The sequence below is a fragment of the Lithobates pipiens genome, unplaced genomic scaffold (assembly GCF_037356315.1).
Source record: "Lithobates pipiens isolate NorthernLeopardFrog02 unplaced genomic scaffold, aLitPip1_a1.2 Scaffold_25, whole genome shotgun sequence".
NCBI classification, from domain to species: domain Eukaryota; kingdom Metazoa; phylum Chordata; class Amphibia; order Anura; family Ranidae; genus Lithobates; species Lithobates pipiens.
Window position 1 is genome coordinate 201,211,476 of NW_027507787.1, and position 288,358 is coordinate 201,499,833.

Consider the following 288,358-nt stretch of genomic DNA (forward strand, 5'->3'; position numbering starts at 1 on the left):
GCAGTGCACTTTGCGTTTTTGAACACACATTATTTCCCTTTTGTTCCTTTTATTTTGGCCAATTTGATGTTAGGCAGATTTTAAAAAAAAACACAAATCGCAGCATAGATGTTAATGTATCCTATAGGAAACCATGTTAAATGGACTGTAGTGCATTTCTGTAAAAAGCAATAAAAATACATAGATGTGAACTGAGCCTAAGAGGGAGCAACAACAATGCCAATCTTTGTATTTCTGTCAATACAGGTTTCCATTAGGCCTTCTTACATTGCTGTATTATTGCAACCCAACACACATACTGGTCAAAATGTATTTTGAATGGCACAACAATGTATTGTCACAGTAATAAATATCACCACTAAGTGAATGACTTCTGGCTACAGCAGCTGAGGGTTTGGATGGGCAGATCTGGGCATCTAGTTCACCTGTTTGGCAAACAGCTTGGGATCAAGTGAAACTCCTAGTCCAAATCCTCCCGTGATCGGCAGTATGACCCAATTTTCTCTGAACTTGTGTGCCTCAATAATCAAGAAATAAATAGCAATTTAGCGCACTCCATGTGCAGAGCCCACCAGGAAGTCGGCGCGGCGCTGCACTTATCACAGGTAGTGAGACATTTCCTGATCTCTGCAGCTGCACATCGGGAAATGTCTCACTATCTGTGATTAGCGCAGCGCCAACTTTCTGGCGGGCTCTGCACGTGGAGTGTGCGAGCACGCCGGAGCTCATCCTTAGTAGTCATCATCAGTTAAGGAACTAGCATTTTTAAAAGTGGAGGTCCGCTACAGCATGTCACATGTCTCTCTGTATTATTCAGTATTTCAGATGGCAAAATAAGATACTCTAGCACAACACCATGTCTGCATTTATCATTCTAAAATTATACTATCTTACATTTGGTCAGCAACAAGTATCAAACTAGGGAAAAGTTTATTCTGACCACAGTAATTTGAAGGGAGTAGATAAAATCCAAGTCTTCATGATGTCATTAAAACGAAACATCTAATATTCCAAGTTTTTTATTTATTTTTTTATCTATGATACGAAACAATTAAGAATGCTGTTTAATGCTAGTACAGGTGACTAGAAATAGAATAATGTCCCAGTTGTAGACTTCATGTTAAGAGATTTGAATTACATACTATGTGATAGAGAAAGATTGGGGCCATCCATCTGTCATAAATGAACACAAAGAAAATGGACAATCATACAATTTTTTAGTTGCACAACTAAAGATGGCCCATATAGCTATAACCCAAGTGTATTAAATGTATTTTGCATAAAATAATTGTAGTTATTTTACCTTTCTGCTGGTTTATATGTGATGTTTCCAGCATAGTTTGTGTTCAGCAGTGAGACACAGGTGTGATGTAATGAATGTCAGGCGCTCACAGAATCTCAGGTGTTTCATAATTTAGAATTAATGGATTACTTCTCAAAAATGTTTGAGGGCTTATAATAATAATATTTCTGGCAACAAATCACTCATATGGCATCACTCGCTTGCTGGACCAGCAAGATAGAATTATGTAGCATTTTGGTCACCCATAATGCCCATTAGGTAAAGTGAAGTTGAAACTTTTTAATACTGCCACTGGGGAGCTGTCACAAGCAGCAGAAATTGAATAACCAATGACATCAGTTTGAATATCTTCCCTTTCAGAGAAAATGTCATATACCTCTCCCCTAGCATACCTCTAGTATAAAGTATAGGTATATAATAGCCATGGATTTATGTTGCTTGGCAAGCTTCCTGATCTCTGATGAATGTGCATGTGCAGTAGTCATCCACAGATTTGGACAGGACCACCTCCTGAGATTGAAGATGCTCAGGAGACAGGGCCATCCCACTCCTTACTGCACCTATGGGGCTAGTGGGATAAAGGCATGTTAGGTGTGCTCGGTCAAGTCAGGGGGATTGTGTACTTATCCTGTATGTTGTTTGACTATATTGTAAAAATACAGTATTAGTGATGGGTAAACCAAGCACATCTACAAACCCTGAGCCTCATTAATGTTCATGGGAGTCAAATGTTGACATTTTTTTGGGGGCATTTTTCAAAGCTAATTTCTATGCTTTTGATAAAAAAAGAACATGGGCTCACTGGGCACTGCCATGGGAAACATGTTCCAATGCATAAAGATAGTAATTAAGATACTGTCGATCAGGCTCTATTTGTAGAGCAGTAGTATAATCGTACATGGCTATGTCTCCTGGGAACAAGTGTGCTTAGACAGGGAAGGGCCCTTCCCACTGTGACATAAATGGGGTCTGACAAACTCCAAACTGTATGGAGAGAATGGTGAAGTGATACTGAACACATTGCAACCCTCATTTTCCCCAAATATAGGTAACAGCAGAGCAACCAATTGGCACAGGACAGTGGCAATCACTGTAGTACCAGTGACTAGGAATGAGGTCAGGCGTGTTCGCATGGTCCACGTGCTGAGCCCGCCAGGAAGTCGGCGCAGCGCTGCGCTAATCACAGGCAGTGAGACATTGCCCGATCTCTGCAGCCGCACATCGGGGCAATGTCTCACTGCCTGTGATTAGCGCAGCATTGCGCCGACTTCCTGGCGGGCTCTGCATGTGGAGTATGCGAACAAACCTGAGCTCATCTCTACCAGTGACTACTACATTGATTCTACTCTTCCCTGCAGGAATGGCATATGCCTGTTTAAGTGATTCAAGCTGGACCAATATAAGTTGGATCCATACCTGGATTTGAGAGAGCGGTATAACAGTTTCTGGCACATTCATAGAAGGAGATCATTGCTGCCTCCTATGGGTGTGTTTTTTCCCCCATTATTTTCAAGGGGGATTTTGTTTTAAAAAACACACTGCAAGTGTGAGCCAAGCGTTTAGCTTGCGGATGCAATGCTCCCATTAAAATCAATGGGCGAGTTTGCCTGGCAGTGCCACCTGTCAAACAAAGTGAAGTAAATTAGCTGTGGCCATGAAGCAAAGCATGGTGGCCACCCATGTGTACAGCCCTGTCTGACTGTAATGTTAGAATTTAGGTGTGCAGTTGTGAGGTGGGGGTAAGGGTAAAACTGCAGCTCAATTACCTGATATATTTTATGCCCCTTTCACCCCTTTCATGTGGACCTGATCGGAACTTCCATTCTTCTCTATGGAGCAGCAGGTGGAAACGGACATGTGTCCGTTTACACCTGCCTACATCCAAGCCAATCCCCCAAAAACAGATGGATGAGAATACGTTCGCTATTCATCTGGCGGATCGGATGGCAGTTGGGTGTTAAAGGACAGGTGGGCGGTTTACATCCAGTGGCCCATAGGGAAGAGTGGTCTGTGTCCGTCCTGCATGAGTGGACGGCACATGGGCCTGGCATCCGCCTGCTCAGCAAGGATCAGCAGAAAGATTCCCTGCTGAACAAGCGGATTGCAGCCGCAGCCCACCCCCGTGCGAAAGGGGCCTTACTGTTCCCTGGACACCCATGTGAAAGAGCCCTAAAAGCTTCTCAAGAGCTTGAATTGAAGAATGGTTAGTATTTTTTCATAAGTGGTCCAATGGAGCAAAATGTAATTATCAACATAGTTCTTAACTTACACCAAAATTTCAAATTTTTTTTTTTCAAAATTTCAAATATTTTATAAACCTAAACAATTCACTGAATTGTGTTTCCAGTAGTGCTGTTACAATGTTGAACCTCCATGAAGCTTGCTCAGAAAGTTTTTGGCTTTTTCAAGTTTTCTGTTTTTGCAGTGAAGGCCTGTCAATTGTCATTTATCTCAGCCTGTGGAGAGAATGAAAAATAAGGTTTAGGGAAAGGCTGCTTGGTGCTGCACTTTGTCCAAATATGTCTGACATAGCCATCTAGCCTTTACACAAAGATTACACTTCATGTGCCTTCCTGGTCTCAGGTGTAAATTGGGAGCAGGTGTGGTAAATTTGGTGTTATCGCTCTCACTCTCTCATACTGGTCACTGGAAGTTCAACATGGCACCTCATGGCAAAGGAATCTCTGAGGATCTATAAAAAAAAACTGTTGCTCTACATAAAGATGGCCTAGGCTATAAGTTTTCCAAGGCCCTGAGACTGAGCTGCAGCACAGTGGCCAAGACCATACAGTGGTTTAACAGGACAGGTTCCACTCAGAACAGGCCTCGCCTTGGTCAATCAAAGAAGTTGAGTGCACGTGCTCAGCGTCATATCCAGAAGTTGTCTTTGGGAAATAGATGTATGAGTGCTGCAAGCATTGCTGCAGAGGTTGAAGGGGTGGGAGGGTCAGCCTGTCAGTGCTCAGACCATACGCCGCACACTGCATCAAATTGGTCTGCATGGTTGTCATCCCAAAAGGAAGCCTCTTCTAAAGATGATGCACAAGAGAGCCCGCAAACAGTGTGCTGAAGACAAGAAGACTAATGACATGGATTACTGGAATGTGCTGTGGTCTGATGAGACTAAGATAAACTTATTTGATTCAGATGGTGTCAAGCATGTGTGGCGGATACCAGGTGAGGAGTACATAGGCATCTGTGTCTTGTCTACAGTCAAGCATGGTGGTGGGAATGCCATGGTCTGGGGCTGCATGAGTGCTGCTGACACTGGGGAGCTAAACCCTATTGAGCATCTGTGGGGCATCCTCAAACAGAAGGTGGAGGAGTGCAAGGTCTCTAACATCCACCAGCTCCATGATGTTGTCATGGAGGAGTGGAAGAGGACTCTAATGGCAACCTGTGAAGCTCTGGTGAACTCCATGCCCAAGAGGGTTAAGGCAGTGCTGGAAAATAATAGTAGCCACACAAAATATTGACACTTTGGTCCCAATTTGGACATTTTCACCTAGGGGTGCACTCACTTTTGTTGGCAGCGGTTTAGACATTAATGACTGTGTTGAGTTATTTTGAGGGGACAGCAAATTTACACTGTTATACAAGCTGTACACTCACTACTTTACGTTGTAACAAAGTGTTATTTCTTAAGTGTTGTCACATGAAAAGATATAAAAAAGAATTTCCAAAAATGTGAGGGGTGTACTCACTTTTGTGATATATATATATATATATATATATATATATATATATAGTATTATATATCACATACACGCTTATACATTTTAATGCTATAACTTACTTTTTTCAGAATATAAGCAAAAGCAATAATCATCTCAAATACATGCAGGCCATTTACAGAGACTTGAATTGCCAGAATCTAGAGCAGCTGTGCATGGTGACCAGTCAACTTCTAATTAATTTTTCAAAGCTAGAAAAATCAAAAAAATCTTTCAAATCTGCTTAAAATGATACATACTGTAATTTTAGGTTTTCTTTTATTAAAGCGGAACTTAAAGCTCTATGAATGGAGGAGGTGGGTCCTTTATTCAAACACTTGTCCTTCATTAACAGAGTGCTTTTCTTTGCAGTAAGCAATTGTGCAGCTTTTATGAATGGACCACAGGGCAGAAAGGGTGGGAAGAATATACACTTTCTATGAGTACCTGTGACAAGTCCAGCAGCTCAAATTAACTCTGGCACCAGAATATCTCAGTTGCAGGGGTATTGGGTGGCATAGGAATAAAGATTTCAACAAACAGAGCAGCCATAATGGACACTTCTCATTCAACATAAGTATTGCCCAGGGGCGGACTGACCATTTGGCCACTCGGGCACTGCCTGAGGGCCCCGGGCCACTAGGGGGCCCAATCAGGGTTGCCAGCCTCAGTAAAACCAGGGACAATCTGTGTTTTTTTTTTACATCTGTCTCTGAAATGTCCCTTACCGACATCCTTTTGGTCTAAAAATCCAGAGATTATTGCTGCCCCACTTCTCCAGTACCTTCTCAGCCAATAGGAACATGTCTGTGTATACTGTGTGTACATGTATGTGTATACTGTTTGATTGTATACTGTGTGTGTTTTTGTATACGGTGTGGCTACTTAATCTCTGATTGCCTGGGGGCCACATAATCTCCTATTGCCTGGGGGCCCCATGAGTTGTCACTCCGCCCCTGGTATTGGCACTTGTGCTGCTTAAAAAAAAAAAAAGAAACTAAACCTAAGCTTTAAAGGAAAAAGTTAAATACACTATTGAAAGACATAATTGGAAGCTGTTTTACCTTTCAAAGGATATTTATTTCTATCTACCACGTCCAGAGATACGCTGGCTCTGCCAAACAACACAATGGTGACTTGGCTTTTTCCTACTATGGTTAAGCAACAAAGTTAGATTGCCTTCCTTCTCCCAGACTCTGATTGGGCAATGAAGGAGCAGCAACAGACTGAGGTCATCTGAGGCATCGCTCTGCTCATTTTCCTGCCTGTATGTTCCATGTCAGCATGTAGTGTATGCACATGAGAAACCTCACTGGCTGTCAGAGCTTCCTCTCTCTCTGATAGTCTGTGTGCTGCTGTACAGAGGATTGCAGGAGGCTAAAAGCAACCCAAATTCAGGTATTTATACTAGTTGTGAGTACCTTTTATTGTTTAAATACAATACATAAATGCATCCATTGATGTTTACTTTCTATCTTACTCGAGTTTGGCTTTAAACTTAAGCTGTCATGATGGAAATATAAAACATGGCAGAAAGATAACCTCTTTCTGGAAATGGTAGTTGCCTGGATGTTATGCGACACAGGCGCCTTCTAAGTGTAGCTGTGAGATATGAATTTATTACACATAACAGAACTGCTCACAAAGAAAGCAGTAAAACAAGCATGGGTGGTCTCAAAGGAACAGAGCGGGGGATAGTCATGTGAAGCTCTCTCTGGGGGGGTTCACAGGGGATGCTTTCATCTGTCAGAAGAAGTGGGCGGTCAGCGCGGGTGGATTCTGGTGCTGACAGGTCTGTGGAACGCACTGGCAGGAGGGAGATGATGTCACTTCCTGGAGGCTGGTTGCAGAGAGTGCGTGTCAATGTAGCCTTTACATCAGCACTCAGCCTGAAGAAGGAACACATGCTCCGCAAATGCGTCAATGTAGCCTTCACATCAGCACTCCAGAAAGGGACTTTATCTCCCTCCTGCCATTGTGTTCCACGGACCTGTAAGTGCCAGGATCCACCCGTTCTGACTGTCCGCTTCCTCTGACAGATGAAACTGTCCCCCATGGACCCCCCCCCGAGAGAGCTGCACAGGACGAGCCCCTGCTCAATTCCTTTGAGACCACCCATGCCTGTTTTACTGCTTCCCTTGTGAGTAGTTCTGCTATGTGTAATAAATTCATATCTCATAGCTACACTTAGAAGGCGCCTGTGTCTCTACTCATTTTCCTTTTAGAGTTGCGTCTTATGGACTGTCAATTTACATAGACTTTTTCTTTTTTGTAAATACTTTTATTCAGAGTTTACATGGTACATTAACACTATCAAAAGAAAACACAGAAAGGTAGTGTATACGTAGCAGATAACCACAGATATACAAGTACTGATCAAGTAAGCAGGAGCCATATGTCACAATGAATAACATATCCAAATATAATATATGATGGTTGACCAATAGGATCATAAGTATCTCACAAAAGCAGTGATAGACAGATATCTAGAGTAAGAACTGAGAAGCGTGTATGGTATGGGCGGCTCTGTCCCCTACCACGCCACAGTAAGAGAGCAAGAGCAAAATCTACATGCAAAGTAAGCAGATCCAAAACAGTAATAATTAACCAAACTAAACTAAACTAAAAGAAACATAAGTAATAGCTCAGGATTGATCACATAGTCATAGTGTATGGACATCTGCATCAGGATGGGTGTGGTCATTTTAATGTCCTTGTCCATTATAAGGTGCTTTAAAAGTTGGTTTCATCTATCTTTTTTTCACATGTACAGTGTCCATATCCTCCTTAAAGTGGTGTTCCAGCTGCCAATTTTTATTTTTATAAAAGTCAGTAGTTACAAACACTTTAATGTGCAGTAGAAAACCGGCCGTGAAGCCTGACAGCTCCACGGCCAGTTTCCCTTAGTTACAATAGCAGTGCCTGCACTTGGGGGGCTGACATCAGGACACTATAGATGGCTGTACCTGTGTTGCAGCAGTCAGGGTACTGTAGATGGCTGCACTGGTGTGACTGAAATCAGGGCATCGTAGATGACTACATTGGTTTGACTGTAATCAGGACACCATAGATGGCTGCAATCAAGGCACTGCAGATGGTTGCACTGATGTGGGTGGTAAATATATGTAGCCAGGGTTGGCTATTATGCCTGGATACATTAATGTGTTTTTAATGTGGGGTTGGCTCCCTCTAGTGTTTGCTGGACTATTATTTCCGACCGTGTGTATGCCCATCGGTCTTTTTCTGTCGGCATTTCCGACGGTCTTTAGATTGAGAGCCTGTTCTTAATTTTTCCGATGGAAAACCTTGATATCGGATTTTTCGATCGTGTGAATGCAATTCCGACACGCAAAATTATGTTGCATGCTCGGAAACAATTCGACGCATGCTCGGAAGCATTAAACTTTCCTTTTATAGTACCGTCGAATGTGTATGCCGCAGTGTTATTGACCGTCGGAATTTGGTGTGACAGTGTGTAGCCAAGACAGTTTGAGTGAAATTCCATTGGAATTCCGACGGGAAAACCATCATCTCATATTTAAGAGGTCCTGTTATGCTTTTTTTCTATTACAAGGGATTTTTCCATTCCTTGTAATAGGAAAAAAAGTGACACAATTTTTTTTTTAAAAGAACAGTGTAAAAATAAAAGGTAAAATAAATAAGAAAAACATTTTTTAAGCGCGCCCAGTCCCGCCAAGCTCATGTGCAGAAGCAAACACATATACGTGAGTAGTGCCCGCATATGAAAACTGTGTTAAAACCACACATGTAAGGCATCGTCGCGATCAGTAAAGCGAGAGCAATAATTATAGTCCTAGACCTCCTCTGTAACTCAAAACATGCAACCTGTAGAATTTTCTAAACGTCGCCTATGGAGATTTTTAAGGGTAAAAGTTTGTCACCATTCCATGAGCGGGCGCAATTTTGAAGCATGAGATGTTAGGTATCAATTTACTGGGTGTAACATTATCCTTCACAATATCATTTTTTTTATACTGTTGTCTTAATTTTTAATTAAAAAAAGTGCCCTTGTAAGACCGCTGCACAAATATGGTGTGACAGAAAGTATTGCAACGACAGCCATTTTATTCTCTAGGGTGTTAGAAAAAAAAAGATCTAATGCTTGGGGCTCTAAGTCATTTTCGAAAAAAAAAAAACTGTTTTTAACTTGTAAACAACAACTATCAGAAAGAGGCTTGGTCCTTAAGTGGTTAACCCAATCACAAAAGTAACCTATGTGAACAGGTTAAAAAGGGGGTAGACAACTGATACTATACCTTTTGTGTCAGGTTTCTCTCTTCTGCCTCCTCAACTCACAAGCCAGTAAATCTTGCACAATATGGAAAAACAATATGCAATATTATGTTCAAATAGGATGGCGCCCTTTAAATGCAGTCCAATGCTATTGAAACAGATGAGGAAAAATAGGATAATAAAAAGGTAAAAGAGTATTCCTTGAAATCCGGATGTCTTCAGCTAGCCTCTTTATGCTGTAAATAAAGTAATCCTGGGTGACAGAGTGTAGAAATTTTAGCAGGACCTTGGTTTATCCTTGTTGTATTATAACTTGCTTTTTTTATAATCCTAAGGGTGTTATCCAGTGTAGATACTAGAATCAGTCATGTGAACTGGGCATAGATGTCTACTTTCAGTGTTCGTTATAACATAAGTTTTAACTTCCGTGGAACTACAAGTACCATCAGCTAAACTGTGTGAAAGATGTCTGAAAGCAGTGTCCTTAACTATGACATGGGTTATGCCCGCTCACCACTCTGGAACTCAGTTGAAGTTGGCAACGATGCAGATGCTGAGAAGACTCTCATGCCGCGTACACACGATCGGAATTCTCATCGGAAAAAGCTCGATGTTCTTGTAAGTGTGCTACCTTTTCTTGCTCTTATTAAACTTTTTATCAGTATTACACTATGTCGGTTCCCTCTTTTTCCTTTGAGCCATTGATAGCAATCTGTGGGACCATTGAATAAGATGTGTGCATATGAATACTGCTCATAATTATGGTGTGCTGATCCATTAAGAGGAGGAGTACCCTGTGGCGACTAAGGATATATTTACCACGCTCTCATTAAGCTATAATCTGGTAAGCGCACTCACTATAAGGTGATGGGCACGTGTGCGCAGTTTCAAGTGTGTGCAACCACCGTGGTGTTTTTATATAGGATCGCAAGGGTTGACCATCTATGGACTTTTTTTCATGAACTCATTAATTATGGATTCATATTGACTGTCACTATTTTGTTATAAGTTTCGAAGTATACCAATTATTTATTAATTTATTACAAATTTTCTCTATTTTGGGAAGTTGGTGTATACAAAATTTTTTGTATGTTGGCGCAGTTTTTTATACTTTCATATTTACACTAAAATGCAAAAAAAATTAAAAATTGTAATTTAAAAAAGTCCCTTTAAGATCTGAGGGCGGAAGTGACGTTTTGACGTTGCTGCCGCCCTGCAATGATATGGAGATGGGTGGGCTGTCTTCCCCTCACTCTTCTTCATGTCAGGCCAGGAGAAGGATCCGATTGCCTCCACCGCTGCCAACCAGCTCCGGTAAGCGGCGGAGGGCAGAGACCAATTTTATCTTAAAGCAGACTGCCTGCTCAAGAAGAGGATACTGGGGTTATGGCAGCTAGCTGCTCCCATAACCACGATGATCCTCTTCAAAATACTGATGATTCGGACCAACCGCCGCAGTTTTACTGTGGCAGGTTGGCTCGGCTGGGCAGATTGACATTACCTTATGTCACTTTTTCTTTTGCCCACTAGGGGCATGCACCTGCTGGGCACCCATGATCGCACGTGACAGAGTGAGAACCGGGATTTGTGTGTGTAAACACACAAATCCCAGTTCTTTAAGTATGAACACCGATCTCTCTCTCTCTCTCTCCATAGACAGTCCCATCCCCCCTACAGTTAGAACACACCTAGGGAACACAGTTAACCCCTTGATTGCCCCCTAGTGTTAACCCCTTCCCTGCCAGTGACATTTACACAGTAATCAGGGAATTTTTATAGCACTGATCTATGTATAATTGTCAGTGGTCCCAAAAATGTGTCAAAAGTGTCCAATTTGTCCACCGCAATTTCGCAGTCCCCATAAAAAATCAGGTAAAATAAATAAGAAAAACATTTTTTAAGCGCGCCCAGTCCCGCCAAGCTCATGTGCAGAAGCAAACACATATACGTGAGTAGTGCCCGCATATGAAAACTGTGTTAAAACCACACATGTAAGGTATCGTCGCGATCAGTAAAGTGAGAGCAATAATTATAGTCCTAGACCTCCTCTGTAACTCAAAACATGCAACCTGTAGAATTTTCTAAACGTCGCCTATGGAGATTTTTAAGGGTAAAAGTTTGTCACCATTCCATGAGCGGGCGCAATTTTGAAGCATGAGATGTTAGATATCAATTTACTGGGTGTAACATTATCCTTCACAATATCATTTTTTTTTATACTGTTGTCTTAATTTTTAATTAAAAAAAGTGCCCTTGTAAGACCGCTGCACAAATATGGTGTGACAGAAAGTATTGCAACGACAGCCATTTTATTCTCTAGGGTGTTAGAAAAAAAAAGATCTAATGCTTGGGGCTCTAAGTCATTTTCGAAAAAAAAAAAACTGTTTTTAACTTGTAAACAACAACTATCAGAAAGAGGCTTGGTCCTTAAGTGGTTAACCCAATCACAAAAGTAACCTATGTGAACAGGTTAAAAAGGGGGTAGACAACTGAAACTATACCTTTTGTGTCAGGTTTCTCTCTTCTGCCTCCTCAACTCACAAGCCAGTAAATCTTGCACAATATGGAAAAACAATATGCAATATTATGTTCAAATAGGATGGCGCCCTTTAAATGCAGTCCAATGCTATTGAAACAGATGAGGAAAAATAGGATAATAAAAAGGTAAAAGAGTATTCCTTGAAATCCGGATGTCTTCAGCTAGCCTCTTTATGCTGTAAATAAAGTAATCCTGGGTGACAGAGTGTAGAAATTTTAGCAGGACCTTGGTTTATCCTTGTTGTATTATAACTTGCTTTTTTTATAATCCTAAGGGTGTTATCCAGTGTAGATACTAGAATCAGTCATGTGAACTGGGCATAGATGTCTACTTTCAGTGTTCGTTATAACATAAGTTTTAACTTCCATGGAACTACAAGTACCATCAGCTAAACTGTGTGAAAGATGTCTGAAAGCAGTGTCCTTAACTATGACATGGGTTATGCCCGCTCACCACTCTGGAACTCAGTTGAAGTTGGCAACGATGCAGATGCTGAGAAGACTCTCATGCCGCGTACACACGATCGGAATTCTCATCGGAAAAAGCTCGATGTTCTTGTAAGTGTGCTACCTTTTCTTGCTCTTATTAAACTTTTTATCAGTATTACACTATGTCGGTTCCCTCTTTTTCCTTTGAGCCATTGATAGCAATCTGTGGGACCATTGAATAAGATGTGTGCATATGAATACTGCTCATAATTATGGTGTGCTGATCCATTAAGAGGAGGAGTACCCTGTGGCGACTAAGGATATATTTACCACGCTCTCATTAAGCTATAATCTGGTAAGCGCACTCACTATAAGGTGATGGGCACGTGTGCGCAGTTTCAAGTGTGTGCAACCACCGTGGTGTTTTTATATAGGATCGCAAGGGTTGACCATCTATGGACTTTTTTTCATGAACTCATTAATTATGGATTTATATTGACTGTCACTATTTTGTTATAAGTTTCGAAGTATACCAATTATTTATTAATTTATTACAAATTTTCTCTATTTTGGGAAATTGGTGTATACAATATTTTTTGTATGTTGGCGCAGTTTTTTATACTTTCATATTTACACTAAAATGCAAAAAAAATTAAAAATTGTAATTTAAAAAAGTCCCTTTAAGATCTGTGGGCGGAAGTGACGTTTTGACGTTGCTGCCGCCCTGCAATGATATGGAGATGGGTGGGCTGTCTTCCCCTCACTCTTCTTCATGTCAGGCCAGGAGAAGGATCCGATTGCCTCCACCGCTGCCAACCAGCTCCGGTAAGCGGCGGAGGGCAGAGACCAATTTTATCTTAAAGCAGACTGCCTGCTCAAGAAGAGGATACTGGGGTTATGGCAGCTAGCTGCTCCCATAACCACGATGATTCTCTTCAAAATACTGATGATTCGGACCAACCGCCGCAGTTTTACTGTGGCAGGTTGGCTCGGCTGGGCAGATTGACATTACCTTATGTCACTTTTTCTTTTGCCCACTAGGGGCATGCACCTGCTGGGCACCCATGATCGCACGTGACAGGAACGCAGTTAACCCCTTGATTGCCCCCTAGTGTTAACCCCTTCCCTGCCAGTGACATTTACACAGTAATCAGGGAATTTTTATAGCACTGATCTATGTATAATTGTCAGTGGTCCCAAAAATGTGTCAAAAGTGTCCAATTTGTCCACCGCAATTTCGCAGTCCCCATAAAAAAAAATCACAGATCGCTGTCATTACTACAAAAAAATTATAATAAAAGAAATGCTATAAATCTATCCCCGATTTTATAGATGCCATAACTTTTGCGCAAACCAATCAATATATGCTTGTTGCGATTTTATTTTTTACAAAAAATGTGGGATATTTATTATAGCAAAAAGTAAAAGATGTTGTTTTTTTTTCAAAAATTGTTTTGTGTATAGCACAAAAAATAAAAAAGGTGATCAAATACCACCAAAAGAAAGCTCTATTTGTGGGAAACAAAGGAAGTAAATTTTGTTTGGGTACAGTGGCGCATGAACGCGCAATTGTCAGTTAAAGAGACGCAGTGCCGTGTCGCAAAAAATGGCCTGGTCATCGAGGAGCTAAATCTTCTGGGCCTGAAGTGATTAATATTTGGTTACTATACACCCAAGAGAAATTTGCATCATTCTATTGTTTCTTTGATAATTATAGATAAAGTAGTTGAGTGTTATGGAGTGTTTCTTACTAACTGACCAAAGTTGACATGTACATATTTTGTGTTCTAATTGATACAGTAAACACATTTGAACTGTTTCTTCAATACTGTGTGAATCTCTATTTACTATTACAATTGGTAAGATGATGGAACCCAGGGTGTCAGAGGTAATGGAGGTAACAAATGGGGTACAGAGTCTCACGGGTTACTACATATAACAGGTATAGAGATTCACAACATATAGTCTTGCCTGTCCACCTACCATTCTAATGTTTTTCTCTTCAAAATTGCTTATTCATGATTATATTAAAGCTGGTTTTACATTGGGGATGGCATCTGTCTATTTGACAACCAGAACAGCTGATTAGCTCTTGCGCACTCACTCGATGAGAGCTGGAGGTACAGGGAAAGAGGTAAGTTTGGAGTGGCACAGTCACTACTGAGTCATTTAAAGGTGCGGAGCCAGCCATATAATAGCATTCTCTGCTGAGTTGCATTATTTCTACTGAAAATAAGGGTTTTCTCTTGCCCATGTATTTGCTTGGTATTCAGACAATGTAGCAAAAATACAAGATTTCCCACTGCCAGACAATCCCATTGTGTATCCAGAAGCATTTATTATTGAAGCTCATATATGGCAAGCTCATATGTTTTTGTTGTTTAAAATAAAGGTTTTAGTATTATTAGTATTGGTTTATATTTTTAGCTGTTTCCTTGACTAGCTTTGACTGGATATTGGGTCCATCTGCGCAATTTACTTGCCACCTTTGCAAATAAATTACCCCCCTCACTCTCTAATTGCAATATTTTTGAACCCTGCTATATTGAAACTCCAAACCAATGGTGATGGCCATACAGGATGACCATCACCTGAAAAGAGACTCACAAGCCCATAACCCTCTTGATATTGGGATGCCAGCTTTCACGCCAAGGTGGTAAGGCATTCTGATTTATTTTTATTTTTTAAATAAATGAAAATACCTGTTAAGGTGAAAACTCTTTAAAATCAACCATCAGAATGGCTGAATTTTGCGATTATCCATTATTCATCAAACAGTCTGACATGGACTCCAAATCTGGTGAATCCATTTTATCCTCATTATTTTTCTCTGTACCTTATTCTGTATACATAATAACACTTGACTTTGGTAAATTAAACTTTATCTGCAGGAATTTCATTTTCACTGGTGCATGCTATATTACATTTTTGACAGGCAAACAGTCTGCACTAAAGAAAACAAGGCAACACCCATTACACTTCTATATCTAGAACAAACATAGCCTAATCTCTTTTACCCTGACAAAATGTCACAGTCCATTTTGCACACTTCCTAACAATAACTCTATTAAGCTTACTTATATATCAAAGTCAATGTTCAAGCCAGGCAACACATTATTCACAAGATAAATTGTCTCTCCTTTTTTTTAATTGTAATAAAGTGCATATCATTTTTAGAAAATGGAAGCAGTAAAAAAGTACATTTGATGTAAATGAAATATACTGCATATGACAAGGAAGAATCCATGTTATTTATTGTATGATTACTAGATGGATTTTTATAAATATTTAGCTTAACAAAAAAAAACAACACTTTCTGTCTGTATGTATTACACAGGATCCCCCCTCCCCCATTATTACACAGGCCCTCCTCCCCCATCATTACACAGGTTATTGCTGAAGATGGAGAGGCAGGAGGGAGGTTATTGTTAGAGGTGGGGGGTTATTGTTGAGGGTGGAGAAGTGGGGGGGGGCGTTATTGTTGAGAGTGGGGAAGTGGGCAGGGGGGCTGTTGTTGAGGCTGGAGAGGTGGGCTTTGTTGAGGGTGGAAAGGTGGGGGGGTTATTTATTGAGGTTGGAGAGGTGGAAGTTTATTTGAGTGTGGTGAGATAGGGGAGTTATTTGTTGAGGGTGGAAAGGTGGGTGGTTATTTGTTCAGTGTAGAGAGGTGGTGTGGATATTTGTTGAGGGTGGAGATGTGGGAGGGGGGGGGGTTATTTGTTGAGGGTGGAGAGGCGGGGGTTGCTTGTTAAGGGTGGAGAGGTGAGGTGGCCATTAGTTGAGGGAGGAGAGGTGGGGGTTGTTTGTTGAGGGTGGGGATGATTTGTTGAGGGTGGAGTGGTGGGGTGGTCAATTGTTGAGGATGGAGAGGTGGCGGTTATTTGTTGAGGGTGGAGAGGTGACAGTTATTTGTTGAGGGTAGAGAGGTGGGGGTTATTTTTTGAGGGAGGAGAGGTGGGGAGGTTAATAGTTGAGGGTGGAGAGGTGGGGGGGTTATTTGTTGAGGGTGGAGTAGTGGGGGGTTATTTGTTGAGGGTGGCGAGGTGGATGGTTATTTGTTGAGGGCGGAGAGGTGGTGGCCTGTAAATCCTGGTTGTCAGAAGACTTCACAAACACTGCTTGTCATCCATATTCTGCTATGAAGCAATGGCTGGGAAATGCAGGAAGGGATGAGGGGAGGGGGTGTTTGGAGTTTGAAAAACTGCCAGTCACTACCCTGCCCTGCAATACTCAGTAGCCCCACCCTACCTGCTCCAAGAAGTTCTGAAGCAGCTGCGACACTCAGGGAACGTTGTTAAAGGTGAGCAGAGGGAGGAGCCTGGCTCAGGGAAGGACATGCTGTCACTGAGGGACACACACACACTAATCACCTGCAAAAGCAGAGTCACCTGGCAGCCTCCCACAGAGAAGGGGGGTACGGGGAGGGGTGTAGCACATCTCTGGAAAGAGACTAAGTCCACTAAAACTAAGCTAAGGGAGAGGGGCATGGCCAGCCTGGGATGGGTTGAGGCCAATAGAGGGGACACTGAGGGGACATTTAACCCGTACCAAGAGGGGAAAACTTTATAAGTGATAGCCATATCCTCTTCACAGTGTGGGCTTAAGGAGCAGCTACCTTGGGCCCCACAACAGTGACTGGGCCCAGGCAGGTTCCCCTTTTACCCCACATTAAAGTTGGCTCTGAGCATAAGATTGATCAGGTCATCCCTTCCCCTTTCCTCCTGTTAGCATGTTCCTTGTCAGGACATGTGCATTTAACACAGCCTAATTATCAGACTTTCCCCATCTCGTGGCCATACATATGATTACAGGAAGTTGGTATTGATACAGTTTCATGTGCTTACACTAGCTGTATTAAAAAGTCTAAATTATTTTATATCTGCAGGGAGTTCAGCTTTAGTAGAACATGGGTTACAATCCAGTCTCATTATTTCTCAATTAATTTTCGTGTTGAATTTTGCCTTCCAAGGCTTTTACAACCAGAGGAAAATTTTGGCAGTGTAATTCCCTAAATGTTGAAATAAATGGGGCCAGTATTTACACATGGAATCAAATAGACAGTGTGTGATTGTACTGTAGCTACATGTTATGATATTATCCATATCTTCTGAACTCGCTGTGTGAAAATGTCAATTTGTACAGGCTCCACAAATCTTCATCAGCTCCACCTAGAGGCAATAATGTAATATTTTTCTTGCTTGATACCACATGATTGCCCCTGGAGGGCACTGACGATCCTAGAAAATAAACATTTCAGGAAAACAATGATGAAGATTTGTGGAGCCTGTGCTAATGACTGATATATTCACACAGTGGATTTTTTTAAATATATTTTGGCCACTGAAGTTTGTGTTCATTTGTATACCCAATTACCTAATTAGATGATCACCTATAACTTACACATTTTCATGAGGATGTGTAGAATCCTTATTTAAAATTCCGTATGCAATTAGTTATATAAAACTGTAATATAATAACATATATAATACAAAAACTGTAATTTGCAAAAACATTATCCAGGAACCTGTAAACATTTAGAAAAGCTAATTTTCTTTCCCACAGGGCTGCAGTCTTCATTCTGACTCCAAGAGGTCAGTGCAACTCATGCAAATTAAAAACACAAATTGCGGAGAAAGGGGAACGGTTGGCACAATTTCAAGATTATGGTTAAGTGAAAAAATTGTACATCCTTAACCATGAAAAGTAAACATGAATTAATAATCTAAAAGCAAAACTACGATAACACAGCTTTTTAATAAGTCAAAAAAGAAGTTGCATAGTGTAAGTAAACCTAAGTCTCTATAGCACAATAATCTTTCTTTGTTATGACTGCTCTAAACTCATGAATTGTGATTTATGATGGGTTACTATCAGACAGAAGTGAACATTGTTTAAAAAAAAAAACAGAAATGGAAGTCTCCATTGAGTTGCTGATCTAACCCTTTTTTGATCTGAGTACACAATTTAAAAAGGTGCCCAGATGAAAATATCACGGGTGATAAATTGTCTTTTATTCTAAGTGTCAAGATCTTTTTTTTTCATTTTGCATTGGTAGGGAGGCAATCAAAAAGAAGATTTATTTAAGGTTTCTTGCTGGGTGTGGCATTGTGAAATACAACCAACATGGATCAGGCAAAGGCACAAGGAGACATAGGCACAAGTTTCTTTTTACAAGGCAACAGGAAATGTAATTGCATTTTAACCTTAAAGACAACACAGAGAGGAAAGCATTTTCGAGGCACCAAAACATGAGGAGCACAGCTGGCTAGGGGCATCCAAGATGTGACTGCTACCCACTAACTCATTAACCACTTAAGGACCGCCGTATTGCCAATGTACGTCATTACAATGGCACAGGCAGGCACAAGCACGTACATGTACGTGCCTGCCTTCCAGCGGGTGGGGGGTCCGATCGGACCCCCTCCCGCTGGATACGGGGGTCCGGTTTGCTGCAGGAGCGGGATGGCCGTTGGTTTCTGGCCACCCCCTCTCGATCGCTCCTGGCCAATGAGAAGCATCCTCCCACTGTGTATTGTATACACAGGAAGGAGGAAGTGATGTCATTCTCCTTGGGGCGGTCTTTTTGACCGGACTACGAGGAGAAGACAGAAAGTAAGTGCACCAAAATACTACTCTAACACATAGGAACACATAGGTACACAAACCCCCCTGATCTCCACCCCCGATCCCCCCCCGCCCCCCCCTCCCCCCCCAGTCACAGTGTCACTGATTGCATTGATCATTTATTTACTGATCACTGCATTCAGTGCCAGTTCTAAAAGTAAAAACTGTCCGGGCAGTTAGTGTTAGGTCCAGGGTAGCCCCCTATCACCCCCCAATAAAGGTTTAACCCCCTGATTGCCCCTAGAGTTAACCCTTTCACCCCCTTTTGCCAGTGTCACTAAGCGATCATTTTTCTGATCGCTGCATTAGTGTCGCTAGTGTCGCTAGGTAGCTAGTTATTTTTTTAGGTTCACCGCCAGGTTTTTATAGCGCTAGGTACCCCGATATACTACCCAATAATGGTTTTAACCCCCTGATTGCCCCTAGTTAACCCTTTCACCCCCTTTTGCCAGTGTCACTAAGCGATCATTTTTCTGATCGCTGCATTAGTGTCGCTAGTGTCGCTAGGTAGCTAGTTTTTTTTAGGTTCACCGCCAGGTTTTTATAGCGCTAGGTACCCCGATATACTACCCAATAATGGTTTTAACCCCCTGATTGTCCCTAGTTAACCCTTTCACCCCCTTTTGCCAGTGTCACTAAGCAATCGTTTTACTGATCGCTGCATTAGTGTCACTAGTGCCGCTAGGTAGCTAGTTATTTTTTTAGGTTCACCGCCAGGTTTTTATAGCGCTAGGTACCCCGATATACTACCCAATAATGGTTTTAACCCTCTGATTGCCCCTAGTTAACCCTTTCACCCCCTTTTGCCAGTGTCACTAAGCGATAATTTTTCTGATCGCTGCATTAGTGTCACTAGTGTCGCTAGGTAGCTAGTTATTTTTTTAGGTTCACCGCCAGGTTTTTATAGCGCTAGGTACCTCCATATACTACCCAATAATGGTTTTAACCCCCTGATTGCCCCTAGTTAACCCTTTCACCAGCGATCACAGTATAAGTGTCACTGGTGACGCTGGCTAGCTAGTTAGTTATTTAGGTTCCCCGTCAGGTTTTTATATAGCGCCAGGGACCCCCATATACTACCTAATAAAAATTTGAACCCCCTGATTGCCCCTAGTTAACCCTTTCACCAGTGATCACCGTACAGTGCCTTGCGAAAGTATTCGGCCCCCTTGAACTTTTCAAACTTTTGCCACATTTCAGGCTTCAAACATAAAGATATAACATTTTAATTTTTTGTGAAGAATCAGCAACAAGTGGGACACAATTGTGAAGTGGAACGAAATCTATTGGATATTTTTAACTTTTTTAGCAAATAAAAAACTGAAAAGTGGTGCGTGCAAAATTATTCGGCCCTTTTACTTTCAGTGCAGCAAACTCACTCCAGAAGTTCAGCGAGGATCTCTGAATGATCCAATGTTGTCCTAAATGACTGATGGTGATAAATAGAATCCACCTGTGTGTAATCAAGTCTCTGTATAAATGCACCTGCTCTGTGATAGTCTCAGGGTTCTGTTGAAAACGCAGAGAGCATCATGAAGACCAAGGAACACACCAGGCAGGTCCGTAATACTGTTGTGGAAAAGTTTAAAGCCGGCTTTGGATACAAAAAGATTTCCCAAGCTTTAAACATCCCAAGGAGCACTGTGCAAGCGATCATTTTGAAATGGAAGGAGTATCAGACCACTGCAAATCTACCAAGACCTGGCCGTCCCTCTAAACTTTCAGCTCAGACAAGGAGAAGACTGATCAGAGATGCAGCCAAGAGGCCCATGATCACTCTGGATGAACTGCAGAGAACTACAGCTGAGGTGGGAGAGTCTGTCCATAGGACAACAATCAGTCGTACACTGCACAAATCTGGCCTTTATGGAAGAGTGGCAAGAAGAAAGCCATTTCTCAAAGATATCCATAAAAAGTCTTGTCTAAAGTTTGCCACAAGCCACCTGGGAGACACACCAAACATGTGGAAGAAGGTGCTCTGGTCAGATGAAACCAAAATCGAACTTTTTGCCCACAATGCAAAACGATATGTTTGGCGTAAAAGCAACACAGCTCATCACCCTCAACACACCATCCCCACTGTCAAACATGGTGGTGGCAGCATCATGGTTTGGGCCTGCTTTTCTTCAGCAGGGACAGGGAAGATGGTTACAATTGAGGGGAAGATGGATGCAGCCAAATACAGGACCATTCTGGATGAAAACCTGTTGGAGTCTGCAAAAGACCTGAAACTGGGACGGAGATTTATCTTCCAACAAGACAATGATCCCAAACATACAGCAAAATCTACAAAGGAATGGTTCACAAATAAACGTATCCAGGTGTTAGAATGGCCAAGTCAAAGTCCAGACCTGAATCCAATCGAGAATCTGTGGAAAGAGCTGAAAACTGCTGTTCATAAACGCTCTCCATCCAACCTCACTGAGCTCGAGCTGTTTTGCAAGGTAGAATGGGCAAGAATTTCAGTCTCTCGATGTGCAAAACTGATAGAGACATACCCCAAGCAACTTGCAGCTGTAATCGCAGCAAAAGGAGGCTCTACAAAGTATTAACGCAAGGGGGCCAAATAATTTTGCACGCCCCACTTTTCATTTTTTTATTAGTTAAAAAAGTTTCAAAAATCCAATAGATTTTGTTCCACTTCACAATGTGTCCCACTTGTTGGTGATTCTTCACAAAAAATAAAAATTTTATATCTTTATGTTCGAAGCCTGAAATGTGGCAAAAGGTTGAAAAGTTCAAGGGGGCCGAATACTTTCGCAAGGCACTGTATAAGTGTTACGGGTGACTCTGGTTAGTTTGCTTTTTATAGCATCAGGGCACCCACCATTTATTACCCAATAAAGGTTTAACCCCCTGATCACCCGGCGGGTGATATCAATTAGGTTTTAGGGTCAGGGTCTGCGTCGCCCCAGACAGCGCAAGGTTAGTGCCAGTACCGCTAACACCCACACGCAAAGCATAAACCTCCCGTAGTGGTATAGAATCTGAACAGATCAATATCTGATCTGATCAGATCTATACTAGCATCCCCAGCAGTTTAGGGTTCCAAAAAAACGCATTGTTAGCGGGATCAGCCCAGATACCTGCTGGCACCTGCGTTTTGCCCCTCTGCCCAGCCCACCCAAGTGCAGTATCGATCGATCACTGTCACTTACAAAACACTAAACACATAACTGCAGCGATCGCAGAGTCAGGCCTGATCCCTGCGATCGCTAACAGTTTTTTTTGGTAGCATTTTATATTTAAATCCGGAAGGCAGTGCTTGGTTTTTGGGGTCCCGTACGTGGCTAGGCTCCCAAAAAGTCCCCCACATGTGGTATCCCCGTACTTGGGAGAAGCAGCAGAATTTATTTTGGGGTGTAATTTGACTTATGCCCATAGCATGTGTGAGCAATATATAATTTAGTGACAACTTTGTGCAAAAAAAAAAAAAAAATTGTAAAATTCCTGCAACTTGTGGCAAAATATAAAATATTTCATGGACTCAACATGCCTCTCAGTAAATAGCTTGGGGTGTCTACTTTCCAAAATGGGGTCATTTGGGGGGGTTTTGTGCTATTTTGCCATTTTATGGCCTTCGAAACTGTGATAGGTAGTGAGGAGTGAAATCAAAAATTTGCACCCTTAGAAATCCTGAAGGCAGTGATTGGATTTCGGGGTGCCGTATGCAGCTAGACTCCCAAAAAGTCCCACATATGTGGTATCCCGTACTCAGGAGAAGCAGCAGAATATATTTTGGGGTGCAATTCCACATATAACTATGGCATGTGTGAGCAATATATCATTTAGTGACAACTTTTTGTAAACTTTTTTTTTTTTTTGTCATAATTCAATCACTTGGGACAAAAAAAAAATATTCAATGGGCTCAACATGCCTCTCCCAACTTCCTTGGGGTGTCTACTTTCCAAAATGGGGTCATTTAGGGGGGTTTTGTGTTATTTTTGCATTTTATGGCCTTCGAAACTCTGATAGGTAGTGAGGAGTGAAATCAAAAATTTGCACCCTTAGAAATCCTGAAGGCAGTGATTGGATTTCGGGGTGCCGTACGCAGCTAGACTCCCAAAAAGTCCCACATATGTGGTATCCCCGTACTCAGGAGAAGCAGCAGAATATATTTTGGGGTGCAATTCCACATATAACTATGGCATGTGTGAGCAATATATCATTTAGTGACAACTTTTTGTAAACTTTTTTTTTTGTGTGTCATTATTCAATCACTTGGGACAAAAAAAAATATTCAATGGGCTCAACATGCCTCTCCACAACTTCCTTGGGGTGTCTACTTTCCAAAATGGGGTCATTTGGGGGGGGGTTTGTACTGCCCTGCCATTTTAGCACCTCAAGAAATGAGATAGGCAGTCGTAAATTAAAAGCTGTGTAAATTCCAGAAAATGTACTCTAGTTTGTAGACGCTATAACTTTTGCGCAAACCAATAAATATACGCTTATTGACTTTTTTTTACTAAAGACATGTGGTTGAATAAATTTTGCCCTAAATGTATGACTAAAATTGAGTTTATTCGATTTTTCTTATAACAAAAAGTAGAAAATATAATTTTTTATCAAAATTTTCGGTCTTTTTCCATTTATATCGCAAAAAATAAAAATCGCAGAGGCAATCAAATACCATCAAAAGAAAGCTCTATTTGTGGGAAGAAAAGGATGCAAATTTCGTTTGGGTACAACATTGCATGACCGCGCAATTACCAGTTAAAGCAGTGCAGTGTGAAATTGTAAAAAGACCTCTGGTCCTTAGGCTGTTTATTGGTCCGGGGCTGAAGTGGTTAAAAGTTAATAATGATAAAGATGGACAATTAAAGGTCTTTTTACAAGGTGGTGTATGATCACAGAAAATGTAAGTGAATCCTTAACCACTTCAGGACCGCCGTATTGCCATTGTACGTCAGCACAATGGCACAGGCAGGCATAATCACGTACATCTACGTGATTGCCTTCCAGCGGGTGGGGGGTCCGATCGGACCCCCTCCCGCTGGTTACGGCGGTCCGATTCGGTCCAGGAGCGCTCCGTGATGAGGGGATGGCCGTTGGTTTTCGGCCACCCCCTCTGGATCGCTCCTGGCCAATGAGAAGCTTCCTCCCCTGTGTATTGTTTACACAGGAAGGAGGAAGTGATGTCATTCTCCTCGGGGCGGTCTTTTTGACCGGACTACGAGGAGAACAGTAAAAGTAAGTGTGCACCAACACTACACTGACATGTAGGTACACACAGGCACACAAACCCCCCCCGATCCCCCCCCCGATCGCCCCCCGATCCCCCCCCCCGCCCCCCCTCCCCCCCCAGTCACAGTGTCACTGATTGCATTGATCATTTCTTTACTGATCAATGCATTCAGTGTCAGTTGTGACAGTAAAAACTGTCAGGACAGTTAGTGTTAGGTCCAGGGTAGCCCCCTATCACCCCCCAATAAAGATTTAACCCCCTGATTGCCCCTAGAGTTAACCCTTTCACCCCCTTTTGCCAGTGTCACTAAGCGATCATTTTTCTGATCGCTGCATGTGTCGCTAGTGTCGCTAGGTAGCTAGTTATTTTTTTAGGTTCACCGCCAGGTTTTTATAGCGCTAGGTACCCCGATATACTACCCAATAATGTTTTTAACCCCCTGATTGCCGCTAGTTAACCCTTTCACCCCCTTTTGCCAGTGTCACTAAGCGATCGTTTTTCTGATCGCTGCATTAGTGTCGCTACAGTCGCTAGGTAGCTAGTTATTTTTTTAGGTTCACCGCCAGGTTTTTATAGCGCTAGGTACCCCGATATACTACCCAATAATGTTTTTAACCCCCTGATTGCCGCTAGTTAACCCTTTCACCCCCTTTTGCCAGTGTCACTAAGCGATCATTTTTCTGATCGCTGCATGTGTCGCTAGGTAGCTAGTTATTTTTTTAGGTTCACCGCCAGGTTTTTATATCGCTAGGTACCCCGATATACTACCCAATAATGGTTTTAACCCCCTGATTGCCGCTAGTTAACCCTTTCACCCCCTTTTGCCAGTGTCACTAAGCGATCGTTTTTCTGATCGCTGCATTAGTGTCGCTACAGTCGCTAGGTAGCTAGTTATTTTTTTAGGTTCACCGCCAGGTTTTTATAGCGCTAGGTACCCCGATATACTACCCAATAATGGTTTTAACCCCCTGATTTCCGCTAGTTAACCCTTTCACCCCCTTTTGCCAGTGTCACTAAGCGATAATTTTTCTGAATGCTGCATCAGTGTCGCTAGTGTCGCTAGGTAGCTAGTTATTTTTTTAGGCTCACCGCCAGGTTTTTATAGCGCTAGGTACCCCGATATACTACCCAATAATGGTTTTAACCCCCTGATTGCTGCTAGTTAACCCTTTCACCCCCTTTCACCAGCGATCACAGTATAAGTGTCACTGGTGACGCTGGTTAGCCAGTTAGTTATTTAGGTTCCCCGTCAGGTTTTTATATAGCGCCAGGGACCCCCATATACTACCTAATAAAAATTTGAACCCCCTGATTGCCCCTAGTTAACCCTTTCACCACTGATCACCGTATAAGTGTTACGGGTGACTCTGGTTAGTTTGTTTTTTATAGCATTTTATATTCAAATCCGGAAGGCAGTGCTTGGTTTTCGGGGTCCCGTACGTGGCTAGGCTCCCAAAAAGTCCCCCACATGTGGTATCCCCGTACTCGGGAGAAGCAGCAGAATTTATTTTGGGGTGTAATTTGACTTCTGCACATAGCATGTGTGAGCAATATATCATTTAGTGACAACTTTGTGCAAAAAAAAAAAAGTTTGTAATATTCCCGCAACTTGTGGCAAAATATAAAATATTCCATGGACTCAACATGCCTCTCAGTAAATAGCTTGGGGTGTCTACTTTCCAAAATGGGGTCATTTTGGGGGGTTTTGTGCTATTTTGGCATTTTATGGCCTTCGAAACTGTGATAGGTAGTGAGGAGTTAAATCAAAAATTTGCACCCTTAGAAATCCTGAAGGTGGTGATTGGTTTTCGGGGTGCCGTGCGCGACTAGACTCCCAAAAAGTCCCACACACGTGGTATCGCCATACTCGGGAGAAGTAGCGGAATATATTTTGGGGTGCAATTCCACATATAACCATGGCATGTGTGAGCAATATATCATTTAGTGACAACTTTTTGTAAAAAAAATTTTTTTTTTTTTTTTTGTCATTATTCAATCCCTTAGGACAAAAAAAATAAATATTCAATGGGCTCAACATACCCATCAGCAATTTCCTTGGGGTGTCTACTTTCCAAAATGGGGTCATTTGGGGGGGATTTGTACTGCCCTGCCATTTTAGCACCTCAAGAAATGAGATCGGCAGTCATAAATTAAAAGCTGTGTAAATTCCAGAAAATGTACTCTAGTTTGTAGACGCTATAACTTTTGCGCAAACCAAAAAATATACGCTTATTGACATTTTTTTTACTAAAGACATGTGGCTAAATAAATTTTGCCCTCAATGTATGACTAAAATTTAGTTTATTCGATTTTTCTTATAACAAAAAGAAGAAAATATCTTTTTTTTTCAAAATTTTCGCTCTTTTTCCATTTATATCGCAAAAAAAAAAAATCGCAGAGGCAATCAAATACCATCAAAAGAAAGCTCTATTTGTGGGAAGAAAAGGACGCAAATTTCGTTTGGGTGCAATATTGCATGACCGCGCAATTACCAGTTAAAGCAGCGCAGTGCGAAATTGCAAAAAGACCTCTGGTCCTTAAGGTGTTTATTGGTCCGGAGCTGAAGTGGTTAAAGATAAGGTAAAGGGATTCACAGAATAAGAAATATACTGAGAAAATATCTGTGCATACCTAGGGAAAATGATCAGGGTATGCATTGTGGACTTCCAGCTTTGGAAACTAAGCTTTGCACAGTTTAAAGAAATCTTTTGCCAGAGATCAGGAAAACCATAGGGGTTGCATCATTTTACAGCAAACTGATAAAGCTTCCCCAGCTTATGGATATTCCTTTAGAATCTCCTAAATTTCCTTCAGTGTGTAAAAACATGCAGAACCAGAAAGGTGTGTTTTTAAGTATTGTGAGATGTTAACATACCACTTTAAAAACTATCTTCCTGCATGATATTTGTTTTTCATTCTGGGCCTTATTTCTAAAATCTGCTAGAAATTTTTTTTTCATTGTCTATGTATAACATATACAGCATAACATCTACAGCAGTTCCTTTAACTAACATGCCAAAAGCCCTATGCCTGTTTAGCCGAAGCATGCATGTTTAAAAAAAAAGGTACAAGCTCTCTAATTTTCTGCTATTGGGCATAATATCTTTACATGCATTGTCTTGCTTGAATACTTTTTGCATTCATCCAAAGTGTCAGGAATTTTATCTAAACTTGTTTTGTTATATTTAAAAATTTGAATTGAGTTTAATATGCTCAATGCAATAACAGCGTATAAGAAAACACAGAGTGTGGTTTACACAGTAATGTGTTGATTGTGTTCTTAATAGGAACAAACACAGAATTACTGCCTTGTGGATGAGGACCATCTGAGATAATAAAACATAATTTTGGTAGAGGAGTATCGCAGGACCAATATGAGTTCTCAAACATCAGCTGCGATAGACATTTCATAGGCATTATCTTCAAAAAATAAATAGGAACAAAGCATATTTCCATATTATGAAGTGAGCACACTCATAACTCTCACACAACAATTGAGAACAATAAACAATAAGAAAATAGAGGGGTTTGAGATCTCTCATCAAACCTGGAGAGATTATAGAGTTGAATAAAAGAAAGTAGTTTTCTATAAAGGGATGAAAAAAAGCAGCCAGAAAATCCCATAAAGAGACATAGACAATCTAGAAAATAAAAAATGAATAGTATAGAAAAAGGCTGGAGAGAAAGGAAAAGAGGAGGTAGGAGGTAAGAGGGGAGGGGGATCTCCATGGCAAGCATTATATGGGTGGGAATTGTTCTGAATTCCCAGGTTCGATATCAGTTCAAGTTGGTTTACATATGCAGAGAAAGTGATTTTTTTCTTTGTCACTGTCAACATTCCTTAGATTGTGGATAAATGTAATGAGGAACAAAAAAGATTTCTCTGTCACCATCAACAGGCCCAGAGTCAGAAAAGGGGACAGTGAACAATGTAAAAGAATTGTTCTGTTTAGTCAATAGGCCCGAGTCAAAGACGATAATTCTAATATAATGATGCTCTTTCCTTGTTTGTCCACTGTGTCCATGTTTGGTAACAACACTGGGCATTCGTGTATTAGAAATTTTGAATGAAATGAAAAGCCTAAGGGCCAGTTCACACCATAGAAACGCAGTCTGGATGCAATCCAGATGCTTTTCTGCATGCGCGTTTTTTGCCACGTTTTTGATGCAGTAAGGACATGTGTGTTTCAGTGCATTCCAGTGCGTTCCAGTCTGCGTTTTCACTCTGACCATAGATTCTCAATTAAATTTAGGTCTGGACTTTGACTGTGACATTCTAACACAGGGATAGGGAACCTTGGTTCTCCAGTTGTTTTGAAACTACAAATCCCATCATGCCCCTGCCTCTAGGAGTCATGTCTGTGATTGTTAGGGTCTTCTAATGTCTCATGGGACTTGTAGTTTCAAAACAGCTGGAGAGCCGAGGTTCCCTACCCCTGTTATAACACATTAATATGCTTTGATCTAAACCATTCCATTGTAGCTCTGGCTGTGTGTTTAGGGTTGTTGTCCTGCTAGAAGGTGAACCTCCGCCCCAGTCTCAAGTCTTTTGCAGACTCAAACACGTTTTCTTCTAAGATTGTCCTGTATTTGGATCCATCCATCTTTCCATGAACTCTGACCAGCTTCCCTGTCCCTGCTGAAGAAAATCATCCTCACAACATGATGCTGCCACCACCATGTTTCACGGTGGGGATGGTTAGTTCAGAGTGATGTGCAGTGTCAGTTTTCTGCCACATATAGTGTTTTGCCTTTAGGACAAAAAGCTTAAATTTGGTCTCATCTGACAAGTGCACCTTCTTCCACATGTTTGCTGTGTTCCCCACATAGCTTCTCGCAAACTGCAAATGGTACTTCTTATGGCTTTCTTTCAACAATGGCTTTCTTCTTGCCACTCTTCTCCCACCTGAGCTGTGGATCTCTGCAGCTCCTCCAGAGTTACCATGGGGCTCTTGGCTGCTTCTCTGAATAATGCTCTCCTTGCCCAGCCTGTCAGTTTAGGTGGACGGCCATGACTTGGTAGGTTTGCAGTTGTGCCATACTCTATACTTTCCAATTTCGGATGATGGATTGAACAGTGCTTCCTAAGATGTTCATTCAAAGTTTGGGATATTTTTTTTATGACCTAACCCTGCTTTAACGTCTCTACAACTTTATCCCTGATCTGTCTGTTGTGTTCCTTGGCCTTCATGGTGCTGTTTGTTCACTAAGGTTCTCTAAAAAATCTCTGAGGGCTTCACAGAACAGCTGTATTTACACTGACATTAAATTACACACAGGTAGACTCTAATTAGGTGTCGTCTGAAGGCAATTGGTTCTACTAGATTTTAGTTAGGGGTATCAGAGTAAAGGGGGCTCAATACAAATGCACACCCTAATTTTCAGATATTTATTTGTAAAAAAATGTTGAAAACCATTTATCATTTTCCTTCCACTTCACAATTATGTGCCACTTTGTGCTGGTCTATCACATAAGATCCCAATAAAATACATTTAGGTTTGTGGTTGTAACATGACAAAATGTGGAAAATGTCAAGGAGTACAGTATGAATATAATACATGCACTGATAATATGTATACAATTAATCAGTGCATACCTTTATACTGTTTTTGAAGCAGTATTGGAAATGTGTAATTTATGTTTTAGGGCTCATTTACACTTGATTCGGCTTCAACAAGGCTTTGGACAGGCTTTGTTTAGCTCTCTGAATGCTAGTCTGAGCTCCTGTTACTAAATAAAAAAGTTAGCTTACAGTCCTGTTTACACCTGCTTTTGCTTTGCTTTGGCTTCCCTACAAAAATTATACCACATGTAGCTTCAGTGGTGCTTCAAAGCATCTTCAAAGCCTCCATAGAAGTCTATGGCAAAGCTCACTTGAGGCCCCACTGAAGCCCCACCAAAACCTCATCAAAGCCCCACCAAGCCTCACCAAAGCCCCATTGAAGCTCTACCAAAGCCCGACCGAAGCACCAAGCAAAAGCAGGTGTAAGCAGGACTGTAAGCTAACCATTTTATTTAGTGACGGGGCCTTTGACAAAGCATGACCAAAGCCATGTTTTGAAGCAGTTGTAAACTAGCCCTTAATGTGTCAGACACTACAAGAATATTTATATTTTTATATTCTGCTCTAAACACGGACTTTAAAATGCAAAAATTCCTAAAAAAAAAAATTTAAAATAAAAAAAACAGTAAAGTACGTTATTGTTTTTTTGGCACAGCAATAACAGGATAACAGTGCTATTGTCTCTGTAATTTAAAGTAGTACTGGAGAATTATCCCTTTAAACCTCACAACATACTTTCAATTAAAAATTGCAGGAGCAGAGTAGAAAAGTGTCAGGCAAAAAATACCTGCATTCAATAAAAAGCAGCTGCTATCCAGGTATTCTGAGAGGTGCCAGTTGCGAATGTCAGAAGACAATAACCACAGATTCCTCCATCCACACTATACAATGTGGATGAAGGAATAATCTGTTATGCCCCATACACATGATCAGGAATTCTGCCAGCAAAAGTCGGATGTGAGCTTTTGGTGAGAAATTCCAGCCAGCAAAAGATTGAGAGTATGTTCTCTATTTTTCGGTCAGAAAAAGTTCTGATCGGAAATTCTGATCGTCTGTACCAATTCTGACACGCAAAATTCCTACATATGCTCGGAAACAATTTGACGCATGCTCAGAAACATTGCACTTAATTTTCTTGGCTCGTCGTAGTGTTGTACGTCATCGCGTTCTTGATGGTCGAAAGTTCAGAGAACTTTTGTGTGACCGTGTGTAAGCAAGGCAAGCTTGAGCAGAATTCCATCAGAAAAAAACATCCAATAGAAATTTCTGATCGTGTGTAAGGGGCATGAGATTATTTTCACTCAGCGCATTGCCTAAATTAAGATAATCTGTGTGTGTGTGTATACTCAGTCTTGGACAATTGTGAAATCCAAAACCAATGTGCCTAAGGGTTAGGAAACAAATGCCATCAGGTCTTTGAAACAAACCAGCAAACAGGGGGGCTCAAAAATTCAGAGAACAGCATGAAGCCCTTTACACCTGAAACTGTCATCAAAAAAGGCCTGAACATCCACCTGGTAAGATTTAGCAATCTTGGCAACAGAAGACCAGGTGGCAGCCTTGCAAGTCTGTAAAACGGATGCCTGATGCTAAAAAGACCATGAAACCTGTACAGTTTTGTAGAGGTGCCTTAACAGGAAAGTGAGGAACCTTATCTTTCAGACTGTAGGCTTGGGTGCATTTCCAATTCACCTGGCAATAGTGGAATGAGAAGAAGGATGTCCCCTATGGGGACCCACAGGAATAAAAAGAAGTGATTGTCTGATTGTCTGGCATCCATGTGAGTAAGGACAGTGGGATATCCCTGATAGGTTGTTAAGGGACGTTTCTGAGGAACTGATAAAGTCAAGTTGACGTCTCATGGAATCATTGCAGAGAATACGGGGGAGCAACACCCTACACAAAGGCTTCTGTCAATTAGTAAGAGGCAAGTGGTCTCTGGAAAATAATGGCAAGGGCAGAAATTTTACCTTTGATGATACTCACTTTAGGCCAAATGCTGATCCAGACAAGATTGGAGGAAAGAAAGGACACTGCCCATTAAGTACTTCCTAGGATGAAGTTTCATGGCCTTACACAACACAAAGTAGCCCTTCAAGATATGATTTTAAAGATTTTTCAAGACGTTGGTTTCTCAGCTTGCAGAAGCATAGGAATGACAGTCTAATAAACCCCATGTGCATCAGTACTTGGGCTTCAACAGCTATGTTGTTAAAAAAGGCTAATGCCACGTACACACGGTCGGAATTTCGGCCAGCAAAAGGCCGATAAGAGCTTTTCGTCAGAAAATGCGACTGTGTGTATGCTCCATCGGAATTTTGTGAATAAATAAATAAATCAAGTCGCGCTACCGACTACCCACCCTGTGAGTACTAAAATTTAAAACCAAGTAAAAAATTAAAGTCAAAGTGTAGCCGTGAAATAGTGATAATAAATTATCAGGGGTTAGAGCTGCCTTTACCTAAAACCTCCACCCCCTAGTGTGTGTGTGTGTGTGGGGGGGGGGGGGGTTGAGTTTGAAAGATATAAATAATAGGTTATGGCGCTAAACCCAAAGTTATTTTTTATTTTTTTGCCATCTCAGTCTGTTACTTTATCCTCGCGGAGTGTAATCAACTCAGCGTTCATATCTCCGCTTACTCCTTTTGACATCATTGTGGCAAATTTTTTTGTTTTTCTTTTCATTACCTTTAATAAACGGTTTTACATTTGAACACATATAAATACTTTACAAAATATTACCCATCCAGTATAAATCTTTCTTTTATATTGAGTGGGAAGGTCTGTCCCCCTCATGTCATTCCCAATGTCCTATCCCTCTCTGTCCCCTTATCCCTTAATTATTTCACGACAGTCCTCCCTCTCCAGAAATGCCCGCCATTGTTGCCACTCCCCATGATCTTCTTCCTCTATATCTTGTAATTTATGTATCGCTTCCTCCATTATCCTCGTTTGCTCCACCCTCTGTACCCATTCCGTAATTCTTGGGATTTGTTTGGATTTCCAATAGCGAGGAATCAGTACTTTAGCAGCATTTAGGAGATGGGGGACTATCGTGTTTCTATATTGTGTTACTCCTGATTTGGCATCGTGAAAGAGGCATGTCCAGGGGTTTTTCTTAATATTCTTTTGTGTCACCAAGTTTATGATTTCTACTATTTTATCCCAAAACTGAGTTATTTTGGGGCAACTCCACCGAATATGTGGGAGGGAGCCCTCTTCCGAACACTCCCTCCAACACAGTGTCTGCTGTGCCCCTGTAAACATTTGCATACTTTGGGGGGTCATATACCATCTTGATAGTAATTTATAAGACATCTCTATCATACGGACTTCTCTTGATACTGAGTGCGTCAGTTTGCATATTTTTATCCTGTGTTCCTCATTCCTTAGTGCACCTAAATCTTCTTCCCATTTCCCTAAAAATCTCGGAAATTCTAAATCCGTTTCCTGTCTTAATATTTTATAGATTTTTGATACTTTTCGAACTAAACACTTGTTGTCCTTCAATAGATTCTCCAAAGGTCTCAAAGACTCTAATCCCCGTAAAGGACGTGGTAAACTTTGTGCAAAGTGTAAAATTTGAGCGTGCCTCCATTTATCTAACGGTTTGTGTCCCCATTCTTGTGTGAGTTCCCTATATGTATATAACCTATTCCCTTTGATAATTTCTCCTAATTTTATTTCCTCTTTACTTGCCCATCTACTAAAATATAATCGTTCCTGTTTACCTGGTAAAAAATAATCTGTGTCCAAAAGTGACATTAAAGGTGAATTGTGAGTCCAGTTATGTGCCCTATTGATACTGTCCCATACTCTTAACGTGTGTCTCGTTAAATTACTTGTGTTTTCTCCTAAGTTCCGCCGCTCAGCTGGTATCCATACTATTTTTTCAAGAGGTACTCCACTCAGTCTCATTTCCAGGTTTACCCAACCCTTTTCCTTCTGATTATACGTCCAGTCTGCTACTCTAGCTATTATTATTGCCTCATAGTATTTCTTAACTTCTGGTAATGCTACTCCCCCCTTGTCTTTTCCCTTTACTAAAACTTTGTATGGTATACGTGCTCGTTTCAGGGGCCATATGAATGTCATCATTAATGTTTTTAGTTTCCTAAAGAAACACATTGGGACCGGAACAGGAATCATTTGAAATGTATAATTAATAATAGGGAGAATGATCATTTTTATTACATTTACTCTACCCATCCAGGATACTTCTTTATACCTCATATTATTCATTGTTTTTTTAATTTTGTTTAGAAGCAGGATATAATTTGCCTCCTAAAGGCCTTGTCTTTGTGGGGTCAATTTTATCCCTAAATAATTCAATTCTCCCTTACACCATTTAAAAGGTAAGCTTGATGTAAGGATACTCTGTTCTACCTCGGGTAGATTCAAGTTTAAGATCTCTGTCTTCGTGAGATTTATTTAGAAATTTGATAATCTTCCATAATACTCCAGCTCCTTCAGGATCGGGGGGATCGATGTTCTTGGGTTCGTTATATATAGTAATACATCATCTGCAAATGCAGATAATTTATACTCTTTCCCTCCCACCCTAATACCTTGAATATCCTGATTCCTGCGTATTGCCACCAAAAAGGGTTCCAGGCTCAAAACAAATAGCAACGGTGAGAGGGGACATCCCTGTCTCGTCCCGTTGAACAACTCCAGGGGGCGAGACAGGGATCCGTTAACTCTTATTCTGGCAGTTGGATGCGTATATAGCGCTTTAATCCATCTCATCATTCTGTCCCCTACTCCCTTATAACTTAGGGTCTCGTACATAAACTCCCAATCTAATCTGTCAAAGGCCTTTTCGGCGTCAATTGACATCAGTACTGTTGGAATCTTCTCTTTATTTACCTCTTGGATCAGGATGATGGATTTCACAGAGATATCCCTTCGTCCCTGCACGAATCCCGCCTGATCGGCGTGGACCCATGCAGGTAGAAGCGCCTTTAATCTGTCAGCTATTATTTTTGCGTATATTTTTATGTCTACGTTCAGTAGCGATATCGGACGATAACTCTCCATCGCAGCTGGATTCTTACCATCCTTCAAAATTAGGGAGATGTAGGCCAAAAGTGCTTCTTTACGGAACGGTAGACCCTCACCTACTGCGTTAAAATATTCACATAGTTTTGGTACCAACAGGGTCTTGTATTTCTTAAGCCCCATACACACTATCAGTTTTTCTGCTGAGTTTTTCCTTCAGATTTACCAAAACCATGTAGTACAAGGGCCTGCCTGATTGCATACAAATGGAAACTCCTAAGGTTTGACCTCATATTATATGGTTTTGGTAAATCTGAAGGAAAAAGTCAGCAATAAAACTGATAGTGTGTATGGGGCTTTATAGTACCTACTAGAAAACCCATCTGGACCGGGACTGCTCCCTAGTGGCATTTCCTTTATTGCTCTCTCAACTTCCCCAGTTGAGATGGGAGCTTCTAGGGCCTCCATCTCCTCTCTCCCTTCTCTTGGGAAATCGAGCTTCCTGAGATATTCCCTAATCGCTTCCTTCCTTTTTCCTCCTTTACTACTGATTGTTCCCAGTTTATAAAGGGTATTATAGTATGAGTGAAAATTCTCGGCGATTTCTGGAGTGGCGAATTTTAATTCCCCCTCCTTATTTCTAATTTTGGGAATGAAAGTCCTATTTTTTTGTTCTTTGACCCTTCTTGCGAGCCATTTACCTGGTCTATTCCCCCATTGGTATCTTTCCTTATTTATCTCATGGAACCTTGTTCTCCTATCTTGGTCCAGGTGCTCTTCTAACTCTCTTTTTTTTTTCTGTAGATCCTGACTCTCCTGTATCCCTCTAGGTCTAGTTTTCTGTTCCAATTGTTCTATCTCGTTGTATAGTTGGGCCTTCCTTTTCTGTTTTTCTTGCTTTATTCCTACTCCGATCCCAATTAGCCTACCCCTTATTACTACCTTATGTGTTTCCCATAGGGTCGCTCTAGATATTTCCTTCATGTCATTCAATTCAAAGAAATCGGTCAACCTGCATGTTTTTTTGCGTGTCAGAATTGCATACATACGATCGGAATTTAGAAACTTTTTCCATCGGAAAACTTGAGAACATGCTCTCAATCTTTTGCTGGTGGAAATTCGGCCAGCAAAATTCCGATGGTTATGGCGCTAAACCCAAAGTTATATACTTAGCATATGGATATATATATACTATTAGTGACCTATCTGCAAACTCTGTGATACTAAAAGTACTAATTAAGCCATGTAAAGTTAAAGTGAAAAATAGTTGGTATGTGCAAATACATGCTGACACTGTTGTGTCAAATTAATATAGATACCATATAATAATAACTTCAAACTACAATCAAAAATTCATACAAAAATAATTGATATCAAATCCTTGTGCATAGGAAAAACTTTCAAAGCCACATAGGATCACTACCAATGTCCCTTACTAATGTCCTGGGTAGCCGTGACACAAAATAAGGTGACTAGTACAAAAAGTGCCAATCTTCAATGCAGGGAAAAAAACGCATAAGATCACTACAAATGTCCCGTAATAGTGTCCTAGGTGGTAGTGACACAGATTAAAGTGACTAGTGCAAACAGTGCCAATCTTCAATGGAGAGAAAACATTCGTCCCCGGTGCGCCACTCAGTGTTATGGTAATGTGAATGCTCTCACCAGAACTTGTACCCCTGTGGGGTTGGATGGGCTTTCACAGTATGAGCCACTGTGCTGCTATCTGGATGCTGCTGCTGGTGCGCTGAGGAGATGTTCACTCTTCCATTTACATAGACTCCATTGTTATATGCATATAAGGGAAAACACATCCATGGTGTAGTACGTTTTAAACAATCTTTTTATTTATTTAAATAAAGAACTACTCACATTTGCAAATTTAAACAGTTCGCGTTATGTGTAAACAATCTCCGCCGGCCGCTTCTAGCTGTAGGATGGAGTCTATGTAAATGGTAAGTAAGTACATTGGTAGTGATCCTATGTGGCTTTGAAAGTTTTTCCTATGCACAAGGATTTGGTATAAATTATTTTTGTATGAATTTTTGATTGTAGTTTGAAGTTATTATTATATGGTATCTATATTAATTTGACACAACAGTGTCTGCAAGTATTTGCACATACCAACTATTTTTCACTTTAACTTTACATGGCTTAATTAGTACTTTTAGTATCACGGAGTTTGCAGATAGGTCACTAATAGTATATATATATCCATATGCTAAGTATATAACTTTGGGTTTAGCGCCATAACCATCGGAATTTTGCTGGCCGAATTTCCACCAGCAAAAGATTGAGAGCATGTTCTCAAGTTTTCCGATGGAAAAAGTTTCTAAATTCCGATCGTATGTATGCAATTCTGACACGCAAAAAAACATGCATGCTCAGAATCAAGTACGAGGCAGAACCGCTCAGTCTTGTAAAATTAGCGTTCGTAATGGAGATAGCAGATTATTCGCACTGCAAATTTTTAAATCTTTAATGCTGCGCATTCTCTTCTTCTTTATAATGCTAGAAGAATGAAGTTGTTCTCACAAACTTATTTCTTTATTATTTCTAGGGTTCTCCTGAATAATCTTGATTTTAATGAAAGCCAGATCTCCATAATAAAGTTTACCTTTATTTTTAGTCATATTTTTTTTTTATCAAGATTTCCTGTTTTTTAAATTATTTTCTCGTGATCTGCTTTTTATTTTTTTATGTCACATTTCCACAACACCATTATTATCTTGTATTCGTAAACCTCAAGGAGGTTGATTGGTGTTGGTGTCCCTTGTGAATTTTGACATTGTATTTTTGAAATGTACCTGCCTACTGACAAACAAAATTTGCTATTTGAAGATTTGTATTTTCAGAAAAAAATCTCAATTTATTTTCCCTCATAATAACAAAAGAAAGATGAAGGCAACGCTGGAGAAACTGCTGGAATTTGCGAAGCCTTTGGCCCCCAAGGCAGACATCAACTTTGTGGCTAAAAAACTTGGTAGCTTGAGAAGGCCATATAGAAGGGAGATCAATCTGGTCCAGGACTCCCAGAGAATAGGAACAGCAGATGACATATGTACCCAGGCTGTGGTACTACAACAGGCTGAGTGTTCTGTCAGACCAGACTGAAGCCAGGCAATCACTTTCGACTCTTTTGTGCAACCTTCCCTGCAGTCTTCCCTGCAGCCTTCCCTGGAGGCTGTGGCTCTCTAGTTGGCAGGAGGAGGAGGAGGAGGAGGATGAGAGAGTGCACACAGGTGGACGTCACCTGTCATTTGGCCCCTCAACCCCTTGTGGAAGGCCTCAAAAAATATTTTTTCACAGTTGAGGCATTGGCCCTCCTCCATTTTCTGTAAATTAGAGGCTATGTAGATGTCATAGGCCTCTACAGCGTCGAGGGGAGATTTCCGGGCCACATTAGCCTCCTTAATGAGGGCAAGTGCTGCCTCCTCCATTTTACTCCCCTTCCTGGGCCTTTTGGTTGAAAGATGGAGGGGAGGCACCTGGGATTGGGTGTGACTGGGCCCTGCAACCTCCTGGCTGACACTTACCCCCTGCCTCCTCCTGTGTGCCACATTTCAGAGCCTTGTCCTGGCTGAGGTCTTCCTGTGTATGAAAAAGGGACATAGTTTTAGATTTTGGTTCATTAATCACACACAATTTTCAGCTCATGACTGTTGCAAATTGGATGTTAATAAATAAAAAAGACTATCATTCTGAGCCCAGTATTTTTCATTCTTGTCATCATCTTTTTTGGCCTCTACTGTCTATTGATATGTCAAATTCTTTTTGATAAATCATTCATTTGTTATCAATAATAACATCTAGTTACCAACAATCATTTCCCCACAAAAAATATGTTTCAAAATACTATACCTGGCTCCATCTGGGCTCCTAAATTTCTTCCTGGATGGAAGGCCCAGGTTGGTCCACAGAAGCCTCAGCTGGGGTGGAGGGAAGGGTGGAGGGAGGAGTAGATGGAAGGCTAGATGGAAGGGGGGCCGGAAGAGTCAAAAGCGATTCCCTGGCTTCAATCTGGTGATCCAGAAAACACATCCTGTTGTAGTACCACAGACTGGGTACATAGACATCCTCTGCTGCTGCTCCTGACCTCAGGGACTTCTGGACCTTCAGATACTCCTTCTTATATGTGCTTCTCAAGCTACCTATTTTAGTTTCCCCAAACGTGATGTCTGCATTGGGAGCCCGAGTCTTTACAAATTCAAGCAGTGTCCACAGCGATTCCTTCCTACATGCTTTATTGTGATATAAAGGGTTTTACACCTCCCATAAATTTCTCATATCTTGGTATTTATCCAGGAATTTGCACAAGAATTCTTGATCTTTAAATGGATACATTATTTCTGCAAGACCAAACAAAAAACAAAAGCACTCATCTCAGGCTAATCTTATCCCAATATAGGCCTCAATCTAGATTCAGTATAGGCAGCTCATGTCCCAAGTTAAAATCTTACCTTCATTATAACCTTCGTTGCTACCATTCCTCTTTCTTCCGCACACAGAATGTAGTTACGACACACGTGTGTTAGCTTTATATACACTGCGCGTGCGTGATCCTCCGCCCCCATCGCCCGCCCCTGAAGTTTTTTCTAGAATATTCCCCGCCCTGTCTCTTTAGACTCAGCGGGAGAGGAACATGGTTGAGACACAGCAGGTGCATAATAACAGTAATGAGGAGGAGCAAAGCTCGGAGACAGAAATGTCACGATCCAGGAGGAGATTTAAATCCTCCAATATGTCCTTTGGTGAGATGTTGGAGATGGTCAACATCTTGAGGAGGAACGACTATGATGGTGATTATGGCCCGTACCCAAACCCAAATATGAGAAAGGCCAAGATCATGACTAAAGTTGTGAAGAGTCTGCGCCGGTATTTTACGGTACGACGATCCAAGGATCAATTGAGGAAATGCTGGTCAGTAAAAGTAAATAGTTGTCATGTGTCCCTTTTATCTGATAAAAATAAAATGTATTCAACATTGTGTGGCAAAGCAATGACCCCCCTACCCATAAAATATTCTAAGTATTTTTGCCGCACTTCACAGGCGCTTTATGGGGGGCAAGCCAGGACGGCCCGCTTCCAGGGCCATCAGTGTTTCATTACTAAGTCTCCGGCCCAACTGTTGCAACATAATTAGCATTGTTTCTTTTTAAAAAGTTGTGCGGGATGCAGCAGCTCAAAATGATATAGTTCAGTTTGTATTCCGCCATATTTATGGCCATTTGAAACAGCCAGAACCGGCTGGCCAGGATCCCAAATGCGTTCTCCACAACTCTTCTGGCTCTGGCCAGCCGGTAATTAAAATCCCTCTTCTCCGGGTTGAGGGTCCTCTGGGGGAATGGCCTCATCACGTGACCCAGACCGAATGCCTCATCTGCAACGTACACAAATGGCAGTCCTTCGACGTTCTCCTCCGGAGGTGGCAATCCCAAGCCACCACTCTCGAGACGTCAGTAGAACTCGGTCCGGGCAAATACTCCACCATCTGACAACCGGCCATTCCTCCCCACATCCACATACAAAAACTCATATGTCGCCGACACTACCGCCATCAACACAATACTATGAAACCCCTTATAGTTAAAATAGTGTGACCCCGAATGGGGTGGTGGGACGATGTGTACATGCTTCCCATCAATTACCCCTCCACAGTTAGGAAAATCCCACCTCTGGGCAAATTGGGAAGCCACAGTCTGCCATTCCTGTGGAGTCAAACAAGAAAAATCAAATTAGTAATTTTGCACATAAACATTGCAAGCAGATTAGACACAAACATTCTTGGCCAACATCAGTAAAACATTTTTTGGAATGAGTATTTAGGCTAAGACAAAAATATAAGGCCCCCTTATCAGATTCCTCACCCCCTCTGATGGCCCCATGGAAATATTTTAGGGGGGGCGGGGTATGTTTTGGACAGGTAACCCTCTCCACTAAGTAATGGAGTAACAAAGTAGTGTGTGTTACTTTGGCCAGCCCCTCCTTAATTACACTATTGGCAGCACACTGGGCAGGTAAGAAGTGGCATAATACAAGAATTAAAAAACATGGAAACACATTTTTAGATTCAACAATTACCTATCAAGATAATAGGAGAACAAAACTTTAAACAGTACCATTTGAAAGTATTCAGGCAGGCCCTTGCACTACATGCTTTGGTGAATTTATCCATAAATATGAACACAAAAGAGGTCGGTATAGTGTGTAAGGGTATGGCAAAGTCAGCAGATAGAGGATTGGTATCCGTTGACTTGGCAGCTGGGGGGGGGTGTTCCAAATGATCTTGACCCCCCCAAAAAAGCCCCTGGCTCTCTGCCTGAATTTAAGGGCACAAATGACATTTGTACATATTTTAGGGGGTGTTTAGGGTAACATACTACAATAGAGCTGACTAAATACACTGTAAAGTGACTAGACTAGGTGTGTATGGGCCCAGGATAGCATGCTGGGGATGTTAGTGAAGGAAAATATGCATGAAGGACAAAAAAGAAATTTAAAAGCTTCCAGCATGCATGAGGTTAAAGGGGGCATTCACAGCATATTCCAATCATGGTAATTAGGGAATGATGACATAAATACAATACATTAGCAAACATGAAATACATATAATGTGATGTTAAATGATAAAACTTACCCTAATATAGTCCTTCTGCAGGACCTGAATGATGGCAGAACAGCTCTCTGGAATAATGATCCCCGGAGGCTGGGGGAAGATGCCTGTTGAGAACTTGAGGTCCTGCAGGCTTCTCCCAGTCGCCAAGTACCTCAACGTGGCGACGAGTCTCTGCTCCGGAGTGGTGGCTTGCTGCATGCAGGTATCCTGCCTGCTGATATAAGGGATGAGCAAGGTCCATTGTCCGGAGATAATTCCTGAAATCATCAGGGTTATTCTCACGGATCTCGCATGCAAAGGCATGCAAGAGAATTGGTCACGTTGGAGTAACCAATTCTTGGTCCATGAACTCCTCCTTGTCCTGTTCATGGACTGGGCTTGTGTCAAAGTAAGAACCCCAACACCAAGCTTCCGCAGAGCAGGAACTCTACGACGAGCGCGTACCCACAACATGGCTTCAAAACGGTCGGCTGGTCAGAACGAACTAAACAAAAAGCATTGAAAAACAGCAAGGCCTGAAAAAACGAGCTGAAAATCAGAAACAAGCGGACCAGAATGCAGTGAAAATCAAATACGGTACTACTATAAATAGCACACACTGACAAACAAATGCAAACTGACTACACGCACTGAAGAACAGATACAAACCCACAAGCCCAAACCGAAGAGGAGCAATGATCTGAAAAGCACAAGGCTGAAAAGCACGAATCGTCTCTCACCAAACTTCTACTAACACGAGATAAACACACGATTAGCAGGAGGAGCCCAAAGGGTGGTGCACTGGCTATTGAACTTGCCTTTTCTAGTTCCGTCATATGTGGTGTATGTTACAGCATTCTTGGCAGTTGGAATTTGGTGTGATCATGTGTAGGGAAGACCACTTGAGTGGAATTCCGTCAAAAACGATCGTGTGTACAGGGCATTAGAAGCAGAATGATGGAACACCTCCCAAGACAGATCTCTCTGATCTGGTAGGGCCCACAGATGGTCTGCCCGGAGTTTGATGGGGTTCAAGTGCCATGTTCTACTAGGCCAGTTAGTTGCAATGAGGATTCCCAGAAAGTCCTCCCTTTTGATCCTGTGAAGTAAACAAGGAAGAAGCTTCAGATATGACTTCTTGTACCCCCTTAATGTTGATGTAAGCTACTGCCATAATGATGACAGACTGAAACCTGGCCAAGTAGCCTCATAAGTGAGAGGTCCAGTGTTGGATGGAGCCTGAATTCTAGGATGTTGATCAGGACCCTGACTCTTACCAGCAACCAAGTCCCCTGTCCAGAGAGGGTCTCCAGGACTGTTCATTGTGGGCATCTTCTAAGACATAAGGAGAAAGGTAATCACACTAGGACAAGCCTGGCTTTGCTTGTCAGATGAATAAGATGATCAAGAGACAAAATCTGCTTCTTTCACTCTCACACAATCATAAGGTTGAGTTACAATGATCTAGAGTGAAAATGGGTGTATGCTACTGCCTTGAAAGAAAATACTATTAAACCTCATGCAAAAGTGAATGTTTGAGTGTCTCTTGGATCACAAGGTTCAAATGTGGGAATAGAGGGCTGGGTGCTTGTCTGGAGAGAGGAACATCCTGGACCAGCCCGAGTCTAGAATCAGGCCCAGATACTCTAAGCAATGGTTTGATTCCAGTGCTGATTTCTGGAGATGTAGAATCCAGCTGAACCTCAGCCGAGTCTTCAGTGTTTGACGAAAATTGTCTGACAAGGTTTGGAAGAGGTCATCTAAGATGCCTATGATGGGGATACCCTGAGAGCACAGTATATACCAGGATAGGTGTTAATGCCTTGATGAAGATCAGAGGTAACATGGACTGGCCAAAAGGAAGGGCAAAAAAATGGTAATATAGCATGCACACAGCCACAGCACAAGTAATATTGATGAGGGGGGAAGAAGGGGATGCCTAAATAGGCATCTTTGTTGTTCACAGAGGCCAGAAATCCCCCTGGTTAAAGGAAAGCAATGACTGACTTGGCAGATTCGATATGGGATTTTTAAGTCTGAAGGAACTTGTTGAGAGTCTTCAGATCCAAAATGGGGTAAATGTCTCCCCTTGCCTGGGGGCAGTGAATAGGCTAGAGTAGAACCCCTGAAGCCTCCCTATTTCTTGAACTATCAAAGTAATCCCTGCAATAGGAGTTGTTGGAGAGTAGCCTTAAAATCCCCCTGCTTCTGCAATTTTGAAAGCAAGGAGCGGAGTGGAGGTAAAGACTGAAACTTTATCTTGTAGTCCTGGGAAACAAAGTTCTGGACCCAAACATCTGAAATGTATTGTACCCAGAAGGCTAACAAGTTTCCCCCACTCTGACAACTAGGGATGTCTTCTCATTGTGAGGAGGGCTTATTCCTGGACTTTGTGGGCTTTGATGTCCAGGTCTAATGGTGGAAGTGTGAGACATGGGCAAATGAGCGTACAGGTATGCCCCCTTTAAATCGTGGCATAATGGGCCCGCCGCATACTCCGTGAGCATGCCCAGGGGTCCCGCGGACTCAATGTCCGCTGGGAGCCCACGATCATGTCATGGAGCGGCAGAATGGGGAGATGTAAACAAGGCATTTCCCTGTTCTGCCTAGCAACATGACAGAGATCTACTGCTCCCTGTCATTGGGTGCAGTGATCTCTGTCATGTTCTAGTGAGACAATCCACTCTACAGTTAGAATCACTCCCTAGGACACACTTAACCCCTTAAACGACCCCTCATGTTTAACCCCTTCCCTGACAGTGCCATTTACACATTAATCAGTGCATTTTTATAGCATTAATCGCTGTATAAATGGCAATGGTCCCAAAATAGTGTCAAAAGTGTCTGATGTATCTGCCATAATGTCGCAGTCCTGATAAAAATCGCAGATCACCACCATTACTAATAAAAAATGAATGATAACATTTTCATAAATCTATCCCCTTTTTCGTAGACGCTATAACTTTTGCGTAAATCAATCAATATATGCTTATTGTGATTTTTTTTAACCAAAAATATGTAGAAGAATACATAGCCTAAAATGAGAAAGAAATTTGTTTTTCTATATACTTTTTTGGTAATATTTATTAGCAAAATGTAAAAAATATTGCCTTTTTTTTCAAAATTGTAGCTCTTTTTTTGTTTATAGTGAAAAAAATAAAAACCGCAGAGGTAATCAAATACCACCAAAAGAAAGCTCTATTTTTGGGAAAAAAAGGACGTCAATTTTGTTTGGGAGCAAAATGACGAAGTGCCGTTTTGCAAAAAGTGCTCTGGTCAGGAAGGGGGTAAATCCTTCTGGGGCTTAAGTGGTTAAAAGGAATTTGCACGAGACACTTCTTGCAGGGAGGGTCTGCAGACCAATACTTGAAACAAAGGATCATTTGCATGTGAACTGAAATGAATAAAAGCAGACATATTTGTAACGGGAACAAAAAAAAGGACTTTAGTCATATAGTCATTATATAAGTACTGTACATAGTTACATAGTTGGTAAAGTTGAATAAAGACACAATGCAATCCAGAGTGTGCGTGTGTGTCTCTATGTAACTACAGTTTTCCATAACCTCGTACATTGATCTATATTACCTGCTAACATCATTAACTGTGGAAGGAAGTTTTACATCCTAAGTACTCTAACAGTAAGGAACAGTTTAAGATTGAACATCCTCATTCCCAACTTCATTGTGTCCCCCTGTGTCTTTAGACCTCTGGTTTAAATGCTAGAGCCACCATTTAAAGATTTGTATATATTTATATATATCTTTGTGCAAATAATGAGGCCTATATAGCCATTATATAAAAAAAAAAAATGAATACTACATTTTATTACAAAACCATTAAACAAACCTTGTTGAAAGGACATTGGCACAAGCACACATACACTACATAAAACAACCCAATATCGGACATGTCCTGGTCCTGGTTCATTAATACCTACCTTCCATGGGATCTGATGATAACCAACAACTGTATAGTAATTCAAATAAAGAAATCCATGAATGTCATACTGGAAGTGAGGCAGGGGCCAGGGCTTGTTCGAGAGAAATAAACAAATAATTTTTCTATTTTTCAGTGTAATGTAGTCTTCATGTATACACAATAAGTTTTCAGATTGCATCAAATAAAACACGGGTTTACACGAGATTAAAACTCAGCCTATATCTCTGCCATTTCTGTAAAGGGCAGCATGACGAGAAAAGACACATGATATTTTATCTGAATGTGTAATAAAGTTATGTTTAGAGTCTGCCATCTGTGTCATTTAAAATTTAAATATTTTAAAATGGAATTAGGGAAATGTTATTTGTATTTTACCATATTGCTTAAAAAAAAAAAAAAAACTTGAGTATTACTGGTCAGGATAAAAAAATGAAGCTTTAGTTTAAATAAGTAAATTTGAATATTTATCACAGGTATTTATATAGTGACATTGATTTACACAGCACTTTACATATCTATTGTATATTTACACCAGTCTCTACACTCAAGGAGCTAATAATTCATACACACACTAGGATTTTAGACAGGAGCCAATTTACCTACCAGCATGTCTTTGGAGTGTGGGAGGAAATTCACACAAGCACAGGGAGAACATGCAAACTCCAGTCAGGTAGCGTTAAGGTTGGGATTTGAACCAATGACCCTAGAGCTGCTGGGCAGAGACAATAACCACAATGCTGCTATCATATAGCTTTCTATTAGAGTTGTGTTTCTATTTGAGGAAGCCATTATAATAACTGTTTTCAACCCCTTCAATGCCCCACGTGCTGCAGTTGACTTCAAGGAAGTAAAACCTAACAATCTGAATATTTTATTGTAAAGCAAACTGTAAGTAATGATAAACTATTTAAATAACATGAATATATTCACAAAGATAATCTTAAAGGGTAAAGCCACCTTTTTTGGGGGGGTCAATGTATTATTTTTTTGCATTTGTGCCTGCAAAACATTGCAACTATGGTCACTGGGGTAAATTCCAGGCTCCTGCAGAATCTTCTTCCAGCTCCCTGTCTGTATAGGCTGTCAGTTGGAGAGCTGGAAAAAGTGTCAATGGACTATGGGTGCTGTGTTCACTACACTTGTATTCCATTGAGAACTACAAGTCTGTCTGCCATGATGGACTTGTAGTTCATTCATTCTGTGACACATGGATGTTGAAGATTTTTTGGTGGGAGGGTTGTCCTCTTGGCATTGTGCTACATGTTACACCCAAATGTTACAAATATGGGTGTAACATTGTGTAAAAATACAGTGACCCATAGCAACCTTTAAATACATCAAGGTGGTGAAAAAGATTGAGGAGGGCAGTATTTTCAATACAAAATCAAAATCAAGAAGACGGGGACAAGACCTCAAATAACAGGATGAAAGTTCAAAATGAATCTTAGAAAATATTATTTTACTAAAAGGGTAGTTGATGCTTGGAATAAACCCAGCAGAGGTAGTAAGCTAGTCAACCACCCCCCCCCCCCCCTCGGTTCGGAAATTTGACAGAACATGTGATCACCCTTAAAGTCTATAGGACAAGAACATAAAAAAAATCAAGTGCTCACTTTAAAGGCTTATATGCAAGTTATTGTCATAAAAAGTGTTTGGGGACCTGGGTCCTGCCCCAGGGGACATGTATCAATGCAATTTTTTTTTTTAAAACTGAAGTTTTTTCGGGAGCAGTGATTTTTTTAATGCTTAAAGTGAAACAATAACAATTAAATATTCCTTTAAATATCATGCCGGGGGTGTCTATAGTATGCCTGCAACGTGGCACATTTTTCCCGTGCTTAGAACAGTACCACAGCAAAATGACATTTCTAAAGGAAAAAATAGTATTTTTTTAAAAACAGCTTACCTGTAAAATCCTTTTCTTGAGAATACATCACATGACACAGAGCCTTTGATAATCACTTAGTGGGTTAGATAGTCACCATAAGGTGATTGGACACTGGCAACCCTAATTACAAGGCAAATTCCTCCCCTATATAACCCCTCCCATATGGAGAGTACCTCAGATTTGTAGCAAAGCAATAAGTATCCCAATGTATAATCCCAAAGAGGGGTGGGAACTCTGTGTCCCGTGATGTATTCTCAAGAAAAGGATTTTACAGGTAAGCTGTTTTAAAAAAAATCCTATTTTCTTGTTCATACATCACAGGGCACAGAGCCTTTGATAATTACTTAGTGGGATGTCCCAGAGCAATGTCCACATTTGAGGTGAGGGAGACACAGATCAAAAAACAGACCGCCAATGGACAAGAGGACCTATACTGCTGCCTGCAGCACACTGTGCCCGAAAGCGGCATCCACCTGATAGAATCTAGTGAATATATGGACTGAAGACCAAGTTGCAGCCTTGCAGATCTGAGCCATGGAGGCCTGGCGATGACTTGCTCATGAAGCACTAACTGTTCTAGGTGAGTGTGCTTTAACCCTAAAAGGAGGAACCTAAAAGGAGGAATCTTCTTCTTTATACCATAAGCCTGAACAATAACCTGTCAGATTCATCTAGAGATAGTGGATTTTGACGCTGCCTGGCCCTTTTTTTTAATAGACAATCAATTTTTCGTATCTGAGCCACTGCCTGCAGATAGATTGTGACTGCTCTTACAACATCTAAAGAGTGTAACAACTTCTCCTCCGTGGACTGCAGATCTGGAAAAAAGGATGGTAGTACCACATCTTGATTCAGATGGAATCCTGAAACCACTTTAGGCAGAAAAGTCGGGTGAGGAAGCAGCACCGCCCTGTCTTTGTGAATAATCAAATATGGCTCTTTACAAGAAAGAGCTGCTAACTCTGATACCCTTCTAGCAGAGGATATGGCTACCAGTAAAACCAATTTCTTAGTCAAGAGAACTAAAGAAGCATGGTGCAATGGTTCAAAAGGTTGTTCCTGTAAAACAGACAAAACCAAATTCAAATCCCATGAGCACAGAGGAGGCTTGACTGGCGGAGTCAAGCGTAGTGCCCCCTGAACAAAGGACCAGACCAGAGATTGAGAGGCAAGCGGTCTTTGAGCGAATATCGACAAGGCCGTGATCTGGCCCTTGATAGTGCTCAAGGCCAGCTTCATTTCTACACCTAATTGAAGAAAGTGAAGAATCTCGCTAATGGCATACTTTCTAGGATGTCACCCCCTGTATTCACACCAGGAAATATATGCCTTCCAGATTCTGTAGTAGATGAGCCTGGAGGCCAGTTGGCATGGACAGGAGTGACCCTGAAAGTCCACGACCCTTCAGAATGTGGGTCTCAACCGGCAAGCCGTAAAATTCATACTTGGTAAGGCAGGATGGAATATTGGACCCTGAGAGAGTAGATATCGGAGCAGTGGAAGAACCCAAGTTCTTCCTTCTGCCATTTTTATGATCTCTGCATACCAAGGTCGTCTGGGCCAAGCCGGGGCCAACAGAATAACCGGCTTTCCTTCCCTTTTGACCCTCCGAAGGAATTGCGGGAGAAGCGGAACTGGAGGGAACGCATAGATCAGAGAGTACTGATCCCATGGAATAAGGCATCTGACCCTTGTGCTAGTGGGTCCTTTGTTTTTGACACAAAGTTGTCCAGTTTTTTTGAACCTGGAAGCCAACAGGTCTATGTCTGGGGTACCCCATTTTTGACATATGGCCTGAAATATGTTGGGGTGTAGAGACCATTCTCTTGGACACAGCTGCTGGCGGCTTAGGAAATCCGCCTGCCAATTTTCTACCCCTGGAATGAAGACTGCAGACAGGCAAGGAATATGCCTCTCTGCCCAAGACAACCCTGCAACCTGTAAATCCAGATCCTGAGAGCTATACGAATTGCCCAAATCTCCAGAATGTTGATGGGCAAGAGCCTTTCAGCTCTGGACCATCTTCCCTGGTTGGAGGCTTCTTCCAGGACCGCTCCCCAGCCTATTAGGCTGGCATCTGTGGTTATGATTTTCCAAGTAACTGGAACAAAGGATTTTCCTTTCAGTAGATTCTTGGTTAGCAACCACCAATTGAGACTCTGGCATACCCATGGTGATAGGCACATTGGAAGATCCAAGGCTTGAACTCTTTTGTTCCCAGCAGAGAGGATGCTGCTCTGTAAAAGCCTTGAGTGAAACTGGGTGTAAGGAACAGCCTCAAAAGAGGCCACCATTTTCCCTAATAGTCTCATACATAATCGAATGCAGAAATTTTCCCTTGCCAAGACTACCTGGATCAAATCCTTTATGGCTTTGGTTTTTGACCCGGGTAAAAATACTCTGCTTTGGTGTCTATAACCTTGCTCAAATACTCAAGCCTTTTTAGGGGCTGTAAGGAAGATTTTTCTAGATTGAGGACCCAGCCTAGGTACTCTAAGTACTCTACTGTGCTGAGCACATTGCGGTTTAAGCATGGACTGTAGAAAATTGTCCAGATAAGCTGTCACTGTTATACCCCTTGCCCTTAGTTTTGCCAGGGGTGGGGCTGAAATTTTCGTGAACACTCAGGATGCGGTAGCAAGACCAAAAGGTAGGGCCACAAATTGGAAGTGGTGCTGATCCACCGCAAACCTTAGAAATCTTTGGTGAGCGGGAAATATTGGCACATGTATATATGCATCTTTGATGTCTATTGATCCCAGGAATTCTCACCCCTGAAGGGTGAAAACTACTGAGCGGATTGACTCCATGTGGAAAGAACGAATGTCTAGAAAGTGATTCAAGTCTTTTAGATCTAGAATAGGTCTGACATCCCTGTTCGGTTTTGGAACCGTAAAGCGGTTTGAGTAGAACCCTGAGCCTTGCTCTTCTGGGGTCACTTCTATAATCACATCTTGGTATAATAGACGTTCTAAGGCCAGAAACAAGGGTCTCCCCTTTCCTGGATCTTTGGAGACTCTTGACCTTAGGAAATGAGATGGCGGAAGCTCCCGGAACTTGTAGCCCAGAGACACCGTGGAGGCTACCCATTTGTCCTGAATCTCTTCCCACCAGGTGCCTGCAAACTGCAGCAGCCTTCCCCCCACTCGGCCGAGCGGGGGCGCCTCTTCATAGGGAGGCTTTGGGGTTCTGTTTAACAGATCTTGGACCCCAAGACTTCTTTTGCCCTTGGGCTTGGCCTTGGACCTTTCCCCTAGTATTGGACTGGGGAGGCCATCACCACTGCCCCTGGAGGTCGAGGCTCAAGGGGCTGGGGAAAGAGAACGTCTAAATGAGGTACGTTTATCTTTCTGTTTAACCAGTAACAATGTGGTCTTACCCCCGGTAATCTTCTGGATATATTTGTCCAGATCATCAACAAATAGGTGTTCCTCATAAAATGGGAACCCAGTCAACTATTTTTTGTATGAAGCCTCAGCTGCCTAATGCTTAAGCCAAAGGGCCCTGCACATGTGTACCAGCAGGAGAGTAAGGCGGGGTGCTTGCTGAACAGAATCCATAATGGCATCAACCGCAAAACACAAGGCCTTAGGAAGGTCTGCATGAACCTTGACCTCTTCAGTGGAAAGAAGGTTAAGCACCTGCTTCATTTGTTCCTTGAGGAGCTAGCACATGCCGATTGCTGCCACCGCAGGCTGAACTACAGTGCCAGCCATAGAAAAGGAGGCTTTAAATAAAGTTTCCAGCTTTTTATCAGTTGGATATTTGAAGCTCTGAGCATTGTCCGCAGGACAGGTCAGGCTTTTATTCACACAAGAAATAGCCGCATCTATTGCTGGCACCCCCCATTTCTTGGTGAACTTTTCCTTTACCAGATAAAGCATGGAAAACCTCTTAGGAGGAGAAAATAGTTTATTTGGGTGACCCCAGTCATCATACAATTTGTCCAGCAAGGGATGAATTGGGAAGGTTTACATAGGCTGTGAGGATTTCCGGGATCCCAAGGAGGAAACAGAGAATATGGCAGCCTCAGCAGAGGGCAATCTGTATGTGGTATGCACCAACTCAGTATAATATTGCACCTGTACTTTGAGGGCCTGGGAGGCAGAAGAGAGCTTCCCCTGAATTGTCCGACTGCTCCTGATCCCTATCCCCAGATAGGGATATTTCATTATTATCAGAATGCTCATTCGATAGGGAACCTAGAGCAGAGGGAGGGGATTTACCCCTTTTTCTGCTACTCTTTAAGGAAGCTGAGATAAAAGTAGTAATCCTCCCTTCTAAACCATCCAATGCAGCTTTCATAGTGTATTCAGTGACATATACAGGGACTGTAACATTGGGAAAGGCTGCAAAGCCTGACAGGGGCACAGACTCATCCTGTGAGGCTGCCTCTAGTCTTTCAGGTGGGGATGGTATCCTGCAGGCATGTTCAGAACCCGTAGATCTAGGTGGTGATTTCTTAGTAGGGATGAGCCTGATGTTCGAGTTGAATGTTAGTTCGACTCGAACATTGGGTGTTCGCCTGTTCACCAAATAGCAAACAATTTTGGGTGTTTGCAGCAAATTCGAAAGCCACGGAACACCCTTCAAAAGTCTATGGGAGAAATCAAAAGTGCTAATTTTAAAGGCTTATCTGTATGGTATTGTCATAAAAAGTGTTTGGGGACCTGGGTCCTGCCCAGGGGACATGTATCAATGCAAACAAAAGTTTTAAAAACTGATGTTTTTTCAAAAGCAGTGATTTTAATAATGCTTAAAGTGAAACAATAAAAGTGAAATATCGCTTTAATATTCCTAAAATATTAATTTTGTGCAGGGACTGTTCTAAACACAGGGGAAATGAGCCACTTTACAGGCGTACTATAGACAACCCCCAGGTACGAAATTTAAAGGAATATTTCATTTTTATTATTTCACTTTAAGCATTAAAAAAAATCACTGCTCCTAAATAACGTCCTTTTAAAAAAAAAAAATTTGATACATGTCCCCTGGGGCAGGATCCAGGTCCTCAAACACTTTTTATGATAATAACTTGCATATACTGTAAGCCTTTGATTTGAATGAGCACTTTTGATTTTTCATGTTAGTGTCCCATAGACTTTAACTGTGTTCCGTCGGCTTTCGAATTTGCTGAGAACACTGCATATTGTTCGCTGTTTGGCAAACACCCGATGTTTGAGTCAAAATTACGTTCGACTCGAACATCGGGCTCCTCCCTACTCTAGATAGACCACAGTAAGAAAACCTCATTAGATCCATAGGCTTCTATAAATTGCACATACTTAAAGCTAATTTTATCAGAAAAAAATATGGGCAAAAAAGAAGGCATTTGAAATGAGAGCTAGAAAAGTTACCCCTGTAAGGCTGGGTTCACACAATCTGTAGAGCAGCTCACAGAAGGAGGTACAGTGCATTCCTGTTCACCATTTTAGGTCCAAATTTTGTCCAAATTTTTGCCTGAATTTGGACCTGAAATGGATCCAAAAAAGCACAGGACCCTTCTGCAGTGTGTTCTGCAGTTGCCCCGGAGATGTGTGAACTGTCTTGCTTACCTATAAATTCATACTTGACTTATGCATTTGTGCAAATTTGTTTAAATCTGATTTTTCTTTACCTCCAGTACATCACCTGAATCTACGATGACTCAACATTTTTAAAAGAAATTGAGTGCTATGTCAAGTCAGGAAGTTTTGGTTGGTTCAGATTATTTGCAAAGGTGTATCAACCATGCAATTTTTATACAAGAATTTAACCCTGGTAATAACGTTAGACTAAAACTGCCTCAAAAGTAAATTTATTTTTTGCATTAGCATATTTAGACTCCATATTAAAAGCAAGAGCAGATCTAGTTTCAGCAATAGATCCAGACTCAGTAGTAAATCTTGGGTTATTTGTAGATATAGACTCATGTAGATATAAACTAATTTGTAGATAAAGACTCAATGGTTAGCCCCAATAACATATTTTTATTTAAAGCCCAACTATGCAGCGGTAGGCATAGTCCTATAAGACATTGCAAGACCCTGACAATCACAGGCATGGTGCCTAGAATCAAAGGCATGATGGGATTTGTAGTTTCACCACAGCTGGAGAGCCAAGGTTGTCTACCCCTGCCCTACAGGCCTCTCCTAATCCCAACCACAGGACTTCCAGGCAGCATGTTATGCTTTTTTTTATATTTACTTTTTGCAGAAGGCTTCAGGTCATTCGTGCTCCCACTACATCCTTACTCTGTGAAACTACTCTGGTTCGGTCACATGATGGGGTCTCTGTCCCAGCTCCTGTGTAGAGGAGAGGCAGCTTCAACAGCTGCAGAGCCTGGGTGATGACATCACCTATAGGCTTTCTATGGGGCAGTCGTTGTCTGTTGGCCCTCTACATTAAAGCCAGTGCTGGAAACCGATTATGTGACTGGATTGGAGTGGCTTCAGACTAGGCAAATATAGACATGTTTTCTTTTACAGGGTAGCTAGTCTTAAAATGACGGGATTAGATTTAGGCTTAGTTGACTGGTATTTGACTTGAATTTCACTTTAAAATGACAAATTCCACTGTTGTAGCTGTAGATACATTATCATTGCTTTATATGCTCTGTGCGGCCTTGGTAAAGTTTTATTTGTGTGGTATGTAAAGAAAAAACATACCATTGTATTTTCTTCTTCTGGTTCCGGTGTAGCTAGAAACTGTGCATATATTTCATAGGGTATTCCTTCTTCTAGTGGTGCTGGAAATGGTGTTTCTGCAGGCTTAGCAATCTCCACTTCTACCTGCAAAAAATAAAGAATACAACATTCATTGTAAACAACATTCTGTTCACAATGAAGTGTGTTACAGTTGTAAATGTAACATCTGAAAATTTGTTTATTATATAGTATCATGTTTTTCACAATTGAGTTGTATTTAAAAAAAACAGAGAGGGCACAATTATATTCTTGTCTCATACTCTTATTAAAAAATAACTACACAACTAATTACATTAGGCAGATTATGCCCATGTATATAAAAATGGTCTAGGTTGAATGAATGAATAAAAATGAAGAGCATTAAAATATAAATGTCAGGCAACCAGTACTTTTGTAGCTAATGTTTGTGTGCATGTACTGACATGTCGTGTCTCTGTATTGGTGCATATCCGCCCATATCCAGTCACCCTAATGGAGCCAAAGCTGCCTATTTAAAGGTGGTACTGATATGTGCTAATTGCTGGATGTTCTTCAGGCCTCTGTGATCCCTGGACCTGTCCTTCCTGGTTACCCTGTTGCCTGACTTCTGGTTCCTGACTCAGTCCGCTCATGAATTTTCCTCTGACTCCCCTCGATCATGATCGTGACTTGCTGCTTGACCTTGCTCCTGTTAAATCTCATGTGCTTGTCCTGACTTGTTTCCAGACTATGCTCCTACTAGGAGAAGGCCTTCAAAAAATACAAGGCTGAGGGATTATCATCAGTATTCAGACTTTACAAAGAATGCAAGAAGTTATGTAAGGGTGCAATTAGGGCGTCTAAGATAGAACACGAAAGACACAGAGTGGAGCAGAATAAAAAAAAAATCCCAAGAAATTCTTTAAGTATATAAACAGTAAAAAGGGGAGGACAGACCATATTGACCCCATAAAGAATGGTTACAAACGATGGGGAGATGGCGAAGTTATTGAATTTATACTTCTCCTTGGTCTTCACAAGGGAATTGGGAGGCTTCAGTAACCAAAACTACAGTGTTTGTCCTTATGACACATCACAGGAAGCCCCCTCATGGCTAACAGAGGACAGAATTAGAAACATTAACATTAATAAATCACCGGAACCAGATGGCTTTCACCCAAGGGTACTTAGGGAACTCAGTCAAGTAATTGTTCTTAATTTTTACTGACAGTCTACTGACCGGAATGGTACCAGCTGATTGGAAAAAAAGCCAATGTAGCACCAATATCTAAAAAAGGGCCAAAATTCATCCCTGGGAATTACAGACCAGTTAGCCTAACATCAATAGTATGTAAACTCTTGGAGGGGAGGATAAGGGTTTATATACAAGATTTTAGTAATGAGAATGGTATCATTAGCAGTAATCAGCATGGATTCATGAAGAATCATTCTTGCCAAACCAAACTATTAGCCTTCTATGAGGAGGTGAGCTGCCATCTATATAAAGGAAGGCCTGCAGACGTGGTGTATCTGGACTTTGCAAAAGCATTTGACACAGTTCCCCATAAACGTTTACTTACAAAGTAAGGTTTGTTGGTATGGACCATAGGGTGAGTACATGGTTTGAAAACTGGCTACAAGTGATTGGAGCAGAGATCAGTGTTCACTAAATTAACGCCCAGCCCCCAACAGTTAGTAACACACCCCTAGGAACACTTAACCCCTACACTGACACCCACTGGTTAACCCCTTCACTGCCAGTGTAATTTACATAGGAATCACTGCATTTATATAGCAGTGATAGCTGTATAAATGACAATGGTCCCAAAAATGTGTCAAAAATGTCCGATGTGTCTGCCATAATGTCGCAGTCACAATAAAAATCGCTGATCGCCGACATTACTAGTAAAAAAAAAAAATGTATAAAAATGCCATAAACTATCCCTTATTTTGTAAACGCTATAACTTTTGCGCAAAACCAATCAATAATCGCTAATTGCGATTTTTTTACCAAAAATATGTAGAAGAATACATATCGGCCTAAACTGAGCAAAAAAATAAAAACCGCAGAGGTGATCAAATACCACCAAAAGAAAGCTCTATTTGTGGGAAAAAAAGGACGGCAATTTTGTTTGGGAGCCACGTCGCACGACCGCGCAATTGTCAGTTAAAATGACACAGAGCCGAATCGCAAAAAGTGGTCTGGTCTTTGACCAGTAAAATGATCCGGGCTGAAGTGGTTAAGCATTATTAAAATCACTGCTCCCGAAAAAACTGCCGTTTCTAAAACTTTTTTTTGCATTGATACATGTCCCCTGGGGCAGGACCCAGGTCCCCAAACACTTTTTATGACAATACCAAGCAGGTAAGCCTTTAAAATGAGCACTTTTTATTTCTCCCATAGACTTTTAAAGGGTGTTCCGCAGCTTTTCCAGCTTTTCCTGCAAACACCCCAAATTTTTTGCTATTTGTCAGGCGAACACCCTAGTCCTCAGGAAGGATGTACTGAAAATGGAGCAAGTACAAAGAAGGGCAACAAAGCTAATAAAGGGTCTGAAGGATATTAGTTATGAAGAAAAGTTGCACACACTGAACTTATTCTCTCTAGAGAAGAGGCGCTTGAGAGGGGATATGATTTCAATTTATAAATACTATACTGGTGACCCCACAATAGGGAAAAAACTTTTCCCAGAAGGGAGTTTAATAAGACACGTGGCCACTCACTAATATTAGAAGAAAAGAGATTTAACCTTAAACTGCGTAGAGGGTTCTTTAGTGTAAGAGTAGCAAGAATGTGGAATCCCCTTCCACAGGTGGTGGTTTCAGCGGGGGGGGCATCAATAGTTTGAAAAACCTATAAGTTAAGCACCTGAACGACCGCAACATACAGGGATATACAATATAATACTGACCTATAATCACACACATAGATTGGACTTGATGGAACTGTGTCAGAGAACCCACAGTGCTAATGCCCGTCTCTGTGCAGCAGTGGCTTATTCCCATTCCACTAATGCCAGTGGGGTGTCCCTGACAGAGGCGAACGAGTTCTGGAACGAACGTGCGCACTCGCGCACCCATGCAAACGTGTGTGCGCACCCACGCACACACATTTACGTCCACCAATCCTGGCACATGGCGCCCTACATAAACAGAGTCTCTGCCTGATACCAGTGCTGGATCGTCTTCAGCTTTTTCCTGAGTTTCTGATTGATGTTTGACCTGTTACCTTGCACCTGACAAACCCAGCTTCCTTGACCATTCTCCTGGATCACCCCTGCCTGTTATCTACCTCTACTGATTATACAGACCTCGGCTTGGATTCTCTACTACGGCTCCACTTCCTGATTCTGTACCTCGCTGCCAACCCGTTGCCAACCTCTGTCTGTTCTTGACTACGAACTTACCTTCCGTTTATGTACCTTGTTGCCAGCCAGTTGCCAACCTTTGCCTGTTCCTGATGTTGCAGATGTTCCTGAGTCCATACTTACCAGGCTGGCTCTTGCTGAACAGTTTTTTTTTTTCTGGTGATCAGTCTTCATGCCTTCCTCCGAGAGGATCCCGTATCTCCAAGCTCCAGCCTTCAGCTTGCAGGCACCTGCACCCTTTCGTTACCCCAGCACTCCCTGTCCCCACTACCGGGGGTGTTGGGACCGGAACCATGCAAGAGGCCACCCTCAGCATTTCAGACTCCACTGTAAGGTACGTGAGAACTTGTGTCTTTTTTCAACCTCACCTACTATGTAACTTTGTACCTGTGCTCATCTGTGTATGACTCTGACGTGGCTCTTGACATCTGACTGTGTATGACCTTTGCTCCAGCTTCCTGACTAGGTCTTCCTGCCTGCTCCTTCAGAACCTTGTGTCTGGCATTCCCACACAGTCATGGATTGTTTACTACTGAGGTGCTTTCTTATCTGCATCCGCATCATCCCTGCAGACCATCTCTACTGATAATCACCTGCCGTCAAGGTCCCGGCACCCATGCTGCCCTTAATCTTGCATGCCTGTTCCCACATTCAGGTACGTGTGTTTGGGCCAGAGCTATAAGGGAAGACCTCTCACCATTCTGGCCTCCACGGAGGTACAGTATCTTACAAAAGTGAGTACACCCCTCACATTTCCTTAAATATTTTATTCTATATTTTCATGTGACAACACTGAAGAAATGACACTTTGCTACAATCTAAAGTAGTGAGTGTACAGCTTGTATAACAATGTACATTTTCTGTGCCCTCAAACACACAGCCATTAATGTCTAAACCGCTGGCAACAAAAGTGAGTATACCCCTAAGTGAAAATACCCAGGGGATCAGGTGTGTTAAATCTGGTGTTATCGCTCTCATGCTCTCATACTGGTCACTAAAAGTTCAACATGACACCTTGTGGCAAAGAACTCTCTGAGGATCTGAAAAAAAAGAATTGTTGCTCTACATCAAGATGGCCTAGGCCAGTGATGGCGAACCTTGGCACCCCAGATGTTTTGCAACTACATTTCCCATGGTGCTCCACTACACTGCAGAGTGTATGAGCATCATGGGAAATGTAGTTCCAAAACATCTGGGGTGCCAAGGTTCACCATCCCTGGCCTAGGCTATAAGAAGATTGCCAAGACCCTAAAACTGAGCTGCAGAATGGTGCCCAAAACCATACAGCGATTTAACAGGACAGGTTCCACTCAGAACAGGCCTCACCATGATTGACCAAAGAAGCTGAGTGCACGTGCTCAGCATTATATCTAGAGGTTGTCTTTGGGAAAAAGACATATGAGTGCTGCCAGCATTGCTGCAGAGGTTGAAGGGGTGGCGGGGGGGGGGGGGTCAGCCGGTCAGTAGTAAGACCATACGCCGCACACTGCAAATTGGTCTGCATGGCTGTGGTCCCAGAAGGAAGACTCTTCTAAAGATGATGCACAAGAAAGCCGCAAACAGTTTGCTGAAGACAAGCAGACTAAGGACATGGATTACTGGAACCAGGTTCTGTGGTCTGATGAGACCAAGATAAACTTATTTGGTTCAGGTGTTGTCACAAAATACAAGGACAAGTGTGTCTTGCCTACAGTCAAGCATGGTGGTGGGAGTGTCATGGTCTGGAGCTGCATGAGTACTGCCGTCACTGGGGAACTACAGTTCTTAGAGGGAACCATAAATGCCAACATGTACTGTGACATACTGAAGAAGAGCATGATCCCCTCTCTTTGGAGACTGGGCTGCAGGGCAGTATTCCAACATGATAATGACCCCAAACATACCTCCAAGACAACCACTGCCTCAGACCTAAACCCTATTGAGCATCTGTCAGGCATCCTCAAACGGAAGGTGGAGAAGCGCAAGGTCTCTAACATCCCCCAGCTCCGTGATGTCTTCATGGAGGAGTGGAAGAGGAATCCAGTGGCAACCTGTGAAGCTCTGGTGAACTCCATGCCCAAGAGGATTAAGGCAGTGCTGGAAAATAATGGTGACCACACAAAATATTGATACTTTGGGCTCAAATTGGACATTTTCACTTAGGGATGTACTCACTTTTGTTGGCAGTGGTTTAGATATTATTGGCTGTGTGTTGATTTATTTTGAGGGGACAGCAAATTTACACTGTTATACAAGCTGCACACTCACTACTTTATGTTGTAGTAAAGTGTAATTTCTTCAGTGTTGTCACATGAAAATATAGAATGAAATACTCACTTTTGCAAGATCCTGTACCTAATAATATAATACATTGCTAACATTGGCTCCTAATTCAGAAGCCTGCACTTACTTAAGCAAAATGTTAGAAGTTTCCAAGAGCTCTAAATTGCATTAATTTCTAATATAATAACCTGGCCTGTGGTCAGAAAGCGGCATCTAATTTACCCTCTCTGCCCCCTGGAACTCCTTGTGCTCTGAATTTTTGCATGAGGGCTAACCCAGATACTCATGTGTCATAATTTCCTCTTAGCCACTGATGCCACCCTTCACTTGGACAGACGAATATAAAGGGTGGCATCAATGCCCAAAATGAAAAAGTACAGAGCACATTGGGATTCAGGGCTCCCTTGATGCTGTGCACCTAAGGGTGCCTACCTTTGATTTAGAAGGCCAGTTTAACCACTAGTACAAACCAAAGAATATATTTCAAGAGCGTTGTAAATAATTTATTTTTTATATAAAGAAAAGAATGATGTCATGTTAATTTTTTCTAAACTGCTGTTATTGTTTTTATCTCAACAAAAAAATGTTAAATATAATATAGATAAATATTCAGTCATTATATTTAGATTCCACAAAATATGTTAAACTATAGCTTGCATAAATATGCTGTGAATGTGGCAGTTGTATTGTTTAGTCAAGCATGTCTTAATTTTGCTTTAAAGAAACGCTGGTATCTAAGGTATCTAAGGCGAAAGAAAAGAACATTTTGTCTTTACAAGCATAAAAAAAACACAGTACGAAGGAAACAAAGATTCAACTTGATTCTGTGATTTATTGCGTCTCTGCGGAGTTCTTTTGATCCTTGACTATGCCCTTTGTCCCTGTCTACAATGCAATATATACTTTAATAGCTACAATGTTGCTCTAAAGAAAAATACATTGAAAAGCTGAAATTTCACTTAAACTTCTAGGTGCAAGCTAGGTTACATTTTAGTTCTGTTTGGAAACACTCCATGTTTCAAAGGAAGGCACAAACAACAACCACCTAATTATTCTGCATAACAGTTGTACAGTGCGCATATGCTTAAATGTATGCATGTTTCAGAGACCTGGGAGGCACCAGCATTCATATATGCAGTAGAAGAGGGGTGCAGGAGGTGAAGACAACAGGTTATTAGCAGACGAATTCCTGCAGAGCTAACATACTTTTTTTTTCTTGAAGATGGAAGTACAACTATATCTGCTAAGCTTGGTGTCCCAGCTATAAAGCAAGATAAGAAATTTGTTACAGTTAGCTCCTTCTAGGGGCAGCATATATTGTATATATCCTACATTGTCCAATGACATTTGAGCTGCTCTGTACTTTTGTACAAATTGTGCAGAAGTGCAGTAGGACTATGATGTGAAAAGTCAGGGTAGAGAGTGGGGCTTGCTATAAGTGAAACTGAAACCACAACTCAAAGTATATGTGAAGTCTCATCTTGTAAAACAATCCATTAATTTTAAAATAGAAATGCAAGGCTAAATGTTCACATGACCTCTGTTCTCAGCTGCATAAGGGACTTAGAGTGCTGGGGGTGGAGACCACTGAGCGGCTTGTCAGCAGGAGGCAGAGAAACAGCAATACACTGATCTTCCCAGTGAACAGCTGTGCAGGGTGGTGTGTCAGCACAAGTCTATCCATTGGATTACAGGTAACTTGGTGCTCCGAAATAGAATGCAACTGACCACATTGGGATGGATGTGCTTCCTTGCCTGGCATGGTTGGTTTAAAAAAGGAAAGCAGGGGGGCTGGTGGGATCTCCTGGTATTTCACACAAGGGAAGCAATTAAAAAAGAACAGGATACTTTTAAACACCGTACAAGGTAACACAGACATATCAGACAGACATAACAAGAATATGAATTGTTGGGATAACATACATCACACTTTAATAGTTTTAGATAGCAGCAGCCCTTGGTGAGTGGTGTGCTGCTAAGGTCTAATGTGCCCCTTGACTGTCACATAGTAACTCCATATACTAATATTTGTGATCTTAACTCCTTCCTGACCTGCCGCCACAGTTATACTGCAGCAGGATAGCACTGCTGTGCGAGCCATTGTAGCTGTACATCGGCTCTTTAAGATACTGTAGAAGGCATGCACATGCCCGCAGCATGACCCCGGAGCTGACGCATGTGTCTGGTGGGCACGATGACTGTCAGGCACCCGTGATCACAAATGACAGAGCAAGAACCAGGATCTATGTGTGTAAACACACAGATCCTGGTTCTGTCACAGGAGAGGAGAGAGATTGTGTGTTTCTACTAAGTAGGAACAACGATCTCTCTCCTCCTCTAGTCAGCCACATTCGCCCACAGTTAGAACACATCTAGGGAACACATTTAACCCCTTGATCCCCCTCTAGTGTTAACCCCTTCCCTGCCTGTGACATTTATACAGTAATTAGTGGCTACTTTTAGCACTGATCGCTCTATAAATTGTACTAGTCTCAAAAAAGTGTCAAAAGTGTCTGGTGTGTCTGATTTTTTGGGTACAACGTCACACAACCGTGCAATTGTTATTTAAAGCGACGCAGTGCCATATCGTACAAAATGACCTGGTCAGGGAGGGGGCAAATTCTTCTGGGGTTGAAGTGGTTAAATGGCACCCATTGAGCTATATATTTGCTTTCACAAAGTGACAAACTTTTGCACACGATCTACAGCAATGAAATAGTGTCCCTGTAGTTTAATAGTGGCAACCAACTTACCAAAGCAATATACAAAGTTTAGAATTGATTACAAATATCTGTCAACATGTATGAGAAAGATAATGCCTAAAATAAATTAAAAAAATTCAAGAAAGGGGAAATCAGATATGCTGTTCAATTATATGCCATTTTCATGTTGGTCTCAAAGATTTAAAACCAAATGCCATAACAAGATACTATATTCAGTATCAAACGTGTCATGCAATGCATTCATTGGCTCTGTTATTTAGGAGTAAAACACAAACCACAGGACACTTTTGTCAACCATTCACTAAACCTTTTTCTCTATCTACAGTGAACAAACTTGTTATTTATAATTACATTATTCCTTATAAGTAAATGAAATTAATATGCATTTATCAGTATAGCACTAGCTGCTGAGCAAGTTTAAAAAATTGAAAATGAAGAATAATGCACCATATATTGAATATATACAGAACAATTAGTTTCTCTTTAAACATCACATACTTATAAAGTGCAATAAACTATCTTATCTAAGCTAACTAGCAACAACCATTACTCTTTTATAAGGAAATCTATTACAAAGCAAAAACATTTGGGTAAAAAAGGTAAAAAAGATTGATGGAAGAAATCATTTGCGTTTGCTTTACAATAGTCCTGAAAGAGTGAAAATAAAAATGTACCCTGCCTTGGAAGTAAAATGTGGTCATAGAAATGAACAGAGACTGCTTCCACCCAAGTTATCTCACATGGCTGGTTTGCGCTATGAGTCCCTTTAAAGGAGAGGTGTCAACACTTTTTTCAAAGAGGGCCAGAAGTGATGAAGTGAACATGCGTGAGGGCCGACCATTTTGCCTGACATTCTTTAAACCATTAAAATTCAGTCTAAGCCCTTGTACACACTGTCGGAGATTCTGCCAACCAAATCCGTCGGATTTTGTCCGTCAGATTTAGTCTGACGGATTGTGTCCGAACTGTTGCATACACACGGTCGGACTAAGTTGTTGAAAAATACGATCTTTCAGAACGTGATGACATAATTTTATTACGATGGGACTACATTCAGGCTAGTAGCCAATAGCTTCGATGTAGGAATTTGATCTGAGCATGCGTGGAACTTGGTCCGATCAAAATTCGCTACACATGATCAGAGTATGTCCGATCGAACCAGTTGGTCGGGAAATATTTCCAACATGTTGGAAAATTGGGTCCGACGGATATTCGGACGGAATCAGTCCGATGCATACCACACACAGTCGGATTATCCGACGACACGGTCCGATAGGACACATTCCGACGGATTCTCCGAACGTGTGTACAAGGGCTAAGTGTGTTTGATCGAGTGCCAATACACGGCCCAACAAGAATTCTCTCGCCTTTGTGGCTGTGTGTGAGTAAAGAGATGAGCTTGGGCGTGTTATTTGGAAATACTGTATTTCTTGGTGTTTAACACGGACCTTCACTTTAAGAGGAAAGTGTCAGGAAAAAAACTAAAATTTTAAATAAAGAACTGTAAAGCAAAATAAGGGTCAGAGCCCATCTGCAGCCTCACAAGTGCCATGAACGCAGCAGCCCCATTGTCATGAATGCAGCCCCATCATTGCCATGAATGCAGCACCCCCATTTCCATCAGTGCAGCACCCCTATTGCCATGAATGCAGCACCCCCATTGCCATGAATGCAGCACCCCCTTGCCATCAGTGCAGCATCCCCATTGCCATGAATGCAGCACCCCCTTTTTCCATCAGTGCAGCACCCACCATTGCCGTGAATGCAGCATTCACCATTGCCATGAATGCATCCACCCCAGTGCCATGAATGTAGACTCACCATTGCAATCAGTGCAGCCTGATTGTTGCCCATCCATTTGCAACCTTGGAGGGGACAGGGAGGGGGGAGGGACGATGCCAAAAAGATTACATACAATAAAAACTCCTGTTTTTTCTTCTCTTCTTCGCCTTTTTAATACAAAGTCCCGTCTCCTATGATGGACAGAACAGTTGTCCAAAGGCAGTGCACGGGATTTCCTATTACAGGAAAGGCTGCCGTGTAAACAGGAAATTCTCCTGTGTGTATGGCACATATATTTTTTTTGTGGCCCCGGCACTGGGATATCGTTGGGTGCCACAAAAGATATATAAGTCCAAAAAAACAGACAGGCCATTCAAAACCGGATCGCAGGCTGTGCTTGGCCCGTGGGCCGGACTTTGAACATGCCTGCTTTAAAGGGAAGGCAACGATACTCCACTTTCCCCAGCTACCAGAGCCTCAAGAAATATTAAACACATCCCTGTATGGGAATTTATTATTATGTGCCTGAACTGCCAGTTGGTGTCTCATGAGGGAAAGAGCATCTTGCTTACCTCTAGAAAAGAGTTTACTTTTTAGAATTTGAATGGGGCTTTTGCATGCCCCTGGATACAAAATCCCTGGCAGTGAAGGAAGTGAGGGAAAGGGAAAACAGGTAGGTGCTACAACCTTCCCACATGACAGCTCCACGTGGTGCTCAGACCTCGAGGCTGCCGACACCTCTAACGTTCCAGAATAAAGAAAGGGATGGTCGGCACTCAAGATGCTATCCAAAAAAATAGTATTTCTTTATTGAAAAGACATGAACAATGCTGTAAAAACATCCAAAGCATTTCGGACGTTAGTCCTTAGCCATGACTAAGGACTAACATCTGAAACACGTAGGCTGTTTTTACAGCATTGTAATGCCTTCTCAATAAAGGGATGCTATTTTTTGGATGTCATCCTGAGTGCCGACCATCCCTTTTCTTTATTCAAGGTAGTGCAGCTTCTCTCTTTGTTCATTTTTAATACAGCATTTAGTTGTATTGGTAACAGTGTAATAAGTAACCATCACTTGTCTGTGATCTGCTACAAAGAAGTAAGAAATTAAAATGCGACATTTTTTTTCAGGACCACAATTAAATATCTGTGCTACTGGGAGACTAATGGCCCATTCAAACGATCCGAATATCGTACAAAAACTGTCGTCCGAGGAAGAATCTTACACTTTTCGGGTTGTGTGTACACTACTGTTGAGAGCCGATCATGACAGTTATCTGATATTATTCAATTGGACAAGTAAGAAAATTTTCCGATTTTTGTTTCGTCAGTATAGTTGTCGTCCGAAAATACAATACAAATACATAACAACACATGACATCACTTCCGATTTTTTTTTCTGTCGTACGCAAATTTTCGTGACTTTAGTTATGTATTCAATTTCTACTTGCGACTATTAAGCGAAAAAGGCCGTATGATCTGTTGTACAATATTCGGATCATGTATACGGGCCATAAGGTCAGCCATACACAATTCAAATCTGCTGAACTGGCCGAGATTTGAACCGTTAATGGGCAGGCTTAAGTACCAAGTTGATCGGTCAATCAACTTGTGTACAACCAGCCTGCCAGTTTATCTTGGGATTATCGCTAGCGGCTGTTATAGCCACTAGCAATAATGATTATTTTTCAGAGAGCTTGCTTCCCTCACCCTATCCTACCGGGAGAACACAATGGCCTGGCAGGAGGGGTTTCCAAATCAACACGGTCTGTGTTGGTGGCGGAATCAAGCTAATTTCTTTCCTGGAACCACAGGTTGTAGGAAAGAAATTTGCTCCGTGTATGGCCAGCCTAAGGCTCTGTTTACACGATCATTTAGCCATGTTGTGAATCTCAGCAGCAAATACCTACTAATTCCTGTGGCTTGGATTGACAGCTGCAGGCAGATAGCTAGCCAAAAGCTATTCATGACTGTTTGCACAGCCAGCGATTATGCGGATGTCCGCTATTAAGCTGCAAAGGCAGCTACTGCATACAGAAGCTTACACATACGCAAAAGTACCCCCCTTCACATTTTGCAAGCGATATCACAGCCGAACGCAACCTTTTAGACTAGGTTTACACCTATGTGGATTGGATGCGGGTTTCCTCGCATCCAATTCGCATGGTAGGAGATTGTGACTGGCTTTCGATGGAGACGGTTCACATATCTCCGCTACAGCTCCGGTGCGAAATTGCACAGGGGTTCTGTGGGTCTTTTGATCCGTTTCAGGTCTGAATTCAGCCCAAAAATCGGGTTGGAATTGGAAATGAAACGGCGAATGGGGACGCACTGAACCCCTGCTGTGAGCTGCATGCGGCAATAGTGTGAACCCAGCCTTAAAGCAAATGGGGTCAAACTGATAGGCTCACAGTTGCAGCATGTTAATCCCATTGAAAAAGCTAATTTGGATGTCAACCAAAAAAAAAGCTTCTAGGTGGTAGCAATATTACCCTCTGAACGTTTGTCAGCCATCCCCTTGCTGCTCAGTGAAAAATGATCCATGGTGGATCAGTTTCCACAAATAATACAGTGTAATAATAAATAAAGTGTAAATGAGCCCAAATGTATCTCATTAGTCGCTCACTGATTGGTGAGACCCTGATTGAGTTGTCCTGTAAATACACTTCATTTCTGCAGTTTTCTATTGTTTTTGAGTTTATATTTTACAGAGAAAAAAAAAAGAATGTTTTGATGCCACATATTAAATTACAAAGGAAAGAAAAGCATCCATATTTTGCTATGTTTTATGGTACAATAGCTCTGCTGCCTGTGCACCAAGCCACGTAATAAATAATATAAGAGCATGACGAATAACTAGAAAAGATCAGAACAGGAAAATGGGCTGATTGATGACTGCATAATGAATGAATATCACAGACGTGATGGCTGCAGGAAGAATTGACTTTGCATAAGTTACTAATATACTGTAAAGATCGTATTTTTCCTTGGCACAGCCTTATCAGAATTTTACTTAGTGCCAACACTGTTCATATATGTACATAGTGGAAAATTACTGTTATTTAAAGCATCATAAAATGTGTTCTAGGTTATGTATCTACTACAGTGGGTTTTTGTCATTAATTGCATTATTTAAAGAAAGGGTGAGGTAGTTCACACTGTTTTATGATTATTATTATTATTATGCTTGTTATTAATGATAGAAGAAAGAAATAACAAAAAAAATTGTCAAACTGGAATTTTGTGAATTTCAAAGTGGAGCTTCACCTAAAAGGGGAAGTTTCTCTCTTCCTCGCCCCCTCTTCAAATTTTTTTTTTGGGGAGGGGGGAGCGGGTGCCTGGTTTTGCTCAGATTGCCTTGGTGATCCAAGCAGACGTTCTCTTCCCCTCTCTCCCTGCCTAGGTCCCAGAAAGCTGCAGGACCACTCAAAGGGTGCAGCATGGCTCAGGCATGCTCAGTGGACAGCCAGATGAAAAGCCGCAAGGAGTAACAGACGGCTGCCCACAGTTAAGATGCCGGCAATGGGACCAGAAGGCTGGTGAAGAAACCTGTTCAGGTGAGGACAGCACTGGATCCCCAGGACAGGTGTGTGTCTGTTAATTAAAAGACAGCAGATACATCTTTTGTATCTGTTGACTTAATTTTTTGACCAGAATGACTGAAAAAACTATTTAAAAAGAAAAGGAATGCAACTTTATACAATTAGGCCTTTTTAAAGCTGAATTTCTGGCAAACATCTAAATACACAGATAATATATACTGTAGAAGCTACATGCAAAAGGATTCAAATTTCTATCCATCCAGTTCTGAGAGTTACACAGCTCTGTCTTACCACTAAATAAAATTTAAGCTGCAATAATTTGTGTCTTTTGCAACCAGTTCAGTGTTAATTAAACCTCAGAAAAACTTGGGTTTGTCAGTACAGGTTTCAATAATGATTAAAAGTCATTACTGAATTCCAATTAACATAGCTGGCGTATTTGCTAAGTGGAACTCCTATCCAAATTATGTAATAGCTTCTGGGAGCCTTTTGAAATAACATACACGTGTAATTTTTATACGGGTTGCACAGGGCAAGGGTAGCTGAAGGATTTACACTCCAGGTAAACATCTAAATACACAATTATATTGCATATATGTGTATTGCTTACTTATGAACAGATTTGTATTTCTACTCAGCTACTCTTGTGATTTTCACACATTCCTTTCTGACTGCACAATAATCTACCTAATTTCTGTGTGTACCTTCCCCTGTCAGGGAACTCACTGAGTGAATGTCCATCTCCGTATAGCAGCAGCTTATTTTCGTTCCAAGGGCCATGCGCGGTGTCCCCGTCAGAAGCAAACAAGTTCCGTAAAGAAGGACGCACGCACATGCCAATACGAACACGTGGACACACTCGCACGCCAAACCAAACGTGTGTACGCACTTACGCACGCACGACCACGTCCACCAATCCTGACACATGTCACCATATATAAACAGGGTCCTGATCTGATATCAGTGCTGGATTGTCTTCAGCTCGTTCCTGAGATACCTGACCGCTGTTGTACCTGTTACCTTGTTCCTGATTACCCGGCTTGCTTGACTACTCTTCTGGATCACCCCTGCTTACTATTTCCTGGATTTATTATACTGACTTCGGCTTAGACTCTCTACTTCGGCTTGCTTCCTGACTTTGTACCTCACTGCCAGCACGTTGCCAGACCTCTGCCTGTCCTTGACTATGAACCTGCCTTCCGTTCATGTACCTTGTTGCCAGACAGTTGCCAACCTTGCCTGTTCCTGACGTGCAGTGTTTCCACATACCTGCTTGGCTTCTGCTGAACACCTCCGGTGACCAGTCTACACTTCTTCCTCTGTGAGGTTCCTGTGTCTTCAAGCCTATATCTTCCACCTGCCGGCAGCTGCACCCTTTCGCTGCCTCAGCACTGCCTGTCCTCACTTCCAGGGGTGTTGAGACCGGAACCGTGCAAGAGGCCACCCCCAGCATTCGGACTCCGCTGTAAGGTACGTGACACTTCCCCTGTCAGCAGGTATGTGATTTACAAGACTGGCTGAACAGAATTACAAATCTTTTGGCAACTTACATCATGTATATATGTATATGTATCATGTATAAGTATTTCTGTATTTAGCTGTTTTAAACAGTTTTAAGCAACAACGCTCTCGACTGCATGTCTAGCGAACACACATGGCTGTGGGGAGTGGTAAAAACAGGCCGTGGTTTTTCCAGATCCCCGACTGCCTACTTAAAGCTTACCATACAACCAGAAGGGGCTGTTCACCTGTAAACATTATTGTGTCAAATTTAACAAGGCATTTCAATTTGCCGGGCGGTGCTGCCTGACAAATTCTCCCATTCAAGTCAATCGGGCTGCTCTGCATCCACGAGCCAAATGCTTGGCTCATAGTTGTGGCACATTAGTCATATTGAAAAATTGCATATAAAAAATAACAAACAGGCATACAGAAGGGGGCAGGATTGCTTCCTGAATGCATGACTGTGGCTGCTTAGGTGCACTCTGAAAAGTGATGCAACATGGATCACCATTTGCAAATGTAAAAGACGCCTAAGAAACTTTGAGATCAATAGTACTGGAGGAAAAATAAAGCTTTTAAAATGGAGATTATTTCAAATGCTTATGCCCCTTACACACAATCAGAAATTCTGCCAGCAAAAGTTGGATGTGAGCTTTTGGCTAGAAATTCCGACCGTGTTTATGCTCCACTGGACTTTTGCTGGCAGAATTCCTGCCAGCAAAAGACTGGGAGCAGGTTCTCTATTTTTCGGTCGGAAAAAGTTCCTATCTGAAAATGCATTTGTCTGTATGCAATTTGGACACACAAAAAATCACGCATGCTCGGAAACAATTCGACGCATGCTCGGAAGTATTGAACTTCATTTTCTCAGCTCCTTGTAGTGTTGTACGTCACCGCGTTCTTGATGGTTGAAAGTTCCGAGAACTTTTGTGTGACTGTGTGTATGCAAGGCAAGCTTGAGCAGAACCATCAAAGCTTTTTCTGATGGAATTTATGATCGTGTGTATGGGGCATTAGGAGCAATGGTACATTTGTATAGCTGCTTGTTCCTATTTGGGGGATTTCTCTTTACTTCCTGTCTATTTAAAAAAAGAACAGTGATGGAAAATCTCCCAATACCTGTTTATTTTTTGGTTATCAGATAGAGCAGGAAGTTTGGAAGGCAATCGCCACAAAGGTGGACACAGGCACCATTAAAAGCACAATTACTAATAAACTGGTGAAGGATTATGATTGTATTGCTGTTTATATTACTAAAGAAGAATTCCCCCTATTATTGTGTTGGTAATGCGAGTCAGACAGAATAGGAAGTAAAAAGCAATATCCTCTTTGGGGACAGAGACAGTATTTAAACTCAACCCCCTGCAGATATATTTAGTTCATATTCCACACTGTCCATGCTCCCTCCCCAACTCTATAATATTCTGGTGTTAAGATTAACAGTACTAAGGGTCAGTCACAGGCTCTCTATGAATGGAAAGCACTCAATGAATGGAGGGTGGGCTGATGATTGTTATGTCTACCCCTCCATTCATATCCAGGTAATCCACCACCAGAGTGTTAGGTGAGTAGAGGAGAGTGCTAGTTGGCCACCCAGACCTATAGGGGGCAGATGCATCACAAGGGGGAATTTTTCCTTTCCTGGGAAAAGCTTTTAAGAAAATGTAATGTCCTACATAGATAACATTTGAGCACAGCAAAAGTGACATATTACAATAAATCTTGTTCAAAAGCATAGTGCTCTTCTGAGAAAACTCAGATATGATCAAAGAAAAACTGGTACACTAGTTGATACCATTTGAGCCCAACATTTCCTACTGAATTTATCTTTACTGCACCTGACACAGAAAACAAACTTTGGAGAGAGTCTTTGCTGACAAAAGGATTCATATAAAGCACAGTCTCTAGTAAGACAATAATTAATATGGTAAATAGTACATGTATATATAAATGACTGACACATGTGTCACTTCTGACCACTCTGCTAGGACCTGAACACCATGGTCCAGCAGCTGGATACCATATCTTAAAGCAATGGTTCCAACTTTGGCCCCTGCAGACAGAAATCAATATTTCCCTAACTAGGTTCTTACTACATCCAGTGATGGAAAAATATTCTTTAGACTGGTTGCTAGTGGTTAAATCATTTTTTTTTTCATCACACTTATTTCTTCTAAACTGTCCCTCTTCTATTTTTATGTTGTTATGCTAGATCTTGCTGGGAAAAATATCAAATGTGGCACAGATAATTTTTAAGGGGCTGTTGGTAGCACAAATGTGTTAATCTCAGTATGTAAAGGGGCTGTAATAGCAGTTATCTCTATCAGTCACATGCAACATGTCTCCAGGGACTGTCTACTGACGCATATGCCTAGTCTTCCTTAACCCCTATAGCATGTTTGCAACTTTATGTAGCATAGCATTCTCTGACTATGGTCTTTTGATGTCAGGGGTTGCATTTGAGTCTCCCTATGTCAAGCAAGTTGAGCACCAATGGTCAAGGCCAGTAATCTCCAAACGATGGCCCTCCTGCTGTTGCGGAACTACACGTCCCATGAGGCATTGTAAACTCTGACATTCACAGACATGGCTAAGCATGATGGGAATTGTAGTCCCTGAACAACTGGAGGGCCATAGTTTGGAGACCCCTGGTCTAGGCCAATAAAGTCAAAATTGCATATCTTATTCCTGTTCTTCTCTCTTAATTCTTTCTATTGTATCCTTCTTTCTTATATCTAGCTAATCTCTAAAAAAAATGTATTTGCCATATCACTCGATAGTGCTTTCATAGTATTGAAAATGAAAAGTACTGTAAAGCACTCAGAATGGCTTCTCAGTAGAAATGACTTGGCAGATTAATGCATGTTTTTTATACTTTTTCTTATATAAAATTCTAAGGGAACCTTACTGTAAAAAATACAGAGGCTACCATTGCTGGCTTCCTTTTGAAAATGCAAATTTCTTGTCTGCCTCTGGCATAAATACACCGATTGGAACAAACATGCAGATCCAAAAAAGGTGGAGGAAAGTTAGGACTCCTGGTTTGAAAATACAAGTCAGTAACTCAGAAAAGAGCTGAAGCCTCTAGACCAGGGATCTCCAAAGTACAACCCTCCAGGCATTGCAGAACTACACATTCCATGAGGCATTGTAAAACTCTGACATGCACAGGCATGACCAGACATGATGGGAACTACTGGGGGGGCCATAGCTTGAAGACCCCTGCTCTAGACCAAAACAACTGATTAACTTGTATTTTTAGCAATGGAAGCCTTCATACTCCCTCAATGCAAATCTCCTTTAACTTACAAAAAAGGTCCAAACTATACTGTAGATTATAAAAGCATATTGAACTACTTTAGATATGCTTACCCCAAATTTTACCATTGGAGAAAAACTATGTTCAGTGAACAATATCCAGACTGGATACTGGATAGCAGGGACCATCATACTCATTAATCCCTGCAAGTGGTCAAAGCATTATTACTATTATTAGTATATTATTTTGCTGAACTTTAAAGAGTCCATTCATAATTTTTTTACACATCAAGGGGATACTGAATGTGTATGTAAACATAAAATCAAAAATTTAATATATTGCCGCTTATTAGTCCTGAGATGAGCTGGTTGCATTAATTTCCTGGGGTGACAATTCTTACTCACTCTACTGTATCTATGGAGGATCAGCAGTGCCACCCTAGGACTTGATGTATGCTAAGACTAAAGAACATTTTTCCCACTCTTCATCTCAATAACAAAAGAGGAGGTTTTCTGTAGTCCAAAAAAGTGAACTGATAACTGGGACTAAAAAAGGGAAGAACAGGCAGAGATCACATAAAGTTATCAGCTCACAAGATTTCTGGCTTGATCAATAGGTATCAAGCAGATATAACAAATTGCTGTCAATGGTATATTTAACAGACTAAAAGGTAGCAATAAGATTATAATTGTATTGTTAGTGTTTGTCTTAAAATGTATTTTCTCGATTAAAAGTGTTTGTTTTTGTTTATGTCTTTTCTTACTATATATTTACTTTAAATATACTGATAGATTGCTGTATTACATTTTTAATAAAATCTAACAGAGAAAAATCTACACTTAACTTAATGACATAATTTGCTATTTAATTCATCTTGCATGCCGGCACATAAAGCATAAGACCATGTGTGGGAAACTAAACTTGTATTAATTCATATTCATTAATACTAGTTTAGAATTTAATGTTTTTTATTTGTTCTCACAATCTGTCTCTAGTACAGTTCATGTGCCAGCATGATTAAAACAGTATTTCACTGCAGGAAGTCTTATTTAAACAAAGAAAGTGCAGACAGGATCAGCATCATTTATATTCGCGTTGTTTGCTGCCAATGTACTGGGGTTTGGGAATAGCTTGGATAGCCAAATTAAATCAACCGTTTTTGTTACTTTTCCTGAGTTTTTAGGTTACAGCTTTCAATTACTTTAACTCAGGTCATCCATTAACAAAATAAAGTGCTGCAAAACATCTTAAAGTCTTAAATATTTTTAGCATGAGCTGGTTATGCAAAGGAAATGTCTGTTTAATACAATATTGTATGAAATATAAATAAAACACGCATACAAAGTATAGAACTATTATAGTACGGAAGCTTCTAGCTGGCTGTTTACCAAAAGTCAAGGACAAATGTTCAACTGTACTAGTAAGAAAAGTTAAAAACATAATAACCATGATTCACTCAACCATTTCATCTCTGATAGTCAGGCAAAATCCTATAGTCTGATAAAGACACTAGACTTGTATTTTGGTCTGATAAACACACTGGGGTTTGTACTTTTGCCAAGAATCATCAACTGAAACATTACATTTTCTGTTATGCTGCACTATCTTTGGAAAAGGTCAAAAAGAGACAACAGGCCAAAAAGCAAAGGTTTCTAAGCCCAGATCGCTGATATTGAGGCCAGATAGTTTGAAAAAAGGCTCATATCACACCTAGAGACCTAAGAACCTAGGCAATCCCTTATTTTAGGAGAACCGTCTTCTACTTCATGGTATTAATCCACAATAAAAACATCAAAATATTAAAATGGTTCAAACCTAGAAAAAAAGCATAAATCCAAACGCCCTCATTATGGTATATTCAAAGGATATTTATTATCCTTTAAAAAGGCTGTCAGAAGAATGGGATTAATTCTAACTCAGGAAGGGACTTCTGAATGTGCAGTGGAAATGGTCCTAATAGTCAAGATTTATTTACTACTGGAACGTACAACTTAGAAAGGATGGAGACCTAGAGGAAATAATAGAGGCATACAGCACAAGAATATATGGATGGGGTTTTTAGGGTTCTTCAATTCATACATATAATATCTAACACAACAGATTAAAAATCCAACATTTTATTGGTTACAATATTAAAAGCCATTTGGATTAAAATATAATCACATTGTTTACATGATCGTGATACACTCATATATGCGGCGATGTAACAGGGCAAGCTTCCAACATGTTTTGCCCACTGGGGCTTCCACAGGGGATTTGATTGCTGCTAATGATCTAAAGATTGTATCAAAAAACAACAAGATCAATTAAACAATACAATGATCATACAGTATCCAAAGGTATATTTGTATATTTCATTATTCACCGTGTTAGGGCATTTCATGCTTACCCTTCAAAATAGTCCCAATTCAAGAACAGACTTATCCGCTCAATGCCAGAAAAAGGGGTATTGTGTGACCAAATTAGGTATCACAAGACAAAACTACAATCCATAAATAGCTATTTTGTTAATGTTTTATTATTATGGTTTTAAACCTACAATAAGCTGTTCAATTATAATATTTCATAATTAAATATACAAATGTATCTTTGGATACATTCTGATCATTGTACTGTTTAACCACTTGCCGACCAGCCGCCACAGTTGTACTGCTGGTACAATGTCGCGGGCAGGCGAATCGCCATTATGTTACATCGCTCATCGCTCCTTATGGTGGCGACTAGGGGCACACGCGTGCGCCCACAGCTCGCCCCCAGAGCTGATGCATGTGCCCGGCAGTCTCGATGACCGCCGAGGTCCTGCGGTCGTTCGTAACATGGCGAGAACCGGAAGCTCTGTGTGTAAACAAGTGACAGATCATCTGTTCATACGAAGTATGAACAGCGATCTGTCATCTCCCCTAGTCAGTCCCCTCCCCCTTCAGTTATAACACACACTAGGGAACACAATTAACCCCTTGATCGCCCTGAGTGTTAACCCCTTCACTGCCGGTGACATTTTCACAGTAATCAATGCATTTTTATAGCACTGATTGCTTTATTAATGCCAATGGTCCCAAAAATTTGTCAAAATTGTCCGATGTGTCCGCCATAATGTTGCAGTCATGATCAAATTTTCAGATTGCCGCCATTACTAGTAAAAAAAAAAAATTATAAAAATGCTTTAAATCTATCCCCTTTTTTGTAGACGCTATAACTTTTGTGCAAGCCAATCAATTATTGCAATTTTATGTAGAAGAATACATATCAGCCTAAACCGAGAAAAGATTTGGGGATATTTATTATAGCATTATAAAGTACAAAATATTGTGTTTTTTTGTTTAGAGTGCATAAAACGCAGAGATCATCAAATACCACCAAAAGAAAGCTCTATTTGTGGGAAAAAAAGGATGTCAATTTTGTTTGGATACACGACCGTGCAGTGCCAAATCGCAAAAAGTGCTCTGGTCAGGAAGGGGGTAAAACCTTCTAGAGCTGAAGCGGTTAATTGATTTGCTGTTTTTTGATACAATCTTTAGATCATTAGTGGCAATCAAAACCCCTGAGGAAGTCCCAGTGGGCAAAACATGTTGGGAGCGTACACTGTTACATCATCGCATATGAGTGTTTATAATGTGTTTATATTTTAATCCTAATGGCTTTTAATATCATAACCAATAAAATGTTGGATTTTGTTGTGTTTAGATATTATCTGTATGAATTACAGTACTCTAAATATCCCATCCACATATTCTCGTGCTCGAAATACTACTAAAGAGATGTGGTACCATTTATTTATGTCCTACACCCACAGCATAAAAAAAAAACTGAGATATACAGTAGAACTACATTATAATCTAACTTCAACTAGCAGATGCTGTCACTAACATTACGAACCATTTGAAATCTAGATTTTTGGCAAGAGATTGCAAGGCTCTACTTATAAGACTCTGATCAATCTGGTACTTACATATGAAACTGAGACCTGGACACTTTCACAAGATGAAGTATGGCTTGGGAGATTTATGTCCCATACACACGGTCGGAAATTATAACGGAAAAAGTCTGATCGGATTATGTTGTCGGAAAATCCGATTGTGTGTGGGCTCTATCTGACTTTTTTTGTCTGAATTTCCGATGGAAGTTTGAGAGCTGGATCTAAAAATTTCCGACAACAAAATCTGATTTGACTTTTTCCGATCATGTGTAGTGCCACGCATGCTCAGAAAAAATTTGGAGATGAAAGCTATTGGCTACTGGCCTCTACATAGTCCCATCGTACGTGTTGTACATCACCTCACCTTTTCCTACAACTTTGTGCGACCGTGTGTATGCAAGACAAGTTTTGGCCAAAATACGTTGGAATAAATCCAGCGGATTTTGTGGTCGGAATGTCCGACCGTGTGTATGGGGCATTAGAAGAAAAGTCCTCTGAAAAAATATGTCTTTTGCCCTATTTGAAGGGATACCCAGCTCTGAGAAATATCCGTTTGACATGAATTTAATTCAGGAGGCAGGTCATGTCATCTGACTAGATGATATTGACCCTGTCAAATAAAGTTCTACCTGGTAAGCCTACCCTGAGCTGTGGCACCAATGGATGGATGCAAACAAGAGTCATATCAAATCATCAAAAACGTTCCCAAACTTTGCTCTTATTGAATAACGACCTTTCCATCCCAATCAGAATTTTGGCCAGCAAAAGACCGATGAGAGCTTTTCATCGGAAAATGCGACCATGTGTATGCTCCATCGGAATTTAGCTGGCCGAATTCCCGCCAGCAAAAATTTAAGAGCATGTTCTTAATTTTTCAGACAGTAAAACTCTGATCGTGTGTATGCAATTCCGACGTGCAAAAACTCATACATGCTCAGATTCAACTACGAGATGGAAGCTATTGGCTACTGGGCATTGAACTTCCTTTTTCTAGTCTCGTTGTACGTGTTGTACGTCAACGCGTTCTTGGCGGTCGGAATTTGGTGTGACTGTGTGTATGCAAGACAGCTTGAGCGAAATCCCGTCGGAATTCCGTCGGGAAAACCATCAGAGCTTTTTCCGACCAAAATTCTGATCGTGTGTACGCGGCATAAGTGTGCTTTTCCTAACAGAAATATGAGGGCTAGCATTGTTGAGCTTCTACTAATATTTGCTACGTTTCTTGCTGTTATGCAGATTTTCTGGCTTTTAATTTTCTTTAAAGACTTCAATAAAGCTGTTTGAAGCTTGCTGAAAGTATTACAAACACCATAAAAAAGTGTGCTGTACATACTGCTCTTATACACGCTAAAGCCAGTGTAAACAAGCTTTTTTTATGGACAGCGCTGAGTGTTAATACTGCCTTGGCCTCCTAAAGGAAGATTTTGCTTCATGCCTTGTCCTGTGACTACTATTTTTTTGGAACAGGAATTGTGCAAACCTCCCCAATGGGTATGCAGACACTAATATAAAATTTAAATTCGGATCCTTCTCTTTTATCTTGAACATACTATAGTATCTTATTGCTATATGTGTCAAGGAATATGAAGTGAATGAAATTCCTTAGAATAAAGATACAAGTAGCAATTCAAATCTGACAGGTTAAAACCTTTCTCCACTACATAATAAATTAAAAATAAAATTCTGCTGGAGATTTATTTTCAATATGCATTTCAGCTGTCTTAAAGCTAAAGTCTAGTCAAAAATGATAACCCACCAATTTTAAGTCATATAGCATATTGTTCATCTGATAAACGGCTGTATAAGGGCTCAATCACATGAGTGTCTAGCGTGGTAACATACATTGATTGAGCCGTGGTTTTACTGACCTCTGACCACCCAAATAAACAAGGGCATGCAGCTGCCCAGGAGTGTATACATGCTATGGGAAAAATTAAAAAGGCATTCTGGTTTTTGGGTGGTGGTACAACACCCGTTGTGGATCGATTTTCAGTGGAACAGCTAAGTATTCATGTGTGAACAAGCCTTCAGAAAGCCAAAACAGAGTGCTGGCGAAGCTCTGTTTTTTCCTGCCCCATCATTAAAGGTAAACTCTAATGCCCCATACACATGATCGGACTTTCTTCCAACAAAACCGGATTTTTGTTCGAAGGATGTTGGCTCAAACTTGTCTTGCATACACACCGTCACACAAATGTTGGCCAACAATTACAAATGTGGGAATGTGGTGACGTACAAGACATACGATGAGCCAAGAAAAAGGAAGTTCAATAGCCAGTGCAGCTCCTTGTGCTTGATTCGGAGCATGCGTGAACTTTTGTGCATTGGACTTGTGTACACACGATTGGAAATTCCGACAAAGTTTAGTTGGTGTAAAATTTGATAATCTGCTAGCCAACATTTGTTGACGGAAAGTCCGACAACAAATGTTCGATGGAGCATACACACCGTCGGACTTTCAGCCAACAAGCTCGCATCCAACATTTGTTGTTGGAAAATCCAATTGTGTGTACGGGACATTAGAATTAGACTAAAGTGCTAGGATGGGTGTAATACTTGCTTTATACCTGGTTCAGGAAGGCTCCTTCAAGCCATGTGACCGGTCCAGCGATGCTGCCTTTCTAAGGTGCTTTGGGTCCCAGTTACAAGCTCGCCACCTTATGTACAGTTGTTCATTGTTCTTTCTATACACCACATCATGTGACCCCCAACTTTGAAAAGGTATTTAAACCTCTAAACTACACTTTAATGATTGTAATTATACACATTATTTTATTGCTGATTGTCACTGAGCATGTTTTTTGTAAATTACTTTTATATTACTGTATGTTTACAAAAAGTTCCTAAAACTATTGCAATATGTTACAGAAATGTTTAGTATCCAAGCTGCTGGCTGGGGGCCGGTGTGACTTATAATTTGCAGGAGAGATTTGATTTGTAGATCATTTGTTGAGAGTTTCCAAATAAAAATGGATTTTTGGACTTGGCGTCTCATTCCTGCCTTGTAGTCAATGATAATGCTCAAAGCCTATAAGCTGATTTTTTTTAAGGGAGCTTTTTCAAATATGAGCGAAAATTTAGTATTCCATTAAAGAACATAAATGATTTACCCAGTTTATGGGTGACATAATAACTCTTCAAACATAAACTATTCCCCAAATATAAACAGTTTTCAATACTTTACGATATGACATTCTTAAAAACATATAATTAATGATTAAATGATTTACTGTTGTGGTTTATCTTTCACCCTTTGGTAGACTCAAACATCTGCTGGACTATTTATCTTCCATATCTTCTAAGACTATTTATCACTTCCATCTAACAAGACCAGGTGTGGTATTCTGCTATTCTGCTTCCCTTCACAAATTTTTACAATTTAATTCAACAGGAGAAATGCGAATGGTTGATTTACATTAACTTCTTCAAATAAGCCACTCAGGAGAATTTGTATTTATAGGCATTCATTACAATCTAACAACAAAGACTGATGCAGTAAACAACTAAGTGCTGCATAACTTTATGGACTTGCAAACACATGTTTTTTTGCTTCTTTGTCTGATCAAAGAGGAATCAGTTGTAGTTCTCTAGTTTCATAAGCAACGGCTGTCATAATAATTCATAAGTCTACAACCTCATAAAGATAAAGGGCTCTTTACGAAATTGCCTAATGAATATGTCCCATTTTTCACAAGCAAATCAACTCTGTCATGCATCAAATTCATGAATTCCACCAATAGATCTTAATTTAGAAACTGTGCAATCGCTATTCTGAGAACAAATTTCCTTATACAAAAAGAATAAGGCTAATGCAATTAATGTTCTGTTTTAAAGCATTAGTTATGGTTGTGCCTCTTTCATAATAAATGCTCTATTATTATGCATTACATAAAACGAACATGGGTACATCAAAAATCCGCATTTATTTGCCATTAATGGAGAATATAATCACCCAAACAGAAGGAATGCATAGTGCTTTGCATATATTTTCTTGATTTATTTTGTTCAGGGTTGAAAAAATAACTATTTGGAAATATTTTTCTTTCCCTAGTCAAATACATATAAAATAATGCATATGAATATTTCAAGTAGTTTTCAAGGCAGAAAAGCTACTAAAGCACAAGGCTTTTTTTTCAGCTATGCTATGAATATCCTGAATAGCAGGATATCAGATAACACATTTCCACAGTTGAAAGAGTTAAAGGAAGGATTCTACCCCCTCCCAATCTCTTCCAGCTAGCAGTGAAACCAACCTGAAGAATGTTCTAAAGGTGAATGTCTCCTTTAAGGACCAATTTTATTCCTAGGAAATTGGGTACCATATTATTTTAATGGCACGTGCTGCAAATGATAAAAAAAAAAAAGATGAACTAAACATATTTTGATACATTGAATTACTTGTCCTCTTTTTTTATGAAATATATAAATGTTTTGGTTCAGATTTAAGTGAATTTATGACCTAAACTGATTTTAGTCATTCTGACATCATAGCTGGCACTAGTGATGGCCGAACGGTTCGCCCGGCGGTCGTTTCGCGGCGAATTTCCGACTTTCGCCGTCCGCGGGTTCGAACGCCTTTTTCCGTCGTTCGCCCCGGCGGACTTACGTGTTTAATGTATACAAGAACTTTAACCTTTCGTGACACGTTTATCATGTGTTACAGGACAACCAATTGAGACATGACAGCTCATGGACACTTGGACATTCCCCCTAACCTATAAATACACCCGATCCGGTGGCCATTTTACATTCTTTCTTCTGTCACTGTAGGGAAAGGATCCTGTGTGGAGTAGGGACAGAGAAAACGCTAGCTATTTGGTACACAAAAGTTCTTTTCAGGACTGGTATAGGTGTTAGGTCAGCAGCCTGAGTTTCTTTTGTCAGTTTAGATAAAGGGACAGAGCGCTGTATGCTGCTATTTTAGGGACAGCTCAGCCAGATTAGTCTTTCTTCATCATCATCATCATCATCATCATTAGCTGTTACTATCAGGTCCACAAAAGAGCTGTTCCAGCTAATCGTTCCAGCCTACTCTTTTTTGCCAATTTGTATAGGGACAGGCAGGAAGCAGTGTGTCAGGCAGTGAGGATAATTTTAAAGACTTGCTGTTACTATTAGTTCCACAAAGGTTCTTTTCAGGACTGGTATCAGTGGTACGGTAATAGGCTTGTACACGTATAATATTCTTTCTTCCAAATATAGAAAGAATATTATACTTGACTGCTGCCCTTCTGCTGCAGTCTGCTAATCATTCACAACTCACTTGTTCCACAAAGCTCTTTATCAGGACTGGTAACTTGGTCTGTCTAGGGTGCTACGGTACATAGGCTTGGGTGCGGTACAGTCTGCTGTTCTGTAAGGACCGCTATCGGTCCACAATACATAGGGTTGCCGTGCACTACTGCTGACCGCTGCCCTATACTGCAGCAGTCCTTCATTGGTATAGGGACTGACGTACAGTCTGCTAATCACTAACACACAACCTGCTTGGTCCACAAAAGTTCTTATAAGGACTGGTAACTTGGTATAGGGTGCTACGGTACATAGGCCTGAGTGCGTTACAGTCTGCTGTTCTGTAAGGACCGCTATCGGTCCACAATACATAGGGTTGCCGTGCACTACTGCTGACCGCTGCCCTATACTGCAGCAGTCCTTCAGCGGTATAGGGACTGACGCACAGTCTGCTAAACACTAACACACAACCTGCTTGGTCCACAAAAGTTTTTATAAGGACTGGTAACTTGGTATAGGGTGCTACGGTACATAGGCCTGAGTGCAGTACAGTCTGCTGTTCTGTAAGGACCGCTATCGGTCCACAATACATAGGGTTGCCGTGCACTACTGCTGACCGCTGCCCTATACTGCAGCAGTCCTTCATTGGTATAGGGACTGACGTACAGTCTGCTAATCACTAACACACAACCTGCTTGGTCCACAAAAGTTCTTATAAGGACTGGTAACTTGGTATAGGGTGCTACGGTACATAGGCCTGAGTGCGTTACAGTCTGCTGTTCTGTAAGGACCGCTATCGGTCCACAATACATAGGGTTGCCGTGCACTACTGCTGACCGCTGCCCTATACTGCAGCAGTCCTTCATTGGTATAGGGACTGACGTACAGTCTGCTAATCACTAACACACAACCTGCTTGTTCCACAAAAGTTCTTATAAGGACTGGTAACTTGGTATAGGGTGCTACGGTACATAGGCTTGAGTGCGGTACAGTCTGCTGTTCTGTAAGGACCGCTATCGGTCCACAATAGATAGGGTTGACGTGCACCACTGCTGACCGCTGCCCTATACTGCAGCAGTCCTTCAGCGGTATAGGGACTGACGTACAGTCTGCTAAACACTAATACACAACCTGCTTGGTCCACAAAAGTTCTTATAAGGACTGGTAACTTGGTATAGGGTGCTACGGTACATAGGCTTGAGTGCGGTACAGTCTGCTGTTCTGTAAGGACCGCTATCGGTCCACAATAGATAGGGTTGACGTGCACCACTGCTGACCGCTGCCCTATACTGCAGCAGTCCTTCAGCGGTATAGGGACTGACGCACAGTCTGCTAAACACTAACACACAACCTGCTTGGTCCACAAAAGTTTTTATAAGGACTGGTAACTTGGTATAGGGTGCTACGGTACATAGGCCTGAGTGCGTTACAGTCTGCTGTTCTGTAAGGACCGCTATCGGTCCACAATACATAGGGTTGCCGTGCACTACTGCTGACCGCTGCCCTATACTGCAGCAGTCCTTCATTGGTATAGGGACTGACGTACAGTCTGCTAATCACTAACACACAACCTGCTTGGTCCACAAAAGTTCTTATAAGGACTGGTAACTTGGTATAGGGTGCTACGGTACATAGGCCTGAGTGCGTTACAGTCTGCTGTTCTGTAAGGACCGCTATCGGTCCACAATACATAGGGTTGCCGTGCACTACTGCTGACCGCTGCCCTATACTGCAGCAGTCCTTCAGCGGTATAGGGACTGACGCACAGTCTGCTAAACACTAACACACAACCTGCTTGGTCCACAAAAGTTCTTATAAGGACTGGTAACTTGGTATAGGGTGCTACGGTACATAGGCCTGAGTGCAGTACAGTCTGCTGTTCTGTAAGGACCGCTATCGGTCCACAATACATAGGGTTGCCGTGCACTACTGCTGACCGCTGCCCTATACTGCAGCAGTCCTTCATTGGTATAGGGACTGACGTACAGTCTGCTAATCACTAACACACAACCTGCTTGTTCCACAAAAGTTCTTATAAGGACTGGTAACTTGGTATAGGGTGCTACGGTACATAGGCTTGAGTGCGGTACAGTCTGCTGTTCTGTAAGGACCGCTATCGGTCCACAATAGATAGGGTTGACGTGCACCACTGCTGACCGCTGCCCTATACTGCAGCAGTCCTTCAGCGGTATAGGGACTGACGTACAGTCTGCTAAACACTAATACACAACCTGCTTGGTCCACAAAAGTTCTTATAAGGACTGGTAACTTGGTATAGGGTGCTACGGTACATAGGCTTGAGTGCGGTACAGTCTGCTGTTCTGTAAGGACCGCTATCGGTCCACAATAGATAGGGTTGACGTGCACCACTGCTGACCGCTGCCCTATACTGCAGCAGTCCTTCAGCGGTATAGGGACTGACGCACAGTCTGCTAAACACTAACACACAACCTGCTTGGTCCACAAAAGTTTTTATAAGGACTGGTAACTTGGTATAGGGTGCTACGGTACATAGGCCTGAGTGCGTTACAGTCTGCTGTTCTGTAAGGACCGCTATCGGTCCACAATACATAGGGTTGCCGTGCACTACTGCTGACCGCTGCCCTATACTGCAGCAGTCCTTCATTGGTATAGGGACTGACGTACAGTCTGCTAATCACTAACACACAACCTGCTTGGTCCACAAAAGTTCTTATAAGGACTGGTAACTTGGTATAGGGTGCTACGGTACATAGGCCTGAGTGCGTTACAGTCTGCTGTTCTGTAAGGACCGCTATCGGTCCACAATACATAGGGTTGCCGTGCACTACTGCTGACCGCTGCCCTATACTGCAGCAGTCCTTCAGCGGTATAGGGACTGACGCACAGTCTGCTAAACACTAACACACAACCTGCTTGGTCCACAAAAGTTCTTATAAGGACTGGTAACTTGGTATAGGGTGCTACGGTACATAGGCTTGAGTGCGGTACAGTCTGCTGTTCTGTAAGGACCGCTATCGGTCCACAATAGATAGGGTTGACGTGCACCACTGCTGACCGCTGCCCTATACTGCAGCAGTCCTTCAGCGGTATAGGGACTGACGTACAGTCTGCTAAACACTAATACACAACCTGCTTGGTCCACAAAAGTTCTTATAAGGACTGGTAACTTGGTATAGGGTGCTACGGTACATAGGCTTGAGTGCGGTACAGTCTGCTGTTCTGTAAGGACCGCTATAGGTCCACAATAGATAGGGTTGACGTGCACCACTGCTGACCGCTCACCTATACTGCAGCAGTCCTTCAGCGGTATAGGGACTAAGAGTTTTGTCACAGGGTCATTTAAAAAATGACATGCAGAGGAAGAGGCAGGCCCTTCCGCAGGGGTGGTAGGGGTAGGGCAGGAGCAACAGGCTTGAGCCAAAGTGGGAAGTTGCAGAAGGTGCGTTCAATTACTTTAAAGGATGCACCAGACTTGGTTGAGTGGCTCGCTCAGCCTTACTCTTCTGCACCCTCCTCATCCTCTCGATCTGCACCCTCTTCTTCACTCTCTGCTATGTGCACCCCCAAAGACACTACCACCAACAACACGACCACCACCACCACCACCACATACCTTCCGCTTGAGTCACTGGAATTATTTTCCGATCCATATCAAGAGGACATTTCTGATGCGCAGCCACTCTTGGTATTGGATCAGGAAGAGGAGGTAGCAACAAGCGCTACTCAGCAGTCTGACGCCAGTACCCAGATCAGCCCAAGGAGGAGGTTGGTCCCCGGTGTTGCTGCCTACTCTACTTATAGCGGTGGGGAAGGTGACGTTGATGATGACGTGTCTAGTGATGTCACGTGGGTGCCCACAAGAGAGGAAGAGGAGGGGAGTTCAGAGGGAGATATGGACCAGCAGATAGGGAGGAGAAGCAGCAATGACTTACATTGCACAGCAGGGACAAAGCAGACTGCAAATGTATCAGGAGCGAGTCATCGACCATGTACGGTCACATCTGGCGCTCCCAGGACACCGGCACATGGCTCCGCAGTGTGGGCTTTTTTTAACGTGTCCGCTGCTGACAATAGCGTTGCCATCTGCAATCTTTGCAGTCAACGCGTTAGTCGCGGTAAGCCCAATACTCACCTAGGGACGACCGCCTTAAGAAGGCACATGAGCAGCCATCACCGAGCCCAGTGGGAGCAACGGAACACACAAAGCCACACTGCAGGCTCTCACCGTCCAGCCTCGTCTTCTACTTCTCCTTCTCCTCTCTCCTCACAATTGTCCTCCACTCCACCTTCCATCACGCCAAGCTCACATTTTTCTGCAAAAAGGCAGGCTTCCGTGGGCCTAATGTTTGAGCGTAAAAAAATGATGACGCCGGATAACCCTCTTGCCCAACGGTTGGCGGCTGGCTTGTCAGAACTCATAGCCCGCCAACTACTGCCATATAAACTGGTGGACTCGGAGGCCTTTCGCAAATTTGTGGCCATTGGAACACCACAATGGAAGGTCCCAGGAAGGAAGTATTTCTCAGAGAAGGGCATCCCAGAGCTATATGGCCATGTTCAGCGGCAAGTGAATGTATCTCTGGCACACAGTGTCGGTGCCAAGATACATCTGACCACAGACACGTGGTCTAGCAAACACGGGCAGGGAAGGTATATCAGTTTTACTGCCCACTGGGTGAACCTTCTGACGGCCGTCAAGCATGTAACCCGTGGCACCCGTGTAGATTTGGTTTTACCGCCACGGATTGCATGCAGGCCTGACTCTTCTTCTCCTCCTCCTACTCCATCCTCCTCCCTCTCCTCCTCAGCTGCCTCCTCCTTTTCCGCTGCTAGCGTCTCTTCCACTGCACCGCCCAAGCTCCCCAGAACCTATTCCACATGCCAGGTGAGACGTTGCCATGCCGTGCTGCGTCTGTTGTGCCTGGAAGCAAAGAGCCACACTGGCCCGGCACTCCTTTCAGCTTTGCGTTCACAGGCAGATGAGTGGCTAACACCGCTCAATTTGACAGTTGGTAAAGTGGTGTGTGACAACGGTGCCAATCTGCTTAGCGCATTGAAACAGGGCAAAATCACGCACGTGCCGTGCATGGCACACGTCTTAAACTTGGTCGTGCAGCGATTCCTTGTCAAATACCCTGGGGTCCAGGACATCTTGCGGCAGGCAAGGAAAATCTCGGCCCATTTCAGAAGATCTTACACGGCCATGGCTCGCCTTGCTGACATTCAGCGGCGACACCATCTGCCGGTCAGACGTCTTATTTGCGATTGCCCGACGCGATGGAACTCAACCTTCTATATGCTTGATAGGCTGCTCCAGCAGAAACGTGCAGTTAACGTCTACCTGTATGAACTCTGCGAAAGAAACGGTTCTGGGGAGCTGGGTTTTTTTTCACCGCGCCAGTGGCTGCTCATGCGCGACACATGCAGACTTCTGCGGCCATTTGAGGAGATCACCAAACTGGTCAGTCGCAGCCATGGCGCCATCAGTGACATGGTACCTTATGCCTTCTTTCTGGAGCGTGCATTGCGTCGTGTCATTGATCAGGCTGTGGAGGAGCAGGAGCGGGAAGATGAGGAAGTCGCAATGCTGGATGAATTCCCAGGGGGGGCTACTCTATCTGAGACAAGTCAACAACAGGAGTCTGATGAGGAGTCAGAGGAGGATGGTGCCGGGGCGGATGAGCAGGAGCAAGAAGAGCATGCTTTAAACCTTTCTGGGATCCCTGTTGTGCGAGGATGGGGAGAGGAGAATGAAGAGGACGACATTATCCTGGATGATGAGCAGGAGCCAGGCCACCACACCGCTTCCACTTTAGTGCAAATGGGGGCCTTCATGCTCCAGTGTTTTAATAGGGACCCCCGTATAAAAAGCATGAGGGTCAAGGACCAGTACTGGGTGGCAACGTACTTAGACCCCCGGTACAAACACAAAATGGCGGAAATGTTACCGCCGTCGCAGAGGGCTGTCAGAATGCAGCACTTCCAGGCCTTGCTTCGAGAAATGCTGCATTCTGCTTTTGCGTGCGCTGGCAGAGGAGCAATTCCCACTCCCAGAGAAGGATTTGCGGGTACCAATCCAACAGCGCCTGCAAGAAGAGGCCGGTTTGAAGATGTGTTGGTGACTTCGGATATGAGGTCATTCTTTCAGCCGACCCATCGACAGGTGTCATCCGGATCCAGCATCAGGGAACGCCTAGACCGTCAGGTGTCCGACTACATTGGGTTAACGGCCGATGTGGACGCTCTGAGGAGTGATGAACCCCTAGACTACTGGGTGGGCAGGCTTGACCTCTGGCCAGAGCTTGCCCAATTTGCAATCGAACTGTTGGCTTGCCCCTCATCCAGTGTCCTGTCCGAAAGGACGTTCAGCGCAGCAGGGGGGATTGTGACCGATAAGCGTACTCGCCTAGCTCACCACAGTGTTAACTACCTCACATTTCTAAAAATGAATGAGGCATGGATCTCGGAGGAATTCAACACATGTGATCAGTAGACCATGTATATGTCTATAAACAATTTTTGGAATCAAGCACACAGACCTTCTTAATTCATTTGGCTCACTTCCCTGACCCAAAAAAGCACACCGTACTATATGCCCCTACCCTCCTCTTTGAAGAGGTTGAGCGGTGTCATATTTCTACTGGGGCTGCTTATTATGAGGGGTTCCCACCATCCCTGTGCTGTGCTGACTTCCTCCTGGGTGTTCTTATTATGAGGGGCTCCCACCATCCCTGTGCTGTGCTGACTTCCTCCTGGGGGTTCTTATTATGAGGGGATCACACCATCCCTGTGCTGTGCTGACTTCCTCCTGGGGCTGCTTACGGTGCTGCTGTCAGCGCTGTATGTCACGGAGCTGCTGTCAGCGCTGTATGTCACGGAGCTGCTGTCAGCGCTGTATGTCACGGAGCTGCTGTCAGCGCTGTATGTCACGGAGCTGCTGTCAGCGCTGTATGTCACGGAGCTGCTGTCAGCGCTGTATGTCACGGAGCTGCTGTCAGCGCTGTATGTCACGGAGCTGCTGTCAGCGCTGTATGTCACGGAGCTGCTGTCAGCGCTGTATGTCACGGAGCTGCTGTCAGCGCTGTATGTCACGGAGCTGCTGTCAGCGCTGTATGTCACGGTGCTGCTGTCAGCGCTGTATGTCACGGAGCTGCTGTCAGCGCTGTATGTCACGGAGCTGCTGTCAGTGCTGTATGTCACGGAGCTGCTGTCAGCGCTGTATGTCACGGAGCTGCTGTCAGCGCTGTATGTCACGGAGCTGCTGTCAGCGCTGTATGTCACGGTGCTGCTGTCAGCGCTGTATGTCACGGAGCTGCTGTCAGCGCTGTATGTCACGGAGCTGCTGTCAGCGCTGTATGTCACGGAGCTGCTGTCAGCGCTGTATGTCACGGAGCTGCTGTCAGCGCTGTATGTCACGGAGCTGCTGTCAGCGCTGTATGTCACGGAGCTGCTGTCAGCGCTGTATGTCACGGAGCTGCTGTCAGCGCTGTATGTCACGGAGCTGCTGTCAGCGCTGTATGTCACGGAGCTGCTGTCAGCGCTGTATGTCACGGAGCTGCTGTCAGCGCTGTATGTCACGGAGCTGCTGTCAGCGCTGTATGTCACGGTGCTGCTGTCAGCGCTGTATGTCACGGAGCTGCTGTCAGCGCTGTATGTCACGGAGCTGCTGTCAGTGCTGTATGTCACGGAGCTGCTGTCAGCGCTGTATGTCACGGAGCTGCTGTCAGCGCTGTATGTCACGGAGCTGCTGTCAGCGCTGTATGTCACGGTGCTGCTGTCAGCGCTGTATGTCACGGAGCTGCTGTCAGCGCTGTATGTCACGGAGCTGCTGTCAGCGCTGTATGTCACGGAGCTGCTGTCAGCGCTGTATGTCACGGAGCTGCTGTCAGCGCTGTATGTCACGGAGCTGCTGTCAGCGCTGTATGTCACGGTGCTGATGTCAGTGCTCTGTATTACGGTGCTGCTGTCAGTGCTCTGTATCTCCTGCACCCTCTTGTTTGCCTACCCTGGTCCCTGACCTTCCCTCTCCTCCATTGCCTTCATTAGCTCCATAGTCCTGAATTGTCAGAACAATTTCCCAAATAAAAAAAAAATGCTTGTAGTTATCGATCCCAAATTCACCTCATACATGTATTATGCTATTGTCCAGGTGGTGGGACTACGTGCTACCCCCTAATAATTACCCCGTGGCCGCAAATTCGACCTAAAGGTTTGCGAAATTCGCCTCCCATTGAAGTCAATGGAGCCCGCGGCGAACGGTCGTTTTCGCGAACGTTTGTGTCCGTTCGCGTTTCGCGTTCGCGAAACGTCCCGTCGGAAGTTCGTCCATCACTAGCTGGCACCACTCTAACATGGTAGTGCCAAAGATCAGGTTTAGACATATCTATTATCTTGGCTACTAAAAGAATAAAAGATAAATAAAATCTCTTCTCCCTATAAATGTGTTCTGCTTTAGTTTAAAAGCTGTTCCGTGTTTGAACCAAGAATGCACATATATTCAGTAATCTGTTGAACTGTGACAACCTGTGCTTGAATCTTCCAGCTGCAACCACATGCCAGGCTGAAGCTATGCAATCAAAAGCTATTTCAGGGCAGACCAAAAGAAATGAAATATTTTCAACTCAAAGACCAAGCTTAAAAATAAACATAATTCATTATAAATCCTGGAACCGCTTCAAAATCTGTCCTGTTTGTTGTGCTTAAAATATTTCACCTAAACAAAAACATATTAATCCTTATGAATGTGCTCATATGACAGCTTTGTGTTGCCAGAAGTTGGACCTCAGTAGATAGTTACAGGAAAAGCATGGGGAGGGCTTACTACTACTGACCCCTGGTGGACCATAGAGTGTAGTTCAACTAACATACGTTTATAATGTATTTCCACTTTTTGCAGCGAAATTGAGATAACACCTACTTTATATTTGTTACTTGTTCCCATTAACATAGCATAATTTTAATAGCTTTAGAATAGCTTTTTACTTGCTTAACAATCTTTAGACGCTCTCCATGCTTTGTAATGTTTAGGAGAAGTCTCTGGAGCAATGATTAACATAATTAACCCTCTCTGTACTATATTCACAGTTCTTCATTAACAATGGTAAATGGTAGATTTAAAGAGGTTTTAAAGTCAGAAGATTTTTTTTTTATCGTAATGCATTCTATGGAACTGAAGGAACAGGGATGCATGCACACTATCGCGTGCATTCCCTGTTTAAATGGGAGGACGTCATATGAGAGCCGCACCGCCTGGCTGTCATATGACAGCCGGCGGTTGGCAAGCAGTTAAAAAATAAAATAAAATTAAAATTCCAGTATATATACACCATAGTTTGTAGACGCTATACCTTTTGCGCAAACTAATCAATATAAGCTCATTGGGATATTTTCTTACGAAAAACATGTAGCAGGATATATATTAGTCAACATGTATAGAGAAATTCGATTTTTTTCTATTTTTTTGGTGGATAGCCAAGCGGCACGAGACCTGCGCCGCCTGGCTGTCATATGACAGCCGGTGGTTGGCAAGCAGTTAAAAAATAAAATAAAATAAAAATTCCAGTATATATACACCATAGTTTGTAGACGCTATACCTAATCAATATAAGCTTATTGGGATTTTTTTTTTACGAAAAACATGTAGCAGAATATATATTAGTCTAAATGTATAAAGAAATTAGATTTTTTCAATTTTTTGGTGGATATGTTCTATAGCAGAAAGTAAAAAATATTGTTTTTTTTTTCGAAATTGTCGGTCTACTTTTGTTTATAGCGCAAAAAATAAGGTGATCAAATACAACCAAACGAAACCTCTATTTGTGGGAAAAAATTATATAACTTTTATTTGGGTACATCATCGCACAACCGCGCAATTCTCAGAAATGCAATGCCATATCGCAAAAAATAGCCTGATCAGGAAGAGGGTACATCTTCAAGAGGTCAAGTGGTTAAGAGAGCGTTAATATGATGAGATTAAAGTTCACCTTTGTGAACATGTTACATGTTCCACCTGATTTTAGGGTTTAGGGTTCCTTAGCAGCTGTCAGCTTGTAGTTCTCAATGAACTACCACGGGGCTGGGAGCTCTGTGGCAGTTCATTGAGTCTTCCTGTCAGGGAGTACCGGCTTTCCCATATGGGGTTTACGGGCAAGAAGATACACTGACAGTGTGCAGGAGACTTGCATGGCATCAGCGATCTGCTTTACAAGCTCCTGGGCTCCTGCAACAAAAATTATAAATGCACTTTTTTCTACCTGCAAAAAAATGTGCACTTATTTTTATTTTCAAAAAGTTAACTTATCCTTTAAAGGGGTTGTAAAGGTAATTTTTTTATTTGCTACATAGGTTCCTTTAAGCTAGTGCATTGTTGGTTCACTTACCTTTTCCTTTGATTTCCTTTCTAAATGTTTTTTTGCTTTGTCTGAATTTCTCACTTCCTGTTTCTCCTCAGTAAACTTCTCACCATCATCCGAGCTGGTGGTTAGTCAGCCAGAACAGCTTACTGAACAGCTTACTGAGGAGGAACAGGAAGTGAGAAATTCAGACAAAGAAAACAAAGAAAAAAAACATTTAGAAGAGAAATCGAAGGAAAAGATAAGTGAACCAACAATGCACTAGCTTAAAGGAACCTATGTAGAAAATAAAAAAATTACCTTTACAACCCCTTTAATGGTAAATTAAGTTTATTGGAGCTTTGTGGATTGAACGCATTTGGGATAGGTTATAAAGAGATGGAGTTAGGAAAAAATCTGGATAATGAATGATATCTGATATTGAAGGAATACTTGTATTATAGGTACTGTACCCTCTCTTTTTTAATGTCTAACTTATTTGTTTGTTAATATTGTTTGTTTTTTTATGTTTTTTTTTAAATAATTAATAGACTGTCTGCAAAATTTATAGTGAAGCGATCGACGGCAAAGCAGTTGGTGGCAGAGGCGGAAGGTGAGGGCAGTGTTTACATTTTTATTTACAGAATGGGAGTGATAGAAGCAGCACAGTAAGCCAAACATTTATTATTATTATTATTATTATTATTATTATTGTTATACACAATTTATTTCAGTGCCAACAGTTTATGCAGCACTTTACATTGTATAGGGGGGGACAACACAATTACAGTACAGTTCAACACAAAAGGTACAGGAGTAGTGATGGACGAACTTCCGACGGGACGTTTCGCGAACGCGAAACGCGAACGGACACAAACGTTCGCGAAAACGACCGTTCGCCGCGGGCTCCATTGACTTCAATGGGAGGCGAATTTCGCAAACCTTTAGGTCGAATTTGCGGCCACGGGGTAATTATTAGGGGGTAGCACGTAGTCCCACCACCTGGACAATAGCATAATACATGTATGAGGTGAATTTGGGATCGATAACTACAAGCATTTTTTTTTTATTTGGGAAATTGTTCTGACAATTCAGGACTATGGAGCTAATGAAGGCAATGGAGGAGAGGGAAGGTCAGGGACCAGGGTAGGCAAACAAGAGGGTGCAGGAGATACAGAGCACTGACAGCAGCACCGTAATACAGAGCACTGACATCAGCACCGTGACATACAGCGCTGACAGCAGCTCCGTGACATACAGCGCTGACAGCAGCTCCGTGACATACAGCGCTGACAGCAGCTCCGTGACATACAGCGCTGACAGCAGCTCCGTGACATACAGCGCTGACAGCAGCTCCGTGACATACAGCGCTGACAGCAGCACCGTGACATACAGCGCTGACAGCAGCTCCGTGACATACAGCGCTGACAGCAGCTCCGTGACATACAGCGCTGACAGCAGCTCCGTGACATACAGCACTGACAGCAGCTCCGTGACATACAGCGCTGACAGCAGCTCCGTGACATACAGCGCTGACAGCAGCACCGTGACATACAGCGCTGACAGCAGCTCCGTGACATACAGCGCTGACAGCAGCTCCGTGACATACAGCGCTGACAGCAGCTCCGTGACATACAGCACTGACAGCAGCTCCGTGACATACAGCGCTGACAGCAGCTCCGTGACATACAGCGCTGACAGCAGCACCGTGACATACAGCGCTGACAGCAGCTCCGTGACATACAGCGCTGACAGCAGCTCCGTGACATACAGCGCTGACAGCAGCTCCGTGACATACAGCGCTGACAGCAGCTCCGTGACATACAGCGCTGACAGCAGCTCCGTGACATACAGCGCTGACAGCAGCTCCGTGACATACAGCGCTGACAGCAGCTCCGTGACATACAGCGCTGACAGCAGCACCGTAAGCAGCCCCAGGAGGAAGTCAGCACAGCACAGGGATGGTGTGATCCCCTCATAATAAGAACCCCCAGGAGGAAGTCAGCACAGCACAGGGATGGTGGGAGCCCCTCATAATAAGAACACCCAGGAGGAAGTCAGCACAGCACAGGGATGGTGGGAGCCCCTCATAATAAGAACACCCAGGAGGAAGTCAGCACAGCACAGGGATGGTGGGAACCCCTCATAATAAGCAGCCCCAGTAGAAATATGACACCGCTCAACCTCTTCAAAGAGGAGGGTAGGGGCATATAGTACGGTGTGCTTTTTTGGGTCAGGGAAGTGAGCCAAATGAATTAAGAAGGTCTGTGTGCTTGATTCCAAAAATTGTTTATAGACATATACATGGTCTACTGATCACATGTGTTGAATTCCTCCGAGATCCATGCCTCATTCATTTTTAGAAATGTGAGGTAGTTAACACTGTCGTGAGCTAGGCGAGTACGCTTATCGGTCACAATCCCCCCTGCTGCGCTGAACGTCCTTTCGGACAGGACACTGGATGAGGGGCAAGCCAACAGTTCGATTGCAAATTGGGCAAGCTCTGGCCAGAGGTCAAGCCTGCCCACCCAGTAGTCTAGGGGTTCATCACTCCTCAGAGCGTCCACATCGGCCGTTAACCCAATGTAGTCGGACACCTGACGGTCTAGGCGTTCCCTGATGCTGGATCCGGATGACACCTGTCGATGGGTCGGCTGAAAGAATGACCTCATATCCGAAGTCACCAACACATCTTCAAACCGGCCTCTTCTTGCAGGCGCTGTTGGATTGGTACCCGCAAATCCTTCTCTGGGAGTGGGAATTGCTCCTCTGCCAGCGCACGCAAAAGCAGAATGCAGCATTTCTCGAAGCAAGGCCTGGAAGTGCTGCATTCTGACAGCCCTCTGCGACGGCGGTAACATTTCCGCCATTTTGTGTTTGTACCGGGGATCTAAGTACGTTGCCACCCAGTACTGGTCCTTGACCCTCATGCTTTTTATACGGGGGTCCCTATTAAAACACTGGAGCATGAAGGCCCCCATTTGCACTCAAGCGGAAGGTATGTGGTGGTGGTGGTGTTGTTGGTGGTAGTGTCTTTGGGGGTGCACATAGCAGAGAGTGAAGAAGAGGGTGCAGATCGAGAGGATGAGGAGGGTGCAGAAGAATAAGGCTGAGTGAGCCACTCAACCAAGTCTGGTGCGTCCTTTAAAGTAATTGAACGCACCTTCTGCAACTTCCCACTTTGGCTCAAGGCTGTTGCTCCTGCCCTACCCCTACCACCCCTGCGGAAGGGCCTGCCTCTTCCTCTGCCTGTCATTTTTTAAATCACCCTGTGACAAAACTCTTAGTCCCTATACCGCTGAAGGACTGCTGCAGTATAGGGCAGCGGTCAGCAGTAGTGCACGTCAACCCTATGTATTGTGGACCGATAGCGGTCCTTACAGAACAGCAGACTGTACTGCACTCAGGCCTATGTACCGTAGCACCCTATACCAAGTTACCAGTCCTTATAAAAACTTTTGTGGACCAAGCAGGTTGTGTGTTAGTGATTAGCAGACTGTACGTCAGTCCCTATACCAATGAAGGACTGCTGCAGTATAGGGCAGCGGTCAGCAGTAGTGCACGGCAACCCTATGTATTGTGGACCGATAGCGGTCCTTACAGAACAGCAGACTGTACTGCACTCAGGCCTATGTACCGTAGCACCCTATACCAAGTTACCAGTCCTTATAAGAACTTTTGTGGACCAAGCAGGTTGTGTGTTAGTGATTAGCAGACTGTACGTCAGTCCCTATACCAATGAAGGACTGCTGCAGTATAGGGCAGCGGTCAGCAGTAGTGCACGTCAACCCTATGTATTGTGGACCGATAGCGGTCCTTACAGAACAGCAGACTGTACTGCACTCAGGCCTATGTACCGTAGCACCCTATACCAAGTTACCAGTCCTTATAAAAACTTTTGTGGACCAAGCAGGTTGTGTGTTAGTGATTAGCAGACTGTACGTCAGTCCCTATACCAATGAAGGACTGCTGCAGTATAGGGCAGCGGTCAGCAGTAGTGCACGGCAACCCTATGTATTGTGGACCGATAGCGGTCCTTACAGAACAGCAGACTGTAACGCACTCAGGCCTATGTACCGTAGCACCCTATACCAAGTTACCAGTCCTTATAAGAACTTTTGTGGACCAAGCAGGTTGTGTGTTAGTGATTAGCAGACTGTACGTCAGTCCCTATACCAATGAAGGACTGCTGCAGTATAGGGCAGCGGTCAGCAGTAGTGCACGGCAACCCTATGTATTGTGGACCGATAGCGGTCCTTACAGAACAGCAGACTGTACTGCACTCAGGCCTATGTACCGTAGCACCCTATACCAAGTTACCAGTCCTTATAAGAACTTTTGTGGACCAAGCAGGTTGTGTGTTAGTGTTTAGCAGACTGTGCGTCAGTCCCTATACCGCTGAAGGACTGCTGCAGTATAGGGCAGCGGTCAGCAGTAGTGCACGGCAACCCTATGTATTGTGGACCGATAGCGGTCCTTACAGAACAGCAGACTGTAACGCACTCAGGCCTATGTACCGTAGCACCCTATACCAAGTTACCAGTCCTTATAAGAACTTTTGTGGACCAAGCAGGTTGTGTGTTAGTGATTAGCAGACTGTACGTCAGTCCCTATACCGCTGAAGGACTGCTGCAGTATAGGGCAGCGGTCAGCAGTAGTGCACGGCAACCCTATGTATTGTGGACCGATAGCGGTCCTTACAGAACAGCAGACTGTAACGCACTCAGGCCTATGTACCGTAGCACCCTATACCAAGTTACCAGTCCTTATAAGAACTTTTGTGGACCAAGCAGGTTGTGTGTTAGTGATTAGCAGACTGTACGTCAGTCCCTATACCAATGAAGGACTGCTGCAGTATAGGGCAGCGGTCAGCAGTAGTGCACGGCAACCCTATGTATTGTGGACCGATAGCGGTCCTTACAGAACAGCAGACTGTACTGCACTCAGGCCTATGTACCGTAGCACCCTATACCAAGTTACCAGTCCTTATAAGAACTTTTGTGGACCAAGCAGGTTGTGTGTTAGTGTTTAGCAGACTGTGCGTCAGTCCCTATACCGCTGAAGGACTGCTGCAGTATAGGGCAGCGGTCAGCAGTAGTGCACGGCAACCCTATGTATTGTGGACCGATAGCGGTCCTTACAGAACAGCAGACTGTAACGCACTCAGGCCTATGTACCGTAGCACCCTATACCAAGTTACCAGTCCTTATAAGAACTTTTGTGGACCAAGCAGGTTGTGTGTTAGTGATTAGCAGACTGTACGTCAGTCCCTATACCAATGAAGGACTGCTGCAGTATAGGGCAGCGGTCAGCAGTAGTGCACGGCAACCCTATGTATTGTGGACCGATAGCGGTCCTTACAGAACAGCAGACTGTAACGCACTCAGGCCTATGTACCGTAGCACCCTATACCAAGTTACCAGTCCTTATAAGAACTTTTGTGGACCAAGCAGGTTGTGTGTTAGTGATTAGCAGACTGTACGTCAGTCCCTATACCAATGAAGGACTGCTGCAGTATAGGGCAGCGGTCAGCAGTAGTGCACGGCAACCCTATGTATTGTGGACCGATAGCGGTCCTTACAGAACAGCAGACTGTACTGCACTCAGGCCTATGTACCGTAGCACCCTATACCAAGTTACCAGTCCTTATAAGAACTTTTGTGGACCAAGCAGGTTGTGTGTTAGTGTTTAGCAGACTGTGCGTCAGTCCCTATACCGCTGAAGGACTGCTGCAGTATAGGGCAGCGGTCAGCAGTAGTGCACGGCAACCCTATGTATTGTGGACCGATAGCGGTCCTTACAGAACAGCAGACTGTAACGCACTCAGGCCTATGTACCGTAGCACCCTATACCAAGTTACCAGTCCTTATAAGAACTTTTGTGGACCAAGCAGGTTGTGTGTTAGTGATTAGCAGACTGTACGTCAGTCCCTATACCAATGAAGGACTGCTGCAGTATAGGGCAGCGGTCAGCAGTAGTGCACGGCAACCCTATGTATTGTGGACCGATAGCGGTCCTTACAGAACAGCAGACTGTAACGCACTCAGGCCTATGTACCGTAGCACCCTATACCAAGTTACCAGTCCTTATAAGAACTTTTGTGGACCAAGCAGGTTGTGTGTTAGTGATTAGCAGACTGTACGTCAGTCCCTATACCAATGAAGGACTGCTGCAGTATAGGGCAGCGGTCAGCAGTAGTGCACGGCAACCCTATGTATTGTGGACCGATAGCGGTCCTTACAGAACAGCAGACTGTAACGCACTCAGGCCTATGTACCGTAGCACCCTATACCAAGTTACCAGTCCTTATAAGAACTTTTGTGGACCAAGCAGGTTGTGTGTTAGTGATTAGCAGACTGTACGTCAGTCCCTATACCAATGAAGGACTGCTGCAGTATAGGGCAGCGGTCAGCAGTAGTGCACGGCAACCCTATGTATTGTGGACCGATAGCGGTCCTTACAGAACAGCAGACTGTACTGCACTCAGGCCTATGTACCGTAGCACCCTATACCAAGTTACCAGTCCTTATAAGAACTTTTGTGGACCAAGCAGGTTGTGTGTTAGTGTTTAGCAGACTGTGCGTCAGTCCCTATACCGCTGAAGGACTGCTGCAGTATAGGGCAGCGGTCAGCAGTAGTGCACGGCAACCCTATGTATTGTGGACCGATAGCGGTCCTTACAGAACAGCAGACTGTAACGCACTCAGGCCTATGTACCGTAGCACCCTATACCAAGTTACCAGTCCTTATAAGAACTTTTGTGGACCAAGCAGGTTGTGTGTTAGTGATTAGCAGACTGTACGTCAGTCCCTATACCAATGAAGGACTGCTGCAGTATAGGGCAGCGGTCAGCAGTAGTGCACGGCAACCCTATGTATTGTGGACCGATAGCGGTCCTTACAGAACAGCAGACTGTAACGCACTCAGGCCTATGTACCGTAGCACCCTATACCAAGTTACCAGTCCTTATAAGAACTTTTGTGGACCAAGCAGGTTGTGTGTTAGTGATTAGCAGACTGTACGTCAGTCCCTATACCAATGAAGGACTGCTGCAGTATAGGGCAGCGGTCAGCAGTAGTGCACGGCAACCCTATGTATTGTGGACCGATAGCGGTCCTTACAGAACAGCAGACTGTAACGCACTCAGGCCTATGTACCGTAGCACCCTATACCAAGTTACCAGTCCTTATAAGAACTTTTGTGGACCAAGCAGGTTGTGTGTTAGTGATTAGCAGACTGTACGTCAGTCCCTATACCAATGAAGGACTGCTGCAGTATAGGGCAGCGGTCAGCAGTAGTGCACGGCAACCCTATGTATTGTGGACCGATAGCGGTCCTTACAGAACAGCAGACTGTAACGCACTCAGGCCTATGTACCGTAGCACCCTATACCAAGTTACCAGTCCTTATAAGAACTTTTGTGGACCAAGCAGGTTGTGTATTAGTGTTTAGCAGACTGTGCGTCAGTCCCTATACCGCTGAAGGACTGCTGCAGTATAGGGCAGCGGTCAGCAGTAGTGCACGGCAACCCTATGTATTGTGGACCGATAGCAGTCCTTACAGAACAGCAGACTGTACTGCACTCAGGCCTATGTACCGTAGCACCCTATACCAAGTTACCAGTCCTTATAAGAACTTTTGTGGACCAAGCAGGTTGTGTGTTAGTGTTTAGCAGACTGTGCGTCAGTCCCTATACCGCTGAAGGACTGCTGCAGTATAGGGCAGCGGTCAGCAGTAGTGCACGTCAACCCTATGTATTGTGGACCGATAGCGGTCCTTACAGAACAGCAGACTGTAACGCACTCAGGCCTATGTACCGTAGCACCCTATACCAAGTTACCAGTCCTTATAAGAACTTTTGTGGACCAAGCAGGTTGTGTATTAGTGTTTAGCAGACTGTGCGTCAGTCCCTATACCGCTGAAGGACTGCTGCAGTATAGGGCAGCGGTCAGCAGTAGTGCACGGCAACCCTATCTATTGTGGACCGATAGCGGTCCTTACAGAACAGCAGACTGTACCGCACCCAAGCCTATGTACCGTAGCACCCTAGACAGACCAAGTTACCAGTCCTGATAAAGAGCTTTGTGGAACAAGTGAGTTGTGAATGATTAGCAGACTGCAGCAGAAGGGCAGCAGTCAAGTATAATATTCTTTCTATATTTGGAAGAAAGAATATTATACGTGTACAAGCCTATTACCGTACCACTGATACCAGTCCTGAAAAGAACCTTTGTGGAACTAATAGTAACAGCAAGTCTTTAAAATTATCCTCACTGCCTGACACACTGCTTCCTGCCTGTCCCTATACAAATTGGCAAAAAAGAGTAGGCTGGAACGATTAGCTGGAACAGCTCTTTTGTGGACCTGATAGTAACAGCTAATGATGATGATGATGATGATGATGAAGAAAGACTAATCTGGCTGAGCTGTCCCTAAAATAGCAGCATACAGCGCTCTGTCCCTTTATCTAAACTGACAAAAGAAACTCAGGCTGCTGACCTAACACCTATACCAGTCCTGAAAAGAACTTTTGTGTACCAAATAGCTAGCGTTTTCTCTGTCCCTACTCCACACAGGATCCTTTCCCTACAGTGACAGAAGAAAGAATGTAAAATGGCCACCGGATCGGGTGTATTTATAGGTTAGGGGGAATGTCCAAGTGTCCATGAGCTGTCATGTCTCAATTGGTTGTCCTGTAACACATGATAAACGTGTCACGAAAGGTTAAAGTTCTTGTATACATTAAACACGTAAGTCCGCCGGGGCGAACGACGGAAAAGGGCGTTCGAACCCGCGGACGGCGAAAGTCGGAAATTCGCCGCGAAACGACCGCCGGGCGAACCGTTCGGCCATCACTATACAGGAGGGCCCTGCTCATGGAGCTTACATTCTAAAGGGAGGGGGTGGTACAAAAGGTAATAGCTGCAGAGAATGATTTGATGGGGGTGGCTCGGGGACAGTTAGGTGGGTGTGGGATAGGCTTCCCTGAATAAATGAGTTTTCAGGGATCTCCTAAAGGTAGACAGGGTAGGGGCTGATCGGATATACTGGGGCAGGGAGTTCCAGAGAATGGGAGAGAATGGTAACAGGGGAGCTAGAGAGCAGAAGGTCCTGGGAGGAGTGGAGGGGACAATTTGGGCGATATCTGCAGACGAAGTTGATAATGTAGATGGGGGCGATGTTGTGAATGGCCTTGTATGTTATGGTTAGCATTTAGTGCATGTGTGTTAACAATTAGCATGTTGGTAGGAGGAGAGAGCAGATATAAACTCATAAGTATGATGCCTCTCCTTTCACTGTCCAATCAAAGACTGGGGAAAATACAAGACCTGTTAGCGTTGCTCAATTTCAGCAGAGAACAATCAGGTCTCCTGGCCTGCCAGACAGTGCTGTACAGAGCTGTGTCAGCCTCAGAAAAGGATGGCTAGAAAAATACAAATTCTTTTGCATGTGAAAGAGCTCCTTTATATGTATATTAACTGTTTGCATAGAGTTCAACTTAGACACATATATGTATTTTATGTATTGATTTATATATTTCTACAGGTGATGTATTTTCCATGGGAGCTCCAATACTTTCCAAAATTATACATCACACAAAATCAGCTCCATTGTGCCATATTGTGCCCCAGACCTGAAGCTAGGGTCTCTGAAGAGACAGAAAGAACAGAATAGCTTCCCTGATGTGTAGACTAATACAGCTCTCAGTTATCAGCAGACACTATTCAGCTATTGATGCTACACTAAAAGTAGACATTCTCCAGTGACTGTGGATAATATAAAGCTAGTCACTGAAAGACAGATCTTCCATCAACTTTTAGAAAAAAATATCAGACCCGTACATTCCTTACAACCATCATACGGGCTGCACTTTAAATCCAGGATTTAAGTTTTTTTAAACAAATGCACATAGATAAGAGTCAGCTTAACACTTGATCATTGATAGCTTTCAATGTGCTGAAAAAAGCTCAGAGCTACAGACCTCACCATTCACAGCTGTTCCTAAAAGTTGCAAATTTTTTTCTATTAAATAAAAAGTACAGTTATCTTAATTAAAACAAACATTCAAAATTACAATGTTTCTTGCCGCACAATCATTTTTATATGCTTGATTGTGTTCAAGTGGTCATACCGGGGCCATGGCTACAGCTGTCAGCCAAAAACCCTGTATTAAAGTTTTCAGCTGACCAAGAGCAGCAGGGAGCCGGACTCATTTTTTTTGTAAGCCACCTGATTAGAGCCTGAGGCTCTAATTGGCTTTAAAAAAGTTGGGCTCGGGGCGCCCTGAGCCCATCCACTTGTGACAATAGTAAACTAATATTCACTATTGTCTTCTGGCTTTTCCTCCCAGCCAATCAGGACAGGAGGTAGATTGGGTTGGCTGAGAGAAGCCAAGGAAGCCGCAGGGACCATCACCCGGGAGGGGCTGTGTGCTGGGACCGTCACCATAGAGGGGCTTAGTGCCAGGGACCCTCACCCAGGAGGGGCTGTGTGCTGGGACCGTCACCATGGAGGGGCTTAGTGCCAGGGACCATCACCCAGGAGGGGCTGTGTGCTGGGACCGTCACCATGGAGGGGCTTAGTGCCAGGGACCATAACCTGGGAAGAGCTGTGTGCTGGGACCGTCACTATGGAGGGGCTTAGTGCCAGGGACCATCCCCCGGGAAGGGCAGTGGGCTGGGACCGTCACAATGGAGGGGCTTAGTGCCAGGGACCATCACCCGGGAGGGGCTGTGTGCTGGGATCGTCACTATGGAGGGGCTTAGTGCCAGGGTCCATCACCCGGGAGGGGCTGTCTTCTGGGACGGTCACAATGGAGGGGCTTAGTGCCAGGGACCATCACCCAGGAGGGGCTGTGTGCTGGGACCATCACCATGGAGGGGCTTAGTGCCAGGGACCATCACCTGGGAAGGGCTGTGTGCTGGGACTGTCACCATAGAGGGGCTTAGTGCCAGGGACCATCACCCAGGAGGGGCTGTGTGCTGGGACCATCACCATGGAGGGGCTTAGTGCCAGGGACCATCACCTGGGAAGGGCTGTGTGCTGGGACCATCATCATAGAGGGGCTTAGTGCCAGGGACCATTACCCAGGAGGGGCTGTGTGCTGGGACCATCACCATGCAGGGGCTGAGTGCGGTGGTCCATCACCTTATTCATTATAATTGAGTTGTCTTTAGTAATCTAAAAAACACAATAAAGCTCCCCACAATGCTCCAAGGGCATCTCCGCCACCCCCCAAAAAAAGTTTAGCACCAGCCACCACTGCAGCCAATGATTTCCTATCTCTTTAAAAATGATCTAGCTGCTCATTAGCTGCTGGATCATATTTACAGGTAGTGGGAGGAGTCGTCCCCTGCTACCCGCTGGTGCCTCTCTGATTTTCTAGGTCTTAAGGTCTAGGACAGGGGTAGGCAATTTGGGGCCCTCCAGCTGTTGCAGAACTACAAGTCCCATCATGTCTCTGGGAGTAATTGTAACTATCCGCCTTGCAAAGCCTTGTGGCAAATGTAGTTCCACAACAGCTGGAGAGCCCCAGGTTGCCTACCCCTGGTCTAGGAGACTGGAAGCGAGAAGCATTTTGGCACTTCCAGTTAGGGCAAATGTAAACGCTGCCAATTTTTTATGAAAGCATGAGATTAATGTTTTTTATTTTATTTTTTATTTCATGCTTTTAAGGGTAGAAGAGAGATCATGATCATTAGTAGTACACAGGATACAGGGTTATACAGGACACAGGATACAGGATTTATATAGTGCCAACAGTTTGCACAGCGCCTTACAACATGAGAGGAGATAAATACAATTTAATACAATTTAATACATCAGAGATGTCTTCATAAAGAGGATCTGTCATACTTTTTTTTGCTATTACTTTTTAAAGTGCCCCTGTTCCCCCCATGCTCGCATGCAGAGGAGAACACATATGTAGATTGTGCACACATATGTAAACGGTGTTCACACCAGAAATGTGAGGTATCGCTGTGAACATTATAGTAAGAGCAATAATTCTAACGCTAGACCTCCTTTATAACTCTAACCTGGTAACCTATAAATGTTTTTAAAGCTTCGTCTATGGGGATTTTTAACCACTTGCCGCCCGCCCTATAGGCAACTGACGGTGGCAAAGTGGTTGCATAATCCTGATCGGACGTCATATGACGTGATCAGGATTATGAGCCGCTGCGCACCCCCGGGGGCGCGCATCGTGGCGATCGTTGTTGCGGGGTGTCAGTCTGACACCCGGCAACTACGATCTCGGTAAAGAGTCTCAGACGGAGACTCTTTACCACGTGATCAGCCGTGTCCAATCACGGCTGATCACAGTGTAAATAGGAAGAGCCGGTGATCGGCTTTTCCTCACTCGCGTCTGTCAGACGCGAGTAGAGGAGAGCAGATCGGCTGCTCCTCTGACGGGGGGGGGTCTGTGCTGATCAATTATCAGCACAGCCCCCCCCGAGGATGCCCACACTGGACCACCAGGGATGCCACCAGACCACCAGGGATGGCCTCGAAAAGGTAATCCTCCCTAGACCACCAGGGATGCCAGTCAGTGCCACAATGGATGCCAATCAGTGCCCATAATGGATGCCAATCAGTCCCCACAATGGGCATCACTGATTGGCATGCATTATTGTTTGGCACTGATTGGCATCCATTAGTACAGTATAACAATACAATGCCACCTATCAGTGCCCACCTGTGCCGCCTATCAGTGCCCACCTGTGCCGCCTATCAGTACACATCCGTGCCACCTATCAGTGCCCACCCATGCCCATCTGTGCGGCCTATCCATGCCCATCTGTGCGGCCTATCCATGCCCATCTGTGCCGCCCATCCATGCCAATCCGTGCCAGCTATCAGTGCCAATTTGTGCCACCTATCAGTGCCCATCCGTGTCACCCATCAGTGCCACCCATCAGTGCCGCCTATCAGTGCCCATCAGTGCCACCTATCAATGCCACCTCATCAGTGCCACTTCATTGGTGCCACATCATTGGTGCCCATCAATGCCGCCTTATCAGTGCCCATCAGTGTAGCCCCATCAGTGCCCATCAGTGAAGGAGAAAACGTACTTATTTACAAAGTTTTGAAACTGAAACAAAAAAAACATATTTTTTTCAAAATGTTCGGTATTTTTTTATTTGTAGCGCAAACAATAAAAACCGTAGAGGTGATCAAATAACACCAAAAGAAAGCTCTAGTTGTGGGGAAAAAATGATAAAAATGTCATTTGGTGATCTGGCCAGTAACACCCCTCTTGTATCAGAATGCAACCACTCTGAATGAATGGGAACAGGGGGCACAGCTGGCAGCCGCATTGTCATTCTGGGGGAAGGGGGGAAGTGTTAGATGTACTAGCAGATCTATATACATTAAAAAATTGAAGCTGAACTTCAGCTCACACTTTATAATCAGTTACAATAAACATTTTTTTTCCTTTTTGGTAAAAGATTTTACATAAATAAAAGCTGATCAATGTAAGCACTCCTGCCAGTATTACATGGTTTGTCTCATCCCTGTAAACTGATACATCTGGAAGAGAGCTTGTTCTTTTGAAAAACAACAGACTTACTGGCCAGATCATCAGATGACAATAAAAGAAAGAACGCCTCAAAAAGAAAACGAAGGCAGTTATCAAATCATTCAGTTATCGGATGTGGCCCTTTGCTTGTCTTTATCCGGCTCTTGGGGGACTGTTCCTCGCTGATGTGAGACACTATTCCTCCCACTGACTAATGATGAGGCACTATTCCTCCAACTGACACCAACAGTAGGGTACTATTCCTCCCACTGACACTAACAATAGGGTACTATTCCTCCCACTGACATCAACAATAGGGTACTATTCCTCCCACTGACACCAATAATAGGGTACTATTCTTCCCACTGACACCAATGATAGGGTACTATTACTCCCACAGACACCAAAGATGGGGCACTATTCCTCCCACTGACACCAACAATGGGGTACTATTCCTCCCACTCACACCAAGGCCCAGCCTTCTGAAGGACAGTAAACTGGCCCTTTGTTTAAAAAGTTTGGAGACTCCTGCTCTAGACAAAATAACTCACTGTGGAGGGCCATCAATGTAAGCCAATCAAGCTTAACTGCATTGTGTAGTGCTGTTACTCCAAAACTGGGAGCTTGCTGATAGGAGACAGTGGTGATAGGACCTAGCCCATCAGTATAGTAATACCCGTTGTCTCCAAACTGCGACCCAGGGGCCGGATGTGGCCCTTTGCTTGCCTTTATCCAGCTCTTGGGAGACTGTTCCTGTGAGACACTATTCCTCCCACTTACTAATGATGAGGCACTATTCCTCCCACTGACACCAACAGTAGGGTACTATTCCACCCACTGACACTAACAATAGGGTACTATGCCTCTCACTGACACCAACAATAGGGTACTATTCCCCCCACTGACACCAACAGTAGTGTACTATTCCTCCCACTGACACCAACAATAGGGTACTATGCCTCTCACTGACACCAACAATAGTGTACTATTCCTCCCACTGACACCAACAGTAGTGTACTATTCCTCCCACTGACACCAACAATAGGGTACTATTCCTCCCACTGACACCAACAATGGGGTACTATTCCTCCCACTGACACTAACAATAGGGTACTATTCCTCCCACTGACATCAACAATAGGGTACTATTCCTCCCACTGACACCAATGATAGGGTACTATTACTCCCACAGACACCAAAGATGGGGCACTATTCCTCCCACTGACACCAACAATGGGGTACTATCCATGCCCATCTGTGCGGCCTATCCATGCCCATCTGTGCCGCCCATCCATGCCAATCCGTGCCAGCTATCAGTGCCAATTTGTGCCACCTATCAGTGCCCATCCGTGTCACCCATCAGTGCCACCCATCAGTGCCGCCTATCAGTGCCCATCAGTGCCACCTATCAATGCCACCTCATCAGTGCCACTTCATTGGTGCCACATCATTGGTGCCCATCAATGCCGCCTTATCAGTGCCCATCAGTGTAGCCCCATCAGTGCCCATCAGTGAAGGAGAAAACGTACTTATTTACAAAGTTTTGAAACTGAAACAAAAAAAACATATTTTTTTCAAAATGTTCGGTATTTTTTTATTTGTAGCGCAAACAATAAAAACCGTAGAGGTGATCAAATAACACCAAAAGAAAGCTCTAGTTGTGGGGAAAAAATGATAAAAATGTCATTTGGGTACAGTGTAGCATGACCGCGCAATTGTCATTCAAAGTGCGACAGCGCTGAAAGCTCAAAATTGGTCTGGGCAGGAAGGTGTTTAAGTGCCTGGTATTGACGTGGTTAAATATCATAATATGTTGTCATTGCATGAGTGTGCTATATAGTGTTTGTTCGAAAAACCATTGCACAAATATCACAACGCATAAAAATTTGTAATTACCACTATTTTATTCTCTAGGGCCTCTGCTAAAAAAGATATATAATGTTTGGGGGTTCTAAGTAATTTTCTAGCAAAAAATACAGAATTTTACTAAAACAAAAAAGTGTCAGAAAAGGCCTGGTCTTCAAGTGGTTAAAGTGAAGCTGATCTGATGGATGTTTTTTGAGAGAAAAAAAAAAAAACTAAAAAACAAAAATAACTTACTCTTTATACCTTTTTAAAACCTGATTTTCTTTTGAATTATTTGAATAGACATAATTCAAATATAAACAGGTAAATAACAGGTTAAACTATCATACACGATTAAATATTTTTAAAGCTGCATTAAAACCCAACAGAAAACATTTATTATATTGCAGCTTACCAATTCTTAGATTTGATAACTGCCTTCGTTTTCTTTTTGAGGCGTTCTTTCTTTTATTGTCATCTGATGATCTGGCCAGTAAGTCTGTTGTTTTTCAAAAGAACAAGCTCTCTTCCAGATGTATCAGTTTACAGGGATGAGACAAACCATGTAATACTGGCAGGAGTGCTTACATTGATCAGCTTTTATTTATGTAAAATCTTTTACCAAAAAGGAAAAAAAATGTTTATTGTAACTGATTATAAAGTGTGAGCTGAAGTTCAGCTTCAATTTTTTAATGTATATAGATCTGCTAGTACATCTAACACTTCCCCCCTTCCCCCAGAATGACAATGCGGCTGCCAGCTGTGCCCCCTGTTCCCATTCATTCAGAGTGGTTGCATTCTGATACAAGAGGGGTGTTACTGGCCAGATCACCAGGTGAAAACAGAGGGGCAAAAGCCTAAAAAAAGAAAACTAATGCATGCACCACATCTAATGATTGGTGAGCTGTAATATATTACATTTTTGGTTTTGGGTTTAATAGAGCTTTAAAATCCCATATTTGGTCTTTTCAGAACCAACTTCTTTAAAATGAATTCATTTTGCTGTTGGTTAGCTGACAACAGTGGTGAAGTAGAAAGATAAAGGAAAAGAGGGCGCACCAACCTTGTACATTATCCCAAGCAACCTTATTTTGTATAAAAAAAGATAAAAATGACTCACAAGTATGTGGAAATAGATACGCATAAACGCCCTTCCATCCCATGACTATACTGGCTGGGACCAGCACTCTCCAGATCATAGTGGAGACCATGTAGGGGTCCCAGCTGGCTAATGTGTTTTTTGAAGGTAACCTTCTTCCTCAAAGCCTTCCCAGGCGATCAGGGATTTTTAGTGGGACTGTGACATTGAGGTGGACAAATCTGACACTAAGTGACACATTTTGGGGACCAGTGACACCAATACTTTCTCAGTGCAAACAAAATGCATGGTCACTGTACTAATGACACTGGCAGGGAAGGGGTTAACATCAGGGCGATCAAAGGGTTAAATGGGCTCCTAGGAATGCTTTGACTGGGGGAAGACAGAGATCTGTGTTCCTCCTTAGCAGAAACACAAGATCACCATCTTCCCCCTCTCACAAAACGGCGGTCTGCCTTGTTTACATAGGCACGCCGTTCTGCCTCTCCTGGGAACGATCATGGGCTTCCAGTGAACATCGCTTCACCAGATCCGCTTATCGGCTCCCACTGCGTTCAATCACGAGTCGCTGGTGGCATGTTCTCTTGCCTCAGACCTAGTGCAGCCTCAAAATATCAGCGTGGGGTGGTCCAGAAGGGCTTAAGAAAAATTTTAGGCAAGGTCAGATTGCCTTCCTGTAAGCCCTTGTACACACGGTCGGACATTCCGACAACAAAATCCGTCTGATTTTTTCAGACGGATTTTGTCCGAAAGTGGTGTTGCATACACACGGTCGGACAAAGTTGTCGGAAAATCTGATTGTTTGGAACGTGATGATGTTCGGTCGTTGCGACGGGACTACGTTGCGGCTAGTAGCCAATAGCTTTGGTCTTGTAACTTGATCTGAGCATGCGTGGCACTTTGTCCGATCGGAATTCTCTAAAAATGATCGGACTAAGTCCGATCGGATCATGTTGTCGGAAAATTATATATCCAGCTCTCAAACTTTGTTGGTCGGACATTCCGACGGAAAAAGTCCGATGGAGCCCACACACGGTCGGATTATCCGACAACACGGTCCGATCGGACCTTTTCCGTCGGAATGTCCGACCGTGTGTACAAGGGCTAATGCTCTAGACCCGTTGTCTCCAAACTGCCACCCAGGGGCCGGATGTGGCCCTTTGCTTGTCTTTATCCGGCTCTTGGGGGACTGTTCCTCGCTGATGTGAGACACTATTCCTCCCACTGACTAATGATGAGGCACTATTCCTCCAACTGACACCAACAGTAGGGTACTATTCCTCCCACTGACACTAACAATAGGGTACTATTCCTCCCACTGACATCAACAATAGGGTACTATTCCTCCCACTGACACCAATAATAGGGTACTATTCTTCCCACTGACACCAATGATAGGGTACTATTACTCCCACAGACACCAAAGATGGGGCACTATTCCTCCCACTGACACCAACAATGGGGTACTATTCCTCCCACTCACACCAAGGCCCAGCCTTCTGAAGGACAGTAAACTGGCCCTTTGTTTAAAAAGTTTGGAGACTCCTGCTCTAGACAAAATAACTCACTGTGGAGGGCCATCAATGTAAGCCAATCAAGCTTAACTGCATTGTGTAGTGCTGTTACTCCAAAACTGGGAGCTTGCTGATAGGAGACAGTGGTGATAGGACCTAGCCCATCAGTATAGTAATACCCGTTGTCTCCAAACTGCGACCCAGGGGCCGGATGTGGCCCTTTGCTTGCCTTTATCCAGCTCTTGGGAGACTGTTCCTGTGAGACACTATTCCTCCCACTTACTAATGATGAGGCACTATTCCTCCCACTGACACCAACAGTAGGGTACTATTCCACCCACTGACACTAACAATAGGGTACTATGCCTCTCACTGACACCAACAATAGGGTACTATTCCCCCCACTGACACCAACAGTAGTGTACTATTCCTCCCACTGACACCAACAATAGGGTACTATGCCTCTCACTGACACCAACAATAGTGTACTATTCCTCCCACTGACACCAACAGTAGTGTACTATTCCTCCCACTGACACCAACAATAGGGTACTATTCCTCCCACTGACACCAACAATGGGGTACTATTCCTCCCACTGACACTAACAATAGGGTACTATTCCTCCCACTGACATCAACAATAGGGTACTATTCCTCCCACTGACACCAATGATAGGGTACTATTACTCCCACAGACACCAAAGATGGGGCACTATTCCTCCCACTGACACCAACAATGGGGTACTATTCCTCCCACTCACACCAAGGCCCAGCCTTCTAAAGTCTGAAGGACAGTAAACTGGCCCTTTGTTTAGAAAGTTTGGAGACTCCTTCTCTAGACAAAATAACTCAGGCCGCGTACACACGCGGGGACTGTTCGCCCAACTTTGTCCGTCAAACAGTTTCAGCAAACAGTCCGCTCAAAATTAGCATGGACGGACATGGCCACACACGACAGACGAACAGTTTGCTGAAACCGTGCACGATGACGTGAACGGCACGTACGACGGGACGAAAAATACGACGTCCTATACACTGCATTATAACTTTCGGCGTGTAAATCCTTTCTGAGCATGCGCGGAACTTAGTTTGACGAACAAGCCTACACACGAGCGGACTGTTTGCCGAAACACTGTTCAGCGGACAAAGTTGGGCGAACAGTCCCCGCGTGTGTACGCGGCCTCACTGTGGAGGGCCATCAATGTAAGTCAATCAAGCTTAACTGCATTGTGTAGTGCTGTTACTCCAACACTGGGAGCTTGCTGATAGGAGACAGTGGTGAGAGGACCTAGCCCATCAGTATAGTAATGCCCCCTCATTGTCCAATCAGCAAGAATGCAGATAGGTGATAGGGGGACCTGACCAAAGAGTACTGATTAAATACAGCGGGGAAAAATGAGGTCATCCAAAAAAAAAAACCTATCCGGCAAAGATTCTTGGATGAAGAGGCTGGCAGATTGGAATTGGAAGCTTTCGGAAACACTAGTTTCCTTCTTCAGGCATGCCTGAAGGCAAGTTATATTTTAACACAGTACTACACTTTACTTGTAAGAACTGCAGAAGAAATGGAATGCCAGGTCTATGACAACATTCCATAAAAACTGTAGATCACTGTAGACAGGGTGACAAATACATAACTTAGTTTGTGATTGATTTTTTTAAAAATGTGTACAGGCAAACAATGTCTCAAGTGGAGATCTCACCACTAAATTCCTAGAAACGTATACGTTTTAAACCGCAGCAGCAATATATCAGTCCCACGCTGAAAGATAAAACCTGTTTATTTTCATAGAAACCTGCATGAATGAACTGCATGTTCAACTGATTATCACTGCCCAGTGTATTAAGCTCATATTGGCTTTATGTTAAAAAAAAATTGATATAAAATAAATAAATAATATTTTGTTGATCAAAGCAGTTAAGACTTAAAGGATAAATTCATAAAAAAAAAAAATAGAAAAGGCAAATTTTTTTTGCAGGAAAAAAATGAGTCCTGTGTGTCCTCTGGTCCGTTTCACTTTCCGAATTCAGGAAAAATATCAGACCTGAAACAGTGAACGGAGACACGCTGGACCCCAGCTGTGAGCCGAGCCGTGCTGCGGTGTGAACCCAGCCTGAAGTTTATTTTTATTTTTTATTTTTTGGTTTTGAATAGAATAGGAAACGGTTTAACCACTTTCAGACCGGACCATTTTGCTGGCTTAAGACCAGACCACTTTTTGCGATTCGCGTCGCTTTAGCTGACAGTTGCACGATCGTGCAACGTGGCTCCCAAACAAAATTGAGGTCCTTTTTTTCCCCACAAATAGAGCTTTCTTTTAGTGGTATTTGATCACCACTGCGGTTTTTATTTTTTGCTCTATAAACAAAAATAGAGCGACAATTTTGAAAAAAAAACATTATTTTTTACTTTTTGCTCTAATAAATATCCCCCAAAAATATATTAAAAAAAATTTTTTCCCTCAGTTTAGGCCGATATGTATTCTTCTACATATTTTTGGTTAAAACAAAACGCAATAAGCGATTATTGATTGGTTTGCACAACATTTATAGTGTTTACAAAATAGGGGATAGTTTTATGCCATTTTTATTAATCTTCTTTTTTTTTTCTAGTAATGGCGGCGATCAGCGATTTTTATTGTGACTGCAACATTATGGTGGACACATCGGACATTTTTGACACATTTTTGGGACCATTGTCATTTATACAGCAATCAGTGCTATACAAATGCACTGATTCCTGTGTAAATGACACTGGCACTGAAGGGGTTAACCAGGGGGTGGCAGTGTAGGGGTTAAGTGTGTCCTAGGGGTGTGTTACTAACTGTGGGGGGCTGGGCTGTGTGTTAGTGAACACTGATCTCTGCTCCACTCACAGGGAGCAGAGATCAGTGTCACTTGTTGCTAGGCAGAACGGGGAGATGCTGTTTACATTGGCATCTCCCCATTCAGCCTCCCCGTGAGATGATCGCGGGTATCCCCGCGGCGATTGAGTCCGCGGGACTGGCGACCGGACTCACTGGGTCCCGACTGGCATGGGCGTGCTTCCGGGCGGCGTGCACGCGATGGCATTGTGACAATTTCAAATGGATGTACCTGTATGCCAATTTGCCTGCCCGTGCCATTCTGCCGACGTACAGCGCCGTGTGCCAGTCGGGAAGTGGTTAAAATAGGCCACCCCTATCAAAACATTCTCTGCAGCTATTACCTTTTGTACCACCCCCTCCCTTTAGAATGTAAGCTCTACGAGCAGGGCCCTCCCATACCTTTTGTATTGAACTGTACTGTAATTGTGTTGTCCCCCTTATACATTGTAAAGCGCTGCGTAAACTGTTATATAACCGCTATATAAATCGTGTATAATAATAATAATAATAATAATAAAAAATCATGTCAGTGTTTTTTGTTTTTTTTTGTTCTGTGTCAATTTTTGAAAATTGCCCATCAATTTCTGTCTTCGGTGTTATCTCTGAACATCTGAAATCGAGAGAAAATCTCTCCATAGTGAAGGGAAACCTACAATTGTTCCCAGAAACTTGCATACCCTGGCAGAAATTGTGAACTTTTGGCATTGATATTGAAAATATGACTGATCATGCCAAAAATGTTTTATGCAAGGAGAGTGATCATGTGAAGCCATTTATTATCACACAGTTGTTTGGCTACTTTTTAAATCGTAATGGTAACATAAATAAACCAAATTGCTCTGATGGCTCTGATCAAAAGTGTACATACCCTGGAATGTTTTGCCTTGGTACAGACACACAAGGTGACACACACAGGTTAAAATGGTAATTAAAAGGTTAATTTCCCACATGTGTGGCTTTTTAAATTACAACTAGTGTCTGTGTATAAATAGTCAATGCGTTTGTTAGCTCTCACGTGGATGCACTGAACAGGCTAGATACTGAGGCAAGGGGAGCAGAAAAGAACTGTCAAAAGACCTGTGTAACAAGGTAATGGAACTTTATAAAGATGGAAAAGGATATAAAAAGATATCCAAAGCTTTGAATATACCAGTCAGTACTGTTCAATCACTTATTAAGAAGTGGAACATTTGGGATCTCTTGATACCAAACCAAGGTCAGGTAGACCAAGAAAGATTGAAGCCACAATTGCCAGAAGAATTGTTACATAACCTCAGGAGAAATAAAGGCTGATCTAAAAAAGATGGTATGGTTGTTTCCAGGAGCACAATACAATGATACTTGAACAAAAATGAGCTGCATGGTCAAGTTGCAGGAAAGAAGCCTTTACTGCGCCTATGCCACAAAAAAAAAAAAACACACCTTGACATGCCTCACAGCTTATGGCACACTATAATCCAGAGAGACAAAACCACAATGGCAGACAATTTGCATTCTTCTGCACAAACACTACGCATGGGATGCTCTTGGACTTTCCAGTCAAGGCCAAGTGGACCCTCCAGTGCTTACAGCAGAAAAAGGTGAAGGTTCTGGAATGGTCATCACATTCTCCTGACCTTAAAGTGGTTGCAGAGACGGAAAGTTTTATACCTTCATGCATTCTATATGCAGCTCCCCCCTCAGCCCCCCTCATACTTGCCTAAGCACAATCTCCTTCCAGCAATTTGCACGAAAGCCGAGGCTCTTCCAGGTCTCTTGCTCCTCATTGGCTGTGATGCAGCAGCAGGAGCCATAGGCTTCTACTGCTGTCAATCACAGCCAGTGAGGAGGGAGCGGGAGCGGGGAGGCGGGGCTCCATAAGACACAGAGAGCCAGCTCAGGAGCCAGTCATTTACAAGTGCCCTCATAGCAAGCTGATTTCTATGAAGGCACTCAGCAGGGAGGAGAGGCCCAGATTGCTGGCAGGGGACCTGAGAAGAGGAGGATCAGGGCTGCTCTGTACAAAACTATTGTACAGAACAGGTAAGTTTGACATGTTTGTTATTTTTGCATTTAGTTTTCCTTTAATACCTTCAAGCCACTCTGGGGAGATCTCAAACATGCGATTCATGCAAGAAGACCAAAGACTTTGCATGACATGGAGGCATTTTGCCAAGATGAACAGGCAGCCATATCACTTGCGAGAATTCAGGGCCTTATAGACAACTATCACAAAAGACTGCACACTGTCATTGAAGCTAAAGGGGACAAAACACAGTATTAAAGGAGAAGTCCAGCGTGAGAACGTGTGGCTGTGCTTCTCCTATGGGTCACAGGAGTAAATTTGTCTTGCACTCCTTTGACCTGTTTTCAGCAGAGAGTGGTCTGAAGTCCGCTCTCTGCTGACATCACTGGAATCAGTCCAGGCACTGGACAGATGCCCGTCTTAGACTCTCAGCGAACAGCTCAGAGGCTGAGATGGCACTCCCCACCCCTCCACAATTCAGCACTTCAATGAACGTGGAGGAGCAGAGAGGATAGACAGGCAGTAGCTCTCTGATCATGATCTGATGAGCTGAAAGAACTGGGGGACAGATGCAACACCGGTCCAATGCTGCATTCACATAGGTAAGTATAATTCTGAAATAAACTAGATTCCCATACTTCACTTTTAACCGCTTGCCAACTGCCGCATGTAGATTTACGTCAACAGAATGGCACTGCTGCCCAAATGGGCGTTCCTGTACGTCCCTTTGAATTTGCTGTCGTGCCATCGTGTGTGCGCCCGCCACGAGCTCCGCAAGTAGGATCGCGGGTCCCACAGACTTGATGTCTGTGGGGATACCCGTCATCGTCTCACAGAAAGGAAGAATGGGGAAATGCTATTGTAATTAAGCATTTCCCAATTCTGCCTAGTGTCACTGTCACTGATCACAGCTCCCTGTAAGCAGTGATCAGTGTTTTGTCACACACAGCCCCCCCCCCCTCCACAGTTAGAATCACTCCCTAGGACACACCCCTACAGCACCATCTAGTGTTAATCCCTTTACTGCCAGTCACATTTGCACAGTAATCAATGTATTTTTAATCGCACGATCGCTGTATAAATGTGAATGGTCCCAAAAATGTGTCAAAATTGTCCGATGTGTCTGCCATAATGACGCAGATCACCGCCATTACTAGTAAAGAAAAAAATTATTAATACAAATGCTATAAAACTATCCCCTATTTTGTAGACGCTATAACTTTTGCGCAAATCAATCAATAAATGCTTATTGCGATTTTTTTTACCAAAAATATGTAGAAGAATAGGTATCGGCCTAAACTGAGGAAAAAAAATATTTTATATATTTTTGGGGGATATTTATTATAGCAAATAGTAAAAAAAAAGGTGTTTTTTTTTTCAAATTTGAATTTTTTTTATTTATAGCGCAAAAAATAAAAACCGCAGGGGTGATCAAATACCACCAAAAGAAAGCTCTATTTGTGGGGAAAAAAAGATGTCAGTTTTGTTTGGGAGCCACGTTGCATGACCGCGCAATTGTCAGTTAAAGTGACGCGGTGCAGAATCGCAAAAAATGCTCTGGTCAGCCAAATGGTCTGAGGCTGAAGTGGTTAAGAACTAATGGTATGCAGACTTTTGAACTGGGGTCATTTCTTTTGTTGACTTGTTGCCATGTTTTGTCCTATTGATGTTGTGAAGGTGTGCTGACTCAGTGAACACTACATACAAATTATAAAATATTAGCGTGTGTCGAAAAAGAAAGGGGGTGTAAAAATACACAATGTGTAGTTATACAATGAAAACACAATGTATGAAGCTAAAACAAGTAGAAACAGGTGTGTGGTCAAGATTGTAATGACCTATAACACATGAAGATATACAAAATATCTGATGCCTGTGTGTACACAAAAAAAATGAAACAAACACAACGTGTATATGACCAGAATTTTGAAAATCGCCAAAAGGGTGAAGAGTTATGGTGCTGAAAAGACAATTAAAAAACAAATCAGATTCAACTGAATTAAAAGACAAAACGAATTGTCTCATCAGTCCCAAATCGAAGGTGTATGGACACTTCAATATGAAAACACCACTGTGCTCAAAAATGATAAAATTAGCTGCTTAGGGACAAAGTGCCACGCATGCTCAGAATAAATTACGATAAATTATGAGACGAAAGCTATTGGCTACTGGCCCGTTTATAGTCTCGATGTCTGTGTTGTACGTCACCTCGTTAAGAACGATCCAATTTTCCGACAACTTTGTCTGACTGTGTGTATGCAAAAGAAGTTTGGCACAAAATACGATGGATTTTGTTGTCGGAATGTCCGATCGTGTGTACAAGGCATAAGGGATAAAAGAAATGTGTTTTGCCTGCTTACTCATGTTTTCTTTAACCACTTTCAGACCGGACCATTTTGCTGGTAAATGACCAGAGGTCTTTTTACACTTTGGCACTGCGCTGCTTTAACTGGTAATTGCGCGGTCATGCAATGTTGTACCCAAACAAAATTTGCGTCCTTTTCTTCCCACAAATAGAGCTTTCTTTTGATGGTATTTGATTGCCTCTGCGATTTTTATTTTTTGCGATATAAACGTAAAAAGACCGCAAATTTTGAAAAAAAATGATATTTTCTACTTTTTGTTATTAGAAAAATCCAATAAACTCAATTTTAGTCATACATTTAGGCCAAAATGTATTCAGCCACATGTCTTTGGTAAAAAAAAAGTCAATAATTGTATATTTATTGGTTTGCGCAAAAGTTGTCACATCTACAAACTAAGGTACGTTTTCTGCAATTTACGCAGCTTTTAGTTTACGACTGCCTATCTCATTTCTTGAGGTGCTAAAATGGCAGGGCAGTACAAAACCCCCCCAAATGACCCCATTTTGGAAAGTAGACCCCCTAAGGAAATTGATAAGAGGCATGTTGAGCCCATTGAATATTTAATTTTTTTGCCTCAAGCGATTGAATAATGACAAAAAAAAAAATTTTTTTTTTTTTTTACACAAAGTTGTCACTAAATGATATATTGCTCACACATGCTATGGGCGTATGTGAAATAACACCCCAAAATAAATTCTGCTGCTTCTCCTGAGTACGGGGATACCACATATGTGGGACTTTTTGGGAGCCTAGCCGCGTACGGGGCCCCGAAAACCAAGCACCGCCTTCAGGCTTTCTAAGGGCGTACATTTTTGAGTTCACTTCTCACTACCTATTACAGTTTTGAAGGCCATAAAATGCCAAGATGGCACAAAACCCCCACAAATGACCCCATTTTAGAAAGTAGACACCCCAAGCTATTTGCTGAGAGGCATGTTGAGTTCATGGAATATTTTATATTTTGCCACAAGTTGCGGGAAAATTACAAACTTTTTTTTTTTTTTTTTTTTTTTCACAAAGTTGTCACTAAATGATATATTGCTCACACATGCCATGGGCATATGTGAAATGACACCCCAAAATAAATTCTGCTGCTTCTCCTGAGTACGGGGATACCACATATGTGGGACTTTTTGGGAGCCTAGCCGCGTACGGGGCCCCGAAAACCAAGCACCGCCTTCAGGCTTTCTAAGGGCGTAAATTTTTGAGTTCACTTCTCACTACCTATTACAGTTTTGAAGGCCATAAAATGCCAAGATGGCACAAAACCCCCACAAATGACCCCATTTTAGAAAGTAGACACCCCAAGCTATTTGCTGAGAGGCATGTTGAGTCCATGGAATATTTTATATTTTGCCACAAGTTGCGGGAAAATTACAAACTTTTTTTTTTTTTTTTTTTTTTTCACAAAGTTGTCACTAAATGATATATTGCTCACGCATGCCATGGGCATATGTGAAATGACACCCCAAAATAAATTCTGCTGCTTCTCCTGAGTACGGGGATACCACATATGTGTGACTTTTTGGGAGCCTAGCCGCGTACGGGGCCCCGAAAACCAAGCACCGCCTTCAGGCTTTCTAAGGGCGTTACAGTTTTGAAGGCCATAAAATGCCAAGATGGCACAAACCCCCCCCAAATGACCCCATTTTGGAAAGTAGACACCCCTAAATTTAGGGGTACACTAGTGAGACTAGGTAATAAATGGCGGGTGCCCTGAAACTATAAAAAAATAACTAACCAACCAGCGTCACCTGTAACAGTTATATGGTGATCACTGGTGAAAGGGTTAACTAGGGGGCAATCAGGGGGCTTTATGCGGTAGTATATGGGGGTCCCTGGCGCTATAAAAAGCTGCGGCGAACCTAAATACCTACCTGCCTAACTAGCGTCACCTGTGACACTAATACAGCGATCAGAAAAACGATCGCTTATTAGGCTGGGTTCACACTGGAGCGATGCGGGAACGCCACGAATGCGCGGCGGGTTCCCGCATCGCATGCCTCCCGGCGGCAGTTCACACTGCCCTATGCGAACTGCTGGGAGTGTCAGTGAAATGTTAATGACACCCCCAGATCAGTTCGCATATCGCAGTGCGATCTGCAAACTCGGATCGCATGGTGTGAACACCCATGCGATCCGATTCTGCTGCGGGCCAAAAAAAGGGTCCCGTGCGAATTTGCGGCGGGTGCGGCGGGTGTGGCGGGTGCGGCGGGTGCGGCGAATGGCTGAACTCGAATCGCACAGAGATCGGATGTGATTTGCACTGCAGTGCGGTGCGAATCACATCCGTTCTCATAAACCGCTGCAATGTGAACCCAGCCTTAGTGACACTGGCGACGGGGGGTGATCACGGGGTTAAACCTTTATTGGGGGGGTTAGGGGGGTACCTTAGAACTAAAGGGGGCTAACCCTAACTGCCCTAACAGTTATTAGTCACAAATGACACCCGCCGGGTGATCAGGGGGTTAAACCTTTATTAGGTAATAAATGGCGGGTGCCCTGAAACTATAAAAAATAACTAACCAACCAGCGTCACCTGTAACAGTTATATGGTGATCACTGGTGAAAGGGTTAACTAGGGGGCAATCAGGGGGCTTTATGCGGTAGTATATGGGGGTCCCTGGCGCTATAAAAAGCTGCGGCGAACCTAAATACCTACCTGCCTAACTAGCGTCACCTGTGACACTAATACGGCGATCAGAAAAATGATCGCTTATTAGGCTGGGTTCACACTGGAGCGATGCGGAAACGCCGCAAATCCGCGGCGGGTTCCCGCATCGCATGCCTCCCGGCGGCAGTTCACACTGCCCTATGCGAACTGCTGGGAGTGTCAGTGAAATGTTACTGACACCCCCAGATCAGTTCGCATATCGCAGTGCGATCTGCAAACTCGGATCGCATGGTGTGAACACCCATGCGATCCGATTCTGCTGCGGGCCAAAAAAAGGGCCCCGTGCGAATTTGCGGTGGGTGCGGCGGGTGTGGCGGGTGCGGCGGGTGCGGCGAATGGCTGAACTCGAATCGCACAGAGATCGGATGTGATTTGCACTGCAGTGCGGTGCGAATCACATTCGTTCTCATAAACCGCTGCAATGTGAACCCAGCCTTAGTGACACTGGCGACGGGGGGTGATCACGGGGTTAAACCTTTATTGGGGGGGTTAGGGGGGTACATTAGAACTAAAGGGGGCTAACTCTAACTGCCCTAACAGTTATTACAGTCACAAATGACACCAATGCAAAAAAAAAAAAAAAAAAAAAAAAAATGACATTGGTGTCACTGTGACTGGGGGGCAGGGGTAATTGGGGGGGTGATCGGGGGGTAAAGGGGGGGTGTGAGTGTGCCTGGCATGTTCTACTGTGTGTGGGATGTGTTGGTGCAACTCACTGATCCGCTCTCCTCCGTGTCGGAACGAAAAATACCGACACGGAGGAGAGAATACATCACTTCCTCTCCTGTGTTTACATTACAGGAGAGGAAGTGATGTCACGGGGGATTCCTATTCGTCGGGAGCGATCGCGAGGGGGTGGCCATGAACGAATGGCCGTCCCCTCGTCCGGGATCGCTCCCGCACGAATACCGACCGCCGCAGGCACCGGGCGGGGGCCCGATCGGGCCCCCGACCCGCGGGAGGCAAGGGACGTACATGTACGCCAATATGCCTGCCCGTGCCATGCTATCGACGTACATCGTCGTGCGGCGGTCGGCAACTGGTTAAAAATGGTACATGCTGTGTGCATTCTCCAAGGGTATGCAAACTTTTAAGCACAACTATATCGAAAATTTTTGGTTTTTCCCTTCTTTCTGTCTTAATGGTCACCACAAGGAAAAGGTGAATCTTCCAAGTGGAGGAAACCGCCACCCCCCCCCCCCCCCCAAAGAAAAATTAATGGCAAAAAAGCTTAGATTGAGATGCGCCCAATTCACAAACTTAACATGCTAAGAACCTATATTTTAAAAAAGTGGCAATTATTTTGAATTGAGTCCAATGAGATTTAGAAATTAAAGCCACATGGATAAAAATCCTTATGCTTGGGCTCAAGTTTAGTGAATTAAGTCTAATGCCCTGCACACATGGTCGGACATTCCGACGAAAAAATCCGTCAAATTTTTTCCAATGGATTTTGGCCCAAACTTGTGTTGTATACACACGGTCGCATAAAGTTGTCAGAAAATCCGATCCTTCAGAACGAGGTGACGTACGACGGGACTGTATAGAGGCCAGTAGCCAATAGCTTTCGTCTTGTAATTTATTCTGAGCATGCGTGGCACTTTGTGCGTCGGAATTTTCTACACACGATTGGAATTTAAACAATCGGATTTTGTTGTCGGAAAATTTTAGATCCAGATCTCAAACTTTGTGTGTGTCGGAAATTCCGACAGAAAAAGTCTGATGGAGCCCACACGCGATCGGAATTTCCAACAACACAATCCGATCGCACATTTTCTGTCGGAAAGTCCGACCGTGTGTACAGGGTATTAAAGTGTAACTCCACTTTTGTAGGAAAAAAATTGCGATTACAGGCATACCCCACGTTTAAGTCTACAATGGGGTTTATTTACTAAAGCTGCAAAGTACAAAATCTTGTGGACTCAGAAAACAATACTTAAGATGGCGCTGCGTAACCCCTGGAAACAAGTTTTTTTTAAAGTTTCTTTAAACAGTAAGTATTATGCGATTTGGGCTGGATTACAGTGGCTATAGTCTGATAATGACTTATTATAATGGACTAAATGAAAAGAAGCATCAGAGTGGGAGAGTTTACTTCCTCTTTAACCACTTCAATACCGGGCACTTAAACACCTTCCTGCCCAGACCAATTTTAAGCTTTCAGCGCTGTCGCACTTTGAATGACAATTGCGCGGTCATGCTACACTGTACCCAAATGAAATTTTTATAATTTTTTTCCCACAAATAGAGCTTTCTTTTGGTGGTATTTGATCACCTCTGCGGTTTTTATTTTTTGCTAAACAAATAAAAAAATACCAAAAATTTTGAAAAAAAAAATGTTTTTTTTTTGTTTCAGTTTCAAAACTTTGTAAATAAGTAAATTTTCTCCTTCACTGATGGGCACTGATGGGGATACACTGATGGGCAATGATAAGGTGGCACTGATGGGCACCGATGAGGTGGCACCAATGAAGTGCCACTGATGAGGTGGCATTGATGGACACTGATATGTGGCACTGATAGGCGGCACTGATGGGCACTGATAGGCGGCACTGATGGGTGGCACTGATGGGCGACACGGATGGGCACTGATAGGTGGCACAAATTGGCACTGATAGCTGGCATGGATGGGCATGGATGGGCGGCATGGATGGGCATGGATAGGCGGCACAGGTGGGCATGGGTAGTCGGCACAGGTGGGCATGGGTAGGCGGCACAGGTGGGCATGGGTAGGCGGCACAGGTGGGCATGGATGGGCACTGATAGGTGGCATGGATGGGCACTGATAGGCGGCACGGATGGGAACTGTTAGGCGACATTGTATTATAATATCCTGTACTAATGGATGCCAATCGGTGCCAAACAATAATGCATGCCAATCAGTGATGCCCATTGTGGGCACTGATTGGCATCCATTATGGGCACTGATTGGCATCCATTGTGGCACTGACTGGAATCCCTGGTGGTCTAGGGTGGCATACCTTATCCTGGGCATCCCTGGTGGTCTGGTGGCATCCCTGGTGGTCCAGTGTGGGCATCCTGGGGGGGCTGTGCTGATAATCGATCAGCACAGGCCCCCCTGTCAGAGGAGCAGCTGATCGGCTCTCCTCTACTCGCGTCTGACAGACACGAGTGAGGAAAAGCCGATGACCGGCTCTTCCTATTTACACTGTGATCAGCCGTGATTGGACACGGCTGATCACGTGGTAAAGAGTCTCCGTCGGAAACTCTTTACCGAGATCGTAGTTGCAGGGTGTCAGACTGACACCCCGCAACAACGATCGCCGTGATGCGTGCCCCCGGGGGCGCGCAGCGGCTCATAATCCTGAGGACGTCATATGACAGCCGATCAGGATTATGAAACCACTTTGCCGCCGTCAATTTGTAATAGGGCAGGTGGCAAGTGGTTAAGCTTTGGTAATAAAAACTGGAAGCTCATTAGTTTCTATGCAGAAGTGAGCCTGATTTTACACTTTCCAGCTTTAGTAAATAAACCTCATTGTGTACTTAAAAGTGGGGTATGCCTGTATAGCATACGATTGCTACACAAGCCATGTTCTAAAGGAATGCAGATCCTGCAACTTTCTTTTTTAAAGCACTGCAAATGCATCAGCCGAGTAATAATGAAAACCTCACTCCCATTCAGATTCACATTCACTTTGACATAAATAAGCAAACAGCTTTTTCTTCAGAGCAGAAACAGGTTGGATCCTGAAAAAAAAGTTTGTTAAAATTCTGGCAATGTACATGAACACTCCGAGGGAATTGTTTGTTTCTCAACAAAAGTGGACTTACTTTTTAAGTCTCCATTTTCTAATTCCTACTGCAAGGGTGACCACTGCATATTGGTTGAATTGTATGGGGAAAACCGTTTTTATCCTTCTTAGCTTTTATCTGACTCACACTAAATTGTTTTCATTGGGAATATTATTTTCTATTTTTTATTTTTTGATTTAAAGAAAAAATTGACATATTCCAGCTATAACATGGTGTAGCCTATTTTGGTACATTAATTTAGATATTTAAAATGATTTTAATTGCAGTTTATCCATCTGATATCCAATATAGCACTCCCGTTACTATCAAGATTTTAATCAATTTTTATAGAAGTTCAGAGTTGGTATATGAAATAATCAGATTATTTTCCGTGTAAAATCCCAGCGTGCAGCTAGAGTATATATTTTCCTCACTGAAGCAGAACATCAATAAATCCTCTTTTCTAAGTGGAGAGGTGCCCAATGCATTTCACAGCTTGCCTAATGTTTCCAAAGCAGCAAGCCAAGGTAATAAAGTGCTAGCAGCCAGCTACAGGACAGCGGAATTGTTGCCATGTTTACAAATAGAATCAAGTCACAGGTAACAATGTTCATTTGCCGGTATGACACACATAATAAACCCAGCATAGTAATTATTAGTATAGCGCATAACAGCACATTGTAGTGTACCGTATATACTCGAGTATAGGCCGACCCGAATATAAGCCGAGGCCCCCAATTTACCCCCAAAAAAACTGGCAAACTTATTGACTCGTGTATAAGCCGAGGGTGAGACATGCCTGTCCATCCCTGTGTGTGTGTCCGTCCATCCCTGTGTGTCCGTCCATCCCTGTGTGTCCGTCCATCCCTGTGTGTTCGTCCATCCATCCCTGTGTGTGTGTGTGTGTCCATCCATCCATCCATCCCTGTGTGTGTGTGTCTCCATCCATCCATCCATCCATCCATCCCTGTGTGTGTGTGTCTCCATCCATCCACCCATCCCTGTGTGTGTGTGTCTCCATCCATCCACCCATCCCTGTGTGTGTGTGTCTCCATCCATCCACCCATCCCTGTGTGTGTGTGTCTCCATCCATCCACCCATCCCTGTGTGTGTGTGTGTGTGTGTGTGTGTGTATATGTGTATGTGTGTGTGTGTGTGTGTGTGTGTGTGTGTGTGTGTGTGTGTGTGTGTGTGTGTGTGTGTGTGTCCAGCCTACCTTTGTCCCGAGCCTCCGTCCCGTGCCTTGCCTCCTTGCCTCCTTGCCTCCGTTCCGTCCCGTGCCGTGCCGTGCCTTGCCGTCGTGTCGTGCCTTGCCTTGCCTCCGTCCCGTCCCGTCCCGTGCCGTGCCGTGCCTTGCCTTGCCTTGCCTTGCCTCCGTCCCGTGCCCTCTTCGGCGGCCATTGTAAAATTCAAAAGCCGCGCCTCCTCCTTCGCCTGTGATAGGCGGAACACTGAATTTCCCAGCAGCCTGTGTTCCGCCTATCACTGCCTTCGTATCATCCTCGTCCGTAGTACGAGGATGATACGATGTCCGTGATAGGCGGAACACAGGCTGCTGGGAAATTCAGTGTTCCGCCTATCACAGGCGAAGGGGGAGCCGGAGGCGCGGCTTTTGAATAGAATGGCCGCTGTCTGTCTGCTCGACACGCTGATCGAGCGGGCAGACAGCGATGACTCGAGTATAAGCCGAGGGGGGCACTTTCAGCCTCAAAAAAGAGGCTGAAAATCTCGGCTTATACTCGAGTATATACGGTATGTTGTTTTAAAGAGAAAATTTTGTTTTTTAGTATTAAAAAAGTAAAAATTGTTTCTGCAGAACGAAACTCAATCTGCAAATGTTTAAAAAAAAAAGTCAACCCTAATATATGCTCTTGCAAATGGAGTGTACAGTATACGTGCGGCTTATTTTTTATGAAGTCATCCTTCTTTTGGGGGGGCTTCAATGGCAGGACTTAAAGTGTACAATAATTCAATAAAACATTTCATTAAAATAATACAACTGTTGTGTCTGATAATCCTGCCATGAACATCTATGTTTGGGCACTTCCTGTTATAGAGTGACAACATGCTGTTCTTGTCTCCCAAATGAATTTTTGTGCTGTCATCCTGTTATTATGAGCTTCTGGTGGAGACTACAAGTGGAATTGCCAACGCACATCAGGTATGAATGTTCCACTGTTGTCACACTCTAGAAATCTGCCTGAGAAATATCATGTAGCCATCACTAGGGTACATGTAGGTAAGGGGTGTTGCTAGTTCTACAAAAGATCTGGGGCTAGAGCCCATAGCTACCTAGTAAAGAAAGTCATACGCTTGGGCGGGCATACACAAGTATATACAGTAATATATGTGAGAGCCCCCCACTTACACCAGGGTCCCCAGAGAGCGCCCCCCTTACATTAGGGTCCCCAGAGAGCACCTCCTTACATCAGGGTCCCCAGAGAGCCTCCCCCTTGCATCAGGGTCCCCAGAGAGCCTCTCCCTTAAATTATGGTCTCCAGAGAGCCTCTCCCTTAAATCATGGTCCCCAGAGAGTCTCCCCCCTAAAATTAGAGTCCCCAGAGAGCCTCCCCCTTGCATCAGGGTCCCCAGAGAGCCTCTCCCTTAAATCATGGTCCCCGGAGAGTCTCCCCCTTAAAATGAGCCTCCCTAGAGAACCTCCCCCTTGCATCAGGATCCCCAGAGAGCCTCCCCCCTACATCAGGGTCCCCAGAGAACCTCCCCTCCCCTTGGGGACCCCTGCAGAGATTCTGGGCTATAGCCCCAAAAGCCACCCCCTAGCAACACCACTGATGTAGGTAGAAAGTGGAAGAAAATACGCAAACAGGTGAATGGCAGAATGGGGTTGCAAAAAAAATTAGAATAAATGTGAAAACAATATTTTTTTATTAAAAATAATGGCTTATTGTGTATGATACACTGTGCTTTATGAAATAAGGAGGGTTATTTATCAATGTTAAAAAAAAGAATCACTGAACTATCACACAAGATTCTCTTATTTTCACATAAGTAAATGGGTAAAAATGGAGTATGGCTGAAAATCCTCATTATAGATGGCCCCTCATCCCAGTTAATTTAAATTAAAAAAAGTGTAGGGATAGAGGAAGGGGGTTATGATGGTGCCAATGGACTAATAAATCATAGAAAATCACATAAAAAAATTAATTTATTTATTATTTTATACAAAATATAAAGAATATAAAATAATAAATAAATTATTTTTTAATGTAATTTTATATGATTTATTAGTCCATTGGCACCGTCATAATCACCTTCCTCTATCCCTACACTTTTTTTCATAAGTAAATGGATAAGTCTTGAGAAATAGACCCCTGAATTTTATTCAGTTAGGGTTTACACCTACTTTAACCACTTGCTGACCACCCTATAGCAGCTTTACTGTTACAGGGCGGCAGCTGTGCGCCAGGACGCTTATACGTTATCTCACACTTCCACCTGCGGGGAAGCTGATCTGTGGGTGCTGGGCACTGATGTCTGCCGGGACCTACCGATCTTCGGGCAGGGACTCAGAACAGAGTTCTGCCTATGTAAACAAGGCCGAGTTTCATTCTGCCAGGGGGGAAGCAATGGAGTCTGTGTTCTTGCAAAGCAGGGACTCAAATCCATCTCTTCCCCTAGTAAAGCAGCAAAGATAGTAAACACAAACACTGGCTAGGCACACAGTTAACCCCATTACCCTAGATGTTTAACACCTTCCCAGCCAGTGTCATTAGTACAATGACAGTGCAATTTTTTAGAACTGATCACCGTTTTAGTGTCACTGGTTTCCAAAAAGTGTCAAAAGGGTCAGTTAGTGTCCCATTGTCTGCCACAATATCACAGTCCCGCTGATTGCCGCCATTACCAGTAAAAAAATTAATAATAATAATAATAAAAATTCCAGTATATATATACCATAGTTTGTAGACGCTATAACTTTTGCTCAAACCAATCAATGCACGCAAATTAGGATTTATTTTACCACAAATATATAGCAGAATACATATTGGCCTAAATTTATGAAGACATTTTTTTATTGGATATGTTTTATAGCAGAAATTAAAAAATATTGTTTGTTTTTTTTTTCAAAATTGTCAGCCTTTTTTGTTTATAGCGCAGAAAATAAACACAGTGGTGATGAAATACCCCCAGAAGAAAGCTTTATTTGTGGGAAAAAATTGACATCATTTTTTTTTTGCGGTACAGCGTGCAATTGTCAGTTAAAGTAATGCATCGCAAAAAGTGGCCTGGTCATAAAGTGGGGTACAGGCATACCCCACCTTTAAGTACACAATGGGGTTTATTTACTAAAGCTGAAAAGTGCAAAATCAGGCTCACTTCTGCATAGAAACCAATGAGCTTCTAACCCCAGCTTGTTCAATTAAGCTTTGGTAATAAAACCTGGAAGCTCATTGGTTTCTATGCAGATGTGAGCCTGATTTTACACTCAGCTTTAGTAAATAAACCCCATTGTGTACTTAAAAGTGGGGTATGCCTGTATATGTTTTGGAGGTCCAGTGATTAAAACTAAACTGTGCAGGTTCAAAAAATATTTATTCTGCCATCCACCCATATGTGCCATTCCTATTTGTTTCAAAATGCCTCTATTTTGCATAATAAATCCTGAGCACATGGTTTCATGCATCGGGCATTGTATTGCTGGTATCACGCAGTGTGTAAAGTGGTTTTAAACTCCTAATAAGAGGTATCCTACAAAGAAACTTCTATATCTTTATAATATTACTTTAGAAAGGATAGGTTGGATGTAATTGTAACATATTAACACGTTATACTTACCTCCTGCTGTTCTTTTCATAGATATTTCCTGGAGCTCTGCCTTAAATGTTGTGCTCTGCTATGGCTTTCCCTTTAATTTGACTTTGTTCATAATGGACACATAAAATCTCATACAGAAATAAAAAAAATATGATATGTAATAAACGCTCTTATTAAAGCTAATGGTTTTAGTCTCATGTCTACAGCACTACATATATTATATATTTCACTTTACACTTTAAGCATGTTCCGTATGACCGAAAGATGGAATGACATGTAACTGCTCATCGGTGACATTCGTGAAATTATCAACAGCAAAATGCGGAGAGTGAATAGAAAGGTCGAAGCAGAATGTTCACCTTACACAAAAATCATTAAACGACAAAAGGAGACAAAATACTAAAGGAGAACATTATTGAATGCTTAATAAAGATAGATGTGTTCAAATTATTTCAGCTGTATATAACTCCCCAGAGAGCATTAAAGTAATTGACTGAATTCATTTCTAAACCAATAAAGAAGAAATCTCTTGAACAAGACAGATACAAAAGATGAAAGAAGGCCAAATATTGTACCTCCTGTAAATTAATAAAAAGGTACTTTTCCCAATTAAAATCTACAGTTATTACAATTCCTGTCATGAGAGATTTAGGTGGCAAAATGTCTACATATTTCAAATACAGATGGTTTCATTAAAGGGAAATGTGTTAACAGCTAAAGTGCTCGTTCCCGTCAGTAAAAAAGCTGGTGGAAAGCAAAATGTCTGTGCTGCCAAAAGCAAATGAAAGTCAACGCACAGATGGGTGTGCGTACTACAAAGGTAATCATTGGAGTTTGTTATAGACCACCCAGTGTTAGCGAGGTGGAAGAGACACAGATAGAAAGGGCTGCAAGAGCTGAGACGGTGATAATAATGGGGGATTTTTTTCATTAAAGAGTTTATTGATAATAACAGAAGCATACAGATATACTATTTCCAAAGTGGTGGCATGGTGGTATGGTGGTGTAGTGGTTACCACTCTCACCTAGCAGTAAAAAGGGTCACTGGTTCAAATCCCAACCATGACACTACCTGCCTGGAGTTTACATGTTCTCCCTGTGCCTGCATGGGTTTCCTCTGGGTACTCCAATTTCCTTCCACACTCCAAAGACATGCAGGTAGGTTAATTGGCTTCTGTCCAAATTTGGCCCTAGTATATGAATGGGGACCTTGAAAAGGGCCACTGGTTCAAATCCCAACCATGACACTACCTGCCTGGAGTTTGCATGTTCTCCCTGTGCCTGCATGGGTTTCCTCCCACACTCCAAAGACATGCAGGTAGGTTAATTGGCTTCTGTCCAAAATTGGCCATAGTATATGAATGGGGACCTTGGATTGTGGGCTCCTTGAGGGTAGGGACCAATGTGAGTGTGCAATGTACAGGGATAGGGACAATTGTAGACACTCACTCAGGATGGACTGGTGTCTTTATTCGACCTTACTAACTATAGAATTAAGGATCCCAATTTAAGAACAGATAAATAATAAAAAAAACATTAAAAAATTAAATATAATACTAAAAATGTTACTCAAGTGCTGGTGCTGTGAAGTATAAATACAGTGAAGGTAATATTAATAAAGTGATGGGAAAAAAAGAATAAAATTATGTGAAAAAAGGATAAAAGCTGCACCAATGACAGTGTTCTCTCACTAACAAAGCTACAATTTAACATATATGATTAGTGCGCTAATATCAATGTGAGTAAAAGTTACTAAGTAACACAATCCCTCAAATACCATACTCAAAATAAAATTCAAATTCCTGTGTCACAAATTGCGTGTATATAAAAATGAGTACTCATCAATCTCCTGCACCTGATGGAAATATATGGTAAACCACAATGTTATGGGTTAACACTCCTGTGGGGCTTATGTGGGACTTCTGATCGCAGAGTAGTCACAGAAGTGTTACTCCGTAACATTGTGGTTTACCATATATTTCCATCAGGTGCAGGAGATTGATGAGTACTAATTTTTATATACATGCAATTTTTGACACAGGAATTAGAATTTTATTTTGAGTATGGTATTTGAGGGATTGTGTTACTTAGTAACTTTTACTCACATTTATTGATATTAGCACACTAATGATATTTGTTCAATTTTAAATATAATGTCCAAGAACACATTACTTGAACTGTGGACCAAATGAAAACATCCCGTCAATCAGCTGGTATTTTAGTGTAGACATCCTTGTATATTATACCTATATTTGGAAGTTTCTTCTATCTTCAAAATATTAGAGCAAAAAAGTGAAGACAGGTAAAGTGATAACAAGGATTGAGAGTAGGGGACTGGGGAAAGGAAGAAGGCAGGAAAACGATAGTAGGGGGGAAGGGGAGAAAGTTGTAATTAGCTAAAGAGTGTAACGCGTGATATATAGTTTACTCGTTAGGTAATAGTTGGACTGAGGCCGCGTACACACGGGCGGATTGTCTGTCCAACTTAGTCCGCTGAACAGTGTTTCAGCGGACAATCCGCTCGTGTGTGGGCTTCAGCGGACTTGGTTTCAGCGGACAGTCCGCTCGTGTGTAGGCAAGTTGGACGGACTAAGTATGGTGCATGCTCAGAAAGGGTTTACACGGCCGAAGGTTGCATTGCAGTGTATAGGACGTCGTTTTTCTAGTCCCGTCGTACGTGCTGTACACGTCATCACGCACGCTTTCAGCGGACTGTCTGCTCATCGTGTGTGGTCAAGTCCGTTCATGCTAATTTTGAACGGACTGTCTGTCGGATTGTCTGCCGAACTTAGTTGGGCAGACAATCCGCCCGTGTGTACGCGGCCTAAGTCATTATAGTGGTATATGAATTCACATTTAAAGATGCACTCTGGATTGAATTGAGCACTTAGACTTTCTCAGTGAGTCATAGTTATGGTCAAGTTTGAGTGTGGGTTCAGGTACAAGTCGAGGCTCATCAGGGAGGTGGGACTGCCATTTAATCTGGCTAAACAGATTTCAACCTCTTAAACTCCCGAGAGTACTTAACCGCTAGCCAACCAGCCGCCACAGTTATATTGAGGCACGTTGGCACGGCTGCGCAAATTGCCGTAGCTGTAAGTCGCTCGTTTAAGACATCACAGAAGGTGCGTGCATGCCGCCAGAGGTGATGACAGCCGGGCACTCGCGATCGTTCATGACAGAGCGAGAACCAGGATCTGTGTGTGTAAATACACAAATCCTGGTTCTCTCAGAGGAGAAGAGACAGATCGTGTGTTCATACTAAGTATGAACACACGATCTGTCTCCTCCCCTAGTCAGTCCCATCCCCCTACAGTTTGAACACACCTAGGGAACACAGTTAACCCCTTGATTGCCCCCTAGTGTTAACCCCTTCCCTGCCAGCGACATTTATACAGTAATCAGTGGCTATTTTTATCTCTGATCGCTGTATAAATGGTTCAAAAATAGTGTCAAAAGTGTCTGTCCGCTGCAATGTCGCTGTCCTGATAAAAATCTCAGATAGACGCCATTACTAGTAAGAAAAAAATTATAAAAATGCCAAATCTATCCCCTATTTTGTAGACGCTATAACTTTTGCACAAACCAATTAATATACTCTTATTGCAATTTTTTTACCAAAAATATGTAGAAGAATATATATCAGCCTAAACTGATGAAGACATTTTATCTCTTTCCCTTCTTGACAGATTTGTCATTTGCCTTGTTTACACAGGCAGGCGGCTGATTCTTCTCTCCGGTTACGATCGGTGGGTGACGGTGGCAGGTACATGATTTTGTGCAGCTAGGCCGCCCTGCCACAGTAAATGTATGTGGGGCGGTCCAGAAGAGGTTAAGAGAGCAAATTTTCCAAGGATGAGGGCTGGGCTCCAAGACTAAAGCCCCATACTCATGGGCAGAAAACCGTTCAACATTCTGCCCATATATGTCAGTCTGCCTGAAAACCAGCAGCCGACCAACTCCCGATCAACTCTCTCAGCCAACAGCAGAGAGATGTAAGGAAAGTAGCTGAAAAAACAGTGACTAGTAAACTCCGCGCCACTAAAAATAAAAAATTACCCAATACTCAGTGGATCAAATATACTAAATAAAACACTGATAGCTGCTCCCTACAAAAACAAGAAAAAACAACTTGTCGTGCTAAAAATATACTAATGGTGGGGGCGCTTAAGCAAATATAAGTATCAATTACAAAATGTGAAAGTTTGATAATCATATAGCATCTAAAGTGATAAACACCATATCACAAAAATACAATAAACAAAAAATTACAACCAAAATATATAATGAGAACAATAATAAATAAAGTCCCAATTGGGTAGTGACACCAAAAAGAAAAAAAACTTAAATGGATATAAATTCAAAGTCCAAAGCAGTGATTTTTTCAGTGAAAAACTCCTTCTGAATCCATAAATCAGAAAAAAACTGGAATCTTCTATAGCGTGGTGACACGTCCCTTCATCAAAAACTTATGGACATAGAAAAAAACACCAAACTTGTGAAAAATAAAGATGTCTTCTTACCAGATGCTGTTGACTACTTTATTTAAAAAGATAGTCACATAGGCTTATGCAGGTTGATTCCCTGCTCACATGGAATAAGGTGGACCTCGTATGGACAGAAGCTTCTCCTCATAGACTCAGATAGGTCATACAAAAAAAGCCAAACAAAAATCCATAGCGTAACACCGTTTAATAAAAAGTAAATAAAAAAAAACATAAGGCCAAATGGCTGCTTACATATGCCGCTGCCCGACCTGGCACTGGGGCTGCTTGCTTAAAACAAACGTTTCGTAATGGATACGTAGTTCCTCGTGGTGTAGGGCGTGCGTTCCACCAAGGAGCAGCCGATGACCAAAGACGACCGGAACTGTGCGTGTACGAACGTGACTGGATACCGCCTCGACGTACGTTTCGTTTGACACGTCATCAGGAAGCGTACCCAGTCACAGAGTCAGCGTTCTTTATGGTGTCTCGATCAATCCATAGACCAATCGAGAGACCCTTAATTTCATGCGCAGCCTCAGTCCCACTTAAGGCTAACAACAATATATGGTTCATTAAAACATAACTTTAATTTAATTTAATTTTTAATTTACTTTTTATTAAACGGTGTTACGCTATGGATTTTTGTTTGGCTTTTTTTGTATGACCTATCTGAGTCTATGAGGAGAAGCTTCTGTCCATACGAGGTCCACCTTATTCCATGTGAGCAGGGAATCAACCTGCATAAGCCTATTTGACTATCTTTTTAAATAAAGTAGTCAACAGCATCTGGTAAGAAGACATCTTTATTTTTCACAAGTTTGGTGTTTTTTTCTATGTCCATACGTTTTTGGTGAAGGGACGTGTCACCACGCTATAGAAGATTCCATTTTTTTTCTGATTTATGGATTCAGAAGGAGTTTTTCACTGAAAAAATCACTGCTTTGGACTTTGAATTTATATCCATTTAAGTTTTTTTTCTTTTTGGTGTCACTACCCAATTGGGACTTTATTTATTATTGTTCTCATTATTTATCTTGGTTGTAATTTTTTTTATTGATCTGGCTCTCAAATTTTCCGATAACAAAATCAGTTTGTGCAAATTCCAATCGTGTGTACACAACGCACAAAGTGCCATGGATGCTCTAAATCAAGCAGAAGAGCAGCACTGGCTATTGAACTTCAATTTTCTTGGCTCGTCGTACATTTTGATGTTTAGAATCTCCGACCAACTTTGTGTGACCGTGTGTATGCAAGACAAGTTTGAGCCAACATCCGTCGAAAAAAAAAACATGGATTTTGTTATCAGAATGTCCGATTGTGTGTACTCGGCATTGGTGTGTACCTAGCTTTAGACTGGCAGGGAATATTGTTATTGATGTACACAGAACAGAAATGGGAATTCTTCAAAAGGACTGTATGCGAACACACTGCAAAATATTTTCCCATGGGCAACAAGTTTAAAAGTTTAAAAAAATGTGTCTCACAGCAAAGTTAAAAAAAGCTTTAAATCGGAATTTTAAAAATATATAAAAATGAAGGAACACTATCATTGTTTAAATTGTACAAAGAATAAAACAGAATATGTAAAAATGAAATCAAGGCTACAAAAATTCAAAATGAACAACATATTGCAAAAGATAGTAGAACAAACCCTCAAAAATTATTCAAATCTATTAATAGTAAAAAGGTCAGGTCTGAGCATATAGGTCCATTACAAAATAATCTGGAGTGGGTGACTGGGAACAAAGAAAAGGCAAATTTATTAAATACCTTCTTCAGTTATGTATATACAAAGGAGCATGTTATTAACACAGCCCCAAATGATCCAAAATGGCTCAAAAGTGATATGGTCCAGAAATATTTAGACAGAATAAAGGTGGATAAACCACCTGGACCAGATGGCCTCCACCAATGGATCCTAAAAGAATTGAGCTCTATCATTTCAAAGCCATTGTTTCACATTTTTAGGGACTCTTTAATGACTGGAATAGTACTACTGGATTGGCATAGGGCCAATGTGGTGCCTAAAAATGGATTAAAGCCTACTGAGTAACTATAGACCCGTTAGTTTAACTTATATAGTTGGGAAGACATTGGAGAGTTTAATAAAAGACCACGTAGATGAGTTTTTGCAGGAAAAAAAATATTTTAAGCAACAGATATCATGGATTCACAAAAGACACAACCCTGATTTCTTTTTATGAGGAGGTAATTAAAATAAAGACAGTGGGTTGCTGTGGACGTGGTCTACTTGGATTTGACACAGTTCCCCACACATGGCTAATGCTTTGCTTCCTCAAAGCCCACCTATCTCATGCACCCTTTGGAACGCCTGCTCCATCTGTAGCAAGCTAACATCTGTACATGACCACTTCATCTCTCATGGCTTTAACATACTCACCACAACTGAAACCTGGCTTCAAAATTTGGACCCAGCTTCTCCTGCTGCCCTCTCCCATGGTGGTCTCCATTGGACTCACTCCCCCAGACCCAACAGACAGAAAAGAGGTGGATTTGGATTCCTTCTATCCCCACAAAGCACCTTCCAAGTCCTTCCTATCCCTCCCTCTCTTCTTTCGAGATGCACTGTATTCATCAGTTTTCTCTTATTCCTCTGAGGATTGTAACAATTTATCGGCCTCCTGGACCGGTATCACGCTTTCTTAATGACTTTGATACCTGGCTACCCTACTTTCGCTCCTCTGAAATACCCACGATTATTCTTGGGGACTTCAACATTCCTGTCAATGTTAACAGTCCAACTACAGCTAAACTTCTTGACTTAACCTCATCTTTTGACCTAACCCAATGGACACATACTTCCACTCACTCCAATGGTAATACCCTTGACCTTGTATTCTCCCATCTCTGCAACCCTGGCAACCTCACAAACACCCCCTTTCCTCTCTCGGATCACAACGTCATTAGTTTCACTGTATCCATGTCTCCAGCCACCCATCCCTCCAAGCAACAACCAGTTACTTGTAGGAACCTTCACCACTTTAAACCTTCTCTTCTCTATTCTGTTACTGACCACCTATATGACATAATCTCTCCCCTGTCCTTTCCTGACCTGGCAACCTCTGTCTACAACAGTTCACTCTCATCATCACTAGATGCGCTTGCTCCTCTAACCACACGCAGAATCAGGCCCCAACTGGTACAACCCTGGTAACTTAACACTAGAAATCTCAAGAGACATTGTCGTGCTCTTGAACGACTGTGGTGTAAAACCAAATGTCTGCAAGTTTTCACCCTGTAAATCTGCACTTCTAAAATAAAATGCCTGCCTCTATGCTGCCAAAAAAGCCTACTTTGTCTCTTATTAATACTTTGTCATCCAGTCCCCTTTGGCTCTTCTCAACATTCAACTCTCTGCTTCATCCTCCACCCCCTCTACCCATTAACTCACTCACTGCCCCAGAGATTGCCAATCACTTTAAAGACAAGATTGATGCAATTTGTGAGGACACCTCCACTGTGCGTACATCTTCCCCACTAAACATACCTTGCCTAACAGCACATTCAACACTCTCTTCTTTTGAATTGGCTACTACTGAAGAGGTTACAAAACTTGCCCACCTAACCAATTGTCCCTTGGATCCTGTTCCCTCACAACTACTACGGTCACCCTCTTCTTCTATCCTATGCTCCCTCACTCACATATTCAATCTCTCCATCCCCTCTAAAACATGCGCAGATCACTTCCATACTTAAAAAGTCCTCACTGGATCCCACCAACCTAAACAACTTAAGACCCATCTCATTGCTCCCATTGACCTTTAAACTTCTAGAACGCATGGTCTACAACCGTCTTAGTTCCTACCTCAGTGAAAATAACCTTCTTGACTCCTTACAGTCTTGCTTTCGCTTGCAGCACTCCACGGAAACTACCTTACTAAAACTCACTAATGATTTACTAACTGCTAAAACCAACAGCCAGTACTTCATACTCCTACTACTTTACCTCTCTGCGACTTTGATACTGTTGAACACCCGCTCCTTCTCAATAAACTACATTCCCTTGGCCTCCGAGATTCTGCTCTATCCTGGTTCTCTGCCTATCTATCACAGCGCTCCTGCAGTGTCACCTACAACTCTGTCTCCTCCTCTCCATTGCCCATTTCTGTGGGGGTCCCCCAAGGCTCTGTTCTTGAACCCCTTCTCTTCTCTATCTACACCTCCTCTCTTGGTCCCTTGATAACTGCCCATGGCTTCCAATACCACTTATATGCCAATGACACCCAAATGTATCTGTCTACTCCTGACCTCACTCCTTCAGTCTCCTCTCGCACTACTAACTTACTAACTGACATATCTGCATGGATGTGGCACAACATGCTTAAGCTAAATCTCTCTAAAACTGAGCTATTAATATTCCCCCCCACCTGTGTCCCCCTCCATGACTTTTCCATCAAAATCAACAATGCAACTATCAGTTCTTCCCCTCACGCCAGGGTACTAGGTGAAATCCTAGACTCTGACTTGTCATTTCATCCCAAAGTCCAATTGTTGTCAAAAGTTTGTAGAATTCACCTCCATAACATCTCTAAAATTCGCCCCTTTTTAACAAATGAAACCACCAAGCTCCTCATTCACTCCCCTGTTATCTCTCGCCTTGACTATTGCAACTCCCTTCTCATTGGCCTGCCTCTCCATAGGCTATCCCCTCTAAAATACTAATCACAACATACAAAGCCATTCAGAACTCTGCCCTGAGCTACATCAATCTTGTCCCCAAATATCACCCAAATTGTCCTCTCTGCTCTTCTCAAGACCTTCTACTCACAAGCTCTCTTGTCTCCTCCTTCCAAGCTCGTCTCCAGGATTTCTACAGAGCCTCTCCCATCCTCTGGAACTTGCTATCTCCCCCAGGCCAGCTATCCCCTACTTTTGCTACCTTCAGGCGATCCCTGAAAACTCATCTTTTCAGGAAAGCCTATCACGTCTCCAACTAATCTTCTACCACTTCCATCAGCTCATTCCCCACAGTTACAACCTTTTGTACCACCTGCCCCAGTCTATTAGATTGTAAGCTCTTCTGAGCAGGGCCCTCTTAATTCTCTTGTATTTTATTGTATTATTATTATTATTATTATACATGATTTAAATAGTGCAAACAGTTTATGCAGCGCTTTACAATGTATAGGGGGGGACAACACAATTACAGTACAGTTCAATACAAAAGGTACAGGAGGACCCTGCTCGTATCGTATTATAACTGTATTGTCTCCTTTTTCTATTGTAAAGCGATGCGTAAACTGTTGGTGCTATATAAATCCTGTATAATAATAATAACAACAATGTGTATGGTAAAGTCTACAGGCTTGGAAAAATTTGTTTGTAAATGGAAAACTGGCTAAAAGACCGTACTCAGAGACTAGTGTTTAATGGTTGTTACTCTGAATGGTCTAGGGTTGTTAGTGGTGTATAGGGATGAGCCGAACACCCCCCGGTTCGGTTCGCACCAGAACTTGCGAACGACCCCCGCGTTCGAAACGAACGTTAGAACCCCATTGAAGTCTATGGGACTCGAACGTTCGAAATGGAAAGTGCTAATTTTAACGGCTAATATGCAAGATAGTGTCCTAAAAAGGGTTTGGGGACCTGCCTCCTGCCTCAGGGGACATGGGTCACTGCAAAAAAAAGTTTTAAAAACTGCCGTTTTGGCGGGAGCACTGATTTTAATGACGATTAAAGTGAAAAAAAAGGTGAAATATTCCTTTAAATATGGTGCCTGGGGGGTGTCTGTAGTATGCCTGTGAATTGCCACGTGTTTCCCGTGTTTGGAACAGTCCCTGCACAAAATGACATTAAACGGAAATAACACCATTTAAAACTGCTTGCGGTTTTAATGTTATATCTGGTTCCTGCAATATGGTTGAAAATCATTGAGAAAAATGGCATGGGTAGCCCTCCCTGCCCATTACCAGCCTATTTGGGTCTTGTACGCATATTAAGGGGAACCCTGTACCCATATTAAAAAAAGGAAATGCATGTGGCCCCCAGGCCCTATATACTCAGAACAGCAGTATACAGGCGGTGCAAACAAGACAGGGACTGTGTAGGTTTGTTGTGTTAAGTTGAATCTGTTTGTAATTTTCAACTGGTACATTTTTAAAGTGTAGCTCCAGCCAAACAAACTATTTTTAAGCTTTTTGGAAAACATAGGGAAGGGTTATCACCCCTGTATAATTTGTTTTGTCGTCCATCTTTTTTCATCTCACTTGCTGCTGTCTCCTTGCGTTTGCAAGTAGGAGATGTTTGTAAGTTGGATGTTTGAAAGTAGGGGCCTGCCCTATATTATAGCGGTATGTACTGGGTACAGAGCACGCAGACAGCACGCACTATCTCCTAACACTACTGACTGCAAGCTCTATTATTAACCACTTGACCACTGGGCACTTAAACACCCTTAATAACCAGACCAATTTTCAGCTTTCGGTGCCCTCACATTTTGAATGACAATTACTCAGTCATGCAACACTGGACCTATAGGAAATGTTTGTCCTTTTTTCACACAAATAGAGCTTTCTTTTGGTGGTATTTAATCACCTCTCAGTTTTTTATTTTTTGTGCTATAAAAGAAAAAAGACCGAAAATTCTGCGAAAAAATGAATTTTTCTTTGTTTCTGTTATAAAATTTAGCAGATTAGTAATTTTTTCTTCATAAATTTTGGCCAAAATTCATACTACTACATATCTTTGGTAAAAATAAGTACAAATTGGTGGATATTATTTGGTCTTTGTGAAAGTTATAGAGTCCACAAGCTATGGTGCCAATATCTGAAAATTTATCACACCTGAAGTACTGACGGCCTATTTCCTTTTTTTTTTTTTTACACAAAATTGTCATATTATCAGGTTATTTCACACACACAGCATATGCATACCAAAAGACCCTGGAGAATACAATGGTGGTCGTTGCAAATTTTTATCTCACACGGTATTTGCACAGCAATTTTTCAAACACGTTTTTTGGGGGGAAAAAACAGTTTTGTGCTTAAAAAACAAACAAAAAAACAGTAAAGTTAGCCCAATGTTTGCATAAAGTGAAAGATGAAGTTATGCTGAGTAAATAGATATCAAACATGTCACTCTTCAAAATTGCACATGCCCGTGGAATGGCGCCAAACGTCGCTACTTAAAAAATCCCCATAGGCGACGCTTAAATTTTTTTTTACTGGTTACATGTTTTGAGTTGCAGAGGAGGTCTAGGACTAGAATTATTGCTCTCGCTCTAACGTTCTCGGCGATACCTCACATGTGTGGTTTGAACACCGTTTTCATATGTGGGCGGGGCTTACGCATGCGTTCGCTTCTGCATGCGAGCACATGGGGACATGGGCGCTTTAAAAAAATTTTTTTTTTTTTTATTGTTCATTTTACTTTATTTATTTTAGTTTGACATTTTTTTCCCCAAAAATATATTTTTGATCACTTTTATTCCTATTACAAGGAATGTAAACATCCCTTGTAATAGGAATATGGGGTGACAGGTCCTCTTTACAGTGAAATCTGGGGGTCAATATGACCCCACATCTCACCTCTAGGCTGGGAAGCCTGAAATTAAAAAAAAAAAAAAGATTCTGGCTTTGATCGTACTGGCGAGTTGGTAGAAGCACCGGAGGGCGGTGAGGGGTGGGGGGCGTCTATGGCTGGGTATTTCAGGGTATCACCGAGTATGGCTGGGTATCTCCAAATATGGCTGGGTATGGCAATTTATGGCAGGGTATTGCAGAGTATTGGCGGGGTATTGGCGGGGTACTACAGAGTAATAGCAGGGTACTGCAGAGTATTGGGGGGTACTCCAGAGTAATGGCAGGGTACTGCAGAGTAATGGCAGGGTACTGCACTGCAGAGTAATGGCGGGGTACTGCAGAGTAATGGCGGGTACTGCAGAGTATTGGGGGGTACTGCAGAGTATTGGGGGTACTGCAGAGTAATGGCAGGCTACTGCAGAGTAATGGGGGGTACTGCAGAGTAATGGCAGGGTACTGCAGAGTAATGGCAGGGTACTGCACTGCAGAGTAATGGCGGGGTACTGCAGAGTAATGGCGGGGTACTGCAGAGTAATGGCAGGGTACTGCAGAGTATGCACTGGTATTGCAGAGTATTGGCAGGGAATTGAGGGGTTAAATTCGGTGAGCAGCGATGTGGGCACTGCAGATGCAGCCCACATCACTGCTGACACCGATCTCTTTCCCCTCCGCTGTACCGATCGGTACAGAGAGGGGAGGGAGGAACCGGCGTCATAACATGACGCCGGTTTGTTTACAGGTGATCACTCCGTCATTTGACGGAGCGATCACGTGGTAAACGGCCGCGACGAGCGGCCGTTTACCGTGATCCGTGATGCGCCGGGTCCTGTGGACCCAGCGGTCACGGATGCCCTCGAGTGCGCGCCCCAGGGGGCGCGCGAGAGCAGAATTCTGGGAGGCCGTTAATTAACGGCCTCTCAGAGTTAAACAACCGCCCTGAAGCCGTTAATCGGCAATGGGCAGTTGTTAAGTGGTTAAAGCTAGATCACTAGCTATATAGGTGAGGTGAATATAGTGGTGTATACTGCGGTCAGGGCACAGACAACAACCACTACACAGCATCAAGATAGGAAATCAGCCAAAAACGATCAGTGTGTACTGTGTTGAAGGTACACAGAACACCCACTGCTTTAGATGCTAACACACTACACGAGGCCGCCTCAAAGGCGGCCTTATATAGTGTGGGGCGTGCACTACACAGCCTGAGCTATGATTGGCCACAGGCAGGATGCCTGTGGCCAATCATGGCTCTCCTCGCTGCTGGCGCTACGATTGGCCAAGCATGCGGGGTCACAGTGCATGCTTGGCCAATCATGAGCCAGCAATGCACTGCGCCACCGCAGTGCATTGTGGTCCGCGCACGCCACTCGAATTTTGACGCGAACGGCCCAAACGTTCGGAATTCGCCGAACGGCCGAACAGCCAATGTTCGAGTCGAACGTACGTTCGACTCGAACACGAAGCTCATCCCTAGTGGTGTACCCCAAGTTTCAGTGTTGGGACCCTTACTTTTTAATATATTTATAAATGATATAGGGCCTCTCTGGGATTAAAATGATCAGTTCAGTCTTTGCAGATGACACAAAGCTATGCAGTGGGATAATGTCCTTACAGGATGTTTGCAATTTACAAGCCAACCTCAGTACACTGTTTAATTGGGCAACTATTTGGCAAATGAGGTTCAATGTTGATAAATGTAAAGTTATGCACTTGGGGGCTAAGAATAAGCATGCATCATACATATTAGGGGGAGTACAACTGGGGGGATAAATGGTGGAGAAGGATCTGAGTATTCTGATGTATTAGAAGCTTAAAGGGGTTGTAAACCCTAGTTAAAAAAAAACAAAAAAAAAACGAACAAACATGTCATACTTACCTCCACTGTGTAGTTAGTTTTGCACAGAATGGTCCCAGTCCCCCTGTTACTATTCTGGGGTCTCTCAGCAGCGCTGGTGGCTCCTCCCTGCATCAAGTGTCCACATTGGAGAAGCACTCTCCTTGGTGGACACTCATGTGGGCGTGTTCCTGAGTCCCGCATCTGTGTCCATTCACACAAAATGCGAGACTTGGCCCCGCCCCCTGGCGCAGCGTCATTGGATTTGATTGACAGCAGTGGGAACCAATGGCTGTGCTGCTATCAATCTATCCAATCAGGACACAAGACACCAGGTAGAGCTGGTGTGTTCATTCCCACCCGGTCAGGTAAGCAAAACAGGGGCTTGGTGGGGCTGCAGAACCACAGAAGGTTTTTCACCTTAATGCATAGAATGCATTAAAGTGAAAAATCATGAGGGTTTACACCCCCTTTAATAATGCCATGCAATGACAAGCAGCGGTTTCCAAAGCAACCAAAAATTCTTTCTTGTATTAAAAGAGGTATGAACCCCAGAGAGAGAGAGAATTTTGCAAATCCATTAGTAAGACTTCATCTGGAATATGCAATTCAATTTTGCGAACAAATTCACAAAAAGGATATTGGGGAACTGGAGAAAGTGCAGAGAAGAGCAACCAAACTGATAAGCATCAGAAGAGCTCAGCTATTTTATGAGGAAAGATTAGAGGAACTAAATGTATTTTCTCTTGAGAAGAGGAGATTAAGGGGGATATGATCAACATGTACAAATACATAAGTGGTCCATATAGTGAACTTGGTGTTGAATTATTTACTTTAAGGTCATCACAGAGGATAAGGAGGCACTCTTTATGTTTGTAAGAAAAGCGATTTAAAGGAGAAGTCCAGCCTCAGCTCGTTTGGTTGGGCTTCTCCTATGGGTCACAAGAGTGTGATTCATTTTGTACTCTTGTGACCCATGTTACAGGAATCAGTCCAGGTACCACGTCATCACGACAATAAAGTCTGGGTGCCTGGACTGATGCCTGCCTCAGCCTCTCAGCGAGCCGCTACACAGCTCAGCGCTCCAATGAGCGTGGAGGAGCAGAGAGGTCAGCTGCTGAGAACCGAGCTATCTGTGGTGTTCGATGACTCGGTTCTCAGTGCAGAGGCGCAAGGGTTCAGTACTAAAATCCTGGATTCTTTCCCGAATGTACATTATATAACTGGGTACTAACATTTACTGTTTTCTTTTGCCTTCCTCTGGATCAACTGTGAGTATGGGATTGTGTATATAGGATTGTATTTTTCCCCCTTTTATTGGTTGAATTAGATGGGCTTGTCTTTTTTCAGCCAGACTAACTATATAACTATGGGGTTGATTTACTAAAGGCAAATCCGCTTTGCACTAAAGTGCACTGAAAGTGCACTTGGAAGTGTAGTCGCTATAGATCTGAGGGGAAGCTCTGAAATGAGGTGAAGCTCTGCTGATTTTATCATCCAATCATGTGCAAGCTAAAATGCTGTTTATTTTCCTTGCATGTTCTCCTCGGATCTACAGCGACTTTATTTCCAAGTGCACTTTCAGTGCACTTGCAGTGCACTTGTAGTGCAAAGTGGATTTGCCTTTAGCAAATAATCCCCAATGTACTGTAACCCTTTAACTATGGTTAAACATCAACACTGCTATATGATTAGTTACTATACACACAATAATAATTATAATACTGCTGGTAAAAATGCAAGTGCAGGCATAGTGAAAAGTTAGAATACATTGCAAGGACACAGCCTGAGATATAAATGAAATCATGCCATTTTTATCTAGCTATCATTCTTGACCTTCAGTACTTTAAAGCTGAAATCCAACTTTCCGTATGCTTCAAATAGTTAATTTGGGCCAAGATATCCCTGACTGACCTGTGCACGTGCCCCCTGCAGGATCATGTATATATATATATATATATATATATATATACACACACACACACACACACACACACACACACACACACACACGCACACACACACACGCTGTACACTCACCACTTTACATTGTAGCAAAGTGTAATATCTTCAGTGTTGAATAGATAAAATAAAAAAAGTAAAACTGCTATAGGGTGGCCAGCAAGTGTTTAACCATGGATTTGCAAGAAGCCCACAATCTTCACACTTCTAGTCAGGCTAGTACATACAGTTTTGAAAAAATGCTGTAAATTAAGATTGCTTTCAGAAATAGAAGTGTTAATAGTTTATTCTTATTTAACAAAATGGAAAGTACATTTATATTAATATAATATATACAGTATCTCATTATTTTATTATATCTTTTCATGTGACGACACTGAAGAAATGACACTTTGCTACAATGTAAAGTAGTGAGTGTACAGCTTGTATAACAGTGTACATTTACTTTCCCCTCAAAATAACTCAACACAGCCATTAATGTCTAAACCGCTGGTAACAAAAGGGAGTACACCCCTAAGTGAAAATGTCCACATTGGGATCAAAGTGTCAATATTTTGTGTGGTCACTATTATTATTTATTTTCCAGCACTGCCTTAACCCTTCTTGAGCATGGAGTTCACCAGAGCTTCACAGGTTGCCACTGGAGTCTTCTTCGACTCCTCCATGAAGTCATCACAGAGCTGGTGGATGTTAGAGACCTCCTCCACCTTTTGTTTGAGGATGGCGTACGGATGCTCAATAGGTTTTAGGTCTGGGGACATGCTTGGCCAGTCCATCATCTTTACCATCAGCTTCTTTAGCAAAGCAGTGGTCATCTTGGAGGTGTGTTTGGGGTCGTTATCATGTTGGAATACTGCCCTGTGGCCCAGTGCCCGAAGAGAGGGATCATGCTCTGCTTCAGTATGTCACAGTACATTATGGCTTTCATGGTCCTGTGGTCTGATGAGACCAAGATAAACTTATTTGGTTCAGATGGTGTCAAACTTGTGTGGCGGCAACCAGGTGAGGAGTACAAAGACAAGTGTGTCTTGCCTACAGTCAAGCATGGTGGTGGGAGTGTCATGATCTGGGGCTGCATGGCAGTATTCCAACATGATAACGACCCCAAACACACCTCCAAGACGATCACTGCCTTGCTAAAGAAGCTGAGGGTAAAGTTGATTTCACATACAGGAGTGGAAGTGGACTCCAGTGGCAACCTGTGAATCTCTGGTGAACTACATGCCCAAGAGGTTTAAGTCAGTGCTGGAAAATAATGATGGCCACACAAACTATTGAGACTTTGGGCCCAAATTGGACATTTTCACTTAGGGATGTACTTACTTTTGTCACCAGCGGTTTAGGCATTAATGGCTGTGTGTTGAGTTACTTTGAGGGTACAGCAAATTTTGTGAGATACTGTATATACAGTATATTCATTTATAGCTGGTAAATAGTAAGGTAATGGGACATCAGTTGCAGATTGGTGGATAATGATTTGATAGCTTGTTGATCTTCTTCAGTGGACATAGCTGCTTCTGTAAGACTGAGAAAAGCTCAGAAAAACAAATATGTGGTTTGGAAGAAGGACTCAGGTTCAGACGCTGTGAAAAAAGTGTTAGCTGAATAGTTTAGAGAGGCTGTACTGAAATAAAGATAGAGAGGAGTACCACAACAATAATAAATATTTACTTATGGTATCTTCGTCCCAACATTATGAAAGAGAAACTGAGAAGGAGAGGCGATGGTGGACCATACAACAACTGAAATAGACTGGTAAATAAAATATTTGATGAATTTTATTACAAAAATATATATGTACATTTAACAATAGAGTATTAAAACTGGCAATGACAATCAAACAGGCTTTGGTTGTGTGGTTAATAGACATGTGCAGTGTAAAATATTTCGTTTCGGAATGTCGTTTTCGTCCGAAAAATTTATTTATTTAGTTACTCCCGAAATTCGTTTTTATTTATTTAGTTTTTTGTTCAAAAATTGCATTTATCCGAAAATCCACATTAATTACGGTCGAATCTGTCTTTGAAGGCTTATGGTGTCTGTCGAATGTATAAAGAAGATTCGACGGAGCTAGTATATAGCATACTTCGTGTGAACTTTAGAACCCTATTAAAGTCTATGGGACTCCAACGTTCAAAATCTAAAGTGCTCATTTTAAAGGCTAATTTGCAAGTTACTGTCCTAAAAAGTGTTTGGGGACCTGGGTCCTGCCCCAGGGGACATGGATCAATGCAAAAAAAAGTTTTAAAAATGGCCGTTTTTTCGGGAGCAGTGATTTTAATAATGATTAAAGTGAAACAATAAAAGTGTAATATTCCTTTAAATTTTGTGTGGGGGGGGGGGGGGGGGTGTCTATAGTATGCCTGTGAAGGGGCGCATGTTTCTGGTGCTTAGAACTGTCCCTGCACAAAGTGTCATTTATGCAGGAAAAAAAGTCCTTTAAAATCACTCGCAGCTATTATGAATTGTCGGCTCCGTAATACAGAGAACACTCATTGAAAGTCATTGATAAAAAAATAAAAAAAAAAATAAATAAAAATAAATAAAAACAGCGTGGGGGTCCCCCAAATTCAATTACCAGGCCCTTCAGGTCTGGTATGGATATTAAGGGGAACCCTGCGTCAAATTAAAAAAAAAAATACCCCTCTGATGTAACACAGGCAGGTTTCCGTTACATCAGAGGGGGGCGGGGTCACCCATACGTCACCCATACGTCACGGGGAAGCTCGGGTATCCCCTTGCGTCAGAGGGGGGCAGGGTCAGGTGACGGGTGGCCCCGCCCTCCGCATATAACAAACGTCAGGCCGCCGGAATCCCCGCAGTGTCTCCTCCGTGGAGACAGAAGATGGATGGATTCGCTGCGCTGATTCAGATGAGCCATCGCTGGACCCCAGAGAGATGATCGTCCGTCGCTGGATAGCAAGAGTTGATTACCACCGCTGGAATCTTTGTGTGTTTGTCTTATTTAACTTTTTTTTACACTTTCTTTGTGAAATGGTAGGGATACTTTTGTACCCCCTTACCATTTCAAACAGGGGGGGGCTGGGATCTGGGGGTCCCCTTGTTAAAGGGGGCTTCCAGATTCTGATAAGCCCCCTGCCCGCAGACCCCCACAACCACCGGCCAGGGTTGTGGGGATGAGGCCCTTCTCCGCATCAACATGGGGACAAGGTGCTTTGAGGGGTCACAGAGCATCCTCCCAATGTTGAGGGCATGTGGCCTGGTACGGTTCAGGAGGGAGGGGGGCCGCTCTCTCGTCCCCCCTCTTTTCCTGAGGCCTGCCAGGTTGCGTGCTCGGATAAAGGGTCTGGTATGGATTTTTAGAGGGACCCCCACGTCAATTTTTTTTTTAATTTGACGCGGGGTTCCCCAGTCTGGTATGGATATTTAGGGGGAACCCCACGTCAATTTTTTTTAAATTTGACGCAGGGTTCCCCTTAATATCCATACCAGACCTGAAGGGCCTGGTAATTGAATTTGGGGGACCCCCACGCTTTTTTTTAATTTATTTTTTTTATCAATGACTTTCAATGAGTGTTCTCTGTATTACGGAGCCGATAATTCATAATAGCTGTGAGTGATTTTAAAGGACTTTTTTTCCTGCATAAATGACACTTTGGGGTGTACTCACTTTTGTCACCAGCGGTTTAGGCATTAATGGCTGTGTGTTGAGTTACTTTGAGGGATTAAAATCACTGCTCCCGAAAAAACAGCCGTTTTTAAAACTTTTTTTTGCATTGATACAAGTCCCCTGGGGCAGGACCCGGGTCCCCAAACACTTTTTAGGACAGTAACTTGCAGAATCTTTTCTCTCTGTCAAATCTTTTTTCTCTGTCGAATATTTTCTCTATATAATCTTGGACTAATAGAAGTAAGGTTAGGCACATTCGACCACAGGTTCTATAGACACAGATTGTTATTGTCAGAGTCACGTCGAATCTCCTATTCTATATCGAACTGTTGTAACAATGAAAACGTAAATAAAGCATTTATTTATGTCGGATCTTTAGTTTTTCGGATTCTGTGCTTTCGTTATCGTTTGTCAAAACGAAAACAAAAATAGCTGAAATTCGGACGAAAATGCATTCGGACGAAAACGAATGCACATGTCTATTGGTTAATCCGAAGCGTGGCGACTAAAACAATAACACCATCTGTGTATTGGTTACTCTACATGTTTCACGGATCACATTTACCGCTTCTTCAGGAGATTTATTGTGCATATACATGAGGCGATTATCATACAATGAGATAAAGATGGGCATGGGAGCCCTTGCCAAGGCAAAGGATACTAGGTAAAGGTCTATTAAAAGATATGTTTTAGGATGGTAATTTGATTTGACCAGAACAACATAGATGGTCAACAGTATTAAACAATCAATATATGATAAAATCTCTATAGGATAGTTTGGGTCTAGAGGGTAAGAACATCTATAGATAAGTATTCAGTGCCACATTGCATTATCAAAAGACCCAGAAAGGTTCAATAGGAGATTGATTTAAATATTATATGTATATATATATATATATATATATATATATATATATATAGATATATATATATATAGATATATATATCTGTATCTATATATACATATATATATACATATATACAGTACACTCTACCTTAACATACCTGTGTATCACACATGGATATATCTTATATAAGAATGGATGTTAGGACTCTGGATGTTAGTTCTCACTGCAGTCTGTAACTAGAACCAACAAATATATAAGGTACCCTATATATAGCGCAGTTTGGCGTTCTGAGTAAGATGATTGTTATGATTGTTTATGATTAAGCACTACTGCTATTGCGAAACGTCAGCTTTTTCTTTGTCTGCTGTGTTTGCTGAGTTTTTGATGTGATCTTCCAGTAAAGAAAGGTGGTTTTTCTGAAGAGTGCGGCAGTCCAGGGTCTATTTTTGTCTGTAAGATGATTGTTTCCGTGGGTACGCACAGCAGATGCTCATTTTATATTATATTATTTTAATACTGTTATATGCTTAGTTTGACTAATGTATGCTCTCTTTATCTCATAGTTATATGATAATCGCCTTATAACCTTCATGTTATTTGTACAATAAAGCTCCTGAAGAAGCCGTAAATGTGATCTGCAAAACATGTAGAATAACCAATACACAGATGTTGGTAATGTTTTAGTCACCACACTTTGGTGTGACCACACAACCAAAGCCTGTTTGATTATCATTGCTGGTTTTAATACTCTATTGTTAAATGTACATATATATATATATATATATATATATATATATATATATATATATATAAAAATTCTAATATTTTGTTTACCACTTTCTATTTCAGTTGTTGTACGGTACCAGTAAAGTCCACCATCCCCTCCCCTTCTCACTTTCTCTTTCATTTTACTGAAATACAGTTTAGGGAAGTGGTACTGGAATTCATTTTAAATGGTTACTGGGTTGCTGGTCAGGACCATCTCCCTTGTTTTAAGGGAGTAGTAGCTAGTATGATCCAGTAGGGTGCATAAAATCCCCTTTTACATACTAACAAAAAAGTGCTTCCGTGATCAAACAGACCCTGTGACAATCATAAGAAACGTGACAGTCTTGGTATAAAAAACGTGGCAATGATATTACAAAACTGTGCCAAAAGTGCATGTGCATAAATCACTTCAATACACATGTTCCTGTATCACAATCCTTATTAGGGAACAGTCCTATAGCTGGTTTGTAGCAGTTCTACTGATAGTACATGTTAAATGCATATACGTGATATCCAGTGACACTTCTAATAACATGATTCTACATCCATCCGTAGCTGCAAATCGTGACCCCCTTGGTAATGTGCTCACCTTAGAGCATGTGACTCAGCTGTAACACTTAGTCCAATCACGCATGTGAACCACTACAGGGTTCTAAGCTGGTTCCTGGATCACAGGTTCCCACTGTAGGATCTCAGAGGTATATGAGAGAGAAAACTAATAGTGCAATATAGTTTTTGCAGTTTATTTAAACAAGTTAAAACACACTCCCCCACCGGGGTACTCACAAGTACAAGGTGCGTCAGTGCACCGCTCTTTGTAAGGCATATAAGGTACCAAATAGGTAAAGGTATGGCGTGTATCACATCCTAGGCAGGCAAACTACCTCTTGTTCCGTCCTGGCCTCTCCCGCTCTAGATCCTGTTTCCGACCCATGAGTTCTGTGGTAGAGCAAGCAATACGCACCTCCAAAAGAGACTGTGCTGAGGCTTATATCTTTTAGTTGTTTGTGGAGAACATCTGAGATTTTGGGGGAATGTCACTGTAATTTTCTGGAAGTCATCAGTCAGTGGCTAAAAGGCGGATGGAAATCACTGCTGGCTATCTGTAGAATGATTTGAATCCTTTGAGGGATGTGGCCCTACTGCCAATAGTAAACTCCATCTTGGTAGACCTGTGGGTGGAAGCTACGGGTTTTTGATTTGCTTTGATTTGCTTGCACTTTGCTACATCTGTGTTCAGTGATGTAGGATAATAGGGATATGATTAAGGTGCATTATAGGGGAATAATTACCTGGGTAGAGTCCTAAAACATGTCTGCCCAAGCTCACTGAGTGCATGCACCCTCATAAAATGAATACTCCTAATAATCCCAGATAGAATTATTAATATGCCGATCACTCGCAAGGAAAGCTTGTATACAGGTGACATCAGTTATTAATCAAGAAAGACTTTTGGAAATTTTGAACATGTAGTGGGTGACCAAATCCCTAAATGCATTATTTATTTACATATGTTTATGTAATTTCGCTGAATAACAAGTTGATTACAATTCCCAGCAATGATTTCATCAACATATCTGCTAAAGTCAATGTGGTTTTAATGAACCATAAATTTGAAGCTAGATACATGCTCAATTAACTGAGTTTTTGCAGCTGTGAAACATCAAGAAATAAATCCAAAGTGATTTAACAAAAGGTTACAGGCAAAGCTAGATTTGAACCTGTCCAAAACAAACCAGTATCGTTTTCAAGGAACTCTTCCAGATTCAGTTCTTTGTTAGCTTTAACAGAGAATGTATTTATAACCCACTATACAATATTAATTTATTTTACTTTAGATTTATTTAAGATAAAAGATTGTTGAACATAAGCACAAGAATGTATCAGACAACTTCTCTAAAATTCAGTTTCTTTGAGTACCATAAAAGCCAAAGCTACATGACTAATTTTCAAACACCTTACTACACAATTAAAAACCACACTCATTTGATGCAATCACCCCTCCAACCAAATGCACTAGCACAATATGGCATACTTACCTGTAAAACAGATCCCTCCAATGCTGCGCTGTCACAGCTGCTGGAATTTCGATCTTCATCCAGTCTGCCTTCCGGGTTCACATTCTCCAGCCGTGTGGCCAAGTTGGGATGTGGTCCCCCCTGCACATGTGCACTGTAGCCACCATCGTGTCATGGCTCTCTGCATTTATGGTACACTTATGCCGCGTACACACGATCGGAATTCTCGTCGGAAAAAGCTCTGATGGTTTTCCCGACAGAATTCCGACGGAATTCGGCTCAAGCTGTCTTGCCTACACACGGTTACACCAAATTCCGATCATTTATAACGCAGTGACATACAACATGTACAACGGGACTAGAAAAAGGAAGTTCAATACCCAGTAACCAATAGCTTCCGTCTCGTAGTAGAATCTGAGCATGCGTGATTTTTGGCGTGTCGGAATTGCATACACATGATCGGAATTTCCGATAGAAAGTCTTTCCGTCTGGAAAATTGAGAACATGCTATAAATTTTGGCTGGCGGAAATTTGGACAGCTAAATTCCAATGGAGCATACGCATTTTCCGATGAAAAGCTCTCATCGGTCTTTTTCTGGCCGGAATTCCGATCGTGTGTACGCAGCATTAGTGTACTGTGAATACAGATGTCATCAGCTAGAGCCATAGGGAATAGCTCCTAAACGGCACAAGTTTAGGAGATATTCACGGCACCTGCAGGTAAGACTTACTATAAGCTTACTATAGGAACACATTTTAAATCTAAGTTTGCTACCACCTAATTGGATGCATTTTTAAGCGCATACAATTAGCACAACATGTTAATGTGAACGGCTTTCAATGGAGCTGGTTCACACATGAGCAGTTTTGAAACGGGTCCTGTGGGTTTTTGGTGTCTGGTTCAGGTGCGAATGTGGATAAAAATTTTCACCTGAATCCCACCTGATCAGGTAAACAGAAACGCACTGGACTCCGGACTGCAAACCACAGCCACAACCACAATATATGAACCCAACCTTAAAGTTAAAACTCAGGCAAACAGCTAAATAAACAGATGAAAAACTATTATGGTAAAGGCATGGCCTGCTTAAGAATGAGCAATTCTGTTCAGGCAATCTTTTCATCCAGACACCCCTGCCAGATAGCATTGCCGGGTCATTTTTCTCCAATGCAATTGAGGTAATAAAGTTTGGCAGTTGACCTGTCCCTAGCCTGCTGATTGGAGAATAATGGACCATTACCATTGGTGCAGCCATCACTCTGCGGATCATGCTGTCTTCTACTATCAAAAAGCTAAATCAGCAAGTTTATCATAAATGTGCAGACTTAACTCTAAAAAATGAAGGTCTGCCCCTTTTTTATCTAACTTTCTCTGTTTGAGACTACAGTCCTTAAAAGTTCAAGGTGATAATGCTGGTATATGTTTGGTAAGATTATAGTAGCTTGGGACCTGAAAGACGGTATTTGTTATCTGCGTGAGTTCAGGTAGTTAACAGGGTAGCCTCAGGATGCTCTCACTACTAACCCTTTCTCATTCTCGGGCTACTAAGTCAAATATAGGTGTATACCAAATATTTAACAGGTAAGCCTGCAGAAATATAATCATTTAAAATATACCTCATAAAGAATCACTAATGTTTGCTATATGTTTTACATGTTAACTTAATTTTAAAAGTTGATTAAAATCTATTTATATATGTACTTTTCATTAAAAGAATACCTGGTGAACCTGCCATGGAGGTTCTTTGTTCAGACACTTTCCATTATGGAAATAAATATAAAAATAAAAAAAGGAAAAAAACCAACCTGCATCAACCACTTAATTAGCTAACAGGCAGTTAAATATTACTGACACTGTTAGAGCTTTTTTAATCTATAACCAAAAGGATACATATTGCATGTCCGATGCAGTCCACGTAACCAAATCTAGCATATATAAAAAGGGAAGAGAAAAAAGGGCCTACATAGAAGGTCACATAGGCAGGACACTGTGGTTGTTTAAAAACAGCTTTATTTGTAGAAAAAAAAAAAAAAAATTGCACGTATACCAAATATAAAAAATGTCTGTGAATTTCACCTTCACCAACCACTATTAAAAAGACAAGTATAAAACTTCAGATATTGTTCCTGTATCCAAGCACGATGTGCAATAAGGTGGTACATCAGGTGCAAGCAAGCAGATACAATTCCCCGAGATGCCCTATTGAGTTGAACAATGTTAAATGGTATAGTCCATCCCTGATAGTATCTCCATCATGGGGGGGGACAGGGGCTATAGCTCAGGTAGGTGAGGCATTTTGTTGCTTTGACCCGACCAAGTGGCCAGTGCATACAAAACAGAAGGGGATATGTCCCAAGCAAGGCTGGAGTACTAATGTGAAAATGGAGTACATGGAGGGATCTCACCACCTCCGTAGTGTTGCCGACTCCTGTTCTGTTGAATACGATATGTCACTCCAATCACCCCACATCACTGCGCTGTCAGCATCAGTGTCTCCATTTGGCAAGCAGCAAACACCTCACCGTCTGTGAGTGCCCACGGACTGTGGTCCCATGAGATGTCACATGTATGATGACTCCACACTGACTCGTTTCGATAAGCACTAACTTCAGACCTTCTTAGTAGGCCCTTTTTTCTCCTCCCTTTTTCTACTTCCCATTATGGGGTGACAAATGTCTCCCAAGTGTGCTCCAGAAAATGATCCGTACAGACACTATGCTGGTAATGGTGGTGACCAGCAACTTATAGTGTGACTGTGACTGTGTGGCAGGTAAACTAGCACTAACCTAAATTGACCAGGAGGGACGCTAACTGACTGACATCGCTAGTGACACTAATACAGTTATCAGTGATAGACTGTACAGTGTACTAATGGCACTGGCTGGGAAAGGGTTAACAATAAGGGGCAACCAATGGGTTAACTGTGTGCCTAACAAGTTTAATGTGTGCTGCTTTTACTAACAGATCTGTCTGCTTTTTCTCCCTGAAATCAGAATTGAGTTTGTTAACACAGAACTCTATGCTGTGATTGGCCACAGCCAATCAGCAGGTTTCAGCCCAAATCATTGGCTGGAATCTGCTGACAAACTCATGCTGTGTCCAATCACAGTATGGGTCAGCAGGGGATGTGTGCATGCTTGTCGCCAAATCAGGAAGAACACAGCGACATACGAGTATGTCCCGGTGCCTGGCTGTGCTGTCCACTCGCGGTACATCTACTGTGAGTGGTTCGGCAAGAGGTTAATGCTAAACATTCATATTCATCTTCAATCATTCATTTCTATTGTTGCAAAACCCAATTGTGAGTTGATCCTTTCAATGTAGCTTAGTCTACGCACTTTCATTGTACTAGAAATAGCGTACGGACAATTATAGTCCCTAATGGGGGTGGGTTCGAAATTTAGACTTCCAAAGGGCAAGTGTGAATTTTTGGGATTTTTATAAAGAAAAAAATATTAAAGGTAAACATGTCTTATGTTAAAAATGATCTTGCTTACCTTTGCTCCTATAACCTTTTGATCTCTTGGTAGTATGCACATGCATTCATACAGCTTATAGTGCTGAAACAAACTAAGGGCAAAAGAAAGAAGAAACACCATCAATGTCAAAATGTATGTCAGTCCAAATATATTGGTGACAACTGAACAATAAAGTCGATATTAGGTATTTTACAGATCAAGGCCTCAATTAATATTATATTTTTTATTTTAAGATAGTGATAGCACTGACTGTCTGTAGGAGCCATAGAACTAGCATATGCAAAATATAGTCTGACTCTTAAAGTGGTTGTAAACCCCCCCCCCCCCCCCCCCCCGCAACTTTGTCCCATGCAAATCAGCATAAAAAAACCCTAATGAACACTGCTTGTAGATATCTCCTTACTTGCTTAGTATTGTTGTAATCCTTGTTGTTCTGTAGAATGAAGTCACTGAGCATGCCCAGATCTCCCCTGATTTAAGGCACACTCTCTATGTCTTATCTATCTGTTATCAGGACTTCCTACGGCAAAACACTGAACTCTACTAATCACTCAGAGCTTCCTCCTACACACCATGTGATCATGTGACATGACATACAGTCTAAACTTGGCCATTACTGCAGTCTTATCAGCTGAAGCTGATAAGACTGACAAAGGGAAACATTAGACATCGGCACAAGTAAATACTATGAAATAAACAAGTAAGCTATGAACAGGGAAGCAGGGTTGCCATAGAAATGTTGGATTGAGAAGGAGGCTTGGTTAACAGTACAGGAAGTGCTCAATGTAAGGGCGGAAATACACTCCACTGTGGACTCAGAAAACAATACTTAAGATGGTGCTGCCTAACGCCTGGAAACAAGTTTTTTAAAGTTTCTTTAAACAGTAAGTAATATGCAATTTGGGCTGGATTACAGTGGCTATAGTCTGATAATTATTTATTATAATGGACTAAATGAAAAGAAGCATCAGAGTGGAGACCGGAAGTGACGTCTGTACCTGAGGAAATCGCTCAGATCTGTTAAGCTGTGTGCCTGTTCATTTGCTCCTCTGTGTGAGTAATTTTAGCTACTTTTAATAAACTATTTGTTTGAAATACTACACTATGGAGGATATTCTTTACCTGTTGTTTTGAGCATTGCTATATTGGCCATAACTACAAGGAAGAACGGCACCGTCAGAAGCCCCCATCCACAGCCCCGCTGACCCCCCTGAGTTTTCCCTGCAACATCAGTTGTTTCGCTGCATACCTTGCAGCTGTGAGGTAATTGTTTAAGATAACCAGCACTGGCACGGAACACCGTTGGAGGGGAGTTGCCCTGACACATTGCACTTTTTTTGGCGGCTGTGAAATCACATCTGAAAGTTGCATGATTGAATTGTGTATGGGACACTTTATCGAAATTCACGTTTTTGCTGCTATTTAGTTCTATTTATGTTAAGGAATGTAATTGGGACATTCCTTTGTTTTCTCTGCACGTTTTAGGCCGCGTACACACGGGCGGACTGTTCGCCCAACCTTGTCCGCTGAACAGTGTTTGGGCGGACAGTCCGCTCGTGTGTGGGCTTTCAGCGGACAGTTTCAGCGGACAGTTGGACGGACAAAGTCTTTCGGAAATTCCGAAAAACTGTCCGCTGAAACTGTGTTTGAGCGAACAGTCCGCCCGTGTGTGGGCCTGTCCGCTGTACTTTCGAAATGAGCGGACTGTTCCCGCTCGGAAAGTCCGCCCATTTCGAGCGCGTGTACAGGTAGGCGGGGCCCGCGAAGGAGACATCGCGGGCTCTGCCACCTGGAATGGGCTTAAAGGGGAACCCCAACGCCGAAAAAAATCGGCGTGGGGGTTCCCCCAAAGTCCACACCAGACCCTTGTCCGAGCACGCTACCCGGCCGGCCAGGAAAGGGGGGCGAGCGAGCGCGCCCCCCCCTCCTGAGCCGTACCAGGCCGCGTGCCCTCAACATGGGGGGGTGCCTTGGGGAAGGGGGGGCCGCGCGGCCCCCCCACCCCAAAGCACCTTGTCCCCATGTTGATGAGGACAAGGGCCTCTTCCCGACAACCCTGGCCGTTGGTTGTCGGGGTCTGCGGGCGGGGGGCTTATCGGAATCCGGGAGCCCCCTTTAAGAAGGGGGCCCCCGGATACCGGCCCCCCACCCTATGTGAATGAGTATGGGGTACAATGTACCCCTACCCATTCACCTGTGAAATAAAGTACAAAAAAAAACACAACACAGGGAAAAAATATTTTATTGCACAGCTCCGGGGGTCTTCCGTCTTCGGGGGTCTTCTCGCCGGACTCCTCCGCTATCTGTGTGTAGCTCTTTTACTAGCGGAGGAGTCCGGCTTTCTTCCTCCCCGCCGCCGGCCTCTTCTCCCGACTTCGGGGGTCTTGTCCCCCTCTTCGGTTCTTCTGCCGGGCCACCGCGCCTTCTTGTAGCTCTTTTACAGGCGGTGGCCCGGTCTTCTGTCGCCGCTGCCTTCCGTTCTTCTGTCGCCGCCTTCGGTTCTTCTGCCGGGCCACCGCGCCTTCTTGTAGCTCTTTTACAGGCGGTGGCCCGGTCTTCTGTCGCCGCTGTCGCCGCTGTCGTCGCCGCCGCCTTCCGTTCTTCTTCTTGTTCTTCTTCTTCTTCTCCTGGAGATGTTGACTCGACGAGCTCTCCGGCCGGAATGCCAGAGCCGCGCTGTGCGGTCACTTATATAGTGACAATGGGGCGGTGTCACATGGTATATGTCACATGGGTTGGTCACATGGTGACCCCGCCCCCTTACGATGTCATAGTCCCCATGTGACATCAACCCATGTGACCAACCCATGTGACATATACCATGTGACACCGCCCCATTGTCACTATATAAGTGACCGCACAGCGCGGCTCTGGCATTCCGGCCGGAGAGCTCGTCGAGTCAACATCTCCAGGAGAAGAAGAAGAAGAACAAGAAGAAGAACGGAAGGCGGCGGCGACGACAGCGGCGACAGCGGCGACAGAAGACCGGGCCACCGCCTGTAAAAGAGCTACAAGAAGGCGCGGTGGCCCGGCAGAAGAACCGAAGGCGGCGACAGAAGAACGGAAGGCAGCGGCGACAGAAGACCGGGCCACCGCCTGCAAAAGAGCTACAAGAAGGCGCGGTGGCCCGGCAGAAGAACCGAAGAGGGGGACAAGACCCCCGAAGTCGGGAGAAGAGGCCGGCGGCGGGGAGGAAGAAAGCCGGACTCCTCCGCTAGTAAAAGAGCTACACACAGATAGCGGAGGAGTCCGGCGAGAAGACCCCCGAAGACGGAAGACCCCCGGAGCTGTGCAATAAAATATTTTTTCCCTGTGTTGTGTTTTTTTTGTACTTTATTTCACAGGTGAATGGGTAGGGGTACATTGTACCCCATACTCATTCACATAGGGTGGGGGGCCGGTATCCGGGGGCCCCCTTCTTAAAGGGGGCTCCCGGATTCCGATAAGCCCCCCGCCCGCAGACCCCGACAACCAACGGCCAGGGTTGTCGGGAAGAGGCCCTTGTCCTCATCAACATGGGGACAAGGTGCTTTGGGGTGGGGGGGCCGCGCGGCCCCCCCTTCCCCAAGGCACCCCCCCATGTTGAGGGCACGCGGCCTGGTACGGCTCAGGAGGAGGGGCGCGCTCACTCGCCCCCCTTTCCTGGCCGGCCGGGTAGCGTGCTCGGACAAGGGTCTGGTGTGGACTTTGGGGGAACCCCCACGCCGATTTTTTTCGGCGTTGGGGTTCCCCTTTAAGCCCATTCCAGGCGGCGGAGCCCGCGACGTCTCCTTCGCGGGCCCCGCCTACCTGCACACGCGCTCGAAATGGGCGGATTTGCCTCCTTACGTGGGCGAGTCCGTTCATTTCAAAAGTTGAGCGAACTGTTTGGCAAACAGTTTGCTGAAACAGTCCGCTCGTGTGTGGGCAAGTCCGCTCATGCAAATTTTGAGCGGACTGTTTGCCGAAACTGTTTGCCGAACAAGGTTGGGCAAACAGTCCGCGCGTGTGTACGCGGCCTCAGATCACCGATTTCATTAATTTATAGGTTTTTTTATGCGATTTTGATCACATAGATTATTATATATATTTTTTTATAATTTTGCTTACAGTGATATCATAGATGTTCACTCATCCTTAATTTATTTATTCTATGCACTTTATGGTCTCAAGCACTGTTCTGCTTATTTTCTAGACACAGGAATAATGCATAAGAACACTATATATTAGACGTTCATTTTAATGCACTTCTTTAAGCTTTAAGTGCCGCTCACTAAACACTTTAAGAATTATTTACACCTTTTTAGTACTATTTGATTTATAGTTATTGTATTCGTTTTTGTTGGTATTTAGGAAGCGCAACACACCCCTCCCCCTTTTTTCTGTTTACTATTGAGAGTTCACTCATAAAGTGCTTGCTGCTCCTGCTAGAACATTTCTCTTGCTTTCTTCCAATTTTTTTTTGCCATAGAGCGCAGGAGCCCCTTTACACACACTAAACTTGGCCATTACTGCAGTCTTATCAGCTGAAGCTGATAAGACTGACAAAGGGAAACATTAGACATCTGCACAAGTAAATACTATGAAATAAACAAGTAAGCTATGAACAGGGAAGCAGGGTTGCCATAGAAACGTTGGATTGAGAAGGAGGCTTGGTTAACAGTACAGGAAGTGCTCAATGTAAGGGCGGAAATACACTCCACTGTGGACTCAGAAAACAATACTTAAGATGGTGCTGCCTAACGCCTGGAAACAAGTTTTTTAAAGTTTCTTTAAACAGTAAGTAATATGCAATTTGGGCTGGATTACAGTGGCTATAGTCTGATAATTATTTATTATAATGGACTAAATGAAAAGAAGCATCAGAGTGGGAGTGTTTACTTCCTCTTTAAAGCCCCAATTAAATGATCACGATTTATAATTGTAACTAAGCCAGTAATATATAGAAATAAATCTGAAATCACTGCCCCACCTCTCCACCTCATCCAATCAAAAAATGTTTCAAATCTATTCAGAAAAGCTTCCTGTGCTCAGGATGGACCATTCCAGGCTGGACCAATGTACTGTAACTATTTATAAAATATTCATACCTGGAATTCGTTTTTAAGAAACACACACCAGGATGATCCACCTGCTGTGATTGTTTGGTGAATGTGAGATTAACTGCTTTATAAATAAGGACATAGAATATGGATCATTATTTTCAATAAAGTAACAGTTATTTTGATGTTCATTTGGAAAATGTAGTCACAAGCCTGAAAATAAACATTTGTTCTTTCGTAAAGCTTCTTGAACTGAGCCTATTATCACAAACATTTGTAGTTTTTGTGCAGAGTTGTACATGTCTGTTAATGGAAACACAGGAATATTTTACTGAAGTAAAACACATGAGCATCAAAATGCATGCAAAAATGGGCTTAAGGACCGGTTCACACTGCTGCAATGCGGGAACCCTGCGAATCCACTGTGGGTTCTGGCATTGCATGTCTCCCAGCGGCAGTTAACACAGAACTTTATGCTGTGACTGGCCACAGCCAATCAGCTATGGCCAATCACAGCCAATCAGTTTCCATTGCCCTATGCGAACTGCTGGGAGTGCCAGTTAAAAGTTAATGACACCTCCAAATCAGTTTGAATATCGCAGTGCAATCTGCAAACTCGGACAGGAATCAGATCGCATGGGTGTGAACACCCATGCAAATCCAATTCTGCTGCGGACCAAAAAAGGGTCCTGTGTGAGCTTGGTCCGAATGCGATATGAATTAAGCCATACTTTCTGTATTGCTGAAATCGCATTGCACAGAGATCGCATGCGTATAACATCCGATCTCGGACATCGTAGCAGTGTGAACCGGTCCTAGGCTCCATGCACACTGGGCTCTGTTCCCTTGGGAGTAAAAAACGCTTATATAGAGCATTTTTTGTACAAAGTCTAGACGAGTTTAGGAGAGTTTTACATTTTTTTCTGCCAGTAAGCTCCAATCAAAAACGTGATCCAGAAGGTTTTTTTTTTCTACCTATATAAACGTTAAACTCAAAATATGCCTCTAAAGGCCCATACACAAGATCAGACTTTTTGACAACAAACATGCAAATTAGCTGTTTTAAGGCAACATCCGACCGTGTGTACGCTCCATCGGACAAACTTTTTCGGTTTTCATCTGACTTTTGTTGGCTGTGCGAATGGACAAATTTTTTGACAACATAAGTCCGATGGAGCAAAGTCCGATCATGTGTACGCAAAACCATCAGACTTTTGTTCAAAGTACAAACACACATGCTCAGAACCAATGCAAAAGATCAGACAACAATACAGAAGTTGACCAAAGGGTGGCGCCGGAGTAATTGAACGTCCTCTTTTGAAGTGTCGTCAGTACATTCGTCACTATGTTTGTTGCCTAAAAAGTCTGATCGTGTGTATGCAATACACGCGATTGGACTACTCTTTTGAAGTGTCGTCAGTACATTCGTCACTATGTTTGTTGCGTAAAAAGTCCGATCCTGTGTATGCACCATCCGGATCCCCCCTATTGTATGCCAAAAAACCCTCAATAAATACCCCGCACATTGAGTCTTGTGTGCTTAGCATTTGTGTTCTTTCTATGCGTTCTTAGTTTGACACAACCTGCAAAAATATTTACCCTAGGAAAATCTGATGGTTATAAACAGACCTCATAAACTGTCAGTTTATATTTAGTTGACAATTTATTGTTAACTTTTGGAGTTGTATTATAAGAATCTATTAAAAGGGTTGTGATAGTACAATAGTATATGACAGGGACTTTGCCTTAAGTGGGGTGTCCCTAGTATTTTTTTGTGTTTACTTATGCAGCTAGGCTGTAGTCAGCCTGAAGATTCTTTACTTCCTCTGTGCTCTGCAGGTTTTACTACGCTCAGGGTGTTGATTGCATATGCTTACTATTGTCGAGGAGGTACCCCGTAGTGGGAAAAAACAATAAAAGAGTTCTGAATATTTATCTTTTCCAGAAAATCATTCAAGGTTTGTTCTGTGATTGAATCAGTTAGAAGGTGATAAAATGTTTGGAACAACCTTCTCTCTCTGGACAATATTGGTCTTTTCAGAGCAGCCACTGGTGCCATTTTCTGTAATCGTTAAATCTTGCTATGTTTGTCAACAACATGTTCTGCCCACCTCTCCCTGGACAATACTCAGCACAGAAGAATCCATTAAGTATGCGCCGTCCAGGCTTACAGCTTCATACACTGTTCCCTTTGGACAGACCCCCCAGAACTGATATCCAGCAGATTTTTATACTGATTCCATCTGGGGTAGAGTGCAGAGGGGAAAACGAGACTCCAGAACAGTGGTCATCAACCCTGTCCTCAGGGTCTACTAACAGGCCAGGTTTTATGTATTACCTTGGGGTGATGCAGACTAGAATACTGCAATCACTGAGCAGCTGTCAGGAACCATGAAACAGACAGAGACAGAAGTACAATCAAATCACACTTGTTTATTAATAAAAATAAAAAGGTAAATAGAAAAAAGCATAGTCAAGCATAGCCAGAGTCCAGTAGCCAGATCGGGTAGTCAGCCAGTCCAAAGTTCATAAACCAGATCGGGTAATCAGCCAGTCCAGACGTCAGGGATCCAAGGAGAGCAACTGCAAGCAGGATAGAAGCCAGGAGGGATGCCAGCAAGCCAATCTTGTAACAAACAGCAGGAGATGGTTCCTAGTGATGTGACTAACGTGAAGGCAAATGAAAGAGTGAGCTGGAAGGCTTTAAATAGGCAAGTCAGACGAGCATCATCGGGAACAGCTGGTAACTGTGGAAAGAGAAGAGAGCTGGCAATTAGCCGACAGCTGAGTGGCCAGCCCAGAGGAGGAAGGGCTAAGCCAGCAGCAAATGATATCACCTGTGATGTATTTCAGTTATCTTGCAAAATTGGCCTTTGAGTAGACCCTGAGGAGAGGGTTGATGACCACTGTTCTAGAGTCTTGTTTTCCCCTCTGCACTCTACACCAGATGGAATCGGTATAAAAATCTGCTGGATTTCAGTTGCCCTTCTGGTGGGGCTGTCCAGAGGGAATAGTGTATGAAGCTGTAAGCCTGGAGGGCGCATACTTAATGGAATCTTCTGTACTGAGGATTGTCCAGGGAGAGGTGGGCAGAACATGTTGTTGACAAACATAGCAAGATTTAACGATTACAGAAAATGGCACCAGTGGCTGCTCTGAAAAGACCAAAATTGTCCAGAGAGAGAAGGAACCACCACAATTCAAGAAAGTAACTGACTGCTTTTACAGAGTCATAGATCTGAATTGTGGCTGCTCTTAAAAAGCCAATGATTACCAAGAAACTGGAGAAGGACAAACAAAATCTACACTAAATTAAGGTTTAGAAATTGAGATGTCCCCTGCTACTTGTGTAGGCCAGATTGCTGCCACCTTTATCGTGTATCCCGTATCCGTAATCTTTACTCCCAAAGTGGAAATCAGCAATAAAACTGCCAAAAGACTGAAGCGACATTGTTACCACATCAAAAGCTAAGGCTTCCGCCCTGAAAGTGGATGTGCCCAAGAGCGTGTGTACTGGGGCATTTGGAGGGGTCATCCTGCTATACTGCCTTGGGGATCATTTCACACCCTGCAAGGTGTAGAGCTACAGCTGAAATAAGAATAGTAAGGGTATGATTTTTGGAAAGAATTGGCAGCTGATGAAAAATCTTCCCTTTTGTCCCTGCACCAGGATAGATTGAGAAGTTTTATGCAGCGATTATACTTGAATCATAGAGGACTGCAGTTTGATGGAAACAACAAGTGCTACAATCACTACATTTATGCAGACGGCTTTTATAAAGCTTTCTATTTCTTGTTTGTCTATTGAATAATCTGAATAGCTGCAATTCACAGATTTCATAAAGGTATTTTTTTTTATTTTTTTTGCTTTTTTTTTTGTTTTGTTTTTCATTCTAAATAGAACCTTACCATTTAACAATTTCAAAACTTTGTTATCTGTAGAATGAATTTGAGTAGCAGTATGTCATGGGTGTAATCAAGATTTCATAAAGATAGTTGTTTTTACAAAGAAAATAAAAAAAACTTTCTTAAAATGTTGTTTTTCCCTTGAATTAATCTGAATAGATGTAATTCAAATTTAAATGAACAGGTTGCGGTTTCATACAAGATTAAATTATTTCAGATCCCATTTTCAGTCTTTTCAGAACTATCTTTTATAAAATTAATACATTTTGCTATCATTTTTATAGTTGCATTGTTAAGAAATGACATGTTTAATACTTTAAACTGCTCTTTCAAACTTTCCTTTGTGATGATAAGAAAATATCTCTATCTCTGTGACACGCAATACATCACTGCTAGATACTGTCTCAAAGCAAACTTATTTTTTCCAATACCATGCTGTCAGATGTATCTTCCAAAGTGAGCCATAAAAGAAAAGCAAAGAGATTTATTTAACAAGGTGATTTTCCTGCCACATTTTTAAGTGTTCAAAGCCAATTACATCATCTGAACTTTCTGCTATGCTATGTACATAAGCAAAAAAAAAAAAAAAACATGTTAATCTACTATGAATCAGTGTGCTTAGGGCATACAGACAAATTTGTTATGGCAACTAACCAGTTTGAAAGGGTAGAATATCACCACTCACTATTTGCCTAGTGGAGAAATCATGGGGGTCAAAAGCATTCTGAGCCAAGTTTCGAGTCTGCATTCGTCACTGGCTATAAATATGGCAAAAAGTATGGTTGGAGAAAGCAACTCATGCAGTTAAAATAGCTTAGGTTGCTCAGTCCTTATGAGTAATGCCGCGTACACACGAGCGGACTGTATGGCGTACTTAGTCCGTCGAAACACATTTCAGCAGACAATCCGCTCGTGTGTGGGCTTCAGCGGACTTTTTCAGCATGCAGTCTGGGGTACTAAGTATTTCGGTTTTTTCAAAAATTCTGTCCGTCATACTTTGGTTTCAGCGGACAGTACGGTCGTCAGTATGCTAGTTCGACGGACTAAGAATGGCGCATGCCCAGAAAGGATTTACATGGCGGAAGGGTGCTTTGCTGTGTCTTGGACTTCCTATTTCTAGTCCCGTCGTACGTGCTGTACACGTCATCGCACAAGCTTTCGACGGACTGTTTGTGCATCCGTGTGTGGTCAAGTCCGTTCAGTGGAAAGTACGACGGACTGTCCGTCGGATTGTATGACGAACTAAGTATGCCATACAGTCCGCTCGTGTGTACGCGGCATAAGGATGAGCTCAGGTGTGTTCGCATGGTCCACATGCAGAGCCTGCCAGGAAGTTGGCACTGCGCTGCGCTAATCACAGGCAGTGAGACATTACCCCGATGCGCAGCTGCAGAGATTGGGCAATGTCTCACTGCCTGTGATTAGCGCAGCGTTGTGCCGACTTTCTGGCGGGCTCTGCACGTGGACCATGCGAACGCGCCTGAGCTCATCCTTATTTATGAGCAAGGAAACATATACATGACAATATCATCATGCAACTTCATTGACAACTTAGCTGCCCCAGGGCCTGTGGGAGCTAAAGTGTTACCTGCCTCTGCCAATTATTCACACCTACTCTATAAGGTAAAGAACAATGTGCACTGTGCAGTAACTCACCTCAACCAATTATAATTCATAAACTACTGACGTGACTAATGTGCATAATGCTTCATTTGATATAAGGGACCTCAGCAGATGCCCGTTTATAGATCAAAGTCTAAGTTTACTGAAAAGTGATCTGCGGCATTTGATCAGAGGTGTTTGACAGGTGTAGAGGAAGCAAAATGTTGCCACCTAACCGCCTGTTTTAATCCGGTAAAGCCTGCACAAGTTTTGCATTGCACACAATTGCAAGGTGGTTGTGCCACAGGGTCTCATGAAGAAGGTGTTGCCTTCCAAATGCGTTAGCTAGTAAGGACCCTGGTCAGATCCCCTGTTACTCTGGAGTGTGCTGTATCTATGACTGCAGGGCTACAGATGATTAGCTTAATGAGTGTTTTTAATTCACATGTTCATCATGAGTATAATTTCTGAAGAATGTTTCTTATTAAATGCTGTTGGATAATGCACTAGGCTAGTGCGCCCTCTTTTGTCCATTTTTTGCAGTTGTGGCACAAGTCTGTTTACTTGAGTGGATCATGTTCGTGAGTGGTAGTGCCCACAGAACGCAGTGGGTATAATTTTTGCTGTGGCTGCAAAGTAAGGCATTGTGCCAGCATCATCCGTATACCTCTGTCTGGTTAACTTTGCAACATAAGAAAGGGTGGGTTTGCAGTAAAAATTCAGCTTAGCCGCCTATTTTTACTGCCTCCCCAACTGCAGGTGTAAACGAGCCCTTAGGCTTGATTCACACTAGCGCGTTTTTTGATGCATTTTGCATTTTGCAGAAATGCAAGGAAATTTTTTAACATGGGTTCCTATGGAACATGTTCACATCAATGCATTTTTGTGCCTCTGCGTTTTTGGAAAGGGTTGAGGACTTTTTTTTTATGCAAAATGCAGCATTTTGCATGTAATAGAAGTCAATGGACATGCATCAAAAACGCAAGTAACATGTTTTTACCATGTTTTTACCGCGTTTTTACCGCGTTTACCGCGTTTTTGCCGCGATTTGCGTTTTTCTTTTTTTTCACTGTATATATCTGGTTGCTAAGCAACCACAGTGTATAAGAAAAACGCAAAACGTGGTAAAAACGCGTGTCCAAAAACGCGGCAAACACCGCAAAAAGCACTGCAAAAACGCTCAAAAGCAACATGCATAGATGTGAATCGAGCCTTAGGCTGGATTCACACCTATGCAGTTTTAGTGCTTTTTGCAGATTTGCACTACAGTCCATTTAACATGGTTTCCTATGGAACACGTTCTGTAGTGCAAATCTGCAAAATGCAAAAAGCACTAAAAATGCATAGATGTGAATCAGGCCTTAGTGAGAACATGTGTCCCTGGATTGTTCATAAACATATGATGATCATCCTCATAAATTGATAACTAACTGTAATGGGAAGGTGTACTATGTAGTGACAGGATATACCTTAAAATACCTTGAGCTTGGGATCACACTGGTACGTGTGGCATACCGCATGTGATTCGCACTGCATTCCTGTGCACATCACATGCGATGTCTGTGCAATGCAATTTGTCCATAAATTTTTTATGGCTCAAATCAGATTGCATCCGCACCAAAATTATACAGGACCCTTTTTTTTCTGCACCTGAATTGCATCGCATGGGTGTTCATTCTGGCAATAGCATTGCATTTTGCAATCTGTTTCGGGGGTGTCATTAATCTAACGTTGACACCCGCAGAAGATCGCATAGACCCCATGGGATTGCTATGCAGTGCGAATGCGGGGAAATGCAGCGAATCACGTGCGTTTCCTGCATCGCATCGATGAGAACCAGGGCTGATATAACTAATGATAATTTCATAGATAGTTACTGGAAGTAACCTCTGCTTTTACTTCTGCTTATGTTTAATGTACATTGCAACCCATGACCACAAAAGGATCAGTTCCATATCTTGAGATATTATGTCATGAACATATAAATAAAATATATCCAGACAGAGGGAAAGTCCAGCGCAAAAAACAGAAGTGGTCTAAAATGATCAACGATCGTTACCAACACCTGATTTGTCATGAACATCTGACCAATGACCAAAGACTATAATGACTTGCATCTTTTCTCTTTGTAGCCAGGTGCTGGAGTACAAAAACAAGGAGAAAGATTTTACGTTCATTATCTACTGAGATAGTGATGTTGTGATGTGTCATTTTCCTCTGGCTAGCAGGGGGAGAGCTAAAGCCAAGCAACCCCATAGACTTCAATGTAGGGCGCTTGGAATCCTGGGGATTGTAGTCAGAAATGACAAGCTTGTAATACAGCAGGGATATGCAATTAGAAGACCTCCAGCTGTTGCTAAACTACAAGTCCCATCATGCCTCTGCCTCTGGGTGTCATTCTTGTGGCTGTCAAAGTCTTGCTATGCCTCATGGGACTTGTAGTTTTGCAACAGCTGGAGGTGCGCTAATTGCATATCCCTGTAAGCCCTTGTACACACAGTCGGACATTCCGACGGAAAATGTCAGATCGGACCGCGTTGTCGGATAATCCGACTGTGTGTGGGCTTCATCGGACTGTTTCCGTCTGAATATCCGACCGACAAAGTTTTAGAGCTGGGCTATAAAATTTTCCGACAACATGTTCCGATCGGAATTTGTCCGATCGTTTGTAGAGGATTCGGATCGGACAAAGTGCCACGCATGCTCAGATCAAATTACGAGACCAAAGCTATTGGCTACTAGCCTGAACCTAGTCCCATCGTAACGAAATAACGTCATCACGTTATGAACGATCAGATATTCCGACAACTTTGTCCGACCATGTGTATGCAACACTAGTTTCGGACAAAATCCGTCGGACAAAATCCGTCGGGAATGTCCGACCGTGTGTACAAGGGCTAATACAGGAACTGACTTCTAATACAGATTCCAGTGTGTACTGGGCAGCAGAAGGAGTTAGCAAGGGATTGTTTATTAAACTACCTGGGAAAGCGGGCTGTCTTGGCACCAAGGAAAGCAAGGAGAGCACATCTGGTACAGGCTGACAGACATCAGGGACCATGCCTGAGACTAAAGCCCCATACACACTATCAGATTTTCTGCTGATTTCTTCCTTTAGATTTACCAAAATCATGTAGTAGAAGGGCCTGCTTCATTGCATACAAATTGAAACTCCTAAGGTTTGACCTCATATTAAATGGTTTTGGTAAATCTGAAGGAAAAAATCAGCAGAAAATCTGATAGTGTGTATGGGGCTTAAGGGTGAGATGCCCAGGGCGTAGACCACAGCAAATTTGTATTGTTTCAGCAAAGAGACCGGAGAGACACTCTTCTTCCCAGCGCTGATCATCAGAGGCATCAGAGAGAGAGAGGGAGCCCCTTCCACAGTGACAGTTTGCAGCGGCACCACAGGGACTAGCAAGAGGGCTCAGAATCCACCATTCACACTCTTATCAGAAAATGCCACTGGAGACAGGATATTAAGTCTATCACAGCCATACTGCACCTGTGTAATACCTATTCAGCATCTATACCACATCCATACTGCGCCTATACCAACTTTATACCACATTATACTAAACTTTTAACGCATCTGAACCACATCCACCCTTGCACCTTTGCCAAGACTATATCATACCTATACTGTAACTACATTGGCCATTAGGATGCTCTTAAAGGACCTCAGCGTTAGCCGGTAGAAGTAGTGCTACCCCCCCATAGGGACTGCTGGCTGAGACGGGTCCTCTGCTCTTTGCCTCAGTAGAAGAACATGTCAAAGGACTGCCCCCCTGTTATACTTATGCTGCAAGCCCCTTTGTTTCCCTGCCCCCTTCCACTGCCAATCACCTTTTTTTCTGGACAGTACATACCCAGTCAGTCTGAGACTAGCATCGCCTCCATAAAATGTGCTCTGGAAGCATTGTTCCAGCACTCGGTAGATTAACCACTTAAGCCCCGGACCAATTTGCAGCCAAAGGACCAGGCCCCTTTTTGCGATTCGGCACTGCGTTGCTTTAACTGACAATTGCGTGGACGTGCGACGTGGCTCCCAAACTAAATTGGCGTCCTTTTTTTCCCACAAATAGAGCTTTCTTTTGGTGGTATTTGAACACCTCTGCGGTTTTTATTTTTTGCGCTATAAACAAAAAATGCAATATTTTTTACTGTTTGCTATAATATCCCCAAAAAATATATAAAAAAACATTTTTTTTCCTCAGTTTAGGCCGATACATATTCTTCTACATATTTTTGGTGAAAAAAAAATCACAATTAGCGCTTATTGATTGTTTGCGCAAAAGTTATAGCGTTTACAAAATAGGGGATAGTTTTATAGCATTTTTATTAATATTTTTTTTTACTAGTAATGGCGGCGATCAACGATTTTTATTGTGACTGCGACATTATGGCGGACACATCTGACATTTTTCACACATTTTTGGGACCATTGTCATTTATACAGCAATCAGTGCTATTTAAATGCACTGATTCCTGTGTAAATGACACTGGCAGTGAAGGAGTTAACCACTAGGGGACGGGGAGGGGTTAAGTGTGTGTGTGTGTTTTTTCTTTAACTGTAGGGGGGGCGTGGCTTGGCGTCTGACGTCACTGATCGTCTTTCCCTATAACAGGGAACAGACGATCAGTGACAAGCTCAATAGGAAGCACGGGGAGAGGTTTGTTTACACTTGCCTCTCCTCGTTCTTCAGCTCTGTGACCCGATCATGGGACACCATCGGCGATCGGGTCCGCTGGTCCCGCGGCCACGGTCACGGAGCTCAGGAGTGTGCAATCGGCGGTGTGCTCCCGACCCACGGCTGGGCACTTAAAGACCCACGTACAGGTACGTGATTGTGCCCAGCCGTGCCATTCTGCCAACGTATATATGTGCAGGAGGTGGTCCTTAAGCGGTTAAGCTTTATTACTGCCCACTGCTGCACTTTAGGTGACCTTGCTACTGTTTATGCTGATCTGGACTTCAAATGTCCTGGTACTACTAATCATTCTGTATACTAAATTGTGGTATTGCTTTGTTAATTAATATTCATGCTTGCCTCTTTACCCATCATATTGGGTAATAATATAGAACTTTTACCTTTACTAACTGGTTCAGTGCCTGTTTTTTTGGACATGGTAGTATTAATGGTTACCAGATATTTTGTGGTAGTGCATGCTTTAAAGACTCAACTTAGTCTATCAGAGGGGCTGAGGTTCTCATGGGGGTCGAGGCAAAGAGCAGAGGACCCGTCTCAGCCAGCAGTCCCTATGGTGGGTAGCACTACATGTTAGAAATTCTGATTTCAATCATGTAATACATTGAGACAGTTCCAGCAGTAAGCTATACGGCTACAAGTGCAGTGGATTGTTTTATTTTTTGCGCATGTGCAAGAGGCCTAAAAATGAAAAAATAAATAAAAATCGAATGAACTCATGCAACTTAGGACTGATTTATAAATGTTGATCTTAGGCCGCGTACACACGCGCGGACTGTTCGCCCAACTTTGTCTGTCAAACAGTTTCGGCAAACAGTCCGCTCAAAATTAGCATGGACGGACATGGCCACACACGACGGACGAACAGTTTGCTGAAACCGTGCGCGATGACGTGAAAAATACGACGTCCTATACACTGCATTATAACTTTCGGCGTGTAAATCCTTTCTGAGCATGCGCGGAACTTAGTTTGACGAACAAGCCTACACACGAGCGGACTGTTCGCTGAAACAAGGTTTCAGCGGACAGTTTTTCGGAAATTCCGTAAAACCTTGTTCGTCAAACTGTCCGCTGAAACTGTCCGCTGAAAGCCCACACACGAGCGGACTGTCCGCCCAAACACTGTTCAGCGGACAAAGTTGGGCGAACAGTCCGCCCGTGTGTACGCGGCCTTATACTTAGATATACTTTATTCAAAATTTCCACCCTGCCTCAAAGCAACAATGGCACTGCATATAATGATTGAGTTTTCAAGGACATAATAATAGGTTATTGTAGATTAGACATTAAATAAACGTACACATACCTAATTTTAAGGTAGTCAATTATATCTTTAGCTTGTTCAACACTAAAGAAAGAGAGCTTCCCCTTGGTCTTCAGTAGGCTGTGTCCTATTCCTGCCATGGCTCTTGCCAGCTCAGTTATATTCTCCTCTAGGGATAAGCGTTTGGCTGAAAAGTAAAACAAGTCATGGAGTAGTTATAAAACCTTTTACTTAAAAGAGATGTATGGCTTTTAAAAAAAAAAAAACAACCGTACTCACCTAAGTGGCTGCAGCACTGATCCCAGACACACGGTCGGACATTCCGACAACAAAATCCATCTGATTTTTTCTGACAGATTTTGTGCCAAACTTGTCTTGCATACACACGGTTGGACAAAGTTGTCGGAAAATCCGATCGTTCTTAACGAGGTGACGTACAACACGTACGTCAGGACTATAAATGGGCCAGTAGCCAATAGCTGTGGTCTCTTAATTTATTCTGAGCATGCGTTGCATTTTGTCCGTCGGAATTGTCTACAGACGAAAAGAATTTAAACAATCAGATTTTGTTGTCGGAAAACTTTAGATCCTGCTCTCAAACTTTGTGTGCCAGAAATTCTGACGGAAAAAGTAGATGGAGCTCACATACGATCGGATTTTCCAACAACACGATCCGATCGCACATTTTTCATCGGAAATTCCAACTGTGTGTACAGGGCATAAGACAGAGAACTGAGTGATCAAAGGCCCAGTTCTTAGTCTTCAGCCTGCAGAGAGTCCATGACTGTCAATCACCAGCTCTCTGCTCTGCCCCTCCAGCACTCACTAAAGCATTGGGCTGTGGAGGGGCTGGCTCAGTCTGTGAGTGGCTCACCGAGAGGCTGAGACAGGTTCCAGTAAATTTGGATCTTTCCCGAGCCTGGACAGGCGGTGTGACATCAGCCAATAGTGGGCTTTAGCCTGCTGTCATGTGAAAATTGGTCGCTATCGATTTGTTATTCCTATTGGAAGAGGTTAATCAGAAAAGAAATGGATCATTTATTGAAGCATGTATGGCCACCATTAGACTGAAAGTACTGAGCCAAGCTATAGAGCCCTGACTAGCTCACAGTGTTGTCCCTCCCTCTTGCTGTGATATTATACAGGAGAAATACTGAATGCTACTGCAACAACAGATTTGTGTATTTATGCTTGGTGTACATAAAAAATAATTGTAAAATATATTTAAAGTGTATTTGATCCTAAACATTTATCTTGTTGTGTGTGTGTGTGTGTGTGTGTGTGTGTGTGTGCACACATCAGTCTTCCATCTAAATATACCTAGTTGATCATACCAGTCGCCTTTCTTCCTTGTTTCTAAACTGACGATACAAGAAAGCACAGAAGGTCTGTCCTAGTGTGATAAGTTTTCATCCTTCAGCTGGCCATGCAGAGATACAGGACACTGTACAGACACACAGCAAGCCAGTATTGGGTAGTTTGTGCCCCCTCACAATTACATCCTGCCTCCTAATCACGCCCCCTTCTCAAGTACAGTCTGCATCTTACCTCAGACTGAACAGACTATGGAATACAGACACACTGTGTGTCTGCACAGTGTCCTTTAACCTGCCCCCCCACTATCAAGAAGAAGAGATGCATGGTCACATGACAAAAAAAAAAAGAACATTTCTGAAACTAAGTAAAAGCAGTTTTGGTACCGCCATAATTAAAATTGTATCTATAATATTGATAGCTCACAACTAGTTAAAGCAAATCTTTTTTTTTAAGTTGTGGATAGAGCGATTTCCTGGCTCTCTGACATCCTGGATTGTCTGACTATCCATTCCGGTTACCGAACTCTGGCTATCATTTGACTACGTAACTCTGGTGTACCTTTTAATATTATTATTATTATTATTATTATTATTAAACAAGTGTGATTTTTAACTGCACTTCTGTCTAGGTCTGATTAATGTTTTTTGACAGTAGGTGAAGGCCATGAATTCAGAATATGCAGTCAATCCACTTGTTGGTAATATTTTTTCCAGGTTGGATGAGCAGGATCACTGTATGGATACAGACAATCGCACAGCTACCTGGAATCTCCCACTGTGGCTGCTCCAGTACAACCTGTGTTGCAGGCTGTCCCTGCTGCTGCTCCAGTCTCTGTGTAGGCACCCGCCTCAAGTATTACCTCTATCAGAGGTATGTCTGGTTCCGCACTGCTTCCTTAGCGATTTGGGATTGATCCAGTTCAATGCAGCAGGTTTCTCAAACAGATTGAGATATACTTTGAGATTCTGCCCCAGGCGATTCCCATGGACAGAAGCAAAGTAGGTTTCGTGATATCTTTGCTTTCTGAGAAAGCCTATCCTGGGCAAACCCTATATGGAAAAAGCAAAAACCCAGTGTCCTGAGTTACTCAGGGTTTGTGGCTTCCTTTAAAAAGGTATTTGACATTCCTGCATGCTCCGCTTCTGCTGCCAAGTGCCTCATGTCCATAAAACAGAGTACGGAATTGTTGCCGGTTATGCCATTGACCTCTGGCAGCAGAGGTTGCGTGGAACAATGAGGCCCTTGTGGCTGCTTTTTCTCATGGTCTCTCAAATACTATCAAAGATGAGATAGTTCTATTTTAAGGCACGCTTGCAGAAGTCTCCTGTACATTGTGGAAATCTCCTCTGCTCCTGTACGGGGGGGGGGGGGGGGCGGATTGGAGTAGAGAGGAGACGTTGCTGGAGGTGGCAGCAGAGGAGATAATTTCTAATACAGTTAAACTGATCAAAACATTGGACTGCCTGAAAACATGACCTGTTGGGGGTAGAGTTTACATTACATGACAGACTTGGAGGATCCCTCCAGCGATGCGCGGTGTTACAGAACAGCCTGGGATTCACAGACAGCCTCAGTGCCAGAACATTCTGGAAGAGAAGATTTCTTACTTTTAAAAGTGGTAGAAGTCTATGAAGACGCTGTGGCTGTGACTGGTGCTGTGTTTAACAAAGGAAGTCGGTAAGCTGAAGTGTGTCTAGTGGTGGAAGTCATCTCTCTCTTTTATATCACATTCCTTGGGTGCATCGTTCGTCATTTCACATTGATGTCACTACACTGGATGGACTTTGTTATTTTTTTACTCATTCAATCACATTTTTTAGAAATTAGCGCAACTTATTTATTGAAAAGTTTCCTGTACATTTGTCATCCGAGCTTTGCAGTTCCACCCTTGCCTCCCTCACCTCCCATTCCTCCTGGTACCGAGTCGGCCAGTGAAGATGAACCCATGCACTTGGACTTCACATGTCTCTCTGCGGATGAGAGAACCTTTAGGAGACGGGAGAGATTGTGCCTCTATTGTGGCCAGGCTGGTCACCTTTTGAAGTCCTGTCCAGGGAACGCCCGAACCTTGAGGTCCTGTAGGGTATAGACCTTAGGTGGCATTGTTACGTCCCCAGTTATCAGAAGGATAAGCCCCAATGCTTTTGATTACCCTTTCTTGGTCTGGGTCGTCCGTCAAAATGCAGGCTCTAATCGACTCTGGGGCTACAGGCCTATTCATTGATGCTGCCTTTGTATCTAAGCACTTGATTCCACTGCAGCTTCATGCCTCTCCACTTGCCACTGAGGCTCTTGGCGTGGAGACCTTTACAGCCTGCCCATGTGACCTAATTAGACTGTTCCGTTGTCCATGGCTGTAGGGCTCTTCACCATGAGATAATTCAATTCCAAGTTATTTCTTCACCTAAGTTTCCACTGGTTATTGGTTATTCTTGGTTACAGAGGCACAACCCCTCTTTTGATTGGCTTTGTGCTGAGGTTCTCTCCTGGTCACCACAATGCAGCAAGACATGTTTCCAGAATGTGACCTATGCACCTCTTCACTCTCCTCCCTGCCAGTACCCTGATTTTAGTGATGTTTTTGACAAAGGTCAAGCCGGTTGTTTGCCTCCACACCTGTCAGGAAGGGCATGCCAGCACCCAAGATGGCTGCCGAAGAACACGACCTGTTACTTCTGCCTGTCAGGAAGGGCATGCCAGCACCCAAGATGGCTGTAGAAGATGACCTGCCACCTCTGCCCCTGTCAGGATGCCATTGGTACACACGCACCCTGTGACAGCTTTTGCCGCCCAAACAGGCTATTTAAGCTCAGACAGTTTCTAGACTCAGTGCTGTCTGCTCTACAGCGTTCCCTGTGTATCCTGAAATTACTTACCTGACTTCTGTACCTGTTGTGACCCAGCTTGCTTCCTGATGTTCCTGTTTCCTGCCTGCATCCGACCCACTCCGCACCTGCCTGCTCCTTCTGCTACTCCGCTGCAAGCCTATTGAGGACCCAGCCTGTAATCTGATTCCGCTTCCACTTCAGCCTCTGTTCCTGACGTGCTCGTTTGTGTATGACCCGGCCTGCCTGTACTTGCCTTCTCTTCAGCCTCGAGGGTGCCACCATCCCTTCTGCTGCATCTGCACTTCTACCTGCTCCAGCTACCTGCTTACCACTGCTCTGGGATTCCTGCAGACATCTCTACAGCCCGACCGAGTGCTCAGATCCAGCTCCAAGTTCAGCGATCCAACCAGGCACTCGTGTGACTCTGCATCTCGATGCTTCCTGTCAGTTCTATCCGGGGGTTGAAAGTCAGAGTTGTAAGAGAGGCCGTCCTCTGCCTATCAGGCTCCATCACCAGGTACGTCACAACACCGGTCATATGATTGCACTATTGACCTTCAACCTGGTGCCATACACCCTCATGGCCGGGTTTACCTTTGGCAGTCTCAGAGGATAAGGCCATGGAGGAGTATATTGCAGACACACTTTGTCAAGGATTCATCCGCAAGTCCTCGTCTCCTGCTGGTGCTGGTTTCTTCTTTGTGAAGAAGAAGTGTGGTGAACTGAGACCTTGTTTTGATTATAGGGGTCTCAATTGTTTCAAGATTAAGAATGCTTTTCCAATTCCGTTGATTATGGAGTTATTTGACCGCCTCAAGGGAGCAACGATTTTCACAAAGCTGGAGGATCAAGGAGGGTGACAAATGGAAAACTATGTTTAATACCAGAACAGGCCATTAGGAGTATCTTGTAATGCCATTTGGCCTTTGCAGTGCTCTGGCAGTTTTCCAGGAATTTATCAATGATGTCCTCCGAGCTTTGATGCAGCTATGTGTGGTGGTTTATCTCGACGATATACAAATTTTTTTCCAAGTCCCTAGAGAGCCACCACAAAGATGTCTGTCGTGTGCTTCAGAAGCTCAGAGAGAACAATCTCTAGTGTAAATTGGAGAGGGGTGAATTCCATCATGAACAGGTTAAATTCCTGGGTTATGTCATTTCCACTGCCAGTTTTTCGATGGACCCAGAGAAACTTTCAGCAGTCCTACAGTGGCCCCGACCCATGGGCATACGTCCTCTGCAACGTTTTCTTGGCTTTGCCAATTAATATCAAAAGTTTATTTGTAACTTCTCATCTCTGGTCAAGCCCCTGACTGATATGAGCAGAAAGGACGGTAACCCACAGATTTTGTCTCCGGAGTCCATTAAGGCATTTGAGAGTCTCAAGGCTGCCTTTGTTTCTGCTCCTGTGTTGGCACATCCGGATCTTATGTTACCCTTTATCCTTGAGGTTAATGCTTCTGAGACTGGAGTTGGCGCCCTTCTGTCTCAACGTCCTACCTCTGAGAGTGATATGCATCTTTGTGGCTACTTTTCCAAGAAATTATCACCTGCAGAATGCAATTACAAGATTGGTGACAGAGAGTTGTGCGATTATTTTAGCCCTTAAAGAATGGAGGCATCTCCTTGAAGGTACACTGTACTGACCATAAGAATCTCACATTCTTGTCTACGGCTAAATGCCTCTCTCCCAGAAGGGTATGATGGGCTCTTTTCTTGTCAAGTTTCAATTACGTTGTCTCATTCTTGCCCGGTACTAACAATGTAAAGGCTGCCGCTTTGTCGTGATAATTTTCTGCCACTTCCAAGATGGAATTGGTTCCTGTTCCTGTCATTCCTCCTGATCATATTCTGGCTACGGTTCACACCAGTCTCACTTCTCCTTTGGGTGACAAAATTCTTGCTGCTCAGGTCCATGCTCCTCCTGAGAAACCTTGTGACCGCTGCTTTGTCCCTGAGAGTCTCCATACTGCCGTGCTCCAGACTTACCATTCTCCCAAGGCTGCTGGCCACCCTGGGAAGAATCAACTCATTTGGGCCATTTCCCAACAATTCTGGTGGCCTAGTATACGTGCTGAGATTGGATTATTTTAGCGCTGCTAATGTTATGGTATTTGTTGCTGTGACATATTTCTGTTTTAGTATATCAGACAAAGTCATTCAACTTACATAAAAGTTAGCGCCTATCAGACATGGGGAGATATTGAAGTTGAGTTAAAGAGGATCAATACACATAGAATACTTACTGTATACAGTATATAATAGTCTTAGGAGTTTATACATCATATGTAGATATATTCAAGGTATATTGCTGGGTTATAACAGATATATGTTCATATTGGGCGCTATGTGTTCGGGATTCTAAGGTGCCCTTGCTATGTTAAAAGTGCTTGATTTGCATGTATCGGAATTGCTCGGGGGGAATTGTGCTCTAATTGGAGTTGAGGGAAAGTTTTAAAGTAAGCACCCTCTTTGAAGCATTGAAATATTGATCCTCCAGCCACGCACCCTTGGAGGAAGCGATGTCTGTTGTTGAAGACTGGGGGGAAATCTGGGTCTCCTAAAAAGGACTATAGGGGGGAGAGATTAATTAGAATTTTCTGCCGTATAGGGAGCATAGGTATAAAGATTGGTATACAATTGTATTCAGTGATATAATTTGAGTCGCTTTTATAGAAACAGGGTCTGAAACAGGGTCTGAAAAGCGGGAGTGATCTGTATTCCTAAGTATCAAAATGTTTAAATGCGCCTTTGCTAAAAGAATGGTCCCTATGCGATGATCGTATAGCAACGATGGAGGAACTGATCTTCACTTCGCAAGATAAAATCTCAAGCTTCTCGTGGGAGGCATGGATCACGTACAAAACTTCCCAGTCATATCGGGAATTATTGCAACAAAATATGTAACCTATTATCACAACGCAAATTAATCATTGATGGTCTCACCCGGGGATCCGGGAGACCCAGTGGGAATGACATGTGGACAGCAGACAGAGAGGGTAGCAGGTGGGATTTCACCCTCTCTTCACATACCTCCCTTACCCCCCTTCTCTCTCTGTATTCCCTCCCCCCTTTTTTTTTCTTCTCTCCCCTTCCTCTTCTATCTTCTTCTTTTACCCTTGATATTATCTGAGCCCCGTAACAAGATGGACTTGGTGCTTGGAGCAGATGGTAGTGCCCGACCTTGAGCCAAGGTCCCTAGCCACTGATGAGGACAATTGGGTAAAGCTAAGCTACTATACCTATACTCTAGCAGGTGGTTCTGATAAAGTCCTAATACAGTAATAAACCAATCAATGGAGAGCCCTACTATATCGATGAGCCCATACACACTAGAGCATTGACCAAATTCTTCCTTTTCTGCTTCCCTGATGCAAATAGGATGCATATAGAACCATTGTATCCCCATGATATATACAATACTCCAAACATGTAAACTATTGTTTGATACACTTCAAAGGGAACATGTTACCCAATTTGTTACATTGTTGTATTGTTACGATATGTTGTATATCTCTTGAAATATGTAATAAAATCTTATAAACAAAAAAAAATGTAAACGCACCAAGTGAATGGGAAGTGATGCCACAAAGAGATTGCAAGGTCATTTGGTATGTTTATTGGCATTGCAGAGCATTTAGCTAAGTTGACTCCTAGGCCTGATATCGTATGGAATGATTCCAGTAGGGAAGTCAGGTTGGGCAGTGCAATAAGGGGATTTGTTAGGAATAGGAGGACATTGTCTGCATACAGACTTTAATGAGAATTTAATGATGGGCCATCATGATATCCCTTGATATTTACATTTTCGGAAATAGCATGGGATAAGGGGTCTATTGCCAGGGCAAAGGCACCCCTGCCTAGTGCTTTTTTGCAGTTGGAAAAATTAGGGATTATTACCTGGTAAATTGATATGGTTTTGGGGGTCCCTATATAGAGCATGAAAGCCTTGCATGAAGTCACCAGTGATGCCAAATATGGGCAATAAATCTTCTAGGTGTGACCAGCTAACGCTGTCAAATGCCTTATGGATATCGAGGCTTAGAAGAAGTACTTGTGTGGAGCACAAATTTGCATCCCGCATGATGTTGGTGACCAGGCAAATAACGTTGGTAATTTGCCTCCGGGGAATAAACCCAGTTTGATCTGGGCAGATCAGGGTCATAATGACTAAGGCCAGTCTGTCAGCCTGCAATCTGCCAAAGATCTTCAGGTCGTTGATGACCGAGATCGGGCGAAAGTTTTGGGGAAGGGAGTGATCTTTATGGGGTTTAGGGATAAGGGACATGTTGGCCATTAACATTTCTAATGGGAAGTTATTGCCCTTCAGGATATGGTTATAGAGGGCAGCTAATTTTGGGGTTAAGATATGTGCAAATTTTTTGTAATAGGAGGTAGTATAAACATCTGGGCCCTGTACAGTAGAGGATTTAATCGATTTGATAATAGTTGTACTTTTTGAAGCAGTACAGGGAGCATTCAAAACTTCTAATTGCTGGCTGGACAGAGTGGGCAGTGCCATATTAGAAAACGAAGACTGGGTTGTCGGGTCAGGGGACGGTTGGGACTTTTGTAATAGTCTACAATTATGTCTATTACAATGTTCAGGTGTGAAACTAAAACCCCGGTGGGGTTTGCGTAATTTATATGTGTGAGATGGTTTCATAGCCTGGTTGAGCTTTCTTGCAAAGATGGTAGAAGCAGAGTTACTGTATAGCATACATTTACCTTTAGCCCATCTCAAGGCTCTCTCAGTCCTGTCAGAGAGTAAGAAATCTGATGCCCGTTTTTTACAATCTATTTATTGAAGAAGGTCTGGGGAAGGGGATTGGTTATAGAGGTTATATAGTTTGCCTAATGCTTTTGTAAGAGAACGGAGCTCAGTCAGTTTAGCCTTTATGTTTGCTGGATGTAATGTTAATAATATGGCCCAGCATAACTGCTTTATGAGCCGTCCAGAGCGTGCATGTTGAGGTGTTGAAGTTGTGTTGTAAGAATGTCAATGGTGGAGGGGTCTGTTAGCAAGGAGTCCTTGAGTCTCCATGTGTAGGTTGTAGGCTTAAGGCCCATTCCGGAAACTGAGATGGCTACTATATGGTGATCTGACCAGGGGCAGATATGTCATGTATATCTGATTTAGTCGAATTTGCTAAGACGATTGGGGTACAAAAGATGTAATCAAGATGGGCGTAGCTGTCATGTGGGTTTGAATAAAAGGTGTAGGATCGGGAGCCCGTGTTATGTGCTCTCCATGCATCTATTAGTTGTAATGAGCCCAAACTACTTGTGACTGATTTAAGGAAAGCCTTGGAGGAGGGAGTAACTCTGCTTTTATCCAAACTTGGGTGTGCTGTGAGGTTGAAGTCTCCCCCCACTATTAAATGTGGAGAGAGATAACTGTCTAATGTTGCAAAAAAATGTTTAAAGAATTAAGCTTGTGCATCGTTGGGGGCATATACAGAGGCAATGGTTGTGGCATGACCCTGGATCTTGCCTTGTAAAATTATGAATCTGCTGTTAGGGTCTTTATAGATATGACCAACCTCAAATAACACTGCGTTTTCTATGAATACGGCTATTCCACTGGACTTGGTGTGGGTTGTGCAATAGAATTGTTTAAATGATTTGTCAAAAGCCCCATACACTATCAGATTTTCTGCTGATTTTTGTCTTCAGATTTACCAAAACCATGTAGTGCAAGGGCCTGCCTGATTGCATACACATTGAAACTCCTAAGGTTTGACTTCATATTATATGGTTTTGGTAAATCTGAAGAAAAAAGAATTGTGGGTGGTTAGCACTGGTAAAATGAGTCTCCTGCAATACAAGGATATCCACGCCCAGGCTTTTGTAGTGACAGAATGCTTTCTTGTGTTTCTGGGGAAGGTTAAAACCTTGCACATTGTGCGATAATATTTTAAGGGCCATATAGACTTAACTGGATAGTAGCATGGTGATTGCTACCAGGATTATGTGTGGAGCATTTCCATGGAATAGCCAAACTCACATTATTCAGACTGAAATATTATTGTACATGCCTCATGATAGGAAAGGCTTGTGTCTGTAATGCTTTTTGAAATAACACTGTCAGAGATAATCTTTCAAAATTAATTAACTGAAAAAATCATATACAAAAAATGCAATTCTGCTCAGATACAAACAATGAGCATGAGGGTCAGAGGAAAACATTCCTTTTTTTACCAAAAACAAACATTTTTGGGACTCCGACGTTTAATATCGACCAAGGGAGCCAGAGAGTGCCAAGGTGATGAACAGGGTGACCGTACCACCCTGAGCTCCACCACGGGCAGGGCCAGAGAGTAAGTAGGGGGGATGACTGTGGACGCGCAGAGACTCACCACTAAAGGCATAGGGTTATCATAAGGAGTATTTTGGTGCAAAAATGCTGTCAGGCTGTCCTGCCAGGTGGAAATAATTGCAGGGAGAAGTGAAAGACCCTTCACGGGCTCTCATCAAAAGAAGAGGTTCTGTACAAATCTTAAACTAGTTAGTTATAGGTCGTGAAGAAGTATTCCCCTTGACGAGGCACGGATCCATAACAGATTGAAATTATTAAGGCCAGAGATGGTGAGAACCAGTCCTGAGATAGTCATCCAAAGAACCTATGGTCAGAGTAGATTAGGCAGGCTGGTTCCAGAATGATCTGCTTTGGGTGTTGTCCATAGTGGACTGGGTCCCAGTGTGGAGAGGTGGCGACTGGGGGCATCAGATTCCAGGAGGCTTAGTTTCAGCAATAGCTCCTTCCCCTCAGTGACATTATATGCTGTGTATGTGGTGCCATTGTGAGGTACCGTGAACTTAAATATAAAGCCCCAGTGGTATTGGATTTGAGCTGATTGGCGCACAGACGTGACCTCTTTCATCTTGTGTCTACGGTCCAATGTGGCCTGTGAGATGTCTGGGAAGATTTGAATTTTCATTCCATCCAATTCTATGGCTGCAGTGTTTCTGGCAGCATGTAAAATATCTTCCTTCATCAAGTAATCTTTCAGGCAGAGTATAACATCCCATGGAGGTTTATCAGCAGGAAGCTTAGGGCGCAGGGCCCTATGAATCCGGTTGCACACAAAAGCTGTGGATGGAGCATAAGGAAAGTGTGTGGAATAGCTTGTTAGCTGCTGCAATGTAACAGCTTCTGGGACGCCACGCAGCCGCAGATTGTTCCTGCGATTATGGTTGTCAAGGTCTTCCACCTGAGACTGTACAACTGCCAAGGACTCATACTCCATACGGAGATCAGCATGAGCTAGTGCAAATTCGTCATGCTTAGTCTCTAGGGGATGTGTGCGGCTGCCAAGAGCAGTGATTTCCAACGACAGTGTGTTGGTGGCTTTATGCAACTCTGAAATTTCGCTGCTAGCTTTTCATACATGGAGGACAGGCTGTCATCAAGATCAGCTTTCGTATGGTGTGTGGGGTACTCACTGTCCTGTGGCAGTGCAGAAGTCATAGGAGAAGCCACTTGAGATGGAGAGCCTCACTGGGCCTGGGCTCCATCTTTAGCCATGCCTGTTCATTCTGCTGTGCACAGGAGGTATGTGATAAGGGACCTCTGCGGCTTGTGGATCTTCATTTTTTTGTGGGACGGCATGCACCTGGTGTTCTCACAGGGGTGCAGGGTAGTATGTGGCTGAAAATAGTGCTGAATAGCCCTGTGGAAGGGTGTTTAATCTCCATGTCCGCCGGAGCTCTTTCTAGCTGTGTCCGTCTCTCATCACGTTGCGCATGCGCCCCGGAAGTCCTTTCTTCGGTGATATAAGCAACGGGTATTGCAAAATACAAAAAGAGTCCAAAGAACACCAATCCGTGGATGAGGGAAATACTGCTATTGTGGAACAATCCTGGAAATAGGGAGAGAGCAAGGGGCAGGGGTGAACAGCAGCATGACTGCAAACACTGTAAAATCCAATGGACTAGGAGTAACTTGAAACCAGCCAAAACTGGTATAACCAGTCAGTAATTTCTTTTAGAAGCATATACAGTAGATGGATAGCCTTTCCCAGTGATCAAAATTGAATAGATACAACAGTTCAATACGCAGGGGTATTATGTAAATTTAGGACTCACAGTCAGCAGAGGATTGTGAAGGCAGCGCTGTGCAGCACAGCTGAAACAGCTGATCGAAGCTCCAGTAATCTCTCCTTGTGGCTTGAGTTGCCAAACATGTACCTCAAGAGGGGAATAAATCATGAAGTATGGGGAATGGAGAGATGTTGCTGGGATGGCTGATTGGCTGCCGCTGCTGCATAATAGCACGAATCCCATATCCCAATGTTCCTGGAGCACGGTCCGCTTTACGGACCAGTGCAAGGCAAATCGGTTTTGTCAGCTGATACTTGGAATAGTGTCTCACATTCAAAGGAGTGACATCAACGCGTTTCACTGGGAAACCCCACCTTCTTAACTAGATGCTGACCGCTGGGCGTCAAATAATGGCCAGGCGGAGCACCTATTGTGGCGGGAGGCTGTCATATGACGTCCTCCCATTTAAACAGGGAATGCGCGCGATCGTGCGCGCGCATCCCTGTTCCTTTGGTGGTGGCGTGTCACGGAGACACCACTCGCCACCGAGGGGGGTGAACAGCCATTGGGCATGGCTGTTTACCACGCGATGAAGTCACGGCCGATCACAGAAGGTTCCACCCCCACTGTGCATGGCACGTGCAAGCAATTGCGATTCAGTTTCAGCCAGGTGCATCCAGTAAAAGCCCGGAGTAAAATAAAATAAAACAATGAACAGAGGGTGGGCATGACAGGGTTAACAGGGGCAATCTGAGTGCAGGTTGAAATGTAAGAGGGGTAGGGATTTGATAAGAGAAAAGGGGGTGGAGCAGAGTGGAACTTAGGAGGAAGTGGGTCCCTCCCCAGCTCAGTGTGTAGCAGGAGGCGCAAGCTCCCCATCCTCCCTCCCTGATATTGGTGAGTATGGTGTGGTTGATTAATACACGTTTTTGCTTTCTACAGAGCAGAGGATGTCATGGCAGAGGTGGGGTGTTGGTCTTCATGGGTAAAGGAAGAAACCCCGGATATGGAAGAGTTCGGGAACCATCAGTGGTATGGGTCCCGTTGGTGGTATTTCAGCTAACGGTGGTTTAGCTGGAATTTGGTTAATGGGTGCACTGCGGTCAGTGGTTTGTTGTCTCCGAGCTAGTATGTCAGCTGGAGGCCTAGTTCAGGTACCGCAGTGCAGGAGTAGATCGAGTGGCAAGATTGGGGTTTTTTTTCCTGCAAAGAACAACGTGAGCATTTAACTGATGGGGATGGCTCTAACAGATGTTATAACGTTAATGTTAATTTTATTAGTGTTTTTTAATAAAAGAAAATGGCTGCTGTGGCCAATATTTACTCCAGCTTGGTGTGGTCTCAGTTTATTGGGAAAAGGTATGGGGGAAATAGCGGCTGGAGGGTTGGCTGGCAGTAGATGGTACACAGGTTACATCTGTTATACATTAGTCATGAATATCCCTCAAATGACCCAGTAGACTGTCAGTAAAAATTAGTAACAATGGTCTGGCAATTACTTGACTGAGTTCCCCAAGTACCCTTGGGTGCAAGCCATCTGGTCCCAGTGATTAATGTTAAGTTTCCCAAGTCTAATTATAATTATGTCCTCTGTTAACCATGGAGGTGCTTCCTGTGATGTGTCATGAGGATAAACACTGCAGTTTTGGTTACTGAAGCCCCCCGATTCCCTCCTGAAGATTGAGGAGAAGAATAAATTCAATACCTTCACCATCTCCCCATCCTTTGTAACCAGACGTCCTTCCTCATTCTTTATGAGGCCAATATGGTCTGTCCTCCCTTTTTTACTGTTTACATACTTAAAGAATTTCTTGGGATTTTTCTTGCTCTCCTCCGCTATTTGTCTTTCATGTTCTATCTTAGCCATCCTTATTGCACCCTTACATTTCTTTTTGCATTCTGCAAGTCTGAATGCTGACGATGATCCCTCAATCTTGTATTTTTTGAAGGCCTTCTCCTTTGCTTTTATATGCATTTTTACTTTTGAGGTAAACCATCCAGGACTTTTGTTTGTCTCTTTTAAACTTATTACCCAATGGGATGCATTGGCTAATGCCCTTATTTAATATGCTCTTAAAGCAAACCCATCTCTCCTCTGCATTCTTTGCTCCTAAGATTTTATCCCAATTTATGCCTTCTAGTAAGGTTTGTAGTTTTGGGAAGTTGGCTCTTTTGAAATTTAATGTCTTTGTATTTCCCTTATGTTTACTATTTGTGTGATTTATACGGAAGCCAATTGACCTGTGATCGCTGTTCCCTAAATTGCCCCGTATTTCCACATCCGTGATCAGTTCTGTATTGTTGGTAATCAGTAGATCCAGTAACGCTTTATTTCTTTTTTTTTTTTTTTTTTTAATTGTAATTTTTATTGAGAGAATTTTTTTACAGAAAATGAAAAGATACAGAACTGACAATATTCAAAGAAAATCTGGTGCATACCTTATTGGAGAGACTGATATAACCTCATGGTGACTACAGATATACAGTAGCAATGGAAGGATAAAAATAGATAACTAAAAGAAAACAAAGCAAAATAAAATGCAGAAAGGAAATAAACAACAGAAAAGTTTTACGTAAAACCTTATGAAAATAAAAAGGCTGAGAGACAACACATATCGTAAAGCAGAGGTTGGGGTCTTGAGCAGGTGCTTCAATAACGTAACTAATATCTGACATAAGAGGGCTACATACCACTATAAATTTCCTCAGGAGGTAAGGTAAGCTTCAAATGGCCTTTGGGCCAGCAGAAACAGACTTGAAGTACCGACACAATACAAAACATCAGGGAGCCAGAAGGTCAGGGAACACTAGGGGACGGGCACCAACCGGGTGGCTAGGGGTACCAAGGGCTCCCGTGGGAGCCCAAAAATCGAGGCATCCCATGGGGCCCAGATCACGCCAAACCGGTCAATCCCATCCTCCACCATAGCCGTCAAATGCTCCATCCTGCGTATGTCCCCGACGGTTTGTATCAGCTGAGTCTGGGTTGGGGGCTGAGTAGACAACCAATTAGAGGGGATAGCTCTTTTAGCAGCAAGCAGCACATAGGAAGCTAATTTATTAGCTGCCTTCCCCAACTCCGGGAAGGGAAGGCCTAGGAGAAGGTGGACAGGATCCAATGGAATGGGGGTGTCAAAAATTTGCTGGAGCATGTGAGATACCATGGACCAGAAAGGAGTAATTAAAGCGCATTGCCAAAAGATATGATAATGCGTGCCCTTGGTCCTCCCACACCTCCAGCACATGGGAGAAAGAGAGGCGTCATACCGATGAATAACCTCGGGGGTCCTATACCAGAACAGTAGGACTTTATATGCTGTCTCTCTCTGTGCCACACATCTGGAAATTTTAGAGGTGGAGGACCAAATTCTGGACCATTGTGGGAGAGTGGTTTGTTGATTAAGGAGCTGCGTCCACTTGCCCATGTAGGAGTGGGATAGGGCAGTGAGAGAGGACCTCTGCTGGAGTATATGGTAAATACTAGAGATAAGCTTTGCTTGGTAGGGGCCCTGGGAGCAGAGCAGCTCAAAAGGCATCGGTGTGGAGAGGGAGAGAGAGGGGGAAAGAGTTGAAAAGTAGTGAGTTATCTGGAGGTATGAATACCGCATGTGGTTAGGGAGTTGACTGTCGGTTTGGAGGGCCGAAAAGGGCTTAAGTTTACGCGTGACAGGGTGAACGAAGTGGCGGAGTTGGAACAATCCCTCTCTAGCCCAGGGAAACATACGAACATGCGATAGACTGTCAGGAATTAAAGGATTAAACAGCACATTAGAGAGGGGGGAACAGGGTGATGACAATGCAAATTTGGAAGAGCAGGAACGCCACAGTCTAAGCGTGAACAACATGGGACCCAGGCATAGATCCAGAAGCCCGGGGTCCCCCATTGTCCCCGGCGACCACGCCAAGGAGCAGGGATGGGTCGGATATAGGGAACCCATCTCAATCTCCGTCCAGCGATTCGGAGGTCTCAGGCAAGACCAAGACACTATCGGGCGCAAATGAGATGCCAGATAGTATTTGTAGACGTCCGGTGCACCCATGCCCCCCTGATCTTTGGGGGCAAAAACCACCGAACCAGCCACTCTATGGGCCCTGCCATTCCAAATAAATTTCAAGAACCAGCGCTTAAGCAACTTAATCTGTGACATCGGGATGGGGACAGGCAAGGTTTCAAAATAGTATAACAGTTTTGGCATGATGGACATTTTCAGGACATTAATTCGGCCTATCCAGGACAGGGGAAGGGAGGTCCATCGAGATAACATACTGTTGATAGACTTAAACAGAGGGATGTAATTGGTCGGGTAAAGGGCGGAGTAGGAAGTCGTTAGCTGAACCCCAAGATATTTGAGGGACGTTGTGCACCATCGGTAGGGGAATGTATTTTGTAGACGCAGGAGTTCCTCCGGGGGAACATGGAGGGGGAGGGCCTCCGTCTTTGCCGTGTTGACCTTATAGCCCGACAGGGAACTAAATTGAGTGAGTAGGGCATGCAGGGAAGGGAGGGAAATGTGGGGACTGGTTAGAGTAAGGAGAACGTCATCCGCAAATAAAGATAATTTATACTCCCTTTGCCGCATGGGCACCCCCTTGATATCAGGGTGAGATCTGATAGCCTCTGCCAGGGGCTCTAGGCAGAGTATAAAGAGGAGCGGGGAGAGAGGGCAACCCTGTCTCGTCCCGTTTGTCATAGGGAATGAGTGGGAGGTGAAGGACACTAATCGGACCTGGGAAGAGGGGTTGGAGTATAGGGATTGTAGCGCGGAGAGAAAGGGTCCCCGCAAGCCAAATCTAGTGAGGGTCGCGAACATGTAGGGCCAGCTTAACCGGTCAAACGCCTTTTGGGCGTCCAGACTGAGAATCAGGGCGGGGCGACGAACTCTGTTCAGCATGTCAATTAGGTCTATAGTTCGCCGGGTGTTGTCACCCGCATGCCTGGTTGGAACGAAGCCCACCTGGTCTCTGTCTATGAGCTTCGTCAGGAATTGGGACAAACGGTTTGCAAGGATTTTTGTAAATAGTTTGTAGTCTGAATTTAAAAGGGCTATAGGTCTGTAGTTGTCTGGTAGGGTCGGGTCCTTGTCCTGCTTAGGAATGACCGTGATGAAGGAGTGAAGAAAATGTTGGTGAGGTGACTTACCAAGAAGCAGCGAGTTATACAGGGTCACTAGATGAGGCGACAGGATGGGGAGGAAATGTTTGTAATAGGAGTATGGGAGGCCATCCGGACCTGGGGCTTTGTGGGAGGGGAGAGCCTTAACAGTGTTATCCACCTCATCCTCTGTAACGGGTGCGTTTAGTATATGCAGATCCGAATCTGACAACTGAGGGAGCTTCAGGCCCGACATGAACTCCTCAAAAGCAGCCAAATCAAAAGTTGGATGTTGTGCGGGGGTTAGGCAATTATAGAGTTTGTTATAGAAGTCGCCAAACACCTGGGTCATTGTCTGGGGGCAGAAAGTGGGGGACCCGTCAGGGAGTTTGATGTGGTCCGGGAAGGCATGATAAGGCCTAGGGTTAAGTCTAGAAACCAACATCCTGTGTGGCTTATTCGAGTACTCATAGAACTTCTGTTTAGCCCACAGGATTGATTTGTCTACGTGAGACATGTCTAGGGATTTAATACGGTTCCGCAGGCCCGTGACCGTGCGCAGCCGATCCACCGTGGGGGAGCGCAACAGAGCCCTTTCTGCTCTGTGAAGTTCTAGGAGCAAAGAAGTTTTCAAGAGAGCTGCATCTTTTTTCCTTCGAGAACCGAGAGCAATACATTGCCCCCGGAAGAAGGCATTGTGGGCCTCCCAGAGGGTGGATGGGCTGGGCACTGAGCCCTTGTTCAGGAGAAAATATTCAGTCAGGGCCGCCTCGAGTTTAGCATTGGTTTCAGGGTGCTTGAGCAGGGACTCGTTGAGTCTCCAGTGACATTTCTTGGGGAAAGCAGCAGATAGGCATAAATCTAGAGTCAAGGGGGCATGGTCCGACCAGGTTATCGCACCCAGGTCAGAGGACACTGTGTGAGATATCAAAGGGGCCGTAATAAAAAAATAATCCAATCGAGAGAACATCTTGTGAGGAGGGGAGTAAAAGGAGTATTGCCTACCCGAGGGATGTTTCAGCCGCCAAGCGTCGAACAAGTGGTGTGTACGAATAAGTTTCCTAAAGGAGGTAGCCAGGGTGTGAGAGGCCGGGGGAGGAGTGAGATTAAATAGAGATCGTCTGTCCCGGGCGGGAGAGAGCACAGCATTAAAGTCCCCCCCTAGAACTGTAAAGGGAGTAGAAAGCTTATGCAGACGTGCCAAGGCATCTGTGAGAAATTTCACCTGGCCTGAGTTGGGGGCGTAGACGTTCATGATCGTCATAGGATTAGAGAGATAGGATCCCTGCAAAATAATATAACGACCATGAGGATCCACTTGAGAGGACCTAACCTGGAAAGGACATGAGTTTTTTATTAAAATTGCTACTCCAGCCTTCCCCGAGGGGTCCGATGCCACATAGGACACCGGAAAATGTTTAGATGCGAATCTAAAGGAGCCTCCGGCCCGGAAGTGCGTCTCCTGGACTAATATCACATCCGCGCCGGAGGCCCTAAACTCCCTCAAGGCCAGCCATCGCTTCCTGACGGAATTCAGGCCCTTTACGTTATAGGAGACCAGTTTCAAAGCCATGTCGCGTCGGGGCTGTCAGGCCAGTGAACATGCAGGTCAAAGGGCGGAGGCCCAGACACAACACGGCTCAAAAGGGGGCCAGGGAGGGGCCCCAACCCGCCTATCAGCACATTATAATTAAAACAGATATTGCTTACAGTAGAGTTAGTTGCAACATGGAAAGAAACACCCAAAGACATATATAGACATAAAATGCACATAACAGTTATCGGCAAATGGATCAGAGGAAAAACCCCAATAAAAGCAATAAAATCAGAGAAATAAATGGAAAAAAAATAAAGAACAAAAAATAAGAATAAAAAATTAAAAATTAAAAATAAAAACCAAAACACCAAGAAGACAGCAGAGCAATAATATGAAAAAAGGAAAACACATATCAGTCCCCAAAAAAGGGGGTACCTGTGCAGGCCCAAAAAGGGGGCCACTAAACATAGTGATGCGGAGCAACCATAAGGCCAGGACGGCCTAAAAAAAACAAGAAAAATCAGCAAAAAAAAACCTGAGAGAGTCAAACCCCTCAGGGGTCCTTGGCCGCAGCCCAAGGACTTGGCGGGGAGCATGGCAGTTCCCAACATGGAAGGGGGTCCGTGACGTCCCGCCCCGACGATCCAGAGAGGTCGGTGGCGTAGTAAGGGCTCCTCATGTCCTCCGTAACAAAGTCAGTAGCCGAGGGAAGCAAACATAAACTGAAGTAGAAAACAGAACCGTAGAAAAAACAGCCCAACTGGGATCTCTGAACTAGCGGTGGAACCGCGCAGGGCCGAAAGCCAACTGTAGACATACCTCACTCCATGGGGTGGGGGGGAGACCGTCAAGAAGGTCGCAACCCCCCATGTGAGGCAACAAAAAGAAAAAAAAAGGGAATGAAGTGGGCAAATCCCGAGGGGACCCCGACAGGTCTTCAGGTGGGGGGTCTGGAGCGTTGAGAGCGTAGGGGTGTGGAGTAGGCCCTTGATCCTCTTCCTCTCACCGGGGTCCAGATCCTGGGAGGAAGAGAGCTGTGCCTTGGGGTAGTCGGAGGAGCTTGGTCAAACTCTGCAGGGAGCGGGGGAAGGCCCAGCTTCTTGAGGAAAGCCTCCCCCTCCTGGGGGTCCCGCAGGGTGTGCTGGGCCCCCTCCATGGTGACACTCAAACGGAAGGGAAAGCCCCAGTAATAAGGGACCTTGAGCTCCTGAAGGTGGGATGTGATGGGTCTAAGAGAGCGACGCTTGGCCAATGTGATGGGAGAAAGGTCACTAAACAGTTGAATCTTATCCCCCTTGTACTCGATGCTGGACCTGTTGCGTGTAGCCTTGGTCAGTGCCTCCTTGCTCTCATAGAAGTGGAAACGCACCACTATATCCCGGGGCCTGGCCCCCGCAGGGGGTTTAGGAGCCAGGGACCTGTGGGCCCTGTCCAGGCGCCAGTCGATGTCCACTATGTCCGGGGCCAGAGTGTTGAAGAGGCCTAGAAGATACGGCCTGATGTTATTGTCAGCTACCTTCTCAGAGACACCGCGGATCCTGAGGTTTTGGCGTCGTTCTCTGTTCTCAAGATCCTCCTGTTGGAGTTGTAGCTGGGAGACAGAATTTTTAAGAGTAGCGTTTTCCTCTTCAAGGGCCTGCACATACTGCAGAGTCTCGTCAAATTTCGTTTCCAGGGTCGCCGTGCGTTCCCCTAGGGCATCTATTTCCCCCCTAAGTTCTCTGGAGATCCTCCCCATCTCCTGGGCTATGTCCCTGGTAACTTGCTGCGCCAGGGCCTGGAGCTTGAGATCCATCAGTTCCGGTGTAAGGGCCTGCGGAGGGGGGGAAGGCGGGGGCTGTCGGGGTGACCGCTGCGAGGAGTCCTCCGCCATAAGCGCACTGACATAGTCCTTCGGATCCCCCTGCGTGATCGGGGCCGGGGATGAGGGCCTAGTTAGAAAGCGATCCATATTGGAGGAGGGCTGCGGGGGACGATACGCCGATCGCTGATCCCCGATTTTTCCCATGAAGTGCCTGGGAGGGATGAGGAGGGTCGGAGGCTTGCCCCTGGATCAATCTTGTGCTAGCGTTAGCGTTACAGGGGCCGCGGATCGCGGGACGGGACCGGAACTCACGGATTAAACATCCACCATCTTGGAGAGCCGCGCAGGCGACCTAGTAGAGATGTTTAAGGCATAAATCAGGTAGGTAAAAGGGTGAACGAAAGCCTTTGAGTGCAGTTGAAGGGCTTGGGTGGGCCAAGATGGCCGCCGGCTGGGCCAAAGCCTCAGACCTAAAGTGTGGAGGTGGCCGTGGGGCCGGTAGAGGACCCTCCAGGGGAGCCCAATCCCCGCTGTGGCGGGGTAATATGTCCTTTCCCCTGGGGGCAGTAATACTGGTGCTGTAGGGGAGCCAGACAGGAGATCCTGGGTGTAGCAAGATGGCCGCCGGAATACAGCTCACTAACCTCTGAGCTGATTGCTGCTCCTGTGTCTTCAGGCTCGGCACCCGTCCTTCAGCGGGGGGCCCCGAGGGTCGAGCGGTGCTAGATGGTGCCGGGATGGCCGAGGGGCGGCCCGGATTCCGCTGTCCGGCGGCCGCGGGGACTGAGTAGGCCGCAAGATGGCGGCGCCCGGCCTGTGGTGCAGATCGCGGCCGCGGGCCGGTGTATGATGCCGAGACCGGCCAAATACTGCCACCGCCCGAAGGAGAGGTATCCCGCAAGGGAGATGGGTGGACCAGCGGGCTCCCAAAGTGGATCCTGAGGGAGGATGGACCCGGATTGCGAGAGGTGCCAGCGGAGCTCCTCTCGAACACGTCCCTCTTCTTCTGCTGTCGGCCACGCCCCCCAGTAACGCTTTATTTCTAGTTTGTGCATCTACCATCTGACCCATAAAATTGTCCTGCAAGACATTTAGGAACTGGTGAACCTTAGATGAATGTGCAGTTCCCTCCATCCAGTCTATGTCTGGATAATTAAAATCCCCCATTAAGAAAACACTTCCCTTCCTTGCTGCTAATCCAAATTGTGATAGGAGATCTGTCTCCCATTCCTCCCTCAGGTTAGGGGGCCTATAGCATACTCCCAGTATTATTTTCCCCTTAGCTTCATCCCTTTGGAGCTCTACCCATAAGGATTCCACCTCCTCCCTAGCTCCCTTAGTGATGTCTTTTCTCATATTAACTTGTACACTATTCTTGATATACAGGCATACCCCTCCCCCTTTTTTACAATCTATATCCCTAAGATAAAGGGAATACCCTGTTGAACCAGGTCTCTGAAATTCCCACAAAATGTAAATCCTCCTCGTACAATAGTATCTCTATTTCACCGATCTTGTCCGCCAGGCTCCTGGAATTGATGAACATGCCATGTAGTTGAGACCGGTTGCATATTATCCTCTTATTGGGTGTTCCGAGATTGCAACTAGGACTTGCTACTTTACTTACCTTGGGTTTATGTGCTTTGGTCAACCTACCACTAATGCCCCCAATACTACCATCTGGAATATACCCTCCCCCCCATTGCCTAGTTTAAAAACCCCCTCTAACCATCTTCATTCCTAGCTGATCTGCACCCTCCTCATTTAGTTGTAGTCCGCCCCTTCTATAGTACAGGTAACAAACATGTCTATACTTACCTACTCTATGCAATGGAATTGCACAGAGTGGCCAGAAACCTCCTCCCACCGGCGCTTCTGAACCCTCCTCCCTGGCCAGTGCCCCCATGGGAAGCCGGTTCCCATGGGGGCACTCCTGCGTGCTCGCACCCAATTCCCTCTGCTGCGTGCATTGAAACAGAGGGACTCGGCCCCGCTCCCTGCTCTGTTGTCATTGGCTTTGATTAGCCAATGGCTCCCCGTGTCCCAGCAAAGCCAGCGGGACCCAGAAGTGAAGGGAGAAACAATCTTCCGATGTGCACGGCACTGGATCGAAAAGGGGTCTCAGGTAAATAAAGGGGGGCTGAGGGAGTGATGCTGACACCTAAACATTTTTTACCTTAATGTAAGGAATGCATTAAGGTAAAAAATGTTTAAACTTTATAACATGTTTGTTATTTAAAAAAATTTAATAAATGAGATTTTACAATCACTTTAAGGCTCCATGCACACTGAAGCTCATAATATTTAAGTGTTGGTTATGTATGGATTATTTTTTGGAGAATAAACATAGTTTAATGTTACTTTAATGGCAAACATTCACCTCTCATGCTTTCTAGCTATATAACAGCCTTTACAGTGAAACCTACCTCAACATTGACAACATTGCATTGATTGAAGTGTGACTATATAGAGTGGCCTAATAAACAAACACCTTAAAAACAGGGTGAATTCTGAGCTGGATAATCACACAAACACACTTTGGCTGAAGAAGTAACTAAACCAGATGACCTGAAATCTTATCACAAAGTATTCTAGCAGACATGAGATTGGTGCTGATTGTACAGAAGGTTCTGTAATTTCACCTCCTACGGCTATGCATGTGTGCAATGGGCTGCAATAAATCAGGATCATAACTCATAACTCAAAGTTTTTGTTACTATTAGTAATAATTTGTTTTATGTATAGTTTAGTCACATTCTATTGCATTTTGTAGAAGAAAATCCAGTAAATACATACATTTCAGCAAAAAACAAAACAAAACTGTAAACAAGTAGTATTAGGACCCCCACCAAGTTCACAAACGAAATTTCTCTTAACACTTGTGAATGATATGAACATTCACAACTGACATTTTTCTGTAACTAATATACACACAGGCCTTATACCAGTGTTTTTCAACCTTTCTTCAGTCAAGGCACCCTTTAAAATGATGCACAATCTGGAGGCCCCCCCATTCTTAAATGTAAAAGTCATTTTACATAATGCAGCAATATCCACACCTGTAGGACAACCAAGGTTAGAGGTGAATTATCCTTCCACTAGTACTGACTAGTATTCCAACTTTTCTCTTCTCTCACAGTTTCTCGCCTTCATTCTACTAATATGACCTAGTGCTGATCGAGAGGGGCAGGGAAGGGGCAAACAAGGATGCTGTGCAACGTCCTCCTTATCCTTATGCCATTGGTTGTTTGGGCACTGGCAGCTTGAAGGTTGTAATGATGCACAATGTTCACTGCCGTGGCGACAGATTCATAACGAGTTATCACTAGTTCTCAGATATGCAAACTGGCAGTATTAAACCCATTGATTAACTGTTTCCCAAAACATTTGCATTCAAGGCATGCCAATAATGATAACTGGTACAGTTGCTTGTGTTCTCAACTGAACAGTCAAATGGCTAATATCAGAACTGATCACATGTGCGGCACCATGACAACTGCAGATCAAACAGAGGCTAAGATGGCAGCTTCCTTGGCTATAAAGGATACAAGGGTTTAGTTGCACTCTAAGATCAACTCTGAGTTGACGTACAGAGAAACTAAAGTCCTCACAGTTGGGTACATGTGCTGGAAACTGTCATTAATGTGACATTAATGCTTCCTGCAAAATTCTCATGAGCTGCTAGGGCACCAAAGGCTGCCAGCTTCCTACTACCTAATGACTCATTGCTGGTCCCATTCAGATGGGAGATTTCCCAGCCAGCAGCCGAAAGAAAACAAAGGGGTGGTGATGCTGTCTGATATCTTTGTCCAGTATTTGGTTAATGAGGTCAGCCAGCACCTCCACCTCTTTTCTTGCCCCCAGTTGTTGCCTGAGGCCATGAATGAATCATTCGCCACTAGGATGCTGTCAACTACAGAGCCAATGGCGTCCAAGCCAACAAGGGACTAAACATGCACTGAAGACAGAATGGTAGAGGAGCTTTCAAGCAGAAAAAACGCTTGATGCGCTTGATGTGCCTAAAGGAGGAGTTTAGGTGTATCAATTTTTAGGAAAATTCCTATAAATGCAAACATGCCTAAACATGTGTACAATATGTTCCACAGGCACGTTTTTTTATCCTGTTTTTTTCTGCTGCCTAGTATGCATGGACCCTTAAAGCTGAACTCCATCTTTTGATATACATCACTTGGCCCAAACAAGCTGCGTCCCTTGCTAATATCAGAGGAAGCTTTGTATTCATTGATATGCCGCGTACACATGATCGTAATTCTCGTCGGAAAAAGTTCTGATGGTTTTCCCAACGGAATTCAGCTCAAGCTGTCTTGCCTACACACGGTCACATCAAATTCCGATCACTCATAACGCGGTGACGTACAACACGTACGAGGTGACTAGAAAAAGGAAGTGCAATAGCCAGTAGCCAATAGCGTCTGTCTCGTAGTTGAATCTGAGAATGCGTGGTTTTTGGCGTGTCGGAATTGCATACACACGATCGGAATTACCGATAGAAAGTTTTTCCGTCTGGAAAAATGAGAACATGCTATCAATTTTTGGCTGGCGGAAATTCGGACAGCTAAATTCCGATGGAGCATACACACAGTCGCATTTTCCGATGAAAAGCTCTCATCTGTCTTTATTCCAATAGGGTAGAATTTAGAACAATAGAGTCAATTTCTCTGACTGGCTGAGCACCGATGTGTTTCAGGTATAAGATTAGAGGTCTCGGCTAGAACCTGGAACACAGTGGGGTTTGCTGTAATTATGTATGTAGCCTACATACAGTTTATATTGCACATCCAGTGGCTTCACATGTTGGTGAGTGACATAGTTTGTTAGGGCCAAGCTGATGTATATCAAAAGATGGAGTGCAGCTTTATTTTAAACATGACCCACAAACTACAATTGAAATGCTACAAGCTGGTGTAAACAATATAGGTTCATATATCTCCAGTTTTCTCTTGTTATAAAAATAAAATAAAATTGCTAGAAACATGAAATTTCACTGGCTATTAGTACATATGCATACAAAAAAAACATAAAAGATACTATGGTATGCATACCCTATGTTTCTTCTCAATGTATAGGTCATTGCACACTTACTTTCAATATTCTCCATGAGGAAATGTAAAAGCCCAATTAATCCGGTCAACTGCAGTGAGCTAAACTTGTTCTCTTTTCCCCAACAGAGTCCAGATACATAGTAATCCACCAGTATGCCTTCCTTCAAATTAGTTTGAATGTCTTTAAATCCGAGAAACTCTTCCATTATCCTAAAAATAAAATTTTACTGAGGTTGTGAACTACATTGCACAACAAAATCTTCAATATACAAAAAAGGGCTTAAAGCGGGAGTCCGCCGGGAGTTCCGCGTTTTTTTTATTTTTATTAAAGCCAGCAGCTACAAATACTGCAGCTGCTGACTTTTAAAACAAGGACAGGTGCTGCCGCCGCCATCTTGGGTATGGGAATCAGGAAGTGGAGCCTTTCGGCTTCATTTCCCGGTTCCCTACTGCGCATGCGCGAGTCGCGCTGCGCAATAAGGATGGTCCCGCTGTCTCTGGGATCCGTGTGTTTCCCAGCAGGCAGCGGGGGACTTTCGGAAAGGGGCATAATCTACGCCCCTTTCCGCAGATAGCTATGTCGGAAGTGGGTGCAGATACCTGTACTGTACAGGTACCTGCACCCCCCTCCCCCCTGAAAGGTGCCAATTGTGGCGCCGGAGGGGGGGAGGATTCCAATGAGCGGAAGGTCCACTTTAGGGTGGACCTCCGCTTTAAATAGGAAAATTCATTTTTAATCGTTCTAGATATTAATTTAATGTTAATTTATTTCAGTAATTCAATTCAAAAAGTGAAATTCATATTTTATATATATGTGTTTTACACATGAGTGATATATTTCAGGCATTTTGTTCTTCTGATTTTGATGATTATGGCTTACAGCTAGGGGAAACCCAAAATTCAGTATCTCAGAAAATTTGAATATTACATAAGGCCAATAAAAAAATTATTTTTCATACAGAAATGTTGGTTTACTGAAAAGTATGTCCATGTACAGTATAGTATGCACTCAATACTTGGTCAGACTCTTTTTGCATGAATTACTGTATCAATGCAGTGCAGCAAGGAGGCGATCAGCCTGTGGCACTGCTGAGGCGTTATGGAAGCCCAGGTTTCTTTGATAGTGGCTTTCAGCTCATCTGCATTGTTGGGTCTGGTGTCTTTCACCTTCCTCTTGACAATAACCCACAGATTGTGTATGGGGTTTAGGTTAGGCGAGATTGCTGGCCACTCAAGCACAGTGATACTATTATCATTAAACCAGGTATTGGTACTTTTGGCAGCTTGGGCAGGTGCCAAGTCCTGCTGGTCAGCAGAGCGAAGCATGAAGTGCTCTAGAATTTCCTGGTAGAGGCCTGTGCTGACTTTGGTGATAAAACACAGTGGACCAACACCAGCAGATGACATGGCTCCCCAAATCATCACTGACTGTGGAAATATCACACTGGACCTCATGCAACTTGGATTCTGTGCCTCTCCACTCTTCCACTCTTGATTTAGAAAGGAAATGCAACATTTTCCGCAGTCTGTGATGATTTGGGGAACCATGTCACCTGCTGGTTTTGGTCCACTGTGTTTTATCAAGTCCAAAGTCAGCACAGCCCTCTACCAGGAAATTCACTTTGTGCTTCCCTCTATTGACCAGCTTTATGGAGATGCTGATTTCATTTTCCAGCAGGACTTGGCATCTGCCCACACTGCCACAAATACCAATACCTGTTTTAATGATCATGGTGCTTGATTGGCCAGCAAACTTGCCTGACCTAAACCCCACAGAGAATCTGGGGGGTATTATCAAGATGAAGATGAGAAACACCAGATCCAACAATACAGGCGAGCTGAAAGCCCCTATCAAAGCAACCTGGGCTTCCATAACACCTCAGCAATGCCACAGGCTGATCGCCTCCATGACATGCTGCATTGATGCAGCAATTCATGCAAAAGGAGCTCCGACCAAGTATTGAGTGCATACTATACTGTACATGGAAATACTATTCAGTAAGTCAACATTTCTGTATTCATTTATTTTATATTGTATAACAGAGTCGCGTTCAACTAATATGCATAACGTAAATATCTAGTGATAACCAGTTCTCCTAACGTGTACATCATCAAATATCTAATAGTAAACAGTCCTCCTTATTGCAGAAGAGAAATATAAAAGCATGTACAGTATTAAATTCTGGTTCTAAACAGTCCTCCTTATTGAGTGAAGAGTGATGTAAAGAACAGGTGATAGGTAAACAAGAGTGTCAAAATCTTGAGCTTTTAGTCCATATGTAGACTCTCAGACACAATGTAGTCCCCTTCAATCCCCTGTCCAATGGACACCATATGAGACCACCATCGAAAATAAGAAATGCCTGCTTACCAGTAACACTGGACCTTCCCATACATGGAAGAATAATAAAAACACTGGGCAGTAAAAAAACGAGCGCCGCATTTCCAGGACTCGTAAGTCACAATTCTCGTCAGCATGTCATCGGCCCTACTAATTTCCTTATCACACATTTGAGTTGCTGCTGTTTATTTTAATTTTCACTTTTTATTTCTCCCATATATATATATATATATATATATATATATATATATATATATATATATATATATGTAATAATAACATTTTCTGAGATACTGAATTCTGGGTTTTCCCTAGCTGTGAGCCATAATCATCAGAATTTAAAAGAAAGAAATGCTTGAAATATATCACTCTGTGTGTAACGCATCTATTTAAAATATACAAGTTTCCCTTTTTGAATTTAATTACTGAAATAAATTAACATTTTGATGATATTCTAATTTTATGGGATGCACCTGTATATGGAAATGTGATCAGCATAAGGTAAATAGTCTTATGGTCTGTTCACAATACCCGCAACATAAAACAGGTTACTAATGCTTGCTGTTATAAAAAAAGTAAAGGAAACAGCTAAACATACAAAAGAACACAGTGATGTAGTGGAGTGGTTTTACATATGTAGATATGTATTTAAAAGCTAAGACTCTGGATGGAGCTGGGTGTCACTGTTGGGGGGGGGGGGGGGGGGAGTCTCCATCAGTCTTGGTAGCCCTATAGCTCAGTAGGGAATAAGGTTTTTAGAGTGGGCTGGGGTGGAACTCAGGGTTTAGGAAACTTTGTTAGAGGTTTAGAGGCACTATGGGACATTGTTGGAGTTTGAGGGCACTATGGGGGGCTAGGAGAACTGTGGGATAGTGATGGACGAACTTCCGACGGGACGTTTCGCGAACGCGAAACGCGAACGGACACAAACGTTCGCGAAAACGACCGTTCGCCGCGGGCTCCATTGACTTCAATGGGAGGCGAATTTCGCAAACCTTTAGGTCGAATTTGCGGCCACGGGGTAATTATTAGGGGGTAGCACGTAGTCCCACCACCTGGACAATAGCATAATACATGTATGAGGTGAATTTGGGATCGATAACTACAAGCATTTTTTTTTTATTTGGGAAATTGTTCTGACAATTCAGGACTATGGAGCTAATGAAGGCAATGGAGGAGAGGGAAGGTCAGGGACCAGGGTAGGCAAACAAGAGGGTGCAGGAGATACAGAGCACTGACAGCAGCACCGTAATACAGAGCACTGACATCAGCACCGTGACATACAGCGCTGACAGCAGCTCCGTGACATACAGCGCTGACAGCAGCTCCGTGACATACAGCGCTGACAGCAGCTCCGTGACATACAGCGCTGACAGCAGCTCCGTGACATACATCGCTGACAGCAGCTCCGTGACATACAGCGCTGACAGCAGCACCGTGACATACAGCGCTGACAGCAGCTCCGTGACATACAGCGCTGACAGCAGCTCCGTGACATACAGCGCTGACAGCAGCTCCGTGACATACAGCACTGACAGCAGCTCCGTGACATACAGCGCTGACAGCAGCTCCGTGACATACAGCGCTGACAGCAGCACCGTGACATACAGCGCTGACAGCAGCTCCGTGACATACAGCGCTGACAGCAGCTCCGTGACATACAGCGCTGACAGCAGCTCCGTGACATACAGCGCTGACAGCAGCTCCGTGACATACAGCGCTGACAGCAGCTCCGTGACATACAGCGCTGACAGCAGCTCCGTGACATACAGCGCTGACAGCAGCTCCGTGACATACAGCGCTGACAGCAGCTCCGTGACATACAGCGCTGACAGCAGCTCCGTGACATACAGCGCTGACAGCAGCTCCGTGACATACAGCGCTGACAGCAGCACCGTAAGCAGCCCCAGGAGGAAGTCAGCACAGCACAGGGATGGTGTGATCCCCTCATAATAAGAACCCCCAGGAGGAAGTCAGCACAGCACAGGGATGGTGGGAGCCCCTCATAATAAGAACACCCAGGAGGAAGTCAGCACAGCACAGGGATGGTGGGAACCCCTCATAATAAGCAGCCCCAGTAGAAATATGACACCGCTCAACCTCTTCAAAGAGGAGGGTAGGGGCATATAGTACGGTGTGCTTTTTTGGGTCAGGGAAGTGAGCCAAATGAATTAAGAAGGTCTGTGTGCTTGATTCCAAAAATTGTTTATAGACATATACATGGTCTACTGATCACATGTGTTGAATTCCTCCGAGATCCATGCCTCATTCATTTTTAGAAATGTGAGGTAGTTAACACTGTGGTGAGCTAGGCGAGTACGCTTATCGGTCACAATCCCCCCTGCTGCGCTGAACGTCCTTTCGGACAGGACACTGGATGAGGGGCAAGCCAACAGTTCGATTGCAAATTGGGCAAGCTCTGGCCAGAGGTCAAGCCTGCCCACCCAGTAGTCTAGGGGTTCATCACTCCTCAGAGCGTCCACATCGGCCGTTAACCCAATGTAGTCGGACACCTGACGGTCTAGGCGTTCCCTGATGCTGGATCCGGATGACACCTGTCGATGGGTCGGCTGAAAGAATGACCTCATATCCGAAGTCACCAACACATCTTCAAACCGGCCTCTTCTTGCAGGCGCTGTTGGATTGGTACCCGCAAATCCTTCTCTGGGAGTGGGAATTGCTCCTCTGCCAGCGCACGCAAAAGCAGAATGCAGCATTTCTCGAAGCAAGGCCTGGAAGTGCTGCATTCTGACAGCCCTCTGCGACGGCGGTAACATTTCCGCCATTTTGTGTTTGTACCGGGGGTCTAAGTACGTTGCCACCCAGTACTGGTCCTTGACCCTCATGCTTTTTATACGGGGGTCCCTATTAAAACACTGGAGCATGAAGGCCCCCATTTGCACTAAAGTGGAAGCGGTGTGGTGGCCTGGCTCCTGCTCATCATCCAGGATAATGTCGTCCTCTTCATTCTCCTCTCCCCATCCTCGCACAACAGGGATCCCAGAAAGGTTTAAAGCATGCTCTTCTTGCTCCTGCTCATCCGCCCCGGCACCATCCTCCTCTGACTCCTCATCAGACTCCTGTTGTTGACTTGTCTCAGATAGAGTAGCCCCCCCTGGGAATTCATCCAGCATTGCGACTTCCTCATCTTCCCGCTCCTGCTCCTCCACAGCCTGATCAATGACACGACGCAATGCACGCTCCAGAAAGAAGGCATAAGGTACCATGTCACTGATGGCGCCATGGCTGCGACTGACCAGTTTGGTGATCTCCTCAAATGGCCGCAGAAGTCTGCATGTGTCGCGCATGAGCAGCCACTGGCGCGGTGAAAAAAAACCCAGCTCCCCAGAACCGTTTCTTTCGCAGAGTTCATACAGGTAGACGTTAACTGCACGTTTCTGCTGGAGCAGCCTATCAAGCATATAGAAGGTTGAGTTCCATCGCGTCGGGCAATCGCAAATAAGACGTCTGACCGGCAGATGGTGTCGCCGCTGAATGTCAGCAAGGCGAGCCATGGCCGTGTAAGATCTTCTGAAATGGGCCGAGATTTTCCTTGCCTGCCGCAAGATGTCCTGGACCCCAGGGTATTTGACAAGGAATCGCTGCACGACCAAGTTTAAGACGTGTGCCATGCACGGCACGTGCGTGATTTTGCCCTGTTTCAATGCGCTAAGCAGATTGGCACCGTTGTCACACACCACTTTACCAACTGTCAAATTGAGCGGTGTTAGCCACTCATCTGCCTGTGAACGCAAAGCTGAAAGGAGTGCCGGGCCAGTGTGGCTCTTTGCTTCCAGGCACAACAGACGCAGCACGGCATGGCAACGTCTCACCTGGCATGTGGAATAGGTTCTGGGGAGCTTGGGCGGTGCAGTGGAAGAGACGCTAGCAGCGGAAAAGGAGGAGGCAGCTGAGGAGGAGAGGGAGGAGGATGGAGTAGGAGGAGGAGAAGAAGAGTCAGGCCTGCATGCAATCCGTGGCGGTAAAACCAAATCTACACGGGTGCCACGGGTTACATGCTTGACGGCCGTCAGAAGGTTCACCCAGTGGGCAGTAAAACTGATATACCTTCCCTGCCCGTGTTTGCTAGACCACGTGTCTGTGGTCAGATGTATCTTGGCACCGACACTGTGTGCCAGAGATACATTCACTTGCCGCTGAACATGGCCATATAGCTCTGGGATGCCCTTCTCTGAGAAATACTTCCTTCCTGGGACCTTCCATTGTGGTGTTCCAATGGCCACAAATTTGCGAAAGGCCTCCGAGTCCACCAGTTTATATGGCAGTAGTTGGCGGGCTATGAGTTCTGACAAGCCAGCCGCCAACCGTTGGGCAAGAGGGTTATCCGGCGTCATCATTTTTTTACGCTCAAACATTAGGCCCACGGAAGCCTGCCTTTTTGCAGAAAAATGTGAGCTTGGCGTGATGGAAGGTGGAGTGGAGGACAATTGTGAGGAGAGAGGAGAAGGAGAAGTAGAAGACGAGGCTGGACGGTGAGAGCCTGCAGTGTGGCTTTGTGTGTTCCGTTGCTCCCACTGGGCTCGGTGATGGCTGCTCATGTGCCTTCTTAAGGCGGTCGTCCCTAGGTGAGTATTGGGCTTACCGCGACTAACGCGTTGACTGCAAAGATTGCAGATGGCAACGCTATTGTCAGCAGCGGACACGTTAAAAAAAGCCCACACTGCGGAGCCATGTGCCGGTGTCCTGGGAGCGCCAGATGTGACCGTACATGGTCGATGACTCGCTCCTGATACATTTGCAGTCTGCTTTGTCCCTGCTGTGCAATGTAAGTCATTGCTGCTTCTCCTCCCTATCTGCTGGTCCATATCTCCCTCTGAACTCCCCTCCTCTTCCTCTCTTGTGGGCACCCACGTGACATCACTAGACACGTCATCATCAACGTCACCTTCCCCACCGCTATAAGTAGAGTAGGCAGCAACACCGGGGACCAACCTCCTCCTTGGGCTGATCTGGGTACTGGCGTCAGACTGCTGAGTAGCGCTTGTTGCTACCTCCTCTTCCTGATCCAATACCAAGAGTGGCTGCGCATCAGAAATGTCCTCTTGATATGGATCGGAAAATAATTCCAGTGACTCAAGCGGAAGGTATGTGGTGGTGGTGGTGGTGGTCGTGTTGTTGGTGGTAGTGTCTTTGGGGGTGCACATAGCAGAGAGTGAAGAAGAGGGTGCAGATCGAGAGGATGAGGAGGGTGCAGAAGAGTAAGGCTGAGCGAGCCACTCAACCAAGTCTGGTGCATCCTTTAAAGTAATTGAACGCACCTTCTGCAACTTCCCACTTTGGCTCAAGCCTGTTGCTCCTGCCCTACCCCTACCACCCCTGCGGAAGGGCCTGCCTCTTCCTCTGCATGTCATTTTTTAAATGACCCTGTGACAAAACTCTTAGTCCCTATACCGCTGAAGGACTGCTGCAGTATAGGTGAGCGGTCAGCAGTGGTGCACGTCAACCCTATCTATTGTGGACCTATAGCGGTCCTTACAGAACAGCAGACTGTACCGCACTCAAGCCTATGTACCGTAGCACCCTATACCAAGTTACCAGTCCTTATAAGAACTTTTGTGGACCAAGCAGGTTGTGTATTAGTGTTTAGCAGACTGTACGTCAGTCCCTATACCGCTGAAGGACTGCTGCAGTATAGGGCAGCGGTCAGCAGTGGTGCACGTCAACCCTATCTATTGTGGACCGATAGCGGTCCTTACAGAACAGCAGACTGTACCGCACTCAAGCCTATGTACCGTAGCACCCTATACCAAGTTACCAGTCCTTATAAGAACTTTTGTGGACCAAGCAGGTTGTGTATTAGTGTTTAGCAGACTGTACGTCAGTCCCTATACCGCTGAAGGACTGCTGCAGTATAGGGCAGCGGTCAGCAGTGGTGCACGTCAACCCTATCTATTGTGGACCGATAGCGGTCCTTACAGAACAGCAGACTGTACCGCACTCAAGCCTATGTACCGTAGCACCCTATACCAAGTTACCAGTCCTTATAAGAACTTTTGTGGAACAAGCAGGTTGTGTGTTAGTGATTAGCAGACTGTACGTCAGTCCCTATACCGCTGAAGGACTGCTGCAGTATAGGTGAGCGGTCAGCAGTGGTGCACGTCAACCCTATCTATTGTGGACCGATAGCGGTCCTTACAGAACAGCAGACTGTACCGCACTCAAGCCTATGTACCGTAGCACCCTATACCAAGTTACCAGTCCTTATAAGAACTTTTGTGGACCAAGCAGGTTGTGTATTAGTGTTTAGCAGACTGTACGTCAGTCCCTATACCGCTGAAGGACTGCTGCAGTATAGGGCAGCGGTCAGCAGTGGTGCACGTCAACCCTATCTATTGTGGACCGATAGCGGTCCTTACAGAACAGCAGACTGTACCGCACTCAAGCCTATGTACCGTAGCACCCTATACCAAGTTACCAGTCCTTATAAGAACTTTTGTGGAACAAGCAGGTTGTGTGTTAGTGATTAGCAGACTGTACGTCAGTCCCTATACCGCTGAAGGACTGCTGCAGTATAGGTGAGCGGTCAGCAGTGGTGCACGTCAACCCTATCTATTGTGGACCGATAGCGGTCCTTACAGAACAGCAGACTGTACCGCACTCAAGCCTATGTACCGTAGCACCCTATACCAAGTTACCAGTCCTTATAAGAACTTTTGTGGACCAAGCAGGTTGTGTATTAGTGTTTAGCAGACTGTACGTCAGTCCCTATACCGCTGAAGGACTGCTGCAGTATAGGGCAGCGGTCAGCAGTGGTGCACGTCAACCCTATCTATTGTGGACCGATAGCGGTCCTTACAGAACAGCAGACTGTACCGCACTCAAGCCTATGTACCGTAGCACCCTATACCAAGTTACCAGTCCTTATAAGAACTTTTGTGGACCAAGCAGGTTGTGTGTTAGTGTTTAGCAGACTGTACGTCAGTCCCTATACCGCTGAAGGACTGCTGCAGTATAGGGCAGCGGTCAGCAGTGGTGCACGTCAACCCTATCTATTGTGGACCGATAGCGGTCCTTACAGAACAGCAGACTGTACCGCACTCAAGCCTATGTACCGTAGCACCCTATACCAAGTTACCAGTCCTTATAAGAACTTTTGTGGAACAAGCAGGTTGTGTGTTAGTGATTAGCAGACTGTACGTCAGTCCCTATACCGCTGAAGGACTGCTGCAGTATAGGTGAGCGGTCAGCAGTGGTGCACGTCAACCCTATCTATTGTGGACCGATAGCGGTCCTTACAGAACAGCAGACTGTACCGCACTCAAGCCTATGTACCGTAGCACCCTATACCAAGTTACCAGTCCTTATAAGAACTTTTGTGGACCAAGCAGGTTGTGTATTAGTGTTTAGCAGACTGTACGTCAGTCCCTATACCGCTGAAGGACTGCTGCAGTATAGGGCAGCGGTCAGCAGTGGTGCACGTCAACCCTATCTATTGTGGACCGATAGCGGTCCTTACAGAACAGCAGACTGTACCGCACTCAAGCCTATGTACCGTAGCACCCTATACCAAGTTACCAGTCCTTATAAGAACTTTTGTGGACCAAGCAGGTTGTGTATTAGTGTTTAGCAGACTGTACGTCAGTCCCTATACCGCTGAAGGACTGCTGCAGTATAGGGCAGCGGTCAGCAGTGGTGCACGTCAACCCTATCTATTGTGGACCGATAGCGGTCCTTACAGAACAGCAGACTGTACCGCACTCAAGCCTATGTACCGTAGCACCCTATACCAAGTTACCAGTCCTTATAAGAACTTTTGTGGAACAAGCAGGTTGTGTGTTAGTGATTAGCAGACTGTACGTCAGTCCCTATACCGCTGAAGGACTGCTGCAGTATAGGGCAGCGGTCAGCAGTGGTGCACGTCAACCCTATCTATTGTGGACCGATAGCGGTCCTTACAGAACAGCAGACTGTACCGCACTCAAGCCTATGTACCGTAGCACCCTATACCAAGTTACCAGTCCTTATAAGAACTTTTGTGGAACAAGTGAGTTGTGAATGTTTAGCAGACTGCAGCAGAAGGGCAGCAGTCAAGTATAATATCCTTTCTATATTTGGAAGAAAGAATATTATACATGTACAAGCCTATTACTGTACCACTGATACCAGTCCTGAAAAGAACCTTTGTGGAACTAATAATAACAGCAAGTCTTTAAAATTACCCTCACTGCCTGACAACACTGCTTCCTTCCTGTCCCTATACAAATTGGCAAAAAAAGAGAACGATTAGTGGTTACTGGAACAGCTCTTTTGTGGACCTTGATAGTAACAGCTAATGATGATGATGATGATGATGATGATGAAAGACTAATCTGGCTGTCCCTGTAGCATACACCGTCCTTTCCCTTTCTCTAAACTAACAAAAGACACTCAGGCTGCTGCAAGAATCAGCAGCACAGCAAACCTATCAACACCTAACACCTATACCAGTCCTGAAAAGAACTTTTGTGTACCAAATAGCTAGTGGTTTATCTCTCCCTACTCCACACAGGAACCTGTCCCTATCTTAACAGAAGAAAGAATGTAAAATGGCCACCGGATCGGGTGTATTTATAGGTTAGGGGGAATGTACAAGTGTCCATGTGCTGTCATGTCTCAATTGGCTGTCCTGTATCACATGATAAACGTGTCACCAAAGGTTAAAGTTCTTGTATACATTAAACACGTAAGTCCGCCGCGGCGAACGACGGAAAAAGGCGTTCGAACGTGCGGACCGCGAATGTCGGAAATTCGCCGCGAAACGACCGCCGGGCGAACCGTTCGGCCATCACTACTGTGGGAGGCTGGGAGCACTTTGGTGACCTAAGGACAGTGTGGGGGTTACAGGGCACTGCAGGTAGTAATAGGAGGTTAGGGTCAATATGAGAGCTGGGAGGCACTGTGATAGGTTAAGAGATGTGCAGCTGGCTGGCTCACTGGAAGGAGAAGAATCAAGGCCCAGCACTGGGCCACGTCTCAGTGGTTAACAACCATGAACCTCAGTGGGAAGACAATCAGGGCTGTGAGAAACCAAGTAGCTTGATGCTCCCAAAAGTGTCAGTTTCCCAACAAAGTTCACAGTGGTGCAATTTGGGTACTTTTACATGCATTATTATTCTTCCTTGGGGACAGTGCATTTTGGTAGAAAATTCACAAAGGATGGACTTATGCCATGTACACAGGAGCGGAATGTCCGCCAGAAAAAGTTAGACAGGAGCTTTTCATCGTATATTCCGACCATGTGTATGCCCCATCTGTCTTTTTACGTCGAAAATTCTGACACGATCAGTGTATGTTAAGCTTTGTGAATTAAAATATGGAAATCAAAACTTTTTTTTTTTTGCAGTTTAGGATAGAGTCGTGAGGAGTTAGAGCCCTTGTCAAGTTTTTATTGCTCTCTGTGTCCCTGTTGGGTAGTTTTAGTCACTAGATTTGTCACCAATGTCACAGAGTCAAAAAAGTGATGGGAAATCCAAAAAGTGTCACCAGAACAGGAGGTACGAGTAATTCTTCCAACTTGGACACATGTTCTGTGATTTCCTCTGTCCTGTTGCATCCCTGGAACAGGAAGTTAGGGGAAATCTCTCCAAAAGGACATAGACAGCATAAAAAAAAAAAAAACTGACGGGTTTAACCCTTTTATACTCTTTCCAAAACAAAAAATATACTATACTGTTCATACACTAACAGTGTTCTTAGACAGCATTCCTTTCAGCAACAGGATACAGTAGATCCTTTCAGAATTTTGTGTAGGCATTGGAGGTTTTTCCCCACATATACTAATTCTGACATGGTCGGCGTTCCTGTGTGATTTCTGTGTGATTCAGTGTGGTGCAATATTCAGCCCATTACTTAATAGGCTGAAATCGCACTGGATTGCACTAAAAGTAATACATATACTTCTTAACAAAAACGCAGCACACCAGATCGCATGGTACTACAGTATCATGTGTTCCAAAGCAGGAAAACACACTGCATTTGCAATCTGCTCCTGGGGTGTCATTCGGAATACATTGACACCAGCAGCAGATTGCACAACTAATGCGTTTTGAAATGCTGTGTGGTATACACGCACGGAACATGGCTTTCCTGCTCTGCATTCTGGTGTTAACAAGTCCTAAAAGCGGGACTTCTGTCAAAACCAGGGTGACACATAATGATAAGAATGTGGCCAGTCCCTGTTGGAGCAGCTGAATTTTCAATAGTTCTATGGCCAGCTTTAAGCTGAACTTGTAAAAATGTAAAAGGCTTACCTCTGTATGTCATCTATGTCTTCATGTTCTAAAAGCGTATTTATTTGTGACTCAGAAAGGAAATCTAGCTTTACAACATCTTCCATTTCATCATGAAGATTATGTTCCTGTTCATAAAACACAAAAAAATATAGATATATTCTTTAGTCAAAAACATATATAAAACAATTATATATGTACATATACATGAGCTGTATCTCTAGCCAGATTTTTTTTTTTAAGTGGTTAGAATCTCCGGTTTTTTCTTTTGGTTGTGGCATATGTCAGGTGGGGGAGATTTTGCTTCATAGTTTCATAGTTTCATAGTTTCATAGTTAGTAAGGTTGAATAAAGACACCAGTCCATCTAGTTCAACCTGAGTAAGTGTCTACAATTGTCCCTATCCCTGTACATTGTACACTCACATAGGTCCCTACCCTCAAGGAGCCCACAATCCTAGGTCCCCATTCATATACTAGGGCCAATTTTGGACAGAAGACAATTAACCTACCTGCATGTCTTTGGATTGTGGGAGGAAACCGGAGTACCCGGAGGAAACCCACACAGGCACAGGGAGAACATACAAACTCCAGGCAGGTAGTGTCGTTGTTGGGATTCAAACCAGCAACCCTTCTTACTGCTAGGTGAGAGTGCTAACCACTACACCACTGTGTTCTGAAAACACAACAGGAAGTTACAGGATATCTCTCTTTCTTTGCGGTCATCGGAAAAAGTATCCACATAGCAAAATTTCTCCGTACCCCCTGTGGCAATGGTAAAATGTTGGGTTTCTGTTTACTTCCTGTCTCGGTAAGGATGGTCATCAAGATGACTAGATAAGGTGAATCATCTGCAAAGTGACACAGATGATTAAAAATAAGAGGTTCTTAGCCTTCCCCACTTCATTCAAAACTGGCATTTGGGGCCCTATGCCTTTAGGGAGGGATAAAGATGAACAGGAATAGAGGGGGAAGTCTCCTTTAGGGACACTGGTTCTGGGGATTTCCTTATTGTGGAAGGATTTCCCCTAACTTCCTATTTTGGCTATGGGAGGGGAAGTGAGGGACATACAGTAGACTTACAGTAGATCTGGGATGTCAAACTCAATTTCATCATGGGCCGCAGCCCGCATCAGCAGTATGGTTGCCCTCAAAGGGCTGGATGTACTGTACATGTAAGACTATGTATCTACTCTTTTATTATTCATTAGTTGGCTACGTACACAGGGCTGAACTTACCATTGGGCTTGACTGGGCTCAAGCCCATGGGCCTCGCCCAATAGGGGGCCCCACAAGATACATAGCCGTGTGTACTTGGCTCGTCTCCACTCACAGTCACGCCCAGTCCCGCCCTATGATGGACATAACACAGGGACTGGGTGTGACTGTGATCTGAGCCGAGTACACTCGGCTACTCTAGGCTCCACTCGGGACTGCGAGAGGACCCGAGAACCGCTGTATATTCAGCGACCCATCGCAGTTTGCTTACGGAAGTGACGTTCCGTCGCCGCCATCTTGCTACACCCCACACTTGTCCACAGTAAGGATACACTAAGAAGGGGTAAAGCGAACATGTTGTTACACCCACCAGAGTTTTGCATTTTAGAAGTACCGTATTTATCGGTGTATAACACGCACTTTTCCCCCCTTAAAATCGGGTGAAAATCACGGGTGCATGTTATATGCCGATCCTCCACTATTTTGGAGCCTCTGGGCGGCTTTCAGCCACCTTCGGTCCTTCTAGAACGGCCGAGAGCGGTCAAAAGCCGCCGAGAAGGGCCGAAGGTGGCCAGAAGCCGACGAGAATGGCCGAAGGCGGCCGAGAACTGCCGAGCGCCGCTGAGATACACAGGACATCTCGGTGGCGCCATTTTTAAAAATAAAACCAGAAAATAAAACTGACGAGGCTGAAAATGACACTGACAAGGGGTCAACGATGGACAAGGCTGCATGACAAGGCTGCAATGATGGACAGGCTGCAATGATGGACAAGGCTGCAATGATAGACAGGCTGCATGACAAAGCTGCATATGGCACTGACAAGGGTGCAAGGATGGACAAGGCTGCAAATGACACTGACAAGGCTGCAGATGGATGGACAAGGCTGCAGATGGACACTGATAAGGCTGCATTGATTAGCATTTAAATGATTTTTTCCCTTAAACTTCCCTCCTAAAAGTTTTTTTCCTTAAAATTCCCTCCTAAACTTGGGGTGCGTGTTATACACCGGCGCGTGTTATACGCCGATAAATACGGTATTTATAACATCCTGTATTTCACTATATAAACTGACTTTACTGTTATAAATATGTGTAAAATGCAAAACTCCGGTGGGTGTAACAACATGTCCGCTTTCCCCCTTCTTAGTGTATCCTTACTGTGGACGAGTGTGGGGTGTACCAAGATGGTGGCGACGGTATGTCACTTCCGTAGCAAACTGCAAAGGGTCACCGAATATGGTGTTACAGCGCCGAGAGGACCCGAGAGCCTTTGAGATACACAGGACTCTGTATCTCAGCAGCGCAATTTTTAAACTTCAAGACTGCAGTGACAGGGCTGCAAATGACTAGACTACACTGACAAGGCTGCAATGATGGACAAGGCTGCAGATGGACACTGATAAGGCTGCATTGATGGGCATTTAAATGTAAGTTTTTTCCTTAAACTTCCCTCCTAAACTTGGGGTGCGTGTTATACGCCGATAAATATGGTAATGTATAGAAGGTAGGGCCCAAAGGTGACTCAAGCCCAGGGGCCCCCACCACCCTAAGTCCTGCTCTGTACGTACAGGGTGCAGAGTTGAGGGGTGCACTGTGTACAGAGTGCAGGGTTTAGGGTGTACTATGCACAGAGTACAGAATTCAAGAGTGCAAGTGGTCAGGATCAGGGGTGTGCTACATACAGAGTGCAGGGTTTAGGGGTGCACTATGCACAGTGTGCAACATCAACCTAGCCCCCAAGCTTGCTTGCATCTCTACTCGCTTCTACCTCTGTCTATGTGGGCAGCTCTCTCTACTACCTGGCTCTCTTATATCTTCCTGTGTAGGCAGCGCTTCCTTGCAGGGAAATCGTTCTTTCTCTCGATTCTGGAGAACTGGTCTCACCATGATGGTTCTGTTACATTCAGAAGCCGCATAAAGAAACGCTGTCCCATTTAAACACAAAAGGTTTCTGTGTTTACAAGTGAAAGCAGGGACCAGTAGTGGAATGTGAGAGCTGGAGGTGGCGGAATGGAGCTCCACTACGTTCCGGCTGCAAAATTGGGTCTGAAGGCCACATGACAAGGTCTAGGAAGCCAGATTCGACCCCCGGGGCCTTGTGTTTGATATGTGCAGTAGATGGTAAAAAAAAAAAAAAAGTTTTTCCACGGATTAGCCATCCAACTCCATGGTTGTCTTCTCTGTTTAGTAAAGTGATTTTTAATGCGGTATTAAACTCTAAAGCCCCATACACACTATCAGTTTTTCTGCTGAGTTTTTCCTTCAGATTTACCAAAACCATGTAGTGCAAGGGCCTGCCTGATTGCATACAAATTGAAACTCCTAAGGTTTGACCTCATATTATATGGTTTTGGTAAAGCTGAAGGAAAAACTCAGCAGAAAAACTGATAGTGTGTATGGGGCATAAAACAAAAAATGCAATATATCGCAGCATACCAATAATTAGATTTGGTGGCTGCATTTGTTTACTTTTTTAGGCTTATTTCTTTTATTTTCACCTGGTAATCTGGTCAGTAAGTCTGTTATTCATTTATTTTTTTCTTCCTTTAACAGACCAAGCTGTCCCGACAACGTTACAGTTTGAGGGTTGAGACAAAACATTTACCATTGACTGGGGGTGCTTCCAATGATCAGCTTTTTTTGTACACCCTGCTTCACTTTACATACTTGATGGTAGATCTAAAGGCTCCATTCACACCTGGGCAGTCTAAATCGCAAGCGGAATCGCTGCGATTCTATCCTAAATCCATAATCACGGAAAAACATGCAACACATTTGCAATGCCATTATTTCTCAATGGCACCCTAAACGCGGTATGATTTTGCCAGGATTGTCACACGACAAATTGTGGCAAAATCAAGCAAACAAAATCACGGGACGTGTGTCGCCGGAACTTCTGTTGGGTGACACGCGTCCCACAATTTTGATTGATTGTTTGAGTTTGGTTTGTCGCACAACAATCGCTGCAAAATTGCGGGGCAATTGGGGTGTCATTAGAAGTAATGGCAACACAAACGGGTCCTGCGTTTTTGCACTCATTTAAAATCGTAGAGCAGAATCCTGCCTGATTCCGATTCCGCCCACAATAATGTGTGAATGGAGGCTAAGGCTCCATTCACACTTATGCAGTTTGCTTTTGCGCATTTCTGCAGTGCTTTTTGCATTTTTTTACCACGCTTTTGCCGCAATTAGCATTTTGCTTTTTTTGTATGCTGTTTTTTGGGGTAAGTTTTTTGTTGGGCAGATTTAAAAAAGAGTAAAACACAAATCTTGGCAAAATTGCGGTAAAAACGCATGACATGCTTTTCTGCAGCTTCTCCATTATAAACGACTGAGCCAAAAAAAAGCAAAAAAAGCATTGGTTTAAAAAAAAAGTCACTGAGCATTTCCAAAAACGCAATGTTCTGCGTTTCTGCAAAAAGCATGAAAAAACCGCATTGGTGAATGTGAATGGCCGATTTGACATGTGCCGATGCACTGTCCCAATCGGTGTGACGCCAACTTTGCGGTGCCGCACTGATTTCCAAAAGTAATTCCTGCACTACTTTTGCTGACTTTGTGGGCAATTTCAATAAACATCTGTGCATGAACCCACAAAGATGACTTTCAAATCGCCCCCGAAATCGCACTAAAATGAAGGTTAGAAATCGTGCAAGTTCAGCTGAACTTTTACGATTTCCAACCCGCCTTGAAGCACACCTAAACCAGCCGCGGATCGCACAGCAATCCCTGTTCTCTGTTTCAGGGAAGAATCAGGGCAGAATCTTTGCCTGAATTCGACCCTGAGATGGAGCCAAAGACGCACAGTGCGCTCCGCAGCCGCCCCGGATATATGTGAACCAGCTCCAGAGAGAGCCGGTCACATACTCCTTCTATGCGAATTGGATGCGGCAGAAACACACATCCAATTTGCATAGGTGTGAACCCAGCCTCAGTGTGAACGATGGCTAAAGGAGATTGTAAAATGAGATTGCATAGTGTATGGTCAGACTAAACGGACAATGCTGCTGTCCAAGGCGTCTCCATTGCTCTTCCATACAGAGTGGAGACACCCCAAGGCAGGACGGGTGATACTGGCCAGATCACCAGGTCAAAATAAAGGGAAGAAAGCCTAAAAAAATAAAATGAATACAGTCATCACATTTATGGACTGGAATAATGCAATATCTTACACATTTGCCTTTGGGTACAATATCACTTGAATCCATAACTCAGAGCAGATCTACACAAGTTATTATCACTTAAAGTGCATGTTCACAAATAATAATCCTATGGTGTTCTGATCTCTGTGGAACTACAAGTCTCAGGATGTCCTGTCTATGCCTATGACAATGGTTCCTCAGCAGCACAAACAGCTCAATGCTTGTTGCTCATGCAGCTCATATATGTATGTATATATTTTATCTCTTATGACGGGAACATCCATGCTCTATCCATGTCCTACCTGCTCTGTTCCTCTCCTCTCCAGAGACTCCATGCTTCTAGAGTTTAGCTTTGTGTTGCCATAGTGACCAAGCAGCTCACTGCACATGCTCAGTGGGACTCTGGCTGAGAGTTTGCAGCCAACACAGTGAAGCTGTTGGCAGATTAGCCTAGTGTCAGGTTTCCTGGAGAAATCCGCTGTGTCAGCTGCATGTTGGGTTCTGCGACTGAATGGCTGTGACAGGGCTGTGCTCCGTAGTATGATGCTGAGTATGCTCAGATCTCCTCCACATGTTGCTGTGTTAGCTGTGCTCAGCTGATGACTACTACTGTATGCAGTAGATATCCTTGCTTGTGTTTGATGTCCTATTAAAGTGACATTAAACTCTGGTTTAAAAGTAAATCTATCCAATGATTTATTAACTGCAAAAATTCCCTTTTATTGCTCTGTCACTTTCAGATCTCCAAATGTTTGCTGCCGTAATCCGACTCCCTGTTAGAAGGTGGCTACTGTCCTTCTCCATGTTCCTACTGTATATATGAAGGTATCCACCCTCTCTCAAGATGTACAGGGATAGGGGCAATTGTAGATACTCACTCAGGTTGAACTGTATGGACTGGTGTCTTTATTCAACTATGTAAGATGATTTTAGGTTAAAGCATAAGTGTGTGCACAGGGTGTGCCGGATGTGCCTGGGCACACCCTAATCACCCTGTTTGGCGCAGATTCCCTGTGTTTAAACCCCTGATATTTCACCAAAGCCCCCTAACGGGGCTCCTAAAAAATTACAAAAAAATTGTAAAAAATAATAAAAAATAAAATATGAATAAAAGCTACAGCCACCATCCTCTGCCCTACTGACACCAATCTCTGCCCTTCTGACACCACCCTCTGCTCTACTGATATTGTCATTATATACACATGCACACACACATATGTATTTGAGCTTTGAGGTACACACCCTAATGCAATAGGCTGTGCACACCTATGGGTTAAAGTTTAGTTAAAACCCTCAAACATTATATATTTTCTAAAAGTAGCCTTGATAATAAAATAGTGGTAGTTGCAATTTTATACGTCACACTGTGTTTGTTCAACAATTTACCAAGCACAAATTATTCGTTTTAAAGCAATATATTACCCAATTTTTTGGGAAAATATAAAAGTTGAGGTTGTAAATAGACTCCCAACAAGTGAAGTCTTAAAACTGTGCGCACCAGTAAAACAAGACGAACTTCAGTACCCTAAATTCTCCGTAAGTGACACTTTAAAAGCCCCATGCATGTCATCAGTTTAGAACTAACAGTAAATAATGGCCCTGGAATTATTGCTCTCACTTTACCATGCATGTCAATATGCAACATTTGTATGGCAGGCAGCGTTTTCCTACATAGGCGCCCCTATGGGAATGCGTGTATGTTGAGACAGGGTGGGCCTAAAATTTATTGTGGGAGGATTTAAGTGCTTGGGTGTAACTTTATTTTTTTAATATTTTTATCCAATAAAACTTTATTTATGTCACTTAAGAGACAAAAAGTCCCCAGGGTGATTTCATTTATTTGTTACAGGCTCTCTTTAATAGACTGACTTCTGAGCATGCATCACTTTACACAAGAAGTGGCGCATACCTTCATCCATCCACCTACAACCATTTGTGTATATGGCTGGCTGCCCACAACACCAGGAGGCCAAAATACACCTGTTTGTACACTGTGCGAATGCTCCTGTGTGCATAGCAGAAGATCATGTGTAAAATACGTGCCGAACATGCACATGATTAGAGTTTTTGATTGCCTTTTGGGATATTTTTTCCCCTGCTGGATCAAAATAGATCATGCTTTGCTTTTCTTTGCTTTTTTTTTTTTGCCTTTCTCTGGATCAACTGTGGGTATAGGATTGTGTACTTAGCACACCCCACGTAGGAGCTGCAGATGCAGTGGCAGCCGGTCCACAAGGGGGGCAGGGGCACCATCCTCCAGCCCTCTGCATCACCACCCAGCTTGCACCATCTGTGTGGCCGTGCACTGTTTTGTGGCGCCAGACCAATAGGTTTCTACCAGGTCCATCACCCCCTCACAGGCACGTGACCACATCCCAGGGGCCACAATTGGGCAGTTTTATATTGCCCTTGAGGCGCACTGCGCCCTGAGCCCCCCTACCCTGCGATGCCAGCAAATCGGCGTTGGCTTCCCGGCCATTCAGAACCCAGAAAGAAGACCGGATGAAGACAGAAGCTGCAGCATCGGACAGTCCAGGGGACCTCCACTGTATGGGTGAGTGCTGACCTGGAGGGGGCCGCCCAAGCCCCCCCAAAATCCTCCAACACCTGCCGCCACTGTGCAGATGAATAGGGATCCCCACCCCTGCACAGCCAGGCACACCGAATCTCCACAGTTACACAGAGTCAGGGAACAGTCCATAGCTTTTTTTTGTTGTTTATTAGGGGGTTAACAACTTGGCTGGGGATGGGAGGTTATGGAACGCCCACTTGACTTGAGCAAATGTCATTGACAACTTCCGATGTACAGCAATATACAGTCTCCTCTTCACTTGCCTCCTGCACACTCTTGCTCAGCTTCTGCTGGTACCCTCCTGGGGGAACTTGATAGTCTCCTAGTCGGTTCAATAGCGGCCCATTACAAGCAGGAACTCACAGTCCCTTGATAGAAGCACATATGGAGTGACACAGCATGTAACTTTCCCTCCTGTTTCCTTTGTGGTTACTGATCCCATGGCTGAAGCTATCCAGCTGAGCCATGGGGCACAGGAGGGGCTGCAGGCAGGGACAGGGCTAGAGATCTCTCTTGCCCCCTTTACCTCACCCCCCTCTTTCTCACCTTCCTCTCTCTCTCCCTCTACCTCTCTCTCCCCCTCCATACTCCTCTCTCTCCCCCATCGCTCACCCTCTTTCTCTCCTTCCTCTCCCCCATCGCTCACCCTCTTTCTCTCCTCCTTTTGCACTCCCTTTCTCTACCCCTCTCTCACCCCCTCTCCCCCCCTTGCTCAACCTCTCTCTCTCCCTCCCCTCTCTCTCTCTCCGACCCTCTCTCTTTCTCTCTCTCCCTCCCCCTCTCTCTTTCTCTCTCTCCTCCTCTCGCTCACAATCTCTTGCTCCTCTCTCTCCCCATCCCTCTCTATCTCACTCTCTCCCTCCCTCTATCTCCTCCCCCTCTCCTCCTCTCTCTGTCTCTCTCACCCTCCCTCTTTCTCTCTCTTCCCCCTCTTTCTCCTCCCCTCTCTCCTCCCCCCTCTCTCCGCCTCACTTTTTCTCTCTCCTCCCCCTCTCTCTCTCTCCTCCCCCTCTCTCTCCCCTCCCCCTCTCTCTCTCTCTCTCCTCCCCCTCTCTCTCCCTCCTCTCTCTCTCTCTCTCCCCTCCCCCCTCTCTCTCCCCTCCCCCTCTCTCTCCCCTCCCCCCTCTCTCCCCTTCTATCTCCCTACCCTCCTCTCTATCTCACTCCCTCTCTCCCTCCCTCCCTACTTCCTCTGTAGATGTGGAACGACTCAGTGACATCCCCTCCCTATTCTCCCAAGACACAGGAAATTCTCAGAGGGGTTCCCAGATGTTTTATTGGCTGCATACGTCTGATGGGTGAGGAGAGTGCCCTGGAAGTGGTGTTGAACTGTGAGCTATATCTGTGCATCTTTTTGCAGCCATTTTTATTCTTCACATTTTTTTCTCCATTATGGGCGTGAGTGGGGCCTCATGTGTAAGTTTTTCGCCTAAGACCTCACAAAGCCTAGAGCCGCCTCTGAGTAAGTGTCTGTACAAATGCAAGTCCTTGTATCCATAGTCAGGGTTTTGCAGCCATGCTCCTAGAGGCCTCCTCACACGGAGACACACACTCTCTCCCTGAGAGCTAGGACCAGCTGCCTTAATCAAGACCTGAAAAGGAAAACACCAAACTGCGGTCCACAGACTTGGGAGTCTGTCCCACCCAGAGCTCTATCAGAATCCCAATAAAACCAGCTCCGGGACGGACTTTACCAACACAGGATAAAGAACTATCCTTCTTTACCCTGAAGTATTTGCTGGTATTATCTTAAATTATAAATCTAAGAATCCGTGGAGGAACATATATCCCATCAATTACTTTTCCTGTCATTTTAACTTGTTTCATAGGCACCCCGCTACAGCATATATTTGTGTTTAACATAACATGTGTCTATACACGTTAAATCTGCACATTAGCATGGCCCTGGGTGTTACTGTGTCCTACTTTTTTTGTAAACTGCTTAACAGGCCTCACATTTTCCTTTTAGATGTAGCTGTGTATATGGACCCGTTGGTTTCTAGACTGCTGCATTTAGATGCATTCAAAGCTATACACTGTACATATCTAGATGGGGCATTGTAGATCCCCAATTTAGGGTTACAAAAATGCACACACACAAATTTACTGCATTGCTACAGTGTGAAGACAGGGAATGTATGCGATGTGACAGGTATTAGTTTTTTCTTTGCAGGTAGACATTTTTTTTTACATTTTATTAACCTCTTCCCTACTATGCTATAGGCAAAAGACGACTACAGCGTGGTTGTCCAGCTCTGGGAGGGCATCCATGGAGCTCCTGGGGCATTCACCCAGTGTGCTCTGTGATCGAGGTAATGGACCAGTCATGGCAGCCCTTTACCATGTGATCAGCTGTGTCCAATCACAGCTGATCACATGTAAACAAACTTGCTAGTTATTGACATTCCTTTCCTCACACGCTGTTACAGCTCGAGGAGAGGAGAGCCCGTAACTGGCAATTCTGAGAGCACACTTTTACACTGGTAATCAGGGCACTTATCATTAGTGCCCTAAATATCAGTGAAGCCTCGTGAGTGCCCTAAAGTGCAGCTTATCAGTGCCCATCAGTGCTGCTTATCAGTACCCATCAGTGCTGCCTATCAGTGCTGCCTCATTAGTTCCCATCAGTGCCCAAATTACTTATTTGCAAAATTATATAACAGATCTATTAGGGTACAGCATTGCATGACCGCGCAATTCAAAGTTTGTGTGTCAGTCAGGGCCAGTTTCCACTGGTGCGATGTCCGAAATCACATGTGATTAGCAGCGCACTGCGGTGCAAATCACATGTGATCTCTGTGCAAAGCAATTTCAGCCATACAGATAGTATGGCTGAATTTGCATCTCATTCCAACCAAACTCGCACAGCAATAAGTTTTGACATATTAATGTCATTTCAAAAGTTGGTTTTTATCTTTTTAGATTTACAGCTTACATTAAGGGCAATCCCTTAGTCTTGGACAAAAGGCAGAAGTCTTGCTCTCTATGGTAACAGTTCACCAAGATGCTGCATTGGTATGTGCTGAAAAGAAATTAGGCAGGCAGCATTTTTATCACACAGGAAAACAATGTGCAAGTACAGAAACATATGACACTGCACCACAAGTAAAAACACAAGGCACCACATACACAAATGCATTACAGCACCTGCACAAATGCACCATAATGCACATTGTCCACAAATGTCAATGCACTCAGAAAGTTCTCTTGCATTGTCGCCATGCCACATGCCCTGGTCATACCAACACACTTTGCACAGGCATGGTCCACTGTTATCACTTTTAGGAAGCTGGTCCAGTGCGTTTCTGGTTCAGGTGCGATTCAGGTCCGAAATTTTGCCTGAGTTCGCACCTGAACCGGACCCAAAAACGCATAGGACCCTTCTGCAATTCGGACCACTGCCTCCCCGGACTTGTGTGAATCGCGCTTCATTGGGAGTTGGTCACACTCGCCTGTGATGTGAAGCAGATGTTGGGAAACCCTCATCCAATTTGCATACTGTATATGTGAACCAAGCCTGAAAGAGAAGTAAGGAGATCAATAATAGTACTGAGATAAAAAAAAAAAAAAAAGGTGAATATAGTATTTTATGAAACAGTTTAGCAATTTTTTATTTTGGATTTGCACTCCAACAAAGGTTATCCAAAAGCAAAACACCAGTAATAATAGTTTAATTATATGCAAAAGACAAAATAACAGTAAATATTTATAACTATATATTAATAGTATTTTTATTATTATCTATTTATTTAATGCTGTACTCTTCATATCTAGATACATGTTTGTGTAGATAGATAGATAGATAGATAGATAGATAGATAGATAGATAGATAGATAGATAGATAGATAGATAGATAGATAGATAGATAGATAGATAAGAACAATTCACACTGTATATTTGAAGGTCGATGGTTTCATTTTCATCCATACTGCCATCTAGAGGAAATTTTGCACAATGCAATGCAGGCTTGAGGCATTCTCTTTCGAACACGCTATCTTTATGTATTTTTTAAAATAAAAGTAATGTCAATGTATACCATTGTGTAGTGTTTGTTCTGGATGTTAGATGTTAGAGTAAGATTTATATTTATTTATGATAAAAAAATATGTTTTTACATTCTTTAACAATTGCATTAAAAATGGAGATGGCCAGGCAATTGGTATTTTCAGAAGGAGGTCAATTATTATTATTAATTATTATTATACAGGATTTATATAGCACCAACAATTTACGCAGCCCTTTACAATATAAAAGGAGACAATACAGTTACAATACAATAAAATACAAGAGGATTAAGAGGACCCTGCTCAGAAGAGCTTACAATCTAATAGGGTGGGGCAGGTGGTACAAAAGTTTATAACTGTGGGGAATGAGCTGATGGAAGTGGTAGGAGATTAGTTGGAGACATGATAGGCTTCCCTGAAGAGATGAGTTTTCAGGGATCGCCTGAAGGTAGGTCAATAGTTGTGGAGCACAGTTTCTCTCAGAGCATACAATTTTTTGGCAGTGAGTTTACTAAATTTCCCTTTTCAGAAATAGTTCAGCAAGAACTGAAAGTAAAATGGTATTTAAATGTTTTTGGAGAGAGTTGAAAATATCCTAATATTGATCCCTACTAGCTGGCTAATAATAAACAGTGCCTTTCCTCTTATTTGCACACACTTTGTCCTTTCCTACAAAATGTTACCTGTTTTACCTTATTTGTCTAGGGTGATCATGGCAAAAGGTGAGGCTAGAGCACAAAAAATGAAGAAAATCTGAAAATAGCCCAAGTCACCTAAATGTAATAAACATGAGAAAAAAAAGGTGTCTGGCATAGTATGTTTTACAGAGTACCATTTATACCAGCCCATGGAACAGTACCGCACATTAGTGCCATGTTATTAAACTGTAGGAAACACTCAGAGCACAAACGAGAAAACATACAGACTACTGTAGCACTAACCCCTGAATGAGCTGCTGGTTAGATTTGGGCTTACCATTACCTTCTGTTTTCCTCGTTGCACGTCTAGGGGTGTCCCGTGGTAAATGGCCCAGTAACTTGAGAGACCAACAATAGATCCACTTGAATGGATTTTATTTGCAAAACGTAGACAATGAACAGTCTCTTAAATTGGGATCAGAGGGTTGGAAAGGAAATTCAGGTACTCCTAGTGTCAAAGTCAAAATGTTGAAGAACTTGCTTACTTTGACTGCATCCAGAGAATAGCCTTTCGCAACTGGATGTTCACGCAGGTTGGACAGTCCCTCTCTCACAAGGTCTAGCAGCCAACAAGGTGCTTAATCAGGAACAAGTCTCTGCCACAGACGTTGTTGTAGAACGTACAAGATAATGTCTCCGCCACAGACGTTGTTGTTGAACACGTAGGGAAACTAAGCTTAAAAACACTCGTAGGATACCTGGATCTTTCAGCCAGCTTGGCGATATCCACAAGACCGGATTCTCTGGGGTACCTCAGCCCTTCCAGGCTCCTAGCGGCGGCTCCTGAAGAGCACGCGCTATGCGTTTTTCAAAGTTAAAGTTATGCCTGAACTGCAGTGTTTTCAAGCTTAGTTTCCCTACGTGTTCAACAACGTCTGTGGCAGAGACATTATCTTGTACGTTCTACAACAACATCTGTGGCAGAGACTTGTTCCTGATTAAGCACCTTGTTGGCTGCTAGGCCTTGTGAGAGAGGGACTGCCCAACCTGAGTGATGATCCAGTTGCGAATGGCTATTCTCTGGATGCAGTCAAAGTAAGCAAGTTCTTCAACATTTTGACTTTGACACTAATGCTGCGTACACACGACCGGACTTTTCGAGGGACTAGGTCCGACAGACTTTCGACGGAGTTCTGACGGAGTTCTGACAGAGTTCTGACGGACTTTCCGAATGAAAGGACTTGGCCACACACAATCACACCAAAGTCCGACGGATTCGAACGTGATGACGTACGACCGGACTAGAATAAGGAAGTTCATAGCCAGTCGCGTCGGTTTTTGTCTGTCGGACTAGCATACACATGAGCGGATTTCTCGGTAGAAACTGGGTCCGGCGGAGTTCCGGCGGAAAAATTTGAAACATGTTCCATTTCTAAAGTCTGTCAGACTTTTGCAAATCAAAAGTCCGCTACAGCCCACACACGATCGAATCTTTCCGTCGGACCTTTGATGTTGAAAAGTCCAGTCTTGTGTACACGGCATTAGAGTACCTGAATTTCCTTTCCAACCCCCTGATCCCAATTTAAGAGACTGTTCATTGTCTACGTTTTGCAAATAAAATCCATTCAAGTGGATCTGTTGTCGGTCTCTCAAGTTACTGGGCCATTTACCATGGGACACCCCTAGACGTGCAACGAGGAGAACAGAAGGTAACAGTAAACCCAAATCTAACCAGCAGCTCTTTCGGAGATTAGTGCTATGCTACTTACAGATGGTGTATCAAAAAACAAAAATAAAATTCCCATAGATTTCAGTGTATATACTGTAAATAGTGTACATTGTGGTCCATTACCAAAATCCCAAACCTAAACCTACACAAAATAACAAGTGAAGAAATGGTATAAGGTAAAGGTTAAAAAAAAAAATATCCTTTATTAAGACACATGATACGAATGATTGAATGCAGCCTCCCAACATTTATTTATTTATTTAAAGTTATTTATATAGCTCTGACAATTAATGCAAAGCTTTCCTTATATATTGTTCATTGACATCAGTCCCTGCTCTAAGGAGCTTACAGTCGAATGTCTCTAACTCACATTCATATATTCGCATACTGGGGTCAACTTAGACAAGGGCCAAATAACCTAAATAAAAAAAAATTCTTATTTTTCAGGTGTGGTGATTGTATTCATGTATTTTAATAAAGAATTATTATACTAGTGCCTTTTGTGTTTTTTTTTTATAGGTAGTCCTAGGTGGGATTTGAACACAGGATTTAGAGCTGTAAGGGAAGTGTACCAACCTCTTCACTGCCATGCTACTTATTTATTGTAGCAGACATTTCTGGTTCAGATAGATTTGGTACATTAATATCTTTTCTTTCCTTGGTTTTGGATTGCATTTACTAATGGACTGCATCTAGATTGTATCAATTTACATGACCCATTATTTACAATTACGGTAACTGAATAATTTTTTGCTTCGCTTATCTTCACTTTTTGCTTCGCATGTATTTAATTTGATTATTGCAACGTTTTGGCCTTAGAATCATAACCATCATAAGAATTACCTGTTTCATTCACTGTAATCTAAGGCCTTCTAAAAGAAAATTACCTTTAACCATAATTTTACATTTTATAACAAAATCATTTAATGCGTACCAAAACATTTGCATTCAATTGTGTAAACTGAACTAACTCTCGCTAAATTTTTTATGTCAATTATATACATTTAATTGAACTTTAGAGCAATGCACACATTATCTAAATTATCGACTTTGGTAAAAGAAATGAACTAATTTACATTTTACTGCCTTTAATTGTATGTTTAAATAATTAGGAAATATTACCATAATGCAGTTCACTGCACTTAGTCAGAATAAAATAAATACTAGATTTCAACAGAAGCCTATGGGATTTGAGGCTAAAAGGATTTAATAATTTATATGCTGTTTTTTTTTCTATTTACATTTTTGGATTATATCTATGTACTAATTTAATTTAATAAACATTTAGTACTACCTATTACAGTATTACGTTTAATCAAATCACATATTGTTCGCTTCAAAATGCTTATCTTCATTTTTTGCCTCATCTTCACATACTGTATATGCTACATAATTACTGCAATGTGTAGCCTCACATTGATAATCTCGTTTGGCTGGTGTTATTAAGATTATAAAATGAACCTGTTTTATCTACAATTACCTTTAATATCCAAGTAATCTTTTACATTGCTTTCAAGAAAAGTAATGAGAAAAGAAGCACTTAAATTAATTTCAAATAAAGTGAATGAAAGACTGTCTCTCACTTGTAAATGTTTATGTCGATTGTATGAAGTTAATTGGACTTTAGAGCAGTGACCACATTATATAAAGCATCAGCTATAATAACTTTACTACTTTTAATTGTATGTTAAAGCAATTAGGAAAATATTACCCTAACTCAGTTTATTGAATTGCATAGACTATAATCAATAAGGATTATCAAAAACTATTTTTTTTTTCAGTCATATAATTAGATTGTTGATATAATATATAGAAGAAACAATGTGCTGCATTTAAAGCAACCCAGTTAGCAATGCTTATTGGAGACACCCCATGTTGAAATTTGTATCTATAACTCTCTTGTAAAAGGCCCCAATTCATGGTTGCAAGTAACAAAACCCCAAATTGTATGTATTTCTGATGCCAGTTTACTCCCTCTGATTCTATTAATCCAATGTGGTATACACGGACTAGGTCTCAGTTGCTGAGATGAATGAACGTTTAATGCAAATTTGACCTTTCATGTTAACAAGCTGCTCCTTTCAAAATGAAAAGTCAAGTTTAAGTTACTGTACTATTATACATCAAAATTGATGTTTTAAGATGAAGATTTGCAATAAACCACTATAATGAGTTTTGTTTCCTAAAATCTGTTCAACTAAACATAATAAGTACATGTAGCCCTATTTCATGGTGTTCCGGCCTGCTGCTGTAAGGACTAGGGTGTAACTGACATATACACAAGCATGTACTGGCCATTGGGACTACAGGGAGTTTCCCGGTGGGCCGATGGCTCAGTGGGCCGGTTTCAGTGACAAAGTAATGGCTGTGCGGCTCGCCCTCAACTTCACGAAGTGATGTGAGAAAGATGAGAAAAATACAGAGGAGAATAAGTGAAATAATAAAAGAGGCTAGTGAGGACTCCTTATGTTATGCTACTTATGTTTTTTTGCACAATTACATATAGTTTTATATACTGTTTTTGTGCTTGTTTGCAAAATTAAAGTGGGCTGGTCTGGATGAAGTCCAGGGCCAAATTTCTGTCCCAGTCCAGCCCTGCATATACACTGTTGGCAATGCAGCTGTTCTCCCTCTCCTCGGTTGCCAGTAAGATAGAGTAGAGCAGCCTTTTTCAACTAGGGTGATCAGGCACCCTGGGGTGCCTTCAGGTTTATTCAGGGGTGCCTTGGCAAAATGCCTGAAAATTGGCCAAAAATTGTATACAAGCCAGTAGGTGCATCAAACCTTTTAGTAACACAAAGTCTTCATTGTGCACCATTACAACATTCTAGCCACCGGTGTCCTACAACCAATTATGTCATCAGCTCATAAGAAGGACATTGGGTGACTGCACAGCATCCTTGTTATGCTCTCTGCTGCTCCTCTCCCATCAGCATATTAGCTAAGTGAGGTAGAGAACCTGAGGGAAAGGAGAGACACTGCAATACTAATCAGTAACGGTGTGCAAAGGTGTGTCTTATATGGAATAAATCATGTTGGTAGCCCTACATGTGTGGATGTTGCTGTGTAAAAGTATTAGGTTTGTTTGTTGTTGGCATCCTGAATCAGGGGACCCAACATCAGTGGCTGCTTCTGGGGTAAGTGCTACATAAAAAATAAACAATGGATCAAAATAGGATCTCTCTGCTGTCTATGAGTCCAGTGAGGAGAGAGAGCGGCGCTGCTGCTATTGGGCACAGTGCTGGATCAAGTACAGGCTTAGTTAAGTATGCAGGTGAGTCTGGGGGGAGCTAATCATGGAAAGATTTTACCTTAATGCAGAAAATGAATTAAAGTAAAAAAAAAAACCTTAGCTTTTAGAACCACTGTACTATAACAGAAGTTATAAACCATAGTAATTGGAAATGGAGAAGCTACACTACAAAAAGTCTCAATCAGTAAGTCCAATAAAAACCATAAATTATATAAAAAGAGTCCATATGAAACACTTGTAAATCCTGATGTCACCGCAGTGTATACACACAGACATGAGAGTGCCCAACCACCGTAACTAATATCTGCTTACCAGATGGCAAGCATAAAGGACAGATGGCTATAACTCAGGCAAGGCCAAGGAGATCCTGGCAGAAATCTGAGCCCCAGGCTCTCTGGCTCGCGTCCGTGCGCGGGAGCGTGCATGGGAGCGTGCGCATGCTCCTGTTGGCGCCAGATGGGCTGTCTGTGACTACTCTCCGGCCTGCTCCCTTGTACCTTTGCCGCCAGCCTGATACCTGATCTTGGCCTGGCTTTGACTTCTCTCCTGCCTGCTCCCTTGGACCTTTGCTTCCAGACTGATACCTGACCCGGCCTGTTTGATGATCCTACCTGCCAAGCTGTTCCAGTCTGCTAAGCTGATCCAGTTTGCTGAGCTGATCCTACCTGCCAAGCTGTTCCAGTCTGCTAAGCTAAATCCAGTTTGCTGAGCTGATCCTACCTGCCAAGTTGTTCCAGTCTGCTAAGCTGATTCAGTTTGCTGAGCTGATCCTACCTGCCAAGCTGTTCCAGTCTGCTAAGCTGATCCACTTTGCTGAGCCGATCCAGGTTGCTGAGCTTATCCAGTCTGTTGAGTTGATCCTGTCTGCCAAGCTGTTCTTGTCTGCTGAGCTGACCCAGTCTGTTAATCCTTTCCAGTCTGTTGATCCTGTCAGGCACCCGTGCCCCTCCTTACTCCTGTGTCTCCTGTTACCTTACCAGGGAACTGGGAGTGGGAGCCGTAAGGGAGGCCTCCCTCTGCAAATTCGGGCTCAAAACCATTAGGTACATGACAGTAGCAGACAGCAATGTCTGAGCCCGAGTGGGGAGCCTCCGCTATGGAAGAACTGTGTCAACACCTGGCAGGACTCACCGAGGCAGTTAAGAATCTCCAGCAAGGCTACATCTGGCTGGAGGAACGGGTGATCGCTCTGTCCAACCCCACCGGTACCCTGGGAGCCCCTCATTCATCAGCTCCTCCAGCCGAAGCAGGACACCTACAGTTGTGATGCTCCCTCCAGAACCTAGAGTTCCTACACCTGAGCAATTTTCCAGGGACCGCAGCAGCTTCAGGGCCTTCCGCAACTCCTGCGAATTGTATTTTGCCCTCCAACCATGGACCTTTTCTTTGGAAGCCACCAAGGTGGGCTTTGTAGTGTCCTTACTTACCGGGGACCCCCAGACTTGGTCTCACCACCTCTTAGAACAGAAGGATGCAGCCTTAACCAATCTCACCAACTTCTTTGATGCAATGGCTCAATTGTACGAAGACCCTCAACTTTTAGCAATTGCAGAAACCGCCTTGCGTACCCTCCAGCAGGGACGAAGAACGGTAGAGGACTATGTGGCTGAGTTCCGTAAGTGCCCATCCATGCCTTCTGGTTACACAGATCCTCTAACGAAGATTTAATCTCACCTTGCCCTTTCTCCTTTCAGCTCCCAGGAAAGACTTTACAGACACCCGCCGGGGCATGCAGCTGTTTTATGGATTCATCTTTTGCTGCCAAACACCACATCCCCCTCCTTCCTAAGACCCATGGACTCTCTGTTCATCTGGCCGACGGGTTTGCTATCAAATCTGGCCCTGTAGTTCAAGAGACTGCCCCACTACCTACTGTTATCTCCAGTTCTCTTTGTATGGACATAATTTCCTCTCCACTCTTTCCCATAATACTCGGTATGCCATGGCTGCAGGCCCACAATCCAGCCATAAACTGGGCCACAGGGGAAATTACTTTCTCCTCACCTTACTGCCAGAAGTTCTGTGGCTCTCCCGACCCTCTGAGGCCATCCACCTTAGTTATGTCTAGACTCGGAAGTCGAATTACGTCAGGCCATTGCTGAAGCTTATCATGAGTTCCTTGACGTATTCAGTAAACAAAAGGCAGAGGTGCTTCCACCCCACCGAGCCTATGACTGCCCCATTGAACTGCTCCCTGGAGCCGAAATTTCTGTTTGGAAGGATTTTTCCCCTGACAGAGGTAGAGCAAGGGAAGATAAAAGAATATATTGACGAAAACCTGAAGAAAGTGTTAATTCGCCCATCCACGTTCCCAGCAGGCGCGAGTATTTTCTTCGTTGAGAAGAAAGACCACACCTTCTGACCCTGCGTGGACTACCGCAAATTGAATAACATTACAATAAAGAACCGTTACCCTCTTCCTTTAGTTCCGGAATTATTTCAAAGACTGGGGACCGCTATAATTTTCACTAAACTTGATCTCCGCGGGGCCTACAATCTGGTCCATATCAAGGATGGAGACGAGTGGAAGACCGCTTTTCGTACCAGATTTGGGCACTTCGAGTACTTGGTGATGGCCTTTGGGTTGTGTAATGCCCCTGCCACCTTCCAATACTTCATTAACGATGTGCTCCGGGACTTTCTGGACTTATTTGCTGATGTTTATTTAGATGATATTTTAATCTTTTCTTCTTCCCTCGAATCCCATCGCAGGCATGTCAAGAGTGTGTTGGACCAGCTCCGACAACACTATATGCGAAAGCTGACAAGTGCCAATTTGAGCAGGAAAGTATAGCATTCTTGGACTTGATCATTTCCAGCAAAGGTATAAAGATGGACCCCCAGAAGATCGCTGCGATTCTGCATTGGCCAACTCCTGCGGACAGGAAAGGAATCCAACGTTTCATCGGGTTCGCCAACTTTTATCGCAAATTCATCAAAGGGTTCTCGGCTATTGTTGCACCAATCACGCAGCTAACAAAACAAGGGCCCCATTTCCGTTGGACCCCTGAAGCCCAAGAAGCTTTTGAAATCCTCAAGGGACTCTTCACCGCTGCTCCTGTCTTAAGACATCCAGATTCCTCCCTGCCATTTGTTCTAGAAGCGGATGCATCTGAAATTGCCGTATGGGGCAATATTGTCCCGAAGACAAGGAGCCAGGGCCCTGCTCCATCCCGTAACTTTCTTCTCATGCAAGCTATCAACTGCCGAGAAGAACTACGACGTAGGAGATCGGGAATTGTTAGCAATTAAATTTGCATTGGAAGAACGGCGCTATTTACTTTAAGGAGCTTCTCACCCAATATTCACCGACCACAAGAACCTGGAGTATTTGAGATCCGCAAAAAGACTGAAGCCGAGACACCTTCCATGTAACTTATTGTCCAGGTTCTAAAAATATAAAGCCAGATGCCTTGTCACGGATGTTCCACAAGTCCCAAGAAATTTCTCCTCCAGACACAATTCTCGCTCCTGGGAATTTCCTTCTGCTTCAGGAAACCTTCTTTCCAGACTCAGACAAGCCTCCGTGGGGCAAATACTTTCTCCCGAACCATAACTAGAAGCCAGAGAGGTTACTGTGGCACAAAGACAAGATCTACATTCCCGAGGACCTACAGGTAACCGTTCTAGAGCTATGTCACGACCACGCACTCGCCGGGCACTTTGGCATCACCAAAACCACGACTTGGTACAACGTACCTTTTGGTGGCCTCAGTTGCAGGAGCACTGCAAGAAGTTTGTGGATACCTGCACTACGTGCATCAGGAGTAAGAGCCGTAGAACTAAGGTCTGGGGCCTAATCAAACCAATGCCTGTTCCGGACAGGCCATGGAGAATGCTGTCTCTGGATTTCATCGTTTAACTGCCCCCCGGCAGAAGATCATACCACTATCTTTGTGGTAGTTGATCGTCTGTCAAAGATGGCACACTTTATTCCCATGAAGGGCACCCCCTCAGCCCCTGAAACGCCACAGATATTCACCAAGGAAATCAACAGGCTCCACGGGGTACCAGCCAATATAGTTTCAGATCGAGGGGTGCAGTTCACCTCTCAAATCTAGAAGTCCCTCTGCAAGGCTTTGGATATTGAATTGTCTTTTTCATCCGTCGAACCCGTCCGGACGAACCAAACCCTTGAACAATACCTACGCTGTTTCGCCTCTTTTGCACAGGATGATTGGATCTCCCTGCTTCCAGCAACCGAATTCACCTACAACAATTCAATCCACTCTGCCACCAAGCAGATGCCCTTTTTCGCCAATTACGGATTCCACCCTTCGTTTCTACCCAACTCCCTTCCCGAATGCACAGTGCCAGCGGTGCAGGAAAAGATGGATTTCTTCTCAACCAATAACCAACTTCTGCAAGAAACCATGACTAGAACTCAAGAGCACAACAAGACAACCTTCGACAAGAAGAGACGAGGGGAATTGGTACTGGTACCCGGTGATTTGGTGTGGTTATCTGCGGTGAACTTGAAGATGGCGTGCCCTTCAAGGAAACTGGGTCCCAAGTTCTTAGAACCTTTCCCAGTTAGAAGGAAGATGAATGAAGTAGCCTTCGAATTGGAACTCCCAGACTTATTAAAGGTCCACCCAGTATTCAATGTGTCCCAAACCTTCCGTTCCAAACCCATTTCCTAACTGAAGTAAGACTCCTCCTGATCCAGTCTTAGTAGACGGTGAGGAAGAATTTGAAGTGGAACCTATCCTAAACTTCAGAAGAAGAAGAAACCAGAACCAGTTCTTAATTAAATGGAAGGGGTATGGTCCCGAAGAAAATTCTTGGGAGCCCGAGAACAACATCCACGCTAAGAGTCTGGTTCAATCTTTCAAGAGGGCCCATCTCGAGAAATTTTCTCTAAGGGGCATCCGGAGGCTGCCCCTTGGGGGGGCAATGTCATGGAGATCCTGCCAGAAATCTGCACCCCAGGCTCTCTGGCTCGCGTCCGCGGGAACATGCATGCGCGGGAACACGTGTGCGCCCGTGCGCGTGAATGCATGCACGTGCCCCTGTTGGCACCAGACGGGCTATTTAAGCCTGTCTGTCACAGACGGTCCCCACTGTCTGCTCTACAGCGTTGTGTGCCTGAGAACCTGATCTGAAATACTTACCTGTGATTAAGACCCGGCTTGTCTGTGACCGACCTGTTATCTGCCTGCACCCGACCCCGGCATGTCTGTGACTTCTCTCCTGCCTGCTCCCTTGTACCTTTGCTTCCAGCCTGATACCTGACCCAGCCTGTTTGACGATCCTACCTGCCAAGCTGTTCCCGTCTGCTAAGCTGATGCTGCAGCTGGAGGAACAAGACTGCCAGTTTCTTGTCCTTCTTGAGCACCCCCTCTCTCTAGACTCACTTTACTCCCTTCCTCAACCTGGGAACCAACATCGGAGCCTTCAAATCTATGAGCATCCCCCCACAGCATGTACTGCACTGTGGCGGAATAATTCTGGGGACTCCTCTGTGCATGGTGGTGGACAAGGAGCCAGTGGAATAGGGCGCTTTGGCACCAGCTTTGAAATGCAAACTACTTTGAGCCTGGGTGAAAGAGGATGAGGAGGATGAGGATGGCTTTGTTATAAACTCCACCAACTCTTCAGCATGTTCTGGCTCAATAACATGGCCAGCAGCAGAAAAAAAGGACAAGCGTGCCCCATGGTCACCTGCAGAGGATGCACCATGTCCACGACCAGCACTGTTGACTATACACCACCAGAAATGTAGTAGAAACTGTACACAATGTATTAGATACTGTGTACACCGCCGGCACTGTATTAGCACATGTTCTATGGCTGTTCTGTATTGTGTACTGTGTACACCACCAGAAATGTAGTAGAAACTGTACACAATGTATTAGATACTGTGTACATCGCCTGCACTGTATTAGCACATGTTCTATGGCTGCACTGTATTGTGTACTGTGTACATCACCAGAAGTGTAGTGGAAATTGTACACACTATATTATATACTGTGTACACCGCCTGCACTGTATTATAAACTGTACAATAGGTGAACTGTATTTTATACTGTGTACACCACCAGACATGTAGTAGAAACTGTACACACTCTATTAGATACTGTGTACACCGCCTGCACTGTATTAGCAACTGAACTACGGCTGCACTGTATTATGTACTGTGTACACCACTAGAAGTGTAGTAGTGCACACACTGTATTAGATACTGTGTACACTGCCTGGAATGTATTAGAAACAGTACACCACGGAATGCACTGTAGATATAGCCCACACTGGATGCAGAGTATATATAAAAAAAAATATATATATATATATATATATATATATATATATAAAATATATATACATACACGAGACTGTATATATACAAAAGCATGCAGGTCAGGTGCATGTTTTGGCCAATCATCATGCAGCAATGCACTGCGATTTTTTCAGTGCATTATGGGGCATTCCGCAGAGCTCGAATTTGCACCATGTGAACGCACCATAATGTTTGCTGTTCTGCGAATGGGGGCACATCAATGCTCGAACTTATGCTCATCCCTAGTTAGAAGCACTAGAAAATGTAGATTGACTTGACTAACAAATTGAAGCCGAACTCCAGCTAACACTTTTTAAGCAGCCGCAGCAAACATCTTTTTTTTTTCATTTTGGTAGTTTTGGGATAAAGGTTTTATATAAATAAATACAAACTGACCATTATACTCACATTTGTCAGTGTTAAATGGTTTGTCTCAATCCTCTAATTACCACTTTTGCTGAACAGTTTGGCCTGATGCACCAAAAAAATGCCTTTAAAAGAAAAGATGTGCAGCCACCAAACCTAAGGCTTAACTAAGGCTTCTTTCACAATGGGGCATTGCAGGCGCTATATTTAGCGGCGCTTCCCCATTGTTTTATCAGAACTGCCCCACTAGCAGCCGAAAAAGGGTTAAAACCACCCACAAAGCGCTGCTGCAGTGGCGCTTTGCAGGTGAGTTTGCAGCGCTGCCCCAATTGTTTTCTAGGGGAAGGGGCGCTTTAGGAGCGGTAAATATACCGCTCCTACACAGGGGTGTACCTAGAGCGTTTGGCACCCGGGGCGGATCCTACATCTGGCACCCCCCAACTTTTAAATGAAAAAACACCCTAGGTTTATTTCTCATTTTCTCAAGAATATTTATTGTATATAGCACATATCTGCATTCTGCACCCTGTATACAGCACATATCTGCATTCTGCACCCTGTATACAGCACATATCTGCAGTCTGCACCCTGTATATAGCACATATCTGCATTCTTCACCCTGTATACAGCACATATCTGCATTCTGCACCCTGTATATAGCATGCACCTGCATTCTGCACCCTGTAGACAGCACATATCTGCATTCTGCACCCTGTATATAGCATGCACCTGCATTCTGCATCCTGTATATAGCACATATCTGCATTCTGCACCCTGTATACAGCACATATCTGCATTCTGCACCCTGTATATAGCATGCGCCTGCATTCTGCACCCTGTATACAGCACATATCTGCATTCTTCACCCTGTATACAGCACATATCTGCATTCTGCACCCTGTATATAGCATGCGCCTGCATTCTGCACCCTGTATACAGCACATATCTGCATTCTGCACCCTGTATATAGCATGCGCCTGCATTCTGCACCCTGTATACAGCACATATCTGCATTCTGCACCCTGTATATAGCATGCGCATGCATTCTGCACCCTGTATACAGCACATACCTGCATTCTGACCCTGTATACAGCACATATCTGCATTCTGACCCTGTATACAGCACACGCCTGCATTCTACACCCTGTATCTGCATTCTGCAACCCCCCCTCAGGTCAGCTACACTATACACATGGCAGGGGGAGGGGGTGATGGATACAGCAATCACCCTGACCCCCCCTCAGACCAGCATAGGGGTAGACACAATAATCCAGCCTCTTCTTACATCAACCCCCCCCCCCTCAATCAACTAGACTATACACATGCCAGGTGGAGAAGGGACACAGCAATCACCCTGACCCCCCCCTCAGACCAGCACATGGCAGGGGTAGACACACTCCTCCAGTCTTACATCAACCCCCCCCCCCCATCAGGTCAGACAGCTACACAATATACATGGCAGGGGGAGGGAGTGGTGGACATAGCAATCACAGTCACTGACCCCCCCCCTACCTTAGACCAGCACAGGGGTAGACACAATTCTGCAGGCTGCAGCCTCTTCTTACATCAATCCCTACCCCCCCCCCCCCCCGCTCACCACCTCGGGCTCTCAGTCTTGGCTAGAGAGGACTCTGTATTCACTGTGTGGAAGCAGCCGCCCCAGCGGAGAGAGATGACAGACACACACAGACAGCAGTGGTGGGTGGAGGCGGAGCTAGCAGGAGGGAATACAGTCCCTCACTGAACAGTCTGGAACAGTCCATTGCGGCCACGACGCTGGGGGGTGTTCTAAAAAAAACTAAAGTGAAAATGAACAACCAGAGACAGCAAGGATGCCCTTGAGATGATCTGACGGTGTCACCCCTACTCGGGTGCGGAACGCACCCCCATAGCAAAGTCACTCGGCCACTGATACCTCCCCCCCAAAGTTTGGCACCCGGGGCGGACCGCACCCCCCGCCCCCCTATTGGTACGCCCCTGCTCCTACAGCGCTCCAAAAATGTGGCATGCAGGACTTTTTTGACCGTCCTGCAAACGCACCGCTCCAGTGTGAAAGCCCTCGGGCTCCTTTCCCAGACCTGTTCCAGATAGAGAGCACATGCACAGATTTTCTGTCCCTGCTACCTTTTAATTAATGTTGGTACTATAAATGTCATTGTATTTCTTTCTTATTTCAGGGCTTTATGTCATTTGTTAAATTACCTAAGACATCTGTATTGCAGGCAAAAAGAAAAAAAAAACGTGTAAATCATATATTTATATAAAATGCCGTAATCTCATGTTCTGCTTTGTATATTTTAGGATCTGAAGTCATGGTTAATGAAGCCAAGGTGTGATTACACACTTAATTTTTCTCCTAGACATAGCACTGCACATTAACACCTGCTGAGACAATGTCATAAAATCTCAGAATTACTGCAGCCAGAAGGGATGAACAGACTACATAAATAAATGTTTTCCTGATATATGCTACAGCTATTATTTAGAAACCTTTCCATGTTTTTTTTGTTTACACCTAATACAAAGATGTAGCAACCTGAAAATTATAGCAGTGAAAATTAGAGCAGAGGTTCTAAATAGTTTTTAAAAATAGATTTTATTTACAATGTGTGTGAGTGTGTTTATTTACTATGCAATATTTTTTTGCGAATGAGTATCTAGGGGACCCATGTACCTCTTATGCCCCATACACACGGTCAGATTTTCTGATGGAAAATGTTCGATGGGAGTCGGAACATTTTCGACTTGTTGTCGGAAATTCCGACTGTGTGTAGGCTTCATTGGACATTTTCCATCAGAATTTCCATCACACAAAATTTGAGATCTGGATCTCAAATTTTCCGACAACAAAATCTGTTTTGTCATAAATTCTGATCGTGTGTGTACACAATTCTGATGCACAAAGTTCCTGCATGCTTGGAATCAAGCAGAAGAGCCACACTGGCTATTGAACCTCGTTTTTCTTGGCTCGCCGTACGTGTTGTATGTCACCGCGTTCTTGACGTTTGGAATTTCCGATAAAATTTGTGTGACCGTGTGTAGGCAAGAGAAGTTTGAGCCAACATCCGTCGGAAAAAATCCATTATTACTCATTATTCCCGTAGTGGAAAACCAGATATCTGGGGGGGGCCCTTATTTTAAAGTTTGCAGATTCCGATAAGTCTGCAGGGGAGGGGACTGGAAGTCTCTGTTAGAATTTATCCAGATACCCACCCTCCTTGTGAGTTACGGGGTATATAATACCCCCGGTTATTCAAAAATTTTACATAGTAAATAAAAACAAATCCATGTTGTAGATAAAGTCCTTCATTAAAAAAAAAATAAAAAAAAATAAAGAATAAATAAAGTACTGTGATGTAAAAAATATATTCCACAATGACCAAAAATAGCACCCCATGACAAAACTCCATCAGGAATTACATACTGGCTGCACAATTGCATCCTGTTTAAGCCCCACACAGATGTTCTGCTGATTTTTGTCTTCATATTTACCAAAACCATGTAGTGCAAGGGCCTGCCTGATTGTATACAAATGGAAACTCCTAAGGTTTGACCTCATATTATATGGTTTTGGTATATCTGAAGGAAAAAATCAGCAAAAAATCTGATAGTGTGTATGGGGCTTAAGTGTCTCTGATAAACATGTAAAAAAGGATACAACTGTAGACAATGAATTACATACTGTATAAACCTGGTCCAAATGGATGAGATGTCTAAATTGCCCAATCTAACTATTTTGTTTGTTTCTTAAGAGCATCAAGTCCATTTAATCTACAAGGGTGGTTCCTTGATATGAATTTTACCTATAGAAAGCAAAGAAAAGCTTTTTAGATGGGAAATCTGTCTGCAATATTGACAATTTAGTTGACACTTTTTTTTTTGTTTCCCTGTGTGGCCAGGTTATTTTAAATTTAAATTTTCTTTTGTTCTGTTAGACCATGAGAGGGAATATACCGTGGATATAGAAAAGAACCACCCCCTTTAAAGTGGTTGTAAACCCTTACATACCACTTATACCTACAGGTAAGCCTATAATAAGGCTTACCTGTAGGTACTGGAAATATCTCCTAAACCTACATGGTTTAGGAGATATTTACCATATACGATTGCGCCAATGTCATTGTGTCGCTTGGTGTTGGTGTTGAGGCCAAATAATTAAATCTTAGTCTCATCTGACCATAACACCTTTTACCATGTGGCCATTTGGCAAAGCTCAGTCATGACTGCATGTGAGGCGTGGCTTTTTTGTGATTCTTTTTTATACCCAATATATATATATATATATATATATATATATATATATATATATATATATATATATATATATATATATATATATAAAATTCGTCCTGGCCCTGTGACCGACAAATGTGCATCACATAAACATGCGTCAAGACTTGCAACATAAATAGACCTGAGGTGTGGCATTTGGTTGTCTGGTAAGTATGCCAAGAAAAGGGGCCATACCCAAGATAAGTAATGAATGATTGTGGAGGAGAATGTGCTGAGAAGTGCTGTAAAAAGGGGAATGAGAGGGAGGGTATTGCGCACTGGAACCGACAAAGAGCAAGGGCAAGTGGTTAGCTTATATACCCTCTGGGCTCCTCCCATAAATTTGGGACAACCATACCAAGAAAAGAGGCCAAAAAAAAACAGGTAGGGAAGTACTGTATATCTTTATTGGCTCGAACCTCATTGAGTAAGCTTGGCCTGGGTCTAGGTCTAAATTGACCAGTTCGACCCTAACATGTTTAATAAACTGACTGCCACTCAAGGGATTGACAAAAGGCAGTAATGGGCTGGAGACTGACTGACTGGCTGGGTAGGTGAAAGAGCAGACAGTCAAGGATAGTTGCTGGGCACCAGGCGTTGCTGGTCCGAGAGATGTTAATTTCCACTCTGGGTCTGGTTTGTTGCGCTTTGGAGACCATCAGATAAAAGACATAATGGTTTGGGAAGTGAGTCAGGAGGTGTTTGTACCAGTGGCGGCCTGTGCATTGTGGATGCATGGGCACCACCCCCCCATCCCTGCTGCAACCCCCAATCCATGTACCCAGCCCCTTTCAGGATGCCGGACGCATGTATTCCTATGGTGGGCATGGGAGAGGGTGTATCTGTTTTAAGCACCCGATTAAAGCCAGAGGCTCTAATAGGCTTCAAAAAGGATGGGCTCAGGGTGAAGAGAGCGACAATATTTGCTATTTTCACACTGTATTGCCTCCCCACCAATCTGGAGGCAGGTCAGCGAGACCTGTTTCCTGATTTGCCAAAGCGCCAGGCGTCTCTATTGAATTCTCAGCACTTTGGTGGAAGTGGGACAGAGGAAGCCAGAGGAGAAGAAACACCAGAGAAGATGACAAGGTAAGTGCCGATCCATACGCAGGCGGGAAGGGGGGGTTTGTTGTGTCAGCATTGTGTCCCACGATCCGATTCCATGCGCTGGGGAGGGGGTGTGTTGTGTCAGTGTTGTGTCCAGCGATCCACCTGTGGGGGGGTTGTGTCAGTGTCATGTCCCCCAGCATTTGATGGGCACACTGGGAGCATTTGATGGGCACACTCGCAGCATTTGATTGGGACACTGGCAGTGTTTAATGGGCACAATGGCTGCAATTGATGGCGCAGTGGCAGCACATGATGGGCACACTCGCAGAGTTAAATGGGCACAGTGGCTGCATTTGATGGGCACAGTGGCAGCGTTTGATGGGCACAGTGGCAGCATTTGATTGGCACAGTAGCAGCGTTTGATGGGCACAGTGGCAGCAATTGACTTTTTTTCAACATGCTACCAGAGGTGAACTCGCTAGGCCATAGGAAGCCGTTAAAGCCAGGTAGATGGCTGCCTAGATGACTAGGCTGGGCAAGATACCAAAGGGGAATGTGTGAGGATTTTGGACATGCCCCTAAAGATAGCACTCGTGATGGGTATCGTTTGCCGCTTTGTTGCCGCTTGGTTGCGGGCTGCTGCTTTTGAATATCTCGCAGGAGGGCTTTCACTATATGGGCAATGAACACAGATGTCTTTCTGGGAAGGACAGGAAATGCTAAATACCGGCTAGGTACCGCCTGATAGTGTTATGAGCAAGAGCCAGCTGTGTCTGGCAATAAGATATAAAGGCAAGGACATGAGTGACGTCGTCTGCTGTGGTTCTGGGACAAGCAGCTAGGAACACATGGTAGTTGTTCCAGGCCGTTCAAAAGCCTTAAGTGTGTTGCTAGACAGTGAGTGGTTGATGAGCTGTGTTACGTTGGCAAGGTGTGGCTTCAATCCATTGTTAATTGAGACCAAGGTGGGATAGGAGTGGATGATGGGTCGGCTCCAGGTTCCTGCTGGAAGAATGAGACAAAATTGAAGCGAAAGAGTGCATCTACTGCTGCATTGCATTTGCCAGGGATATGCTCACAGTGAATGTTAAATTGGTGATGTAGTGATAATTGCACCAGCCTGCGCAGTAAGGACATGAGGGGGAGCAACTTGGATCTACCCTTATTAATGATGTCGGCCATAGCTTGGTTGTCTGTGGTGAAGAGCACTGTCTGACCTGTCCATGTGTGGCCCCAGACTTGAGCTGCTGCCATTATGAAGTATATCTCAAACAATGACGAAGATCGAGCAGGCAGATTTTTGAGGGTCAGGGTCTGGCAAACCAGTGGCAAACCAGTGGTGCCCAAAAATTGCAGCAAAGCCTGTGGAGGCTGCAGAATCTGTGACTATCTATGGCGACTGAGCTGATACTGAGGGAATAAACATTGATATGCCGTTGCAGTTGGTGATGAACTCATTCCACATTAGGGACCCCTGTTCGGTTTGCACCAGAACTTTTCAAACACTGCAAAAGTTCGGACCCGAATTAGGATCCCCATTAATGTCAATGGGACCCATTTTGAAAGCTTATATGCAAGTAATTTGGCATACAATGGTTATAGGTGCCCGGGTCCTGTCCTGGGGACATATATCTATAAAAAAAAAAATGGTTTGATAAAAAACATTTTTTTTTTTTTTTTTTTAAACTGAAAGCATAATAATGAAAAATTCCTGGGGGGTCCACTCAAGTCTAGAATCTGCTGCAGCAAATCTGCTGCAGCAATAATTACATTTATAAAGCCAAAAATAATTCAATTTTCCCTGCAAGCTGACTTTATTTTGTTCAGCAACAGCTGGGGAGCCAGTGTGTATGATGAGGCCACAATGTAGTGTACTGGGAATAAGATTAGAGATTTTTTGGATACATTCTGGTGTCACTTTGACTTTGGATAGAGGTAACGTAAGCGTAAAAAATTGGTCTTTGGATGTCTGTGGCGCCTTCCCACGGTAACTCTATTGAGGTAAGGCCTCTATTGAGGCCGAAAGCAAGAATTGGCCTTGCTGTAAAAAAATTGCAATGATGTGCACCTGTCAAACAGGTGCAGGAAAAATACTCTTTGGGTGTCAGGGGTGCCTGCACACTGTAACCCTATAGAGCTACTCTTGATGAAAGCAAGAATTGGCCTTGCTGTAAAAAATTGCAATGATACGCACCTGTCAAACGGGTGCTAAAAAATGGGTCTTTGGACCTTAACTGTTCCAAGAACCTACACCTATACCAAAACCATAAACCTAGACCTAGATCAAAAGCAAGCGTCTAAAGCTGTGGTGAAATAACTCAGCTGACTCCTCAATGGCTGATGTTGGGGCTATGTCAGGAATAGATGTGGACAAGGAGTCAGGGTTATCCACTCTGTAAACTGCAGGGAACTGGGGGGTCTCTGCTTGCACGGCAGAGAATGAGGAGGCTGAGGAAGGATTAGTAAGCCAGTCCACCACCTCCTCTGCATGCTGTGGCTGGATAGAACAGGCAAACTCACTAAACAGAGGTAATGATGCCCTGCCTGAGGAGTGACCACCACGTCCACCTTTGCCTGTGGACACATTTGTTGCTAGCTCCCTTACAATGCCAAGGGGATGTCTGCCTCTCCTTGTCCTCCCAAACATTATTGGGCGGGAGGGGGCGGTGCTTATAAACAAATGTAAAGAAGAAGTTGAAATTTGTACGTAGATGCACTTTAATCAATGTAAAGAGCACTTTAATTTGAGTACACACACTACACAGACACACTCCACGGATACACTATAACAGTGATGGCGAACCTTGGCACTCCAGATGTTTTGGAACTACATTTCCCATGATGCTCATGCACTCTACAGTGTAGTGGAGCATCATGGGAAATGTAGTTCCAAAACATCTGGGGTGCCAAGGTTCGCCATCACTGCACTATAATATACTGCAATATAATGGGCCAAATGTACAGTGACACACAGAACTATATGGGGTTAAACTGGCAGTAACGCATGCAGGACATTATGGCGTTAAACTGCCAGTAACACACACAGAACTATATGGAGCTAAACTGGCAGTAACACACTCAGAACTATATGGTGTTAAACTGGCAGTAATGCACGCAAAACGATATGGCGTTAAACTGGCAGTAATGCACACAGAAATATATGGTGTTAAACCGGCAGTAACGCACGCAAAACTATATGCCGTTAAACTGGCAGTAGCGCACACAAAACAATATGGTGTTAAACTGGCAGTAACGCACACAGAAGTAAATGACGTTAAACTGGCAGTAATGCAATCAAATAGATGGTGTTCCAATGAACTGTCCCCACTCTAGCTATACGCTAATGTCAAGTATACTGAAACGGTCTCACTACACTACATTGAAACTGTATGAGCTGTCCCTACTCCACATTAATGTATGTATGAATGACACGGTCTCACTAGACTACAGTGAAACTATCTGAACTGTCCCTACTCTGGCTGCACACTATGCAAAGCTGAATGATGGTCCTCCTCACGCACAGCCACTGCCTCCAATATATCCTCCCTGACGCTGGCCGGGAAAAGATGAGTGGGGAGGACAATAGGTTTAGGGCCTGGTGTACCTGCAGAAAGAGAAGCTGTCATCGGGACCATTACTAGGTTAGGGAGGGCCGTGGATTGGCGAACTTCCAAAAGTGTGACTCTGGTCTGGACGTCCGAACTGTTGCGGGTAAGGAGGAAACCAAAGAATGCAGCTCAGAAATGGCCCCAGAGAAGCCAGCTTGTGACATAGCTCTGGCCAGAAGAAAAAAGGGGGCAGGGTGCTCATGTTTAAGAGGAGTCATAGCCATAGGATATAGAGCAGAGTGGTTAAGAGAAAACTCAGAGAGGAGGAAAAAGGGAGAAGCATAGAAAAAGGAATGGTAGGGGTAGACAGGAGCTGACAGTGTTCTGTTGTGCAGAATTATGTAGAGTGAACATTTAGAAAACTCAGAAAAGTGTGAGGCGACCAAGGTGGGCCAGGAGGTGACTGGCCAGATGACTGGTAGCTCGGGTGCCTGTTTGTGGTGAACACAAACCTGAAGACCAGAACCCCAGAAGGCGAGAAGTAGAAGTCTGGTATGGCCTACATAGGAATGTTGCGGTCTGTAGTAAGTGGCGCATGCTCGGCCTGGTAACACTTGCACTGCCAGCAAGCCTAATGTTCAGTGACCTTGTCTGCGAGGAGAAGGGTCACCCTTTGAAAACAGAGTGTCATGTATAGACAATAACACCTGCAGTAGGGGTGACATAAGTGTGACAAGATTTCTTATTTCTTTTTTTGCTGGTGAAGATGCAATTATTGTGTGTTTTTTTTGTTTTGTTTTATCTGGGAAATAACGTCCATCCTTGTACAGGATGGAACCTGAACTTGACTGACCTGAGGGAGAAATGACAGATGGAAAATAATTAGCGAGAACACACTGAAATTGTAGTAAACATGGCCATAGCAGCCTTATTAAAAAACATATCTTTTCAAAATTAACTCAAACATAAACATCTGTTATCAAAACCCATCACCTAGCATTGGTCTTTGTGGGAACCTCAATTACAATTTTGTAAATATTGCACTGTGGTACCTCTCAACTGATCATAGGCCTCAAGCCGACAGGCTGGCTCAGAGACAACCACTGACCGCAGCGCACCTGTTACCATAACATTCCAGCTAAACCTCCATTAGCTGAAATACCACCCTCAGGACCCATACCATCGATAGGTCCTGAACTCTTCCTTCCGAGGTATCTTCCTTCACCCGCAAAGACCAACACCCGCCACAGCACCCAAGGGAAACACCTTACCCTTGGGCGCACCTCCACACCCTCAGGGCTCTCTCTATTCCACCTTGCAACCCCAGTACCCATATATCTATCCCCACAGCATTCAGGTGCACTCCATCGCCCCACAGGTATCTCCATTTATCCAACTCCAATGATGCACCTCTGGAACCACTCTACTCCAAAGCATCCCCGGAACTCACAACCAGCAAACACAGGCTGCCTGTCTTGGAAACCCCAGTTGCCGACCTTCCTGGCCTAACATCCACCCTCTTAGTCTCCCAAAATACAAAGGAATGGCCCAGTATCCAAACCAGGCCTTGCACCATTCCTGACAGAAAAGGAAGACAAACAACCAGCATGACCTCAGCTATCCCAACAACCATTACAGCCATACACACATCACATTCCAACCGTCGGCTAGTCCAACCCGACTAGCAAATGGGGGCGAATGTACAGCCTGAACCTGCAGGATTCCCACCTACTGATGTGCTTAACTGCCTTGGCATCCATCCCGCTCCTAGCTGCCTCCATCGCCACACCTATCCTAAAGGAATGAGAAGAAAATTATTATTATTCCAAACCCAAGGCTCGTAAGCATTTCCTAAAAACTGAAATAAATTGAAATCTAGATAACGGGGACCCATCCGCATGCATTAAAAAGGACCCCGCAGCCATTGGGCGCACCACTAAAAAACCCTTAACAGCCCCCACTGGACATAGCAGCGAGCCATGCAAAGTGAAGACCTGCACCGTCTTGCCCCTATCCACCTGATCCATTTTCGATATCCTCAGTATCAAGAACACCCCCTTCTGTGTCCATATCACCTCATGGCCCAAAATCCTCCATGCGCTTTTTAGAAGGGCTGACCAGTTCACTAATCCTAAAGGCCCCAAAAAATGCCAACAAGTACTCAACCCGAAACAAGGAAACCTCATAGGCTAAGGAACACAAACAAACCCTTTAACTGTGCCAAAACCCCCTCCAGGATCTCAAACGTACTGCTAGTACTAGTATTGCAGGACAATGGTATGTAATAATGTGACACTCTGTGATGTTCTAGAGGCATTGGGGGATTGAACAAGACATTTGCTGGCAGCAAGTGGGGATTGAGAGCACATATGTGCTGGACTGGGGGGGGGGGGGGTGGGTATACAGACATAGGTCTGAATCATCCCCCCGAATCCATTATACCTATGCCACTATGCCACCAATTCTGCCAGCCCTCCCCATTATATCATATCTATGCCTCCAATTCCACCCCACCCCCCCATTCTATCACACCTATGCCTCCAATACCGGGGTGGAATTGGAGTCATAGGTATGATAGAATGGGTGGCAGAATTGGAGGCATAGGTATGATAGAATAGGGGAAGGGGGCGAAATCGGAGACATAGGTATGATAGAATGGAGGGGGGTGGAATTGGAGGCATAGGTATGATAGAATGGGGGGTTTGCTGGGGGGGGCATTGGAGGCGAACAAAGCACAGGTTTGCTTGGGAGGGGCATTGGAGGCAGAGACATACTGGGAAGAGGGATTATAGAGTAGAGGTGTACTGCAGGAGGCATTGAAGGTAGAGGTGTACTGCGGGAGGTGTTGGTTGTAGAAGTGTACTGCGGAAATCATTGAAGGTAGAGGTGTACTGTGATGGAGGTAGAGGTGTACTGCCGGAGGCATTGGAGGTAGTAGTGTACTGCGGGAGGCGTTGGAGGTAGAGACGTACTGCGGGAGGTGCTGGAGGTAGAGATGTACTACGGGAATCGTTGAAAGTAGAGGTGTACTGTGATGGAGGTAGAGGTATACTGCGGAAGGTGTTGGAGGTAGAGGTGTACTGCGGGAATCGTTGAAGGTAGAGGTGTATTGTGATGGAGGTAGCAGTGTACTGGGGGAGGCATTGGAGGTAGAGGTGTACTGCGGGAGGCATTGAAGGTAGAGGTGTACTGTGGGAAGCGTTGGAGGTAGAGGTGTACTGTGATGGAGGTAGAGGTGTACTACGGGAATCATTGAAGGTAGAGGTGTATTGTGATGAAGGTAGAGATGTTCTGCGGGAGGCGTTGGAAGTAGAGGTGTACTGCATGAAGCGCTGAAGGTAGAAGTGTACTGTGATGGAGGTAGAGGTGTACTGTGGGAGGCGTTGGAGGTAAAGGTGTACTGCAGGAGGTGTTGGAGGTAGAAGTGTACTGCGGGAGGCCTTGGAGGTAGAGGTGTACTGCAGGAAACGTTGAAGGTAGAGGTGTACTGCAGGAAGTGTTGCAAGTAGAGGTGTACTGCAGGAAGCGTTGAAGGTAGAGGTGTACTGTGATGAAGATAGAGGTGTACTACGGGAGGTGTTGAAGGTAGAGGTGTACTGTGATGAAGGTAGAGGTGTACTGTGGAATGCGTTGAAGGTAGAGGTGTTGAGCAAGGAATTCCTGTTTTTTTTTTGCATGTGTTGCCCTTCCATGTGCTCCTTGCTGCAAAGGCCAGTTATAGGTGAGGGCAGTGGCCATTTGTTTCTACTGTGAAAATATTGGTGAGGGGACGCACTGGACACCTTTGCTGCCATGTGCAGTGTGCCCCTGTGCCATTAAGGGGGATGGACTCCTTCTAGGCTCACTTGCCCTCTGCCTATCCATTATAATGCATGTGCTTCAATTGTGGAGGCTTAGAAAAGTTAGAGTTAGGACTACAGAAAATACTGGGGTACCTTGACGGGGCTCTGTAGCTTACGCATGTATTTGCAAATGTGTGCAGACTAAACCCCTGTTTTAACACATACTGTTAGACAGGACAATTTGGTTGTTTAAGGCTGGTCGGTAAGTTAAGCTGGAAATTTCTGGTTTTTTTTTTTTTTTTTTTTTTGCATGTGTTGCCTTCCATGTGCTCCTTGCTGCAAATGCCAGTTATAGGTGAGGGCAAGGGCCATTTGTTTGTAATGTTAAAATATTGGTGAGGGGACATACAGGACACCTTTGTCTGTGCTTTTAAGGAGAGGTGGTCTCCCTTCAGGTTCACTTGCCCTCTATCTATCCATTATAATGCATGTGCTTCCACTGTGGAGGCTCTTGAAATTTAGAGTTAGGACTACACAAAATATTGAGGTGCCTTGACGGGGCTCTGTAGCTTTGCATGTATTTGCAAATATGTGCAGACTAAACCCCTGTTTTTACTGCATACTGTTAAACAGGAAAATTCAGTTTGTTAGCAGGCCGGTCGGTAAGTTGAGCAAGGAATTTCTCTGGTTTTCTTTTGCATGTGTTGTCCTTCTATGTGCTCCTTGCTGCAAAGGCCAGTTATAGGTGAGGGCAGTGGCCATTTGTTTTTCCTGGGGGAGACATTGGAGGTAGAGGTGTACTAGGGAGGCGTTGGAGGTAGACGTGCACTGTGATGAAAAAGGGGGATTGTGATATGCAGGGGGGACAGAGGACACCAATGTAAGAAGAACATTGTTGCACCCCATGACCAATACTACAACCAGGAGAGGAAAAGGGCACCTGAATCAGATGAACTGTGCAATTTGTCAATGTTCTTTCTCTGTTACTGGGATTTGTACTCCTCTATAGCTGGTGGTATTTTGCACTACTGTATTATATACTGCTGGGATTTGTAGTTCTCTATAGCTGTTGCTATTCTGTATTGCTGGGATATGTAGTCCTGATGGTATTCTGTATTGCTTCTTTCTCATTCTCAGCAGAGATGTGACCTCATCTTAGAAATCAACAAATTCAACTGGCTTTTCTCTTCAGTTTACAGGTTTTTGAAAGCACATAAAAGAAACGTGAAACAGAGAAAATTAAACTTTTTCATTAAAGCAAAAGCTCAACCTACTACTGTGGAGTCACAACCAAATCCTATAGAAAAAGACAATAAATCAAGAACAAATCCAGCTGCTAGTTGTAGTTTGCCTCACAACTCAACTACCATAACACCTACGAGGAAAAATTATGGTGATGCTGACAAGACTTCTAAAAAACGCGCTTTTAACTGCTTGCCGAGCGCCTCACACCGATATACAGCAGCAGAAGGGCTCGTACAAGCAGAATCACGTACCTGTACATTGCCCTTTAAGAGGCGGCCAGTGGCAAGCTCCATGAGTCGGGTCGCGGGTCCCGTGGACTCAATTGCCACGGGATACTCACGATTGCCTCACAGGGAGGAAGAACGGGGAGATGCTAATGTAAACAAGTATCTCCCCGTTCTGCCTAGTGACAGTGTCACTGATCTCTGCTCCCTGTGATCGCAGCAGAGATCAGTGATGTGTCACACACACCCATGTCCCCCCACAGTTATAAACACGCCCCAGGACACACTTAACCCCCACACTGCCACCTAGTGGTTAACCCCTTCACTGCCAGTGTCATTTACACAGGAATCAGTGCATTTGTATAGCACTGATTGCTGTATAAATGACAGTGGTCCCAAAATGTGTCAAAAATGTCCGATGTGTCCGCCATAATGTCGCACTCATGATAAAAATCGCTGATCGCCACCATTTAAATAGAAAATAAATAAAAAAATTCCATAAAACTATCCCCTATTTTGTAAACGCTATAACTTTTGTGCAAACCAATCAACAATCGTTTATTAAGATTTTTTTACCAAAAATATGTAGAAGAATACATATCGGCCTAAACTGAGGAAAAACATTTTTATATATATTTTTGTGGGATATTTATTGTAGCAAAATGTAAAAAATAATGCGTTTTTTTCAAAATTGTCGCTCTTTTTTAGCGTAAAAAATAAAAACTGAAAGGGTGTTCAAATACCACCAAAAGAAAGCTCTATTTGTGTGAAAAAAAATAAGGTTAATTTTGTTTGGGAGCCACAACGCACGATTGCGCAATTGTCAGTTAAAGTGCCGAATCGCAAAAAGTGCTCTGGTCAGGAAGGGGGTAAAATCTTCCGGGGCTGAAGCTTATTTTCTCTGAAGATATAGATACAGTTGTGTGTAAAGTTTGCAGTCGGTTCCCCCAAAGTGCTGATGCAAAATGGAAAGATGGGATAAAGGCTCCCTTAAAAGGGAAACCTTTGTATGACACAACCCTGAAGAGAGACGTTTAGCTGTGTGTGTCAGAAGAATGGATGCTGCAGTGTTTCAGCATATGAGGCACATGTTTAACATTGCTTATTATGTAGCTAAATATGAAAAGCCATTTCGAGATTTCCCTGATTTGTTAATGTTAGCTCCTAAACTTGATGTACCAGTTCTGCAGAAGTATGGAAATGATGTGCAATGCAAACAATTCATTAATTTCATTGCAAAAACAATCAGAGAAAGTCTTGTGGCAAACATTAAAAAGTCAACTTTTATTGGCATCATGATTGATGGATCTACTGATCGCACCTCCACTGAACATGCAAACATTTATGTCCGTTATGTTTCAGAAGGGTACTTTTGCTCTAGAAAGAGCTATAGCTCAAGGTTATTTCAAAGGATCGGGTGCCTGTTTGGATAGTCTGCATCTTAATTACAAAGGCACCTCTTGGGTTGCAGGTTTGGGAATGGATGGGCTGCAAGCATGCTTGGCCACAAGTCTAGTTTGGCAGTCCAGATGAAAGACATCTGCCCACAGATGATCAGTATACACTGTGTGGCTCATCGCTTGCAGCTTGCTGTCTTGGATGTTTGCAAGGAAGTGCCATACCTACAAACATTTGATGATGAAGCGTTTTAAATATTATCATGGCTCTGTAAAACAGCAACTGAAAGAAATGGCAAAATCTTTAAGTGAGGAAATCTTGAAACTAAAAGATATACACACAGTGTGCTTGTTATACAGCAAAGTTGATGCTTTGCATGCTTTTGGTCAAAACTGGAAAACAGTGGTGAGGCATTTTGAGCAGATATCAACTGAAGGATCAATTGATTCTGCTAAGGTTAAAGGTATCCTGAAAGACCTAAAACAGGTGAAGTTTGTGAAACTTGTTTTTCCTACTGGATTTTTATGGCAAGCTGAAACCATTGTCAGAGGGTCTCCAAAACAAAGAACTTATGATCAAAGAACTTTTTTTAAAAACCAAACTAGAACATTCAGTTAAAATTCTCCAGGATCTTTGTAAAGGGAGAGGAAAAAATAACTTGAATTTCTAGATAAATTTGCAGGTGATGGAACACTTTATGGGCTACAGCTGACCAACCTTGAAGCCGGTGAAAGAGAATTTCAGTCTATACTCCAAACTGTATTGGATAAAGCTGAAAGATATTTCATTTGAGGCTTTCTTCAGATATTGTGCAATCTTTTAATATATTTGACAGCCTGTCCTGGCCAGACAAAGCACACATCTTCAACTTTGGATTGACTGAGAGGTTCAGAATTGCAAAGCATGTTTTGCATGAGTTTGAGGACAACGTTGAGCTTTTAGAAGCAGAGTGGGCTGACATGAAACTCTTCATTTTGAATGGACTTTCTTTCAATGAGACTTTGAAAAGAATGAACCAGCAGAAAGAGAGATTCCCCACAATACTCCCTCTGGTCAACTTCTGTGCCTTATTGCCCCCAACAGCAGCATCGTGTGAGCGTGGCTTTAGCTACCAAAACAGAATAAAGACTGTGCATCGTTCATCACTGGCGTTAGAGACTTTGGATGACCTTTTGATGATTGCTGTTAATGGACCACCACTTACGGATTACAATCCAAACACAGCCATTGATGAGTGGTATTTTTCATCAGAAAGGGGATATTACACAGGACTTGCTCCTTCTGTACAATGCCTACCATAGCAAAGCTCTGAAAATTGGCTTTCTATTGTTATGCCATATTGTTTGGCATGAAAGGAAGCCCTGCTTTATTTGCCTTAATACCACACTTTCACTTAGGGAAAGCTCTTCTTTTCCTTTTATGTTTACATTGTTTTATGTTAATATTTTTAAAGTTGTTGTTTATTTTTGTAACCTAATTCTGAATAAAACATTTAACAGTGTTATTTCATGAGATCGTTTAAAAGGGCATGTTTAGGGGCCTAGCAGGGTACGGTTTGGGTGGGGGCAACAGGTGGCGAGTAACTCTTAAGGCCTGGTTAGTAGCTCAGGACCTGAAATTTTGAGGCCTGTATATATATATATATATATATATATATATATATATATATATATATATATATATATATATATATATATATATATATATAGATAGATAGATAGATAGATAGATAGATAGATAGATAGATAGATAGATAGATATAGAGAGAGAGAGAGAGATTAAAAAGTTTAACTGTTTGTTTGCATTTTTATTGATTTTTGCTTTTTTGGATTGAATACTAATATGTACATTGGTATGCCTTTACATTATTGGACCGAAAATTTGTGCGAACTTTAGAACCCCATTGAAGTCTACGGAACTCGAACAAAATAAAAAGTGCTAATTTTAATGGATAATATGCAAGATATTGTCCTAAAAAGTGTTTGGGGACCTGGCTCCTGCCCCAGGGGACATGAGTCAATGCCTAAAATGTTTTTAAAAATGGCAGTTTTTTCGGGAGCATTGATTTTAATGACGATTAAAGTGGAAAAAAAAGTGAAATATTCCTTTAAATATCATGCCTGGGGGGGGGGGGGGGTCTATAGTATGCCTGTTAAGTGGCACGTGTTTCCCGTGTTTAGAACAGTCCCTGCACTAAATGACATTTAACGGAAAAAAAGATTTAAAAATGCTTGCGGTTTTAATGTAATATCTGGTTCCGGCAATATGGATGAAAATCATTGAGAAAAATGGCATAGGTAGCCCCCCCCCCCCCCCTGCCCATTACCAGCCCCTTTGGGTCTTGTACGGATATTAAGGGGAACCCCGTACCCATATGAAAAAAAGGAAAGGCGTGGGCCCCCAGGCCCTATATACTCAGAACAGGAGTATACAGGCGGTGCAAACAAGACAGGGACTGTGTAGGTTTGTTGTGTTAAGTAGAATCTGTTTGTAATTTTGCCAACCGTCTTTTTTCCTCTCACTTCCTGTTGTCTCCTTCCGTTTGCAAGTAGGAGACGTTTGTAAGTTGGATGTTTGAATGTAGGGGCCTGCCCTACATGCTCTGCAGAAATGGCGGAACAAGGTGTTGGTGTTGCCACAACAGTGTAAGCCCTCAAAGTGACTCTTGGTGGGCGCTGGAGCTCCCTGCTGTGAACGATTATATCAAGAATTGTAATTATATGCCATTGTTGAACAGTGGTAGAAAAACTGGGCCTTTTGTGGTTGTGGTGGTGGTGCTGGTGCCACAACACTATAAGTCCTCACAGTTACTCTTGGTGGGCACAAGAACGGGCCCTGCTGTGAAATATTATATCAATAATTGTAATTACATGCCCCTGTTAAACAGGGGCTGAAAAATTGGGGCTTAGGCACTGCTTGCTGGTGCCACAACACTGCAACCTCTCCCAGATATTCTAGTTGGAGTGCAGGAATGAGCTTTGCTGCAAAGGATTGCATCAAAAATTGTATTACATGCCCCTGTTAAACAGGGGCTGAAAAATTGGGCCTATACACTGCAACCTCTACCATATACTCTAGGTGGATTGCAGGAATGAGCCCTGCTGCAAAGCATTGCATCAAAAATTTTAATTACATGCGCCTGTTAAACAGGGGCTGAAAATTGGGCCTTAGACACTGGTGGTGGTGCCACGACACTGCAACCTCTCCCATATACTCTATTTGGAGTGCAGGAATGAGCCCTGCTGCAAAGCATTGCATCAAAAATTTTAATTACACGCCCTTGTTAAACAGGGGCTGAAAAATTGGGCTGGTGCACTGGTGCTGGTGCCCCGACACTGCAACCTCTCCCATATACTCTAGTTGGAGTGCAGGAATGAGCCCTGCTGCAAAGCATTGCATCAAAAATTGTAATTACACTCCCCTGTTAAACAGGGGCTAAAAAATTGGGCTGGTGGCATCACCCAGAACCAATAATGTTCTTCCAAGATATCAACGGAGGAGGAAGAAGATAGACAGTCAATATAACAGGACACTCACTCAGCATCAGCATAGGCAGTCTTGAAGGGATGTGATATTTCAAAAATTATTCGGTTACATCAGCTTCAGGTGCTTGGTAGCTGATGGTGATCCAAGACTGATTCATCTTTATGAAGGTCAGTCGATCAACCGAGCCACCAGCAGCACTGAAGGTGCGTTCCAAAAGAACGCTGGATGCAGGACAGGCCAGTAGCTCAACTGCATACTGTGCAAGCTCTGGCCAGTGATCCATCCTAAAGTCCCAGTAAGCCAGAGGATTTTCGGTGGGAAAGGTGTCCAAGTCTGACCTTGCTCCTAGGTATTCCTGCACCATGTAAATCAGACGCTGGCAATGGGTGCTGGAACCGATTATACCTTGGGGCTGCGGACTAAAAAATTGTCTGAACGCATCGGTCAGATGGCCACCTTCTCCACCACTCCTTCTGACCGATGCCTCAGCAACACGTTGTCCAGGACCAGGAGTTTGTAACCTCCCAGTCTCTGGGAACACGTTGCACAGACCTTTCTGCAAGGCCTCCCGGAGATGTCTCATCCTCTGTTCCCTCTGCAATGGCAAGATAAGGTCAGCAACCTTACCCTTGTACCGTGGATCAAGGAGAGTGGCCAGCCAGTAATGGTCCCTCTCCTTGATCCGAAGAATACGAAGATCCTTCCGCAGGCTTTGCAGGATCAGGGAGGCCATGCAGCATAGGTTAACTGAGGCATTCTCAACATGATCCGCATCCACCTCCTCCCAGCCACATAGAAGTCCACAGGTTTCTTGGGACTGTAAATCATTCCTACAAGACTGCTGCTGCTGTTGCTGAGTGCCAGACTCCACGTCCATGCTGATACAATCATCCTCCTTCTCCTCCTCCTCCTCTTCCTGTGTGATGGGTGGGACAGCAGGAACACTGTCTGGATAAAGGGGGCCTTGAGAGGCAAGGAAGTCCTCCTCTTCCTGCCTCTATTCTGCCTCAAGTGCCCTGTCCATTATTCCATGCAGCGTATGCTCCAACAGGTGGCCAAGAGGTACAGTGTCACTGATGCATGCACTGTCACTGCTCACCATCCTTGTGGCCTCCTCAAATGGTGACAGGACAGTGCATGCATCCCTGATCATGGCCCACTGGCGTGGTGGGAAAAAACTGAGTTCCCCTGAACCTGTCCTGGTGCCGTAGTTGCATAGGTACTTATTGATGGCCCTCTGCTGCATGTGCAGCCGCTGCAGCATGGCCAACGTTGAGTTCCACCTGGTGGGCATGTCACATATAAGGCAGTTCTTGGGCAGGTTGAACTCCTTTTGGAGCTCAGCCAGCCGAACACTGGCATTAAATGATCAGCGGAAATGCACATAGACTTTCCTGGCCTGCTTCAGGACATCCTGTAAGCCCGGGTACCTGCCCAACAACCACTGCACCACCAGGTTAAGGACGTGAGCCACACAGGGCACATGGGTCAGTTGTCCCTGTCGGAGGGCGGAGAGGAGGTTGGTGCCATTGTTGCAAACCACCATTCCTGGCTTAAGCTGGCATGGCATCAAACACCTCTCAGCTTACCCCTGCTGAGCTGACAAAATATCTGCCCCAGTGTGGCTTCTGTCCCCCAAACAAACCAGCGCAAGCACGGCATGGCATCGTTTTGCCTGCGTACTTGCGTAGCCCCTTGAACGCTTAAAGGAGCACCGCTGGTTCCGAGGACTGTCAGGTCACCTTGAGGCGAGGTGACAGGTGCACACTGTAGGGATGCGGAGTGCACCGCGAGGTTGTGGACCCTACGGCTGACTGCTGCAGACGGGGACAGATCCCACTGGGGATAGATCGTGAGATTCCCTGGGGCGCGGAGTCTAAGAGCCAGCTGGTGTTCACCAGAGCTTCGAGTGGTGAAGATGGTCTTGGCTGCAACTGGCTCCAGGTCGCGACCCCCAGGGTCCCCCAGCTCACACCCACAGTAGGCAACAGGAGGATAGGGATGGTGAGGGACAAAGCCAAGGTCGGGGCCACAAGCAGAACAGAATAGTCGGGTACACGCCAATAGGTCAGGGTCACAGGCAAGCAGGGATGGTCAGAACACGCCAAGGTCGGTAACGGAAATCAGTAGCAGAGCACACGACAGGAAACAGGAAGCTAATACACAAAGGAATACACAATGGTTGATCAGCACTGAGCCCTGCAGTGCACAGGTTTATATAGGCTCCCTGATAGGGCCTGGGGTGGAGCCATGCTTAGAGGAGAGGTTATAAAAACCACCAGGTGGAAGTAGCTGGCTTCTTAGTCTGAAGACATGAGGGAAGGTAAGCAAACACAGGAAGATCACTGCATAACCATGACAAGGACAGAGCACTGGAAGAGGCCATGGAGGAAGAAGAAGAGGAGGGGGTGGAGGAGAGAGGTGTGTCACAACCAGTAGTAGCATTTTGGAGGCGTGGTGGTGGAACAACCTCCAACACTACTGCGCCTTGTCCTGCATCCTTCCCAGCTGCCAGAAAAGTGACCCAATGGGCCGTGAAAGACAGGTAACGTCCCTGTCCATGCCTGCTGGACCATGAGTCAGCGGTAATATGCACCTTACCGCTGACCACCCTGTCCAGCGAGGCAAGGACATTGCCTTCCACATGCCGGTAGAGAGCCAGAATCGCCTTCTGTGAGAAAAAGTGGAATTTGGGGACCTGCCACTGAGGAACCGCACATTGCACAAACTCATGGAAGGGGGCCGAGTCTACCAACTGAAAAGGCAGCAGTTGAAGTGCTAGCAATTTAGCCAAGCTAGCATTCAATGGCTGGGCATATGGATGGCTGGGAGTGAACTTCTTTCTACTGTCTAGCAGCTGGGGCAGGGAAATTTGCCTGCTACAATCGGATTTGGGTGTACTACTAGCAGAGTGCCCGCAAGCACTTGGCTGTGACACACCTAATTCTACACCTTAATTCCTCTCAGTGTAGGTTTCAGATAGGACTGAAGGTCTAGTAAGGGTTGGAGATCCCAGCTGATGAGGAGCAAGGAGAGCTTTGCTTTGTTCTTTGGTGTGGGTCTTTGAGGTACGCTTGTCAATGAGCTGCATGGCAGGTCAACATATGTCTGGTCAAGCATGTGGTGCCCAAGCGGCTGATGTTTTGGCCACGCGAGATACGCTAGAGACATATGCTGCAAATAGCAGCAGTGCGATCTGATGCACTCGTCTTAAAAACGTCCCACACCAAAAACTTTTAGAATAATGCGCAGAGGCAGCGCCCTGCACAGGCGGAGCTCTGAAGTGTGATTCAGTTGGTGTGCTGCCCCTAAGCTAGCCCCCGGAAGGCATCCTGCCTTGTTGGAGATGTGCCTCCTCCTCCTCTCTCCTACCAGGCACCCACGTAGAGTCAGTGACCTCATAATCCCCTCCCTCTTCATCACTGGAGAAAACCTGGCAGTATGCTGCAGCTTGTGGAACATGGCTGCCAGATTGCTGTCCTTCTTGAGCATCCCGTCTCTCTGCGCTCATGCTACTGCCTTCCTCTAGCTGAGTATCATCATCAGAGCCTACAAAACACTGGGCATCTTCCTGGAGCATGTAACCAACACTTTGCTCAAACAGTTTGGGGGACTCCTCAGGAGGACATGGTGGGTCTAGGGAAGGAGTGACTGATGATGACATTGAGATGAGGGTAGAGGATGCGTTGGTAGCTGCTTTGCTAGTACCCTGAGCCTGGGTGAGACAGGATGAGGAGGGTGAAGAGGGCTTGGTCATCCACTCTTCGGCATGATGTGGCTCAACACGTCCAGCAGCCAAAAATAAGGCCAAGCGTGTCCCATGGCCACGTGCTGATGACGATGCACCGCGTCCACGACCAGCACTGTTGTCTCTAGACACAGAGCCTGCTTGCCCTCTTTTATTGGCTTGTGACTGTCTGCCTCTCCTTGTTGGCCTTCCAGAGATGGGAAAACCAGCAATTGGGTAGTGTAATTTGTGCTGGAGGCACACAACACCCAGTAACTCCTGCAGATGTCTCTATTAGAGAACAACAATAAAGGGTAGATACAGGTGTACACTGCGCTGGAGGCACCTAACACCAACTAACTTCTGCAGATGGCTGTATTAGAGAACACCAGCAATAAAGGGTAGATACAGGTGTATATTGTGCTATGGTGGAGGTACACAACACCCACTAACTCCTGCAGATGGCTCTATTAGAGAACAGCAATAAAGGGTAGATACAGGTGTATACTGCGCTGGAGGCACACAGCACCCACTAACTCCTGCAGATGGCTCAATTAGAGAACAGCAATAAACATAGATACAGGTGTATACTGCGCTGGAAGCACACAACACCCACTAATTCCTGCAGATGGCTGTATTAGAGAACACCAGCAATAAACGTAGATACAGGTGCATACTGCGCTGGAGGCACACAACACCCACTAACTCCTGCAGATGGCTGTATTAGAGAACACCAGCAATAAAGGGTAGATACAGATGTATATTGTGCTGTGCTGGAGGCACACAACACCCACTAACTCCTGCAGATGCCTTTATTATAGAACACCAGCAATTAAAGGGTAGATACAGGTGTATACTGTGCTGTGCTGGAGGCATACAACACCCACTAACTACTGCGGACGCCTTTATTATAGAACACCAGCAATTAAGGGTAGATACAGCTGTATACAGTGCTGTACCCGAGGCACACAACACCCACTAATTCCTGCAGATGGCTCTATTAGAGAACAGCAATAAAGGTAGATACAGGTGTATACTGCGCTGGAAGCACACAACACCCACTAACCCCTGCAGATGGCTCTATTAGAGAACAGCAATAAAGGTAGATACAGGTGTATACTGCGCTGAAGGCACACAACACCCGCTAACTCCTGCAGATGGCTCAATTAGAGAACAGCAATAAACGTAGATACAGGTGTATACTGTGCTGGAAACACACAACACCCACTAATTCCTGCAGATGGCTCTATTAGAGAATACCAGCAATAAACGTAGATACAGGTGTATACTGCGCTGGAGGCACACAACACCCACTAACTCCTGCAGATGGCTCTATTAGAGAACAGCAATAAAGGTAGATACAGGTGTATACTGCGCTGGAAGCTCACAACACCCACTAACTCCTGCAGATGGCTCTATTAGAGAACAGCAATAAATGCAGATACAGGTGTATACTGTGCTGGAAGCACACAACACCCACTAATTCCTGCAGATGGCCGTATTAGAGAACACCAGCAATAAACATAAATACAGGTGTATACTGCGCTGGAGGCACACAACACCCACTAACTCCTGCAGATGGCTCAATTAGAGAACAGCAATAAACGTAGATACAGGTGTATACTGCGCTGGAAGCACATAACACCCACTAACTCCTGCAGATGGCTCTATTACAGAACAGCAATAAATGTAGATACAGGTGTATACTGTGCTGGAAGCACACAACACCCACTAACTCCTGCAGATGGCTGTATTAGAGAACACCAGCAATACACGTAGATACTGGTGTATACTGCGCTGAAGGCACACAACACCCACTAACTCCTGCAGATGGCTCTATTAGAGAACACCGGCAATAAAGGTAGATACAGGTGTATACTGCGCTGGAGGCACACAACACCCACTAACTCCTGCAGATGGCTGTATTAGAGAACACCAACAATAAAGGGTAGATACAGGTGTATATTGTGCTTTGCTGGAGGCACACAACACCCACTAACTCCTGCAGATGCCTTTATTATAGAACACCAGCAATTAAAGGGTAGATACGGGTGCATACTGTGCTGTGCTGGAGGCACACAGCACCCACTAACTACTGCAGATGCCTTTATTATAGAACACCAGCAATTAAGGGTAGATACAGGTTTATACTGTGCTGTACTGGAGGCACACAACACCCACTAATTCCTGCAGATGGCTCTATTAGAGAACACCACCAATAAACGTAGATACAGGTGTATACTGCACTGGAAGCACACAACATCCACTAACTCCTGCAGATGGCTCTATTAGAGAACAGAAATAAAGAGTAGATACAGGTGTATACTGCACTGAAGGCACACAACACCCACTAACTCCTGCAGGCGCTGGAACACTACACAAGGCCTCCGCGCTGGCGGCCTTATATAGTGTGGGGCATGTACTAAACAGCCTGAGCTATAATTGGCCACAGGCATCCTGCCTGTGGCCAATTATGGCTCTCCTCACTGCCGGCGCTGTGATTGGCCAAGCATGCGGGGTCAAAGCGCATGTTGGCCAATCACAGCGCCGGCAATGCACTGCGATGGTGCAGTGCATTGTGGGCCGTGAGCGCCACGCAAATTTGACACGAACGGCCCACAGAGTTCTGGCTTCGCCGAATGGGTGAACAGCAGGCGTTCGACTTGAACACCAAGTTCATCCCTATTGTGGTTGTACAGTTTTTAGTGCATGCAAATTCCTTCAGCTTTAAAATAACTGTTGTTTCAATTATATTTTGGCCAAAAGTTAATGTGCATATACAGAATAGTTGATTTTAGTAATGTTATAAAGTAAAGTGCTGATCCTATATATATTTATTTTCTCAATCTATTCGCAAATAGACACTGTAGATAGATACAGTAGATAGATGTAGGAATAATGAGTCATTCTCATTCATTCTTGAATATACATTCATATTATCATATTCATCCTAAAAGTGTTTTATTAGCTCCAGGTCCGTATTGATAAGGTTAGAATAAAATGAGATTATGAAACCACATTTCCTGGAGATAAATGCCCCAATAAATATTACAGTCGCTGCCAGTGTTATATTTTTAAAATAATCTAGCTGATTAATTTCAGTTCGTTTTAGTGTAGAAATAATTATATTCAGAATTTCCAGGAACTTACTGGGAAATTAGTGTAACTGAATGCATCCTAATTCTGAACAGAAACAAAATGTTCTTGATATCTCAGTAGGAAGGCAAACAATTAACTGAGAGCAAATATGGATTTTTGTTATAATTCATATAATTACAGTGTAAGTAAAATTAACATTTTGAATTGTTAAAAAGGAAAAGACGCTGGTTAATTACTGTACATTTTTTTGCATTGGGGGTTTGGTAGATTTCCTTAACTATTTAAGTCCGAGAACCAGTGCGGGCTGGTGGTAATTCTTTTTGGGGGGCGACAAACAGTGCATCTGCCACAACCCCTCCACGTTGGGTTAGGTCAGTGCACTTACATCACCCAGTGGCACCTTCCCCAGCTCTCCTCTGCAAGCATCACAAGTGTGCATCTCCTTCCTCTGCTCGGCGGCTTCTATCTCCTCCCTCCTCCTCGGTGGCCAATCAGAGCGCTTCTCCTTTCGGCCAATTGGGAAACGCATCTCACATCCGCGATTGATTGGTAGAGAGGCGATTCAGTGTTAGAATAATGAATATTCATTCACTATTCAAACACACCTGGGTGAGCTCCGAACGCAATGCTCTGCATCTGGAGCCCATCCTATTTTGAAGCCTATATATTATACAGTGGGGGGAAACACACCCCTACACACCCCTGTCAAAATGTCAGGTCTCTGTGATGTAAAAAAATGAGACAAAGATAACTAATTTCAGAACTTTTTCCACCGTTTAATGTGACCTATAAACTGTAAAACTCAACTGAAAAACAAACTGAAATCTTTTGCGGGGGGGGGAGTAAAAATTAAAAACGAAAATAATGTGGTTGAATACCTGTGCACACCCTCTTATAATTGTGAATGTACAGTATTTCACAAAAGTGAGTACACCTCTCACATTTTTGTAAATATTTTATTGTCTCTTTTCATGTGACAACACTGAAGAAATTATACTTTGCTATAATGTAAAGTAGTGAGTGTACAAATTGTATAACAGTGTAAATTTGCTGTCCCCTCAAAATAACTCAACACGCAGCCACAAGTGAGTACATCCCTAAGTGAAAATGTCCAAATTGGGCCCAATTAGCCATTTTCCCTCCCCTGTCTCATGTTACTCGATGGTGTTACAAGGTCCCAGGTGTGAATGGGGAGCAGGTGTGTTCAATTTGGTGTGTTCGCTCTCACTCTCTCATACTGGTCACTGGAAGTTCACCATGGCACCTCATGGCAAAGAACTCTCTGAGGATCTGAAAAAAAGAATTGTTGCTCTACATAAAGATGGCCTAGGCTATAAGAAGATTGCCAAGACCCTGAAACTGAGCTGCAGCATGGTGGTCAAGACCATACAGAGGTTTAACAGGACAGATTACACTGAGAACAGGCCTCGCCATGGTTCACCAAAGAAGTTGTGTGCACATGCTCAGAGTCATATCCAGAGGTTGTCTTTGGGAAATAGACGTATGATTGCTGACAGCATTGTTGATGAAGTTGAAAGGGTGGGGGCCAGCCTGTCAGTGCTCAGACCGTATGCTGCACACTGCATCAAATTGATCTGCATGGTTGTCATCCCAGAAGGAAGCCTCTTCTAAAGATGATGCACAAGGAAGCCTTCAAACAGTTTGCTGAAGACAAGCAGACTCAGGACATGGATTACTGGGACCATGTACTGTGGTCTGATGAGACCAAGATAAACTTATTTGGTTCAGATGGTGTCAATTGTGTGTGGCAGCAACCAGGTGAGGAGTACAAAGACAAGTGTGTCTTGACTACAGTTAAGTATGGTGGTAGGAGTGTCATGGTCTGGGGCTGCACGAATGCCAACGTACTGTGACATACTGAAGCAGAGCATGATGACCTCTCTTCGGAGACTGGGTCACAGGGCAGTATGCTAACATGATAATGACCCCAAACACACCTCCAAGATGACCACTGCCTTGCTAAAGAAGTTGAGGGTGAAAGTGATGGACCAGCCACATATGTCTCCAGATCTAAATCCTATTGAGAATCTGTGGGGAATCCTTCAACGGAAGTTGGAGGAATGCAAGGTCGCTAACATCTACCAGCTCCGTGATGTCGTCATGGAAGAGTGGAAGAGAATTCCAGTGGCAACCTGTGAAGTTCTGGTGAACTCCATGCCCATAAGAGTTAAGGCGGTGCTGGAAAGTAATGGTGGCCACACAAAATATTGACACTTTGGTCTCAATTTGGACATTTTCAGTTAGGGGTGTACTCACATTTGCTGCCATCGGTTTAGGCATTAATGGCTGTGTTTTTTGTTATTTTGAGGGGACAGAAAATTTACACTGTTATACAAGCTGTACACTCACTACTTTACATAGTTACATAGTTAGTCAGGTTGAAAAAAGACACAAGTCCATCCAGTTCAACCATAAAAAATCTAATAAAAAATATCGTACAATCCAATATATCCAATTCTATGCCCACAGTTAATCCGTAGGAAGGCAAAAAACACCAGCAGAGTGTAGCGCCGGCTCCTGAAGAGTGTGTTTTGTCATTTAACCTTACCCTTGAACTGCAGTTTGGTTTTGGGTTCAATTATTCTAAATTTAGACCTCAGCACCAGTCTAGCTGGACTGCCTGGTGTTCTGCCTGACCATAGGTGGCGCTGCCATCATGACAGAGTCTAAAACGCAGTCTAGTTGGGTGTATTAAGGTTATTCTCTCTCGGAACCAGCCCAGTGGGAGTGTCACACTTCCTGTGCCTTTTGGGGGAGGGTACTTAAGGTGCAGATGTCACGTGTTTCGGGGGTCCGGTCCAGAAGTGTTTTCTGACTGGTTGGTCCTGGTCCTCCTGACCAGACCAAGGACTGCCATGGCCTGGGGTGTGGATCCACTCAACTTCAAACCTCGGGGCTGGATAGCCCGAGGTAAGGAAACTGAAAGGGTCCGGTGCCGTCTCGGTTAGTGGAGAGGCCCAGCAACTGTGAAGGTTTCCAGGGGAGGACTCTTCGGGAGAAGGCCACGCAAAGGTTGGCTTCTCAACAAGAGCCTGGACAAGTTGGAAGACCCCAAGTGAATCCAATCTCGCGTGGTATCGCCGGACCGGCTGCAAGACACTGGTACCATACAAGGGTTCTACAAGTTGTCTACAGCCTTTCAGTTTTACTAAAGTGTTCTACACCAAGTCTGTGGCAGAGACTTGTATCTGATTTAAGCACCTTGTTGGTTGCTAGGCCTGGTGAGAGAAGGACTATCCAATAAAGGTGAGGATCCAGCTGTGAGTGGCTATTCTCTGGATTTCCTCATATGAGAGATGTGTTTTTTTCCATACTGACTTAGCACTAAGAGTACCTGGACTTTTCCCACCTAATCCGTCTAACCCTGCTTTGAGAGACTGTGTTCGTAAACTATCTTTTGCAAATAAAAATCCCTTTAAGTGGATCTGGCGTCAGTCTCTGCAGTTCTTGGGCCATCTACCTTGGGGAACCCCCTAAACACGCACGAGGTGAAGAAGGTAACGGTAAGCCCAATTAAATCAGCCGCTCCGTTGGGGTCAGTGCTACAAGAGCATGCTCCAATTTGCTACAGCAGGAGAAAAAATTCCTCCCTGATCCCCCAAGAGGCAATCGGATTTCCCCTGAATCAACTTTACCTATAAATGTTAGTACCCAGTTATATTAAGTACATTTAGGAAAGTATCCTGGCCTTTCTTAAAGCAATGTCTTGAGCTGGCCAGAACCACCTCCGGTGGGAGTCTATTCCACATTTTCACAGCTCCTACTGTGAAGAAACCTGTCTGTATATGGAGATGAAATCTCTTTTCCTCTAGACGTAAACAGTACCCCTGTGCCCTCTGTGTTGACCATAAAGAAAATAACTCAACAACAAGTTCACTATATGGACCCCTTATATATTTGAACATGTTGATCACCCCCCCCCCCCCCCCCCGTATTCCCCTCTTCTCAAGAGTGAATAAATTCAGTTCCTCTAATCTTTCCTCAAAGCTGAACTCCTCCATGCCTCTCATCAGTTTGGTTGCCCTTCTCTGCACTTTCTCCAGTTCCCCGATATTCTTTTTGAGAACTGGTGCCCAAAACTGAACTGCATATTCCAGATGAGATCTTACTAATGATTTGAACAGGGGCAACATTATATCTCTCTCTCTGGAGTCCATACCTCTTTTAATACAAGAAAGGACTTTGGTCTCTTTGGAAACCGCAGCTTGGCATTGCATGCTATTATTATACACAGCTCCCATCACCTCTGACGAACCCCAAATAAAGTTCAGCTGTTCTAGTAGGTCTTTCCTGACATTTTCTTAGTCAAATCCTACAGCAAAAGCCATGGTCTGCAGAGAGCTTCCAAAGCATCAGAGGGATCTCATTGTTAAAAGATATCCGTCAGAAGAAGGGTACAAAAGAATTTCCAAGGCATTAGATATACCATGGAACACAGTGAAGACCATCATCATCAAGTGGAGAAAATATTGCACAACAGTGACATTACCAAGAACTGAATGTCCCTCCAAAATTAATGAAACGACAGGAAGAAAACTGGTCAGGGAGGCTGCCAAGAGGCCTACAGCAGAATTCAACGAGCTACATGAATATCTGGCATGTACTGGCTGTGTGGTACATGTGACAATAATCTCTTGTATTCTTCATATGTCTGGGGTATGGGGTAGAGTGGCAGGAAGACTTTTCTTGCGAAGAAAAACATCCAAGCACGACTAAATTCTGCAAAAACACATCTGAAGTCTCCCAAAAGCATGTGGAAAAATGTGTTATGGTCTGATGAAACCAAGGTTGAAATTTTTGGCCATAATTCCAAAAGATGTTTGGTGCCAAAACAACACTGCACATCACCAAAAAATACCATGCCCACAGTTAAGCATGGTGGTGGCAGCATCATGCTTTGGGGCTGGTTTTCTTCAGCTGTAACAGGGGCCTTAGTCAAGGTAGAGGGAATTATTAACAGTTCAAAACATCAGTCAATATCCAAAACCTGCAGGCTTCTGCTAGAAAGCTGAACATGAAGAGGAACTTCTGACAACGACCCAAAGCATACATCCAAATCAACAAAGTAATGGCTTTGCCAGAAGAAGGTTCAAGTTTTGGAATCGCCCAGCCAGAGCCCAGACCTGAATCAGATTGAAAATCTATGGGGTGATCTGAGAGGGCTGAACAGATTTGGAGTGTTTTTGCAAAGAAGTCAAGATGTGCCATGCTGATAGACTCATACCCAAAAAGACTGAGTGCTGTAACAAAATTGAAAGGTGCTTATTTAAAGCGCATCCTCAAACATAAGGTGGAGGAGTGCAAGGTCTCTAACATCCACCAGCTCTGTGATATCATCATGGATGGAGTGGAAGAGGACTCCAGTGATAACCTGTGAAGCTCTGGTGAGCTCCATGCCCAAGAGGGTTAAGGCAGCGCTGGAAAATAATGGTGACCAAATAAAATATTGACACGTTGGGCCCAATTTGGACATTTTCACTTCACTTTTACTTTCACAGGGGTGTACTCACTTTTGTTTCCAGCGATTTAGATAGTAATGGCTGTGTGTTGAGTTATTTTGAGGGGACAGCAAATTTACACTGTTATACAAGTCGTACACTCACTACTTTACATTGTAGCAAAGTGTAATTTCTTCAGTGTTGTCACATGAAAAGATAATATAAAATATTTACAAAAATGTGAGGGGTGTACTCACTTTTGTGAGATACTGTATATAGAAAGTGCTCCAGGGAAGGAAGAGGAAGGTGATCTACATGTATGCTGGATGGAAGAATACTGCTGCTGTGGCTGCAAGAGTTGAAGGTAAAAGCTGCTGCTTCAGGAATGGATAACGAGGACCCCAAAAAGAGCCACAGAAAATGTTACCTCTCGAAATAGAAAACAGGGCCACAGTTAATCATACCAACTCCTGTGGCTAATATTATTTTCTGGTGTGCACAGACCTTTTACTGCTGCTGTTGCTTATGTTACCGCTAATGTTGGGGAACCAAGTACACTGGGACTTTGGGATATAAAATCCCTGTATTGTGGGAGATTATTTCTAATTGGCAGATTTACAGGACTGCTGATCTGTAAGTGTGGACCATATGGAATGTCTATCATAGTACACATAGTTGCACGTTAATATTGAAACTGTTTGCAGCACATAATGACTGCTAGTTGATGCTGTCTTGCGGTAACCGTTAATGTGAGACTCTGTTGTTGGACCTAATTTAAAAATAAATTACCTGATTGTTTACTTAATTTGGGTTTTAAGTTAATTTTGACCTGCCACGTTCCGGTTACATTTCATCCAGGCTACCAGATCATAATCAGGAAATTTAATTGGTGCTACTGGTCAGATGTGGTGTCTGGCTATTGCTAGGCAGCATAAAGCCCTCTTATCTTCAGACAATTGGCTCAGGCTCTTGTACATCAGGGATTTGGCTATAACCATCCATGCAGTTTTTATCAGATGGATGGTGTGCAGATGTGTGACCATCTGAAGGTGGTCCTGATGCTGTGGCCATGTTGAAGACTGGCAATCATGTTAACTAAGCTGAGCTTGCTGGCTTGCTCTGCATCTGCACATCAGCATGTACTGTATGATCTAGGTTGATAAAATTGAGCTTGCATTGATTTATATTGACAACAGGTCAATAGGCCCAAACAAAAATAAAATAGTGTCAACTGTGCTACCCCAAATGTTAAATAAACTTGTGTATTTAACATTTGGGGTAGCGCAGTTGACACTATTTTCTTTTTATTTTAATTTTCCTTTCACATATTGAAGGTATTTTTTGACTGCAGCAACCAGGTTCAAAGATATTTTTGACACAACTAATAGTATCTTTTTTTTTGCTCCAGTGTCTAATATATATCACTTTTAATAGGCCCAAACAGAAGAATTAAAAACCCAGCAAAGAAAAGGAGGAGATTCACAAGAGATAAGGAGAGGCATATTGCATTTTTTATTTATTTAAATACACTTTGACACATATTTATATACATGCATGCATAGTAATCCTGCAATACTGTTGATTCCTCCAGGTGGCAGCACATGTCTTTGATAAACATAATGGGTTTTGGTATAGTCCCTGACTGTATTCTGCTCTTTTAACTTATTGATGACTACAGTAACATGATCAGCACATTCTACAGTATCTCCTGCAGGTCAAGTTTAGATGTTTTTACATAGAAAGGATAATAACTCAATTCTGGTTGTCTTTGCTTACTACATTTTGCACATAGTCCTTGCTTTTCAGGCCTTTATTAAATAAGCTCTCCAAACAATGTTTTTTGTGCAACAGAAAGAAAAAATCCAGGAAATATTTGATTACTTAGCAACCCCATGAAAACATATTTTGAATGATTACACTAAATGCAAGGGTACTTTGTTGCTAAGCTGAGCATGGATTGTAATAGTACTTGCAAGGGCCCCGCTAAATCAGGGAATGGAGAAAATAATATTCCCAAAATGACTGCACTCTAGGATAGGGAACATGAAGATTTTTTTAGGTTCAATGTCCTGATGAGTCATGGCTGGGGGCACATTTTTTGATGAACGGGTTGGGGGCAGTAGCATATGGAAGGGAACTTGGAATGATATTCACATGGCTGTTGCTCTACTGAGTCATGGATGCAAAAAATGATATATCTAGGTACAGTGTCCTGCTGTGTCATCAAGGATCTGACTCCAGGGAGGGTATTAAGGTACTGAGCTGAGGTTGAGGGGGCTGTGTGATTTTTCCAGAACACTGAAAGTTGGGTTTAGGGACACAGAGAATTCCAGGTACAATATTCTGCTCAGCCAGGGATGCATTTCAGAGTCACTATGTGTCAGACAGGAAAATGTAGGCAAGGGAAAGCAGTGTGAAAGCATTTACAGAGTATAGTTTTTCTTTGTTTTGTTTTTTTCTTTTAAAAAAACACGCTTTTGTCTCTCTATTAGCTTAGCTTTTTATTAGTCAGCAAATGGGTACATATACAGTATGTATGTATATATATATATATATATATATATATATATATATATATATATATATATGTGTGTGTATGTAGTACTAACCCCCAAAGGAGCTGCTGGTTTTATTCAGGCTTACCGTTACCTCTTCTGCTCGCCTCTTCATTTTAGGGGGTCCCATGGAAAGTAGCCCAAATGAAGATATATCAGACACATGGTCCTTTTTGAAGATTTATTTAGGGGTAATACCAAAGAAAGACACAAGACACAGTCCTTCAATAGAGGGTTAGAGGGTAAGGGGAGTTCCGGCACCTAGTAATTGTGGGTTAGAGGTATCAGTCAGATTCAGAGGACAAACAGCTCCACAGACTGGATCCAGCAGTCACCGGATAGGCCCCTCTCACTTGACCTAGCAGCCGATGATATGCCGAACAAAGTCTCTGCGAGACAGCACAGGACTACCCCTGGATCAGTAGGCCCCAAGACATTCCTGGGCCTACACTCTCAGCTGCGATGCGTCGGGCCAGTAGGCGCAGGACCATGCGACACAGACCCCAGGCCAGGAGGGCCCTGGGGTTGGGATCACGGACCCCGGAAAACGAACCCAGAAAAATGGCGTTGGTACCTTAAATACCCTCTCCCAGAATGCACAGCAGGGAAACCTCACCCACTGAACCATTTCTGAGCAAGAGGCAATATTCAATGCATCCAGCCTGCTGCTGTTCCACACCCACCGACAGTGACAGTGACACCTACGGTCAGGTGGGAATCAGTGCAACCCAACTGGACTGGTACAGAAACCAGAACTTTTAGATAAATTATTCTGAACTACACTACAGCTTCAGATAATTACATTTGAAAAAAAACAATAGCGTCTGCCCATCAGGAGCAGGGCGTTACATATATATACAGTATATCATAGATATTTTATCTTTCTAAAGAACTGAACTTCCCAAAGTAAAAATGTTTCTCACTAATTCATGACATAACTAGCAATGTCTGCAGGCATTCATAATACATTTATTTTTTTAGCGGCTTAGAATGTCATCAATATCCATTGTGTTTGCTTTATTTGTTCTTCAATAAATGTCTCTTTTAAAACATCATTTGATTCTGTAGCTTTGGAATTATATGGTAGATTCTAGCCAGCTCAGAATATACAGTTTATAAAGTCTAGCCATTTATTTCTTTGTCTGAATTATGCATTATTTAAAAATGGAGTCTGCTTTACAGAATTCATATCATATTGTTTGCCCGCTGTCACGATTCTCTTATTTTTCCCAGAGTAACCATTCTTGTGGTAAGATGCTTACTTTGAATTGCAAAATACTGCAACTTTACCTGCCTTTTGAATTATTCACATTTGATATAGGTCTACTAGCCAACAGCATGACATTATTATTTTTTTTTTAATTTTAAACAACATTGAAACCATTATTGGACCTGATATTTATTTTCTAGCAAATATCACTTAGTTATTGTCATACACCAAGTTATTGTCATACACACCATCTTGCAGAATGAATGACTTAGTCAAAAGATAGATCTCTTCTTCTGTATGAAAGTGATGAGTAAGAGTTAGATAGGAATTGCAGTAAGTTGGCTTTTGAAATGTCAGCATCATCTTAGAGGGAGGACAAATAAGTAGTCTCCTAAATAGTAAATACCATTTTGTTTTTGTTTTGTTTTTTTGTTTTTTTCTATTTTACACATTAAATGGATTACATTAAATAGAAAACATGCAATGGGTTGTAAATAGTACCTATAATGAAAAATTGTAATATAAGCAGCAATTTTAATATTTTTAATATTGTATCCATATAAGTAATTTGTATTTTTTCATCATCATGTCTATATCTTCACTGTAGTTATAAAATAATAAAGATAGAATGCATTTAATATAACATTATATATATATTTTTTAAACCTCCATTGGAAATAGCCCACTGCTTTTCACTTAACTGTCCCTTAATTATCAATTATCCTTAAAGTGATTCTAAACATTGTTTTTTTTTTATGTATTTATTTTTAAATAACATACATGTTACACTTACCTGCTCTGTGCAAAGGTTTTGCAAAGAGCAGCCCCACTCAATCCTCCTCTTCTCGGGTCCTCCGCCTGCGCTCCTGGCTCTTCCCTTACCCAGTCCCCCCGTAGCAAGCCGCTTGCAATTATGCATGTTGTTCTTCAATTTTTATGATAATCACTGCAACCTGCCAACCTGATTTTCTGAAAAAAATATGTTTTTAACTTTGTTACATGGTCTCCAAGGCATTGTCCGGCCCCCTGTGCTATTCATTTTACATTCCCCTGTCTATTAGCCTAGGAAATGGGCATTATGTTTTTTTTTTAACATTCAGCTCACATTTACTTCAGTGAGACTTGTCCCGAATCAAACCGGTGTTTTCACCCGATAACAGAAAGTGCCTAAACATAACTCTCATAGCAGGATCACCAACTATTATTTCAATGAAATCTATAGATTTAAAACTAAAGGAAATTGCTTTTGAAATAACATTAGCTTGGTAAAGCTTATGTGAGGTTTAATTGATTGGGTTTACATATACTTTAGGTTTTTTCCTTTTTTATATCTGAACTGGGGTTAAGGGTCTTCTTATTTTTTTTATCATCTTTTCAGAAAGATTGAGCACCATATATGACAAAAGTCACCGGCTTTGTAACCTCTAAAGCATAATGCTGTGCTTTGTGCATTTATTTTATTCAGACTATGGTCTATCATAGGACCTAGGACAGTAATCACTTACAGTATATAAAGCTTTTTTGTTCTACGCTGCATGATACCTTGGAAATTTTAAGAAACTTACGTCTTGAATTTGTCCAATTGAAGGGTCCTTTCACTCTCTCTTTTTAAGCTGTAGGTTGATTATACTAAACTGTTAAAAGACAACCTGTAAATGTTATTAACTTTGTTAGAAGTATTTACAGTGCGTCAGGGTCTATACCCTCTTACGCAATATGCTCCACTCCAACTTGAAGAGAGACCCCTATGAAGCTCTTCTATGTAAACCTATCCCTGAACTCCTCTGCCCGGAAAGACAATTGGCCCAACACCTTTTTAATGCAACAAAGCTGACCATTGCGAGGGCTTGGAAAACCCCTGCACTTAGCTTCGAAGCAGTGAAAAACCATATGAATGACATTATGATTAATGAGAAATTGGCGTCCCTGGCTTCTGACACACACAATAAATGTCTTAGGGTCTGGCAACCATGGATAGCATATACCCAACCCTCCAGGTTCAACAACCTACTCTTATCAATCTAAAGGCCTCTGGACACCTCCCCCCATGATGGACTCTTTCTCCTCTTCCCCCTCTTTTTCCTCCCTCATTTTGTCTCTCTTATGTTCCCCCCTAATCTCTGGCATCTACCCATTCTCTTTATTTTATGGGTATTCTCCCCTGTGACTTCTGATATCAATGACTACAGCGATACGGTACAATCAAAATAAATAAACTGGACTATCTTATTATTTTTTTTTTCTTTTACCCACAATCAACTTGAGCTAAATATAAGAACCTATCTACTCTTTTATGTTGCCCATCTTTTTTTTTTCTTTATATATGTGCCTACCGAACAATATAATTTTGGATGCTTATGGAGCTTTACTACGGAGCTTCGCTACGGGTTCCTTTTATATATTTCTTTCTTTCTTTTATTTTTATTCCTTACATTTTTTTTTTTTTTTTTTTATTGCTGTACTGATGAATATTGTACCACATAAATAACATTCCTTTGGTGGGGTCCTCCTCTATATCCTATGTTCAATGTAATAACCATCACATTGTTGCACTTATTTGTTGTATTCACTTTTTTATCAATAAACCTTTGTAAAATAAATATTTACAGTGCCTAAAGTTAAAACATAGTATTTTACAAATTTTCAACCCTAGCATGCTTATCTGTTATTGAAAGAAATAAACGCACCATAGAACTGTTAGAGAACAAAGCATTTACGTTATTCAAGAATAATGGATTGTCAGCAGTATCTCAGGGACAGCAGTTTATTATGTTTTTTTTCAACAGAACTTATTAACATTTTTCAAGGGTCGGTAACTGGACATTAGCAAAGAATAGGGATTTTGTCTGATGGACCTACAAATAAAAAATCATCCAGATCTGAACCTGATTGAAAACAAAGCAACCAGTGAAGAAAAGTGTAAAAGGCCTGAAAATAGGAACACCACAAAGAACATCCCATAGGGTGACACTTTTCAAAAAAATAGCAAATATCGAAGTAAAAACTAATTGAAAGCTTATCCCTAATCACCTGGGGAAAAGGCTCCAACGATTTCAATTAAAGCGGAGGTCCACCCTAAAGTGGACCTTCCGCTCATCGGAACCCTCCCCCCCTCCGGTGCCACAATCGGCACCTTTCAGGGGGGAGGGGGGTGCAGTTACCTGGATAATCCAGGTAACTGCACCCACTTCCGGGATAGCTCTCTGCGGAAAGGGGCGTAACTTACGCCCCTTTCCGCAAGTGCCCGCCCCTTCCCGCAAGTGCCCCGCTGCCTGCTGGGAAACACACAGATCCCAGAGGCAGCGGGGACCGTCCTCATTGCGCAGCGCGGCTCGCGCATGCGCAGTAGGGAACCGGGAAATGAAGCCGAAAGGCTCCATTTCCTGATTCCCATACCCAAGATGGCGGCGGCAGCACTCGAGTGTCGATCTAGAGATCGGCTTCGGGTGCCGACATCGCGGGCGCGCTGGACAGGTAAGTGTCACTATTTTAAAAGTCAGCAGCTGCAGTATTTGTAGCTGCTGGCTTTTAAAAAAAAAAAAAACGCGGAGTCCCGGTGGACTCCCGCTTTAACCAACCACTGTACACCCTTCCCCTGAAGGCAATGGAAAGCCATTAGAAAATCCCTCAATGAGAAAGCATGCTTTCTCCTTATTTGGGTAACTGTCCAGTCATGTGTGCATTTTTTCCAGGCCCACTGGAGTGCAGGCTTTTCGAAAAAATATCCTTCTGCGTTTGACTGGAACTTGCATTTGCATTTCTCTTAAAGCACTTCACCACCGGATCCGCTCCAGCACAAAATGAACATTCGTGCCTTTGCAACGGCATTGATTTTCATTGAATGCAAAACAACTGCCTTTTCTATAGGTTGTATTTGAAAGGTTAAATGTGGCTTGCTTAGGTGTGACTTGCTTCGGCGGCAGAATCAAATTGAGCCACTGGGATGGCTTCTGGAGAAGACGTGCCTTGCTGAAGCTCCCGGCCCAGCCTGCCTGCTTACCGAGATAACCTGCGCACAGCCGCCACGAACCTATGGGCAAATCCCGCAAGAATAAAAGAGCTGACACCCGGGGACACTCCACAAGGTCCCCATCGCCCCCCCCCCCCCCGCCGCTCATAACGGAGTATTTTGGGCACGGAGCTCCGGTGGGACCACACGCAGCCAAGATGGCGCCGGACCCACTGTCGGGCACAGCAACCTGCTCCTCCCCTCCGCCGCGAGCCTCCCAGGGACCCAGCCGTTTCCTCCCTGCCTTGTGGAGCTCCCGGCACCTTCATCTCCACATGCAGTCCAGTCATCTCCCTCCTGGGATTCATAGCTCTCTGATTGGGACCCCCACTCCCTCCCACATTAAGCCCAGGTCCCCAAGGCCCCCTTTCCTTTACCGTGTCAGGGGTCCCATCTAAAGCCCCAGCACCCTACCCAGGCTCACAGTCGCCAGGGCTTCAGGGGGCTCATTCTCACTCTCCCTCACAAACAGACCATATGCAGGTTCCTTTCAAGGACAAGAAATCTATATCTGCTACCTCTCTCCAACCACCCCATGGCGGCCACCCCCGTCAATGCACTGCCCGTCCCCTGTCCAGGATTTTCACAAACGCGCCGCACTGGACTGTGATGCTGAACCTGAAGCATACACATCCTGGTGGGATTTGGTTCGCTGTATGCCCACAAAACAGGACTTCCTCATGCTTATTCAGGAAGTGCGTGAAACCTGCAGATCTGAGATTAGTATGCTGCGTACTGATCTTAACCAATTATCTACTAAAGTCACCTCTCTGGAGGAGGAAGCCTGCGACACCAGGCAGGAACTCTCGCAAATACATGATCGCCTGACCTCGCAAGCCTCTACCATTCGGGACTTTCAACGCCACCTCGAGGACCTCGATAATAGATATCATCAGGGTCTATGGTCCCCCGGAGGCGACCCAGGACAAAGATCTAAATGCAACTTTACAAGCTATTTTCAACAACATACTGGGTCGCTCGGTTCATCAGAGAATTAAACTGGACCGAGCCCATCGTGCTCTCTGCCCCCCTGGTCCAGGGCCCAGACCACGAGATGTGATCTGCATGGTCCACAACTACACTCTCAAGGAGGACATCATGAGAGCAGCACGCAATATGTGCACCATTGACTTTGATGGCGCCTCCATACAGCTCTTCCCGCATCTGTCATGGGTGACTCTCCAGCAATGTTGTTCCTTACAGCCACTTCTTACAAAATTGAGGGAACATGATTTTTGATACCACTGGGGTTTCCCCTTTAGCCTTACCACTAAAAAGGACGGAAGGTCCACCATCCTGAGGTACCCTAAAGATCTCCAATCTTTTTGCAGAGAATTGAACATCCCGGTTCCACCCACCCCGGATGGGACCCTCTGCCGATCCCCCCACCTCACCCAGACCCCTGGATCCAAGTCTCTGGGAAAAAATGGCCAAGATCGCATCCTGCTGGCCCCCCACCGCATCGGAGATAAACCTCTCCCCCTTTATATCCTCATCCCATATGGAAAACTGGCTAATTGGCCCCTCCCACCTTGCCCTTCCATAGGGTTCCTGACTGGGCCCTTCTTGTCCTCCCTACTCAAATACCTGGACTCATTCACCTAGCCATAGTAGCCATAGTTTATGTCAGTTTATAACTGCAGGTTTACTAATTGTATTTGGAAATTGCAGGCAGGCCTGGGAGAGGGTCACTCCTGTCCTGGGTTCTCCGCCTCCTCCCCCTGGGGGATCTCGAACGGCCCATGGTACTATTTTACCCAACAGTGTTTTTTTTACCTCCCCGTCGGGAGGAGATCTTCGGAGTCTCCCAACCCGCCACCTTTTTCAGGTGGGTTATATTGTGAATTGTCATACAGACCTGGTTGTATACTAACCTTTATGTTTTTCTGAGCCTTTGTCTCCTCTCTTTTCCTGGCTCCTTCTTTTCTCTCTCCCCTCTAATCTCTAATTTCTTGGATGCTCGCCACCCCTGGAGCTCAGACTTCATCCCCAGGGCTTTGAGTCGCCGACTCGGAATCATCCTGGGGACCCGACCTGTGAAACCCCCGAATATTTGGACTTCATCAAGCCTGCTGGGTAAGATATCATCACCTCCACCATGATTGACATACTGTCATTAAACGTGAAGGAAAAGAAAACCAAGAGAACCGCGCAATCCCTAAAGGTTAATATAGGGTATTTTGTCCCTCCAACCGAGAGACTAAAATTTCAAGAAAAACACTAATAAACAAGTGCAGTGTCCCTTGATGCAGGGACAATTTATGCGATTAAAGAGCCACTGTGTATAAAATGTGAACTTAATGAGCACCAAAAAGATGTATTACATGTGCAGAACACTCATTTGCATACAAAAGCAACAATGGCAAAAATTATGTGTGCAAACAGACGACCTAAATTATAAGTGCCACTCTATAGTGAACTACAAAATATAATATGCAAAATTAATCAACTGAAAGAACAGTCCTTAATTATAGTCCTTAGGTAAGACCATGAAAAGAACACCACGTGTCGCAAATAGCCTCAACTATCTGATTGTCGCTCCAACTTATAGACCATGCTGTAGTGCACCACCACCAAAGGGATAAGATGGCTCCTTACCAGACATCCTGGTAGATCACGCCTTAAAAGGTCAAGCCAGACCACATAGATGTCTTATTCCCCAGCTCTGTTACCGCTCTTGGATCAGGTCTGTGGATTACTGTGTTCGGCCGACGCATCCCTTTTGTTATGCCTTCTATAAGTTGGAGCGACAATCAGAAAGTTGAGGCTATTTGCGACACAAGGTGTTCTTTTCATGGTCTTACCTAAGGACTATAATTAAGGACTGTCCTTTCAGTTGATTAATTTTGCATATTATATTTTGTAGTTCACTATAGAGTGGCACTTATAATTTAGGTCGTCTGTTAAACAATTCACCTTCTATTCCTACCCCCACAAGTCCCATTCGTGACTAGATTTCTTTTTCGTTAACTCTCCAACCTTGAGAGCTTGTACAGGCTCAGATATCCAGGCAATCTCATGGTCGGACCATGCTCCGATGAAACTCTCCCTCACACTCTCTCCAGGATCCTTTCGTACATGCCACTGGCGTCTCAATGAGTTCTTACTCAAGCATGACCCTTCCAGAGTGGAACTAGAGCGAACTCTGAAGCTATATTTTGTGAAGAATAGCTCCCCTGAGGTCTCTATCTCCTCCCTCTGGGAGGGCCATAAGACGGTCTTTAGGGGTCAGTGCATATCCCTTTCCACTGCTCTAAAGCAAAATGCCAACACAACTTGGTGGGCTCTACTAGACAAACTCAAACACTTGGAAGCAAGACTGCTTTCCCATCCATCCCTAAGCACTCTCAGAGAACTTATAAGTACCAGGGCTGGACTGAAGGACATAGATATGGGCAAGGTAGAGAAGGCACTTCTCAGAATGCGACAGACCTTCTACGATAAGGCCAATAAACCACATACACTTCTAGCGAGGCAACTCCGAGATTGGGTGGTGACCTCCGGCATCCGCAGACACCCGATTTCGTCCGCCTCCGCAATAGTCCGATTCTGCAGACGGAGGAAAATCCTATTTTTCTATCCGTCTGCAGAGCGGATCGGACGAACACGGACACACGGTCCGTGCTCGTCCGATCCCCATAGAGGAGAGCGGAGAGCTGACAGGGCGGTCCCCGCACAGTGTGCGGAGCCCACCCTGTCTGCAACCAGGTCCGCGGGGACAACGGAGCGATCCCCGCTGAGCGAGCGGATCTTCACGGGGCGGATCATTACTGATCCGCCCCGTGTGAAAGAGGCCTAATTCTCTATCCTTAAGCCTGGGCTCACACATGTGCGGTGCAAATTGAAGCTCAGGTTTCCCTGCGAAGAGAAAACTCAGTTGTTCAGCATTTCATGTCAGTTTTTGATCAGTATCATCTCAGGATTGCTTCAGTATCAGCTCAGAATTGCTTCAGTATCAGCTCAGGATTGCATCAGTATTTTATCCTGTTCACAACGGAATACATCTGGGAATCAGATGCGTACCCATTGAAGATAATGGGCCTGAATTTGCATCTGAGCTGGACCGCACTGCCTAGAAAACGCACACGTTTCTTGTGCAATGTGGAGTGCGAATGCACCGCAGATATGTGAACCAGCCTCATTAAAATGAATGTATTTTGAAATTTCCTGCGAATTGGATGCAGTGTAAGCCACATCTAATTTGCATAGGTGTGAACGGGCCCTAAAGGGACAGCATCCCTTAAATGGCAATTACCACTAAATGCTACTAATGCTATATTTCAGATAACATGGGATGGTGTGACCAAAATCTCAGGAAAGTGGGCCCACATTGTGCCCCCTTTTTTCATTTTCTATTTGGGGGTTTGTCTCCCTGATTTTCTCCAATATCTGCGCTAAGATACAAAAACATTTTAGGTATGCCTTGGCAAGAAACTGCACAAGGGAACTACTTCTAAAGGAATGCAGACACTTCAGCTTTTCTCAATAAAACACATGTTACATGCATGTAATGTGAGCCCCACTTGTATTGAACATCCTGTTTTGTGGCATATATTCATATTAGTTGCATTACTGTGTATTTAAGCCCCAGGGTTAAATACACAGTAATTTATAATTTATAATTGTCACTACAATCATCACTAGAATGTCATATCTGCACAGCACCCAGATACAGTACCATACTGAGGCAAGTCTGCACTTCACACACACATTTTGCACACAAAAGAATATTGAACTTTTGAAGGATATTTAATTACATTACTTATTAATTTAAAGGGGGGGGGGGGGGGAGGGTTAATAATACTTTAAGCAATGCATTTCTAAATATGTTTCTACCTCCCTCCAAATTATACACATGCCTCAGCATATGTATATTTATTGCTGTTTTTGCTTGCTTTATTTCAGGCAACTTATGGTAAAAGTGTGTGCACAAGACCCCGTTTGCCTAAGAAGATGTTTACGCAAAAACAATATTGACAATAGAATGCATACAGTTCAGTTTCATGTCATGTTGATGTTTGTGATATCTTCAGTCGGGTGCAAAGCCATCCATACTGATACATACATTTTCTTTAAAATGCAAAAATGTGTACTTTTTATTTTAATGAAACAGGCCCTTTGTGGTTAATTAATTTTCACATGCAAATAGCCACTAGAAGGAGATTTTAAAAAGCTATATCCGAAGGTCAACCTTTATGTAAATAAGTAATACAGCATGGCAGTTATGTAAAAGTATTGCATTAAAAATTACTTTTAGAGAAAAGTGAAAATAATTGTTCACAATGTGAATATATACAGTATACTATGTATTTACAGTATATACAATTAAAACTTAAATATTAAATATATATATAAATATTTTGTGCACAGCATCTTTATGCTGCATATAATGAATTACCTAAATCTTCAAATAGATATCATACCTGTTCATCCAGAAATTTCCTTATCCAAATACTTAAAATGTTATGGCCCTCCATTGGAGATACTTCTACATAGGATTACTAAATACAACATAATACAATTTTTGTTTATATATATTTACACAAATACATCTAGTTATTATTTCAGTGTATTCTGTTTCATTATTATAAAATTATATATTTTGATATGATGACATATGACATATTGAAATAATTAGATATATTTTAGTAACATTTTTTCCGTTTTGTTGTGTCTAGTAATCCTATTCAGGAGTATTTCCATTGGAAGGCCTAGACTTTTGAAATATTTGGAATTAGGGAGTTTGTGGATGAACGGGCATGATATCTATTTGAAGAGTAACCCCAAATGTTATAAAAAAAAATATATATATATATATATACCGTATTTATCAGCGTATAAAACGCACTTTTTCCTCCTTAAAATCGGGGGAAAGTCGTGGGTGCGTGTTATACGCCGATCCCCACTGTCTGTGAGTCTAAAAGACCGAGTGCCGCCAAAAAAGACAGAGCGCCGCCGAAAAAGACCGATCGCCGCCGAAAAAGACCGTTCGCCGCCGAAAAAGACTGAGCCGTCTGCTCACATCTATACACAGTAGAGTCGGCTAGGTCTTTTTCGGCAGCGCTCGCTAGAGAAACAGCAGGGAGGCGGGACTACGAGCGGAGCCGAGCAGACGGCTCGGTCTTTTTCGGCGGCGCTCGCTCGGTCTGTCTCGGCGGCGAGATATTTAAACATGGGCAAGGCTGCAAACGGCGCTGGGCAAACTGGAAATGACACTGGCAAGCTGCAAATGACACTCTGCAAGGCTGCAAACAGCGCTGGGCAAGCTGCAAATGATGCTGGGCAAGCTGCAAATGCAGCTGACACTGCGGACACTGATCATTCTGCAATGATGGACAAGGCTGCAGATGCACACTGATAAGGCTGCATTGACGGGCATTTAAATGTAAGTTTTTTTTCCCTTAAACTTCCCTCCTAAAACTTTTTTCTTTAAAATGCCCTCCTAAACTTGGGGTGCGTGTTATACGCCGGTGCGTGTTATACCCCGATAAATACTGTATATATATATATATATATATATATATATATATATATATATATATATATATATATACCCTGTTTCCCTGAAAATAAGACCTAGTGTCATAGTCGGTGATGGCTGCAATATAAGCCCTACCCCCCCAAATAAGCCCTAGTTAAAGTCCTTGTATGTCTTATTTTCAGGGAAACAGGGTAATGACTTATTTGAGAGGTAGGGCAGCCATATATTGCACCCATCACCGACAATCACGCTAGATCTTATATACAAAATAGACTGATTTGACCTGCCCCAAGATTTCCCATTCAGTCTATACATACCCCTGGTTATTCAAGGAAAAATAGGGGTGGGCAGGAGAGGAGGCTGCCCTGTGCACTGTGGTATCATGTGAGGTGGGGGGGATACCACAAGGAGATGGGGGGGGGACTTGTGTTGAGAAGGGGAATTTGGGGGGCGGCAGGAGGTAATAATTGTTCTAGGAGGGCAAATGTAGGAAGGTGTACTAGGAGTGGTGATTTGTGTTAGGAAGGGGAAGAGAATTTGTTCTGGGAGGGGAGAGTTGGGGCTTTGTGCTATAAAAGTAAAACTACAGAGGGAATTTTTTTTTTTTTTGGGGGGGGGGGGGGGTTAGTATAGTAGAGATGAATGGGGGGTATTTGTGCTTGGAGGGGAAATTTGTGGGAGGGATTTGTTCTAGGAAGGGAGATTGGGGGATGGGGACTTTGTGCTCGAAGGGGGGGGGGGGGGCAAAAGGATTTGTGCTTGGAGGGGAAATGTATTTATTTTACTTTATTTTTGGGGAGGGAGGTATTTGTGCTCGGGGCATATGGGGAGAAAGAGAGATGAGATGGGGGTGGCAAATATTTTTGCTGGGAGGGGGGATTTTAGCGGGGGGGGGGTTTGTGCTGGGAGAAGGGGAAATTTATGCTTAGGGGGTAAGCATGCAGACTAATGCTTGATTCTGTTTTTTTATGGGGGGGGGAGGATTTTCACTGACACATAATGCTCATACATCTTGGGGGGGCGCAATTTGGCATGTTCGCTCTGGGGTCTGGATGACATTGTCCTGGAACTGCACTAAAGCTTGCCCTGCTCTATTGGACTACAAGGTTTTATGAGAATACTTTCACACCAGCATGGCAACAGTGGTTCTTAGGTCACTTTACCAGTATATAAAACCCATTTACTATTGCATGAATTGATTTGCTAATCCTAAAAACATGAAACACACCTCTGCATGTGTTATAACTATAGCACTCATGTTACAGGTCAGGAAAATAATCTCAAATAACTCCGGAGGTCAGTCACTCAACCGGTACAATGAGTTTATAATGAGATCAAGGCAAATTTGCCAAGCTCTCTGTTAAAAGGAAGGAAATGAATTTCAACTGTCTGGACAGTAAGTCATAACTGTAGTCTCTTACAGTTTCATTTTGTGCAAGCCACTTGGGGAATTCTCAGCAGAAATGCAGTTATATAGTCAAAGAAAGCTGCTGAACTAGCAGCTATTTTTCAGCAAGATTGCAATTACAGCATGGATCTGTCTCATTAAAACTAATTTGGCTTTATATAAGCATCAATAAGTCATATTGTATCTGCAAGTTTGATCATTAGGCTGAACACAATTGTAATGTATATTACAGCAAAAAAGAAAACCTCACCAGCTAAAATGTATCCGCTAGGGAGGTTTTCATAGCGGGCTATTAATCAAATATTTAACTCAGTCATTTTATTTTTTAATTTTACGAATGCACATTCAAGGAAAAATAAGTTACAAAACTGAGCTAAAAACAAAGTCTAAAAAAAAGCGTACAAAGCTTGATTTGTTTTTGCAGCCCAAAAAATTTACTTGCTCAATCCATTTCGCTGGAGATGCTAATTGTTGGTACTAACCAGACATGTGCACACTGAAATATTTAGTTTCGGAATTTCGCTTTCATCCGAAAAATACTTTTATTTAGTTACTCCCGAAATTCGTTTTTATGTATTTTGTTTTGGTAAAAAATGCATTTGTCTGAAAATCCAAAATAATTAAGGTTGAATCTGTCATTGAAGGTTTATGGTGTCTGTCGAATGTTCTAAGAAGATTTGACAGATCAGCTAAACTGTACGATGCTGCAATCGTACATTTCTGGTCAAATGTTCCACCTACAAGCTATAGTAGAATTCTAATGTTGTATGTCACTAGTAATAATTATATTTATTAATTATTATTACTAGTCAACCAACATTAGAATTCTTCTATAGCCTATGGGTGGAGCATTTGACCATAAATGTCCACTCACGGCGACTGCTTCGTCGAATCTTCATGTTGAATCTTTTCTCTCTATGTCGATTAATATTGGACTAATAGAGTTAGGTTAGGCACATTCGACCTTTTTTGCTATTGTCTCTATAATGTCGAATCTTTTCTCTCTATGTCAAATCTTTTCTCTCTATGTAAAATAATCTTGGACTAATAGAGCTAAGGTTAGGCACAATCGACCACAGGTTCAATGGACACAGATTGCTATTGTGAACGTCATGTCGAATCTCTCCAACGAAAAGGAAAATAAAGCATTTGTTTATGTCGGATATTTCGGTTTTCGGATTCTGCACATTCGTTATCGTTTGTTAAAACGATAACTAAAATACCCGAAATTCGGACAAAAATGCATTCGGACGAAAACGAATGCACATGTCTAGTACTAACCCTGTGTTAGTGAAAAGTGATTTAGCTTGTTCCAACAGTTGTCAGTAGAGCTGACCAGTGAGAATATGGATGCTGCTGTTGCTGACCTCACCTACTGACAATGCAGGTTGCTTAGCTGTCATGCTGATCCAATGGCACACTCCTAGAAGGAGAATGCAGATTACAATCTATGACTTTGCTCTTTTTACCCTCAATACAGTTTTTCTATAAACCTAGACCCTATGCAAATATAAAAAATGAATGAGATGAATGCATCTCTGTTATCATTATTAAACCAACAACATATTATTTTTTGTATACAAGGAACCAGATTGCAATTGACTTGTACAGTGTCTCTCAGGCCTGAAGAGGGAGGGGCCGAACTGATGTATTGTATGAAATTGTGTTGACAACGGAAATGCTGATGGGAGAAGAGAGCAGGGTGAGCAGATAGATGACCTCATAAATTTGTAGCTGTCTAATCAGGAAACTGGTGGAAGAACAGGACACCACTGTATTCCTTACTGCAAGTGATGTCACCTGTCTGGCTGTGGCTTTGTACATCCCAGGAGCTGACGGAAAGAAACAAATATCCATTGGTAAAAAAAATATCTTCCATACATGTATTCCATCTGTGTATTTCGTTGTTTACCTGAAATGTATCTTTGGGGTTCATCTGTACACCTAAAGCACACACATTAATGTTGGTTGCATTGAGGCAGCCGATTCATTTGGACAGTGGACCTAAAGTCAAAAATGCACCAAGTTTGGTGAGCACAACATTGAAGAACTCACAGTAGTGCATTGCCACACATTGAAGTGTGCTATAACATAGGTGCATTGGAATGCCACCCACAATAAATTGCACTGCAGCACACCAATGCTTATAATACACATGCTGCCACCAATGTGATACTAGTTGCATTAAAACAAACCCTTTGATTGGTCCAGCCATATAAGCAGTGGTGCAGTACATATATTATTTTTCAGTATAATGACATAGTACATAGCATCGACAAAGTGTAACATAATGTTTACAGTAATGTACTAGTGAGGGAGTACATCCCATACAATTGCTGAATACACTTTATTTAGCTGCTTAGCTCTTCTTTTCCAGAACAGAAAATCAACTAACTAGGTTGCTTACATAGATGCAGGGATTGCTTATGCAAAGTCATTTCAGAGACATCTACAACTGTGGTCTTTGGCCACTAACACTTCATGATTCTTAATAACTCAGCATAAGGTTTTTCCATCATTTACACCTATTGCTGGTATTAGCTTTTGCTACCTATTAGAGATAATTATTAATGTTTGCAACCAAAAAAAAGTCAGGTTTCAAACTTATTTCAGCGAGGCTTTATTTCTACAGTAAATGTTTTAGCATTTATTTACAGTTTCATAATAAATTAAAGACCAATATTAAATTACAGTTTTGCAGTTCAATATCTTCCAGTTGGAACTTACAATTTTTATATTTAAAGTAGATGTAAAATGTAGTTTACTAGAGCACTGTGTATCAGACTTCAAACATTTGCCATGTAAGGCTCGGTTCACACAGGGGCGACTTGTCCAGGCGACTTCGCCGCCTGACAAGTCGCGCTCCGTTCTGTACTATGGAACCGTTTTAATAGGAGCGACTCAAGTCGCTCCGACTTAGAAAAAAGGTTCCTGTACTACTTTTGGGGTGACTTCAGGCGACTTGCATTGACTTCTATACAGAAGTCGTTTTGCAAGTCGCCGCTGAAGTCGTTTGCAGGTCGCGTCTGTGAGTCGCGATGCAAGTCGTGCCGCCCCTGTGTGAACCGAGCCTAAATGTCACAGGAATGGAGAAAGGAAGGAGAAGCTTCCTCTCAATTCCAGATGATCTGTAGACACAGAATGCCATACTCAGCCCCGCCCCTCACCAGCGCATGCTTCTTTGGATTTGGTTGACAGCAGCGGGAGCCAATGGCTGTGCTGGTACCAATCTATCTAATCAAGAGCCGAGACCCCAGCCACAGAGGGTTTGGGTGTCTCTGGTGTGGGAATGAATGGGCTAAGGTGAATAAAACGAGGGGGGGGGCGGGGGGCTGGTCAGTGAAAGAAGTTTTTTCACCTTAATGCATAGGATGCCTTAAGGTGAAAAAACACAAGGGTTTACAACCCCTTTAATGATAGCAGGCAGTGCTAAGCAGCGGTTTACAAAGGAAATTTCTTGTATTAAAAGAGGTATGGACTCCAGAGAGAGATATATAAGTTTACTGTATAAATCATTAGTAAGATCTCATCTGGAATATGCAGTTCAGTTTTGGGCGCCATTTCATAAAAAGGTTATCAGAAAACTGGAGAAAGTGCAGAGAAGAGCAACCAAACTGATAAGAAGCATGGGAGAACTCGGCTATGAGGAAAGATTAGAGGAACTGAATTTATTCTCTCTGGATAAGAGGAGATTAAGGGGGGATATGATAAACATGTATAAATACATAAGGGGTCCATATAGTGAACTTGGTGTTGAGTTATTCACTTTAAGGTCATCACAGAGGACAAGGGGGCAATCTTTACACCTGGAGGAAAAGAGATTCAATCTCCAAGTACAGAAAGGCTTCTCCGCAGTAAGAGCTGTGAAATGTCTAATAGACTCCTTCACGAGCTAGTTCTGTCCAGCTTAGTAGATTTTTTTTTTTAAAAAGGCCTGGATTTTTTTCCTAAATGTACATAATATCACTGGATACTAACATTTATAGGTAAAGTTGATCCAGGGAATATCCAATTGGGGGTTCAGGAACATATATACTGTATATAGTGTGTGAATATATATATATATATATATATATATATATATATATATATATATATATATATATACGGTATATATATATATATATATATATATATATATATATATATATATATATATATATGCAGTATAATATATATATATATATATATTATACTGCATATTTAAAGTGGTGGATTCCACATTGTCAACAGGAAGAAGGATGCTCACAGCTTCCTCTTCATAATGTCTCTGTCTAGAGGTCTGATTGACAGGAACCTGCTTGTTAACCTAGCTGAACTGTTCTATCTGTCTTCCTTTCCTTTGTTATTGGCATCTATAATGGCACGTAAGGTAATCTCCAATCAATGTGTTTTTTAGGCTTGCAAGGCTGTCAAAAGAAAATAGTTTGGAAAATAAACTAGGAGGTTGACTATTGAATATTCTATTGTTTCCTGTAACTTGAAAATTGATTTGTTACTGTTCCTCTGCAATAGTGTTTATTTACTACCATGATATGTGTGTGTGTGTTAATATGTATATGTGTATATATATATATATATATATATATATATGTATATATATATATATATATATATATATATATATATATATATATATATATATATATATATATATATAATTTGTTTGTTTGCTTTTATGTTTCTATCTTTTCTGAGAGCATACCGTCGTTAAACTTTGCCACCTTAGGCTGAGGCCTGTATGTAATTTTTACAAATTCAGGCCTTCATATCTGGAACCACTTAGCTGTCCATATTCTAGTAGAATGTAGTTCAAATATTTTCATTTTATCAATCTTCACTTTTCTAATTGGTCAAATCAACATTTGTTATCAACCAGTAAGACAATAAAATTCAAAGAAGCACAAAGGAGAATTTTTCTTGAACAAATGAGTTTCTAACAATGAGTGTGGTTTTAATTCCAGAAAGTCCATTTCATCCAAAATGGAATGTTAAAAGCCATTAATGGAGTGTTTTTTTACATACTTTCCAAGGATATTCATCATGTCATCGATGAATGCTGTACTAATGAGAATTTTTGTATGAATGTTTGTATACATGTTCATACATACCTCTACTAGTGTGTGGAGAGCTTTGGTAATCTTATTTCACTGGCACTGGCATACTAATTTATAAACAATATGATTTTATGCTAGTTTTATATTTAATGTGTATTTAAATTGCAAAGTTTGTTTTACTTTTGGACAGACTACAGAGCAGTTACAATCCTGTGAAGTTTTTATTGCTACCCTAGAAGATCTGCCCTCTCTACATGATCAGCCAGAGCAGGCATCTATCTCTCCATAACAGTACAGCTTTAGAAGATATGGAAGGTATTTACAAGTGTATTGTATTTTGTTTACATATTTAAAAATAATTTTAGGCCTGAAGATTACATAAAACGCCAAACACATTATATATTTTCTAAAAGTCGACACCCTTGAGAATAAAATAGTTGTAGTTAAATTTTTTTATGTCACATGATATTAGCACAATGGTTTAGGAAGTGCAAAAGTTCAGTAAAAAATGCCGCCATAAAGATGAAATGTGTTGAGGCAAAGTAAAAGCGTGTTTAGGAGTCGCAGTACACACAGAGCGAGCCGACTGTTAACCTCCCTGGCGGTATGATTATTTCAGCTTTTAGGTGCTGAAAGCGGTACAATTATTTTGCATGGAAATTTGGTGTTTTATATTGTAGTCCTGTAATTCTTAGGAATAACTCTCTTAAATCTGTTCAAACCAGAGTCTAGCAGACATCCCGGGTATGATAAAGTTTATAATATAATAAATAATAATAAAAATTATTCAATAATGTAATCAAATCCAAAAACACTGAAATTTGCTCATTTGCAGAATTGTCGCTGTCATCAGTTTTAGTGTTTGATGATGAATTTCCCCACAAATCGCTATCGCTCAATTCTGCAAGTGATTATAATTTATTATCGCTGCTTTCTAGTTGGTCTAAAATCACTTTTGACATAAAGGGACAGTTTTTGGTTGCTATGGGCAATCTCCAAATTCCAGGCAAAAAAAACAGTATTTATAATATAAAAGTGCATGCAGGGCACTGGCCAGATCACTAGGGACAAAGGGGGTGTGTCATTTTTTATACAGTTCTGTAATTTGTAAGATTACAGTACTGTGTGCGTTTTGTGTGTTTTTACTTTTTTGAATTTGGTGCCGATCTCCGCTCCCGTGCGCCGTAACGTCGCAGGGAACAGAGCTCGTTGGCACTCGGGCACTGTGTGAATCGAGCGGAGGACAGCTCGATCACACAGCGCGGAGGACATCGCTGGATCCAGGGGACAAGGTAAGTAACTTCTCCCTGTGTCCTCCCTGTATCCAGCGATGCGATCCCGAGTCTGGCTCGGGGTTACCGCTTATGACACTGAAATCCCAACCCGAACCAGACTCAGGATTACCGCTAGGGAGGTTAACTAGTGTGTACACAACACTTTTAGTTTACTGCGGGCCAGACCAGATTTATGTATTGATGCCTGCTTTTATCACTTGTTGTTTGTATAATAGTATAATAGTTGTGTTAATAAATTACTTAAAAAGATTTTATTACACTACCCCCCCTTTTATTGAGATGACAGGGGTCTAAAAAACCTTTGAAGTCCCACCTATCCTCTAATAAGGCTAATTGAATGGGGATCATGTTCCATTAGCTTTTTCGCCAGCCGTACTGGCAGGGACAGTGATATCAGGACTTGAAAGGAACATTTTACATATTGTTTCCGGGTCAGTACCAGGAAGTGGAGATCAGTGAATGGATGTTTACTGATCTACCTCCTTTCTATCCAGCAGCACTCATCATGCTGGTTCTAGGGAGCACACACGGGGTGGGGGGGGCGCACACACTTACCAGGGTATATGAGTATATGAAGGCAATCTGGCAGCTTCGACCTGACAACCAACAGTTGGCTTGACATACTTACACACATCTATAGTCTGCGCAACCCCACCCCTACGTAGCTTGTATGTCAGTGGCAATAAAAGGGGGGAGATGGTGCAAAATTAAAATCTTTCAATCTTTTTTATTATTAAGAAAAATCAAACTATAAAGATTTCTGTGCACAAAGAAGTCACAAAGGCCAGGAGCCCTGACCAAAATGCAGTGTAAATATAGAATGCATTAAGATAAAAAAAAAAAAAAACCTCTGCCTTTACATCTCCTTTAATGGGTGAAAATGAAAGTTTCAGCTTTAGTTAAATCTTCCTCATGCCTAATAGGCACTGAGCATTTATTGGAAGCCACAGTAAAGGGATCATCGGGCAGATCCACTGGTTGGAGACCACAATAAATGTATATAAAATAAATATAAAAGAATCTTATTTAAAACATGTACTTGTGAAAATGTAAATATTAGAGGCCTTTTTTTTTTTCTTTCTTTAAAGTGTAGTTGTGTTTTTAAAGCCATGAAAGCTAATTAAACTATGAAACAGTGGTGGTGACAATGCATATAATTTATTCAGTCATTATATCCACTTGAAAGGAAGGGACAATGTGACACTTGACTAATTGGCTTTTACAAATGCCCATGACAGCTTTGTAGCAGTTCCAGTGGCATGATACAATGTCTTCACTGCTCCAGCAGTCTTGTCTGTGACATGTCTCTTTAGTGCTTTTTAAATGCAAACTGAAAAGTATGTTCAAATGTTTAATATAAGGAAAATCTTTTATTTCAAGAAAAAAGTGCAAAGCTTCTTCTCCTTTATTTTTAATGAATTCTGGAGGCTTACTGTTTTAATTTAGGTTTTGTACACATGACTGCAAAAAAGTACTTATGACTTTAAGTAAAAATTGTTACAAAATGGCAGTATACACA

The 288,358-nt window shown here is 43.5% G+C and overlaps 1 protein-coding gene across 1 annotated transcript; it reads right to left on the bottom strand.

Annotated features, from left to right (window-relative positions):
- Positions 1-2,571: 2,571 nt before the first annotated feature.
- Positions 2,572-215,133, bottom strand: CABCOCO1 (ciliary associated calcium binding coiled-coil 1). Its single transcript, XM_077455428.1, has 7 exons — positions 214,994-215,133; positions 209,352-209,458; positions 196,801-196,970; positions 171,119-171,263; positions 154,593-154,665; positions 53,685-53,807; positions 2,572-3,759 (listed from the first exon to the last, which is right to left on the bottom strand). Exons 1-7 carry the CDS (start codon positions 215,078-215,080, stop codon positions 3,739-3,741), a joined length of 726 nt encoding a protein of 241 aa, XP_077311554.1. The 5' UTR covers positions 215,081-215,133; the 3' UTR covers positions 2,572-3,738.
- Between the last annotated feature and the right edge of the window lie 73,225 nt (positions 215,134-288,358).

Bases quoted from the DNA above. Each gene is read 5' to 3' on its own strand.
- CABCOCO1 (XM_077455428.1), bottom strand. From the start codon at position 215,080: ATGTGCAGTGAGCTGCTTGGTCACTATGGCAACACAAAGCTAAACTCT. The intron at 209,459-214,993 runs GTAGGACATGGA...TTTTATGAACAG, and splicing joins AGAGGAGAGGAACAGAGCAG to GAACATAATCTTCATGATGA. The intron at 171,264-196,800 runs GTAAGTGTGCAA...TTTACTTTTCAG, and splicing joins CCTCATGGAGAATATTGAAA to CCAAACGCTTATCCCTAGAG.